This window comes from Medicago sativa, chromosome 7 (genome assembly GCF_051527215.1).
Source record: "Medicago sativa cultivar Bolivia chromosome 7, Bolivia_mono, whole genome shotgun sequence".
NCBI lineage: Eukaryota > Viridiplantae > Streptophyta > Magnoliopsida > Fabales > Fabaceae > Medicago > Medicago sativa.
Window position 1 is genome coordinate 101,281,125 of NC_140755.1, and position 283,085 is coordinate 101,564,209.

Consider the following 283,085-nt stretch of genomic DNA (forward strand, 5'->3'; position numbering starts at 1 on the left):
CTCCAAAATAGGTCTGATATAGATCCTGTTTTGAACATAGCATGCTGTATTTACTGCTTCTGCCCAAAAATGTTTTGGTAAATTGTTTTCATGAATCATGGTTCTGGCCATTTCTTGTAAAGTTCTATTCTTTCTCTCTACAACCCCATTTTGTTGTGGTGTTCTAGGAGAAGAGAATTCATGGAAAATTCCATGTTTTTCACAAAAAGCTTCAAATGGCTCATTTTCAAATTCTCCACCATGATCACTTCTGACTTTCAAAATTTTTGATTCTTTTTCAGATTGAATTTGAGTGCAGAAGCTACTGAATACATCACACGCAACATCTTTACTCTTTATGAATTTCACCCAAGTCCATCTGCTGTAATCATCAACAATGACTAATCCATATTTACTTCCATATAAGGATGCAGTACTCACTGGTCCAAATAAATCAATATGGAGTAATTCTAAAGGTCTTGAGGTTTAAACAATGTCTTTGGTTTTAAAAGATGATTTCACAATTTTCCCTCTCTGACATGCACCACAGAGTGCATATGAATGATAGTCAATGTCTGGTAGCCCTTTCACAAGTTGTAACTTACTAAGCTTGGAGATTAACCTCCAGTTAGCATGTCCCAACCTTCTGTGCCACATCCATTTCTTATCATTCACTGATAGTAGGCAAATCACCTTCTGATCAGCCAGTTCAGAAAAATTGATTTTATAGACATTGTCAAACTCTCTTTCCCTTGAACACAATGGATTTGTCTTCCTTGTTGATTACTGTACAGTTGGGTTTTTCAAAAAGCACATCATAACCATTATCACAAAATTGACTAATGCTTAAAAGGTTATGTTCAAGATCATCTACCAACCATACATTATTAATTGAGGTAGAGGAATTACCAATAGTTCCTGTACCTATGATCTTGCCTGTCTGGTTTCCTCCAAACTTCACATTTCCTCCCTCTTTCATTGTTAGGCTGAGGAACATGGACTTGTCTCCTGTCATGTGTCTTGAGCAACCGCTGTCTAGGTACCATGATCTTTGCTTTGGCACTGCTCTTAGACATACCTCGTTTTCATCTTCTGAGTCTGAATCTGATCCAGCTTCTGAAGTTGTTGTTGCTACCAACCCAACAGCTACCTTTGCATCTTCATCAGCTTCCTCTTTATCAGATCCAGATTCACTACCCAAATCATCCCAGGTTGCCATTAAACTCTGCTTAATCTGCTTCTTGAATTTACTTGGTTTGAATGTAGACCTCTTTGACTTGTCCTTTGACTTTTCCCTTTGAAGATCAGGGCATTCAGCAATGAAGTGTCCCGGCTTCTTACAGTTGAAGCATCCCTTCTGATCTTCTTTCCTTGAGCTTCTGGAGTTACCCCTTTTGGCGAGAAACTTTCTGTTCTTCTTGGCCAGATATTGAAGTCTGTTTGAGAGCATGGCCATTTCAGCAGCATCTGGTTCAGAATCTGAACTTGACTGTTCTTCCTCTTCAGATTCAACCACTTTGAGAGTTTTTGATGACTTGCCTTTGGATGGAAGAGCTATTGATTTACTCTTCTTAGTAGACTCATGTTCATTAAGACTTAACTCATGAACTTTGAGAGAACTAACAAGATCTTCGACACTTAAAGTGTTTAAATCTTTAGCTTCCTCAATGGCAGTCACCTTTGGTCTCCATCTGGCAGGTAAGCTTCTGAGTATCTTGCTTACATGATCAGAAGCAACATAGCTCTTCTTTAGAATCTGTAGCCCAGAAACTAAGGTTTGAAACCTTGAGTACATCTCCTCAATAGTTTCATCATCCTTCATCTTGAATAACTCATACTGATGTACAAGCAGAAGAGCCTTTGCTTCTTTGACCTTCTTGCTCCCTTCATAATTTGAACAGAGAGAAGCAAACATAGCTTTAGCAGTGGATTTGTCACTCATCTTCATGTACTATGCTTTGGGTATGGCAGTGACAAGAGCTCATCTGATAATATGATGCTTCTTGTAGAGTTTCCTCAGTTTTGGAGTATGTTTCTTTCTATCCACAGCAGCTCCTTCTTCATCAAGGACTAAATCACCAACACCATCTTCCAGAATATCCCATAATTCTTCATCTAGGCTCATGATGTAATTGTAAAAGTTGGTCTTCCACCTAGAGAACTCTTCAGCATCTCCATTGAACTTTGGAACTTTTCCAACACTGGTTTTCTTACTATCACTATAATCATATGAGACATTTTTATAGCTAGTATCACCAGAACCAGTAGGAGGAGGAATAGACATGTTTTTCTCAGATCTTTGACTGTTGCACGGTTAAGTGTTATACAACAGACCAAGGCTCTGGATACCAATTGAAGGTGAGAAAAACACAAGAAGGGGGGGTTGAATTGTGTTTTGAAAAATTCTTCGTTTCTCCTAAAAACTGAACACACTGATCAGAAGCTAAGTGAGACAGCTTCTGAAGTGATGATCAGAATCTAAATGCAGCGGAATAAAACAGAGAGAGAGAAGAAGAACGACACAAAGCAATTATACTGGTTCCTTCCACAATCCGGAAGTAGTCCAGTCCCCCTTGCACTTCCAAGGAGATTTCACTAAGAGTAATATCTGATTACAATTGCTCAAGCACACAAGCAAGAGACTTCTTTTGCTCAAGCACACAAGCTAGAGACTTCCTTTGCTCAAGAACACAATCAAGAGACTTCCTGCTCAAGCACAACTGCAAGAGACTTCCTAACTAAACAAAATTACACAGAAAATTGTTTAAGGTTGAACACTTGATATACAATCAGAGGTGCTCACAAATACAAATCAGATACAGACTCAATGGACTTAAGAATTTCTAAGATATGACTTTGAGACACAGAAATTCTAAGTGAATGCAGAACAATTTCAGCAGAGGTTTGGCACTTGTAAAAATGTTGTGAGTCTTTCGTTCAGCGTTCTTGCATTACCAAATCTCTAGGTCTTCACTCCTTTATATAGAGGTGTGAAAGAGACGTTGTGAAATTGCCAGCACACCAAAGAGTCGTTGTTGAAGCTTGATCTTTCACCAATGATATTTTGCCTGATTTGGTTGTTGTCCTATGAAGAACCAATTTGAAATCCATTCCTTATCCAAAGGAACATCTATGCAGGCGAAACCGTATTCTGGAGCTGTTTTCTTGTCTTGTAGCATGGACACAAAACAGAGTAGTGGAGAACGTGGTTGTACAATTCGTACAAAGTACAATGTCAACGCTTTCGTCCAAATTGCAAGCACATGCCTTCAAACACTTTTGAAATGACCGTTGCAATGTTCCACTAATTTTCTGCTGTGTTTTCGAATCCAATAGACAGCTTTTGCAATGTAGATTCTTCAAACTTTGAATCTTCTGCAAATCCAGTTGATCTTCAGCTTCTGGTGAAATGACTTCTGATGAGGCAGCTTCTGATGATGCAGCTTTTGCAGCTTCTGATGATGCAGCTTCTGATAATGTGGCTTCTGGACCTCTTGTCTTCAGGAGCACTATTCTTCAGGAGCAGCTTTACTTCAGGAGCGCTATTTCTTCAGGAGCAGCTTGACTTCAGGAGCGCTTTTACTTTCAGGAGCGTATTGCCTTCAGAATCATCTAAGCTTCATTTTCTTTTGCTCTTTATTTGCTCATTCAGAACCAATCAATGATGTTATTTTTTTTAACTGTGGTCCTGTACACTTGAACAAATATTAGCTAGTCCAATTTACAATTTTTAATACCTTGTTATCATCAAAACTCTTTAAGGTTCATTGTTAAACACATTTTGTTCCAACAACTATGATTATTGTAATCGTCGAAATTACTACAGGAAAATTTGGTATGCCATATATATATGCGTGATCAAATTACGTCAATATAATTTATGTTAAATTTTACATGGATGATCTTTATAATACAAAATTTCGATCAAACCATAGATATTAAAAAAATTGTATTTGTTAAATTCTTATTGAACAATGCAACATTATTAAAAAATGACAACCTAGTGTAACCATATTGTGAAACATTAAAATTGTATAATTTAAATATTCATGTATATATTATAATAATTATTAACTGAAGTTAAAATTTTTGCATCCCTAACCAGGGCCCTGGATCCGCCACTGACTGCGACCGTTATTTAAAACCTATGCACAAATATGGTTTTTATTCATCCAAAAAACAGTCACACAAAAATGAATTGTCATAATTTTTTTTTTTTGACCCAATGAATTGTCATAAAATGGAAACGACTAAAGAGCCAAACTACAATTTTCCGATTCAATTCCACAATCCCTGTCATTATTGTATGATGATATTGAGAAGGAAAAAAAAAAAAACTTCTTCCATGGGAGGGATTTTATCATTAAACAAAGAGGGATAATAATACAAATGGTTAAATAAGTTTATATAAAGCTGACGTTTTTTTTCTCTGTTGAGTTGTGTTGGCTAGGTGCTTTTTTGTGATTTTTTTTGAAGGAAGGAGGTGCTTTTTTGTGATGTTTAACCATTTGTGTTGGCTAGGTGCTTTTTTGTGGGGGAACTCTCACTTTCCTTCTATTAGAACTTTTTTTTTTTGTATTATTGGTATGTCTTATGTTTTTTTTTTACAAAAATAAATGATATCCATTCATTCAAATTGATAGAGTACATCGATACAATGAAAATTCGTTAAAAACAAAAAGGATGAATGTGTGAACAAACTCACAGCATCCATGTTAATAGCATAAAACGACAAAGTACTAAAGCCTACGCATATGACTATATTTAAGTCACCGGAATACTCATGTCTTCGGATCTGCAACATTGATGACTCAAAAGTCATTGATTTGATCTGCACTGGATCGAAGCTGATCTGACAATCTGAACCGAACAAATACCTGAACGAAACACAAACAACTTCGCACAGAGACGGCGAACAAAACAACGTCGCACAAAGACGACGAAATCACGAAAGAAAAAACGAAATAGATGTGATAATCACTTATTTCAATAAAAGGGAAATAGAAAAAAGAAGTTAGAGGGGTGATTTTGGGTCAAGAATTGACCCTAAATCACCCCTCTTTGATGGATGAAGCTGAAGAAACTAGGGTTTTGGTGACGGCTCCAAGAGAAAGAAGGGGAAGAGAGAGCATAATTGTCTTATGCTAGAATATCTTTATAATATATATCTTTTTCGGTTTTTTTTTTGAGCAAAGGCAAATTTACTGCATTTCATTCAAAATAAGTGAGTACAAAGTAGTAGGTACTTCACGAAAAACATGGGGGCTAGGGTGAGATAAAGCAGCTCTAGCGATGCTGTGAGCTACTTTATTTGCTTGCCTCCTAATAGACGACACTACATAGTCGGGATTACTGAGCAACAAAGTTTTACATTCAGAAACTAAATCATCAATTTCATTAATTGGAGGATTGGTGGATTTTAGTAAGTCAACCAGAATCTTGTTGTCTGTTTCGAACATGACATGGTGAAAAGCTTTTGAGATTGCCATTTTGATGGACTCCAAAAGACCAATAGCTTCAGCTTCCAAAACAGTGACAGAGGAGTAGTTGAGATCTGACTTACTAAGTAGAAAATTGCCCGTGGAGTTTCTAAAACAAATTCTGTAACCCATGATTGTATTAGCATTGAAGATGGCGGCGTCAACATTACATTTGATCCAACCTTGTTGTGGTTTTGTCCAAACATGTAATTGTTCCTCATGGTGTGGTGGGTTCTTGATTTTTTGCATACAACTCCATTCATGGAGGACCTCTTGAGCACGGGTGACAATGAGAGTGGAAGTGGTGTTCGAATTTTCCCAAAGCAACAGGTTGCGACTCTTCCACAAACTCCAAAGTGTCATAGCTGCTAAATGTCTTTGTTGGTCAGTTAGCCTGCTAAAAAAATCAAAAAGCAATTTTTGGAAGTTGTCTGTGCTAGGTAGCAGTTCGCTTATTATAAAGTTGATTTATACAGATTTGAAGAATAATTATCTAGGGTAAAAGGGATATTTCGTATGTTTTTTATTTGTGGGGTTGGAGGTCTGAGGGAAATTTTTCTCAAAATAGTCTATTCGGGGATTGATTAATTTCCAACATCTAACTAAACTCATCAAAAGAGGCCACGTCTCCTTAATCTATACTATTAAGTACGGGTTTTTGTCTCTAAAAAAAAAGGCTTAATTACAAAAATGGTCCCTTAAATAATTATGAAATTTCGATTTGGTCCCTTTATTAATTTTAGCCCCATTTTGGTCCTTTAATTTACCTCCGTCCATCATTTAATTCCATTCCGTCACAATTAAATGAAAAAACATTAACATTCATCCCCTTCATCATCAAACCCAGAAAAATTCATCTTCTTCAACACTAAACCCAGAAAAATTCATCATTAAAATCCAGAAAAAATAAAAAATTGAAAAAACTTAAAAATTAAACATTTCCTTCGTCACTTCATAAAAAATCAATAAAAATAAAACATTGATCCAATCAAATCGAACAACAGAAACACACAAACACCACCAAAACCCAACAAACACAAACCACAAATTCGACTCCGACGAAACAACAGTGATTGTGCTGCCACCAATCAACGGCGGCGCCACCACCGACCAACTCTCCGCCGTCGTAGGAACAAGAAAAACAACCCAAAACGGGATCTGAAGGAAGAGGCCACGGAAAAAAAAATTAAACATGATATAGACAACAGGAACGTCATCAAGAAAACCAGTATCAAAAAGCTCCTTCATGGTCAACCACTTCTCACCAACCGTTTCGTTCTTCTCAATCTTAACACTCTCAACAGCGAGTTTAGCAGCAGCAGAAACATCTTCACCTGAATAAACTTGCACCTTAAACGACGGCCGCCACTGAAGTCCATTTAACGACGTCGTTCTTCGTTATTGGAATCCCGATGATGATTACGCTTTCGGCGTGTGTAAACGAAGTAACCGTTTATCTGAATCTTACTCTTGCATGTGTCGGTTTCCATGGGGGAGGTTAATCTGAAGAAGAGGGGGTGAATTATTGAGGAATTGGTGAAAGGTGCATTCAAGGTTTGGATTGGGGAGGAAAGAAAGTGAAGGCAGCGAGGCTTTCAAAGGGAACCCAGGAAAAAAAATTGAAAGCAGAAAGTTTGGAAGGGATTGAATGTTAGAAGAAGAAAACTTTCAGGGTCAAGTTTGGATTTTGGATCTCAAAAGAAACAAGAAATTGAAGGTGTAGAGTGGAGAGGGGTTACTGAAGCTTATTGAGGGATTTGGGAGAAATTTTTTGATTGGAATTAATAATTGAGAAAATAATTTTGATGTGGAGAAAGGTTTTTTTTTATTTAATCTTTTTTTTGAATTTGTTAAGAGTTTTTTTTCTTCAGAATTTTCTTGGTTTTTTTTTCCTTCTGGTTTGGTGTGAAGGTGATGAAATTCTGGGTTTAGTGATGAATGTTAACGTTTTTATCATACAGTTTAACGGAATGGATTTATATGGCTAACGGAGGTAACTTAAAGGACCACAATGGGGCGAAAATTATTAAGGGGACCAAATTGAAATTCCATAATTATTTAAGGGACCAATTATGTAATTAAGCCAAAAAAAAAAAAACTACGGGTTTTTGTGGTCCAAATTTAATAAACAGAAGTATACTACTTTTCGTTTGGCTATAAATATCAACAACAACGATTTTTTTTAAAGATCAACAGCTTGATTGTGACACATTCAATCCATTAACCGTGTCAAACACTCATCTCATTTTGTATTATGAAGTGTTTTTATTTTCACAGGTAAAGATCCAATTTGGTCCTGCATAATTTTTCGGCGATACAATTTAAACCCTCAAAAATAAAATTCAAACCAGTCATTGACATTTTCATATTGAAAACATATTAGTCTATTTGTTCTATGAGTTAAGACTAATTTGTCCTTCGTCTAAAACGGTAAGGACTAATTTTATTTTATTTTTGTCGTAGATTAAATTGAATCGTGAAAAATTTGCAAATAACTTAAATTGAATCTTCAGTCCACAAAATATTATAGGCCGACCCCACTTAATGGGATAAGACTTGGTTTAATTGTAAATAAATATATCATATGCAGGATTGGCGACCATCTAGCACCCTAATTTTTTAGAGGCACCAAAAATATACTTGTATGGTATGACTATAGACATTTATTTAAATGTAAATTGAAAAATATTATCATAGAAAAAGGTGAATTATCTATAGCATGACTATAGATATTTCACGAATTATCACGAATAGAGTATTTTGGTTACATAACATCACAACCCCTTTAAAAGGTGAATCTCTAACTTCTAGAATATTTGAAGGAAAAAAAAAACACCATCACCTCATGATTTCCATGAATTCCGTAATTAAATTATTCCAACCATTTTGCCATATTGACTCGTATTTAACCGCTTCGTGAGAGATTTCGGGAAACCCTTTTCGTTGGATTAGCAACACTGGTAGCGATATTGCATAATATATGCAGGGCATGCGGTTCGAATCACAGACACTTCACTTATTCACCTTAAGGGTGAATTTCTAATCACTAGACTACTTGAGGGAAAAAAAAACATTAGACATTTTTTAGGTTTTCGATTAAAATCAATAAATAGGTATTTCTAATTTAGTTTTTAGTTTTTCCAATGATAGACATTTTTCTTTTGATTTCTATCGTTGGAGTGCTAAACCTCTTCAATATATAGGCATTGATGTTCATCGACTTTTAATCACGATTTTGATGTAGACATTAGGAATGACACTTGGATCTAAACTCGTTGGGCACCCACAAAAATATCAAAGTGGACAAGGTAAATACCCACATTTATGGGTTCAGACTTGAGGGCAGATTATTATCCACAAATTTGAATGGGTATGGATGTGGATAAGAACACTCTAATGTCCAACCTGCCCCTAGTCCGCACATATATAATATTATATATAATTAAAATTTATACACCATTAAAGTTAATTAATTCTATTTTTATTTTTTTTACAATTAGTTAAACCTAAACCTAGACGATCGTTGTTGCTCCTTCTTTCGCACAAGCTACTGATCGACATCTATTCTTCTTTTGCGTATCTCTTTTTTACTGTTGTCTTATTTTTATAGTTAGTCAACTATGGAGACATATGGTTCCAAATACAAATTGTTGAATCATCTCTAAATTATTTATTAATTGTTACTTTTTTTTGTTGTTTTATTGTCTTTTCATTGTTAAAATGCAGATAATGGGTGTAGGTACAAGCACTTAGATGCCCATAGGACATGAGCACATGCAGTAAAGTTGTTGCTTGCAAGAGTATGAGTTTGGGCACGAGTATTTTTTTTTTTTTATAAATGCAGGGTATGGAGACGGGCACTACAATACCCTATCCATTAGGGCCCCATTTCCATCCCCAGTAGGCGCCGTTTAATTGTTTTGATGCGTTATTTCTATCTTGTAAATTCTACATGATTGTTTATTCATAGTGCGTCTCGTGTTGTGATTAGATTTTGTTAATATATTTTATCTTTTTTTTTTAAAAGTATCTCTCAACTCAGCGAATAAAAGAACTAATTAATTTTCTTCCCTAAACTTCCATCTCCTTAACCCTTATAATTTTTTTTTTTCCGTATAATTTTGTTGTAGTTCATTTTGTTTTTAGACTCCGGCCCCATAGAATTCCAAAGAAATAATATTTGAACAAAGAAAAAAAAATGAAAATAGGATGAGTGATGTAATAATAACGAAATAAAAAGAAATTGCAATTGCTTTTATCATTCTACCCTAACTGGACCAAAGGTCATATGAACCCAACATCATGAAGTTGGGCTTACACGATAGTCTATTTAACAGTTTCAATTGGGCTATCTTGCTCAGGGGAAATGGGAGGGTGCAAAAAGAGACAAATAGCAGAAATATCATCAATGGCAATACCCCTTCTCTTGCGTTTCCATGCATGTACTGCACATTCCACCAAACGTTTAGCTGATTTTGCTTTGTCTGGTGTTGAAGATACAATGTCTACTGCTTCTTGATTGGAGATCACATCCCAAACCTGCATCACAAAACAAACCACAAGTACTTAATGTAACTCCACATTTCAGCAATAAATTTAAGAGTTAATTATGTTTTTAGTTTGGTTCAATCAGTTGGATTAGGAACCAGTCAACTGCCAAATTGTAATATGACCGGTGATTATTTATTTATTTGTTTGTTTATTCTTTTACTTTTTTTAATGATATTTCTATGATTTATCTATTTATTTGTTATCTGGTTCAATCATAACTAATCCAATCATAATCTAAATGTCTCACTAATTTAGTTTTTGCAACATTGTTTTTAACTAAACCAACATATTTAATCTCAATTTTAACTTCCTGTGTGTGAGAGTTTATTGTTGTCAATTTTGGAATACCAGAGTTTCATTTCTACAAGAGATTAAATGTAACTAGTAAGATTTGTTTTGTGACTAAAAAATTTAACTAGTAAGATGTGGTAATCAATTTCAATCATAGTAACTAGTTTATAGGACAAGATACTTACCCCATCAGTGGCAAGCACAACAAACTGGTCTTTACTACTTATATTCCTCTGAGTTACTTCAGGTACTGAAATAAGACCATAATCTTTAATACAATAATCTCCAAAAGCCCTTGACATGGCAAGTCCTGGAGACTCTACATCTGGTAACCAGACCCTATGCACTCCTGGTTCATCATTTAAACAGAACACACGCCCTTGACACTGAATTATTCTCTCTTCCTCTTCTGCAATTATGCAATTATAATATAGTGAGAAGCCAATTTATATGATTATAAATGAAAAAGAATGAATAAATAGAAGTACTAACGAGGTAAATTTGGCTTGAAATCAACTGTTAGTTGTACTGCTACCAAACTTCCATCATCGTCTGATGTTGTAGCCAGTACTGCACGAGAGTCGCCAACATTTGCTATGAAAACCGTTTCCCCCTGCAAACCATTATAAAATAAATTAACTAAGACAAAGTTTCAAAGCAAGAACTTCACTGATATATTGGTTGGTCTATTTATAATCATTGTCATGTCGCGAATTTTCATATTATAGAAAATCGTGATCAAATACCGATCTGGATTCCATGTCGTCAATTTGTTCATGTTACAAGTTTGGTAAATGTAGGTCTTATCATATGAGTCGTATGAACAAAATCAATGATTGAGATTGTTAAAAACATAAATGTGTGACTGCATGTAATCCAATTCCATCAAATAGGACAGATGCCATTGTTATCCCAGCACTTATTTCAAAGACATAAAAAACCCTAACATCGCAACTATATTGTTATTTAAATATCTGCTAACTAGTATATATACGGCACTTTGTTTTTAATGAATTTCTCCCTACGGATTCTCGAAAGTTGTTTCTATGTATTTACCTGTCTAACAATTGAGAGGGCAGTTGTTCCACTGTAAAACGAGTCAAACTTTCGACAATGCTCAAGTTCTTGATCAATGGAAGCACAAGTCTTCAAGAAAGAGTGCTTCCATATATTGAATCTTCGTTGCTTGTTGTCTGCAGCTATCTTAACATGATCAATATCCTTTACATGATCGTCAAGTGATGAAGATTGTGTAGCAAGTGTCTCTTGCCAATTGCATAGCAAAGACCTTGGCATTGACTCTCTTACTCTTTTGGCTACAAAGTGACCCCATGGCCCATGTCCATCAAATATACCGCAGAATATCATGTCCTCTTGGCATCCAAATTCCTATAATTTAATCGTCAATAGATAGGACCAGAATGATGCAGATGATTAACCACCAGAATTGAATTTTATATCAAAGACAAATAAAATGGGTTGATTATAAATATATAGGACCAAAAATGTAACGAGTACATGTTTGTATACACGTTGGGTCTGACAAAATCACGGTTTTGATTTTGACAAAAGCTACACTTTGAAGGTTAAACAAACTCACGGTGTCACCTTGATTTTGTCAAAACCCCCGAATTCAAAACAAGCTCTTAAAACAATAACAAAAAAAGCTTTTTGATTATAGTATTTAATTTTTGTGCATACCTCCCACACCATGCAACAGTCTTGATTGGTTCCTTTCTGACCTCTTTTGGAGAAAACTGAGGCAAAGTTGTTTGAACCATCAACATTAATAGTGCCAGAGCTACACAAAATCAAGTCATTTTTCTTAGCTTCTTTTGCCATTGCTTCAACAGCTTCTCTCCTTTCACATCTCACAGAATTTCTTCCTTTCTTTAGTGAAAATGATCTTGCCAAACCATTGAACATAGAGGATAAATGCCCCATCAAATCCTCAATTTTGTGATATACTTTCCTCTTAATGTGCTATGTTATATAGTCTTAATCTGTGCATATTGAAAATAGATTAAGGTTAGTACAAACTTATATAGAAGAAAAAGGAGCAGGTAAGAAATTCTTCAATAGCACATAGAAAGGAACCATATTAATAATTTTTATTCGTGTCTTTCTTATGAAATAATTATGACATGTTAAGCAAGTTGAGAATGCCGTGACTTAACATGATGACAATTTCTGACTCACAAGACTCAGAATCTCAGAATTTAATAATTATAAATCTTAAAAATTAAATTGTGACCATGAAAAATTGAAAACTGAGGAGAATTTCAGGAATTCACTGTGTCGAGGAATGAATATTAAAATTGAATATACTATATGCAAATGGATCAAACTGAATATGGATAAAGAAATCGGAAAAGGCTGGTGAAAAAAACAGTAGCTAGCTAAGCGTGGCCATTACTGAACTACTGTGTTATGCTATGCAATAAAGCACTAATTGTTTAAATCAACTTGATAGAAAAAAATTAACAGTTTAAGCTTTCTTAATAGTATATATTAAGTTCCATAAGAGGATTCCATTCCACCACACAAAATGAAACGGTGTATTTGTTTCTGAATTGGAATATAAAATAAATAAAATATTGATTTATTTCTGCTTTGTTTTCTCCTATGATTCAGTATCATGAAAAAGAGAACCTTATTGTTGAAAATTAAAAATCATATAATTCACATATGTTAAATAACATTTTTCTTATCTTTCAAAAAAAGTGACATAATTGACTTTAATTCTACACAAACTAACATAATGATGAAAGAAGAAAAAACAGTTCAATTCCTCTTAAATTCATCAAAGTCAGAACAAAACACATACATCTAAAGAACAAAAAAAGTTAAAAAGAAAACATGTTTGTTACAAACTCCAAATAAAAATAGGAAAAATACCATTTTCTTATATTTGTATTTTGAAAAGAAGAAAAATAATGAATGGATAAGCAATTAAGAGACCTTAGAGAAGGTGAATCTGAGAGAGTAACAGTTGTGCTGAGTTGAGGAACAGGAATGTATGTCGACAAGGTGAGCTGAGAATTCGAGAAAGAAAAGATGTAAAAGGATTATGAGAATCCATTTATGAAGACTTTATTTTTGTCTGGTTTCTACTATTTTCTTCCTATTTATCTATGGCCTACGGAGAAGGAAACAAAGACATAATTGTTTCTAATTTTCTTTATTTGGATCTTATAATAATTACAAGTAAACAATATATACCAGCTCACTTCAATATAATTTTGTATTTATTGTATTAGCTTATATATGACTCATAAAAAATATAAATATCTTCCATAACGATCTCTATCAAATCTCTTTCAGCTACACCATCTTGTCGTAGTCAAGTTTCTAGGCTCAAAAAGGGTTACGTGGCCTTCTTTTGCTTTTACTAAAACAGGAAACTAACACTGTTAAAAATGTATAAAAGGAAAGTTAAAAGTAAAATGTTGCCCTATTATCTTAAATTTTGGCCAAAACATACAACGAATGTGCCTAGTTGAACTGTTAACCTCAATAGTCAATTGAAATTGTTCCTATTTATGTTATGTTTGCTACTTTTTATAGCTTATATTCACGACTCGTCTATTGACTTTTACAGTGAAACCAAATATGTATCTAACATTTGTTTGAAACTACGGTAGGGTTGTCATTTCTTACAACCAAAGCACATTGGAAACGATGTGCGATCACAAGTTTTAACACTCTTATCATGTGTTTGGTTTAGCGTTAAAACTCACATACAACAATGCTCATATGGTGATTCCACGGAAGTTACAAAAACTAAACTTCTTGAATGTAAAAAATTTGTACTGGTTTTGAGATAAATGAAAAACTTGCCGTGACTTGGACACTGCTGTAGCAGCACAAGTAATGAATAGTCATGTACAAAATCAATGCGCAAAATTATTTTGGGTTTTTAATTAAGTTTTATTATAATTTATTTATTTATGTATATATCAAATTATGAAAATGTTATTCATAACAAAATTTAGTGTGTATTTTTTTTTACCTTAATATACGTATAAAAGTAAAAAAAAAAAACATACACACTAAATTTTGTTACATAGGGAATTTTTGTTACCTATAGGAAGTTAGAATGCGTTTTTTTTTAGAATGTTCCCGTGAGCTGGTAAGGACAATGCATAGTATATGCAAAGTCTGGGGTTCGGATCCAGACGTGCTTTTTTCCCCACCTATAGGAAGTTAGAATGCGTTTTTTTTTAGAATGTTCCCGTGAGCTTAGCTCAATTGGTAAGGACAATGCATAGTATATGCAAAGTCTGGGGTTCAGATCCAGACACCACAAAAAAAAAAGAATAAAACTCCAAACTTCTTTAAAAAAAATAATAGAATTCCAAACTAACATTCTTCATTTAAATATGGCTACCGAATAATAGGAATCTGTTGTTTTTGGATTCCCAAACTGTTGTATTTTGGTTTTCCAAATTCTATTTTCTACCGAAGTTGTTACTAGGTTGAGTCACGACCAGGTCGCTCTCTTTAAGACGTTTCGTGGCACTGCCCAAAATTGTGCAAAGCAGACTATCAACCACGCCGCCTACAGGATAAAACAAGCCCAACTACAACTGTGCGGTTAACTACTGCACTGTAGAAAACCGTTCGAGAATTACACCCTCAAATATGGTACTAAGACCACTCTTTAATACTGAAACCACTTTAATATGGTATTGTTACCACTCTATTATGGTGCTGAGACCACTCAAATATGGTGTTACCACCATTCTAATTATTAACTTCTCCAACTATGATACTATGATCACTCGAATATGGTTTTACACCATTCCAACGTCTAACTTCTTCAAGAATCAAAGAAGAATATATTTAAGATCATTCATAATTTTGAAGGGACATTTTACCGAAAAAGGGACTATGATCTTAAATTATGATTTATTCCGAAGGACATAAAAATATCGAAGGGACTATGAACTTAAGACCATTCTTAATTCCGAAGGGACATTAAACCGAAAAGGGACTATGGTCTTATAAACACTCTTAATTCCGAAGGGACAGAAAAAAGGAGATGAAGAGAAGAAAGACTCGTCAACACAAGTCAAGAAAGGGAGAAGAGAGAAAGAGTTCCCGACAACTCAATGAAACTCTTTCGTGTGTAGAATGCACTGTGTGAGCTCTCTATTTATAGAAAAAAATTCACAACTAATAAGTGAGAAACTTTGGGTACAAGTAATACATTACTTTGTGATTAAGTAATTCACATATTAGATCTAGTACAAAAATATCTCAATTGAGTACCAAAATATATTATATTTAGTACAAAAATATATTATATAATGTACCAAAATATATTTCAGATCAAGCACTAAAATATATTAGATTGCCTACCCAAATATTTCAGATTGTATTCCAAAATATTCTAGATTGACAAATGGTGGAAGTAACATTGTTGAGTAAGACCGTAATCGCTCCTATTTTCTAATCGCTCCTTATCAAACACAAACCCTTATCGTTTCTCCTTCAAGAATCCCTTTCTCCCTTCTCTTTCCTGCCTTCTACTTTGTTATCCTTCCTTAATCTTGTTGTTAGACAGATTCTGGATAGTTGGTATCCGTTGTTTGCACTTTGTGCGCGTTCTTTGTTCTCTTTCTGCTCTGTTGCTTTGTTATCTCTTCTGGGTTTAAACTCAGAATTGACGTTCATCCACCTGGTATCTAGGATCTTAACCCCTGAATTTCATTCTTTGTTTTCATCTCAACCTTCTATGGATCCTTGTTCGGTTTAAATCGTTTATTCCTGAATTGGTTCCCAGATTGTGATTTTCTTGTTTTTGTCTCAAGATTGCTCATTTTTCTTGATCTTAAATTCCTTCTTTCTCTGTCTCTCTGAGTCACTACGATTCAATTTAACAGACTCTTTGATCCAAATACCATCTGGGGTGTTTCTCTGCAATTTTCTTGTTTAGGAGTAACCAACCTGGGTTCTTGATTTCCTATTCAGGTTTCATCAACCCTTTCTTCTCTGACCCTTCAGAAACCTTCCTGGTTTCTATTCAATTCAACCTTCTCTAATTTCTCTACTCTGAATCTGTTAATATGGAAAACAACAAAGGAAAAGAAATTAGCACTGTCCCAAGTCCTGATCAAATTGAGTCTAGAAACAACAACATCCAAAGACCACAAAAAATCCAGAGAATTGATATTCCTTGCTTTACCTTTGGAAGCAATCAAGAACCTGGTTCAACATCTCATGGAGGACAAGCCAACAATCAAGGATTCTATACTCCACCTGCAAAGGATTTTCAAAGATACAATCAGGAAAGCAACAATCAAGAACATGAGGATAGTCCAATAAGTGTTGAAGGACCTTTCTTTATGTATGATGAAGAAGTTCTAGGGGAAGGCATCAAGCAATGTACAAACAGCATAATAGGTAAACTCCTCACAACTAAACAGATCTTAAAGCAAGTTCTTTATAGCTCTCTGATGGGAATATGGTGCAATCCTTCTGGATTCAAGATCACAGAACTTGAGAATAATCTGTACCAACTGTCCTTTGAAAAAGAATCTGACATTAACAGGATTCTTAAGGGTGAACCATGGATAATTAGAAATGTCTGGCTAAAGCTGCACTTATGGAACAGGAACACTAACATACAAGAACTGGATTTCATGCATGCCCCTCTTTGGATACAAGTTTGGGGCTTACCTCTACATTGTAAGACAGTAGCTATGGGATATCAATTGGGTGCTCAGATTGGACAAGTGGAAGAATCAGCCATCTATGAGTACCCCAATAATGCTAAGATCATCAAAGTCAAAGTCCAGTTCAATATCACTAACCCAATTCTAGCAGGAATGTATATTGGTAATATCAATGATGATATCAATTGGGTGGACTTTAGATATGAGAATTTGCCATTATTCTGTTTCCAATGTGGATTGATAGGTCACAGCTTTGACAATTGTCAGGATGACTCTAAGAAACTACCAGAAGGTGCAGTGAACCCTAGGGGTCCTTGGCTTAGATCCAATATCTATGGCAAACGTGTGCATGAAAAAAAGGAACATCAATTTCATAGTAACCCAATGAAGTCTGTTAGTGGCAAGATGTATAGTCCAATTCCTAAGGCTATGATGGACATGATGGCAGATCTAAGAATTAGAAGGGACCAAGCCAATCAGGGGAAAAAAGAGGAAACACCAACTGGCTCATCTTCTATGCAGGGAAGGAAGCTTCAAACCAAGCAAACTCAGAACCATTTAAAGAGAAAGTCCCTTCCAGAGATTCAAACAAGTCAGATCCAACATACAGACTCACAAGAGATCAGATTGGCAAGCCTTGAGAACAAGGCTGGCCAGGCATTATGAAAATCTTAGCTTGGAACTGCAGAGGGCTGGGCAAACCCTCTGCAGGTAGAGCTCTTAGGCAGCTCCTTAAAGCCCACAAACCAGATATGGTGTTTCTTAGTGAGACTAAGCTCTGTGAGTCAGATATGAACTTAAACTCTAAACTGTGTCTTGATATTTTGCCTAATTACTTTCTTGTAAATTGCAACAATATCAAAGGTAAAAAGTCTGGTGGTCTTGTAATGCTATGGAACAATGATGTCAATCTGAATGTTCATAATAATAATGCTAGATACATTGATTGTTATATTGTCTGTCCTATTACTCACTTTGAATGGTATGCTACTGGTTTCTATGGCTTTTCAATTCACAATGAAAAGCAAAAATCTTGTGATCTCATTAAGAATATTAAGAATAGTCATAAACATGATAATTGGCTCATCTTTGGAGACTTTAACATGATTCTAAATGAAAAAGAAAAATCTGGTGGGAATCCTATTGATCTTAGGCTCTCTTATATGTTTTACAACACTATACACACTTGCAATCTTAATGATATTGGTTATATTGGTGACCACTTCACCTGGGCTAATAACCAGGCTGATAACCATCACATTCAGGAAAGACTTGATAGATTCCTTGCCTCCAGTAGCTGGATTTCCAATTATCAAAATCACTATAATAACCATCTTCTTAGATATGCATCTGACCATAATCCTCTGCTTTTAGATTTTTGGGCTAACACTGAATGCAGGATGAGAAAGAAGAATCATATTCCTAAATTTGAACAATTATGGTTGCAGCATGAAGACAGTTCTCAAATTGTCAAAACTACCTGAACTTACAGCAAAGGAGAGCTTACTGACAAACTCAAGGAGACTCTTAACCATCTTCATATTTGGGGAAATGAGAAATTTGGAGAGGTCCCTAGAAAAATCAAAAAAATCCAACAGGATCTCCAAGACCTTAAGAAGGCTATCCCTGATAAAGCTACCCTTAATTTAATAAAAGAAAAGGAGAATCTGCTAGATGACACTATGAAAGAGGAGGATCTTTGGTGGGCTCAGAGAGCTAAATCTCATTGGCTGCAAGCAGGAGATAAAAACTCCAGATACTTCCACATAAAAGCTACCCAGAGAAAGAAGAAAAATACTATCAATAGTATTCAAGATACTGATGGGAAAGTTTGGAGTGACATTGATCATATTAATAGTACCTTTATAGATTATTTCACTAACATTTTTGCTTCTTCTAACCCTAATAACATGCATAATACTATTGAAGTTGTTAGGAACAGAATCAAGCCTGATATGTATGAGCACCTCCAAAAAGACTTCACTGCTTCAGAGGTTTCTGAGACTATTAAACAGATGAAAAGTTGTGCGGCCCCTGGCCCAGATGGACTTCCAGCTCTATTCTATCAAACCTATTGGGCAGAAATTGGTCCTGAGATTACTGAGTATGCCCTTAATATCCTTAACAATAATGGAGATCCTGGTAATATCAATCACACTTTCCTCTGTCTCATTCCTAAAGTCAAAAAACCCTCTTTACCATCTGATCTCAGGCCTATTGCTCTATGTAATGTGATTCTCAAGATTGTTACAAAGACAATAGCAAATAGAATTAAAAAGGTCCTACCCTCTATCATTAGCCCTCAGCAGAGTGCCTTTTTACCAAACAGGCTTATTTCTGATAACACCATTCTAGCCTATGAAGCTTTTCATTATTTGAAAAATCATAAAAATAAAAAGTCTGGTGTTGTTGTAATTAAGCTTGATATGGAAAAAGCGTATGATAGAGTGGAATGGGATTTCCTGGAAACTACCCTTTTAACCATGGGGTTCCCTATTAAAATGGTTAACACTATAATGTTATGTGTCAGAAGTGTTTCTTTCTCTATTCTTATTAATGGATCCCCCTCTACTATGTTCAAACCTAAAAGGGGAATTAGACAAGGAGACCCCTTGTCTCCTTATCTATTCATCATTTGTGCTGAAGTTTTATCTGGTCTTATCACTAAGTACCATGAGCAGGACAAACTACATGGTATCATCATAGCCAGAAATGCTCCTATTATTTCCCATTTATTCTTTGCTGATGATAGCATGATTTTTTGTAGGGCTAACAAAAGTGAAGCTCAAAATTTAATGGAAATTCTGGCTGAATACCAAAGAGTCTCTGGACAAAAAATCAATCTCAACAAATCTGAAATGATGTTCAGCCCAAATGTCCATTAAAGTATCAGGACTGAATTTCAAGCAAACATGCCCATTCAAATTACTGACAACATCACAAAATATTTAGGCCTAACAACTCATATAGGCAGGGCAAAGAATCATATTTTCAATTTCATAATGGACAAAGTCAGAGGCAAACTTAAAGGATGGAAGGAAAAGAACTTATCATTCTCTGGAAGGGGAGTGCTTATAAGGGCTGTTATTCAAGCCCTTCCTACCTATGTTATGAGTATGTTTCTGATTCCTAAAGGCATTTGTGACAGAATAGAACAAGCTATATGTAGGTTTTGGTGGGGAGGAAATGAAGATAAGAGAAAAATCCACTGGAGAAAGAAGGATCAGCTCTTCAAGTCTAAATACAATGGAGGTCAAGGCTTTAGATCCATGCATAGCTTCAATCAAGCTCTACTTGCCAAGCAGGTTTGGAGACTTCACAAGGATCCTAACTCATTTCTAGGCCAGTGTCTCAAAACCAAATACTACCCTCAGACTGATATCCTTCAATCTGAAAAAGGATACAATTCCAGCTTTGTGTGGAACAGTATCCATCATTCTATATGGATTATTAAAAAGGGGGGATGTTGGAAGATAGGGGATGGCAGGAGCATCAACATATGGGAAGACAACTGGTTGCCTTACCAAAATGGTTACAGACCTTTCACTCAAAACAGAGATAACAACACTATTCGGCTTGTTAAAGATCTAATACAAACTGAAACAAAAGATTGGAACCAGACAGTGTTAGATAATACTTTGATTAATTTTGAAAGTGCCCAGATCCAGCAAATACCTCTGGTTCAAGAAAACTCTGCAGACAGCCTTATGTGGATGCATTCTAAGGATGGGGATTATTCAGTTAAATCTGGATATAACATTCTAAGAAGTTGGCAAAACAATGAGGAACAAGGGTCTTCAAACTCTGACACAGCACAAAAAATGTGGAAAACTATATGGTCCCTCAACACTATCCCAAGACACAAAGACTTCTTATGGAGAATCATTAACAAAGCCATTCCAGTAAAATATGAACTGCACAAAAAGGGTCTGCTCATGGACATGTTCTGCCCCAGATGTCTAACTAAGTTAGAAACCTTAAACCACATGATTATGGAGTGCCCTTTTGCAAAGAAGATTTGGTTTGGGTATAAACTTGGAATTAGGTTCCCTGAATCTATTTCCTACGATTTTACGGACTGGCTGCAAGAATTAATCCTCTCAAAGGATGCAGAGACTCTCATCTATGTAGCATCTCTACTCTATAATCTCTGGTTTGCCAGAAATAAATTCACTTTTGAAGACCAAATAATCAGCGAAATAGATGTTCTCAACAACATCAGCAAAACTATACAGGAATACAACACATGCAACACTATAGCTACTACTACGCTAACCATGAACCAGACAGGATCCAGACATCAAAATCATCGTAACAGAGACAAGGGATGGAAGAAACCTGAGCCAAACGTCTACAAATTCAATACAGACGCCAATCTATCTACACCAAATACCTGGGGCCTTGCAGCTTTGTGTCGAGACAGCTCTGGAGAAGTTTTCGCAGCTGCTACGTGGAGAAGACAAGGATTCAACGATCCAGCAGCAGCTGAAGCTTTCGGCATCTACTTAGCTATGGAGCTGGCCTGTCAGTGTGGCTTCCTAGATGTGAATTTCGAATCAGACAATGAAATGGTCATCAGGGTTCTGACAGAGAAGGAGAAAAGCCCCAATTTGTATGTTGGAAACATCCTAGATGGCATTAAGATTAGAATGGGGAGTTTTAGAAAGGTTACCTTTAGTCATGTGGGTAGGAAGGGGAACGGCCCAGCTCATAAGTTGGCCCAATTTGCTCTATCTGAGCCCGATATGGTGTGGCTAGAAGAAACACCCCCGTACATTGTAAATGAAGTCCTTTGGGACATGATTCATCAATAAAATTTCTAGTCTTTATTCAAAAAAAAAAAATATTCTAGATTGCATTCCAAAATATTTTAGCGAAACTTGGGGACTAAGAAAACACTTTCTAATAATGATTAAATTAATTATTTAATTTATCATTTCCAAATAATAAAATATATATATCAATATATATTTTTTCTCCAGTGATTACTTCGTTCACATAATTATGCACCCCCATTAATTAGAGGTACACCCCCAGTATATAAACACTACTAATGTGTGTGTTCCATCCGATGTGGGACTTTCACTTTTTTTCAATTCACACAACACTAGTTCTACTCAACATGGAAATTTGTGTTTAGTCATTTTACTCAATTTCCACACATGTTCCAACAGAATCTTTTTTATTTTTTTGGTGCAAATTTGACCATTTTTGTAACGTTGTATATTTATTATTATTGGCACTTGCTCAACCTACATATCCTGATGATTCGGACGTTATTGGGTCTAATGAGTCAAAATCCTTTAAAAAACTCCTCAAAAAAAAAATCTTTTATGAAAATATCAAACAGGAAAATGGAGCACATTTCCTCGCAATTATTATAGGTGTATAATTGCCACCAATCAAATACAAATAGGAGGGTGTTTCGTTTTATATAAAGAAAATATGATACTAATTCTTATAGGGTCTTGTTAACCATTGCCCTCAGGGCAATGAGAGTAATGGTTAAGGAAGCCAAAAGTAACATGTTTGCATTGGTTTCAACAACATTTTGACTTTTAAAAAATTAAATTTATCACTTTTCACCATTTCTCAATATTATATTTCTATTTTTATCCCCTTATCCAATGCCCCAAGGGCAATGGTTAACATTCTGCATTCTTATAAAATCATCATAATATCAATGATTAACATAACATTATAGGCAACGACCCCTAAAAAACACATTATAGGAAAAGGTTAATATATGTTTACCCACCCTGTAATATTAGTGAATTCCGGTTTACCCCTGTAAAAAAATTTGTTTAAATTCCAACCCTGTAATTTGAAGATTTTTGGTTTTGGACCTTCATGAATTTTGACTCTACAAAATCAATGATATGGCAAGGGGGTAAACCGAAATTTTCTCAAATTACAAGGGGCGAAAGTACCTTAAATTTTGTAATTTGAGGTCACGAAGGTCCAAAATCAAAAAATCTTCAAATTACAGGGTTGGAATCTAAAAAAAAAAAATTATAGGGAGGTAAACCGGAAATCGCTAATATTACTGGGGATAAACATATATTAACCCTGTAGGAAACGAAATATGATGATTCTCCTATAGCACCATATATATCATTTCAAAAAAACTCCATATATATAATATAAATTCTTCTTTTTAATTTTTTTTTATAGATTTCCCTAAAAAAAAATAGTTTTTAAGATAAATCATAAATAATATGTATAACTTACTTCTTTAAAAAATTTATACATAACTAATAACTTACTTAAATAAACAATTTATCTATACGTTCTTGTATGGTCATTTTTTGTTGTTGATAAATATATACACTATAAGCACCATTGATAAATATATACGGGATGTATTGCTAATTTTAGAACAATTGTCTGGGCTGAAGGTAAATTTTCAAAAAAGCATGCTTACGGGAGTTAACGTTTCAGATTCTTGGTTGTCTGAGGCTGCTAGGCCTTACATTGTCGAGTTGGTGCCTTTCCATTTGTGTACTTGGGGTTGCCTATAGGCGGGGATCCGCGGAAGCTAGATTTTTGGAGACCGATTTTAACCTGTATCATTTCAAGATTGTCAAACTGGAAAAGCAAATTTCTCTCGTCTGGTGGTCGTTTGATCCTTCTGAAATTTGTCCTGTCATCTATTTCGGTTTATTTTCTTTCCATCTTCAAGGCCCCCACAGGTATAATTTCTTCCATAGAATCTTTATTTTAAATTTTTTTTGGGGGGGGGGGGGGGGGGGGGTGGGGGGGGGGGGGGGGGGGGTGGGTGGGGATTTTAGGAAAATTGCTTGGGTTGACTGGCATTCTGTTTGTTTACCGAAGGAGGAGGGTGGGTTAGGTGTACGGAGGTTGAAGGAATTTAATGTTGCTTTACTAGGGAAGTGGTGCTGGCGTATGTTAGTGGATAAGGAAGGGTTATGGTATCGAGTCTTAAAGGCTAGGTACGGGGAAGAGGGAGGGCGGTTGAAGGAAGGGAGGAGTGATAGCTCGGTGTGGTGGAGGATGTTGTCCGATATTCGGAGTGGTGTCGGATTGGGGGAGGGGGGCTGGTTTGAGGAGAACGTTCGTAGAGTGGTTGGTGGAGGGAGTAGCACTTATTTTTGGCTGGACAATTGGGTGGGGGGCGTACCCTTACATGTGCGTTTTCCCCGCTTATTTTATCTGGCTGAGAACAAATGGGTGACGGTGAGTGAGATGGCTGGTAGGGGATGGGTGGTTGGAGGCGACGCATGGGAGTGGCGGAGGCGTCTTTTGGCGTGGGAAGAGGAGTTAGTTACAGAGTGTTCGTCCTTGCTGTGTAATATTGTTTTGCAGGACCATGTTCTTGACAGGTGGCGGTGGGTTTTGGATCCCATTATTGGTTACTCAGTTAAGGGGACTTATCAGTATCTCACGCGAGCTGACACATTTGTGGAGCGCGGTCTCTTCGATGCAGTGTGGCTGAAGCAGGTTCCGTTAAAGGTCTCAATATTTGTGTGGCGGCTTTTCCGTAACAGGCTTCCTACTAATGACAACCTTATCCGTAGGAGAGCTCTTTATCACGAAGACATTTATTGCATAGGTGGCTGCGGTTGTCCGGAGACGACGAATCATCTTTTTTTCAGTTGCGACATCTTTGGCATTGTTTGGCATCGGGTTTATCAATGGCTCGGTGTCTCTTTCATTTCTCCAAATGATAGTCGTGACCATTTTCATCAATTTGGCCACATGGCAGGGTTACCGAGAGCTACACATTCTTTCTTCAAAGTTATCTGGCATGCTTGCGTTTGGACAGTTTGGAAGGAAAGAAACAACATAATCTTTAAAAACAAAGCATGGGATGTGACACAATTATTAGACAATGTAAAGTTTGTTTCTTTTTCTTGGCTAAAGGCGCATAGGCTAACTTCAACTTTCAGTTATAATGACTGGTGGCGGCACCCTTTCAACTTTCAGTTATAATGACTGGTGGCGGCACCCTTTAACTTGTATGGGTGTTATGGAGTAGTTTCTATTCATCTATGTAGCTGTGTTTTATTTGGCAAAAGATACTGGATATGTATTTCTTTTGAGGAGCGTTTCTCTTAGCACACCTTGTGCAAGATGAATCGTTCTTGGTGATTATTAATTTTATTTTGGCTTCTTCAAAAAAAAAATACTGTAACAAGAATATGTCGACGATGATTGAATAAAAACTTATATATCCAGAGTATGTCGGCGATAACTTAATCAATTAAGTTTGGTAAATTTTTCCTACTCGTCGTTGAATGGCCTCTTAGATGGACCAATACCGCCCAAAACTTTTATTTAGGATTATCTTTTTATTAAAAAACAAAAATCAACTTATAAAAACAGTCTACTAGTATATAAAAAGTCCCCTTCAAAAAAAAATAGTATATAAAAAGTAGTAGGTAGAAGAAATAAAAAAAAGATGTCTACGTAGTTTCGAAAGAAAAAGAAGAAGAACATGTCTATGTAATAAAAAATATTAATATCTACGAAACCAATTCATCATTGGAGAATGGAATAAATGAGTTCAAATTACTACAAAAGGAATAATTTTATTAGTTTGAGTCGTACTCATGATTGCAAAGGCAGTAGAGAAATGTTTATAATAACAAGGCAATAGAAAAATCTCCTTCAACATATATAGTGTAGGCTAGGGCTGGGCATCGGTTCGGTTCGGTTCGGGTTCGGGTCCAAACCCCCAAACCGACCAAACCGACGGGTTATATGTATAGACCCTAATTGAGAGTATTTTTTAATTCGGGTTTCCCGGGTTCGGTTCATTCGGGTCCGGGTTAATCGGTTCGGTTTTACGGGTTAAGCATTACTTTTTTTTTTTTTAATCTGGTGCAGATCAATTTTTTTATTTTCTTCTCATTTTTTTTGTCTAAATCGTTACATGATTGTTCAACAAAGTAATGAAAAAACTCAGTTTTAAGAATGACAAAGAATTGGAAGATATGGAATCAAGAAGACAAAAATCCATGAGTCAAGTGAACAGATCTGCCTGTTAATAGAAGACATGGATCTAGCATTAGCAACAAAAAAAAAAGCATAGATCTAGCCAACTCACAAGTACAAAACGCAAAATCATTACTATTATATAGGCTGGTGTGGTTGTTTAGTGATGAACAATGATGATATAAAGATTTGCTAGGTTGGGTGAAGAAGGAGAAGAAGGAACAGCTGGAATACAAAGAGAGATAGAAAGAAACAGACCTACCATTGCAGCAGGTTTGGATGGCAGAAAGTTCGTTTTCTTCAAATTTCTTGTATTTCTTCACCCACCTTCCCGTTATTATCAATTGTTTTTGTCCCTCAAGCCTAAAGTATCATGTCTATGTCGTGAATAGCATTTAACCATTGGAGAATTATAATCACATATATCATGTGCTTTGATTTGATACACAATCTAGATAAGTAAGCAACATTATGTGAGAGATGTTAGTAGTATTAAGTAGTATTTTGGGCTGTGAGAGATTGGTTTGGGCCGGGTAAAAAAACAGCCTATTTTGTTTTGGGCTTAATAAGAAACAAGTTGGAAAAATGCTAGAATCTGTCAAAAAAAACTAGAAAAAACTAATAATATGGATAATAATAATAATAATAATAATAATAATAATAATAATAATAATAATAATAATAATAATAATAATAATAATTCGGTTTGGTCGGGTTCCTTCGGGTTCCGACGGGCCTAAAACATCAAACCGAACCAAACCGAATATACCCATATTAACCCGTAAAATTTACCCGTAGAACCCGTAACCCGTTTTAACCCGAACCGAATGTGTAAATTAGGGTTGGGTTCGTCGGGTAAATTCGGGTTGACCCGTATTTGCCCAGCCCTAGTGTAGGCTACATGTTTTTCCCTAAATATAATCCCAAAATAAAAAATAAATAAAGAAAATGGAGACGCATTATGGGTTATAGCTTTTGATGCTAAGCTGTATAATCCTCATATGTGTTCTCTAATATGGGATTAGATTAGTTTTTTTTGTTTGTGTGAACCATATATCACAACCGTAGAAACTAATATTTTGAGCGGGATAAAACTATAATGAGTGTCACAAAAATTTCTCGTAAGAGATTTAACACTGTATTCTCGAAATTGGATTTAAATTAGTATATTTGATTAAGTTGAAAAAGATTCCTTACCATCTCATTCAAACACTTTTGGGTTATATTGGTTTTGAAAAAAAGTTATTAATTCAACTTTTGTTGGTACACGAGAGGCTGGTTTAGTGGTGAAAGATTGAGACATATGAGTGTGCTTCTCTCTTAGTCTTAAGTTCTAGATCTTTGGTATGGATATCAAATAAAAAGGGGTGCGGATCTATTTTATTATAATTAAAATTTGAATACATATGTTCATCTGATCTTAGCTCAATTAGTTGGAACACTGTTTTATATATACATAGACCACAGTTTGAACCCAAGATACTTTATTTATTAACCTTAAGAGGTGAATTCATAGCAATTAGGCTGCTTGACCAAAAAAAAAATTGAATACATATTTTTCTCTATTTTTGATTTATAATACCATTAACATATAATTTTTTTTTGAGAAACCATTAACATATAATTTTAAACCTTATTATAAAAATGTGAAATTAACAATACCAAAAAAAAATCCAAATAATTACTAAACTAATCAAATACGGGTATTTAAAAATGTATTTTATATTTTAAATAATTAAGCTAATAATAAGATAATCAAATTTATTTATCGTTGACATTTGAAATTAAAAAGAAATGATAATATGGACTAAATTGCAGTACACAAATAATTCATAAGAGAGATGATTGTATATTATAACGTATACATTTTTTCTTGAATGGTGGAACAAGAGATATCATATAATATTTATTCATCTTAAAATGGATTAAAGTATATTACATAAATAATTGGGTTAATTATGTTTCTAGTCCCTATAAAATAGCGACCTTGTAAGTTTAGTCCCTACTTAATTTTAATAGCATTTTTAGTCCCTAATTTTGTTTTTCTGCACTGAGTATTAGTCCCTACTCAATTCAAATTTGTTTAATTTATACTTAAACTCTTAAATTTTTGAACAATTTTTTGCAGACATGTTTAGAACATTACTAAAAGTTCGTCCGAAAAAAATTATCGCAAAATTTGATTTCTACATCCAGATTTTATTACTTTTTATCTTTAACTTTTGTCGTTTTAAAAAATTCATATTTAATTCATTTCATGTCAGAAAATTCTAAATTTTAGTAAACGAACCTTTCATAGTGTTCTAATCTTGTCTCAAAAAAATCGTTCAAAAATTTAAGAGTTTAAGGATAATTAATCAAACTTTGTTTTAGCAGGGACTAAAATTATAAGTAATTTTTTTTTTATAGGGACTAAAAATGCTATTAAAATTAAGTAGGGACTAAACTTACAAGGTCGCTATTTTATAGGGACTAGAAACATAATTAACCCTAAATAATTCTCAAGGGAGTGGATTATATATTAGGGAAATGCTAACCGGTGTCCTCGGGCCCTGGTTAAACATACTAAAATGAAAATTACTATATAGTAGTTAATGCATTGAAATTATGTAATTAATTTATAAAAAGTTAAAAACGGTTTCCTTTTTTGGTATGTTTAACCAATACCCCAGGATACCGGTTAATATGACCTATATATTATTATAACATAACAAGAGAGTGAAGTGTAATTTAAGGAAGATGAGTGTATATTACAATATAACAGGATAATGGAGTGTAGTTTAAACTTCTTTTAAGAGGAAGGATGTAGTTTACTTTTTAAAAAAATTAAACATTATATGTTCGATTTTCAATTTTTAAACTAGGGTCAGGTACGACTCAAATAATAAAGGACTACAAAGATATCTGTTATGTAGTTTACTTTTTAAAGATATCCATTATGTTAGATGTGGATTCAAATTCACAATTTTTTAAATTCAAACGATAAAATACTACTAAAATATTTGATATGTTAGAGCGCACGTTTAAACCAACACTTTTAAAATCAAATGATAATTTTTTTTTAAAGACATCACTAAAGCACGATTTCGAATTCACACTCTTTATGTGTTAATTTTGTCTCTAAAAGGAAAAAAGTTGTTGTGGGACAACTAGTAAATCTATATCCGCCCACGGATTAGGCACTAAATCTGAAAAAGGAAAGTTGATGAGTGAGCTTTTACAAAAGGCAAACCAAGACAACAACAAAAGTTAGTATCCTTTCCTTATTAAATTAATTAATAATATTGAAAACTACCCTTTGCTTCAAATCGTAATTCTAAATCCAACTCCTTTCCTTAGGTGAACCAAAAATCAGCCAGGAGCTCTGTATCTGCTCTGCTTCTACTCAATAATGCGTTGGATTTGACCCTCAATGACTCAATCCATCAATTTATTGACAAGTTACATTTGTCTGGTTGATGATGTTTCAATCAAGTTTCATAAAGATTTTAGTTTGAATTCCATCGTAGATATAAGAATTTTTTTATGATGCTCTCTCTAATTTTATATATATAAAAAATTGGATCAACAAAAATTGATTTATTTAAACTAAGTTTGGACTAAAATATATCAATTAGAGTAGCTACTATATCAATACTCTTTTATACATATGCTTTTATCGGACCGGATGAAGACCTAATTCATTTGAGTGTTTATTTAGATTGGCGTTTTCTCGCCCGTACTCACTTTTGAGAGCCTTCCCACCGAAAATCTAGAAGAATGAATTCTCTCGTATAACACGAGGATCCATTAAAATTTTCACCAACAATTTGAAAAGAAATAGAAAGAAAAGTTGGTAAAAAAAGAGTTTTAATGGTATAAAGAAAATTGAGAGAAGTTCCTGAAAACTTAGCTCGCGCTTGGTAAGGGACATGGGCGGATCCAGTATGAAACATGGTGTGGCAGTTGCCATACCAGATTTTTCCCCAATTTTTTTTCATATATATTATATAAGTTGTTGGTATATCACAGTTCTATAGTTGGCCGAGCGGTATGTGTCTTGTGAATAATGTGCATGTCCGGTGTTCAACGTTCAACTCTTGTTGAGGTGCGCTTTTGTTCAACTTTTCTTGAGGTGCGCTTTTGAACAATATTTTTTTTAATTTTTTTAACTTGTTAATATAAAAAAGGGTGTTGCAGGGAATCGAAATCGAACCTGCAACACCATGGTGAAATGCTTCTTCCCATACCATTGCTCTATGTTGTTTAAGGCATCAGTAACTTACTTTGTTAATAAATATAGTTTATTTGTATGTTTTGCCACACCAATATCACATGTCTGGATCCGCCCCTGGTAAGGGATAATGTATAATATGTTGAACACACCACTTATTTATTTTTAAGATGAATTTCTCTAACCATTAAACTAGTTGATAAAAAAAACAAAGAAATCGAGGGAATCAATTCTCCATCGAAACACATACTAAGAAGTAAACAAATCCAGCAATATGCATTTACTCACGTGTTCCGTCTTGAATTTACTCTTGCTTTTTGGCTGGATCGCACATATCAGCGGTACCTTTTTTCTGAAAAACTTTCCTAACCTAGCTAATTACTAGTACTAGACATGGTTTGGTTACTGTTATTTTCCTCCTGCAATATCACCAATGTCAAAGTTCCTTGACTCCTTGTGGTTTACCCTCTTCACCTTCTATTATTAGGGTGTGCTTTATTAGGTAAGAAAAATATGACAAACCAGGAATTACAAGTAGAAACATATTATTAAATTAAAACAACAACAATGTATAATATTGTAGGGCAGGTCTGAGTATGTGAATCCTAGGCAGCAACATAATATAAATTAAGCATCTTAAGCAGGAATTTTCAAGTTGTATGAATTTGCAATTTATAGTTTGTTTACTTTTTAAAGAGAATTTGCAATTTATAGAGTTAGTTAGCACCTAATAATAGAAGTGACCCCACTGACTCATTTATTGGATTGGACCGAATAATATGTGGTGGTGCTAGATTCGTAGTTGTTTTTAATATTATTACCCCTCAAAAAGGGTTATGTGACCAGTAATGGGGCCACATGTGTTAATGTTGTGGAAAGTTTCAGTGACTCATTGGGCGGTTCGATCAGAGGTCTCATCGATCATGGTCCACCACCTCTCCTCACCTACACCAATATTCCATTTACCAGTAGCTGAAGTAAGTAAGGGTAATAAAACGTCCCGCTTCTGGATCATGCAACTTAGGCAGTACGGTGTATATCATTGAATGGTTATATCATAACAATTTGGATGGTCTTCGCGGTATGATTCCAGATTTTGACGTTAACAGTTTTACTTGCAAGGACACCGTCCCTCCTAAAGCACAACATGTTTTGACGAGTGCTCTTTTTAGTAAAATTGTTTAAGATATGAAAGTTAAGTTTGACATGACCACTAAACAGAAAGCAGTTTTTGGATGTTTGCAAGCAGCACATGCTCAAGATTTTCTTCTAGCTATCCCAATTGATGGGTTAGGTTAGCATATGTCACAAGTGGAGTACCGTACTATCCTTCGATGTCGTCTTATGATTCCATTATTTCCCATTGTTGTACGGCGTGTCTGGATACTTTTGGGGGAGCATGTCGTTCCTTGTAAGGAGCTTCCTGGCTTTAAGTACAAACATGACTTTGTTAGGGATGTGTTTTTTGATGCATTCAGGCGGGCGAGAGTATCAGTGAAGAAGGAGGCGCCTGTGAACTTTCTGACTGACCCTCTAGATAGAAGATCGACATTTAGGCCTGCAGATGTTATGTGTACGGATGGGTTGGAGGAAAACGTGCATGTGTGGACTTGACTGGGGTTTCACCACTTGTTGGTTTAGGAGTCAGGGCTTTTACGGTAGGACAGGCAGCCCTAAAAGCTGCGTCAAGCAAAGTGACCAAACATGAGAAAGCGTGTTCTGACAATCGACATGTTTTTATACCATTTGCCTTTGACACTTTTGGCTTCCTAGCATCAGAGACTGTTGACCTTCTACATAGGGTTCAAAGGGTTATGCATAGCAATAATATGTCTCCTAGGTCCATGAATGTTGTGTTAAGAGGATTGATTTAGCCATCCAAAAAGGTCTAGCGGCGCAGCTTGTTGTCCGCTTGCCTCATATTCATGTGTATGTAATATTGATAGTCAATATATGATTAAAATTCTAAAAAAAAATTCTTAATCCAATCAATTATGATACCAATATTCAGAATGGTCATAATAAATAAATAAATAAATATTGAGCACCTCTATCGAGCATGGGTAGTGTGTTCACATGTAGTTTTTTTTTTTTTTTTTACAGTGTTCACACATATATGCATAGATGATAGGTATATCATTCACATATACACGAGCAGATATGGTGAATATTGGTTAAGACCTCCCTGTCGGTAGCAGTGTTCGGATCCTATGCACCGGGATTTGAAAGAAACAAAAAGATTTTTTTACAATGCCGTTAGTATTTATTTTGTTTAAAAGGGTTATTTTTTACAACCAAAAAATCGCAAGACTCTAAATAACGTCAATTTTGTGGTTGAGGGGTGTAACAATCATGGGTCATAAATCAGTAATTAGATGAGTCATTCATGAGCTATCCAATGCCAATCACCCTGTGATTTCAGCTCCAGTGATCAGCACGAAAGTTTCTTATCGTTTTAATCATAAGTTTACAATTGAGTGCAATGTTTGGATTGCCGAAGACTTTGACAAAAATTACACTTTGGAGGTTCACAAAATTATAGTGTTGCGGAAGTTTTACAAATTTCACCGTTAATTCAAACATACATTGAATTCTAAATAAAATTTCTCAACTCTTTAAAATAAAAATCAAACCAGATAAAACCATGCAAGAAGGAAAACTCTTTCAGATTTTAATGCCTTTTTTATGTCAGTGTGGCGAGAAGATACAGCATGAAATTGTGAGAACCAGCATTCACGTTTGGGGCGGTGCCGCAGTGCATAACAATCGAAATGCATGCAGTTTCACTTTTTTCCCATTGGTATGGCAGGTGATTGTGACATGTTAATTGTGGCCATATACAGTTTTTTTTTCATCCAAGGAGCAAATTGCAACTATGTAATGAGACTAATGTCAAAAGTTGATGTTTTAATTTCCTTTGTTAGCTGCTTTTCCATAACAAAAAATGTCTCTGTCGTCATTTACTTGGTTCAGTGGATGCAATACCCCCATTATATATGCCCAATACCTTGCTCAAAATTTCCAATGAATTATATAACTCAATAAGAACCATACAAAAGATTCTTGGACCATTAATTAACACTAACCTGTGAAAAGGAGGGCTCTACATAATTTGACTAGGATATTGACTTTAGTTTTATGTTTAGAGGAGTGGAGTATTTATTAAGATCCATTAGTACACTAATGATATATGTACACTTTGTCAAGAGCGTGCTTAATGAAGATCAAAATCAAATAAGCATATGTGGGTCATGAAAACCAACAAATATCCCATCATTACAATCTAGAAATACATTCGCCATCGATGATTCATTGCGTGTCAACAAAAATGTAATTTCTGAATGAGTGGTGGACAAAATGTGAGAATTTTTGTACGTTTAGTAGTTAAACTGTACCTTTTCAAGCACTGCAGCTACCACATAAATCACGGGACCTACCAAGTCAATAATAGGCTCCGATAATTCTCCCAAACAAATGGAAATATGTTATTATGTGGACATCATAATATCCAAATTCTAAAATGATTTTGAAAAAATGTGATGAACCACCAAAGAGAGAGAGACTGCTAAAGCATATTAAAATTCATTACATTGCACAATCAGGTGACCTTAAGTTTGTCGCAGAGCCTCAAATTTACAACTAAATGTCCCCGTGAAGCATGCACAGCATAATCCAGCTCAAATAAAAGCCACTCTTTGATGTCATCATGTCCTATTTGTAGCCAAAAGAAAGCGTATAATAAAATGAAATGTCACCATGAAGGTTGTAACTTGTAAATATTATGTTTACATGACACTAGAGTTTGAGTGCAACATCACGCCCTTGTCCTAGAAGCATATAAACATGCTTATGCTTTCAGTGTCTCTATGTGACAACATACTTCTATGAAAATAGTAAGGGAGCAACCTTTTATGTTTTTATATTATGAGAAAAATATAATCCTACAAAGTTAAGTTGCCGAATTATTCAAATGGTTGGCTTGAAACTGTTTCAAAAGCAGCAAGGACTGATGATAAAGATTGAGATCAATCCCGTCGACATTTCTACCAACACGTGCCTGCAAAACTCCCTAACAAAAAACAAAGAACATTATGCTCAATTATCTTCTCATTTGCATGAATCACACCTTTCTGCATGCACCGGTTGTGGGTGAACGTGTATTTATAAAAGTATATCATGAATCCAAGTGAGTTTGCTATAGAAAATCGGGTAGGCTAAGGCTTTAGCCAAACCTTGACAAGCACGTACCTCATCATCAGTTCGGATAAGAAGCTCGCCAATGAATTGGTAGACAGATCCAACTTGAAACTTAAGGTCCTTCAGATGCTCAGTACTAACTTTTAGAATGTCATTACCAGCGATGACTGTTGCAAGGCCTGTCTCTAAAGAGTATTCGTGTAACCTGTGGGATGCATTACACAAGTTATTCCAAGATACTTCACAATCATAATTCGCAACAACATCAAAAGATATATAACAAAGCAGTATTGTCTTCTAAATGCAATCATACGGTGGCTTGTAGCAATCGAATGGAAATAGATAATTAGATATAGAGGTGTGTTATTTTGACCCAAAATTTAACACAAATTTCGACAACAAATGTGATAGTTAACACAGTTCAAATGTATGGTTAATTACGTTCATTGGATGGTTAATGAAGATAACAAGGTAATGCAACCCATTAACCATTCACTAAACACAGTTGCTTAACTGTGTTCATTTAACCACGATTTTGAACATCATTAACCACGATTTTTAGGTGTTCAAATATACATAATATTCATTATAACCATTGAAATTGTGTTCAAATATACATGATATCTTTTTCTTTTTTTAACAAAAAATAAACATGATATCTATTAGCCAGAATTTGTGTTAAAATATACACCTAAAAAACGTGGTTAATGACATTCAATATTGTGATTAATTGTGGTTTGTGAATGGTTAATAAGTTGAGATACCTTGATATATTCATTAATCATTTAATAAACATAACTAACCATGTATTTGAATTGCGTTAACCATCTAAATTGTTGTCGAATCTGGATGTAAAATTTGTGCGTCAAAATACCATTTCTCTTATATATATAACTTTAAAAAATCACTTGGATTGGCCAAGTGGTGTTGACTTGGGACCTTGGAGTGTGCTCCTCTCAAGGTCTCAGGTTTGATTCTCCCCATTCCCAATTTCGGTAGGTTAGTTTGGCTTTTCAAAAAAAACATTCAGAAATCACTAGAATTTGCATGAACCGTTTCAATTACCAGTAGATGTCTTCTATGGTTAATTATCCTCAACCTCCTAGTTTTATCAAATTCAGTTTGGGTCCCCCATTGTTTCAGTTGAAGATATTTCTCAAATTGATGCAGTTCCCCGGGTGTTCTATTCAAGCCAAATCAGCAATATATAGTGTCACATGCAGTTTAGTGCTTAAAAAAAGACTAAAATTTGACTAAAGTCAACAAGAAAACTAACAAGCGATCTTAAATGAATCCATTTAAAATCTACAGGGGCAATGTTATAGTAATAAGAACTAGAAGGACCAAAACTGAAGTTTGGTGATTCTAGAAAAATCAGAAATGTAACCAGAACTATTTTCAGTACTATGTAGCCACAGAGAGTTAGAATTCTCAGGTTGATCCATCAATACCATCCATGAATGGAAAGATCACATGATGCAATTTCACACAATAGTTAGTGTGATACATAAAATAAACTCAACGACAGAATTTGTAGTGAAATACAATAAAGACCCTGTGTTCAGGTTTGATAGCTGAAAACTAATACAGGTATTACTTAATGAGCTAGATAAAACCTCCTGCAAGGTCCGGATAATAACTGGAATGCTTTTTATGGTAGATTGTAGATGTGTCAAATAATATTCCTTATAATTAAAACAGACTAGATGAAAATAAAAGGAGACCTGCATTCCATCAAAATGAATTAGCAAGAAAACATTGCTATCTCCCGGTAGAGAACAAATATTTTTGGGAAATGAGTCAATATATTGATATCTTTAGTAACTTTGGAACCTCTAAGATTGAGGGGTTTATTAATCTGAGATATACAAAGTATGCTACCTTTCTCCTAGCTGGTGAAATCTATACCTGTTTAGCATTTGTCAAAATTCCTATCTGCATGACTAACACTACATCATATTCAAACTGCCGTAAATATCATATTTGTTCCCGCAGTCCTGCTACAAATCCATGACAAAACCAAAAGCAAAATGGTAACCCCAACAGACACAAAATAACTACTACTGGTATCCACAAAACCTTTGTTACTAGAAGTTCACTGAAGCCCAAGCTTATTTGAGTTTATCTACTGACATAAGTTTTGTGAGACTGTTTGGAAGAACTTATGAAAACTGATTATCAAGCTTTTTTCGGCCTAATCTATTTTCATAAATTCTCCAATATAGCTCATGAAAACAGCTTATAGCATATACAAAAACAATTTAACTTTCTTTTATCTTTTTCTACATAAATAGATTATGTAAGCTTAAGCATAAGTGCTTATCATGGTAAACGCTTGTGCTATAAGCTACAAATAAACTGTTTATCCAAACAGGCCCTAAATGCATAACAAGACCTGAGGATGGGATTACCTAAATACCTCAAGCATTAAAAATCACACTCATTCATCCTCATCAGCAACAAAACCCAAAGGCAGAACATAATTTCACATAAAGGTGAAACTTCCAAACAAAAGAAAAAGTCACAAATATATCAAAATTAGAATGGGAGCACTCACTTTCCAATTATTCTGACTGATGTTCCTTGCTTGAAAAAAGGAGACGATGGGCGCAAATCTTGTAAAGAAACTAACGCACCGGATTTTGCTTCGAATGATGCCATCAGGCTTCACTTGCTACTAAAAAATTTCAATTACAGCCTGCAATTTGGAAAAATATAACTAATAAATATGCTGACATTATAAAATATCTAATATCTTTTATATTAATCTAACAGTAACAATGACATTGCACAATGTCAATGTGTAAATTCATGCTAATGGTCAGTTGTTATGCTACTCAAACTTTTGGAGCACACCATATGACCTCGTCACATAAAAGATTTTAATAAACAATTTCCTTCACAAATGAATGGTGATTGTCCATAGTTTCGACAATCTCCCAGTCAATTAATTAGGGTTTGTTTGAATTGGCTTACTTGAACTTATCTACTTACATAAGCACTTTATGAGACCGTTTGAAAGAGCTTATATAAACAACTTCTGACATGTCTATAAGTTGTTTTCAACTAGTTTCTATAAGCCCTCAAGAATAGCTTATAAAAACAGCCTATAGCCTACATGAAAACAGTTTGACTTTATTTTATCTTTTGTTATAGAAATAACTTATGTATAAGAATGTGAATCATAAGGTGGTTTGAGGGAGCAACATCAATATTGTAGTGATAAGGTCATGAATTCAATTCCCCTTCTTTAACAATAAATAACAACTAACTACTGACATTGTCTATTTAAAAAAAAAAAAACGTATGCATAAGCACTTATATGAAAAGCGCTTATGCTATAAGCAATAAATTAAGTTGTTTATCCAAAAAGGCTGTATTCTTCATGTAACACACATATAAATTTCTGTTATATAATTGCAATTCTGCATTAATCAAATAAATATAGCCAAAAGTAAGATAAATCACTACTAGATAATCAAAGTGAAAAAACAGGGAAATATATATTGTTGTTGAAAAAGTAGAGAAATTGAAACGGTAAGCATGTTAAAAGAGTGTGTATGTGTTGATAAGTAAAAGAAGAAAACCTGAAGAATGGACAGAGGGCTTCACGTAGATGACAATGTACACGACCACCGCGAGGGTAGACGGCGGTGGAGGCAGAACAGAGGTCTCTGGGCTTTTCTTTCCGTTTTAACTTGGATTCACGGAAAAAAAAAACTCAAATATCTTTTGATCCACCTATTTTTGGGATGGGAAAAAACCAAAAAACTGAACTGAACTCTGAATTGAATCGAACCAAACAAAAATAATTGAACCATTACTAACAATTCAAAAATTGAACTAAAACAATTCGGTTTAATTCAAAACAGTTCAGTTCAATTCGAAATAGTTCAGTTCGGTAATAGTTCGAGTCATCTCAATAACAAAAATTCGATTCCGTTTGTTTTTTTTAAATATTTTTCAACGATACCAATAATAACAGTTCGGTTCGGTTTGAAATAGTTCAGTTCAGTTCGAAATGCAAACAGTTCGGTTCAATTCAATTATTTTAAATTTAGCAAACGGTTCAGTTGGGTTCAATTTTCATCTCGAACCTAACCATGTCCACCCTTACCTATTTTAACTTGAGTAAACCAGCAAATTGGTTCATGTCTTTGTAAGCCACTCTTAAATTAGTCACGGACCCTATTAATATTTCAAAATAGTCTATGTCTTTGTCAAAAGTTTCTCAATTAAATCTCTTGTCATGTGACAAAAACATCGAGACAATGATCTAATTGAGAGACTTTAGACAATATTTCAAAATAGTTCTTATCTTTTTCAAAAGTTTCTCAATTAAGTGTTTCATCGTGTGATGAAAACATCAAGAGAGATCTAGTTGAGAAATTTTTGACAAAGACAAAGACTATTTTGAAATATTGATAGAGTTGGAGACTAATTTAATAATGACTTACAAAGACTGGGACCAAATTGGTGGTTTTCTCATTTTAACTTATATGAAATTTTAGTCCCTTATTTTTAAAACCACCATTGTGGTTCCTATTAGTAGTTTTTTTGTCTCCATCAATTTTAGTGATGGGTTACTCTCGTTAACGACATGGAGCAAATGTGACATATGTAAGTTTGATTACATGTTTGTCATGTCATTATTTTTAGTTATTATTATATTAAAATATAAGGTATCATTAAAAAATAATTAAAACCCATCATCATCATCAAGAAAATCCACCATTATCATATATCACTTTTCATCTTCATCTTTCAGAAACAAATAAAAATAACATTAATTCCCTTTTGGATTGCCGCCTCTTCTTGCATATATGATTCGTAATGGTCGGAATCATCGCATCCCTCATCCTCATGACGACATCACAAAAGTCACTGACATCTGACTATCATGCAAGATCTCATTCACCATGTTGAGACAGTCTTGTATGATACTCGATGTGAAGGGATGGTCTATGGCATGATCTTGTTCAATGATGACCTCCTAATTAGTCCGTCTACTCAGTTGTGCTTGAAACCCCTCCACAGGTGGCAGCATGAGGGTGAGAACCTTACCGAACCAGGCAATGCACCCCGGTAGATTCTGTCATGGATCCACCGCCACCGGACTGTGTTGAGCCTCAGGTATGATGTGTATATGAAATTCTAGAAAGCCTGAACTACATGGATTGCACCACGAGAAGGCACAACTAACAGATGTCTCGGAATATCCTGGACGTGGTTGTACTGCCTCTTCACCTGCTTTAACAAGTGTTTGTACTTCTTTCCTTTGTCGGCCACAATTTAACCAGAGTACCAGGATATCTCCTAAAAGGCCTATACCTCCCGATGAACATGATATGGGCTGAATATAGCGTCGACCACAACCAGCTGATCAAGGCTGACTTTGTAGGGACCTGAATCTTTGTGGCCTCTTCTTAGGAACAAAACGAGCAGCGCGCACCAAGTTTGAGGGTGTACCAGGGATTAAGCAACCATGTAAACAAGTTTTTGAAATGCTCTAGAGATCATGCCCAAAAATGTAAACAGACACATTTATGTTAACATATATTTTAATAAGATATACAAGAAAGATAAAAATGAAATAGGTGTACCAGGGATTAAGCAACCACGTAAACAAGTTTTTCAACTACTCTAGAGCTCATGCCCAAAAACGCAAACAAACACATTTATATTAACATATATTATAATAAGATATACAAGAAAGATAAAAATGAAATAAATTACTATCTCAAACAGAGTCAAGTATCCATCGATGGAGCCCTTTGCAGGGTCGGTAGCCTCATACATACAGTGGTACAAATAAGCTAGTGTAATCTCATACCGTGCCCACTCATTTATATTGCACAAATCCCGCATCACATTAAGGCATGTAAGGTCATTGAGTTTGTTGCTCTTGTCGGTGAATATGGTACATCCGACCAGAAAGAGAAAGAAAGCCCTCATGTACCATTGCCTCAGGTTATTTCTCTTCTCCTCCCGTCCAGCTGCATTCTTCAAGTGAGTTGCCACATTGAGGTGGTCCTCATATACTTGCTCCAGAAAGAGAGTAGTAATAAAAGCACCCCACTGTTTCTCAAACTCCTCAATTGCACGAACCTCGACCACAAGCAACCGAGTCATCAACTAGACACTTGTCACCTCATCGATTTTGTCCTTGTGATCCATCATTTTTACTTCGATAGGGATGTGTAAAAAACATGTCATCATCCAGAGTGACGACCATCTTCCTAACAGGTAGATGGAAATTGTTGGTCTCCTCATGCATCCTCTCTGGATTCCAAAAACCAGTCAAAATGTGACGGTGGATGTGTAAGTATGCCAATCTTTCTCTCATATCTGATGGCTTTACACACACGAACGTGACTCTGAAATACTAAAAAAATCCGCGTCAACCTGAATCCTGCAAGTAACATGTTTAGCAAATGACGGCAGGAGAGATGGATCAGAAAGACCTCAAGGAAAAGTAGCAGGTGTTGGTAGGGGTGTCGGTGCGTCATGCTGCTAAGGCTCCTCAAACTGAACCTTATCATCATGCTCGGGCTAGTAGTATTACTCTTAAGTAGGGTCGTGATAGTCCTCCTCTGTAGGATAGTAGTGCTGCTCCTCAGTCATAATTTCTACAAAGAAAAATCATATACCGAGCGTGAAACAACCGAAAAATGAATTGATCATCCGCCTCACGGACCCTACTGGGCGCCTCAAGGATGGGGCAGTAGCCAACCAAAAATCAAGCTTTTCAATCCTCCTTCTAATGAGATGAGATGAGATTTCAAAGCATTATCATATGTGGTAGTAGCTAATAAACCGTCGCGTGATAGTTTGGCTAGTTAATTTGGGTTGCATTTAAGGAACCACATGCAGCGTTGACAAAATGTTTTATACATAATCCGTTCAAAATACGCAAATAAGCATAGGTTTCATTGTGTAAGACATCAGCTAGTACCTCATTTGACCACATATAGAACGCTCAAGTTCAAAATACACGAAAACAAGCATAGAATAGATTGACATCAGCCAGCCATCTTATCAATGTTTCATATTTGACTACATATAGAATAACACAAGATATTTAAATAAGAGTAAATAGGCAATTACCCCCCTGAAATTGTAAGTTTCGTCAATTACCCCCCTGAAATTGCACAACGTTAATCAATTTACCCCCTCCGTCAAATTTTTCTGTTAGTCAACATGACGTTTTGCAAATACCCCCTGAAGTTTTGCACTTATGTGCAAAATGCCCCCCAAACTTAAAAATTTATGTTTTTTTTTCTTATCCTTGACTCAAAAGATATTACAGACAAACAATTACCGGTTATCTTTAATATTTAAGGTTACAATAATAATATATCCTCTAAAAATAATGCAGAATTAATAGCTTCATATTACTTTAGCAAAATGCATGTTTAGTTCAATTTTTAAGATAGAATAATTTTATTCAAACTTATCTTAAGAAACTGTTAGAATTAATTATTCATGAGGAATGAGTGTCGCTAGCTTACTTTGTTGTGAATTGGCGTGTTTCTATTTAAATAAGTCATAAGTTATGGAGAATTGAACGACCAAATGTCATAACAAAATAAAATAACAGACCCCTTTAAGAATAAAAAAGCCATATAAAGTATTAAAGTTAACTGTTAATTGCTTATCTTTAATATCTTTTGAGTTAAGGATAAGAAAAAAATATAAATTTTCAAGTTCAGGGGGCATTTTGCACATAAGTGCAAAACTTCAGGGGGTATTTGCAAAACGTCATGTTGACTAACAGAAAAATTTGACAGAGGGGGTAAATTGATTAACGTTGTGCAATTTCAGGGGGGTAATTGACGTTTTCTTAATTTTAGAGGGTAATTGACGAAACTTACAATTTCAGGGGGTAATTGCCTATTTACTCATTTAAATAATAATTGTGTTGATAAGATTGAATTTAAGTATAATTAAAAAAAAAATCAAAGTATAATACTGCAGCAAGAGTGCTAGCTGTGTGCGCAAACGCAATTTGATTCCACTCGCACGAATTGACCATGACCACAGCCAATTGAAAAGTCCCATGACTTTACATCTTTTTGATTTTGATCCTTAAAACTGCATCTAACGATAATTATTTTAAGGATTTTTATAGTTCTATCTAAAGAAAATATTAAAATAATAATACGTATACACACAAATCCTAAGTTTAAAATTTTAAAAACTTTGAAAATTTTGGGATTATTAACTAAGTTGTATAGTAAGTTTAAACAATAATATTCCAAATGGACTCTTTAGCATTTTCCTAAAAAAAAAAAAAATACTCCAAATGGATATAACTATTAAAAGAAAAGAAAATGAAATAACATAATAATTTTTTCTCTGGTGAAAAATAATTTACAACAAAGGAATGATACTCCAATTTAAGGGAGTAGATGATTCACGTTTTGTTCTCTACTCGAGAATTAATAGAGACTTAGAGCATGTTTGGTTTTGCGTTTGACATATAATTTATAGGTTCCAATAAATTGCAAAAGACATACACCATTTCTCTTTTGATAGAATGTCGAGGCAAATGACTGATTTATTATAAGGTGATAACTACATTATCTATCAACAAAAGGTAGACAAAGTTACTCATACTTTGTTGACACCAATCAAAACAATTCATTTGTCATATTATGATGTTCGGCCCACATAATAAATATATTTCAAAGACACAGACTTATGAAGGAGCCCCTCTCGCTTACACCATCTTTTCTGTTGTCACTATTCTTAACCTCCTCAAGTCCTCAGTTTTAAAAGTTGGTGTTATCAAAATTAAATTTTAGTTATAAGACGTTTAGATATAAACGACGTGTTTATATCTCCATAAAAATAAATGGTTAAATATGTTTTTGATCCTTATAAATATGTCAACTTTTCGTTTTAATCCCTCTAAAAAATTTATTCAACTTTTAGTCCCTAAAAATTTTTCCATCTTCACTTTTGGTCCCTCTTTTAAAGTAAACTCATATGTAGAATTCATATTTTTGAATGAAATTTTGAGGAAAAATTCATGATATTATAAGAATCTTTCTCAAAAAAAATTAGATTTTTTTTAATAAAACATGAATTTACAGTATACTACACATTTCTGCACAATTTCATTAAAAAATACAAAAAATTAACTTAAAAATAGGGATCAAAAGTAGTGATTGAAAATTTTATAGGGACTAAAAGTTGAAGGAAAATTTTAGAAGGACTAAAATGAAAAGTTGATATATTTATAGGTATCAAAAACATATTTAACCCAAAGATAAACAATGTGTTTATTCAATGTAACACTTATTGAATTGAATAGTGAGAAATTCTTCAAAAAAATTAAAATAAATTATAATGACAAGTCCAACACTCGAATATTTGACTATCCGTTAAAGATGGCTATTATAAATCAAAATACCAATTTAATCTAGCTGGCTGGCATGTGCAAATTGCCCTGGCTACTTGCCAACATATATGTCATGTCATTACTACATATATAAAGATAATAAAAATTCAACCCCAAATTTAATAGTACCAGTTTTGGAAAACCCACAACCTCTCAATTAGTTTTCTTCTCCCTAATTTTTATTCCACCGATGTTACCCATCGCTTACGCTTAGGCATGAAACAAAATACAAACATAAATATCATCGTACAACCATGAATTCCACTACATCAATAGTTTCCTTGCCGGAAGATTGTGTTTCTGCAATATTGTCACATACATCACCACAAGATGCATGTAGATTTTCATTGGTTTCCAACACCTTTGTCTCAGTTGCAAATTCTGACTTGGTTTGGAAGACCTTTTTACCCTCTGATTACGAGGACATTGTCTCAAGAGCTGTGAATCAATTCTCTTTCAAATTCATCTCTTCATACAAGCAACTCTTTCGTTCATTTTGTCGTCCCCTTCTTCTTGACGGTGGCAATAAGGTAATTTACCAGATATTACTATGTTAGTGTATTTGCTTCTAACTAACCTTAATTTAGTTTTTATTAATTTTACTATGTTCTGTCATGTGATGATGAATACAGAGTTTCAAATTGGAGAAATTTTCGGGTAAAAAATGTTATATGTTATCAGCAAGGGAGTTGTCAATAGCGTGGAGCATCGACCCAATGTTCTGGAGTTGGAAATCATCTCCTGAATCAAGGTAATTCTATTATTAGCTTCAAGTCAACTCAACTTTATCTTACAATGCCAATTAACCAACTATTTTTTTTTTGTTAAATAAGTTTTTGGTCCCCGTAAATATGTTAACTTTTTATCTTAGTCCTCTAAAATTTTGTCTTCAACTTTTAGTCTCCAAAAGTTTTGCATCTTCACTTTTGGTCCATCTTGCATTATCATCAAATGTTTATTAATGAAATCAATTTTAAATTCTTTCCAAAAAAAAAATCCATTTTAAATATCATACAAAGATTTCAACTTATTAGGAGAGGTGGTATGGTAATTTAGAGGATACAAAATTATTGTGTAAAGTGAGTATGTTGATGATTTGTTGTACTCCCTGATAGTAAACAAAAATTAAATTCAATTAATATTTGCAGATTCCCAGAGGTAGCAGAACTGAGAACAGTGAACTGGTTAGAAATAGAAGGCAAAATTAGAACGAGGATGCTAACGCCAAACACGTTATATGCAGCATATCTTGTAATGAAAGCCTCTCATAGAGCGTACGGACTTGACTCTACTCCTTCAGAAGTTTCAATTGTGATAGGAAACAAAGTGAATAGAGGGAAAGCATATTTGTGCAATAAAGATGAGAATAAACGTAACATGGAGACACTATTTTACGGGAACAGAAGAAACAGAGTGATTCAAGAACAAGAAGATGGAGGAAATATTCAAGTACCATCTAAGAGAGAAGATGGGTGGATGGAGATTGAGATTGGGGAGTTTTTCAGTGGTGAAGGTGATGAGGAGATTAAAATGAGTCTCATGGAAATTGGTCATCAGTTGAAGGGAGGACTTGTTCTTGAAGGTATTGAAGTGAGGCCCAAACATACATAGGACTTGTTCTTGAAGGTATTGAAGTGAGGCCCAAACATACATAATGTTGAGTGTGTATAGTTTAGAGAGGAAAATCAACATATTGTATATTCTTAATTTGATTGATTAAGAGAGTACCCTGTTTGCATACATGATTTTAGAGTTTTTCTAACATTGGTATATTGTAAACTAGTACACGATAGCCAGCATGATATGTTGGTAGAGTTGCCAAGCCCATTTTGACTTGACTTTCTCCTAGAAAAAAAAAAAAAAAAAACGAATTTGACACTTTAGAGTTTAGATCATTCTAGGTCAAACTTTTGTAAAATAATCTAAGTTGAGGGATATCTTATGGCGTCTACTCGAGGATATCTTAAGACGGCTACTCGATACCAAGATCCTAATCACGATTGGTTGGAAAAAAATTGTTGTACACGAAAATTATAATTTTTTTTCATTTAATTTCATAAAAATATAATGTCATATATTTTCACCATTAAAATTATACACATGTGTAAGTGGCATTCCAGAAGAAAAATTATTTGTAATAATCTTATGACCGATGATATAGTTGTACAATGAAATTTTCTCAATTACTCTAGTGAATTAGAGAAAGTAAAAAATAATTTTTGTAGAGTTTTTTATTATTATTTTTCCTTTTATTTTTTGGGTTAGGTTTATATCCTCCTGAATTTTTTCCCTTTTTGTTGGTCAAGTAATCTATTGGTTAGATATTTGTAATAATCTTATGACCGATGATATAGTTGTACAATGAAATTTTCTCAATTACTCTAGTGAATTAGAGAAAATAAAAAATAATTTTTGTAGAGTTTTTTATTATTATTTTTCCTTTTATTTTTTGGGTTAGGTTTATATCCTCCTGAATTTTTTCCCTTTTTGTTGGTCAAGTAATCTATTGGTTAGAAATTCACCATTAAGGTAAATGAGTGGGGTGTCTGAGGTTCGAACCACCGATCTTACATATATTATGCATTGTCCCTGACAATGAGTTAAGTTCACCAGAATTTTTTTTTTCTTTTTTATTCAATACATTCTTACCATATTAAAATATTATTTGGTAGGTTTTTTTTTAAATGGTGAATAGTGATAATTAATTGTTAGATTAATTTTTTCATCTTTATCATAATCTGCTCATATCCTTCAATTCTTTTAACCCTTGACTCAAAAAGTTGAGTTATCCGATCCTCGATTTTGGTAGAGTTTTAGTTATAGAATTTCTAAATTGCATATAACTGAAAGAGTTTTAAAATGGTCGCAAATCAGAGTTATGTAATACTATTGTTTACAACAAATTAAGATTGCCTGTAAAAAAAAAAAAAAACAAATTAAGATTGCATACGTATCTTAGTGGTAAAATCATGTGTTGTTTGGTCTAGCAGTGATGAATGGGAATAAACTTGATCGACATGAGTTTTGCATTGCTCAAGGTAACTTGTTTTGCCTAACGGTGATGAATGGGAATAAATCAATTTTTTTTAGGGGGGAATAATCCGATTTGATTTCCATTAAATATATCAATAAACTACTAATATTTTTTTTTAAGAAATAAATGGAATTTATTAAACAACTGAGTGTCCTTTTAGCACAAGATGTGCCAAGAAAGACAGCTAATATTTATTGCAAAGTATCAACAAGAATGAGCGATGATTAGCCTATACCCAAACACAAGAACGGGTTCTGGCACCAATCATGAAACTTATAATTACAACTAGCATATTTTGCTTTATGCCAATAAAAAGAGAGTAGCCTGATGTTCTCCAAAAATTGAGGAAAAGAGCTTTGTTTTGTTCTGAAAAGTCTGTCATTCCTTTCCTTCCAAATAACCCATGAAGTTACAAGCCAAATTAAGTGCATGAAAGAACACCGCACCTTTGAATAACCAGCTGAAGTACCAAATTGAGTGAAGTGATCCACCAATGTTAAGGGATCCGCAATATAGACACCTAACCATTGACGAACCAGATACTAGACATTACCAAAATGATTACAAAGCAAAAAAAGATGATTGGAGTTTTCACTTGAGCCACATCCATTGACACATGACTGTGCCTCAAATTGAATTACTCCCCGTCGAAATAAATTCACCTTCGTAGGCAACCTGTTCCAAAAAAGCCTCCACGCAAAGACCAAGACTTTCAGAGGAATATCTTTCCTCCAAAGCAAATCCGCAGATACCAAAGGGACATTATGGTTGACGGGCGTTTCTCTAGTAAGAGTACGATACTCTCCTCGAACCGTATAACCCTCGTTTGGATCAAATAGTCTAGTGATTAGACTCATATCTTCAATATGAAAATATGGAGAATTTATTATTTCAACTCATGTCCTTGTATATCTACATCCTTGTTGTTACCAATCAAGTTAGTTGTACATACTTAATCAATGAGATTAAGTTCTATTTTGAGATTTAACACGAAATTTTAGAGAATCTGACTTTATACGACAATTCTGGTTTATAATACCAAATTTGAAAACCGTAAGGCAATGGGTTTATGAGTCTCCAAACTCCCCAACACGATGCTTAAATTAATAAAAAAATGTTAAATATTGTGTTAGAATTCAAGTTTTTACCAACGGATACTATCATATTTGGACCAAATGAAACTTCATTTCAAATTTAATCCCTACCCGTTTTTAACCATTGTCTTTTTTATTAATCTATTTTTATCCATTATATATGTTTTTTTAAGAAGCTTAACCATTATCTTTTGTTTTTGACAATCTTAATATACACATCATCCTAAACAAATAGTATGATGGAAATATCTCTCATGCATTAATCTGAATCAATGATTTAGAATTCTTTATCAGCATCATAAAAAAATGACTTCATTTACTTGTTATAGTTTGACAGAAGGTGTAGACTTTTTTTGGGTGAGTGTCATTCTAGTTCATTGATTCGGTTCTAAATTAGGGAAAATGGCAATCTGATTTTGGATGTGGACATCATTTGGCTTCATGTTGACATCCTCTCCTGCATATTAAAAACAATATGTCGTCATACTATCGATATGTATGGACCCCGTCACACAAAGAATTTATTGTAATATATAAAAGCATAACCAGTTGAGTTGCCAATATAGAAATCAAAGCACCTTGAATTCTTTTCAAAGTTTTCAACATTAGTGAAAAAATAATTTAGTATGGAACTTCTGCCTGAAGATTGTTTTGCACACATTTTATCATTTACAACACCTCTCGATGTGTGTAGGGTTTCACTAATCTCCTCGGTTGTGCAATCCATGGCAGATTCAGATTTTCTGTGGGAGAAATTTTTGCCACATAATTATCAAGAAATTATTTCTAGGTTGGTGGATCCCCCATTGCCGTGTTCCTCAAAGAAAGAACTATTTGCCAGGTTATGTAAACCGCAACTAATTGACAACGGTAACAAGGTAATTTTCAACAACGCATGTTCATTTGATAGTACTTTGTTTTTGCTTTTAATGAGAATGTTAGTATACGATTGATATATGTTATTGTGCTATGTTTTTCTTTTTGGTTACATGTTATTGTGCTATGTTATGCCGGTGTTTTTTAACCACTAATAATAAGTGCATTAAGAATATTCGTTATTATTAATAAAAATAATTTTTGACAAAATATCGTATCGTATACTTGTCTTATACAAGTTACATGTATAATGCGTAACCGTGACTATTCAAAACACACGAATTGTGTTGAATTTTTAGGTAAAGGAGAGAAGGGATAGATGGTTGAGAAATGATATCCAACAATGTTTTAGACAATATTTTTATTTTCGGACAAAAACAGCCGAGAAAGAAAGAGAGAGAGTGTGTGAGTATATAATAAGAGTATGAAAGAGATATTTCAAAAAAAGAAATTCAAAATTATCGTACAATCATCATTTTTCGAAATGGAATTAGGATTGTGGAAAAACAATATTATAATTATTTATAGTCCTATATTTATAAGTCACGTGACTCATTGCCTCAAATATGTCATCTCATGTGCACAAGTTATAACTGAACTAGTAGAATATCAAAATTGTTAGGTCGGATACCATGACCGGATTCGTACCTCAACTTTTTCACTTATATGTGTACATGTGTAGATTTCAATAATTATTTATCGTTTCATCTATTTAAAAAAAAAATCACCTGACTCGTTAGTGACTCATGAGTTGGAAATATGTAGGCCATATTATGGGCTACATTTGTCGAGTTCGTCAACATATGACAATGACCTCCAGATAGGCCAGTAATTCATGTAGGATTTAGCTGAGAAACCATGAATGAATGTTAAGAAAAAGGCTAGCAACAACAAAATCTCCAATATACTAGCTCTGTTTTTTATGTATAATTTTTCTCAAAAGTGGTTTATAATTAAGGACATATATATAGTACATATTTTAAATAATGCCCTTTATATATTTGTTGAAATGTATATGGTTCACATTGAATTTATATAAGACTTGCAAAATTTAGTATGTTGAAAAATATGTATTAAGAAAAAAAACTCTCTTCAATCTTAAATATATCAGAAAAAAGTTAAAATATTTAGTATACATTTATACTAAAAATATAATTTTTGTTTGTATGTATTTAATACCGAAGAGAGTATATTGTTAGCAACACACTTCAAAACATTAAAGATATAAAATATTATATTCACTTTTATGAGTGTTTATTATCTTTTTTTGAAGGGATGAGTGTTTATTATCTTAAAAAATATTTAATCTACAGCTTAATATATAAATCACCAACATTTGTCACATGAAATCACATAACTTTCCTCAGAAAAAAAAAATCAAAGAGCATAACTTGCGATATAAAAGGGGTTAGACTTCCATAATATGATGAATTAATATTTAAATCTCGACTAAAACATGTATACATATTCAATGTCTGACATTCTTCAACAAAAAAAAAAAATCAATATCCGACACACCGAGAATAGATACCTCCAATAGAGGGAACACATGATAAAAAATTGCAATATAAATGCAATCATTGTTAACTTAAGGCTGCTGGTGTGTGCTCAGGCGGGGGAGCAAATATGAATATAATTAATTCATATATGCAGGATCGTACTTATATGAATCTAAATTCATATTTGCTCCGCTGCCTGTGGATTCACAAGTCACCAGTTAAGAATTTTTGTTTTATGTGACAATATCATGAGTTCTCATTGGATATTTGTGCAAAACAAAAACTTCGCTTGTTTCCCGATTTCTATACAACAATTTTAAGAGTTTTCGCTTGTTTCCCGATTTCTATACAACAATTTTAAGAGTTTTGTTGCTATGTACTAAGAACAAAAATTATACACGTGCATCCAATCAAATCACACCACATAGATATTTGTGGAGATATTTTAGGGACTATGAAATGGGAAAGCATTTGATTTTGTAGCAATCTACATCATTTATTTTAATTTTAACGATATCTTGTCAATGAAACAGATGTTCTCAATTGAGAAAACAACAGGCAAAATATGTTACTTGTTGAGTGCAAGGCAACTTTCAATTACATTTGGAAACACCCCTTTGTATTGGTCTTGGAAACAAGTTCAAGGCTCAAGGTTTGTGGATTATCCTAATTCTCCAATTAACAAGTGTTCATTTTTCTTTTTGTATTCTATGGCCTGAGACAACAACCTCAACTCACACAAAAAATAATCAAATTTGTCCCCTTACTTACTTGCACACATGCAGTCTTAAAATACTTATATTAGTTGCTCAATATTTATTTTTTTACGATTGAATATGTTTCTAGCCTCTATGATTATTTTTAATTTTCTTAAGGGATAATTATTTATAATTTTATTTTTAATTGATGTATGATTGTATTTACTTTTTTATACCTAAAGATTGCAATACTGACTTTCTAGTCCTCTTAATTCTATAAATTATATGACATTATAAAAAGAAAAAACATATTTAACCATTTTATTATATGGGGAGGATGGGTACAATTTGTGATTGAAAATTAGTGAACAATCTGTAATAAATTCCTACCCCTTATTTGAGTTTTGTGTACAGGTTTGCAGAAGCTGCTGAACTCAGAACCATTTGTTGGCTAGAAATCAAGGGTAGCATAAACAGTGAAATGTTATCTCCAAAGACAATGTATGGAGCATATCTAAAAGTGAAAATTGCGGATCGTGCTTATGGGTTAGACTCGTTACCATCAGAGGTGTCTATTGACGTTGGTAATTACAAATCACAAGAAAATGTCTACATTCGTTCACACTGCAAAAGAAATGGAAAGGCTTCATGTCCTTGCAATTGTGAGCACAATGATGAATGGTTGGAGATTGAGTTAGGGAGTTTCTACACTGAAAAAGTTCAAGTTCAAGAGGTGAGAATGTGTCTCAAAGAAGTCAAAGGTGTGCACTTGAAAGGGGGGCTAATTGTTGATGGAATTGAACTAAGGCCTAAAACTTACGAGCCGTAAAATTCTTACATGATTTTTGATAGACAAATGTATGAAAGTTGGTATTAATGTTACTTTCAGAGTTCATCTTTGAATTTATGTGTAAAACTTTTGTAGTGTTCTTTCAGTCACCAATTGAACTATGAACAATATTCTTTATTGAATGATTTTTTATAAATGATCAAGTTGTTCACTATACCCTCACAATTATGTGAAAGTTTCAAATTACCATTTCTCTCTTTAAATATTTTGTGGAAAACTCGATTTTTTTTTTTTGTTTTTGAAATAGCAAATAAGTTTTAAGTTGTTTGAATAAAATATGTTATGGAAAACTCAAATTTTGAATTTTGTGAGAAAAAAATTTGAATTTTCCAAAATAGTTATTTGTATGTATGTTCTATTTTCCCGAGGAAAAAAAATCTTCCATACCATTCATTTTTTGTGTGAAAACTCTCAATTTATGAAATTTTCATAAATTTGTAGGTAATGACTATTGTGAGAGACGAATAAGTGCTAAGTTAGATACTTTCCCTTTTTCTATCTCATCTTGGGGTTCTTGAATAGCCTCATGCTCTCTCTTTGATGCTTGTTGTGCCGTTAAATTATCTTGATAAAGATATACTATCTTATTTCCCTTATCAAACAAGACTTTCTTACCTCTAGATTGAGGGTAGAAGAAGTAACGTTCCTAAATGCACTTCATAGAGTTTTTTTTTTCTTCTTCTTAGAATTCTCCTCTAAAATGTCCCTTTCTTTTCTAAACTCTTCATATACTTTAGGTTTTCCCCATTGCAGCCTTCGTGAGGATAATTTGTCTTATCTCTCTTCTTTTTCCGCTTTAGCCTATAATAATGTTTCCACAATTTAAGTAACGAAAAGTAGCATAATACTTTGTTTCAGTGTCAATTGTAAACAATTTGGCCATCAATAAAAAAATAAATCTTACTATAATTTAACAACAAATAACTCGTGATATATAATTGCAAAATTAAAAATAGTATTCCCGGGAAGGCTTGCATGATAAATTATTGATTATGTTTTGTTCCAATTACTTCCACTTAATCAGATTAAAAACATGATTTAATTTGATCATTTGAACCAGTAAACAAATCAAGAAATTTAAACAGCAATAATCATGCATATACCATGATTTGTATTTTCTCCCATGAAAAATCTAAGGGTGTGTTTGGATTGAGGGTTTAGGAGGGGAAGAGAGGGGAGGGTTCACTTTTATTTTTTAAATTACGAACAAAGTAAAATATATTTTTAAAATGAATTAAGTGTTTTTGAAGTATTATATCATCATCAATCATGTTGTTAATTCAATTTTCTAAAAATCATTTTATAATTTCCGTAATTTAAAAAATATATGTGATCCCTCCCCTCCCTTCCCCTCCTAAACCCTCAATCCAAACAAACTCAAAGCACTAGTTGACTTGATTTTAATTGGCTGAGAAGCAACAAATTTTATGTTGATTAATGATTAGTAGTTTTTAACTGTAATATTGAGTTGATTTTAACTGTAATTTTAAGTTGATTTTAAGCAACAAGTCGGCCCTAGTTTTCTCTCTCTAGGTTTTCTCTTCCAATTTCTTCATTGAGGGGTGGTTTTGGGTCAATTTTTAACCTGAAATCACCCCCTCTTCATCTTTTTCTCTCTATTTCAATCTAAATAAGTGATTTTCACCTAGATCTAGGTTTTTTCTTTGTGATTTCATCATCTAAGTGTGGTGGTTTGTTGTTCGTCGTCTTGTGCGGCGTTGTTTGATTTTCCGTCTTTTTGCGGTGTTCATTTGATTCATCTTGAAAGATCGATTATTCAATCAAAGATTTAAGCGTCAACGTTGCAGATCTAGAGGCCATGGATATTTCGGTCACTTTAATTTTATCATATATTTTTGTATGCATTATGCCATTATATGCTATTAACTTGGATGCTGTGAGTTTGTTCACAAATTCATCCTTTGCGTTTTTAGCGGTGTTAAATGATGTAATCTCTCGATTTGAATGAATGAATATCATTTCGTTTTTGTAAAAAAAAAACTGTAATATTGAAGGAACATCCTTTTTTTTTTTGGAAAGAAGGAACATCCTTTAGATAGCAAGACTCAGCATCTAAGCCATGTTTGTAGTACATGGCTAAAAACTTCTATCATATATATGCAAGTTAAAAACAACTAAAGCAAGCAAGGTGTTCTTTTTATAAAAATGATGTAATTATTATTTCATTAAAAGTCAAAATTTATATTTTCAAGACAAAATTTTTATTTATAGATTCTAAAATATATTAAAAAAAATACAGTGAGAATCTGTGATTGAAAAGTGAACAAATAAATTGCAAAACATTCCCACCCCTCTAAAAATAAAAATAAAAATAAAAATTGTATAGAATCTAAACTACTACCGTTTTAAAAACCTTAATGTTTTGAGATTTTCTGTAATTAATATATTTGGATAAATAAAATTTGGAGTAGCAAGAGAACATATTTTTTCTTCTGAAAAAAGTATTTTTTTTTTAACAAAATTAAAATGAAAATAGTAGGAGTAAAATGGGGTTTGTGAAAAACATGAAGTTGGGGCCTTTTATATTTGAAAAGGATTTGGGCCTAGAAAAAATAGAACGGGTTTCTTCCCGGGTTTCGTTGTCACAAGATCCATATATCTATCCCATGTAACCCTAGCAATACAACCAACTCTCTTTAAATACCGCACTGGCCATTCCGTCTTGCCTCATAGTTCGTCTCGTGTTTTCGTTTGATCCATTCAATATTTTTAATCGTGGAAATTACGATGGTGATGGTTTTTCTTTGTATTTTTTTGAGATCTCTTTTCCTCTCTATCGGATTTCCCCGATTAAAGAAATTCACTGGTTCATTATTTTTTATTTTTTTTGTGGCTATGATGACAATGTGTATCCCAGCTCATTATGAGGCCTTTTTGTAAGGTCTGGGAATTTAACCTTCCACACATTTATCTGAGCTTTTCTTCACACTTTTATTCTGATATAATTCCATGCTTCTTTTCAGTTTTATTGCATTATTTGGTTATGCAATTAAGACCATATGAATTATATTTGCGTTGTGGAATTATTGTTGGGTTTTTTTGTTATATCCGAAATTAGGGATTTTTTGTACAAAATTAGGGATTTAGGAATTTTTAGTTGAGTTGATAATAGACTACTATTAGTGACTGTTAATCTGTTAATTGGTGTTTGCGTTTGTGTTATTCTTCGATTTTTTTTATTATTTGCTGGTAAATTTTGTTGCTGCTCTGTTGTCATAGCGGAAATGCAGTGTGGCCACCCAAAAAATTGATGCCGGATGGGATAATACATGGGTGACAATGTGGTTGGTGACGTTGGTCATCCACAATGTCAAGTGTACAAAAGAAACAAAAAAATATTGGAAAGAGAAAGAAGAAGGACACTTGTGACATTGTGGTTGGCCAACCGGCCAACCAACCATAATGTCACCAACCACAATGTCACCCAAGTGTTACCGCGCTGGATGGGGCTATTTCGGTGGCGTGGACTTTATATTAGGCTTAAAATAATTCACAACTATGATACTCGCATGAATTATGTAATTATGTTACTCTCATGAAGGGAGAGTAATATAATTGTAAAAAGGATTTATGGTGAATAATAGAACCATCAATGGAATTTTGGTTGGAGAGGTTTACTCTTATCGATTCAAATGGGTTCAATAGCCCGATGATTGAAAACCAAGTAGCTAAATTCTTGGAGTTTTTGTGGTAGAATGGTGATAGATGTTAATGTGGAGGGGCTTGTGGTGTGTTTTATGTTCCACAACTCTCTTTCGTTTAGAATGTTTTTGATCTTAATACTTTTACTTCATACCCATTACCTTCCTCTCAAAGCACTATTCTTTTCCACATGATGTTGTCCGTGTACCGTGATTCTCAAACATATCAAAGCAATTTGACACTAACTAGTTTAACCTTGACAAATTCTTCCTTAAACTCTTAATTGTCAAATAGGTCATATCGTAGTCCTGCTTGATTTTTCATGTTCGCATTATATAAGTATGAAGGATGCTTAGAATAAGGCTTAAATATGGTATTGGTCCCTGCAAAATAGGTCAGTTTTGGTTTTAGTCCCTGCAAATTTTTTTTATAGTTTTTGGTCCCTGCAAAAATAGCCCACTTTTGGTTTTAGTCCCTGCAAAATTTTTGTTTTTGGAAATAGTCCCTGACCCCAATTATGTAATAAAAAAATTAAAAAAAATATTAAAAAATTCTGGAAAAATGAAAAATTAATAAAAAATTGAAAAAAATATTAAAAAATTATGGAAAAATGAAAAATTAATAAAAAAATTGAAAAAAATATTAAAAAATTCTGGAAAATTGAAAAATTAATAAAAAAATTGAAAAAAATATTAAAAAATTCTGAAAAATTGAAAAATTAAAAAAATCCGGAAAAATGAAAAATTAATAAAAAATTGAAAAAAATTAATAAAAATAAAAAAAATAAAGAAAAAATTTAAAAATTCTGGAAAAATTAATAAAAATAAAAAATGATTAAAAAATAAAATAATCTAATAAAATGAAAAATAATGATAAATTATAAAAAAAATAAAAAAGATTAAAAAATTCTGAAAAAATAAAATTTCGAAATTTTTTGAAAAAAATTAAAATTCTGGAAAAATGAAATTTTCGAAATTTTAATTAAAATTTTCGAAGTTTTAATAAAAATTCTGGAAAATTTCATTAGTATATATGTCGAGCTTAAGTTTTTTCAGTGTATTTATTTCCAAAAAAAATTTCGGGAATTTTGTGTATTTATAAACCGAGAATAAGGGAAAAAATATGTGTATTTATAAACCGAGCTTAGGTTTTTTGTGTATTTTTCGAAATTTCGAAATTTTCATTAGTATTTTTTCTAGGAATTTTTGTGTATTTATAAACCGGGAACTTTTGTGTATTTATAAATCGAGAATAAGGTAAATTTCGAATATATACTAATCAAAATTTCGAAAAATACTAATGAAAATTTGAAAAATTTCATTTGTTTAAAAATGATTAATCTTTTTAATTTTTTTCGAAATTTTCGAAATTTTTTAGATATTTTCCAGAATTTTTTCAGAATTTTTATTTTTCATTAAAATTTTATTTAGAATTTTTCCAGAATTTTTGTTAAAATTTAATTTTCCCAGAATTTTAATTTTTTTTAGAAAATTTCAAAATTTTATTTTTTCAGAATTTTTTAATCTTTTTTATTTTTTTCAGAATTTAGCATTATTTTTCATTTTATTAGATTATATTATTTTTTTAATCGTTTTTTATTTTTATTAATTTTTCCAGAATTTTTAATTTTTTTCCATATTTTTTTTAAAAAAATTTTCATTTTTATTAATTTTTCAATTTTCCAGAATTTTTTAATATTTTTTTCAATTTTTTATTAATTTTTTATTTTTCCAGAATTTTTTAATATTTTTTTCAATTTTTTTATTAATTTTTCAATTTTCCAGAATTTTTAAATATTTTTTTCAATTTTTTTATTAATTTTTCATTTTTCCAGAATTTTTTAATTTTTTTATTAATTTTTCATTTTTCCAGAATTTTTTAATATTTTTTTCAATTTTTTAATTAATTTTTCATTTTTCCTGAATTTTTGTAGGGATCAAAAACTATAAAAAAAATTTTTGCAGGGACTAAAACCAAAATTGGCATATTTTTGCAGGGACCAAAAACTATAAAAATATTTTACAGGGATTAAAACCAAAACTGACCTATTTTTGCAGGGACCAAAACCTATAAAAAAAATTTGCAGGGACTAAAACCAAAACTGGCCTATTTTGCAGGGACCAATACCATATTTAAGCCCTTAGAATAAAGATAAGTGTTTCAATTTACTTTAAGACTTTGTTTGCGAGTTTGGAGGGGGAAGGGAGGTGAGGGTTTAGAAAGAAAGAAAAAAAAAAAAGGGAAAGAGTAAGTGGAAGACAGAAGACATTGGGGGACGGAAACTAAAAAAAAATTATTGGAGGAGAGTTTTGGGGGGTTTAAAAAGGTTTATCAAATTTAATATATGTTGTTATAATATTCTAAAAATTATCACTCTCTAAAAAAATACTCTTTCAAAAAATGTGAAAGATTTCTCAAATTTTCCCTATATTTATGTCCCCAAAACCCTTCATTTCCCTTCCATCTAGGGTATGATTGGATGATCAAAGAAAGTAAAAGGAAAGATTGTTAAAGGAATGAAAGAGAATAGAAAGTGAATGGAAAATGAGATGATTATTTAGTTGTTTGGTATCAAAGAAAGTGGAAAGAAAGTTGAAGGAAAGATAGGTCTATTTTTATTAAATGAAATAAATATCCCTACATTGGTATTTTTTTTTTTTTGGAGAGAACCTACGTTGCTATATCTACACACATACCTAAAAAATAATAAATTTACGATAAACTATATATATAGAAAGTTGAAGAGGCTTATTAATTTTTTTTTTAAAGAGACATTCATGTCACACAAAATTAATTGAAAGGAGATGAAAAAAACAAATATGTAATTGTTTTTTTTTTTCTGAACTGTTATAATTGTCAAAATTTACTTTCAATATTTATATTCTAATTTTTTATTTAATATATTTTAATATCACATTGAAAAGGATTCATAGTTTTTTTTTATATATGTTAAGACTACATTGGCATAACAGAGAGCAAAGTGCACCAACATCTGAAAAAGGAAATAAAAAAAAAATTAGCTTAATTTTTTTTTAGTAGATTGAACAAGAGAGTGAGGGCTTTTTATGTAATTTTATTCAAAATAGAGCCTTCCCTATACTTTCCGTCTATGATAGAGTGGAAACATTTTTTCTGTGGGATCCAACTATCAGAATTCTTTCTACTCTCTTTAAGGTTGTTCCAAACTATGGAAAGATTCACAATCCTTCTCCTTTCTATCCTACCTCAATCTTTCCTTTCACTTTCACCCAAAACAAACAAGCCCTTAATGAATGTGTTGCTTAGAATTGATCTTTCATGTTTACATCATATAGTATGTAGGATGCTAAGAGAGAAGATTAAGTGTTTCGACACACTCTTAATAAATGTCTATTTCGAATTGATCTTTCATGTTTGCATCATATAGTATGAAGGATGCTAAGAGTGAAGATTAAGTGTTTACACACTATTAATGAAAGTATTTTATTGGATGTCTTGCTTGTTTAGAAGCATGCTTAATATCGTCCATATGGTATGAATGATGCTAAAAATGCTAGGAGCATCTCTAAGCAGGACGTCCAATAATACTTTCATCCAATAATATTAAGTGTTGAAACTTATACTTCATATAGTATGGATGCTAAGAGCGAAGATTAATTGTGACAACGACTATATATTTTAGTTTTACTTGTGTGTGTTTAATTACTGAGGTAGAAACTATTATTTTTTTATGGGAAATGTTAACGAGTGCCTCCAGGGCACTTTTTAAGACCTTTAAAGATAACTTTTTTTTGAAAATTAATGTAATTAATGCATTGAAAATTGAAATTTTTGATTTTTATTGTGGAATAATTTCTTCTTTTGGAATGCTTAAAGAGTGCCACGGGGCACTCGTTATCAAGACCTTTTTTTATTAGTATACTCTGATTAGATGGTGAGTAACTCAATACCGAGTATGGAGTCATTAGTTAGCTACATTTGCATTGTACAAGAACATGGTTCCCTAAAAAAAAAAATCACAAGGTACAGTCTCGCTATCATTTGCAGTTTTGGTCCCCCTATTTTTATTTTTTGTAGAATTGGTGCCCCTGTTTTAAAATTCGATAGTTAGTCCTTCCATCATATTTTTGAACTACAAAAATGCGATGTGATAAATTTTAAACGTCGTGGAATATGATATGAAGATAGAAAAAGATCAACATCGATGAAATTGTAACAAAATTCTCTTAAAAACTTCATTTAAAACATATCATATCATAATATTTTAGACAAAACATGTGATAGATGGACCAAAATTGTCGAATTTTAAAATTTGAGGACCAATTTCGCAAAATGATAAAAATAGGAGAACCAAAACTGTAATTAAGTCTTTTAAGTTTGACTCCTCAAAAGTTGTAGCAAGTTTAAAAAAATTGGAGCAGAACTAAAGTTACATCAAGAGGTAAAGGATTGAAGGCTCGAATAAGATGTTACAAAATTAATGCTAGCTAGCAAAATGGCATCTAAGTTTTTTTTGAAGAAGCTAGACTAACCCCCTCAAATTGGAATCAGAGAGCTAAACTAACCCCCTCAACAAAATGGCATCTAAGTTTTAGTTTTTTTTGAAGAAGCTAAACTAACCCCCTCAAATTGGCATCAGAGAGCTAAACTAACCCCCTCAACAAAATGGCATCTAAGTTTTTTTTGAAGAAGTTAAACTAACCCCCTCAATTGCATCAGAGAGCTAAACTAACCCCCTCAAATTGGCATCAGAGAGAATCGAACCTAAGACCTTGAGGAGGAGCACACTCCTAGGTCCCAAGTCAATACCACTAGGCCAACCCAAGTGGGTTGACATCTAAGTTAATGACACACAAATTTATTTATAAGCAGCGGACATCGAAATTTTTTGTGTCAAAAATTTATTTATATTTCAACATTGATATATATAAAATAAAGGAAAATGCTAACCATTGCCTCAATGACATCGGTTAAAAATCAAACATAGTAATATTTTGCAATGAGAGTGTGTTTTTCAATTTTAATTTTAAAAAGTGGCTTTCTTAATACTCCATCCATTTCAAAATACATGTCTAATTTTTGCAATGTGCACTATTCATTTGACTTACTTTGACCATATTTTTTTACTAATGTATAAATACAAATATTAACATGTAAGATGTTGTTTGATTTGTCTCGACAAATATTTTCAAAATATTAAATTTTTATAATTTTTTACTTTAGATAATTAAAGATATTAACGGTCAAAATTGTGCATTGGCATATGTGAAATGGTTGACTTGGACATGTAGTTAGATATATTATTACCTTTCTTATGATTTAATTTTTTTTAAGAAGCTAAATTAGCCCATCCAAATTGGCACCAGAGAGAATCGAACCTGAGACCTTGACACACTCCCAGGTCCCAAGCCAATACCACCAGGCCAACCCAAATGGGTTCCTTTCTTATGATTTAATACTTCACATCTATTTAGATATTTTTAAAGAGAAATGATATTTTGACAACCACTTTTTGACAACTTTTGGACAACTTTCTCTCTCATACTCACATGATGTTGTTATCCTCTATCTTCCTTTTTCTCTCTCCATTGTTTTTGACCAATAAGAAGTGAGAAAAACAAGATTGTCAACAAAGTTGTCATCAAATGGATGTCAAAATATCATTACTCATTTTCAAATAGTTTCGAGAACTATAGATTAATTAAACCCTAAAATATGTATTTTACAACTATTTTTAAGAGATCCCAACAACGTCAAAAAAAAAAGAGAGACCCCAACAATATATATATTTTTTAGTCAATACACAATTTTTTATATTCTATTTTTGCAATATATGTTACTATTGTCTTATTGTTTAGGGTGTGTTTGTTTCAAGTTTACCAAATTTATTCCTAGGAATAACATTCCTTGGAATATAAAGATGGGAATTTTATTCCAAGGTATTTAGGAAAAATATGTTTGGTTAACTTTATAATATTCCTAGGAACCATAAAAATAGGGATTATAATAGGTAACTATTTATAAATTTATTCCCATCTCCATGGGAACTTTATTCTCACCCTTTTCCTTGGGAAATCTTTTCTATTCCCAGGAAAGTTTTATACCCGGGAATAAAATTTAGTAAACTTGTAACAAACATAGGCATATATATTCCTATCCTTTTATTCCCGTGAATCAACAAATATAACTTGAAACAAACACACCCTTAGTGTTAACTCTCCGGTTATCAAATCCATCTTTACTCCATTTAGGTTCCCTCCATTTACTCCTTTTCAATGTATAGATGTGTGACATGTGGCAAAAAGAAATCCAATGGTTGATATTAAAAATCAAATTGTGCTCAAGATTTCATCTTTTCATCTTGTTCCTCTCATCTTCTCCACAGCCTCACGGTACCGATGTCGTCCTCCAAATTGCCATTTGCAGAATCAGTTCAATAAACTTACTAATTTTCAATTTATGATTTTTGTGTTGTCTCATAAATCAATCAAAAAGTAGCAAACTTATAAGAATCAATCAAAAAGTAGCAAACTTATAAGGAATTTTCGAAACTGTGTATTAAGAATCGAAATCCAAACATTCAAATCTTGTTTTTTCTTTTTCATGGTTTAAATCAGCCTCAAAGGATATTTGCCTTTAGATTTGTTTTTACCACATGCCACACATCTGTAAATTAAAAAGGAGTAAATGGAGCAAACATAAATGGAGCAAAGATGAACTCCCGGTTATCAGGGGAATTAGCTTTGATAATCTGAAATTCATTGTGTGATAAGTATAACATAACCATGAATCATTTTAATCAGAAATTTGGTAAAATTCATTAACCACTTAAATTCATTGCTTAGTTTTTGTTTTTCATTATCAAGAATCCATTGCTTAGTTTAGTAGAATGGTCTTTTCTTGTTCAACTTGAAATAATAAACTAGAATTCCACCATCCCAAATTCTCAGTCCCAAACCCAATTAATTAAAGTATCCAAAGTAGGACAAATCAAATTTGATTTGTACATTAAATTCCCTTTCCTAGTCACCAACTCACTGTCACAGTCTACATTTAGGGACTGTTTTGCAATTTATCTGTATTCAGATACTAAAGTAACGACTCCTTTCCTATTAAGGGACTAAAGTGACCGACTAATCTCCCATCATTTCTCAGATCTGAATTTCGCTAGCGAAAATAGGAAAGGGCATTTATGGTAATTTAAAAAGGTTAGTTAATGTTTACTAATCCTTCCGTTTCAAAATGAGTATCGCTTTAGCCAATTGCACACAAATTAAGGAATGAAATAAAGTAGTCAAATGTCATAGCAATTTTACCAAATTATCCTAATCAGCTATTAGTTTGTTTTTCATTAAAGAAAAAATAATAATTTGGAAGTAGTGTAACATAGTACCCCCTCTGTTCCTTTTTAATTGTCACATTTTGACTTTTTACACAAACCAAGACACTAAATGTATTTCACTACTTTTGATACAATAACTTGTGTTTTGCCTATAATATCCTTAATTATTTAATATCATATTTCATATATTTCTCTCTCTGCAATAAATTACCAAGACCATTATAGGAAAAACGACATTTAATGCTACATTGAACTTTGAAAGTGACAGTTAATTAGAAACAAAAAAATTCTGTAAAAGTGACAGTTATAAAGGAACGGAGGGAGTATTAATTGAAGGGTACTGATGACATCTTGTCATTACGTAATTTTAGATGTATTTTAGCACAAAAATGGAGTTCACAAGGAGACTTATGCAGCAAAAGAGCAGAAAAACTGAAGAAAAAACAAAGAATGAAAACGTGTCACGATTTGGATGAAACGTGACACGATTTGAGAAGCTTCAGAAAGGTTTGGTTCGACATTTGAAAACGTGGCACGATTGGTAAAACGTGCCACGATTTGGAGAAACCCTAATTTGTTTTCTTGCTCTACAAGGTGAAAACGTGTCACGATTTACTTAAAACGTGACACGATTTGAGCGATATTCTGTGCCTATTTATGCTGAAGTCTATTCCAAAAACAAGGGTGACGAATTCTAGAGAGCAAAGTGCGATTTTGCAACTGCAAGGAAGACCCGGAGGACGATTTCTTCATCTTCCAACCACTTTGTGTATGTTTTATTACCTCTAATGATTATGTTATTTGTAAACACTATTATGAGTAGCTAAATTCATTAGAGGTTAGGTCTGAGATGATTCGTTGTAACCCTAATTGAGATATTATGTTGTGAAACTCTATTTATTGTGAATGATATTCTAGTCTTTATTCAATTCAATTGTTCTTAATGCTTTTTATATCCTGATCAAATATAAATATGATCTAGTGAGAATGAATGACTACTGACCATAGCTTTCTACTTATACCTATTGAATTGTTCTAATAAACATGGTTAGTCTAGGAATGGATAATTGTTTATTAGTGATATTAGGTTAATGTGCTTTAAACCTTCAAAGATTATTAGACCACCTAAGGGATTAGGGGCTGTAGTTTAAGAAGAGGGTCCTAACTCAAGGGATTGATTAAGACTATTTTGTTAACTATCGTGGGATTATAAGATCATTCATACGAATAGGTGCAACATAACAATTAGGGGAACATCGATGATTCGAAAGACCTAAACTCATCTCTCTCTTATTCTTAAAAACCAATTTTATTTTCAGCAATTACTTTTATGCAATCAAATCAATCTACTGCCTAGTGGCAAATCAAAATAACCTTTATACATCCTAAAATACAACGTAGTTGAATTATTGAGATTAAAAATAGTCCTCGTGGGATCGATATTTTTACTACTTTGATAGTATTTGGTGCACTTGCCAAACGTCTATCAGGTACAATTGAAAAGAAAAAAGTTATTATTGCATTGAAAACCGAAAATGACATTCATTTTGAAATAATTTTTTTTGGCTAAAGCGACACTCATTTTGAAACAACGGAGGGAGTACTACTTTACTGTTTCAAAAGAGTAGTATATGAACAAGACAAATAACGGGCACAGAAAAAAAGGACATTACCGTACCCGTACATGATGAAAGTGAAAGTGAAACAACAACAAAACTTGCACAAACACAACCACTCTTCTAAATTCTGTTTCATTCATTCATATTTCTAATTTTATATTCATTCTTTATAGTACTCTTCTCTTGACCCAGTTTCACGCTAAAAACAAAAACAATGAAACCAACGAAATCTCGTCGCAATTATCCATCACCATTTTCCAAACAAACAAAACATCTTCTTCTTCTTCATCTTCGTCTTCTCCTCTTCATTCCGACCTAAATCAAACCAAACTCAAAAACCTTAATATTCTGTCTTTTTTGTTTTGTTTAAATGTTGTCTGAATCTGTATTCTGTCACTTGACAGAGGATTTACTTATCAGAGTTTTGGATAAACTCGATTCAGATCGGAAATCTTTTCGATTAGTATGCAAGGAGTTTCTCCGGGTCGAATCAACAACCCGGAAAACCATTCGGATTCTCCGGATTGAATTCTTACTCACTTTGCTTCAAAAGTATCAAAACATTGAATCACTTGATCTTTCCGTTTGTCCATGGATCGAGGATGGAGCAGTATCGACTTTACTGAACCATTGGTCATCGAGTTGGACTCTGGGAATCAAGAGATTGATACTGAGTCGAGTTACCGGGTTAGGGTACGTTGGGTTGGAGATGTTGATTAAGGCTTGTCCGTTGTTGGAAGCGGTTGATATTTCCCATTGTTGGGGTTTTGGTGATAGAGAGGCTGCTGCGTTATCTTGCGGTGGGAAGTTGAAGGAGATTAATATTGATAAGTGTTTAGGAGTAACTGATATTGGGTTGGCCAAGATTGCTGTTGGGTGTAGTAAGTTGGAGAAGTTGAGTTTGAAATGGTGTTTGGAAATTTCTGATCTTGGGATTGATCTTCTTTCTAAGAAGTGCTTCGAGTTGAAGTTTCTTGATGTTTCCTATCTCAAGGTTTGTTACTCATTTGATTTGTAAGAACTATGCACTGTGGTGTGAAGTTATTTTACACATGCGTCAGTGTGTCGCCACATTGTCATATCCATATCCATTTAATGATGTGGCAAGACATTATTGAATTCTGCTTAAACTAACTTTACACAATTTGCAAACATAATTGTCTAAAAAAATGTCATCTTTAGTTTTTGTTTATTTGTTAATAAAACTAATTTAGTAAGATTAGTATTGTCCTTTCTTCATTTATAATTTCTTGTTCATTTGTGTGACATGACGTAATATGACAACTTCTGTGGGATTTGGCTTCTCTAAAGTAAGCCACTAAGTGAGTAGTGTGAACCATTGATGAATTAATGGTATACTAACGATTCCAGTTAGGATACTTGGCCTGTGGTGGGGTTTTGGGCCATTAGTCGTGAAGATTGGTAAACTAAGTGTATGTTTGGTTTCATTGTGTGAATTATCAAAATTTATTTGTTTTTTCTCTATTAATTAAACATGATTTCAGAAAACATACATATTTGGTTATTATTAGACAAAAAATTGCCTTCAAACCCCGGTTTGACTAGAAGTGATGAAAAGTAGTTTTTGCATTTCGGTCAAAAAAACATTTGCCCAAGTACACTGTAATACTATCATTTGAATGACATTCTCTAATTATTTCATGCTTAAAGAGTATTCGTAAAGAAATATATGTGGTAATAATGCTTATGGCGATTTACCGTTCTTATTGCTTGCCAACAGGAGCCTATTTCAATGACAATACGCTTTTCTGTTTTACATTATCACCTTGCTCGGTAATAAACATGCTTGATTAAGTTTGAGTTATTGTTTCTTCAGATAATATTTTAAATTATTGACATCTTACATCATTAGGTTACCAACGAATCTTTACGATCAATAGCTTCTTTGTTAAAGCTTGAAGTTTTCATTATGGTGGGATGCTATTTAGTGGATGATGTGGGGTTGCAGTTTCTTGAAAAAGGATGTCCACTACTCAAGGTACTTTTCTATTCAAATGTTATAAACTGTGACATGACTTCAAAATTAATAAAGTTTGACCAAGGAGGTTTTGTGGAGTTTGAGCATAAACACAAATTTCTTTAGCAGTTGTTCTTTTAATGTATGGCAGGCAATTGATGTATCAAGGTGTAACTGCGTTAGCCCATCTGGCTTATTATCAGTAATTAGTGGACATGAGGGTCTTGAGCAGATCAATGCAGGACACTGTCTCTCAGTGAGTTTTTATCTAAAGTTTTGGTGTATATATTTGATTCTGCACCTTATTTTACTGTTATAAGTATGATATAGACTAATACTGTTCCTCGGGCATTTTCTGAAGGAGCTTTCAGCACCTCTCACTAACGGCTTGAAGAATTTAAAGCACTTGAGCGTAATTAGAATTGACGGTGTTCGAGTTTCGGACTTTATCCTCCAGATCATCGGCTCCAATTGCAAATCTTTAGTCGAACTTGGTTTAAGCAAATGTATCGGGGTGACCAACTTGGGGATTATGCAGGTAGTAGGTTGTTGCAATTTGACGACACTTGATTTGACTTGTTGTCGTTTTGTCACTGATGCAGCCATCTCTACTATAGCAAACTCTTGTCCAAACCTTGCATGTCTGAAGTTAGAGTCTTGTGATATGGTTACTGAGATTGGCCTGTATCAGATTGGATCAAGTTGCTTGATGCTTGAAGAGCTTGACCTTACTGACTGTTCTGGCGTAAATGACATAGGTAAAATATTGATGTTTTATCCGTAAGTATATCAGATACCAGTCTTGTATAAAATTGATGATGGTTCCGATTATTTTATCTCCAACATTCTGTCTTCGTGCAGCACTGAAATATTTATCAAGATGTTCAAAACTTGTAAGATTGAAGCTGGGATTATGCACAAACATATCAGACATAGGATTGGCGCACATTGCTTGTAACTGCCCAAAATTGACCGAACTTGACCTCTATCGGTAATTGAACTTTAGTCAACGTGGTTAAATGTTTATGATTCATTAAAATTGTAGACAAAGTGGTGAACCTGTTTTGTTCATTCTGTTTTTTTTAAATTGCAGCTGTGTACGTATAGGAGATGATGGGCTAGCAGCACTCACAACCGGATGCAACAAGTTGGCCATGCTCAACCTAGCATATTGCAATAGGATTACAGACGCAGGGTTGAAGTGTATCAGCAATCTCGGTGAACTCTCTGATTTTGAGTTGCGTGGGCTTTCAAACATCACGAGCATTGGTATAAAAGCAGTTGCAGTCAGTTGCAAGAGATTGGCTAATTTAGATTTGAAGCATTGCGAAAAACTTGATGATATGGGTTTTCGGGCACTTGCTTTTTATTCACAAAACCTACTGCAGGTCAGTGGTGTCAGCTTTATTCGATTACACCTTCTAAAAGAAAAGTATGTCCAACAATCATCATCCTATAAAAATTGAATATATGCCTCAAGGAACATAATTGACACTACCTTGGATTTGTTACTTTCTAAGGTGTATATTGTTTTATAGTTCAACCTGATTGAAAAATTTATAGTCATGGTCTTCCAAAGGCGAAGAACCCTAGTTTGTGTCTTGTTTGGGTTCACTGCTCTTCTTTCCTCGTCTGTATTTAAATGTACCACTTCTCTATGCATGGGTTTGAATATTTGCACGTTTAATTTGTGTGTTGTATAATTTTCTTGTCCTTTGCTGTCACAAGTTTAACTTATCTTCTGTGCTTGACCTGAAGACAAATAAAAGCACAGTAGTTTCTTTATTCTAGCACATCTATCTTGCTCTTATGCTGCTTCATTTTGAAATAACATGTAAAGCTGGATGTTGAAGATAATGTCTTTTGCATAAAAGATTTTATCCAAAAGAAAAACGAAAGAAAGAACATTTGTTGAAAAAAAAAAATCACATTTGCACAACTATTGACTGGATACCAATATCATATCATTTTGTTCTTTATAAATCGGAGATACATGCAATAAATCATATTCTGTTCTTTATTAATCTGTTCTCTAAATCCGTTTCTCATATTATGATATTACAATTTCCAACTGTTATTCTTGCATTCTCATAGAAGGTGGTGCTTCTTACTTGCTTCATCGAATAATCTTTTAAAACTTTTCAAAATTGATAGTCTACACTCTTGATAAACCAAACTGGAAACAGCTTTTATATTGGCGTCTCATATTGTTATATACTTGAAAAAGTGAGTGTCTATTTATATTTTGTAGGAGCACATATGTTAATTTTCGTTCAAATAGGTTATTCATTTGCATTTATTACATAGAGACATCTTATAATGATGCAATCAATGTTATGTATTAGGAGTTCAAGTTCTAACTCAACGTAGTTATGATGATTGCAGATAAATATGAGCTACTGTAACGTGTCAGATCATGTGTTGTGGCTGCTTATGAGTAACCTGAAGCGCCTCCAGGATGCAAAACTTGTGTATCTTGTTAATGTCACCATACAAGGATTGGAGCTTGCCCTTATATCTTGTTGTGGTCGGATTAAAAAGGTCAAACTGCAACATTCTCTCGAGTTTTCAATATCCTCAGAAATACTCGAAACAATCCATGAACGAGGGTGCAAGGTCAGATGGGATTAGCTACGCTGTTTGTGAATTAGGAAGTGAGAGTGTCACTTAGCTGTCAATCAAGTTAGTTAAGTTAGTTGCATAGTTAGACGGGGTATTATTGTTTTCGAGCTCTATATATAAAACCAACAAGATTAAGTTGAAACTTGACAAAAATGAAGGTTGTTACTGATTATGACTTAACCAACTTAGCTCACTTATATATAGAGTCGAAAACAACAATAAGTGACTCCTACTAACTTAGCATTAAGGCAACTAGCTTAATTGAGAACTATAATTTGACGTATTATACTTGCTTTTCATTGAAGTTATGTTGCTTCATTGGTGATTTAAGATATCTTCCATTCATAATTTTAATGTTTTCCCCCTTGAATTCTATTATATCCTATAAGATGTATACGGATACTAATACGAGACACTGATTTTTTTAGATTTCCCCTTGAATTATCTTTTTATATATTTTTTACTGTATTACCTATCATTGTTTTTCCTTCTCTCCTTTTCACTTTGCATTTTTTTATCGCTTTCTTATAGGATTCTCACATGTCCTATTCAATCAACAATGAAATTATTTAGATTGAGAACCTAAAGAAAATGAAAAACAATGAAATTGGCCGAACAATATTGAGAACCTAAAGACAATAAACCCAGATAAATTATTTAGATATCCACGTGTAAATTTTTTCTTGATTCTCCGATTCTTAGGAGAAGGAAGCTTTGGAAATCCGAAGTTTGACCGAAAAGTAAGTAAAGTCTGGTCAATGATTGTTCCAACCGAAATTCGAATTTGGGTTCTCCCGAAAGATTCATTTGACAAACATATGCTAAATGTAATTGAAGTTGAATTTCACTAGTAAAAAGAACTAATTAAATTATTTGACAAACATATGCTAAATATGCAAAAGCAACTTGGAACCTGATCCAACTCAGTTTATGCTATTACGAAGTAAAGAATACTAGTAGGGCAGGTTTGGGATTCATAGGCCTTAAGTAGTCTATTTTGCTTAATGATCAAGGGAAAAATAAAGGTAAAGGTTCAGTCTGGTCAGGACCATAGGGAAAACACTATGTTTTAAGGTTAATTTAAGAGTTTGACTTATGGTTATGTTTGATAGGAGAAGCAGCAGTCTTATTTATACTTTTGATCAAAATATGATCCAAAGTGAGAAAATGTGTGTACATTACATTGCAATCAAAGTGGGAATCATTGTTGAACCGTGATGAAACCAAGAAGCTCATCAAAGCATGGAATATCATGCCAAGCCTACAACAAAAGAAAGCATTAGAATAACGTGAAGCTTTTGTCTATAAAAAAAGTTTAGAGGAATGTGAATATTTAAACTCAGAAGAAAAGCCTTTAATTGTAAGGAAAAATCCTTACCTGCACGTTTATAAATAACTAAAAGGTTTCTTCAAAAGATCATAAGCTAAATTTTTTGTCTTTCTGTCACAACCAAAAGATGGCCTTGCTTGTGAATTTCCTTTTCATTCTTATCCTTTTACCATCATTTGATCAAGTTCTCTCATTCCCAGATGAAATTCCCTCAGACATCCAAACTCAAGATATGCAAGCTTTGATTGCACAAGCTTGCATGGATATTGAAAACCAAAACTCATGCCTCACAAACATTCATAACGAGCTAACCAGAACAGGCCCTCCAAGTCCAACTTCTGTCATTAATGCTGCACTTAGAACCACAATCAATGAAGCCATAGGTGCCATCAACAACATGACAAAGATCAGTACATTCTCTGTTAATAACCGCGAGCAACTTGCCATAGAAGATTGCAAGGAGCTCCTTGATTTCTCTGTGTCAGAGCTTGCATGGTCGTTAGGGGAGATGAGGAGAATTCGAGCCGGCGACAGAACTGCGCAGTACGAAGGAAACCTCGAAGCATGGCTAAGTGCGGCGCTTAGCAACCAAGACACATGTATTGAAGGGTTTGAAGGCACTGATAGACGTCTTGAGAGTTACATTAGTGGAAGCTTAACACAAGTAACCCAGCTTATCAGTAATGTTCTGTCTTTGTACACTCAGCTTAATCGCTTACCCTTTAGGTCTCCAAGGAACACTACCTTGCATGAAACTAGTACTGATGAAAGTTTGGAGTTTCCTGAATGGATGACAGAGGCTGATCAAGAGCTACTTAAATCTAAGCCGCACGGTAAGATTGCAGATGCAGTTGTTGCGTTGGATGGGAGCGGTCAGTACCGTACAATCAACGAAGCTGTTAATGCAGCTCCTAGTCATAGCAATAGGAGACATGTTATCTATGTGAAGAAGGGACTATACAAGGAGAATATTGATATGAAGAAGAAGATGACCAACATCATGATCGTTGGTGATGGTATTGGTCAAACCATTGTTACAAGCAATCGCAATTTCATGCAAGGATGGACCACTTTTCGAACTGCCACGTTTGGTAAGTAGAGTTCTTATTTAACAGTATATCTCTAGCGTAAGGAATTGAAATCTACGTGCTTTTTGTACTATCACCTACATATTGAAAAGAGTGTGTTAGAGAATGAATTGGTATATAGTGAATTGGTTGATAATTTGAAATGTTAATGTGTAGCTGTATCTGGGAAGGGTTTCATTGCGAGGGACATGACATTCCGGAACACTGCTGGACCGGTAAACCATCAAGCCGTGGCATTGCGTGTCGATTCAGACCAATCTGCATTCTTTAGGTGTAGCATAGAAGGAAACCAAGACACACTTTACGCACACTCACTGAGACAGTTCTACCGTGAATGCGAAATCTATGGAACCATAGACTTCATTTTTGGGAATGGAGCTGCTGTGCTACAAAACTGCAAGATATACACAAGAGTTCCACTTCCATTACAAAAGGTTACAATCACAGCTCAAGGTAGGAAAAGTCCACATCAAAGCACAGGCTTCACAATCCAAGATAGTTATGTTTTGGCCTCACAACCTACATATTTGGGGAGGCCTTGGAAGGAATATTCTAGAACAGTTTACATTAACACATACATGAGTAGTATGGTTCAACCTCGAGGGTGGCTTGAGTGGCTCGGTAACTTTGCATTAGACACTTTGTGGTACGGTGAATACAGGAATTATGGACCCGGTTCGTCGCTCGCTGGTAGAGTCAAATGGCCTGGTTATCATGTCATTAAAGACGCTTCTGCCGCCGGTTATTTTACGGTTCAGCGGTTCCTTAACGGCGGTTCATGGTTGCCTAGAACAGGTGTTAAGTTCACAGCAGGGCTAAGCAATTGATTTTCCAAGCCAATTGATGAATACTATTTGTTATTTATTGATCCTAGTTATTACTATATATAAAAATTGAAGCGAATAAGTTTACTGCTTCAGTTTTTAGATGAATAACTGTACCATTTTCTTTGATTAATGATGGAAGATTTAATAGATTATTGTTTAGTGAGTAGATGTTGAGGAATAAACTTTAATTTGTTTGTGTATTGCGTAGAATGTAATTAATTTGTGGGTGCAGATATAGTGTATGGATCGGGATGATGATTTCTTGTACTCCCTCTTTATTGTACAATTTCTACATTTTTTGCAATACACAGTTCATTAATTACTTTCCTAAACTATTTGAGAATTTTAAAATAAATCTAAGCTAAAATTTATTATTAGACCAACCAAACAAGTGTTCAAGTGGTTAATGAGCTTCACCAAGAGCGAATCGTTTAGAAGAACCCAAGTTCAATTCTTAGGCAGAACAATTCTTGGTCAGAATATCCTTAACCCACGGACCAACTATTTGATACTACATAATTCTTTAATTATGTGTCTCAATTGTTTGGATTATTATGAGATATATCATATATATGTGTGTTCATGAAATAAGCTAAACAAGGCCTTAATAAGCGTCAAACAAGGCCTTAATTAGCTAAACCCAAATAATCAAAAAATTATCAAGAACAAATTGAGAGTATTGCTATACATAGGTTGGCTTTTCCGTGTCCCTTCTTTTTATAGAAAAAAATTATAACCTCCTCTTAGCTAGCTCTCAACTCCAAACCTCAAATTTTTTCAACTGATTTAACCAACTTTGAAATTGTTCATCATTCTTTCATCTAAATATAAATAAATAAATTTACACATATATTTCACAATATAATTGCATAGATAGAAAAACACACTTTGAAGGGCTTTGAAGGGCTTTGAAGGAGGATTATACAGCCTGAACAAGTCCTTCATTTCATCATATTGTTACTCACGCAGCAGTCCCTTTTTTCACCAAGTACGTATCTCCTTAAGGACATTCTTATATACATTCCATCTCCCGGTACAACAAATTGTTTTATGTGTAAAAATAATGCAATGATATGCTGTTCTAATTAATTTTATCCTTCATTGTTATATGTGATTATATCATATATTATTACAATGGGAAAACGTAAATAAAATGGAGATTGTATTAATAATAAGGATGTTTTACAATGAGACTTATAATATAGGGAATAAGAACAATTAAGTTCTATTCTATAAGTGTAATGAATTTGTAACTAATTTTTACGTATCTAATATAGATTGAAGGTGTTGATAGGGAGCTGCTAAATATTAAAAATGTCTGGGGGAGGAGACTCCAAGAGGAATAAGAGACTCGCCATAATTGGTGTCTCTACCTTCTTATTAGTTGCTATGGTTGTCGCCGTCACAGTTAACCTAGGCTTTAACAACAAAAAGGAACCTGGAGAAGATCCAACTTCAAAAGAGTCACGCGTATCTCAATCGGTAAAAGCCGTCAAAACACTTTGCGCACCAACAGATTACAAAAAGGAATGTGAGGACAGTCTCATAGCACATGCTGGCAATATAACTGAACCAAAAGAACTCATCAAGATCGCTTTCAACATAACCATCGCAAAAATCAGCGAAGGACTTAAAAAAACTCATCTCCTTCAAGAGGCTGAAAAAGATGAAAGAACTAAACAAGCACTTGATACGTGTAAACAAGTCATGCAGCTTTCCATTGACGAATTCCAAAGGTCACTAGAAAGGTTCAGTAACTTTGACCTTAATAGCCTCGACAGAGTCCTCACGAGTTTGAAAGTATGGTTAAGCGGTGCCATCACATACCAAGAAACATGTTTGGATGCTTTTGAGAATACTACAACCGATGCTGGTCATAAAATGCAAGAGGTTTTGCAAGCTTCTATGCATATGAGTAGCAATGGTCTTTCCATTATTAACCAACTTTCCAAAACATTCGAAGAGATGAAACAACCTGCTGGTCGTCGTCTTTTGAAGGAAAGTGTTGATGGAGAAGAGGACGTTTTAGGTCATGGTGGTGATTTTGAGCTTCCTGAGTGGGTTGATGACCGTGCTGGTGTTAGGAAACTTCTTAATAAAATGACTGGCAGGAAACTTCAGGCTCATGTTGTTGTTGCTAAGGATGGAAGTGGAAATTTCACCACAATCACTGAGGCTCTTAAGCATGTTCCCAAGAAAAACTTGAAGCCATTTGTTATTTACATCAAGGAGGGTGTTTATAAAGAGTATGTTGAGGTTACTAAAACCATGACTCACGTTGTTTTCATCGGTGATGGTGGTAGAAAGACACGCATTACTGGCAATAAAAACTTCATTGATGGAGTTGGTACCTTCAAAACCGCTACCGTTGGTAGGTATCTTTCATGCTTAAGTTATGTGCATGGATCTTAGAAATACACAACACTTTGCGAGACATATAGAACCATCAGATTGTAAAATAAAGTCTGCAAATCTGTTGGTTCTACACGTCGCTGCATTGTGCAAGTCCCCTATATATTTTTTACACTTAAATCATCTACAACCAGCTGTATGGTGTAGCCAACTGTAGACTTCTAGATTAAGTGAATAAATTTTTTCTATTTTAATTTAACAGTCTACATCCGACCTTAGTGGATCCAATTTAGCAAATCGTTGGGATGGATGATCTTAATTTCATTTTACCATTTTTTCCCCAACTCGTTATATGTACTTATTGTATGTTTGCATTGAATTGCAGCTATAACTGGAGATTTCTTTGTTGGCATTGGTATTGGTTTTGAAAACTCTGCTGGACCAGAAAAGCATCAAGCAGTTGCCTTGAGAGTCCAATCTGACAGATCAATTTTCTACAAATGCAGAATGGATGGTTACCAAGACACACTTTACGCTCATACCATGCGTCAATTCTACCGTGATTGTGTTATCTCAGGTACCATTGACTTCGTCTTTGGTGATTCCATTGCTGTTCTCCAAAACTGCACTTTCGTCGTCCGAAAGCCATTGGAAAACCAACAATGCATTGTGACTGCACAAGGTAGGAAGGAAAAAAACCAACCATCAGGATTAATCATCCAAGGAGGTTCAATTGTGGCAGATCCCAAATACTATCCAGTTAGACTCAAGAACAAAGCTTACTTGGCTCGTCCATGGAAGGATTTCTCAAGAACTATCTTTTTGGATACATATATTGGTGATTTGATCACACCTGAAGGTTATATGCCATGGCAAACACCAGCAGGTATCACAGGAACTGACACTTGTTACTATGCTGAGTACAATAACCGTGGTCCTGGTTCCGATGTTAAACAGCGTGTAAAATGGCAAGGTGTTAAGACTATTACTTCAGAAGGAGCAGCTAGTTTTGTGCCAATTAGGTTCTTCCATGGAGATGATTGGATTAGGGTAACTAGAGTTCCTTATTCTCCAGGAGCGACTAAAACTCCTCCTTCAAGACCAACTCATTGAAATTAAATTGTTTTCAAGAGAGTGAAAATGAGTGTGTACGTGCATGTTGCAAAAGGCGCTAAATATCAATGTTTGTGTTGCAGTGCATGTTCTGTCTATGTTTTGTATTGTATTTACATTTTACTCATTGGTTTTTGAAAGTGTGTGTATGTAAAGTCATTTTTCAGACAATTCACAAGCTGCAGGTGATTTTGCTTATACGATCTTGCAGATTGTTGTATAGATTATCAATTACGTCACTAAGGTTTCTTCTTTAGTGATTTTCTTTTTCAACGACTAGTTCTTTGGCCTTGTATATTTTTTTTCTTCCATATACTGTAATATACACATCTATTTATTATGTAATTAGACCTTGTTGGACGATATGTACTTGAATGCTAAGCAACAAAAGACACAATACTTTTGTGGTTTTGAGCTAAGACAAGATACTTCATATAGTAATTTTGCTCACTCTAGTCTATACGTGTGTTTTATCTGGCTATATCTATATGCACCTCAAACTAATTTTTTTACCGACAATTACTTAACGGCCTGTTTAGCGGCAATATAAATGCTGGCAAAGACACATTTAATTGCTGCTAAAAACTAAAACATTTTCGCGCCAATTGTAGTGGGCACTAAAAATGGATATTTCTTTACAAGAAAGGCCTAGCTAGTTTGTAGTTAATCTATAGTGAAAAATTATTTAAATTTATCTTTTCTAGCAACGTAAGGTTAAAGTAATTTTGTACAAATTTAAAGCCAATTTCCAACAATTTAATATAGCTAGGCTTGAGATACTGCTATAAAGCCGAAGTTAATCTAAACTGCATGTAGTATTACCAGCTGCTATTGATTTCAGCATCTTTCAACTCATTCTCAACTTGATTTGTTGCATTAATATTTCATGTTCTTCGCTAATCGGAAACCTTAGAACATCAAGATTATAATAGTACAGCATTCTAAAACACCGGGTCAGAATGTGCATAAACTTTCAAGACAAGTTTAAGGGAAGTTTTCTATTTGATCTCTAGACTAATCCTACAAATAGTATGCACAAGGTCTTTCTTTGGTCCAAAATACTACCATGAAAAGCCACACACAATATCATACAAGAACTACAAAATATTTAAGATTTCTCTGTTAGTAAAAATCATATATGTACGTGTATAATTGGGTTGATTTGAATGTCGTTAAACTACAAGATACGATAGGGAAAGCCAGAAAACTCTAAAAGAAAATGACTAACAAACTTAGTTTTACATTATATTAAAAGATGAAGCTTGAGTAAACAAGAAAAGAATAAATTATGTGCGGGTATATACAAGTAATGAAATATCTCACCAGTCCTAACTTGAAGGACTCCTAATGGTTTTTATTTTAGAAGCTGAAGACGAGAAGCTTCTTCAAGTTGAAACAAAGTTGCCCAATCATGCGACATATGAGTTGACAATGGCAAGCACAAGAGTTGAAATAAAGTTGATTGCTTGGCTTGGTGCATAGATTAGTTTTTGTAGCAAGTTACAGATTGTTTCTTCTTTTCTTTACTAACAACTTGTTTTTTAGGACAATATGCATTGTGCTCCTAACATGTATACAATCTATATAAAGATACATATTCATTGTGCTCCTAATATGTTGTAGCTGCTATTGATCACATTATCCAGGATTGTCAAGAGCTTATGGTAGAGTTGGCTAGATCTCAAGTAGTTTATGTTAATCGTAGTTTAAATTCTATTGCTCATAGTCTAGTTAAATTGTCAAAAAATGTTGGATATAGCACTTGGTTGGGGCATGTCCCAAGTCAGGCAAATATTCACTCTTCTGTAACTTCTATTTTCATCTAATGAAAACACCTTTGCCGTCAAAAAAAAAAAAAAAAAGCAAGCCATGAACCTTCAACCACAGCTTTACAAATCAAGAGATTAAATTTGTATGAATCTTCAGAAAATCTCTAGACATCAATATCTATTATCTATTATCTATTATATTATTAATGGAATGTCCAAGCTGCAGGTTTGCCCTAAATTTTGTACTGCCAGCCCTGGGCGCGAAAACCCTATGTGGTTCAATTTGGGACGTAAATTACCGTTTTACCCTTCTGGTGGCACTGTCAAGATTTTTTTTTTTTTTTTGCCCTACTTTATTTCCAAAAATACAAAAATACCATACTTTTTCGAAAAATTGCAAAACTGCCCTACTTTTCAGTACCACTCCATCTCCAGTTGCGAGGTACCCAAAATTTTTTTGGACTTACTATACCTCGCAACTCCAAGTTGCATGGTATTTTATTTTTTGTTTTTTTTTAAATAACACGCAAGTTGGACTTGCGTTCCATTTTATGGGTTTTTTTTTTTTATTTTTAAATACCTCTCAACTCCAAGTTGAGTGGTATAATAAAGACAAAAAATTTTATAAAACTTGGGACACGTAAATATGCATGCAATATTAATAATAATAAATTAAAATTAACTTAATTTTAATAAACTAATAAAAATTATATAACAAATAAAATTACCATACAAGAAAGTCAACAGTTATTATAAATGCCCTCCTGTCCCACACCCTCGTCTTCGACGATTTCTTCCGCAATTTACTTGAGAGTCATGTTGGTCTTCGTCATTGTTATCTGTAGTTGGTTGTATTTGACTACCATAACCCAACGACAACGACACATCGTGTTCCCGTATTGGCCATCCCATATCCAGAAATTGTTCATTGGAGTTGATCGAAGCCGGAGAGAAGTGAGATAGTAGGTTTGTTGCTGTTGGTGGGTAGTTGTAGTTTTGGTTGGTGTACATTGGGTATTGTGGATTGTTGTAGGGGGGTAATTGGTGTTGGACGGTCCAGCTTGGTTTGGGTCATTATAGGAGAAGTAGTTGGTGTTCGATGTGCTAGCTTGGTTTGGGTCATTGTAACCATAGTTTGGCATGGAATTTTGTTGGTAAGTTGACTGATAATGGGGCTCATATGCATTTCTCGGGGAGGTATATGGTGGTGGTTGGATGATATTTTGTTGGGGGGTGTCGAGAAATTCATACATTATAGAACCTTGAGTGTTTTGTGTTGTATGTGGTTGGGATTGATGATCTTGTAGTTGAGAAAAAATGTCTTGATCCCAAAAATCATCATGAATTGGTGTTTGGTTGTTGTGAATTTCAGGTTGACGTTCCGGCTCTTGTTCTATGTTTGGATCTGGATCTGAATTTGATGGTTTTGTGACAACCGAAATAGTTAGACGTGGGTTGCATGTGGTTGTCAACCACTCAATATACGCATGAGTTGGGGTGAGTGATCTTGGCCGCATGCGAGGTAAAGTATAACGTCGTCGGTTGTCCCAATGTTCGCACTCTTCTGGAAAGCGAAAACCATTTGATTCATACCACGTCTTGAACCGTTTGTCCAACTTATGGAATTGTCGCATGTCTCGTGGGGGCCCTGGTATTTCTTGTGGCAAACCAAATTGAAGCATGACCCTATCAGTTGGATGCCATTCAACTTTGTCAAAACATATAAGGTAAGTTGTAGCAGTCCAATCCCAATAGTCTTCAGGCAAATTGTGCGGAACTTTCTTGTATGGTCTCCATTTAAACTGACAGAAGAGAGAAGTTTTAGTGTAAGGTTAACACACGCACACACACACACACACACACACACACACACACACACACACACACATATATATATATATATATATATATATATATAAACTCAAAATTCTCCCTAAAAAAAAAACTATTAATTCAAAAATGAATGATATATTACGTCATGTTCTAGTATCTCATCAAACTTTTTTTTGTAAGATATAGTGTCATGGCTTGGATTCTCGTAGTATCTTGAACCTACACCTGTCCATCTATCAAATGATATAAACAAATTAGTAACTAATTTATCAAATAATAATATTAATAAGAAGCAAGAATATGTGAGGGAATTAATAAAAAAAATGAAGTGATCACGCTTACTTTAATCCTAGCAGCCACTGGAGTGGGTTACCATTTCTTGGAGCGATATGACTCAACCGACAATATCCCCAATCTTGTAACAGGAAATGACATCCAGCTATTACTTTTACATTTGGGTGTGACGCCTCACACAAGCCACGATAAAGATAAGACAAAACTGCTGATCCCCAACTATATTTTCTTGTTTCATTAAAATCTATTAACAAATACAACCAAGAGTTGTGCATAAATAATCCACTTTTATTAGGAAACAAGAACCCTCCAATGAGGTATAGTAGGTACCTCCTAGTGTGTTGTATTTTTACCTCCGGAGGAGATTGTTCATTGAAGTCATCATCAACCAGATTATCCTTCAACCTCGCCAACGAGAGAGTAAAACCATCAGTTTTGTGTGCTGGAGGAGTTATTCCCATCAGTTGAGCACAATTATCCCAAGAAAGATATGGAGGACCCGTAACTGCATGCCCTCCAACAGGTAAGCCAAGTAACATATATACATCTTCTAAAGTGATTGTACATTCACCCGTTCGAAAATGAAAAGTATGTGTCTCGGATCGCCACCTTTCTACAAGAGCGGTTACGATATGCCTGTCAATTTTGTGACGCCCTACTTGCCCTATTTGAGTAACCTCAAAAAATCCAGCTTGACGTAGATAATCCACATGATGATGGTCGACGATGGGGCCACATGACAAGTAACTTGGTAGAGTCACAAAACAACGTGTATAAGGGTATTCGAGGACTCCCGATCACAGCTATTGTGAAAGCATCATATTACAGGTTGGCGGCCTTGTTTGCTAAAAGAGGACATGAGGCAGCGGCAAGGGTAAATTCTGGTGAGCCATTCTCAGAAAACATCATGAAATATCTCAGGGATGAGGCTCATAAATCCAACAGTCATCATGTCACTCAGTTTGACCGGGATCGGTATACCTTCTCCGTCCGTGAAACCATCGACCATAAAGAAGGATTACCAAAGGGAGAATACAAGGTGGACCTGCAAAATAAATGATGTGACTGTGGACGATTCAGAGCGTTACACCTACCATGCTCACATGTCATTGCCGCATGTTCTAGCTTTTCTCACGACTACAAGACTTTTGTCGATCCAAAATTCACGAAAGACCTGTCTAACTACCGGCTCATTCCAGCTTTTATCATGTAGATTCATCAAACTATTAATAGTGAAATTATGAACAAAGTGAGCACCTGGAATATCACTGCTAATGCACTCCCCATTCGTCAACCAAGGTTCATTAAGAATGGGAATGGTAGCACCTGAACCTATGCTCCAACGTGCTCCCCGCGTACTATAAATCTAGCGCGCATGATGCTACGCCAAGCATAGCTCGGATTATGTCCAACAGTAGCCGTGAGATAGGAGCCAGACGGGAAATAACGAGCTTTAAAAATGCGAGCAAGAAGAGAATCTGGTTCCGTAATAAATTTCCAACCTTGTTTCCCCAACATAGCTAAATTAAAAGCAGAGAGATCTTTGAAACCCATACCTCCATGAATTTTTGGTACCGACAGCTTCTCCCAATTCATCCAATGAATCCCTCTGTGCGTCGTTTTACCATTGCCCCACCAAAAAGAATTCATCATCTTTTCAATGGAGTCGATCAAAGTGCTAGGTAGCTGAAAAATACTCATCACATAAGTGGGAATAGATTGCAAAACAGACTTTATCATTACCTCACGACCCGCTTTCGAGAGACACTTACCACTCCAGGAATTGATTTTCTGCCAAACTCGATCCTTAATATATGCAAAGGTGGCTTTTCGGTCACGACCTATCATAGAAGGTAGGCCCAGATATTTACCTGTACCCAGAACAACCTGAACTCCAAGAATGTCAGTGATAGTGATTTTAAGCTCGTTAGGGACATTACGACTACAATAGATCTCTGATTTTGGCAAACGGATCGCTTGACCCGAGGCGACCTCATAAGTGGATAGTATATTTTAGTATATTTTTCATAATGTGTGCATGCGCCTCAATAGCTTTAAAAAATAGAAAACAGTCATCAACGAACAAAAGATGAGAAACAGAAGGTGCTTGACGACAAACCTTTGTTCCCGTAAGGACACCTCTCCTCTCAGCATCTCGGATGAGCGCTGATAAGCCTTATGCGCAAATAATAAACAAATAGGGGGAAAGAGGATCCCCTTGACGAAGACCACGCCCTGGAATAATAGGGCCAACCTGTTCACCGTTAACAAGCACAGAATAATCGACTGACTCTACACACATACGCATCCATTGAATCCAACGCTGATGAAAACCCATTTTAATTAAGACAGCCATCAAGTAATTCCAATCCATTCGATCATAGGCTTTGCTAATATCAAGTTTGAGAGCAACATACCTATCTTCCCCGCGTGTCTTGGCTTTCATCAAGTGTAGAACTTCAATGGCTACCATAACATTATCTAGAATGGAGCGACCAGGAACAAACGCAGACTGGTTATCAGAAATGCATTGAGACAATACGTTCTTCAACCTGTTTACTAAAACCTTAGATATAATTTTATATAGCACGTTACATAGTGCTATTGGTCGCCAATCTTTCATGCTAACCTGCATAGAACCTTTAGGAATAAGTGCAATGTTAGTAATATTTAAATCAGGTGGAAACTGTCCTGTATCTAACCAGCCACAACATTCCTTGAAAATATCATCACCACATAGAGTCCAAAAGTGTTGGTAGAAACCCGGACTATATCCATCGGGGCCGGAGCATTTGTCCGGATGCATAGAAAAAATAGCAGTTCGAAACTCGGCCTTTGTAAATGGTGTCGTGAGTGTATCATTATCAATAGCAGAAATGGAGGTATTAATAACATCAATTACAGAAGAGAATTCACTGTTTTGTTGTTGGAAAATATTCACAAAATAATTCCGCGCTACTTCTTGCATACCTTGTTCACTAGTGACGTTATTACCTACATCATCTTCAAGAGAGATTATGCGGTTTACCTTTTTCCGAGATGTGGCGGATGCATGAAAAAATTTTGTGTTACGATCACCATCCTTGTACCAATGAGTCTTCGCACGTTGTCTCCAATATACGTCATCTTGGGATAATAAACGCTGCATACGTTTTCTTAACTCAAGCATACGGACCTGACCCTCACCAATAGCTCCTAGCCGTGTTTCTTGTAATTGTCTGCGACAATCTTCAATATCTTTTTTTAATTTGTGACAATGAGTTTTTTTCCATTCGCACATGTCCTCCACACATGAAGATAATTTTGGAAGAAGAGTACTAGTAGAGTAAACCTGCCAAGAGTTAGTAACAAGTTCCTTAAACCCCGGTTCTAATTGCCACGCATTTTCATAACGAAAATGTCGTTTAGGAACCTGTAACCGAGGTGAAGGTGAAACATTTACAAGAATAGGGTAGTGATCGGAGGAAGGTGCCACAAAGGTCTCAACAGTAGCATTCGGGAAAATATTAAACCATAAATCATTAGCAAAGGCACGGTCTAACCTTTCTTCCACCGCACGCGGAGTACCAAGACTTTTAAACCAAGTGTACGGATAGCCTTCAATCGGGACATCGGATAAACCTGAATCAATAACCGCTTGACGGAAGCCATTTATAAGCCAATGGGGTCTGAAGTTACGTCCCCTTTTCTCACTGGCGTCTAAAATGTCATCAAAGTCTCCGAAAATGCACCATGGACCTGAAAATTGAGAAGAAAGTTGTCGAAGAAAATTCCAAGCGGCTGTTCTACGACCTCCGTTAGAATAGCCATAATAGCCGGTGACTCGCCAATTACCAAGAGTGTTGTTAACAATTTCAACAGTGATATGATTATTAGAAAAATTTACAAGCTGACATTGCAAAGAATTTTTCCAAAATAAAGCTAAACCCCCGGATCTACCGGTGCGGTCTACATGAAAACAAGAATCGTAACCAAGCAAAAAACGAAGTTCTTCAATTTTATTTCGGTGAGCTAGAGTCTCACTTAGGAATAAAAGATCCGGATTGAAGTGTCGGACTAGGTACTTAAGGTCGGGAATTGCACTCGGGCTACCTACACCCCGACAATTCCATGCTACTAGACTCATTTACCTAGGCAGGCCTGATCATCAGGGCCTGCCATAACAACTTGTTCATCATCTATAGGACCAGCAGTTACATACATATCATCATCCCCCCCATGACTAACATTTGATCCTACTACATCATTTCCCACAACCCCATCAGCAGCAAATGGTACTTCATTCTGACGGTTCAGCATACGTTTCCTTTTCTTCAAATCCGAGCCACTTTCCTCTTGTACCTCAGCAGCAGATTCACTGGAGAATGGGACAGCAGGTAAACCGAGCACCAAAGGACAGTCTGGAAGCAGACTAGAAGCTGTTGTACCTGTGGAGGAAGAGGCCAGCAGATGCACTTTGCAAACAAAATTCACACCATTACCTTTTTTAGCCAAAACCGCATTTTGGGCAGCGAGCACATCTTGTTTCATAGCAGTGAGTTGAGACTGAAAAGCAAGCATACGGTCATTAAAATTTGCATTATTTCCGGTGCCTTCAGCAGTAGTGGTACGGCCAGTAGGAGCAGCAGCTGTGTGAGGAGTTTGTTGCGACATGGTGGCAGGAATAGGGTCCTGTAACCAACGGTTGGTAGCAGCGGTGCCAATTCTTTGTGAGATAGGCTTTAGGTGCGGTCCCCAGTTACAGACTCCATCATCAGATTCAAGCTCAAACAAGTCCGGGCACACCTTGTCAGTATGTCCCAACAATCCACACCTGTGACAAAAAACACCGAGTTTTTCATACTTAAAAGTAACATTAACAAAATCTCCATTAGTAGCACGAACGCGCCATGCTTGTTTCAATGGAACAGTGACATCGATAGCAACTTTGAGTCTCATATAAGAGCTATGAATAGTGTTACGACCATCATAGGCTTTGAGAGTACCTAGAAAACTCCCTATACCTTGACCTACCTTAGGTTGAATGAAACCAAATGGTAAACCGTGAACCTGAATCCAGAACTCGATATGATTCAACGGGACAAAACTCGGGACAACACCTGGGGAGATACGATCCATAACAATATGAAAATTATCATAAAGCCATGGACCTTCGTCAAGAACACGGGCAGCATCGACCTTATGGTGAAATTGGAACAAGTAGCGATCAGCCACAGATTTGGTGATCGTGACCTTTTTGCCTGGCTTCCATGCACGAGACATACGCTCGCTGAAATAGGCAAATTGGATCTCGCGATCAGCCAGGACTCGACCTATGAGACAGTGTTCAAGGACAGCAGCGGTTTCGGGTTCAGACTCTAGGTTGAGGACGAGACCTTCCTCAGACAAGGTGAGACCGTCAAGGTTCAGGTTGGTGGGATCCATTGAATCGGTTGACAGAGAGATGACAAACGTGGGAATGATTGAGGAAACAAGGAAACAGAGAAGACACAAGTTGAATCGCACAAACTGGAAACAGACAGACTAGAGTTTGTGATGCATACAGACGTCTGTGAAGCAGAAGTTTATAACCAGACTTCGAAACATCTAGATCACGGATCAGATGTGGAGCAGCTTCTCACTAGAAAGATCCGGCCCAGGTGCGGCACAGCCCAAAGGAGGGTGGCGCTAGGAAACCCTAGGAGGTGGAAACCCTAGGAGACCGAGAAAAGAGATTTTTTTTATCTTAACCACTATACTTGTATAAAATACTCCCTCCGGTCCTATATATAAGAAAAGATTCTTTTTTGATATACATTTAATAATTAATGTATCTAGTCTTCATTGTAAACAAGATACATTAATTATTCAATATATCTAAAAAAAGAATCTTTTCTTATATATAGGACCGGAGGGAGTATATATATAGATATATATTCTGTCCAAAAAAACAAAAGAAGCTATTGACCCCCCCACGCGCTATTATTTTCTTCAAAAAAAAAAAAAAAAAGTTGTATTATTTATCAAAAAAAGAAAAAAGAAGAAGATATTGGTGGGTAGGGGTGACCGATTTCCCCAATCGAAGACAAACCCTTGTTCCCAAATCGCTTCTCTCATATGGCGTCCTCTCTCTCTTCTGATTCTTCCTCTCACTCTCACCGTCGCAAACGTCACCACCGCAGCCGCCGAGACCGCGACAGCAAGGACTCCCTTAAGATCCGAAAGAAATCCAAATCTCACTCTCACACAAAACGACGTCGCAAACATCACCGCTACTCCTCCGATTCCGATTCTTATTCTTCTTCCTCCCTCTCTGATTCATCCAGGTAGGTTCCATTTCAATTTGATTCTATTACAGATTTAATTTAATTCAATTCAACTTACGACGATCTATGAATTTTATGTAAATATTTCTCAATCAGAAATAGTTTAGGTTACGTCGCATAATTGCTTTTGTTTTAGAATTGGTATTGTGGAATGGAGGAATATGTTATTAATTTAATCTATGGATTAATCTGGTTCATATCATAACACAATATATATTTGTTATATCATTTATTACAGAAGTGAGAGTTCTTCTGATAGTGAGCATGAAACATCTCATCGTTCAAAGAAGCATAAAAAGAGCGATAAACCAAAGAAGGTGATTTGCTGGTACTAGAATAATATTTTACTAGCTATAAACTTTTCCATATATCTTACATCTTCCTTTCCTTGCTAGAATAAGGAAAAGGAGCCAAGTAAAAGTCATCTTCATAAACGGCATAAGCACAGCGTAAAAGAGGTAGGTCACTTTTTTCCGTACATTGCCTACCATATTGGCTTGTTTAAATTGCTTGTTCAAAGTTTCAACGTGACTTGAATATCTACCCCTTGTTATGATACACCTCTATAAATGTATTACATCTTGAAAATATTTTATTGGTCTAATGTCATTGTTCCTTTTCCCGTACTAAAACTTGTATAATAGAGGGAAAATAAACTCATTTTTCTACAAGTTTGCACCCTCCCCCCAACTTCATGTATGTTACTGTGTTTGGTAGATTCCAGTCTTAGATGCTTATGATACTTCCTTCTTTATTTTATTATGTCTTGGCTCTTTGAAATTGGAGCTGGTTCTGTGGCATGTCTTGGCGCTTGATTGACTTGCTTGGATGTTGTTTCTTGGTCGGGTTTTTCCTGGAAATGGGAGTTTTATATAGAAGCCGAATGGTGAAAGGAGCAGCAGCCCTGTGCAGCTTTCCAAGGTTATTTTTTTCTTATGATCTGTCTCAGAAAGTCAATGCAAGTACTTGCTTATATGATTCTTCATTTTGATAGTAGTTTTTTTTGTGCTTGATCAGTTTTTAGGGCGTAACAAAGATGATGGTGTCCGTCGCAGTGCCGTATCGGGCAAGAAGGTATTAATGTAGTATTTGACAGTTATCTGTTTCTTGGGTGTTGTTATTTTGCAGTAGCAATATTGATTATTCTTTTTGTGTCATTGTAGATTCTTCTCAAACTTGATAAAACAAAGGAAGATAAGGAGGCCGAGAGCAAGAGAAATGAACTGCTGAACTTTTTAAATGCTAGTTTTGATTAGCACTGAGAAGGTATGGATTTGTTAAGAGGGTACATCAAAGTCAACAACGAACCAATTTTACTTGGGTGCGTAATTATTTTGTTATTATCAGAATCAAGCAATCTACAATTTAGAGGGGTGGGGTGCGGTAAAATTGTGCTTACAATTGAAAGACCGCAATCAAGTTTGTTCAACATGTGTGGTTTACAGTCAATGGTTTCCTCTTTTGTGGATTTTGTTATGAGCTTTTGTAAGATGACGACCTTTTGACCTTGCCGGATTCATTGAGTTTAGTCGGTCATTGTTTTATGTGCCATTTTTCTTAATAGTTTTCCCCTCTATTGTTATTCTGGGCTCATGCGACTGAATTGTCAAATTTGAATTACATATTCTGATACATAAGGGTTTTAGTTTTGATTTGTTGTTCTTTATCATTACATCATTTGTTTGTACCAAGTACCGACTCTAGGATCCTTGTTGAAACATATGGTATGCCTATGCCTTGTAAACTTGACCTTGGAATGGAGCAACCTCTCCTCTATATGTCTGCTTACGTCGAAACGTTTTTGGGAAATGTTAACGAGTGTCCTAAAGACACTTTTAACAACCTTAGCTTATGCATTCAATGCTTGGAAATTGAAGTATGACTTTTCCGATAGGTATTTTCTTAATTTGGAGTTGTAAATACAATTGATTAGGTTTTTTCGGGGTGGGGTTGGGAGCTATGCTTCTAAAGATTTGGCAAAATTAGAAGAGATCGATGGGGGGGCTTTGATGCTCATGGTGTCTTGTCTTGTATGTATCAACTGGTGAATTAAAACAATTATTTTCTTCTTGTTGCAGCCTTGCAGGCATCCAGCCTTCATTGATTTTTTTTTTATTTTATTCACGGGTTAATTTGAACTAATCATGTGGTTTTTTTTTACCATGAATGCTTAATCCTTCTTGTTGAAATTGTGCGGTAACACAATCTAGAAATTTTGATAAACAAATAGTTGGTCGGGTGTTAGAGCATCCTCTAATGGTCTATTTTTAAGGAACCTACTTATATACTACTATTTTTAAGAGTAATATATTTGAACATCAAAATTTTGACAATTAATATGACAACTTATAAAACTACACTAAAAACACATAATGAGAGTTTTATAATAATATTAACTTTTGATGTTTAAATATCATTGCTCAAAAAGGAAATACCAAATTTATTGGATGTGAACTGATATCCTCTCCTCGCAACTACATAAGTTCTCTCAAGTCGGATAACATCAAAAGCAAATGCGAGAATAAATTACTTTTGTCCTTTTTATATTATATATTTTTTACATACATTATCTATTTTTGTAATAAGTTTCTTGTTTCTTCATCTTAACTCTTCGAGAAAAATCTTTCAAGGAAATTAAATCCCCCTCATAAAAAATGTTCTTAATTTTTTTATTTTTTGAGAAAAAAATGACAATGTACTTAAACAAAACTCTAACTTCTTAAACAGTTGTGTTTAAGTGGTAAATGAGTTTTATTAAATGACAAATCTTTCAGAGAATCCGAGTTTGATTTCTCATAGTGTTAAAACAAGGATTTTCATCTTTGAATTTATACAATTTTGCCACTATAATTCTTTTTATATCAATTTTTTTATCACATTCACAAGTATTTTTCTTTTAGTGGAGTAAGTATCTTTACCATTAATCATTTTATTCCTCAAATCTTGTTGCAAATAATCAATTTAATTATTTGGTTTTCGTTGATCATTGTAAAATTGCTAACAATACATGTACCGAAAAATATAAATATGTGTATTAATAAATGTTAATATGTAAAATGTCGTTTTGACAAAAAAAAAAAAATTAAAATATTAAAGTTTTAATTAAATGTGTATTAATAATTAGTTAATTTTTTTTGAAGGAATTAAATTGTATATTGACATCTGCTGGTGAGTGGTTCGGTGCGATATTTATTTAAGAACATAGGTGCAAAATAAAAAGAGAAATGATATTTTGACAACCACTTTTTGACAACTTTTGGACAACTTTCTCTCTCATACTCACATGATGTTGTTATTCTCTCTATTCCTTTTTCTCTCTCCATTGTTTTTGACCAATAAGAAGTGAGAAAAACAAGGTTGTCAACGAAGTTGTCATCAAATGGATGTCAAAATATCATTACTCAAATAACAATAGCCTGTGGCATGGCATGGCACGTTTATTTCGAGGAAATCGAATGGATACTAGCCCAATCCGTGTGATGTGAGGCTGTGTTTTTTCTACCACCGTAAAGTACGTCTCTTGAAACATCGTTTTCATATTCAATTTAGTGAACAAACGACAGATGCAAGACAACGAATCAAATTAATTTTTCTACCCACAAAATTAAATGCATGCTTCATAGTGGAAACATATTCTGTAAATTTCCACTTCAAAAGGACCTTCCAACCTTGTGAGAAACGACAGATAGAGATGGAAGGAATAGAACACAGAACAGTGGAAGTGAATGGAATCAAAATGCATATTGCTGAGAAAGGAAAAGAAGGTCCAGTTGTTTTGTTCCTTCACGGCTTTCCTGAACTCTGGTACTCTTGGCGCCACCAGATTGTTGCTCTCAGCTCCCACGGTTACCGGGCCGTGGCTCCGGATCTACGTGGCTATGGTGACACTGAGGCTCCATCTTCAATAAGCAGCTACACAGGTTTTCACATTGTAGGTGACCTTATTGCACTTATAGATTTGCTTGGTGTTGATCAAGTGTTTCTTGTAGCTCATGATTGGGGTGCCATAATTGGTTGGTATCTTTGCATGTTTCGCCCTGAAAGAATCAAAGCCTATGTTTGTCTCAGTGTTCCATTTACGCGTAGAAACCCTAAAATCAGAACTGTTGATGGCATGCGTGCTGCTTGTGGAGATGATTATTATATCTCTAGATTTCAGGTTCTTCCTTTCTGTATTATCTTAAAATATCAAGATTTACTGTGTATAGCCTATATGTTAATACTAAAGTTGAGACTACAATATCATCCTTGAACTATATCTATGAGTCATACTCAATGGTTCATAAGTTTTTTTGAGTAAATCAAAATCGGAACATTTATGGTTGCTCAGTTAATTCTAAAACCCAGCATGACTCAATCAAGAATGAATTATTGTTCATTCTAAGGAGTAATATTAAATATGTTAGGGTCTACCCGTCATATTGCAGGTATAAATAAAGAAATTATAAAATGTTTTGAGAAATTGTTTTTTATCCATATCACAGGAACGGGGCAAAATGGAAGCTCAGATGGCTGAAGTTGGCACTGCATATGTGATTAAAAATATCCTCACAACTCGCCAAACTGGTCCTCCAATACTTCCAAAGGGAGAGTATGGGACTGGATTCAACCCGGATACCCCTGACAAATTGCCTTCTTGGCTCACAGAAGATGATCTTGCTTATTTTGTTTCCAAATTTGAGAAAACGGGCTTTGTTGGAGGATTGAACTACTACAGAAACTTGAACTTGTAATATTTTTATTCTCTGTGGTGCCTCTGATTGTTTTCCACAAATCTATATTTACATTTCTTTTCGGGAAAACGTTTTAACAGTGTGACAGTAATCTAATCTCTAATCTATGTAACATTGACATTTCAGATTGAAGAAGTGTCCAATGTCCGATATGTGTTGATATTTGACATTGACACCGCCTTTTTTTTTTTGGGACGACATTGACGCCACAATCACATATTACATTTAGTCACTTCCATATTTTTTTTTAAATTATTATCAATGTTTATGTGTTAGTGTCGTGTTTTATATTTGTGTCAGGTGTTGTGTCCAATGTCTCCGTGGTTCATAAAGAGTGATCTCAATTCTAATGACACAAACATTATTACTTGTATTGCAGAAATTGGGAGCTGATGGCACCATGGAATGGAGTGAAAATCAAGGTGCCTGTGAAATTCATTACAGGTGACTTGGACATTGTATACACCTCACCAAAGGTGAAGGAGTATATCCATGGTGGAGGGTTCAAGGAAGATGTGCCGAATTTGGAAGAAGTGATTGTCCAAAAAGGAGTGGCTCACTTCAACAATCAAGAAGCAGCAGAGGAAATCAGTAATCACATTTATGAATTCATCAAGAAGTTCTGAGCTGACCTGTTGATGAAATAACGATGCGGCTAAGTCTATTACGCAATTCTTTGTAGTTGCATGTGTTGTATATTTACAACAGTTGTTCACTTGTACTCTATCCACTTAATGCTAGATATGGATCTATCTGTTTGGTTCGAAGTAGCTCTCCACCAGGATCACCAAAAAGATATTGTACCTAATAATGAACAACATTCATAATCCCATTGTAGTAGAGTCTTTTGAATAAACAGGGCCAGTGAAAATTGACGCATTAACCTTGCTCAAAAATTCATAGTAGCGACGTGTTTAACGATGAATCTTTAGAATTCTCACTTATAAGGATGGCAATTGGTAAGGTTTGAGTATGATAGTAATGTACCTATAATTGTTATAAACGGAGCGAAGTAAAAGTCATGACCATAAGCAGCAGAGGCATAGCTTAAAAGAGGTAGGTCACTTTTTTTAGTACACCGTCGTCCACACTGGCTTGTTTATAAATTGTCTGTTATTCTTCATCTTTAAAGTTTCAACTCTTAATAGTGCCGGGAATATCTACACTGTGTGGGATACATAATTTCATCATAATAAGGTTCATCAACTTTGGATACACCTCTGTAATTGTATTATCTCATCATCTTCTACATCTTGAAAATATTGGTCTAATTTCGTTGTTCCTTTTATCATACCAAAACTTGAATACATGGGGAAAAATATTAATTTTGCCGAGAGTTTGCACCCCGTACCCAACTTCATATGTTACTGTGTTTAGTAGATTCCAGGCTGACATGCTTTTGATACTTCCTTCTTATTTTATTATGCTTTGGCTCTTTGAAATTGAAGCTGGATCTGTCGCATGTCTGTGTGCTTGATTAACTTGCTTGGATATTGTTTCTTGCTCGGGTTTTTCCTGGTAATGAGAGTTTTATATAGAAACCAAATGCTGAAAGGAGCCGAATCTCTGCAGCTTTCCAAGGTTTGTTTTATGATCTCTCTTGGAAAGCTCTCTTGGGAGAGTCAATGCAAATACTTGCTTACATGGTTCTTCGTTTTGATAAAAAAAAATTGTACTTGATCTGTGTTTAGGGCGCAACAAAGATGATGGTGTCCGTCGCAGTGCTGTATCTGGCAAGAAGGTATTAGTGTCTATATGACAGTTATCTTTTTCTTGGATCCTGTTATTTGCAGTAGCAACAAACAATATTGATTCTTCTCAAACTTGATAAAGATAAGAAGGAAAATAAGGACGCCGTTTTATATTCTTTTATTTGCACAAAAACTTTATTTCAATGCCATCTCATTTAATTAAGCTACTTCAACAAAATCTATGCAAATCAGTTTACTTTATTACATCAAATTTCAAAAAATTAGGGATAAGGTATATGTTTGGTTCCACTAGAGAAACCAAATTTGATTCTGGATGTGTAGATTTGATTCTGATATGTATAATTGTTGTCAAGTATAATTGGTTATGTTCATTTATAAAACAATTCTTCTCACCGTACAACCAAACACAAAGAAGTCGTTCATTTATAAAAGCCTCTTGGATACCCAATTGAAAATGATCAAAATCAAACTTCCTTTAAAGAAAAAGAGGGACTAATGGAAAACAAAATAATTAGATAAAATATTATTTTGTTGTACTTTTTTATCATAACATTTCGATCGTAGTGTTGAATATATCATTTCGTTAGCCTTTAAATAAAATGTAAAATTTTCTTCTCATGGAATGGAACGGTTTATCAAACATTAGTATCTCTGCATAGGAGAAGATCCCGATATAAAAGACTAGTTTATGGCGAGTTTTAGCATGGGGCAATTGTCAAATTGCCCCATCTTAGATCAATTTGTTTTATTTGCATTTTTATATTCCAATTTATAGCCATATTTATTTATATTATATTAGTTTTAATTTTAATTTAATGGGGACTAAAATATTTTGGAGGGACAAAAACATGTCATATTTTTAGAAGAACTAAAAACAAAATTCGCTATATTTATAGGGAAAAAAATTTTAGTCCCCATTAAATTAAAATCAAAACTCCATACTGAAATTTACAAAAGCATGTCACTTTTTTATAAGAACTAAAAACAAAATTCGCTATATTTATAAGGACCACAAATTTATTTAACCCTAATTAATATTACAAAGTTTTGAGAAAGGGATTAATATTACAAAGTTAGATACAAACTAAATTTATTTATGTATAAATAATGTAGTAAATATAAATATTTACGTCATATATTTTTTTAGCCCAAGTTTAAACATGTCTATGTTGTCAAAATAAAAAAATTATTGAGAATGAGCTGGACCAATTAGATTTTTAAACGGTGAAATAAAAAATAACGTATTCACAAATAAATTAATTTGAGTCAAATTATAATTGAGTAAGGCTATAAATTGGAATATAAAATGCAGGGTATACATGTAGTAGCAAATAAAACAAAATTGATCTAAGATGGGGCAATTTGACAATTGCCCCATACTAATTTGCTTCATTGTGAGATCTAAACATGATCCTTATGAGATGGTTGTGCTTTTCAATACGTCTGTTATAACTTCGTTTCCTAGTTGAATTAGAGGACCCATTTTGGTGTGATTATCGGAAGAAATTGACAAACGATATTTGGTTGGTGCCGACAAAAATAAATGATTCATAGTGGAATACGGCATTTGTGATAACTACTAATTAGGCCACGTTTATATTGGTTCATTTTTCGTATCACACGCACCTTCTAGTACAAATGAACACTATCCATTATTTAAGCATTATCACCGCATCAAACTTCTTCATATTTGCTATAAGAGAGAGAGAAAGAAAAAAGAAACAGAGAGATGGAAGGAATAGAACACAGAACAGTGGAAGTAAATGGAATCAAAATGCATATTGCAGAAAAAGGAAAAGAAGGTCCTGTGGTCTTGTTCCTTCATGGCTTCCCTGAACTCTGGTATTCATGGCGCCACCAGATTGTAGCTCTCAGCTCCCTCGGGTACCGTGCTGTGGCTCCGGATCTCCGTGGCTATGGTGACACTGATGCTCCATCTTCAGTTAGTAGCTACACAGGTTTTCATATAGTGGGTGACCTTGTTGCACTTATAGATTTGCTTGGTGTCGATCAAGTGTTTCTTGTTGGTCATGATTGGGGTGCTATCATTGGTTGGTATCTTTGCATGTTTCGCCCTGAAAGAATCAAAGCCTATGTTTGTCTCAGTGTTCCATTAATGCGTAGAAACCCCAAAATCAAGACCGTTGATGCCATGCGTGCTGCTTATGGAGATGATTATTATATCTGTAGATTTCAGGTTCTTCTATTTCTTTACTTCCACTTTTCTCTCTGTAACCCCTAATTTACTTTAAGAAATCCCTAATATTTTATGGGACAAGTTTGTAAAAATGTAAGAGTTACTAATTATAAAACATTAAAGATAAGTTTCCTTAAAAAAAAAAAAACACTTGATTAAGGTTTTTTTTTTAAGAAGTTGAACTAGCTCACCGAAACTGGCACATGAAAAGAGGAAACCCAAGTGTGTTTAACACTTGATTAACTTGTGTATTTAAGTTGAGTCTAAATCAAAAGAGGAAACCTTATGGTTGAATCATAATATTTTTTAAGGGGAATCAAAATATGTAAAATGAAGTGAGAAATTGTTGCAATTATAGATCTCTATATCATGAGAGGTAACCTTGGCGCAACTGGTAAAGTTGTAGTCATGTGACTGAAAGGTCACGGGTTCAAGTCCTAGAAAAAGCCTCTTGTGTGAAAACAGGGTAAGACTGCATACAATACACCAAATGATGGGACCCCTTTCCAGACCCTTCGTATGCGGAAGCTTTAGTGCACCGGGTTGCCTTTTTTTATAGATCTCTATATCATAATAGTTTTATCTTTATCGCAGAAACCGGGCGAAATGGAAGCTCAGATGGCTGAAGTTGGCACTGCATATGTGATGAAAAATATCCTGACAACTCGGAAAACTGGTCCTCCAATATTTCCCAAGGGAGAGTATGGAACTGGATTCAACCCAGATACTCCTGACACCTTACCCTCTTGGCTTACAGAAGATGACCTTGCTTATTTTGTCTCCAAATTTGAGAAAACAGGCTTCACTGGAGCATTGAACTACTACAGAAACTTTAACTTGTAATCTTTTGATTCTTTTGTGCTACCTTTGTTGTTTTCCACAAATATATGTTGACAATTCTTTTTGGTAAAATGATTGAACAACATGACAATAATCTATGCAGCATTAACATTTCAGTTTGAAGACATGCCCGGTGTGCGATATGTGTTGATATCCGACACCGACACATGTTATATTCAATCACTTCCATTTTTTAAAACTATTATTGGTATCTACTTATCAATGTCGTGTCCAATTTTGTGTTGAGTGTTGTTTTTCGATGTATGTGTTAGTGTTTCATAGACAGAGATGCCAATTCTAATGAAAGATGCATTACTACTTGTATTGCAGAAATTGGGAGCTGATGGCACCATGGAATGGGGTGAAAATCAAGGTGCCTGTGAAATTCATTACAGGTGATTTGGATATGGTGTACACCTCACTAAACATGAAGGAGTATATCCATGGTGGGGGATTCAAGGAAGATGTGCCCAATCTGGAAGAAGTGATTATCCAAAAAGGAGTGGCGCACTTTAACAATGAAGAAGCAGCAGAGGAAATAAGTAATCACATTTATGAATTCATCAAGAAGTTCTGAGCTTATCTGCAAATGAAATAATCTTGCTGCTATGTCTATTTCCTGTTTCTTAGTAGTTGCATGAGTTGTATTTAGAACAATTGTTCACTTGTAACCGTTTAACTCTAAATATCTTTCTGGTTCAAAATAGCTCTCCACAAGGATCACTAATAATACGTACCTAATAATACACAACATACATAATCCCATTGTTTTTTTTTTTTGGTTACTACATGATCCCATTGTTGTAATAAGTCTTTTGAATTAAACAGGGTCAATGAAATTTGGTGCATTAACAATGCTCATAATAGTAACGTGTTTAACGGTGATTCTTGATATCATCACTTGTACTTATACTCACTTCCTCCATCTGAGTGTATGAGACCGTAGCAGCAGAAATTGTAGCTATACTCAGTTTGAAAAATTAAAGCACCCGGCCGGTAACTATACTCATAATTTGAACAAGGAAATTGCTTTTTGGGTCCCCCTACTTGCTCGTAGGCCCCTAAATTGTCATTTATATAGCGACCAGAAGTTGCGATCCGATGCGATCTAAAGATATCTTTGTATTGCTAGGCCCCTAACATAAACCATGTTCTCATATGCCTGACACTTGATTTAAAACATAAAAAACTCGGTTTTAATTGCTCTTGAATATTCAACCGTTCATAAGTTATTTTTTACTTATTTTCAAAAATTCTTCAGGATATCATATGTAAGCATATTATAATGTAGATATATGATAACAAATTGACTATATTTTATCTTTAGATTTCATTGAGTTGTTTGTGTATATAGAGCCTTTATGGTTTTATGTTTGTGGCTCTGTTTGGTAAAAATAGCGGATAGCTGATAGCTTTTAGCTGATAAGCTAGCTGATGACTGATGACTGATAAGCTAGTTGAAGTGTTTGGTAAAATTAGCGGTTTAACTAGCTGATAAATGTAAAATGACATAAAAGGGTATTATTAATTCAAAATATAAAGTTATATAACTTGATATTTAAATATTCAGGAATTCTTAATTCAATTTTGTTTTTTAAAAAGTAATTGAAATTTATAAATTTAATATATCTTTTATATTGTAAATTAAATTTTATTCACTAAAAAATTTATTTAAGTATAACGAGGTATATATACTTTTTTGTCAACGGAGGTATATATATTTTTTGTCAACAACATAAGGCAAGAGAAATAAATGGAGGTATTTTGTCAAAAAAAAAAGATAAACGGAGGTATATATTGTCAGCAACATAAGGCAAAAGATAAATGGAGGTATATATATTGTCAGCAACATAAGACAAGTGAGATAAATTATAACGAGGGATGTATTTGTCAAAAAAAAAATAACGCGGGATGTATATTTATTAGGGAAAAAAACGAGGGATGTATATTAGGGAATTGTAGGTTTGAATTAAATTATAATAAAATGGTAAAAATGGATTTTAGATAAAAACAATAGGGGTAAAAGTGGAAGAAAATATGAGAAGCTATAAGCTATAAGCTCAAACGCTACTTGGAATAGCTTCTGAAAAATAGTTTATAAGCTCGTGAAATAAGCTATAAGCTCATGGTCAAAAAGTGTTACCAAACAGAGCTATTTTTGTCAAATGAGCTAAGAGCTAAAAGCTCTTTTTTGGTGTTTACCAAACAGACCCTTAGAGCTTTCATTTAGCTTTCAAAATAGGAACCTTTGTGGTGGCTTTAGGTAATTCTACAAGCAAGCATGAATGTATTAGGGTCTTGCTGTCTTATTGCAAGTCTGCACTGGTTCTAATTATATACTCATCATATGATATCATAATGGGCATAAATTAAGAAGTGAGAAATTGTTAGTCGTCTATTTTCCTTCTTCTTCTTTTTTTCTGAAGGGAAACCAAAATATGTAAAATGAAGTGAGAAATTGTTGTAATTATAGATCTCTATATCGTAATAGTTGTTTTTTTATTTCTTTATCACAGGAACCGGGCGAAATGGAAGCTCGGATGGCTGAAGTTGGCACTGCATACGTGATGAAAAATATCCTCACAACTCGGAAAACTGGTCCTCCAATTTTTCCCAAGGGAGGATATGGAACTGGGTTCAATCCGGATACCCCCGATACCTTGCCCTCTTGGCTCACATAAGATGATCTTGCTTATTTTGTTTCTAAATTTGAGAAAACGGGTTTCACAGGAGGATTGAACTACTATAGAAACTTTAACTTGTAATTTTTTATTCCGTGATGCCTCAGTTTGTTTTCCACAAATATATTTGACCTTTCTTTTTGGAAAAGTATTTTTAATAGCGTGATAGTAAACTCTAGCTCTGACATTTCAATTTTACTTGAGTTTACCCGATTTTACCCGAGTTTGACCGACTTACGGCAAAGGCTACGGTGGGAGACCTCTTTAGGTCTCCTACCGTAGGAGACTTGTAATTTTTTTTTTTTTTTTGCAAAATAAATAGAAGTCAGCCGTTGGATTATGAACCTCTATGATAGTTAGTATAAACCGACAAACACCTGATATTTTTTTATTTCATTCCTTTTTCCCTGCCCTCTCCTCTTATTCTTGGTATGAGCCTTCTTTCTCACAAACAATTGAGATTTGCAGCAACCTTTCACCCAATTCTGCAGCAACCTTTGATTATTTTGATTGAATTAAAAATAAGACAGCATGATTCAAGCTCATCACTACATTTTTGGGTGAGCATTTAAAGATTAAATTCAACATCATAAAATAATGATTTTTCCAGAATTTAATTTCAGATTTAAAGTGAGAATTAATAATATTAATAAATTTTAATGAAGAAAAAAAAATCCCCATAAAATTAAGTCCAGAAGCTTCAAACATCATCAATGGCTGCCAAACCACTTACCATCTACTTTATATTTTCTATATGTACACAACCATCTACTTTATATCTTTCTTCCCCAAACCACTGAAGTAAATATTTTCACAAGAAAGGGGGGTTTGAACTGTGATCTAATAAAAATTACCAAATAAAAATTCTCAAGTATATATACTTGGATTAGATTAGTATGTTAGTTAATAAAACATAATATTGTGAAGTGTGTGATATTGTATAAAATGAAAGAGATAGGGAAAAAGAAAATCACACACAAGAAGTATCCTGGTTCCCCCAATATGGGTTAGTCCAGTCCCCACAATACTGTGAGATTTTCCACTAGGTAGTTGCGTTAAGTAACGTTAACCACAACTCCTCTTTTGTCTTCTTTTTTCACAAATGAGTAACTTTTACTCTTTGCTAGATCCGACTGATCTTTCCTGCAACCGAGTAAATCTATCTTTGCTTTTACAACCAAAAACAAACGAGTACAAATCACCCTTGCTAGATCTACCTGATCTATCCCTACAAACGAGTGATTTAACCCTTGTTTTTACAACCAAGAAACAAACGAGTACAAATCACCCTTGCTAGATCTACCTGATCTTTTCCTGCAAACGAGTGATTTAACCCTTGCTTTTTACACACTTGTTACCTACAAGCTTTACAACCAAATAAGAAACAAATTCTTACTTGGACCGAATATCAAATAAAATTGAGTAGTGCTTTACTAAACAAAAAGCTCACTGTAAAAGAGCAAGTTTAGTTCACTGGAAAAAGAAAAGGAGAGAGCTTTGTGTATTTTTGCTTGTGTATATTGCTTGCTTTCTCACAAAAATTCGGTGCTCATTCCTTTGCCATAAGCTTGTTATTTATAGGCCACCAATTGCTCAAAACAAATTGCTCTTTCTTCTCTCCCACGCGAGGAGCGTCTAAAACCTTTAGGTCCAGCTCATAACTTTTGTTGCCTCACGTGTGAGTGCTTCTTTCTTTAACAAATCATTTGGTTCCCTTGTTTGTAGATATTCTTTGTAGTTGCTACATGTACAAGTGAGATATTTTCTTTCAATTTACCTTGCTCTTTCTCACGTGTTCCTTCTCTAAGGCTTGACAGCCAATTGTGAGCTTTTTCCAAATTCCACATGTTGCCATTTGTGTGGTGGTAGTACAAAGGAAAATATCCAATTGGTTGTGACCTTTACTAACCTGAAACAACTGAGGTAGGCTTATCCATTTGTGCTAGTAAATCCTTGCTGTAATTTCTCATGTTGATTCTCACGTGTGATTTTTGCCTTGGATCCCATATGTGAAAATTGCAAGCTTTCAACCACTAACTAATTCTTATCCTTTGTCGCTTTTGAAATAATTCTCACGTGTAGGATTCTTTGAGCAAAACAGCTCACTATGTATCATTCAATTCCACGTGTAGTAGCTTGCATCCAAAAGAAGAAACATGCTTTTTTATATAATTCCTTTTGTAATAAAATGTTTGGCCATGTACATGTTATCCTCATGCACGTAAAAAACCTTGGCATTTTAACTAGCTCCTTTAATGCAATATTCCTTGAATAAAAGGTTCCATATCTGTCTCTTAAAATGTCAATTAAATGACCTTTGATGCCTTAAATTGCAATATACCAAACTATACGTTTTTCTCTTCTTTGCAAGGTTTTTGGCTTTCAAAATTTGTTGCGTTGTATGAGAACAAAAATTGACGATTGTTGCGCGCCTTTAATATTTCAACTATGACTAAATAGAACACTCAAATACACAAGTTAAATAAAAAGATAATCATAACCTTCGATTAAACCTTCATTGATGAAAACAATAGTCTTTCAATATCTTCATGAAGCTTCTGATACTATTGTGGTAATACTCTTAAGTATTTTTATTCTCTCATCGTTGAGTATAAATAATGTACTTGTTGATGTAAGTTGATTCTAGTTTGTCCTCCTCATTTGACTTTTATCCTTTCAATTAAAAGCTCAAGTGCAAACATCAGTCGATTAATATTCATAAAACTTATTAGTTTACTTCTCAAGGTTTGTTATCATTAAAACATCAATAAAGGATTTTTAGATTTTATCTCAACAATCTCCCCCTTTTTGATGATGACAAACCTTTAGAATAAATCATAAGTTTTATGGATGGAAATAATAATAAATGCAAGAATGTTGATAGATATTTCAATTAAGCTCCCCCTAGATACATGCAAGAGTTTAGTTCTTTAAATAATAATTAAACTCCCCCTAAACACATGCAAGAGATTAATTCATAACATTCTTCATTATTTAATCCCATCTTACTTTACTCTCCCATCATACATATCTCTCCCCCTTTTGGCATCTATCAAAAAGTGTTGGGGGTGAAAAAAATGAAGCACAATTGTAGATAGCAATGTAGGATATCAAATTTAAGAATCAACTCAGATATCAAATTCATCAAGTTTGCATTTTAAACATTAAAGCACATGTAGGATGAACAATGGTTATTCTCGTCAATACTGAAATCACAATTTGGTTAATATATCAAAAGCAATACAACTTAACCTCATGTAAAATTCAGTTTTTTGAAATTTTATTCATCGATGCTCTCAAAATAAAAACAAAAAATTTATTTGATCTCAAATGTCAATGGAAGTTGTTAGAAAAAAATTCTCAAACTTAGAATTACTCCCCCTCAATTTTATGACATGAATATCCTCAATTACATTAACTTGAGACAATCATTTTATTTTAAAACAAGATCATGTTCCAAAAAAAAATAAAATGATGGACACGGCTATGTTCTAGCCGTTTGAAACATAAAATGTCATTTGAAAATTTGTCCAATGATTTTTTATTTTTGAATAGAGAGAAAGTGACGCAAATGCGGAAGCTAAAAAAAATCAGAGTGAATTGACTTCAAGTCAATAAAACTTCTCTCTTTTCAAAATATCATCATGTTGAGAATATATATATATGAATTTTTCAAAGTTTCAGCTCCTATAATGCTTAAAGAGCCGTTCTTTTCAAGATGGTTTTCTCGTATTTTAGTAGCATAAAATAAACTATAAAGTTTTTTTTTTTGTTTCACAAAATATATGCAAACACACGTAAAAAAATATGCTTAAACTTACTTTCAGTTGAAAGTGTCTGTGTGAGACATCTTGATTATTTCTACGCCATGCTTAAAACATACATTTTAAACATTTAGAAGAAAAGAAAAATTCACAAGGGCTTATGCAACAATTAAGACTAATTATGCACAAAATATTTTAATATGCCTCATGATATTTGCATCTAAATAACATGTAAGTGTGATAAAGATGGTCATTGGTCAATATCCAAAATAATATTTTCATACTAAGAATAAGTCAAATATCATAATATGCAAGTCTTATTCAAATTAGACCAAATTTGTATATTATGGCAAATTAATACAAGATATTCTCATGAATATCAATCATGTATCTTCTTGTTGAAATCCTTCAAAAATAAATCCTAAAAAAGAGGATATTCATTTAAATCATGTTGAAGAAGGATCATTTACATAAGCCATATCAAAATCTCAATTTTTTGAAAAGCCGAACAAAATAATACTTAGGCATCAGGCACAGTATAGGCTAATCAATATGTGAAAACCAATTGTATTGAGATAAGTGCACATCTTATAGAAATGATGTTTTTCATGAAAAGTTCACTATAAGCACAGACTTATATTTATAAAATCATGAGATTTTGGCACTTTTCTTGTTCAAGGAATTTGGTTTATCATGAAATACAATTAAGAGTTGTATTTACTCCAAAAATATTTATTGATCAATAAGAATAATTTTGACTTGCACATATAAAATATTGACCAATAATCCAATCAATACACACTTAAGGTATTTTCCACAAGATTATAAAAATATGAATTAAGACAAGTGTTAATTCATTTATCCTTTAAAAACTTATCATTGTGAAATATATAAGTCAAGCTTTGTATAAAATTATGTTTAACAAAACATCCCTTGAGAAGAAAAACTTTAAGAAGACTCATATATTTTGAAAGCATTCTTAAAAAGTTTTTCTCTAAGTCGAAAGCATCGTTAATTTATTGTATTCAATAACCACACATTTTATGGATTGAAGATCAATATGGGATATGTGTAAATTAGAAGTTATACAAAATTGATTTCATTTAAACATATGCATGTTCAAGTTACGACAAGGAGAATGATGCATCCATTTAAGCTTTTTGAATTCATATACTTGCATAAAAAGATTTAGTATGCATTTTGAATTTCAAGAGCAACCAATCAATCACATAATAATATTGCATAAAAGTATTCAAAATTATTATAATGCAAATATTATATGTTTTGGATCAGAGTTACCTCCTTTAATGACCTTTATCATTTGAGTACCAATGATGAGAATGTCTTTATTTTGTAATATGTCCATATACCCATTCATTTATGATCATTGTAATGTTGAGGTCACTTGATTGATGAGAGTTTTGTTGACGTAAGGCTGAGAGCAGCAGTTTGCAGTGGAAGTGTATTCAGCCTCTGTGGTGGATAATGCTATAGTATTTTGTTTTCAACAACACCAGCTGACTAAAGCTTCTCCTAGCAGTTGACATGCACCACTTGTGCTTTTTCTTTCTATTTTGTCTCCGGCATAGTCAGCATCAAAGTATGCGGTAAGATTGAAATGTGATCCCTTTTTGTACCATAAACCGACACTTGGAGTGCCTACAAGGTATCTGAACATTCTTTTAACTGCAGTGTAGTGTGACTCTTTTGGTGCAGTTTGAAATCTAGCACATAAACCAACTGCAAAAACATTGTCAGGTCTACTAGTAGTTAAATATAAAAGGGATCTAATCATTCCTCTATATTCTTTTTCGGGAAAATCTTTGACATAGTTTTCTTGACAAATAAAAATGCCATCTTTGTGTTGTTTGATTTGTAATCCTAAAAAGAATTTAAGTTCTCCCATCATGCTCATCTCAAATTCACTTTCCATGAGTTTTGAAAAATCATCACACATTTTTTCATTTGTAGCTCCAAAAATGATATCATCGACGTACACTTGTACAATTAATAAATCATTTTTGTCAATTTTTCTAAAAAGTGTGGTATCAATTTTTCTTCATGAAAAACCATTTTTGATTAAAAAATGCTCAATCTTTCATATCAGGCTCTTGGAGCTTGTTTAAGTCTATACATAGCTTTGGTTAGTTTGAACACATGATTTGGTTTTTCTAAATTTTCAAAGCTCGGAGGTTGATGAAAATAAACCTCTTCATTTAAATAACCATTTAAAAATGTACTTTTTATGTCCATTTGAAAAAGTTTGATGCATTTATGAGATGCATATGCAAGAAGAATTCTTATGGCTTCAAATCTAGCCACAGGAGCATAGGTTTCCTCATCATCTATATGCCTTTTTATTGATTGTAACCTTGAGCTACTAATTTAGCTTTGTTTAGTGTTACTTTCCCTTCTTCATCCAGCTTGTTTCTGAAAATCAATCTTGTACCAGTGATGGATTGAGTTTGAGGATTAGGTACAAGAGTCCAAACTGATTTTTCTCAAATTGATGTAGTTCTTCTTTCATAGCCTCGATCCATGATTCATCTATGATTGCTTCTTCGTTTGAAGGTTGTTGAGGAGAATTTTCTTTGTTGGAGTTGATTTGATTTTCTTCCTCATTTTCTTCAATGATTCTTTCTTGAATCTCGAGTTCCTCAAATTCATCAAATTTTATGTGCACGCTTTCTTCAAAGATCCTCAAACATTCATCAAACATAATTTGCGTATTTTAATCTATATATTGGCCATTGCAAATTTATATTCTATCAAATTTATAGAATGCAAAGTCTCAAAAAAACTTAGACATATTTTGAATCAAATTTTACCAAACTTTCTTTATTAAGCAAAGTATAGAAATAATATTCATAAAAGTGAAAATATGATATATCTTATTTTCTATTTTTCCAAAAAAAAGTAAGTTTTGTTCAAGATTTTTCTAACACAAACAAGATTATAAACATAGAAGACAAATGTTTATTGAATTTCCCCACTGTGACTTACTGACAAGAAAATATATTTAAATTTTTGACTTTGAACATTTTTACCAAGAACCTAGAAAGACTTCACAATATTTGTCCTTACGTTTTTTGTTAAAAAAATGTTCAAGTAAATATTTTAATAACTCATAAAATATTACAAAGTCATAAGACTTATAAATTTTATAAGTTAAAAACATAATTGGTGAAATTGTATTAAAAAAAAACTTTTGACTTCTTTTCCTTTAAAATAAATTTCACATTCTATATTCTCATAGAACCTAATTTTTTGAATGACAGTTTGAATGATAAAGGAAAGTTCTATTATGTCAAACTTGTTTATGTTTTACACAAGACATAAAACAAGATTTGGTCGAGAAAAGCATCAAACTTTAAGACCAAAAAAATGTTTGGATTTGAAAAATAAAGATGTTTGTTTCACATCTCAAACATATGAGGTTTTAAATGTCTTCCAACAATTTTCGTAAAGTTGAAAAATGCTTAAAAAAGTTATGAGTTAAACCTACCACGTATTAAAAAACCTTAAAATAAATTAAAGCAAAATTATTTTTAACAAAGATAAATGTCCCTTTGCTTTGATCATTGTAACTATTTTCAAAAGTTACGTATTATCTTTTCTCCCTTTTTTTTTAAATGAGAGGAGGCATTGTCTTTCTTGGGTCATATGCCTTGAGCATCCACTCTCCAAGTATCAGGGCTTTTTCTTGACTGTCATGAGACATTCCTGCAATAGAAGTTAGTAGTGCTTTGGGTACCCATATCTTTTTGCGTCCTTGATGGTTAGTGTTACTTTTAGGAAATCCTCCTTTATGAAATCTAACAAAGTTTGATTTGAAAGTAACTCTTGTTTTTTGTGAAGCTTGTTCTTTCTTTTTTCTAAAACAAAAAGGTTCGAGATGTCCATATTTTTCACAATATGTACATTTGTACCTTTCACTCCTTTTTGTAACCTTTTCAGGAATGAAAAATTTTTCATAAAGTTTCTGTTTGTGATTAGTTTTAAAACCTATGCAAGCTTTATCGAAAACACTTACTTGTGATCCCATAATTTTTTGAAATGTTTCAGTTGATTTAACGAAGTTTGAAATGTCATTTTTCGACTGTAAAACATTTTCTTTCAAAATAATGTTTTCATTTTGAGAGTCATTTTTATTTTCAGAGACTTCTTTTGATTGAGAATTTTGAATATTTTCAATCAAATTTTTGTTCTCTTTTTCTAACATTTCTTTTTCCCTTTTTAGTTCAAGATTTTCATTTCTCAATCTTTCACATGTTTGTTCTAAAATTAGAGAGTTATAAAAAAGATTATCAAACAAATATTCAGTTTTTTCACATGATGAGCAAGGATCAGGATTTACCTCTTCATTATCTGATTTTGCCATTAGGCATAAGTTTGCTTTTTCATCCTTATTTGTTGAAAAGAAGTTTTGTTGATCTCTTTTTTGTATCATTCTTAGTAATTTGCAAGTGAGAAGGTAAATTTGATCTTGACTTTCTTCAGGCATATCCTTTGCAATTTTGGACATTTTTTCTTCTTGCAAATTTTTCTTTTGAGTATTTTCTGCAGCATTGATTTTTCTCCTTTTTAGAGATTTCCTTTTTGATAACGACTTTGCACTTTTTGACATATCTTTTCTAGATCCTTTTCCTTCTACACCGTTAGGTGTTTAGGCTTTGAATTTTCTTCCTTCTACACCGTTGGGTGTTTAGGTTGTGTTGAGATCTCTTCTACACCGTTGGGTGTTTAGGCTTTGAATTTTCTTCCTTCTACACCGTTGGGTGTTTAGGTTGTGTTGAGACTTTTCTTCTGGATCTTTTTCCTCCTGCACCGTTGGGTGCGTAGGCTTTTTAGAGGCAGAGCTCTGGTACCAATTGAAGTAAATATTTTCACAAGAAAGGGGGGTTTGAACTGTGATCTAATAAAAATTACCAAATAAAAATTCTCAAGTATATATACTTGGATTAGATTAGTATGTTAGTTAATAAAACATAATATTGTGAAGTGTGTGATATTGTATAAAATGAAAGAGATAGGGAAAAAGAAAATCACACACAAGAAGTATCCTGGTTCCCCCAATATGGGTTAGTCCAGTCCCCACAATACTGTGAGATTTTCCACTAGGTAGTTGCGTTAAGTAACGTTAACCACAACTCCTCTTTTGTCTTCTTTTTTCACAAATGAGTAACTTTTACTCTTTGCTAGATCCGACTGATCTTTCCTGCAACCGAGTAAATCTACCTTTGCTTTTACAACCAAAAACAAACGAGTACAAATCACCCTTGCTAGATCTACCTGATCTATCCCTACAAACGAGTGATTTAACCCTTGTTTTTACAACCAAGAAACAAACGAGTACAAATCACCCTTGCTAGATCTACCTGATCTTTTCCTGCAAACGAGTGATTTAACCCTTGCTTTTTACACACTTGTTACCTACAAGCTTTACAACCAAATAAGAAACAAATTCTTACTTGGACCGAATATCAAATAAAATTGAGTAGTGCTTTACTAAACAAAAAGCTCACTGTAAAAGAGCAAGTTTAGTTCACTAGAAAAAGAAAAGGAGAGAGCTTTGTGTATTTTTGCTTGTGTATATTGCTTGCTTTCTCACAAAAATTCGGTGCTCATTCCTTTGCCATAAGCTTGTTATTTATAGACCACCAATTGCTCAAAACAAATTGCTCTTTCTTCTCTCCCACGTGAGGAGCGTCTAAAACCTTTAGGTCCAGCTCATAACTTTTGTTGCCTCACGTGTGAGTGCTTCTTTCTTTAACAAATCATTTGGTTCCCTTGTTTGTAGATATTCTTTGTAGTTGCTACATGTACAAGTGAGATATTTTCTTTCAATTTACCTTGCTCTTTCTCACGTGTTCCTTCTCTAAGGCTTGACAGCCAATTGTGAGCTTTTTCCAAATTCCACATGTTGCCATTTGTGTGGTGGTAGTACAAAGGAAAATATCCAATTGGTTGTGACCTTTACTAACCTGAAACAACTGAGGTAGGCTTATCCATTTGTGCTAGTAAATCCTTGCTGTAATTTCTCATGTTGATTCTCACGTGTGATTTTTGCCTTGGATCCCATATGTGAAAATTGCAAGCTTTCAACCACTAACTAATTCTTATCCTTTGTCGCTTTTGAAATAATTCTCACGTGTAGGATTCTTTGAGCAAAACAGCTCACTATGTATCATTCAATTCCACGTGTAGTAGCTTGCATCCAAAAGAAGAAACATGCTTTTTTATATAATTCCTTTTGTAATAAAATGTTTGGCCATGTACATGTTATCCTCATGCACGTAAAAAACCTTGGCATTTTAACTAGCTCCTTTAATGCAATATTCCTTGAATAAAAGGTTCCATATCTGTCTCTTAAAATGTCAATTAAATGACCTTTGATGCCTTAAATTGCAATATACCAAACTATACGTTTTTCTCTTCTTTGCAAGGTTTTTGGCTTTCAAAATTTGTTGCGTTGTATGAGAACAAAAATTGACGATTGTTGCGCGCCTTTAATATTTCAACTGTGACTAAATAGAACACTCAAATACACAAGTTAAATAAAAAGATAATCATAACCTTCGATTAAACCTTCATTGATGAAAACAATAGTCTTTCAATATCTTCATGAAGCTTCTGATACTATTGTGGTAATACTCTTAAGTATTTTTATTCTCTCATCGTTGAGTATAAATAATGCACTTGTTGATGTAAGTTGATTCTAGTTTGTCCTCCTCATTTGACTTTTATCCTTTCAATTAAAAGCTCAAGTGCAAACATCAGTCGATTAATATTCATAAAACTTATTAGTTTACTTCTCAAGGTTTGTTATCATTAAAACATCAATAAAGGATTTTTAGATTTTATCTCAACAACCACTTCTTCTTCCTTTTTCACTTCCACTCAAACTCTTCAATGGGGTTTTTCCTTCACGGCTTTCTCTTTTCATTTGTTTTCAATGCATGTGAGCTCTCTGAAAATTATGGGTGACAAAGAACTACTTCCAATAAGGAAGACGGTTTGAAGGATGGTAGTTTGGGAACCAAAAAATTTCATAGGGAAGGATGCTATAACCGATTGATAAAACTTAGTAAAACATATGTGGAGAGATGGATTTGGGTATGAATAAAAGATCTGATGGACGAGATGTGAATTCCCATGGGTGAGAGAGGAAAGAGAAGAGTAATTTAGAATTAAAAAAAAAAAGCAATTGGATGTTGGAGGTGTATAGTAAACATTTTGATCCAATGGTTAGTTAACCTTTATCTAATGGTTCATATTCATTTTGCAAAAAAAAAAAACACACCATGTCTCCTACGGTAGGTGACCTATTCAGGTCTCCCACCGCAGACGGCACCACTTAACTCGAGTCAAACTCGTCAAACATTTCGATTTTACCAGAAATCGACTTTACCTCTGAGTTGACACGATTTTGGTACCTAAAAACGTAAATTCGGTAAACTCAGTGAGTTAACACTCGATTTGTGGAACATTGGTTTTTTTTTTCTTTCTTAAAAGATGCGGTACGTATCTACATCTTTTGTGTTTCTAAAATGAAATATTGGGATGTGGCATCAATCACCGATGATGCAATAATTTTCTTAAATTTGATTTTATATCTTTCTTTCGTAACAAGTAATTCATATATTCTTTCTCTCTCCAACAAACTTTTTTTTCCACACTTTATCTCTTTCATAACAAACAATTTTTTTCCATCAAATTCTGCATCTAATTTGCACTTAAATTTTTTAACAATATTACAATTTTACTTATATAATATCTACTCTTCTTACATTCATTGTTATAAGTAGTAAAAGTTTTTTTTTAAAAACAAAACAAAATTGATTTTTTCAAGTAGTTAGGATGAACTCATTATTATAGATAACAAAATTTTGTTTAAAAAATGATAATAAACTTGAATTTTTCAAATGACAAACTTAAATTTTTCAAGTAGATAGGATTAACTAGTTTTATTGAAAAGGAATATGAAAAATTGGAAACGGTATAATCTATGAAGCCCGGGTACGGATACGGGTGTGTTTACGTTGGATTTTCGTAAACAACCGCTGGTTTACAAATGGTAACTTGCAAGATCAACCAGTAAATCTTAGGACATATTGTGTTTGTTCTTGTTGTTAGAAATTCTGTGTTTTTGGTGTCGAAAATATAAGAAACACAATAAAAACAATCGAATTCAATCCACTTGAACTCAATCGAACTTAACAAAGTAAAGTGCAAGAACACTTAAAGAAAAAAGGGTAAATTGCATTGATTAAATAAAAGTTGGTACACAGATTCATACATTGCAACTTGTGACTCGTTTCTCGCTTCCATACGGATACTTTGAGTGTAAGTTTGTATGATGGAATTGTGACCTGTTTTTCCTATGAAAAACTACTATTTATACTAAGTCTAGAAATAACTACATTTCTTTGAAACTAAAACTACAACTGCCACAAGTCGACAGTTTTCCTTATTTGAAAACAAACTTAAAATAAAAACTGACTTAAAGAATAACTGCTGATAACCACCTTCGAAAACTGCTTTATCGAAGTCTTCTGCCATATTCGAACCCATATTTGCTTTCAACACAACACTCTGTTCGAATCTTCTTTGAATCTAGGTCAACTATACTTTGACCACATTTATTACAGCTAGTAAAATATATTGGCTAACAAATTGCCCCCCAGAAACGCCATTTTCGATTTCACCGAAGAAGAAAAAGACGTTTTTGAAAAAACTAACATTCTCCATCGAAATGAATGATGTCAGTATTTAATTCAAAACTAATTCAAATTTCCTTTAAATACTGACCCCACAATCTTAGTTAGTGGGCCACGTTTTCTAACATTGGAAAAGACAACACTTTAATGGTAAAACTGTCAAAATAAGATCTTGACATGTGTCATGATCAAAGGTCCATATAGAAGCAAACTCACCTTTACTCTTTTCACTTTTCACCATTTCATTTTCACTTTCACTGTTCCTCTTCTCCGCCAAAAGTTCTCCCGAAGAAAAACTTTGAATTTTCTGCAACTGCTATCTTTAAACACGAACTGTTCATCAAATTCTCACCAAAACACTTAAACAATGACGAACGCAGCAGGAACTTCTCATGTGAATCGCGAAGAACCCATTGATTTTACTAAAGAAATCGCCAGTGCTGCTCCTGCTTTTATGAACGAACCAGAGATCAATGAAGCTGAAAAAGCTATCTGGAAAACCCAGGTAATCATCCCTTGTACTGATACTCCACATGCATTTTTAGGCCCCATTTCTCTAGAACCTGAAACTCCAGAAATTAATTCTCTTTTCCCATGCATTGAAACTCAACCTCCTTTAATTTTCACAAAAGGTCCTTTTGACCTAAGTTTTGTAAAATCCAAAATTAGGACTGAACCAAAAACTTATCCCGAATATATTGCTTGGTTAGACAAAGTTCAAAAACAAAAGGGCCAATTTTGGAAGGAGAAAGGGCTTTTTGATCTCATCCAAATATCTCGATATGGTCCAAAATACCATAATGAATTGATATTTGCTGCTTTACATTTTTGGAACCCATCGAACAACAGCCTTCACTTGAAATGTGGAATGCTCACTCCTACCCTTTTAGATGTGGCTGGCCTTACTAGCTTAAAACCAACTGGATACACCTTTAATCCAGATGTTACCACCTCTCAATACTCAGTCAATTTCGATAGCCCTGCCTATGGTATGTTTATAGCTAACAACCATGATACCGAATGTGCTGAAGTATCTGCAGATGAACATGTAGCCTTTTTGACCTACTGGTTATCTATGCATGTTTTTTGCTCAAGGTCAGTCCAAGTCCCTAAGAAATTCATGTGTCTAGCTAGTCAGTTACATGAAGGAACAGATATCTGTTTAAGTAAACTGATCCTAGGTTCTTTATATGAAACCCTTAACCAAACAACTAATAATCTTAGAGATTATCCCCAAACTGGTGGAAATTTAGTTGTATCAGGACCCATATGGTTGTTCCAACTATGGCTTTTAGCCATTTTTGGATCAAAACTTGCTTCGATCCTACCTTCCTCTTACACATCAGCATACTCAGACAAGACCACTGAAGGTATAGGCTTAGCTATGTTTCACCCCGATGGGAACAAGTCTTCACAACAACTTTTTGCAAATGCTTATGAAACCCTGCTTGATTGTCCCATTTTCACCCCTATGATGGCACCATTTGCCACTAGGAAATATGGACCTAACTGGTTCAAAGAAGACTTTCCCACCACTTCGAAAAAAGCCAATAAAACATAAATAAATGCTATATGGGAAGCTTATTTGACCCCTACCTATCTATCTAGCAGACTTACACCTGGTAGCCCTTATGGAGTATATGGTTATCAACCTAACCATGTAGCTAGACAGTTTGGTATGGTTCAATCAAAACCCAGCTCCTTGTTCAAAAGTATAAGTGAATGGAAAATTCCTCTGATCGAACCTGTATGGAAATCCATAATTCAAGCCAAGAGAACAACTGTGTTCGAGCCTACATATTTCTCAACATCATTTGCATGCTCTGAAGCATTCTTTCGATGGTGGCGAAATTATTACATACGCCAATCCAATCGAGGGAATCCTGATGAATTGCTGCCTCAACTGATCAGTACTTTTCACACTTTGCAGAACAAAGACAAGAAGACTAGAGGTACGCACATTAAAGAAATTCAGCAATTTCAAAGATATTATCAAACAACATATGACCCTTTACATCCAAAGAGGACAGTATATTATGCTGCTCAAACTCTGAGAGATAAAGTTCGAGAGAAAATTTCAGAAACAATTTTTCCCCCTGGAACACCCAATAAATATCTTTATGTTTTAGAAAAGAAAATGAGACTAGCAAGACTTCCATCTTGTAATCTTGCTTTGGCCTTCAGGCCACCATACCCAAAATGGTTACTTTATAATTTCAAATTCCCACAAAATAATTCAGTAACCTATGCTAAATGCAATTTATACCAATATAATGGTGAACTTGGCTATGAATTATCCCAAGTTCGAATCGAAACTCCCAGTATCATGGGTATGATTTTTCCTTTCGCTAAAACACATTAATACTATTGTTAAAAGAAATAGTACTTATCTGTATGATCACATATTTCAGCTTTGCCTTTAACTCCAGGAGAAGCAAAGCTCGATGATGCCAGCACCCAGAACACTTCGAAAAGCAAGTCTGACAAGAAGAAAAAGAAAGCTTCCCAAACTAAAGAAGTTGAATCGAAGAAATCTGAGGCTGCATCGAAGGAACCTCCTAAATCAAAGGAACCCAAAGTGAAAACAACTTCATCAAAAGGACATTCTAGATCGAAGAGCAAGAAAGAACAAGCAACTGTTGATCTCTCTGATGATGATAGTGAGGTGGAGATAACTAAAGAACAGATCGAAGCTTCCAAAGTAACACTTCCCAAAGTCCATACTGAAGGAAGAAGGAAAAGAAAACAAGAACAAATATCACTTGTCCAAGAAAAAGAAGTCGAAGTGGAAGCTTCTGAAAGTTCTCCCCCCATCTCGCCATCTAAACCACTCAAACGTCGTCGAAAGACTTCTCATTCTAGTGCTCATTCACATGTTGGTGATAATGGTTCGAAGGTATTTTATCGAAACCATATTTTATACAAAATATCTCTAAATGTCCTGTTTTTTAAGCATCTATCTTATTCTTTTTAGGGTATCGAACAAGAACAAACTAATCCATCACAACATGGGCAAGTTCTTCCTTCTTCGAAGACCACTTCACCAATTGCTGAAGACAAAGAGGATGAGCATGATGATGCTAGCAGTCCAGAAGGTTTTAAAGTGGATCCTCCTCAACAACAACAGGCAGAAACACCCACTGATGACTTAGTAAATGATGAATCACTCAACAATGACCAATCTCATTCTGCACCCACCCTTGGAGATAATGTATCGAACTTTGCTACTGAAGATACAAACATAATTACTCGACAAGATGCTCCTGGTGATGCAGAGATAATTGTTCAACAAGATACCCCTATGATCGATCTGGAAGAAATCGATCGATTGGCCAAAGATGATCCTTTCAATGCCTTTGCCTTGATAGCTAAGAGTAATACTCTTTTCTCAACTAGCACTGGCCAAACTTCTGATTCATCCAAGGGAAATCCCTCTGAGACTTCAAAGAACAACTTGCTAGCAGAATTTCAAAAGAAGATCATCGAAGCCAACTTGCTAGAGTTGATTGAAAAGGATGCTGGAGTTCTTGCTGAAATCAAGTGTTTATTTGAAAAACTTGGTGCTCTCCCAACTGGTTGGAAATTTCGAAACCTGTTTAATTATCTTGAACCAATGTTGGAGAGTGCTAATCAGAATTTCCAGAAGAGGAAAACTGGTCAAGCTCAAATGGCAGAGAAGAAGGCGCATCATGATCAAATTGTGATCGAACTGTCATCCTTCCAAGAGAAATTTAAAACTCTTCAGCAAGAAAGAAACAATGCGAAACAGCAAGTGGTTGACATCGATGCCAAGATTAAAGAACTGGAAGCTCAGAAAGCTGAAATTTTGGCTAAGGATGAAGCCAGAAATCGAGAAGCCAATGAAGCTGTTAACAAATTCAAGCTCTCCAAGGAACTAGAGTCTACCATTGCTCAACTTGCAAATGACAACCATGCTCTCGATACCCAACTGGCTGAATACAAAAGCCAAATTGAGAAACTCATCTCATCATTTGAGATTTAGTTCTGTTTCTATTTTATTCTCTAAGACTTTTATTTTGTTTCAGCCTTATCGAATATCTTGGTCTGTAATGTCTTTATAACAATCTGTGGACCATTTTCTATTTCGAACGACAATTTCTTTTCAATCATCGAAATTCCTTTCTTATTTTCTTGTATCGAATTTAAATTTTATTTAAATCCAAATAAGATTGGAACAATTTCCAAGACATTTTAATGATGAGGAAACAAAAAAGTAACTTTTTTGTTTAACCCAACAAGTTAAACTTGCCTAGGAAGTTGAAAAGAAATAAAACAAATAAATGACCTTTTAACATGAATTAATCCTTTTTAAAATAAAACCTTTAAAACTTCCCTCAGATTACAAAGTTAAGTAACCATTGGCCATCAGAATAACTGCTCCCACGTGTCATTATCTTCAAAGCAAGAAGAACCGTTTGATTGAGCCACTTCTTTCAACTTCCCTCCATTATAAATATGATTTTCCCTTTTATAAAAATCATTCTTTTCTTTGTTTCGTCTTCGTCCGAAAAAATCCTTCTTACTCAAAGCTTTTCTTTCTTAAATCATCATGACCACCATTGATAATCTGAGTGATGATCTTTTAGTCAAGATTGCTGCAAAGATTGCTGCTCAAAGCAGGAAAGATCTTTTCGCCTTTCGCCATACCAATAGCAGGCATTGGCGCGTCAGTGAGGATTCTGAAGTTTCTAAGGCTTTTGGAGATGATGTCCTCTACTTCCTCTACGACCCCAATGAATGGTACAACAATGCTATGGTGGCTCATTCTAAGTTTGCTTTTAAACTTAGACTCTGGAATCATGGCAACGCCATGTTCTGTATTCTCCGAAGCACTCAACACATGTTGGATGCTAATCCAAACATTGAAGAAATGAAACGCCTCCTTACTACTGCTATCAATGCTACTGGCTCTCTGAGTGCAAGGTACTACCTTCTTCTCATCAACGCGCTCTCCATGCCTATGCCAGAAAACATCCTCGAAGACTTCAAAGATCTTGCATGGACACATCGATTGGCAGAATTTCGAAGCGACATTTTGGGAGGAACTTCGACTTATCGATTTCGCTGTCCTTGGTGGAATAGGCCCATGCCTATTTGGCTTACTAGGCGTCGTTTTTGCAACAACTACCACAACTGTGCAGGAGATGGGAGAATTGGAGGCTGGTATTCACTTCTACCTGGGCCAGATCATGACTACTACCTGGTCAATGCTTGCTTCAGGTGTCGTCTCGATACAGAAATTCGCTGGTTTCTCGATCGTTTTGGGATTGTAACTGAATGGTGAAAACCATTTCTAAATGCTTTTTGTCTTTAAGTACTTTGTGTTTTCTTTTGTAATGGTTTTTCTATTTTAAACATTTCGATGTAACCTGCCCGTCAGTTGGCATTTTTAAATTAATGCCAAGTTTTTATTTCGAATCAAATTACTCTTGTGTAATTTTAATTTCTTGTAACATCGGTTTATATTTTTTCAAATATTTACCGTTTACGCGTAGAATTCTCTGATCTTCTTGTAGTTCCTCGATCTCATACGCATTATTCGAGAAAACTCTTAGGATTTTCCATGGTCCTTCCCAACTAGGAGACCATTTTCCTAAACATCGATCCTTTTTATCCATAGGCAAAATAACTTTCCAAACTAAGTCTCCTTGCAGGAATAATTTCGATTTAACTCTTTTGTTATAGGCTTTTGCTATTCTTTCTTTTTGCTTTGTAAGCACTTCTAAAGCCATTAATCTTTCTTCATCAATATCTACTAATTCATCCAACATCATATCCAAATATTGATTTGTTGGGATTTCGATTTGTCTTTGAATTCGAGTAGATTGAAGTAAGATTTCTGTTGGCAATACAGCATCATGGCCATATGTTAATCGAAAAGGAGTAGTATTTATGGATTCTTTAGGAGAAGTTCGAACTGCCCATAAAGCTTCATAAAGAAACTCATGCCATTCTTTGGGTTTTTTCTTTTGGCTAGCCTTTCTTTTGATTATAGTAATCAAATTCTTATTTGCTGCTTCTACCTGACCATTTGCCTGAGCATAATATGGTGTTGAAGTCAACAATTTATATCCCATTTCTTCAGCAAATTTTGCCATCTTTCGACCAGTAAATACAGATCCTTGATCTGTAGTAATAGTTTCTGGTATGCCAAATCTATAAATAATAAATTTTTGAATGAAGTTTATAACTTCATCTTGAGTCACATCTTTTAGTGGAACAGCTTCTATCCACTTAGTGAAATAATCTATTCCAACCAAAATATATTTGTAGCCTTTGGATGACTTAGGTTTGATTTCCCCAATTACATCTAAAGCCCATCCTCTGAATGGCCAAGGTTTTACTATTGAATGTAATTCACTAGCTGGTACTTTTTGAATTCCAGCATGTTCTTGACATTCTTTACAACCTTTAGCAAAATTTATGCAATCTTTTAACATGGTTGGCCAATAAACACCTTGTCGAAACAAAAGCCATTTTATTTTATGGCCTGCTTGATGTGTACCACAAGCACCACTATGAGTATTCGATACAGCCAAATATGCTTTTGCTTCACTAAGGCATTTGAGTAAAACTCCTTCTGGAGTCTTTTTAAATAATTCATTGCCTATTATCATATAACTCAAGGCTCTATATTTGACTTTTCTACAAGTTGTGCCATCTGGATTTTCCAAAAAATTGACTATGGGTCTTCGCCAATCATCATCATCCAAATTGTTAATGACCAAAATTTCAGAAAATTTTGCACTCTGAAGGTATCCTTGAGATGCTTCCATGCCCCCAAGTTTTGGTCTTAACAATTTGTTAGGCACAATGTCTATCGAATTACGCTTTGTTTTAATTTCAATAACCTCTTGCTCTTGTTCCTTCGAAAGTTTGTACCCAGAAGCCAATTGAGCTAAATCATTAGCTTCTTGATTTTCTGCTCTAGGAACATGTTGAACTTCAATTTGAACAAAATGTTTAAGTAATGCATTAACTATAGTGTAATACATTATCAAAGTTTCTTTGAGGCATTTATATTCTTTTGTTATTTGCTTTATTACTAATTCAGAATCACCTCTAATAATTAAACATTTTGCCCCCAGTTCGAGCAAAATCTCTAAACCATTTATTAAGGCTTCATATTCTGCCTCATTATTCGAACAATATTGGCTAATTCGAAATTTATATTTGGTTACTTCATTTGTTGGTGAAACTATAACTATACCTATTCCAGAACCATTTTTATGACTAGACCCATCGAAATACAATGTCCATGGAAATGTTTCGATGCCCCCAGTCACAGGTTCTTCAATGGAATGATCAGCAATAAAATCAGCCACTATTTGGCCTTTCACAGTTTTCAAAGATTGATAAGTTAAAGAATATTCTGTGAGTGCCAAAGCCCATTTACCAACTCTACTATGCAGAATAGGTTTAGATAACATGTGCTTAATAATATCGAAATGGGAATAAACATAAACATCAAAAGGCTTTATATAATGTTTAAGTTTCATACATGAGAAATATAAACAAAGACATAGTTTCTCACTAGGATGATATCTTGTTTCAACATCACTTAAAACTCTGCTAAGATAATAAATGGCTCTTTCTATACCATTTTCATCCTCTTGTGCTAACATACTCCCTATAGTTCTTTCAGATGATGCTATATATAACTTCATCTTTTTGTTTTTCAACAAAGGTGAAAGAATAGGAGGATTAGATAAATATGACTTTATGTCTTCAAATGCCTTTTGGTGTTCAGGCTCCCATCTAAAAATTTCCTCTTTCTTTAATCGAAGCAATGACGAGAATGCTTGCGCTCTGCCACTGAGATTAGAGATAAATCTTCTGAGGAAATTTATTTTGCCTAATAAAGACTGCAACTCTTTTTTGGTAGAGGGTGCTTTAGCCTCCATTATAGCTTTAGTCTTATTTTGATTGATTTCGATGCCCTTTTTATGGACAACAAATCCTAAAAAATCACCTGCACAAACACCAAACGCACATTTTAATGGATTCATTTTTAATCCATATTGTCTCATCCTTTCGAATGATAAACGTAAATGTTCTAAGTGTTTGTTTTCAGAAGATGATTTCACAACAATATCATCAATGTAAATTTGCATAAAATCTTCAATAAAATCATGAAACATTGAATTCATTGCTCTTTGATATATAGCACCAGCATTTTTAAGACCAAATGGCATTACTATCCACTCATAACATCCTAATGCCCCTGGGCATCGAAATGCTGTTTTAGAAACATCTTCTTCAGCAATAAATATTTGATTATAACCTGAATAACCATCAAGCATACTCAAATATTCGAAACCTGCTGCAGAATCTACCAACATTTCTGCTACTGGCATAGGATATTCATCTTTGGGAGTAGCGAGATTTAAATCTCTAAAATCAATACAAACTCTTATACTACCATTTTTCTTTTTAACAGGAACTACATTAGCTAACCAATCAACATACCTTGCAGGTCTGATGAAGCCACATTTGAGGAGTCTTTCGATCTCTTCTTTTATTTTTGGTAGAATCTCTGGTGCAAACCTTCTTGGAATTTGCTTCACTGGTTTCTTGTCTGTCCTAATTGGCAATTGCAACTCTACTACCTTTCTACTCAAACCAGGCATTTCATGATAATCCCAAGCAAAGCAATCCTTGTAATTTTTCAAAAGCGCCACAATTCGATCTTTGAAGCTCTTAGGAATCTTTGAACTTATGTATGTTGGTCTTTTTACAGAACCATCTCCTATATCCACTTCTTCAAGAGGATCTTGGGCCTTCATTTTTACTGTAGATCTCATTGGATCTTCTTCAAAACCCAAAGGTTCATCATCATAAATACAGTCTAATTTTTTATCATCAATGAGGTCATCAGAATTATTTCCTACTGAAGCATCGAAGACCTCTTCTTCTTTGGCTGTTTCAGCCAAATCGAAGTTTTTCTCGGCTACATAAGCCGTAATCTTTTCCCATATGCTGGGCTCAACCATTGATCAATTATTGATATCCCACCTGGTTGGTGAGATTCCCTTTGCTGAACATCCTTGGTCATCAGTAACCCTCTTGTACGAAGTACTTCTTGTCTTCAGCAAATCTTTTTCCTTTACAGGTATTTTCTCATGGCAATCTTCGTTGTTCACCACTACGAAGTCATCGTCGAATGCAGTTTTCCAACGAAAACCCCATTCTGGTGCAAGTTTTACAAAGAATTTTTCTTCTTTAGTCATAGAACTTGATGCATCATTTTCCATGAATGGTGCAATAAATTGAAGCTGTTTGTCAAAGTTCTTTTTGTTGATATCTTGATTATCAACTTCAGCTTTGAAATAATAACTCTGATCAGCCTCAATATTCTCTACCAAACCATCTTTCCTCCAAATCACAATCCTTTGATGCATTGTAGAAGGAACTGCACCTACAGCATGGATCCATTCCCTTCCTAATAATGCATTGAAATTGGCTTTAGAAGGAACTACCAAAAACACAGTTGCTCTGGTTATGCTTCCTACTACCAATTCTAGTTCGATGGCACCAAGAGATTGTCCAGTAGATCCCTCATAATTAGTGAGCACTACATTATGTGGTTTCAAATCACATTCAGAAATACCAAGTTTCCTTAGAAAAGATTGTGGTAGGAGATTAACAGTAGCACCACCATCTACTAATACTTTGTTAATTCCAACACCATTTAATTTAGCTTGAATAAACAAAGGCTTTAAATGAAGCTTCATGCTATCATCAGGTTTCTCGAACACTGCATGTTGATCTTCGATGCAGCCATTATTCATAACATAATAACATAGAGGCCTATGACGAGCCATTTCCTCAGTGAAATCACATTCATCATCATGATTGGCCTTCGAAGATACATCATGTGCATATTCAATTGGTAGTACAGAAACCACACATATAATGTCAAGACTTGGTTCAGAGTCTGAAAAAGTAGAAGTTAGAATATCATCATCCCCTTTAGGGATGTTTAAAGCAGAAGATAATGGAGGGAAAATTCTTTCAGTAGCTGGTTTTTTAACCATTTCGAAAACTATTGGTTGTTTTCCCTTACTTTTGTCACCATTAGTGACGTCTTTCAAAACTCCTTCCTTTTTCTGGCGTTGAAAACGGCGCCATTGAGTTCTAGTCATAGGATTCTTACCTTTATAGTTATTTTTGTAAGCATACTTGTTAGGATTAGAACTCTCTGGTTGGTCTGGAACTTTGACAGCTCTTTTTACCCATTTTGTTGGTGGTGCTGGAGGCGCAGAATGACCAGTTTTCTTGCCTCCAGAGAAAACCCAAGTATCAATAGGAGACTTCGATGAAGGAACGAACGTCTTCTTATGGTTCTTCACTTGATACTTCTCTGAAGTTTTCATCTTGTAAGGAACACCTCTTTTGTTAAAGCCAAACTTAGAACGGTTCTCGAACCACCCTCCTTTACGTTTTGTTTGAGGTTGATATCCTTCAACTGATTTCGCAGCTTCTTTATCGAACACTGCACTGCATCGAGGACAAAGCATAGCATGGGTGTTAGATATTTTACATCGGTTTAAAAAATCAACCAAATCTTCTTCAGCCTTTGGATATGCTTTCTCCATTTCCTTGGCCAATTGATCTTCAGTAACCACTGGCTCTTCAATTCGATGGTCCTCAGTAACCATTTCTACATCAATATTATCTGAAATTTCCACCATATTGATAGAAATACCAGCAAACATGGATTCTACCACATTGGTAGACACATCAACAAACATGGACTCTGCCTTTTTCATAGGATCTCCATCCACTTGTTGTTTTGATTTCTCTCCAAATTTCAGCCTCCCTTCATCAAGAGCTTTTTGTACAGAATCCCTGAAACGAGTACATCGAGATAGGTTATGACCTAAAAAACCATGGAATTTACAAAATCCTCTTTTCTTCCTTTGTTCCAAAGGAGGTAACTTCATATTAGGTGGCACTAATATTATGCCATCATTAACTAAAAGATCAAAAATTTCTTCACTTTTAGTAATATCAAAAGTATAAGTTTTAGAAGGATATTTATCATTCTTGGGATCTTCAGGATTCTTTCCATTGGATGGCCTCAACATTTTACAAGCATATGGAGGTCCATCTTTTAATTCTGCCAGGTTTATATCATTGTCTTCAACGATATCTAAACCCCAATCGAATTCAGGTTCACTATCTCCTGTTTCTATATAGGCAATTTTTTCTTTTTTGGGAAATTTGTTATGAGTTCTAGTTTTTTCAGCTTTAAGTCTTTCAACTTGTCGAACTCTGTCTGCCAATTGGGCCATGTCTCTTAAGTACTGGGTGTCTAATTTCTTTCGAACAGAATAATCGAGGCCACCAGCAGCCATTTCGACTAATTCATATTCTGGAACAGAAGTAAAACATCTAGCCTTAAGGAGACGAAACCTATTGAGATAATCATCGATTGACTCATGACTTTTACGTCGAACACTGGCCAATTCTTTCAAACTAATCTTAGATTGACCCATGTAAAATTGTTCATGAAAGGCTTTTTCTAATTGGTTCCAACTATAAATTGAATGAGGAGGTAAAGTTGTAAACCAAGTAAAAGCATTTTTTGTCAAAGAACTTGGGAAATATTTCATTCTCAAATTTTCATTTTCTGCAATATTTCCTGCTTCCATGAGAAACCTAGCAATGTGTTCGACAGTAGATTCATTAGTTTCTCCAGCAAATTTGGTAAACTTTGGAATTTTCCAATTTCTAGGCAATTCAGCGTCTAAAACATATTCAGACAAAGGAGACGCAAAATTTGGTCTACGTAAACCCATATTAAAACCATTTTGGGCTAACAAAGCCTCGACAATACCCGCTATATTATTCTGACCATCGAAATTGTTCCGACGGGCTTGTAAAACCACTTGATCGGCATCTTGGTTTCTGTTAACCAAAATAGGTTGTCTTTCAGGTTCTGCCTGAACTTGTGGTTGTACTACTTGTGGTTGGACAAAATTTTCATGATTTCGAACCACTGGTTCATCAGCAATTATTTCAATTGCCCTCACATTTCGATTTTGAGGCAATGGGTTATTTTGGATTGGTGGAGCGCCAAAGAAATTGGCAATTCTTTCCATTTGATCAGACAACCGTTGATAACTAGTGTTGGTGTCTCGAATCAAAGGATTTATGACAGTACCAATTTGTTGGGTCATCATATTAACCATATCATGATTAGTTTCTTCCATAGTTTGCCTAATGGCAGCCATAGAAGCGTTGGTTAAATTTTGTTGGGGACTTCTATATGTTGTAGATACCCCAGGACCAAAAAGTTGTGGTAATGAAACATTTAAATTCTCTGAAAACATATTACCACTAGTTTGTAAGCCTTGCATCAATGATGATGGCATACCATATGGCATTGATCTATGATCCCAAACCCCTTGAATAGAAGTATTATTTGGATAATCATGGGAAGTTTGGGTAACCATCGAAGGCATGGCTTGAGAAATTATTGTGGCCATCGAAGGCATGGCCTGAGACGATATTTGAGTGACTGTATTACTAGTTGGAACAGCCTGGGATGTTCTAACATTCCCTGGGGATGAAACATCATCTTCAACCGTCACTTGATCCACATCTTCATTTGAAGATGTTGGATTTGTTTTCTTTTGGTTGTTAGCGCGTGTCATATTAAGAAGCAATTTCTTGTTTCTTAATTGCATACACAACAAAACAAACCAGAATTAAAAGAAACTCTAACAAAAACTATAAACAAAAACACAAACGGTCCCACTGGGCGTGCCAATTTGTTTACGTTGGATTTTCGTAAACAACCGCTGGTTTACAAATGGTAACTTGCAAGATCAACCAGTAAATCTTAGGACATATTGTGTTTGTTCTTGTTGTTAGAAATTCTGTGTTTTTGGTGTCGAAAATATAAGAAACACAATAAAAACAATCGAATTCAATCCACTTGAACTCAATCGAACTTAACAAAGTAAAGTGCAAGAACACTTAAAGAAAAAAGGGTAAATTGCATTGATTAAATAAAAGTTGGTACACAGATTCATACATTGCAACTTGTGACTCGTTTCTCGCTTCCATACGGATACTTTGAGTGTAAGTTTGTATGATGGAATTGTGACCTGTTTTTCCTATGAAAAACTACTATTTATACTAAGTCTAGAAATAACTACATTTCTTTGAAACTAAAACTACAACTGCCACAAGTCGACAGTTTTCCTTATTTGAAAACAAACTTAAAATAAAAACTGACTTAAAGAATAACTGCTGATAACCACCTTCGAAAACTGCTTTATCGAAGTCTTCTGCCATATTCGAACCCATATTTGCTTTCAACACAACACTCTGTTCGAATCTTCTTTGAATCTAGGTCAACTATACTTTGACCACATTTATTACAGCTAGTAAAATATATTGGCTAACAGGGTGCGAGTGCGATACGATACGGGTACGCGGATACGTGAAATTTTTTAAATTTAGGGTACAATACGGTTAAGATACGTTGACAAAATCTTTATTTTAAAACTTATATGTATTTAAAATACTTGAAGAAAATGATTACTCTTCATTGTTATATTATTATAAGGGTAGTGTTAACTTGTGCCCTTAGGGCACATGTTAAAAAACCTAAAAGAAGAAACTTCCTATAAAATTTTGTGCATTTAAATGATTAAAAAGTTAAATACTCCCTCCGTCCCTATATCTTACCATCCATTTGACTTTATTTTTGTCCCTAAATCTAAACCCCTTTTCAAATTACTAGATGCATTTATTATTTTTTTCCTAAACATGCCCCTAATTAATACTACTAACTTGTTTTGGAATTTAAAAAGTCAAATTTAATACATATACAAACAAAGGACAATATGATAATATTAACAGACAAAACAGACATAATAATTACATTGTCAGCTTTTCTTAAGAAATGTGAAAAAAGCAAAGGGAGGTTACATTAAGGGACGGAGGGAGTATTAAATGCAATGCACACATTCCAATAAGTTTTTTCTATATTTGAATTGTGCCTTGAGGGCACAAGTTAACATTTCCCTTATTATAAAAGTCACAATTTCATATGTTAGTATATCGAGAAAAACATCATTAAAAGAATTCAACATAAATTTTATTTAATGTTAATTAATTGAATCACATCTTTCTTGCTACCTTCATCCACAAGAATTATAAATTTAAGTGGTTCATCGAAAAATAATTCTAACGATGCATATCTAAAAATGAACCATACACATCTCTACAACATTGTCTCACGTTTTTACCCTTCATATTTTTTAAGATACGTATTTGTGAAGTATCTTATAAGTATATTTGTGTATCTGTGAAGTATCTTATACGTATACGATAAAATATTTTTTTTAAAATTAAAATAATTAATTTTGATACTTCATGGGTACGTATCTGCGAGTATCCATGGAGTATCGGTATCCGATACCGGTACGTCTCCGTTTTGGATTATTCGGGCTTTCATAGGATATATAATTGACAAATTATACCTTTAAAAAATCAAAACGAAACATAATACATAAATCAGACATCGAAGAATAGTTAAAAAGGAAAAACCGAAGGGAGCAACATATATTCAAACTCCCCTGTCCATGAGGGGTGCTCTCACCAATTCGGATAACAATTCAAACCAATGAATTGTAATTGCCTCCATCATTGTCAATCCTTAACGGACGAGCAAATGCTAAGAACGCTAAGATATCAACAAGATGCAGCTGCGCCTCCTATATATAAGAATATTTTATACAATCATCCAAGTATGATGATATATTCTAACCCTTAGCCTCCTTTCTAGTTTAAAATACTAAGGCTTTGTTTGGGAGTTTGGAGGGGAGGGGAGGGGAGGGTTTTGGAAAAAAGGAAGGAGCAAGTGGAAGAAATAGAAGACATTGGGAGGAGATGACTTTGGAGGTTAATTTTTTACTCATAATAAGAAATCCCCCTCATTTGGGGAACTCAAAAATTGTATTGGGGGAGGGTTTTGGGGGTTATGGAGGGTTTATATGAATTTTTCAAATCCAATCTATGTTGTTATTATATTCTTAAAATTAAAAGTATATTAATTATAAGTATTAGTTTATCATTCTCTAAAAAACTGTTCTTTCAAAAAATGTGAATTTTTTGTCCATTTTTCTATATATTTCCAACCCCCCAAAGCTCTCCTCTCCCTTCCCCTCCAAACTCCCAAACAAAGTCTAACTTGATCGTCATAGTGTCAGTAGATGCATTATCCCGGTATTAGAGCATTTTCCATCATAGAAAAATAAAGAGTAATCAGCTCCCATCCATTTATTTTTAAGGATCAGCTCCCATCTTAAACGTAGCCTAAATTGACAAACAAGACAATTTTGATTTGACTTTTGTAACAAAAACGAAGTTGGTTAGTTAGTCGGAGAAGTTGACAAACAAGAGGAGACAAATGAAAATCGGTGCCAACAAAAATAAATATTTCCAAGTGGGAATATACTAGTGATTATCACTAACATATTTTAATTTTATTATTATTAAGCCACCTATTTATGTCGGTTCATTTGTCCATTATAAAGTATCATCAACAGCATCAAAATATTGAAATTTCTTCATAGTTGCTCTAAGCCAAAAAAAAAAAAAAAAAAAAACAGAGATGGAAGGAATAGAACACAGGACAGTGGAAGTAAATGGAATCAAAATGCATATTGCTGAAAAAGGAAAAGAAGGTCCTCTTGTCTTGTTCCTTCATGGCTTCCCCGAACTGTGGTATTCATGGCGCCATCAGATTGTAGCTCTCAGCTCCCTCGGCTACCGTGCTGTTGCTCCGGATCTCCGTGGTTATGGTGACACCGATGCTCCGTCTTCAGTTAGTAGCTACACAGGTTTTCATATAGTAGGTGACCTTATTGCACTTATAGATTTTCTGGGTGTTGATCAAGTATTTCTTGTGGCTCATGATTGGGGTGCCATCATTGGTTGGTATCTTTGTATGTTTCGCCCTGAAAGAATCAAAGCTTATGTTTGTCTCAGTGTTCCACTACTCCGTAGAAACCCCAAAATCAGGACCGTTGATGCCATGCATGCTGCTTATGGAGATGATTATTACATATGTAGATTTCAGGTTATTCTTTTTCTTTACTACCACTTTTCTACTTTTGTCTCTGTAGCCCCTAATTTACTTTAAGCAATCCCTAATATTTTATGACTCATAAAATATACAGGGTTAATTAAGTAAATGGTCCAGGTAAATATTTAGAATTTTGTTTTTAGTCCCTATAAAATAAAATCACATTTTTTAGTCCCTATAAAATAAAATCACATTTTTTAGTCCCTATAAAATTTTTCATCAACATTTTTAGTTCCTATAAAAATTTTCCATCAACATTTTTAGTCCTTGTCAAAAATATCCATCAACATTTTTGGTCCCTAAAATGCTTAAGGAAAATGTCACAGGGACTAAAAAGTGTGATTTTATTTTGTAGGGACTAAAAACAAAACTGTGAATATTTATAGGGACTAAAAACTTAATTATATAGATGCAGGAGAGAGTAATGCATAATAACTAAATTCAGGGATTACTCTTATGATTTTAGTTTGAGTGGTGTTTGATGTGGGCTATTGACATGATACTGATACGCCTGTTTGGATAGATTTATTTGAGAGGATTTACGGGTTGTGAGATTGTTTAATATAATTAAGGAGGTTGTTTTGAGATGCTTATTTTCATAAGCTCTTCAAATAGCATGTGAAAATAACTTAAAACTTATATAAAAATAAGGGTTAATTATGTTTCTAGTCCCTATAAAATAGCGACCTTGTAAGTTTAGTCCCTACTTAATTTTAATAGCATTTTTAGTCCCTAATTTTGTAGGGACTAAACTTACAAGGTCGCTATTTTAAGGGTTAATTATGTTTCTGCAAGGGATAATCAAGCAACCAAAACAAAGTGTATGGAAGTTATAATCACAAACAAAAGTAGAAAACAGCAAGAGAAAAGAAGAGAGGACACAAAAGAATCTGTTTACCCTGTTCGGTCCAAATTGACCTAGTCTGGGGAGAGAGCAGCCCTCAGTTCCACTATATGATGAGTAACGTTACAAAAGAGATATCAATGGGTTACAAGAATAAGTCTCCCGCCTAATTCTACCCAAATCCCAGCCTCTTCCCGTAACCAAGAGACTCAATCCTAATAGTGTTTCCCAAGGTGAATCAACCTTCAAACCCTAGTTTGTTGCCAAGAGACAAACTCTATACAAACCCTAGTTTGATTTCTAAACCCTTGTTTCAGCCCCCTCCATCTCTCAGGTTTACACTGATACAATGTCTATATTTATAGTAAAAGAATCCTCAATAAAACTTGAACAAATCTAAGCCCGAAAATACGTTTCTGTTTTATTTTCTGCTGTCAAAATCGGCCACTGTGCTCACCAAATCGGCCACCGATTTTTACAGAACCAACAGACAAAAAAAAGAGTCCAAAATGGGCCACCGTGCTCTGAAAATTGGCTACCGATTTTCTGCTACCAGAATTCCAATTTCTTCAATTTTGAGGCACTTTCACAACATATATCTTTCGATTTTTAGGTATCGAAAGATACATTCCAATCTGTTTATGGATAATACCATAACGTAAATCATGTTCTCATATACCTGACACTTGATTTAAAACAAAAAACTCAGTTCTTGACACCCAAATTCACTTTCTATGGAATGGAACTATCAAGAACAATATCAAATTATTTTTCTTTTAATTTTGGATCGATAACCCTTGTTGAGTAGAGTGTAAAATTGGACCTGTGCCATGAAAGACGGGAAGGTTTAGTTGGATAGAGACGATTTCTTTTCTAAAAATCTGTTAGCCACTTAGATTTGGCCGTTAACTCCGAAATATTGAACTGACAATTTTTTTAATGACAAGGTGTGAGACGGTAGCAGGGATTAAAATGAAAGAAAGACACATTTGAATTCTTTTTAACCCCATAGAATCCCAATTTTGAATATCACTTCTAGCATGTTTGGTTTGACGGTTGGAAAGCCAAACCCAAGTCTAAAACATTACTTTCGTGGAAATTTAGAAGCTCTATTTCATAGTTTTCATATGGTACCGTGATTATTGTCGTACGTTTGAAAAACAAAACGCTATTCCAAACACATGCTTCATCAAATCCCTAATCTTACTATTTCTTCTTCATCTTGATTCCATCCAATCTCCTCAATCATCTTAAATGAAGCACGTGGAGATGATGATGATGATGAGTGTTCTGCAACATTTATCGGTGTTAGACATTTATTACATCATTTTGGATTTAGTGCAGTATATAAGGAAAGTTGAGAAAGATTGGATGAAATTAAAATGAAGCAGAAAGAGTATGATAAGGGATTTACGGAAGGGTCCTTAAAAAGAACTTAAATCGATTTACTTATATTTCTTTCATTTTAGTCCTCCTACCACATCACACCTTATTTGTTATCTAAAAAAAAATAAATTACAGCTCGATTTTTTCTTAGAATTAACGGTTAAATCTAACTCGATCGAAGTGACAAACAGATTTTAGAGTGCTTTGTTTGTATAAAATCATGAAGTACATTCAAATTACCTTTATTAAATTTAATTTTTTTTTCCAATACATACAAATTTCCATCTACGCACTCACACCTTTTCAGACAGTGACCAAGTAGAAACAAACACCTCAATCCGCTAAAATCGCTCAAACCATCTCAATAAATATCGCATACTCATACACTACAATACATCACAGTTCACAACACAATTCAAACACAAAAAAGACGATGGAAGGAATAGAACACAGAACAGTGGAAGTGAATGGAATCAAAATGCATATTGCTGAAAAAGGAAAAGAAGGACCTGTTGTTTTGTTCCTTCACGGCTTTCCTGAACTCTGGTACTCTTGGCGCCACCAGATTGCTGCTCTCGGCTCTCTCGGATACCGTGCTGTTGCTCCAGATCTTCGTGGCTACGGTGACACCGATGCTCCGGCTTCGATTAGCAGCTACGCATGTTTTCACATAGTAGGTGACATCGTTGCTCTCATCGACTTGCTTGGTGTGGAACAAGTGTTTCTTGTGGCTCATGATTGGGGTGCCATAATTGGTTGGTATCTTTGCATGTTTCGCCCCGAAAGAATCAAAGCCTATGTTTGTCTCAGTGTTCCATTTAACCATAGAAATCCCACAGTGAAGCCTATTGATGGTAGGCGTGCTGCTTATGGAGACGATTATTATATATGCAGATTTCAGGTAACAATTGACCATAACTAATATTCCTAGTAATTCTTAATAATTGATTATGCCGATTAACATAATTGATTGATTAAGTTAATTAATCTCACGCTTCTATGGTGTGTTGGATTGAAAATTAAGTTAGTTAATATAACTACAAAAGCCTGTTTGTGAATAATTTAAACTAGGTTTTTACTCTTAGCACACACTAATGAGAATAATTTAACAAAGTATTAGGCAAGAATGATACATGAGAATTAAACAAGGTGTTTACTCTTGTCAATTTAGATTGAGTGGTGTTTGATGATGGTGTGTTATGTTATGGAGCTCCAGTATAATATTTGGAATCATTATTCTTTGTTTCTGTGAAATGAAGTGAGAATTGCTATAATGGTAGATAGGAATATGATAGTTGTTTTTTATCTATATTACAGGAACCTGGCAAAATAGAAGCTGAGATAGCTCAGGTTGGCACTGCATATGTGCTGAAAAATGTCCTCACAACTCGCAAAACTGGTCCTCCAATACTTCCCAAGGGAGAGTTTGGAACTGGATTCAATCCGGATACCCCTGACACCTTGCCCACTTGGCTCACAGAAGATGATCTTGCTTATTTTGTCTCCAAATTTGAGAAAACTGGCTTCACCGGAGGATTGAATTACTATAGAAACTTTAACTTGTATTTTTCTGTTTCTCTGTGCTTCCATAATTGTTTTCGACAAATATAAATCAACTATCCTTTTTGGGGAAATATTTGTGCAAGCAGGAAAAGAGTCCGAATTCTAATGACAGTTAAACTAATTGTATTGCAGAAATTGGGAGCTCACAGCACCATGGAGTGGAGTGAAAATCAAGGTGCCTGTGAAATTCATTACAGGTGATTTGGATATGGTGTACACCTCGCCACATGTGAAGGAGTATATCCATGGTGGAGGATTCAAGGAAGATGTGCCGAATTTGGAGGAAGTGATTGTGCAAAAAGGAGTAGCTCATTTCAACAATCAAGAAGCTGCAGAGGAAATCAGTAATCACATTTACGAATTCATCAAGAAATTTTGAGCTGATCCGCACATCAAATAGTCAGACAAAGGTGGCTCTTCCCTTCAATCGTACTCCACCAATAATCATCTAGAATAAGTTTTGCTTTATGATCCCAAAATTAATATCCGAACATATTGAGCTCATGTGTTTGCAGCAGAGTCTAAACTCCATTGCACATGGTCGATAGTTTTTTATTTGTCCTTTTCAGTTTTCATGCATAAATCAATGAAATATTTAAACATATGTTCCTTAAGAAAGCTTTATCATGGATATGGTGTTAATTATTCCAATTTGCTTGTATACATGATAAATAAAGTCAAAGCTTTGCACACACACATTTCTGGATATTAAAAAGATAGAAGTTGTGTAATTTGTTATTTGGCATATACATGTGAAGTATAAAACATTGTTAAGTGTGACCTGATAGTGATTTTTCTTGTAATTACTGAGGAAAACAAACCGAGAGGATATTTAAATGATAGCAAGAGGACTGAGACAATTCACTCATTTCGGTAACCTATTCAAACCAATGCCAGCATAGTTGTTAACGGTATAGCCATATAAAAACCAACAGGTGTGGATACTGCATTGATAGGAAATCCACACAGTGGTCGAGCTAGAGTATCAGCACAAGAATTAGCGTTGCGATCGAAATGTAAAACATGAATGGTCCAACCTTTGAGGCTGACAGGAGAAATGATCTTGTTAACAAGACTTCTAATATGAAACTGAGGGCGAAGCAGTTCTGAATCATGTTGACAACATGGCTGAAACCGGTATCAACAATAGCACGAGTTAGCTTAATCTCTCTAGCCATTTGAATACCAAGGATAGGCCTAGTGTTTTAAAAGCTAAAACCCAGACCAACCGGGAAACCTGACCCCTGTCCAGTTCGGTCATTTGACCTGAAATGCAATCGAGCCGGCAATTATCTAGTTAGACCAGTGAAATCCGGAGAAAACCGTCTGGTTTGCTGGTTCATTCGCCTAAGAGCATTTGCAGTTAAAAATATGGAAAATGGGGATTAAGTGATTCGAACATGCGATCTTTGAGAGAAAAAAAAAGGACAGTCATTGTAATAACATTTACTATTGTAACAAATTCTCCAAATTCAAACTTTATACCAATTTGAATGGTTACTTCAAATAAACAATCTAACTTTCGTTGCAACGAAATCTTAAAACCCTGTAGGAAGCCAATTCACACTTTTCCACCTTCTTCATACCAATTTGCAGTAACCATGATTGATTTGAAACGTTTGTGTCAAAAAGGGGAAGCTAATCGTAGAGATTACAAGGTACCAATAAGTAAAGGGGAAATTTAGAAAAGCTTTGTGAATTGGATGATAGTCCTCTTAACAGTGCAAATTAAAATCAATTCTCATTTTTATGTTTAGCATGAAATTGCCTTTGCAAAATAAAGAAACTTTTTTTTTTTTTTTTGGTATTAAGAAACACTGATAATTCAGAGTTCGACCTTAAGATAAAGATAGTCTGGTTAAGAATTGTTCCACTTATAATCGAATTTGAGTTTCCGTCTTTGATGAAATTCATTAAACAATTGAGCTGAGTTGTTTGGTTGTGTAATTTTTTTTTTTTTTTGTCAAATGTAGAAAGAAACTTTAAACCATGGAAATTTCGAATTGGATTTAATTTTGTTGGTTGAACTGGATTTAATTGTGTTAGTTGACGACATTAATTTCCTTCCACTACGTGGATGAAATCCTCATCACACTTCTTCAAACACTCACCTAGACTCGAAGCACCTCTTCCTTAAAATCGTCCATAGCATCTCCCATTAAATTTAATTAAATATTGCATTGACTTCACAAACTCATACTCATTCATACACAGAACCAAAAAGATGGAAGGAGTAGAGCACAGAACAGTGGAAGTGAATGGCATCAAAATGCATGTCGCAGAGAAAGGAAAAGAAGGACCTGTTGTTTTGTTCCTTCATGGTTTTCCTGATATCTGGTACTCTTGGCGCCACCAGATTGCGGCTCTCGGCTCTCTCGGATACCGTGCTGTTGCTCCAGATCTTCGTGGCTACGGTGACACCGATGCTCCCACTTCAGTTAGTAGCTACACGATTTTGCATATGGTTGGTGACATCGTTGCTCTAATTGACTCACTTGGTGTGGACCAAATTTTCCTTGTGGCTCATGATTGGGGTGCCATCATTGGTTGGTATCTCTGTTTGTTTCGTCCTGAGAAAGTCAAGGCTTATGTTTGCCTCAGTGTTCCGTTGTTACCAAGAAACCCCAAAGTGAAACCTGTTGATGGCATGCAAGCTTTGTTTGGTGACGATTATTATATCTGCAGATTCCAGGTTCGTTTTTGTATTTTGATTTTAGACTTGAAATGCTTTTATACATTGGTTAATTTTTACTTACATAAGGCCCTTCGAATTTGTTTAAGTAACTAAATGCAAGCTTTCAATTTGTGGTTGTGTTAGAATGGGAATTGCTGTTGTTTTTTGCATTTTAATTTGCTTTTAAGTACACTTTTACCTCCTTCTTTTGGTTTATGCAATAATATTCGTTTATCACTTTTAATTTCACAAAAATTATAAATACGATTAAGTTCATATGAAAAAGAAAAAAAGTTCAAATGCACTTTTGGCACTTTAACTTTAAAAAACTTGTGATTTTGACCTGATAATTTTACATGTGTTTGACTTGCATTTTTAATATAAGATTTTTTTTTATGAGTTTTTTAAAAAATGTCCTCAGAACACTTGTTAGTAAGACCCATATTAAAAAAAAAAAAACAATTTATAATTTGTGACAATTTTTTTGGAAGTGAGTTACAATCTATGGAAGATAGGGTAAGTGACTCATAGAAATGAATGTCTAGCTTAACATAAACCACTCTTAATTTTCTCTCTCTCAATATAATGTTAAGGGTGATAACTTCATTTTCCTTTAACAAAATGTGGGTATTGTTGTTACTCATGCTGAGGTTACACTAATCAAGGATATATGAGTGACAAAAAATACTGCATTGAAATTTTAAAGTGACAGTTATACAGAGAAAAAGTTCAAACGTGATTCTTTTTTGGATGTGAAGGGGGTATTTGAGGTCAATAAATGCATATATTTTGTTTATAATTGAGACCGGATTAATTAATAACACGATTTGGAAAAAAAATTAATTAAATTAATAATGCATTCACTTATTTTGGAATTTACAGATGGGACACAGTTCTTGTTTATAACAGTTCATAATCCAATATTCCAATTCATGTGACAGGAACCAGGGAAAGCAGAAGCCGAATTTGCCAAGGGTAGCCCAGAACTAGTGATCAAGGCTATGCTTACAGGTCGGAATTCTGGGCCATTAATCCTACCCAAAGAAGGCTTGTTATCTCATCCCGATGTTTCAAATACAAAGCCCCTCCCTTCTTGGCTCTCACAAGAAGATGTCGCTTACTATGCTTCTAAATTTGAAAAGTCGGGGTTCAGTGGTGGCCTTAACTACTATAGAAATCTCAACTTGTAAGTCCCTATTTTTATTTCTTTTCATTTTTCAAAATTAACTAGTTGTCCCTTGTCCATGATTCAAGTGTCATTTACACCCTCCGGTCACTAATATAAGCAAAAGTTTGGTTTTTGGATTCATTCATTAAATGACGTATGTAGTCTATAATAAAGACTACATACGTCATTTAATGAATGAATCTAAAAATCAAATTTTTGCTTATATTAGTGACCGAAAGGTGTATATGTTTATTTGCACTTTTGGTCCTTTTTATATTATGATCGTACAATTATGACTAATATTTCAATAATGTCATACTTGATTGTAACGATTGAAACATTTAGGAAGTTTTGAGTGGACACAATAATTTGGACAATCTCACATTGATTGTAACGATTGAAACATATAGGAAGTTTTGAGTGGACACAATAATTTGGACAATCTCACATGTTTAGAAGAGGTAGAAAGATAAAAGAATTATATAATGTGTATTTTTTCCCTCAAAAAAAATATAACGTGTATTTTTAAAATAATTAAATAATAAATATTTTGGTATGTGCGGATAAAAGAATTATATAATGTGTATTTTTTCCCTCAAAAAAAATATAATGTGTATTTTTAAAATAATTAAATAATAAATATTTTGGTATTCCTTCAAAAAAAAATATTTTGGTATGTGCGGCGGAAGTGTTGTGTTCAAATGATTGTGAACATATTTGTATTTTTCTGAAATACTTAGTTAGCTAAAATATCTATGAAATTTGGATTGTTCAGACTTCAAACTTGGTATTTTAGATTTTTTTTTTTAAAAATATTACATTTAAATCCTTTCTCTCTCTAAAACAAATCCTCTGTCTTCTCTCTAAAAACACACAACAACCTCCCTTTCCCTCAAATCCAAATACACTTCTTCAAAATGTAGATCTCAATGACGGTGGTGCGATGAGGCGAGACCTCCGCATCACCTCACCTCCGGCTATACGGCGATCTTTGCGTCAATGGTTTTAGGAGGTGTGGTAGTAGTAGCTTGCAGTGGTGGTTGTGGTGGGGATGATGGTGGTTTGTGGTGGTAGATTTAGATGGCTTCGTGGTGGATCTCGTGGAGGTTTGTGGTGGTTGATTTGGATGGTTTCAAGGGTGTTGGTGTTGGTTTTCATGGTAGATTTCATGGTGGTTGTGGTGGTGTTGGTGGTGGCTCACGGTGGTTTTGTAGTGGTAGATTTGAATCCATATTTGGATCTAAATCTTCAGTTGCTGGTGGCTGGTGGTTGTGAGAAAGACTGTTATGTTATATAGTCTTCTTTGCGGGTGCCGACATTTTATTTGGCTTTGTTTTGTGAAAGATTTAATCATGGAGGAATGAACCAACACGTAAGGGCCAAAGAATTGTTGTCACATAACCTTCCTAAATATGTTCTACTACTAACCCATTCATCATCACAACAAAGCAATATTCCCACCTCACACATACTGTGTTTTTACGTTCTCTATTTTTGGAGGTGGTGGTTATCAATTGGAATACGTCGATTGATATTACTAAATGGTGGTGGTGATGACGTGTGGGGAAGATTTGAGTGGTCCGTTTTCGGCGACCGGAGGTGTGTTGGCGGTTGGTGGGTGCTTCGGTGGGTGTGTAGGCGGTGACGGGGTGGTCGGTGGTGGTGACGGACATGTGGTGCGGAGGAGGTGATGTGTGGTACCGATATGTGTGAGCCGTTTCCGACGGCTACAGGTGTGGTGGCATCTATTTCATTCACGATTAATCCTCCTTCGACGAACTCCCGGATCGTTTGTCGTCGTAAGGATCGTGGTGGTTGTGGTTGTTCGCGCCGGTGCTCGTGTTTGGTGTCGGAACAGTTTACGGACGGGAGTTATATAAGGGGGTGGTTGAAGTTGTTTAGGTCAGGAGGCGGGTGTTTGTTGAGGGTGATTTCTTCTAGAGGCTGCCTCTGTTACTCGGGTTATTGTTCGTCGTCACTAGCTCTTGTTTGTGTTTTTTGGGATGTTAAGGTGTTTAGGGTGTTTGGAGGAAGTGGGTCCCATTGTGCTGAGTTTTTCATTTTGATCTGTTTGTTGTTTGCACCACCACATATCATGTCGCTTGCCATACTTTTAGTGTGCTGGTTGCCGGTGGGCCGACTACTTTTGCTTCGAGATCGGGAGTTGGTGTCTGGCTGCAATCTTGTTTGGCGTGATTTGGTATTTCTCTAGTGTACCGAGGGTGAGGGGTGCCTTTCTGATTTGGTCCTAAAGTCTAGTGGGCCGATCACTTTTGATTCGAGGTCGGGAGTCAGTTCTTTGGATCAGTTTTGGTTATGGGTTGTTTATGGTTTCTTTCGGTGTATCGGAGGTCGAGAGGTGGTGGATGCTGAATGACCTTTCAGATAGGAGCTTTTCGGATGTGGCTCAGCTTTGGTGTTCAAGAATGAGAGTTTAATTTTGACGGGTGTTTTTCTTTGGGGGTGAGTAGTGACGACGGATGGTGTTGGCTATCGTTTTTACTTTGGTCGTTTTCGTGAAGAAGTCTATTTTTAGATGGTGACGTTTATTTTGGTGGGTGTTGTCCTCAGGGGTGTTTTTAGGGTGTTTATTTTCGGGTGTTCCGCCTATATACGGCGCCTTTTGTTTGTATTCTCAAATTCACCGGTCTCTGTTCGTCTTGAGCAATGATCTGGTTGTTTAATAATATTTGCTGTTCAAAAAAAAAAAAATATTACATTGAAATTTAGACCACCCAAACTTAATCCAACCTGACTATTTTGATGTGGTTAACTGCGTACAATCACATTTCACACAATCTAAATCCCAACATAAATCCAAACATGTTCATTGTGAAATCCAAATCCCAACATAAATCCGAACATGTTCATAGAGGAACTAATTGTACAGTAAAGTTCGATCTCTAAATGTTGTAGCTGTTATTTGTCAATGCATATTTTAATTCTTCTGTTATGTTCATAGGAATTGGGAGCTCACAGCAGCATGGACCGGAGCCAAGGTTAAAGTTCCAGTGAAGTTCATCACAGGCGATTTGGATATAGTTTATGCTTCTTTTGGTGCGAAGCAATACATCGAGAGTGGTGGCTTTAAGAAAGATGTGCCAAATTTGGAGGAAGTGATTATACAGGAAGGTGTGGCTCACTATAACAACCAAGAAGCTGCTGAGGAAGTTAGTAATCACATTTATGATTTTATCAAGAAGTATTGATCAATTCTCAAGCAACTCTTCACTATGAGCTTCCTTTTAAATCGTCTTCTAATAAATAATTTAGCTGCAATCTATGCTACATGCCACATGCGGCATTTTGTAGTTACATTTGCGTGTTTGTTGCTTTAAGTATTTCGTCGCACCATATTATTTGTTGAAACTTCAGGTGTGTTACTTTATCAAACATTTTCTATTCATTTTTCAATGTGTTCATTCTAGTGAACTAGAAATTCCTGTTTTTTATTTTTCTTTTATGAGGGAACTAGAAATTCCTGTTATTACCCTAATTTAATTGAAGAAAAGTTATGAAATCAAAGTAGGGTCATTAGACCATCTACAATGATGAGTCATTTCCCTATTAAACACCGTTGTAAATAAGCATCCCCTTTGTGACACCAATGAATATGGTGCTTATGAAGGTGGGTGCTTGTATAGGCATTCTCTCTTTCCTATTACTCATGGGTCCCACATGTACAATTAATTCTATTTTTTTTATATATTTAATTATTGTATTATTTTGATATTAAAAAATAATTATATAATAGTTGTAAATAATAGTTGAATTTGATTACCTAAAAAAAAATAGTTTTTTTTTTTGAAAAAGCCAAAATGAAATATATTCACACTAAACACAACGCCTCTTTAGCACAAGGAGTGCCATAGAAGCGCTCAAAGAAACAAACAATCTGTCAAAGTACAAAAGCAGACATTAGTCGATACCCAAACAAAGTAACGGGTTCGACCGCCACTGCTGACAACCATAAACAAAAGCGGCATTATTAGCACGCAACCACCAATACGAGTGGAACTTAACCTTTTCCACTAGCTCCTCTATAGGAGTAATAATATTATTAAAAATTCTATTATTACGCTCCTTCCAGATAAGCCAAACACATAGAAGCCAAATGAGCTGAAGAAAGGAGCGTCTAGTCTTCATACCACCTAAATAATGCGTGAAATGAAGAAAATGATCTCCAATATGATAATGATCTACTCCTGAAAATGATCTCCAAGACCGCACCTGATACCAGATAGCACCAAAAACATTACAATGTAAAAATAGGTGATCGACAGATTCAACATGATCACATCCTGACACACATAAGATGTCTGCAGCAGTAACAATGCCCCGATTGAGAAGGTTGATTTTTGTCGGCAACCTGTCACGAAGCAATCTCCAAGCTAAAATCGACACCTTCAGCGGAACCTGAGGATGCCAAATAAGGTGTTGAGCTGCATCCACCACATGATGATCCTGTGAAGTAAGGATTTCATAACCTGAACGCACTGAGTAGCCTCCTATAAGGTCAGGTTGCCACTGCCAAGAATCTGAAATAATAGGCTGCAAAAAGACATGAGATAAAAGAGTCCTACACTCCACTAACAAAAAAAAATAGTTGAATTTGAATTTGCTTGTAGCATAGCCGTTGGAAATTTTAGTTGATATTTCTTGTATTCAATTACTCCTTAAAAAAAAAAATCTGTACTTAATTACTTTATTTTTTCCTTCTTTGAATTTGTTTGTTTTTTTTAATAATTTATAATAAAATTATTTCAATATTTTAAAATTATATAATTATGAATGAGTATAAAAATTATTGTTAAAATGTAATGATATAAAGTTATTGTTGGAAGCCAATTAATAATTATTTTGAGGTGGTGGGTTGGAGAGATTGGGTGCTTATTACGTATTAATTATAAAACGAATGATGTGTACAGTCGGGGACCCGTTTAAGCACCCAAATAGGGTGCTGCATTGTGGATGGTCTTAAAATGGTAAAAAAAATGACATTTGTCAATTTAATCCAACAGTTAAGGAATAATGCTATTAAAGATTTTTTTTTAACCTTTTATAAAAGGGAGCAAGGATTGGCGAGAACGTGTGATGAAAATTGATCAAGTCTTGTATTTGGTCTTGTTCAATCTTTCTACTACTATATAGCATTACTTAAAAATTTGATAAAGTGGGCATTCGTTAGTTTTCGTGGGTGAAACTTGCCGTACTACATAGCATTCAGGGTCGCTCCTAAGATTTTTGGTGCCCTAGATGAAACAATAAAATTGTGTCCTTTTAATTAATCCAATAGTTTTCTTCTTACATTTTTTGTTGCAAAAGATTCATTTATAATAAAAAAAATTAAAAATATATTCTCAATATAATCAATCAAACCAAATTAATATATATATATATATATATATATATATATATATATATATATATATAGTACTAACTACTTAGTAAAAATAATAATTTTGGTCCCCCTAAAATAATGGTGCCCTAGCTGCCGTCCCTCCCTGATAGCATTACTGATTCTAGTATTTCAGTTCCCTAAAGCTCTATTTGTGAGTTTGAATAGAGAAATCTTTTTTATTTTTTTTTTAGAAGAGTGTGTTTGTAGAGAATGATAAATGAATATCTTTTATTAGTATATTTGAAAGGACAAAACTTACAAAAGTTCCTTAGGTGTTGTTCAAATAGGGGGGTGTTCGCAGTGCGATTTTGAGGTTAAAAGTCATCCGAACCATAAGATTAAAAAAAACATGTGGTTTGGTTGACTTTTAAAAGAAAATTCGAACCGAACCAAACCAAATCAATACGGTTTGGGTTGGATCGGTTGGTGCGGTTATTTTCGGGACTATAATTTTTTGTTTCTAACTTTAAAATTGAGTTAAAAAATTATAACACAACATATTTGCAGCAATGTTTCCGACAATATTTTCAATTTCATCCAACATTGCAATTTTATTTTCACCAAACAATATAAATAAATTAAAAACGTGAACAAAAAATAATTCTTTTATGTAAGAAATGTAAAAACTACAATTTTATCATTCTATAAAATTTCAAGTAGTACATAAATATATTTTTGAAATAAAAAACAAAGAAGAAACTTAACAGAAGAAAAAATATATCAATTTTTAAAAATTTCTATGAGTACTGGTTTATGTGACATAGGTTCAATTAGCATTTTTCTTATGTTGCGGTTTGGTTCGGTTGGTAAAATAAAACCGCAAACCAAACCAAACCATGTGGTTAAGTAGAAAATGATCTGAATACATCAAAATCAAATATGGTTTTTTCCGATTTCGATTTAGGTTAGTTCAATTTACGATTTTTCTATTGGATTGGTTTGGTTTTGAACATACAACTTAACTTCATTTACCATTTCGTCTTCCTTAAAATCATTTCCACACACTCTCCATGTCCATGCATCACACACTTTCCATAACCTTCTCCCCATACTCCAAATCCTCTTCTTGCACGTTATTTGTTATCTACTCAATTTCAATTTATCACCTTTTGGTGCTTTATAATGTGGTTTCTTCTCTTAATCTACATCAATCAAATTGTTGTAGTATCTCATCGAAAATCCATAGTTTTAAAAACCAGCTTTGACATCGATTCGACCCAGTACTAGGTCACTAAGTTAATAGTCGAATCATTGGATCACTGATTGAACCGACTGAATCGGATTAAACCGAGTGACTTGATTCTAACTCGGTCTACATACACCACTTTCATTAAATAAAATCAGATGATTCGGTGCAAAAAATTCTCAAAATACTCTTATCCAATTAATATTAAAGAGTTATGGGATTATGTAAATATGTAACATGAAAAATATGATATCATTACGTTTGCTAAAATAATGTCATACAAGTTTATATATTTTTTTTTATGATGATACAAAGTTTATATTGGTTCCTCTGAAAAACAAAAATTATATTGGTTAAAATTTAGTTTTTCTTTTTATTCCCTGAAAAAGGATTCCGTATTTTAACATTGTTTACAAAAATTTAGGTCTTTAGGCAGTTACAATTTTTTTGTTGGAGTGGTTTCTTTTGATAAATTGTAATGCCAACAAATAATAAATAGTTTTTTTTTTATAAAAATAATAAATAGTTATATAATGTAAAGAACCCTTAAATGACCGACTGACCAAGGTTCGATTCCCAAGTGTGGCATTTTTTGCAAAATTTTCAGAATTTTCAACTTCCCAGCCGGTTCTGGACCGATTCAATAGTAATTAATGACCGGTTTGATGATGTCACATCCGAGTTAATAGCATCCCCGACCCAATAACTGGCTCAAACCGGTAATGTTCTGTTTCCTGATCCAACCGGTTGAACTGGTCGTTCCGAGTCGGTTTTCAAAACTATGGTAAAATCTTATTGCAGTTTTGAGATATGAGTGTTTTTGTTGCTGGGTTTACCCAAACGAGTTAACAAGAGGTTAGATTTTTCAGTCACTAACGGGAGTAAAGTTAATCGTGGTTTTGATGTGGATTAGTAATTCAGATGTTCAAATTTTACTTTTGAACAGCACCCAGTATACCTTTTGTCATGTTTTTAATTTTAAAAGTATTATAAAAATATAAATTAGATTTAGGGGGGTGTATTGAGTTAACAAGTGGTTAGATTTTTCAGTTACTAACGGGAGTAAAGTTAATCGTGGTTTTGACGTGGATTAGTAATTCAGATGTTCAAATTTTACTTTTTAATAGCACCTAGTATACCTTTTGTCCTGTTTTTAATTTTAAAAGTATTATAAAAACATAAATTAGATAAGGGGAGTGTATTGGATTAGGATTTTAAAGGACAATTTTTTTTTTAAAAAATCTTAAGGATTTTAAAAGATTTTGTAGGGTTTTAATGACTTTGATGATTTTAAAAGACAATTGAGATTTACAATTTGGATTTCAAAGGATTTAACTCATAAGATTTTAAATGATTTGAAATGATTTTGCGGATTCCAAAAGATTTCAACAGATTTTATGAATTTTAAACACTCATTAAAAAAAATGATCATAAGACACTCTCTTTTACATTATTCTCAATACAAACTCTTTTATTATTTTACTTTATTTTTTTGAGAGAGATAGAGAGACAGAGACAGGGGGAAGAGAGAGAGTGAGAAAGAAGGGAGGAGAGAGATAGAGAGGGAGAGAGAGAGGGGGGAGGAAGAGAGAGAAGGGAGGAGAGAGATAGTAAAATCTTAACATGAAAAACAATCATAAGAAATCTCATGTTTTCATGAAAGACTTTTTCATGTTAAAATTTCACTAGAAAATTCCACAAAATCCATCAAAATCAAATTTATTAAACAATCATTCGAAATTTGAATGATTTTGAATATCACAAGACTTTTTCATGATAAAAAAGTCTTTTGAAATCTCTTAGAATCCTAATCCAATACACCCTCCTTAAAGAATTTATCCAAACCCTCTAAAAGCCCGCTCTAATATAATGTTTAATACCTTTTTCTCATTTAATAAGCGTAAAAATTGTTTAACAACTACCAACCAAGGTCTTTAGTTTTTTTCTCATGTAAAATTAAATAATCTTTTTTATACAAAACCGAAATATAATATTTAATAAGCGTAAAAAATTTCTTAACAACTCTCAATGAAAGTCTTGTCAAAAAAACTCTCAATGAAAGTTTTTTCCTAAAAAAAACGTCAACGAAGGTTGTCTTAACTCATATCATGTAAGGATGTAGATTAAACTTACCACTTTAGCAAATAAAAACATTTGTATTAACGTTCGTTGGACTTTGAGACTCGCCTTAACCTGATAAATTTGGAGCTCGGCTCAATTCCACTTACTATAGAAAAACTAATGTTTAACAACTAGTACATTTCCTTTGAGAGGATTTAACAACTAGTGCACAACAATAAATACTAAAAACAATATTATTATTTTTTATTTCTCATATTTCATTTCTTTCTTCAAGACTTGTAAGACTTTGAATATAAGTAGCTCTCACAACTGAGATTCAAACGTTAATTTGTCATGTGAGGGTTTAGTTTCATCCGCTACATATATTCATTTCCATTGTTCTGGATTTAATAATTCTTCAAATACTAAAAATAAAAAGTAAAAAAAAAATGTCTTTGATTATACTATTTAAATTTCCTTTTTTATTTTTAGGCTATTTAGAATATTTTCAAACTATTTTTTTTATAACACAATAAAAAAAATTAGTTATTTTTCCGATTTGTATTTGTTTCAATCATTTGAATGTATATGCATTATTATACACGGGTTTATAGATTTCTTAAACGTAATATCTTGTACTTTTAAATTATTATTTATAGAGAGAAGGAAGTACATTTATTAATTTTATTTCAAAATTGCCTTTTTATATTTAAGTTACCTTAACTAAGAATTTGATAAACATTTAACACCAAATACTTATCTAAAAGGCTAAAACATCAAGTTGATAATTCTTTAAAGGTGGAAAGAATTATTTGTGTTAAATTGACACCAACCAAAATCAATTATTTGATTTTCATTGTTTATGCTGTAGAGATAGAATAAACAAATGAATGATTTTGATGACTTGCACACGCTTCGTGACTGCCCTAAGGCTATGTCCATCTGGAGGTCTTTCTACCAAATTTGGTCGAATGATGTTTCCATGGATAATTGCCCATTTTGGTTCAAACATTTTGCTACTAAAACGTCAGGGTCTCTTTTAATTGTGATATGTTGGGAGATTTGGAAGAACATAAACGAGGAGATATTTCAAAATGTGAAAAAAGATTTATGGGCTTCATTCAATTGCATCTGCTCCTATCACTCTTCCATGGTGCGGCACTCGGTCAATGTGAGAACCGTCATGTGTTTCGACAAGTGAGATGGTACCCTCCTCCCGAAGGTTGCATCAAGGTGAATGTGGATGGTTCTTCTGTTGGTAATGCGGGTTTTGGAGTCCTTTTAAGAAATGATATTGGAGTTTGGTTACATGATTTTTCCAGATCGTGTGGTAGAGTTTCTGATTTGCTAGCTGAACTCTCGACTATTTGGAGAGACCTTTATTTGGCTTGGGATCTTGGTTACCAGACTATTATTATGGAATCTGACTCTAAGACGGCTTTGAACTTGATCTCTAAGGTGCATCAACGTGATTGCCATCCTTATGGAACATTACTTTCTCTCATCAAAAAGTTAATCTCCCTCCCTTGGTCGGTGACCTTCAACCATACCTTCAGAGAAGGCAATGAGTGTGTTGATTGGTTGGCAAAGTTTGGTGCAAATAGTTTGGACACTTTGAAGATGTGGACTTCAACACCTCCTCAATTGAACCTTGAATTCTGCTCTTCACCCTGCACATTTTGCTCGCGCCCTGCTGCCATGCCAAAAATACCCTTGCGCAAGTTAACTAGCGCAAGTGTTAATCACTGCGCCACTTAACTAACACTGCGTGAGTTAACTAACGCAGCGTTAGTTAACTCACGCTATGTGTTGTCTTAAACAAGGCAGAGCACCTCATTTCCTCATTTCTCATCTAAAATCTCAAAAAATCTCTCTCAAATCACCCAAATCCAAAATTCCTTCAAGTTCAAATCAAACAACACTCCAATAACAAGTAAGTTTTCATGATCAAACACCATTAACCTTTTATTTTTACATGTTAGATTTTTTCTCTTATATTAGAATTTTTTTAGATGTAGAGTTTGTTTAAATTTTGGTGTTTTTGGCAAGAAATCATACAATGTTTACAAGTAAATGACTTGTTTTGCTTAAATGTTTAGATGTTTACATGTTTATGTTGTAGTTTTGAGTTTTAGAGAATTTTTTTAGATTTAGGGTTTGTTTAAATTTTGATTTTTTTTGCAAGATATGATACAATGTTACATGCAAATGAGTAATATTGCTTAATTATTTAAATGTTTGCATGTTTATGTTGTAGTTATCATTTTTAGGGTTTATGTATAACTTGCACACCAAGTGTTTGATGAAATGTTGGAATGAGTTTTTCATTGATTGTGCTTAATTTCTTATTGCGTAGATTTGAAGCAATGGCGGGGTGGATCGACGTTCATGCAGAATTCAACGGCGGAGAACCTCAGAGGTTGAAGGTTCGGTGCCTTGATGTAACGTTAAGAGGTCTCAAGGATCAACTGAATGAATTCAACCAAGGAGTCAACCCCGGAGACACAAGGAGGGTGGAGTACGTCCGGTATAAACGTCCAACGCTCACCGACGGGAGGGTATCATTCACTTGGGTGGAGTTAAAGAACGACGAAAACGTGACGAGCATGTTTAGGGAGCACAGCATGTTCCAGTGGATCGATATGCGGGTAACGTTGCTGAGATCAACTAAAGATATCATCAACAACTTGATTCCGCCAGAAGATCGTCATTAGTTAGGGTAAGGTGCATTCCAACTACAACAATTGTCTTACCTCTGAAATGAGATAATTCAAACTTGCCAAACTGCAAGGACTCAAGCATTTCGCTCGGCATTCATGTTTTTCCTTTGAAAAGATTAAATTCTTGTTAGGCTGGTTTAGATGAAGGTATTAAGTGTCAAGGAATGGACCTCATTTCGTTGGCACTTGAACACCATCATCTAAATCAAGCCTAACAAAAATTTATTCTTTTCAAAGGAAAACATGAATGCCGGGCGAAATGCTTGAGTCCTATTGTTTGGCTAGTTTGAATTTACCCCATTTCAGAGGTAAGACAATTGTTGTAGTTGGAATGCACATTCCAACTACAACAATTGTCTTACTACGGATGGGGCAATTCAAGCTTGTTAATCGGCAGGACTCCAACATACGATAAGCTTTTTGAATGCTGGTATTCAAGTGTCAAGGAATGGACCTCATTTCGTTGGCACTTGAATACCATCATTCAAGATGTTGATCGTATGCTGGAGTCCTGCTGCTTAGCCAATTTGAATTTGCCCCATTTAGGGGCATGACAATTGTTGTAGTTGGAAGGTGCATGTAATGTAATGTAATTGTTGACATACATGTCGTTTACGTAATGTAACGAAACCTTAATTTGAATTCACGTTGTCACAATATTTATTCGAATTCACGCTATCACAATATTTATTCGAATTCACGCTATCGCAATATTTATTCGAATTTATTTAATCGCAATTTTTAATTCAAATTATTTTATTGACTTTATTCTAAATTATTTTATTTACTTTATTCTAATTTATTTTATTTACTTTATTCTAATTATTTTATTGTGTTAGTTAAGTCAAGCTACGTGACTTAACTAACGCACCTTATAAGCTATGCATGACTTAAGTCACACGCCTTATAAGCTCTGCTTGACTTAAGTCATGCACCACTGGCCTATGCGCGAGTTAACTTGTGCAAGTTGGCCGGTGGTAAAAACTGAAGCACAAACGTTTCTTGGACGGTAGTCAATGGTTTTGACTGGTTTTTACACATTTTCCTTAAGTTTTGACCACGTTTTTGGACCTCATTAAGTGTTATATACCTTATACCACCTATAAAAACCCTCACATACTTTCTCTTTTCCTCACATTTTCTCCTCCCACTCTCTCCCCCTCTTGCTCTTCTTCTTCTTCTTCTTCTTCTTCTTCTTCTTCTTCTTCTTCTTCTTCTTCTTCTTCTTCTTCTTCTTCTTCTTCTTCTTCTTCTTTGTTTCTATAGTTTCTAGGGTGTTTATACCGCTTTAGGTATATACCAGTGGCTTTTGGGGGAAGTAGTGGTCCGTTAGGTTGGGGAAAAGGGCATCATCCCTTGAGGTAAATTTCGATTTGCTTCCTTTTACTCCCAAAATCTTTTTACCGTGGGTAAAAAGAATCATCATGGGGGTATAAAAGGAACCAAATTTAAATTTACCTCAATGGGTCTTGATGTCGTTTTCCCCAACAGGACGGATCACTATTTTCCCCAAGAGCTATTGACATATACCGAAGAGTGTAAAAATAAGTTTTTACCTCAAGAGGGTAAACAAATATTAAGTAGATTAGTTAATTGGAATAAAATATATGTATTGCTTATTGTAATCTTTGAATAATATTAATAAAATGAGAGTTCTATTTACTATTTGTATTTATTTTTGCATTTATTTTATAATTTCACATTTATTTTTGCATTTATTTTATAATTTCGAATAAAAATGAATTAGTATAAAATCGAATTTATTTTATAATTTCGAATAAAAATGAATTAGTATAGTATAAAACTTGCGCAAGTTAACTCGCGCATAGGCCAGTGGTGCGTGACTTAAGTCACACATAACTTACAACGTGTTAGTTAAGTCACGCAACGTGACTTAACTAACGCAAGGGCATATTTGGAAGGCTTGCAGGGCGCGAGCAAAATGTGTAGGGTGAAGAGCGGAATTCTTGAACCTTATCTTGTTGGCGGACGTTTCTGGGGTTTCTAGGAATCGATTGTCTTAGTTTCTTTGCCTTGTTTATTAATTTTCTTTAATCAAAAAAAAAAAAATCTTATCTTGACCAAAAAAAGTATTTTTTTAAAGGATAAAAAAAATTAAATATCGTATAAACATATCAAGTAGTCTTTATTATTATTTTTTTTTTCCTATACACTTCCATTTCCTTCTGCGCACTCGCACCTTTTCAAACGGTCACCAGGTTGAAAGTTGAAACAAACAGTCAAACACCTCATCCGCAAAAATCGCCCAAACCATCTCAATATATATCGCATAACAATACATCACAGTTCACAACACAATTCAAACACCAAAGAAGAGATGGAAGGAATAGAACACAGAACAGTGGAAGTGAATGGCATCAAAATGCATATTGCTGAGAAAAGAAAAGAAGGTCCTGTTGTTTTGTTCCTTCACGGCTTCCCCGAACTCTGGTATTCATGGCGCCACCAGATTGTTGCTCTCAGCTCCCTTGGTTACCGGGCGGTCGCTCCAGATCTTCGTGGTTATGGTGACAGTGATGTCCCCAGTTCGGTAAGCAGTTATACAATCTTCCACTTGGTTGGTGACATCGTTGCTCTCATCGACTCACTTGGTGTTGATCAAGTCTTCCTTGTGGCTCATGATTGGGGTGCCATCATTGGTTGGTATCTTTGCTTGTTTCGCCCTGAAAGAGTTAAAGCCTATGTGTGTCTGAGTGTTCCGTATTTACCCAGAAACCCAAAAGTGAAACCTGTTGATGGCATGCGAGCCTTATTTGGAGATGACTATTATATCTGCAGGTTCCAGGTTTGAATTCTTATATTTTTATATAAAATATATTATATACACCCTTTACTCTTCTTGCTCACTTCAAATGGAGTGTTGTTATCTTAACAGATTATTTAAATGGATGGAAAAGAAAATAGTTACTTTGATAAATAAATAAAGTGTGGTCAATTTAAGTACACCAAAGTAGTATTTTCTAGTACCAAACTCGTTTTCCTTACGGCTCTTTCCCCATTTATTTGAAATACATGATAGACTAGATTAAAATTGTTTCACGAAATGTTAGATTTTTAACTTGATTAAGTAAATGGAGATCGATGTGTTGCAATTTTCAAATTTGTATATGTTTATCAATAATGATGATAGAGTACAAAATTTTAGTTAGTGAAAACTGTAACTTGTCATTTGAAACAAGAGTCTGGGAAGGTTAACAGTTTTCACATATGTTCCCCTAAAAAAAAAAAGGTTATCTCATATGTTAATCATAGGAATCAGTTGCTGTTGATCTAATGGATTAGACCATTCCATTAATATAATCTATTATTGTTAAATGTAAATGTTAGTTATATCGAATTGTTCAATCATGTGTAATCCAACTCCAATCTATAAAACAGGAACTAGGGAAAATGGAAGCTGAAATTGCCAAAGATAGCCCAGAACAGGTTATCAATAGCATGCTTACAGGTCGGACTACTGGACCACTAATCTTACCCAAAGAACGCTTTTTATCTCATCCAAGTACAAAGCCCCTCCCTTCTTGGCTCTTGCAGGAAGATGTTGCTTATTATGCTTCTAAATTTGAAAAGACTGGATTTAGTGGTGGCCTTAACTTCTACAGAAATCTCAACTTGTAAGTCCTTATTTTTTCTTGCCATTTTTTAAAATTAACTAAATGTCTCGTGTCGGTCGATCATGTGACATGTGCCACATACATACACATGGTTGGTCGAAGGTTTGAACTTGACCCTCATCTTATTCAACTGATTTGGACAAACCTCTGTAACTAATTTGTTATACTTTATATTTATATTCAAATTCAAAAAATTTGAGGTTTTTATGGCCCCAATATTCTAAGGCCTAAAGTCTTAGCTTAGACTGTCTAACCCTTAGCCTGGCCTTGCACTTATATTTCTATTTGATTCAATATGGATATGAATAATTTAATTGTGCTTTTAGTCCTTCGGATATTACAATTGTGTAATTTTTATATCACATTTCAATCACATGATTCTTGAGTTTATGTTCATAGAAATTGGGAGCTCACGGCAGCATGGACTGGAGCACAAATTAAAGTGCCAGTAAAGTTCATAACTGGTGATTCAGATTTAGTTTACGCTTCTTCTGGTACCAAGCAATACATCGAGAGTGGTGGTTTCAAGAAAGATGTGCCAAATTTGGAGGAAGTTGTTATACAGGAAGGTGTGGCTCACTTCAACAACCAAGAAGCTGCGGAGGATATCAGCAATCACATTTATGATTTTATCAAGAAGTTCTGATCGTATCAACTCAATTCTAAAGAACTTGCTCATTCGGAGTTTTGTCTAAATCCTCTGCTAATTAATAATTTAGTTGCAATCTATGCTATTTGTGGTATTTTGAAGTATTACTTTGCACTCGTAATTGTGCTATTATGGAAACTTAATCGTTTGGATGTTTTTATTTTGCACCATAGATTGTCATGTTTTTATCTTGCATCAATTACTTATCTCTACTCAATGGTCAAAATTGCATAAAAAATAACATCATGTAGTTTAGGGCGTGTTATGAGGTGGGAGAGTTTTGATATCTTCCACCATGGAGAGTGAGCTTATGTTAAATCCTCTCTCTCTCTCTCTATGTGTGTGTGTTTTTGATCTAATCTCTTTGCCAGCGTCACGTGCCACCACCAATTACCAATTGGCAACCGCACCTATACTCTCCACTTTCAATCTCAACGTAACCACTTGGTCCACCGCCACTGTCAACATGTCGTCATTTGGTCCACCGTCATTTTCTCGTCATCAATCCTTCTCGTCGTCCTTTCGTTCTCCAAAGTGAAGCTTAAGTTTTCAGAGAATTTCATGGTAAGACAAATTTATTCGATGATGGTGAATCTTGAGGGTCACATATTTATGGTGGGTCAGTCGATCGAGTCCAAACTCCAAAGCGGTAGCAGCAAAAAGATAATTCATGTTTTGTTTACGTGGAAAATAATAACTTGGAATTAAGACTTTAATTAGTTTTCTAGTACTCCTATTTCTGATTCTAATTTTGAGAATTACATTTTTGTTTCTTGGAACTTCTTCCCGCTATGAATTCCTCCATTTTCTTGAATTGCTCTTTAGCCATTCCATTATAATAATAATGGTCCGTCTTTTTTTGCGAAAGAGTATGACCAAGGTCCAACTTGATGTTATCATATAGACAAAATTACGTTAGAAGTCATTTATTTTATTTAGTTGTAATATATTGGTCATTTATCTTTTACTATTTAATAAAAAAATTAATAAAAAAAAAAAAATCATAAACCTTATGAACATCTTCATCTTCATGTTCTTCATTTCCATCTTCTTCATTAAATTAAATCAATTTCCATTGAAACACACTTTCATTTAGCTTAAGCATCTTCACTTTCATCTTCTAAAGTCATAATATTACATCCTTAAATCTCAAAAAACCATAAACTTATCAAACATAGATAAATCCCCAAATTCAATTGAAAGAGAGAGGAATCATATCAAGATGCTTTAACCATGTAATCCTTGCGAATTAGAACAAAGGATTACTCCATTTGTTTCCTTCTCTAATACTTCATCTCATCCTTATTATAAGAAAGAAAATTAAAAAAATATCGAAACCAATGCATTCATTAATTAATGTAACTTTTTGAATATTTTTACAAATATATCCTCTTAAAAAATTGTGAAACATTAAATACATCCACTAATATCAAAAAGAGAAACATTAAATGGGGCTAAAAAAGTCTTTTGAGCAATAACTACACCATATAATTGTAACATTTTCTTATGAATAGGACCAATTTTTTTTTAAGAAAAATTCTTATAATAAAGACGAGAGGGAGAAATTGTGAAATAACTCTATAGCTTCACTTCTCTCTAAAATAACTTCACTATGCAACAAATAAAACAAATTTTGACTCGTCCATGATAGAAGACCTACAGATAAATAAAATGAAGTTTCATTGTTGACGGTGATAATAAGTTTACGAGTCTTCTTCGTTTCACATTTACTTAAAAATGCATCCAACCTGAAACATATATATATTTTGATCTACTCCCTCCGTCCCATTATAAGTGAGTTTTTTGTTCATTTCACGCATATTAAGAAAAATGTATAAATGAAATATAGAGGAAAATAATTTTGTATGTTTTGTCAAGTATTAGTGCATTCCTCATGATCATAAATGCAAAGTAGAATATATTGAATTGAAAGTGATGAAAGTAGTGTATTAACTAGAGTTATAATTGGAAAAATGTAATTAATATTGTATTGAAAAATGAAATGGATCAATTTCTTTTAAAAAATATTTTTTGACAAATGACTCAGTTATTATGGAACATAGGGAGTATCAATCGTCTACAACATCTTTTCTCTTCCAAGTTCCAACAAGTTACTCATATAAATCGTATTATTCATAAGTGTATGAGAACATATAATATATCTAAATAAAGTATAATTGTGTCCTCATGAGTTTAGCTCAGCTGGTTGGGACAATGCATAAAATATGCAAGGTCCGGAGTTCAAACCCCGGCCACTACCAAAAAAAAATTATAATTGTAAACACATTTAAATGTAAACACATTTAAACAAAAATATATGGTTAAATGGCATACAAATGTTAGATTAAACAAAAATATATGGTTAAATGGCATACAAATGTTAGATTAAACAAAAATATATGGTTAAATGGCATACAAATGTTAGATTAAACAAAAATATATGGTTAAATGGCATACAAATGTTAGAGTGAGAGAAAAAAAAAAGGACAAACAGACGCACCGCAGCAATATTTACATAATAAATAACGATAGTTTTTTTTACCAAGACTTTTTTTTTTTACTAAAAGGCTACACCCTTCGGTCATAAATATAAGCAAAAATTTACTTTTTAGATTCATTCAATAAATGATGTATGTGGTCTATTTTATAGTTCACATACATCATTTATTGAATGAACCTAAAAAATGAATTTATATATGGTTAAATGGCATACAAATGTTAGAGTGAGAGAAAAAAAAAGGACAAACAGACACACCTCGCAATAGCAGCAATATTTACATAATAAATAACGATAGTTTTTTTTACCAAGACTTTTTTTTTACTAAAAGGCTACACCCTCCGGTCATAAATATAAGCAAAAATTTACTTTTTAGATTCATTCAATAAATGATGTATGTGGTCTATTTTATAGTTCACATACATCATTTATTGAATGGACCTAAAAAGTGAATTTTTGCTTATATTTGTGATCGGAGGGTGTATATTGGTAGTTAATTACAATGGATTTAATGACTTTACTAAGATTTTTTTTTTTACTAAAAGGATTATATTGGTAGTTAATTAAATGGATTTAAAGACTTCTTTTTTCTTTTTTTAATAAAAGGAGTAAATTTTGTAAAAAAAATAAAATAAAGGAAATGTTAACAAGTACCCTTATGACATTGTTTAGTAACTTTAAATAGTTAATTAAATGGATATTGGTAGTTAATTAAATGGATTTAATGGCAATTGAATTGATGCAAACTGCAAAGTGTCTGGTCTTGTTTGGCATTTTTCGGCTATAGGCGAATAGAGATAGTCCTCAAGTTTTCATCCACGTGTACGCCTTAACTCCTCTGTCATACCTTTTCAAACAGTCACCAAAGTTAAACAAACACCTCTTCGTTAGAATCGCCCAAACTAGGGGTGGACATCGGTCGGGTTCGGGCGGGTTCGGGCCCGAACCTTCGACCCATCCCAACCCTTCGGTTTGTGTATAGCAATCCATTTATGCCCATTTTTCTTCTTCGGTTTGTACGGGTTCGGGTCTTTCGGGTCACGGGTTTATCGGCCGGGTATGCGCGGTTTTGAAGATTCAGAAGAAAAAAAAAAATTGAAAAAACAGTATAGTATCCTCAGATCTGTGTATTCATCAATACATCAACCAAGATGAAGAAGAACAAGAAAACTGAGATTTGAGAAGAATAAGATTAAGAAGAAGCTAAAGAAGTGGAAAGAGGAGGAAGATAGTCTATAGAAAAACAAGAGAGTGATAGAGCATGTTGTTAGCTTAGAGAAGATAATCTAGAGAAGCAATGAGATGATGAAGCTGAAGCATGCCTGCGTTTGCGTTTGAAGAAGCAGGGAGAGAGATTCAAGTTTGCAGGTAGCTTTCAATGAAAATTAAAGGAAAATAAATACTAGTAAATACTAGTGGTAAACATAAATAAATGATATAAAGAAGTACATTAGTCAAAAAAGGTTATCATTATAACTGTTTCAAAACAATTAATTGTAGTAGATAATTAAAATAAATGCAATACAACTGTGAGAGAAAGCCAACAGTTTTCAAGAGAGAGCAGTGGTTTTGCAGTCTATGTGTGGTTTTGCAGGTTGTGTCTCTCAAAAGAGGAAATATTACAGCCTGTGTGAGGGTTTCAAACGTGAATAAATTAAAATATTATAGTGTAACTCGGGCGGGTTCGGGTACCCGCGGGTGAATATCCTTTACCCGCCTCTGCCCATGTCTACCCTTCTGAACCCGCATTTATGACCCGTTTGACCCGCAGACCCGCTTGAACCCACTCAGATCGGGTTTTTTTTTCGGTTTTTTTCGGGTTGGGCCGGGTCGCGGGTCCTTGTCCAGCCCTAGCCCAAACCATTCCCTCTCTCCGCTTAAATTTAAATACTCGCATACACTTCACAAACTCATACACAACACAACACAATTCAAACACCAAAAACAGAGATGGAAGGAATAGAACACAGAACAGTGGAAGTGAATGGCATCAAAATGCATATTGCTGAGAAAGGAAAAGAAGGTCCAGTTGTTTTGTTCCTTCACGGCTTTCCTGAACTCTGGTACTCTTGGCGCCACCAGATTGCTGCTCTTGGCTCCCTCGGTTACTGTGCTGTTGCTCCAGATCTCCGTGGTTACGGCGACACCGATGCTCCAGCTTCCATTAGTAGTTACACAATCTTCCATTTGGTGGGTGACATCGTTGCTCTCATCGACTCACTTGGTGTTGATCAAGTCTTCCTTGTAGCTCATGATTGGGGTGCCATCATTGGTTGGTATCTTTGTTTGTTTCGCCCTGAAAGAATCAAAGCCTATGTTTGTCTCAGTGTTCCGTATTTACCCAGAAATCCAAAAGTGAAACCTGTTGATGGAATGCGAGCTGTGTATGGTGATGATTATTATATCTGCAGATTCCAGGTTCGTATTTTTCATTTTTAATTAACAAACTTCGACTATTTTTAAATGTTGATTAATTCTACTTGAACTATGGCTTTTAAATCTGTCTATGTAACTAAACACAAGTTTTAGTTTTTTGCTTGTGGTATAATGGAGGAATTGCTGTTGTCTTTTAAGTTTAGTTTTTTTTTTTGGTTACATCTTTTAAGTTTAGTTAAAAAAAAAAAAAAAAAAAAAAACTATTCACCCACTTTATCTTTTGGTTTTTGCCGTAATTTGAGCTTATTGATTATAAAGTGGTATTTAAGCTTTGAAGTGTATTCTGTCCAAAGAAAAACTTAAAATGTCTTTTGACATTTATTCAGAGAATAAATCTACGAGTTCAATTAGTATACATTATTATTGTAAAAAAAAAAAAATATATACTTGCATTCAATCACATCTAACCATATAGATATTTGTTGAACCATTTTAAGAATTGATATATAACAAAGTTATGTGTATCTCTTGATTATACACCGTACATAAAATTAAATCCTAAATTCATTTGGTATGAGTTTAATCTAAACTTTAGGTTTTGAACTTGATAAATAAATGGAGACTGGTGTGTTGCCTTGTCAAATTTGTAATCCAATACCAAAATTTAGTTAGTGTATAACAGTTCATCCAATTGAAACCCAACAACCGAAGAAAATGGTACTAGCTGAAAATAAATAGACGCACATTAAATAAGACTCTGAGAAGTTGGTTATCAGATACATGAATTCTGAATATGAAATGTTATTTGTGCATAATCCATCCAATTCCAATCCATGTGACAGGAACCCGGGAAAATGGAAGCTGAAATTGCTAAAGGTAGTCCAGAACTGTTGATCAAGGCCATGCTTACAAGTCGTAATCCTGGGCCACCAATCCTGTCCAAAGAAGGCATATTATCTCATCCCAGCGTTTCAAGTACAATGCCCCTCCCTTCTTGGCTCTCACAAGAAGATGTCACTTGCTATGCTTCCAAATTTGAAAAGACAGGATTTAGTGGTGGTCTTAACTACTACAGAAACTTCAACTTGTAAGTCATTATTGTTTATTTTTTTTGTCCTTTTTCCAAATTAACTAGACGTCTCTTGTCCATCATTCTCTTGTAATTTATACAAAACCAATCCAAGGTTCCAACCCTCTCGGTCATGGAGAATATGAGATTCTCGTATTGACTAACTGTGGTGAGTGGACATCTGTAACTAACTTGGGTTGTTTGACCCTTAAGTTGGCGTTGCATAATTCTATTTGGTCTTGTATGAATAGTTTGATTATATATGCAATTTAGAGTTCCTCTTAATCCTTGATTTTAAAAATAATTAATGGCTAAGATTAATTTATAATAATTGCTGAGATAAGGTTTTTTCTGTACTCTTTCTTCTTACCTTCGTGAGCCTACACATCACTCATGATATAATATACTCCTACCACCATCGATACCTACAAGCCGTCAGACATGCTTTCAAATTGAAAGTTTCAATTGCAAACAGTTCTTCTTACCTTCAAAATCATCTGACAATCTTAAATTTGATGGAAGGACTAACATCTATAATTAAGTTCTATATTTAAATATTGTATTTTTTAACAGCATATGCCAATGCTTTTGTTTTATGTTAACAGAAATTGGGAGCTCACGGCAGCATGGACAGGAGCACAAATTAAAGTACCAGTGAAGTTCATCATAGGTGATCTGGATTTAGTTTACACTTCTTTTGGCACCAAACAATACATCGAGAGCGGTGGTTTCAAGAAAGATGTGCCAAATTTGGAGGAAGTGGTTATACAGAAAGGTGTGGCTCACTTCAACAACCAAGAAGCTGCCGAGGAAATCAGTAATCACATTTATGATTTTATCAAGAAGTTCTGATCTTATTCTCGATTCTCAAGCAACTCTTTGCTAGAGTTTTGTTAAATCGTCTTCTAATAAATAATTTAGCAACAATCTATGCTTTTCTATTGCGGAAACTTGAAGTAATTTTTGATGTCTGTTGCTTTAAGCATTATCTGTACCCTTGATTGTGCTATTATAGAAACATTGTCCTTTGGATGTCTAATGAAATTGAAATTTCTTTATTATGTTTTATGCTTCAATTTCTTATTTCTACTCAATGGTCAAAATTTTATAAAAATACCATCACGCAGTTTAGATTCACCTTTAAAATCTTAAAATTATGTTTTGAAGAAAATTCATGGAAAGAAAATAGTTTACTACTCAAATTATTACCATGTGTTTAGGCCATGTAGGGCTGAGAGTGGCGTCCCTTTCCTTTGGATTCCATGACTTTAATATATGTTGACTATTACCTTACTCTTGCAAGTCTCCAAAGGAGAAAAATTGTTTGACTTGTTTTTGCTGGGATCAAACTCTCCCTATGCTCAACAATTCAAATGAGAATCAGTCAAAACAATTGAGACAACAAAAAACGGGTTTAGAATTGAAAGGGTCGGTGTATTGCTGTTCAACAATTGAAACAAGAATCTGTTAAAAAATGACTTGGTAGAAAAAGATAACGAAGCCAAATCCTGGCAATATTATCCTGGCATGTTTTATGAATGGATTTGGAGCCCAAAGGATTGTCTGCTGCGGTTGTTTTGACTGGTCTGTGACAGTTTGGTTGTAGGCTGCTGCTGGGCCGCTCTGTCAGCACCTGTTTTTTCTGCTTCTGGGGGTTTTATCTCTGCTTCTGGGTGTTTTTTGGTGGGCTGCAGCGTGGCATCAGCAGCCATCAGTGTGTTTTTGCCGCAGCTGGTTTGGCGTGGCTTCTGGTTTTTGGGAGTTCGATGGAGTCCTAGCAGGACTGTGGTTAGTGTGAGCTATGGTTGTGTATTTAGGACGAATTGTGCCGGATTACAGTCTCATGGCTTGTAACTGTCATTGGCTTGTTTTGTTTTGGGCGGTTGTTAGTTTTGTATAGGGTCTGGTTGTTCCGTGTGTTGCGGCACCTTTCTTTGTGCTCTGTTCCGTCCTTTCCTCACGTCTTGTGGGGTTGGCGTTTTAATAAATTTGCCGATTCAAAAAAAAACTCGTTAAAGTTCTCACCTCCCAAAATCCTCATTCCTTTCACTTGCTTCTTTTTTTTTTTTCTTCTTTTCAAATCTCTCTTTATCCATTCCTTCCGAGCTTGCAAACAATGGATAAGAATTTATCCCAACCATCCAAAATCTCCATCTGATAGATTTGTTTATTTTTCTATAATAATGAAGAAAACAAAATCCCCTAAAAGCTTTCTTAAAAAAAAAAAAAAAAAACCCTAAAAGCTCGTTATTTCTTCCGGTTCATCCTTTCCTTTTGTCAAAGTCATCCCTTCTAAACTCTCAAACAAACGCTTAAAATTTCGAATGGAGTCATGGTTTTAAAACCATTTATATAATTACTCTTAATTCAATACAATAATCTCGAGTCTCATGTGAGTGGTGGTGTAGAAATCATTGTTGTCCAAGTAACACATGGGAAGTAAATCAACTTTCATTTAAAAATGAAGAATTTGTCATATTAATATTCCTTTTTTTATTGGTCAATTTATTATCCCAATCTCAAGAAATGAAATATTATTTAATAATAAAACACTAAGTAATTAATTAATGGTTCTCTAAAAAAGTAATTAATTAATGACCACGATGTTGCTAAAGTAAAGTAATATGGATTTTAAATTAATTAATGGTCCTCTTCTCTAAAGAAATGGTGTAGAAGTCTCCGCTTATATTTAAAGATCGCCTTCACTTCACTTCACAAACTCAAACACATACACATCACAAACAAAAAAGAGATGGAAGGAGTAGAGCACAGAACAGTGGAAGTAAATGGCATCAAAATGCATATTGCTGAGAAAGGAAAAGAAGGACCTGTTGTCCTGTTCCTTCACGGCTTTCCTGAACTCTGGTACTCTTGGCGCCACCAGATTGCGGCTCTCGGCTCCCTCGGTTACCGTGCTGTTGCTCCAGATCTCCGTGGATACGGCGACACCGATGCTCCCACTTCAGTTAGTAGCTACACAATCTTCCATTTGGTAGGTGATATCGTTGCTCTCATCGACTCACTCGGCGTTGACCAAGTCTTCCTCGTTGCTCATGACTGGGGTGCCATGATTGGTTGGTATCTTTGTTTGTTTCGCCCTGAAAGAATCAAAGCTTATGTTTGTCTCAGTGTGCCGTATTTACCCAGAAACCCAAAAGTGAAACCTGTTGATGGCATGCGAGCTTTGTTTGGAGATGATTACTATATCTGCAGATTCCAGGTTCGTTTTCTTATATTCTTATTCTTATATGCTACGAATCAGTTACAGAATTCAACTACCACTATTTCTGCACAAATTTCTGCTTGCATTATTACTTCCCTTTGAATCTGTCTAAGTTACTAATTAAACACATGATTTTGATTTGTACGTGGTAGACTTGGAATTACTGATGTGTTTCAACTTTTAATTTGTTCCTTTTAACTGCTCTTTTGACTTTAACCCTCTTCCTCTTCCTCTTTTTGGTTTTTTTTTTTTTTTTTTACAGTTTAGACACTAATTAGGGAACGGAAGTAATTTTTATTTTTATTTTCTACATGTAAAAAAATTCACATTCAATCAAACAATATAATGGTTATAATTGGTTGAGAGTGTAAAAGAAAAAAAATTCACATTCAATCAAACAATATAATGGTTATAATTGGTTGAGAGTGTAAAAGAGAGAGTATATTGTTTGATTTTAATGGGGAGAATTTATAAAAAAAATTAATTCTTATAAAAATTTTATATTATATTTAAATAAATAAAAACATATTCTACTCCTTAAAAAAAGTATAAATTTTAAATAAATACATATTATATTTTTTTTAAAAGTATAAATTTTTAAATAATAAATGAATATTTTTCTCGTCTTAATCTCTTTACTTTGGGAGGAAGTTTGAATCTCTTATGCATACAAACAACGGGAGTGAGACAAGAGATATGATGGGAGTTGTCAGGAGAGAGATGATAATTAAGAGATATAAAAATGAATGATAATGAAGAGAGATAAAAATTATAGTAGTACAAAAATGAATGATAATTAAGAGAGATAAAAATGATAGTAGTACAAAAATGAATTTAGGTGGGAGATAATACAAAAAATCCCTGTTGAAATGGAGATAAAATTGGCTCTAGAGTCCTCTTTTGAATTTCTTTTATTGAGCAATAGATTGCAAAAGTTATGACATCTCAATTAGGTTAGCATCTCATAATTAGTTTTCTTTTTGCTCTTGCTCTAAAAAGTTTATTAATAAAGAAAATGAAAAAGTACAACTTGAGATCAGGTAAATACCTAAGACAAGTGTTAAAAACACTGTGCCTCATTAAAAAAAAAAAACTTCACCAAGGAAAACCCTGTGGATAAAACCCATGGAAAAAAAGTGTTAAGTTTACAATAGTAGAAACCAACATCAGCACAATCTATACAAGTGTAAACCTAATCTATTACGATGAAAAACATCCTTAATAGAATCTGACAATATCCCGTCAAGTGAGACTAGAGATAGAAATACCAATATTAGGAGTAGGATCACCACAACAATTTCCTTACGTGTAAATGTGAGTGACCTTGAAGTCATATTTCTAAGCAAATCCAAACAGTTTTCCCAACAATTATATAAACTTCAAGGAATGATCTTAGACTACATAAAAGTAAGCCAAAGATAACTCCAACCTTTCTCATGAGCTAGCTCAATAGCAAGAATAATGCTCATAATTTTAATATTCAAAGCGTACGAAATACCAATATTATAAGCAAAACAACCAAGAAAATTAGTTTCGTAATCTCTAAACATTCCATCACAAGAAGCTGGACCAAGACTACCATAAGCAGCCTCATCAGTGTTACATTTAATTCAGGGATAAGTCGGAGGGAGCCGCATCACCTCTTTGATCTTAGGAGCATTAGAGGATGAATTTTAACAGTGAACACGTTAGGGATCATAAAATCAATATTAGTGTAATTACCACTCAAAAAAACATTTGAAATAGTAGTATTGATTGAAAATTTGAAATCTCAAGAAATAAGATTGTCCTAGAACCTGCACATGTTTCAAACCATTAAAAATTTTGATCTATCTCCTCCTTTTAACCAATTGAACCATTTTTTGTTCTGCACACTTAGGAATTAGGATTTACTCGGAATTAGGACTATTGTTGAATTTTATTAATCCAGAAAGCAACAACCCAACTACTTGTAATTATTGCTTCTTCCAAAATCCTATTTCTCTAGTTTCAAAACGTGGTTTGTGTTTGTTTTCCAAAAATGGCGTTGCGACAATATGCCTCTTAATTTGCCTGTTGCGTGGGATTTTGATTTTTGGGTGTGGTCAATTTAAGTACAATAATAATAGTATATCTCGTTTTCCTTACGGCTCTTTCCCCATTTATTTGAAATAGATGATAGGCCGGATAAAAACTTGATTCAGAGAATATCCAATTTGGTATGGGTTTAATCAAAATGTTAGATTTTTAACTTGGTTAAATAAATAGAGATTGTTGTGTTGCCTTGTAAAATTTGCAAATGCTTATGAATAATCACGATGGAATACAGAATTTTAGTTAGTGCAAAGCAACGTGTAACTGACGAAAATGGTACTAATTGAAAATAGACGCACATTGAACAAGACTTTGAGAAAGTTGTTGATTGGTATATGATGTTTTAATTCTATTATATGATATAGTATATTAATCCTACATAACTAAACCATGTGTGTCCTTTAAAAAATTTGTGGAATTTAGATTATTAATAAAAAAAAATTGGTTTTAACCCTCAGGTTTGTAGGGGAAATGAGTCTTAGTAATCCAGAGTTCGGTCTCGAAGGTAAGTAAAGCCTGGTCAAGAATTGTTTCCGCCAGAAATCGAACTCGGTTTCTCCCAAACGATTTGTCCTAGAGGAGCTCATTAACCATTGAGCTCAATCACTTGGTTTGGAATTTAGATAATTTTAATCAATAAAAAAATGTGTGTTAAAATGTGCATTAAAGAGTGTGTTGTTCAAATTACTCTAATCGAATATCAATCCATGTGCCAGGAACCAGGAAAAATGGAAGCTGAATTTGCGAAAGGTGGCCCAGAACTGCTGATCAAGAACATGCTTACAAGTAGGAATTCTGGGCCACCAATCCTACCAAAAGAAGGCGTGATACCTAATCCACATGCTTCAAGTACAAAGGCCCTCCCATCTTGGCTCTCACAAGAAGATATCACTTACTATGCTTCTAAATTTGAAAAGACAGGATTCAGTGGTGCCCTTAACTACTATAGAAATCTCAACTTGTAAGTACTGTCATTTTTCCAAATTAACTAGGTGCCTCTTGTGCATCATTCACGTACCACTTATACAGGTCCGGTCGAAGGTTCAAACCTGGGTCAAGCAGGCTATGAAGCCCTCTTCTTGACTAACTAAATTGGACGAACATCTGTCATATTATATATTTATAACAAAATTAAAAAAAAAAAAAAAAAACTGAACTATTTTTGTTACTCAAAATGTTGAGACCTAAAACCCTAACTTAAATTGTTTTGCCCTTGGGCTGGCCTTGCACTTGTATTTCTATTTGGTCTTATATGAAAATGAATAATTTAGTTGCAGTTTTAGTCCTTCAGATGTTACAATCCTTGAATTTTGATATCACATTTCAAATATGTAATACTTGATTGTAGCAATTTAAAAGCTTAGTTTTCAAAATTGTACAATCTTAATAGAACTAACATAGTAACATGTATAATTTAAGTTCTATATCCCAATGCTGTATTTGTTAATAGAATATGCTAATGTAAGTTTATCATATATACAGAAATTGGGAGCTCACTGCAGCATGGACTGGAGCAAAAATTAAGGTGCCAGTGAAGTTCATCACAGGTGATTTAGATGCAGTTTACACTTCATTTGGTACAAAGCAATACATCGAGAGTGGAGGTTTTGAGAAAGATGTGCCAAATTTGGAGGAAGTTGTTATACAGGAAGGTGTGGCTCACTTCAACAACCAAGAAGCTGCTGAGGATATCAGCAATCACATTTACGATTTTATCAAGAAATTCTGATCGTATCAACTCAATTGCAAGCCACTAATCACTAGGAGTTAAGTTAAATCGTTTTCTTAATAAATAATTTAGCTGCAATCTATGTTATAATAAGAAAACGATTTAACTTAACTCCTAGTGATTAGTGGCTTGCAATTGAGTTGATACGATCAGAATTTCTCTTGCGGCAACGAACATTGTTATTCTCTTGCGGCAATTTGAGTTACAGTTGCATGCTCGTTGCTTTTAAGTATTAGTACTTTGTACTCGTGATTCTTCTATTACGGAAATTTTACTGATTGCATGTTTTCATTTTGCATCATAGACTGTAATCCTTGTTCTAATGAACATGAAATTCCTTTGTTATGGCTTTTACTTTTTCTTGCTCGATCAATTACATATCTCTACTCATGGTCAAAATCCTATAAAACGTCACCGTGCATTTTAGATTCTCCTTTAAAATCCTAAAACTATGCTTTGAAGATAACTCGCTGAAATAAAATAGTTTCCTCAAATTACGATACGTGTGTGCCCTGTCTGGTTGAGGTTTGTGGCTCGTGTCTCTTTCCTATTGGTTCAAAAAAAAAATTGAAACCAAAATAAATTATGTATTTTGCAGTCACCAAATTGTATCTCATTAGTTGGATAAAGATTAGATGACTAATATTTTGAATTGAATGGTAAAACAAAGTCATAATACAAGATGTACGATCATCATCCAATAATTAAGATTTCTTACATGCATGTGTCAGGAAATTAAGATATGATAATTACAAAAGAGTATTTGACTTGGTGTGTATTTTAGGCTCTTTTTGCCTTGCATCTTTCATGTATAAGGGTGGAACGGTTTGATTTGATTTAGTTTTCAAACAAATAAGTGTCCAACCCGATCAAATTTACACTAGTTCGATTTTCAACATTTTTTAAAAGTGAAACTAAACCAATGTAAACTGATGATATAAGGTTTGGTTCGATCCAATTGATTGGTTTGCGTGAAAATACAGTTAAAACAAGTAGTTGTTTCAAGTCTCTATTAGGCTTCATCAAGTTATTTGCAAGTAAAGAATTTTTACTGAAGGGGTTGATATCAACTTTGTGAGTGCCTAAAAAACTATCCAAGATTATGATCGACTGCTTTCGATCAAAGTCTCAGAAACCAAAGCAATTGGAAAGTGCCAAAGGTAGAGAATGTCAAATTAATTATTAAATATTATATAGAGGTAAATTAGAATTTGAAAAGATCAATTATTAGACTGTTGAATTAAAACAAATATTTTTTTTTTGCAGAAGCTAAAATGAAGTTTATTCAAAACGCAAAAAATCCTAGCAAGCACAAGGAATGTTTGATTAGGAGACTTAAGTAGGCACATACAAAGGAAAAGTGTACCGTATATATGTGGAACACACAAACAAACACCCATGCATCAAATACAAACTTCTACAAACAAACGAAAAACACCCTCCACTGAGGGCCCCGAAACCAATAAAAACTAAACACCAGGACCAAAAAGTCATCTCCAAAAACCATAGTCTAAACGCTTGAGCGATAGCAGAAACAAGTCTTGTGCCAAACCGTCGCAAAACCCATCCAAAAAAACCATCAATCCTACCAAAATCCCGTGTAACCACACTTTGCTTCTCTCCTGCAGTTGAGCGCAGTTAAGCACATGTAAAATCACCACCTAAGTATTTGAAAACCCCCATTAACAACAAACTCAGAGAAGAAAACCCACAAAAAACATAACCACCACCACTAACCACCACAAGCACCACCACAAAAACTAGCAACACCACCACCACACAAAACTACCATTAACCACCACAAAAACCACAATTAATCCACACCAAAAATCAGCATCAGCCACCACAAGCAACCACGAAGACCAACACCAGACACTAGGAGCACCACCACAAAAGACCCAGTATCAACACCACCATGGAAACCACCACGAAGCACTACAAATGAAAAAAAAAATCCAAAAAAACAAAACCAACTCACAAGCTTCTCGTCATCAACACCAAAATATTACCACCACGCAACAAAGACACCATTATTCCAACTCCCAACCCAACAACAAAAACCTTATGTAACCAACACCAATAACCACCCACATCATCGTTAACTCAAAAAACCAACAGCCGACACCTTATGTTACTAACACCAACCACCACTCGCATCACAGTTAACTCAAGATAAGCCAGACGAGAGCAGGCGACGACGTGACGAAAAAGAAGGCGGCTGCCGAAAGAAAGGATGTTAACGGTTACTTCGATGTGGTGGAACGGTGGTGCGGAGTGATGACCTCATCGCACCACCACTTACAGTAGCTACATCCACTGGCGGAGCTACATAGAGCTCAGGGGGTTCAAGTGAACCCCCTCAATTCTTAATTTTACATTCAAATTATCATGTTTTTCTCATCTTGAATCCCCTCAAATATAAACATTGCACCAACTGCATCACAATTGCACTAACTCTGACTCTTTTCCTGGCTGTGTTGTTTAAGGGGTAGCACTTTGGTGACATTAATGGCACCGTGCCATTAAATCTGGGCCATTAATGGCACCAAGATAGATGTGTTGTGTGACCCAGATTTAATGGCACGGTGCCATTAATGACACCAAAGTGCTACCGGCCCGTTGTTTAAGTATGGTGAAATGAGACAAAGCTTGTAACTGACAATTGCAGCAGCTAGCACGTGTCCTTTGATAGCAAGTATTATAATATCATGTGGCACATTATTAATTAGTTTAGTGAATGTCTAGTATTGTAATGTAACAAAAAAGAAAAGAACGGCTAGTATTGTAATATTAATTAGTCAAATGAGAACTAGTATTATACAGTAAAATATGAATTAATTAAATAGTGTAGCATTTTCCTAATTTCTTATATTAATTAATTCATAACTAATTCCTTAAACTAAATCATAGGTTTTACAATTTAAATTCAAAATCAAAACATTCCACATAAATTTACTTGTGTGGGAGTCGGACTAGGTTGTGATGTGAAATAGAAGAAAAGCTTTGCCACCGAGTCAAATAAAGGATAAATGGATGAACGATTCTCTCTTAATTTATATTTAGAGAGACGTAGTTGACAATATTGATAATTAGTCGGTTATTCAACGATATTATAAAATTGTGTAGAGGATAATAGTAGACTATATATGTAATTTTTTGAGTACCACATAAATTGAATACAATGTAATTTTTTAATATATAGCTTGTTCAAAAAAAAATTATTTATATTATTATAATTTTTAATTAAAATTCAAAAGTTGAACCCCCTGACTCAGGTTCCTGGCTACGCCACTGGCTACATCGCTGCAAAAACGTTTGGATTGAAGGGGCTGGTGGCGGCTCTTGTGAGAAAGGGGAAAAAGTTGCGCTGCTGAAACCCTCACTCTCAAATTAGAACAAATATTAAGGGGTCTTGTTAGGATTAGAGACAAGGTGAAAATTTTGGAGATTTGTGAAGTGAAAAATAGCAAGTTTAAGACAAAGTTTGCACAATATTTGGTTCCACAATGCAAGAATGTCTTTATAAATTGGGTTAATTAAGTTTTTAGTCCCCATAAATATTCACAGTTTTGTTTTTAGTCCCTACAAAATAAAATCACACTTTTTAGTCCATGTGACATTTTCCTTAAGCATTTTAGGGATTAAAAATGCTGATGGAAATTTTTTATAGGGACTAAAAATGCTGATGGAAAAATTTTATGGAGACTAAAAATGCTGATGAAAAATTTTATAGGGACTAAAAAGTGTGATTTTATTTTGTAGGAACTAAAAACAAAATTGTGAATATTTATATGAACTAAAAACTTAATTAACCCTTGTAAATTTGACAATGCCTGCGACTTCTTACAAAGTAGTCTTCGCCATTAAGAAAAAAGCTGATGATGAATGAGTATGAGCTAAGTCAAAATAAGCTTAGTAAACTTAATAAACATGCCGGGTTCATCGGTTTACTGGATTATACAATGGAAAACGAAGAACATAATCAATCCATATTGATTTCCATTTGAAAAACTGAGTAAAAAAAGATCAAATAATTTTCGATTTGGTTTGATTTTTCACGTTCATCTGCTTTGCCCTAACCGTTTACAGTCTTAAACTCACGGATTGGATAATAACGATTAACTAATGGATTGCACTAGTTATAGACCTGTGCGGAGGCACGGCATGATAAAAAACCTCCAAATAAATTTGAATGGCTCAAAATTTTAAACAGTCCAAGGCCAAAGTTGCCGAGATCATCAAACTGATATCAAGGAATATTTTAATCGGGGAATTAGTCACTTTAGTCTCTGAATGGGAAAGGAGTAGTCACTTTAGTCCCTGAATGCAGAGAAATTGCAAAACAGTCCTTAATGTAAACTCAGTTGGTCAATTCCAGGGACTAAAGTGACTAACAGAATCTACATTCAGGGACTAAGTTGATTAACGAAGTCTGCATTTAGGGACTAAATTGACTAAAAGAGTCTACAACTATTTTGCAATTTATTTGCATTCAGGGATTAAAGTGACGACTCCTTTCCATAGACTAAAGTGACTAATCTCCCATTTTAATCTTAGTTCTCACATGGTCTATAAATCGTAATCGTACTCGTGTAAGAACTATAAATTTACGGCCATTACAATATATATGGTTCTGAGGCTTGAATATATTCCTATGGTTCATAAAATAATAACAATTATATTCCTAAAAACATTATAATGAGCTAGTTTTTTTTTGTTGACAAATTATAATATGCTAGTTATCTTGATGATTGTAAAATCAATCAAATAAATACACCTATTTGTCAGTTCTATAAGAACAGAGAGAAAACAAGCTTTGCACTTTTGGTAATAATCAGAAAATACAACGTTGTGCTTTAAACAAAACCGCAGCAAGTATCAACAACTCCAAAATTCAAAGCAAAAGCCACAAGAATTAGAGGAAATAACAACACCAAGCTTGAAGTTATAGGCTTATTAGCTGCCACCCGAAGACATACAAGTAGAGAAGCATGAGAGAAAATGAGGCAATTGCTTCTATTGAGTGGTTCCGTTCTGTTTCATAGTTATTTTATCCCCAAGACTCAGAGCAATTCCCTCAGTTTTACTTCTTACTGTGATGTATCCACTCAATTTACCATCTGCTTGCTTTTCAATGCTCACATTCGCCAAAGCATCTTCACCAAAAACACTCTTAGCATAAAGGTTTGCAGATAGGAAACCACACTCGCCGTCCAATGCAGAACTGACAAATAGACAACGAAATCCAAATGGATCAAATTGTATAACATTAAAATGTAGAAATACTAATGACTCCCACAATTAGTAATATTTCATTTTTAGGCCTGCTTTTAAATTGAAAAACATTTTTCCTTCAAAAAGACAGAATCCTGGCATTAGATACTCAAGCACAGACACGCACACAATACCATTCATAAAGTGTATGCAAGTTAAAGGAACTTACGGTGGAGTCAGGCACTTCATATTTGTAGACTTAATTATGTGGCCCAGAATCTCCCTCTCATCTTGTAATACTGTATTTACAGCAACCTATAACATAAAACAAGGTTAATGCGGAAACACGTGTTCTGAGTGTATATCCCTATCACATTCATGCTTCTTGATGATGGCCAATTTCAGCATCATACCAGTACTACAACTATATATGTTAAACTAATAGAATGACATTTATGATATGAGTTTGTCCCAAGTCTAATCAGGCAACCGAGTATAATCCAAGGTTCTAAGCAGGAAACTCCAAAAATTACAGTGAGTAATGAGTATAGCTCTAATCTGTGAATCAGTCATTTTTGGATGAATTGCATGTCTCTGATTCCGAGAAGGCCATGAATGGTATTTCCCAGTTGCATCATGACGGACCGAATTGGGTCATTGCAACGGTAAGAGAAACCTACCTATAGGCATAGGCGTGATTTGCCTCCTTCATTCAGTTATTACTTATTACCATCCTTTTTTATAATCTTTTCCTGTTTTTTGTTTTATTTAGGACACAAGTCTTTCTAATAAATTTGTTTATTTCAGATATAAGATTTCTATATAAATTTAACTTAAGGTGTAGTTATTCAACCCAAATTTGTCTGAAAAAATAATTTTATGATGTTGCAGATACAGATATCTGTTTCAAATTGTTTTATTCTAGGTTGAAATTTTGTGACTTTAAGAATGAAAAACTGATATATTTTGCATGTACAAATAAATATTCATTTTATAAAAAACATGTCATATTGTAATATGCTAATGTACCTTGCCAAATAAGCATCAGTGTATACAAAAAAAAAAAAAAATCATATCAGCATACCACATTGTGGGATATGATACTAATACCTGTAGGCTGTAGGCTGTAGCTATTCAACATAGGCAATAAACCAGACAGCAGCATCATAAGTTATAACAGATAGAATATAAATAAAAAAAACTAATACAAGATTCAGTATTCGATTCCTAACTCGGTGAAATGGAAACACCGCCGAGATCAATCTCTCCATTCACACCCAAAGAGAGATATGTGGAGAACTAGAAGCAGACCCATATAAATTACCTTATTTATTGTATTGTTTCATAGGATAATTTATATATGTAGGCAACACAGCAAAAATATCAATTTACTCAAAAATATCAATGACATGATAGAAAATAAACCTAGAAAGTCTTACCTATACAGAAATCATTAGGCTACTCCTAGGGGATTAAATCAATCTGCATGTTTCTCTCACGTAGTATCATGTTACAATTTTACCAAGGTTGAAACACATACAGAAGTTGGTATCAATCATCAATGCAATCAAGACAAAATTAACAATAACCTTGAAAATATAATAATTTAAAAATAGGATTATATCAACCATCAATCTACCATCATCAGAGCAATGATGTCGGGAATATATCAAACAATATAATGTTGAGAGCACATACTTAAAATTTAATGGTAACACAAGGGGAAACAGCCCAATAATAGAGATTGCCATGAACAGTGAGTCTAAAGTACCTAAAAGTTGTTTTTCACACAATTTCTTTAAATGAAAAGAGGGGACTGGGGATTTATATGAGCATTAAAAAGTAGAACAATAATTGTATTCAAACTTTGGTTTTAAAAAGCACCAAATGAGAGAAAGGGGAGTTAGATATACCTTGTTTTCACACACAAACTCATCCCACATAGTTCTGAAGGCTATATCAGCACAGGATGCAGGGGTGATGTAGTTCATGATATCAATATGGATGTCATTTAGAACAATAACTGTTCTCTCAAGAACATTTGAAGATGTCTCATAGACTATGTTACCGAATATAACTCCAGGTTCAGTTGAAGAAACCTTGATGTTGGCTTTAATCTGTTTGCATGATTCTGGAGCCAGAGTATAATTTTGTGGACGGTCAACAAGTTTGAGATCACCCATAGTTGCTAATTCCAAGCATAAGTTCTGGAGAGTTTCCTTGGTACGGTTGATGACAGTAACATCAAGGACAATATCGTAATGATGAACTGTTACATATGCTTCAGCATAAACAGGATCACTGAATCCAGTGAGCTGAATAATATGATCGAGTTTATTTGCATCATCTACATCCTTAATAAACTCTCCAGTAGCACGTTTTAGATCATCCTGAACCTCATTTTCCAGCTCATGTTGACTCATACCCTGAAGAATTATAAGCATACACAAATTGAACATCTGAAGAAATACCAAATGAGCAACTGAATCATCAATCATTAACAGATACTACCACCAGCTGACAGAACACCCAACTTAATAAGACGGCTTCAAAAAATTCATAGCATATCACGACTTGACAATATAGGTATAAATGAAACGGGAAAAAAAGTTCAATCATTAGCAATGATGAAAATATGGAAGAGGAAAACTTCAAAGAATATAAAAACATCATACCTTTCTGCTCTTCAAATGGTAGAAATCAATAAGCTCGTCAGGTTGTACATTAGAAATTTGAGCCTTTGCTTTAATCTCCTCTTTCTCACGGCGTTGTTTATCTGCAAGCATTTTCACAAAACTCTGCCTGCAAGATTGCAGCCATATCTTCCTTATCTCATCACCAGTATTGCACAACAATCTAATGCAAAGGACGATCCTGTCATGAGAATCATTATCAATTGGATGTGGAAGAACTGAAGACTGACCAAGCTGCAACATTGAGACCATGATCAACAAGGCCTGTATAGTTGCCTTGTTAACTTCAACTTTTGAGGTCTGAACCTCTTCCAACCTTAAGATAAGCTTTGTCAATGTACATGCAACAACTGCCCCAAGGAAGAAATCACCTGAAAGAATCGGTGATCTCAAGTTCTCGATAGAAGAAACTGAGCCCTGTACAAAAGCAGCACTCTGGGTAGCATAGGTCCCATCCGCAAGAATTGCTGGCCTCCTAGAAGACACAGTGGTCGAGTTCACCTGCCGCACAGCTTTCTCTCCATCCTCAGAAACAACATAAAAGGGGAGGTCACCAAGACACTGCTTTATAGTGGCAATTCCACTCTCAACCTCCGAAAGAGACAGGCAATACTCGCCAATTATCCACATAGCGCAATAACAAACCCTAGCAGCTCGGATTTGATAGAAAGTGTTTAAAAGCCTAGTGATTATAGAAACACGTAACTTCGGGTTCATCTCAATAATCTCCCGCACAAAAACAGCCACATCCATAGCAGAATCAACATTGTTATCTCCCAAGAAATCCATCAACAGATGCACAACATTGCCAGCCACCTCCGGAAACTTAACAGCACAAGTATGTATAGCCCACACCAACATCTGCTTATACTCCTCATTCTTCTCATGCTCCTCCCCACTTTGAGTTTTAACAACTTCCTTCTTAAGTGTCATAACAACCTGCTCAACATTCTTCGGAGTTATAAGCTCAAGAGCAATATCAATAGTCTTCCTCCTAATATCATGATTAGGAGTCAAAAGCGCCCTAAGCACATCCATAACCATATCAACCATAACCTCCCTATTATACCTCTTAAGCTCGTTAAGACGATCAAGCACAATAAGTTTCACATTGTTATCACTCTGAGAAATCAACAACTTACAATAAGCACTAGCAGCAGCTTCAATTGCAGTAGGTGCAGAACTAAGTGAAACAAGTGTGCCAGCACATTCATAAACAACAGCATTAGAACTTGCACTCAACAAATATTTAACAATATCGATATATTTTGCCTTTTCACCCTTATTGTTATTCATACAAACTTTCTTAATCAATTTCAAAACAGGCATTTGGAGCTGTTCACTCCAATCAAGAATCCTATCAATATTCCTAAAAAGATATTTGATTGCACGATCCTGAGCACAAGAAATCAGCATAAGAAAAGCATTACGTTTACACCACGAATCCTGCTCAGATTCAAGAAACTTCTCAACAATCTCCGGCGCGTTATCGAGTAACTCTTTCCCCTGAGAAAGGTTATAAACAGACATAACTGCCCAAACGGCGTTACTACGAACGAAAGCATGACGGTGTTCGAGATTTGACAGAATCGAAGGGATTAACGGTTCAAGGATTTCAGATTCATTGATACGGCAAAGAAAACGGAGAGTAACAACGCGAATGAATTCGTTAGGGCATTGAAGATTGCTAAGGAGATTTTGAATAATGAGGATGATTTCAGGGAGAAGTTTACCAGTTGAATCGGTTTTATCAATGTTTTCGAGGTAGAGAAGGAGGGATTTCTGAACGGTGTGATCATCGCAGGAGAGAACGTAACGGATTACGGTGATGAAAAGATGAGGAGCGGCATCGCCGTCGTTGAGGAGAAGCATGATTGCATTTTGCAGTGCTTCGATCTTTGATGTGACGTCGTTTGATTCGAGAGATTGTTTGATCTCGGAGAATAGTGCCGGTGTGTCGCCGTAGTCGAAGTGCGCCAGCAGACTACAAGATTTCTCCATTTTTTCAGGGTTTCAGATTCTGTGCATGGGTTGATGACGGTACTGAAGGAAGAGTGTTAGAGGTTAGTGACTTAATGCAGCTTTTATACCGCAGTGTGATAACGCAAAATTTGCCAATTACTTAGTAAGCAATTAATGTAAGAGAATCCGTTTTGATTCTTTAATTGAAGAATCGATGAGGAAAATAACAACGTGAACGTGGAATCAACCTTTGTGATACCAAAGCATCCAATCAAATTTGTTGGACTCACTCTAAAGGTTTGCATGCAGAAAAGAATACACAGTCTATGTCTACACATGGAAAATAAAAAGGATAACTACAAAAAAGCTAATGTAAAAAAAGTTTTTTTTTTTTCTTTCTATATTACTCTATATAGAAAAAATTAGATTAATTTAGGCAATAACCAATGAAAATGAATCACAAAAATGAAATTGCAAATGTCAATGAAGATTAATTTAATTAATAAGAAGCTGACTCATTTGTAGGGTCGTGGATTCAACTTCTATTGTCGGTGTGAGGACGTCTTCAATAGATGATCTATAAGTGCCTCGGCGTTTTTTGATTCTTGACTTCGGCTCTAAGTAAACCATTGAAGTCTGACTCGTTAAACTTTTTGAAATAAAAAGTTTGCAAAATGGATTAAAAATTAGTTTGTGGGCATCATTTGCATATTTATCCACTAGTATTTGCCCCGTGCAACGCACGGGTAAAAAGCGGTTAATGTAGTAAATTGAATTATGGGTTCTTAAGAAAATAACAAAGTAAATAAGCTAAATTGTTGTTCATATAAATTAAATTATATAGTTACTCTATAACAACTAATAAATAAAACAATTGTCATAGCCATCTCAACTTTTTAGCCTGTGTCCTACAATTTTGTATTTTAATCATGAAATGACCACAAAAAATCTCAACAATTAAATAGTTTATTAGCAAAGATAACAATCAAAAGACGCCCTTGACCAAAAAAAAAATCAAAAGACGCCCTTGTGGACAATGAACATGGTAAGATGAGAGAGAAAATGATTGAAATAAAAACATAATAACTAATTAAAGACATAAACTAAATACCTATGTCCCCCATGGTAAGATGAGAGAGAAAATGTTTAAAATAAACAACATAAACTAAATACATATATCCCCATGTTTAAAGAATATGAAAATTTAGACTTAAATCAAATACTTATAGTCCCCCATGTTTAGGGAATATAAAAATTTTAACTACCATCAAATACGTATAGCCCCCCACGTATAAAAAATATTGATTTGTTTGAGGTTAGCATTGAAATATATATATATATATATATATATATATATATATATATATATATATATATATATGATTTATGTCATATGCGGAGAGAGAATAAGAAGAGAGTGAGAGATTGAAAGTGTGGATATTGGAATTTTAGTTTTAATTGTGGGTGAAGTTTGTCATGTAATTTAATTGAATTATGAACAAAAGACATATTTACAACTACTATCTTGTTGGATTAATGGACTAACAAAATAGGGAGTGTTTGTATCTTATTGAGAGAGTGGAAAACTGAAAATACACTATCCAGAGGAAGATTTTGTAAGTCTCCCGTGTAGTATTTTACATCCTATTTTATTTTTTTATACAGGGCCATGAATTTATCCAGAGGAAGGTTTTGCATATTTTCTTCAATATTTAGTTAACTCAATCATATAACTGAAGAAGCGACTTATAGATTTACAGGAATATGAAACACAATCAATTATACAGTTCTAAGGAAGATGATTCCTTAAGCTTCCTGTATTCTTTGGGGATATATTTTATAAACTATCCAAACAAATGGGTAAACAAAAAATTGAGTCTTAAGATTTTGTCTATGTTTATAAAGATAAATTATAATAAAATGATTTTGTTTAAGTTTACAAAGATAAATTAAAACAAATGAAGTAAATGTTTACTCAAATTGAGGCCACTCTAATTTTGTTTCCATAATAGTTGTTTCTCTATTATTACCAGCTGATTAGAAGATATTATGAAAAAATATTAAGTAAATTGTGCATAGAAAATAATAGTGATACTAATTTTTCTAAGAAGAAACCGTGTATATTTTTTTCCATGATCAATATAAAACCTAAAACCACAATTCAAAAATATACTTAGTACCTTTCAAAAAAGGGTTATCATCTTTCCAAAAAAAAAAAAAAGACTTAGCAAAAATCATTGTCAATAATAGCTTAAACATCTACCTCACAAATAAAAAATAAGTAACCATGTGTTTATTTCCCACAAATCATAATCTTTACAATGATTGTATTCTATGATTTGATAAGGATGCTTGTCAAATATGATGTAGTTGTTGTCCATGTACAATTTTGTCTTTAGAACCAAAGAGAGGTAATAAAAAAAAAATACTCATACTCATTTAACAAAAGAGATTTCTTTTTTAGCTTATGTCGTGCTTTATGTCATCAATGTAGAGTCATGACATTATAGAAAGGAAAAAAAAAAAAAAAAGAGTGGAGTTGATCATTAATTTAAACATTGTGTAGGCTTAATAACATTAGAAAAACCAGTTGGTCAAGGAGATGTAATACCTTAAAATAGAGTAGCCATGCATTTTGTTACCAAAGAAATTCGATACCCATAACCATTCAACAATAATAGTGATACTAATCACCCTAAGGAGGAACCTTATATTAGTAGGCTGATAATGGTCAATATAAAAAGTGTAAATTTTGACTATAAGTAGTAGTTACTTCAAGAAAACTAACATCAATAATAACTTATGGCTACCATAATTAATGTGTAAATCTAGAGAGTCTTCTATGGTTTCCATCATACTTCAAATGCACGTCTTTTGGCATGTTCTTCAACCTCTTCATGATACTCATAAGCCAATCCACCATGGCTAGTTAAATCCAAACCTTCCATCACTTCATCGAGGGAAGACCTAAGCAAATTCAATTTATGAAGAAGAAAAAACACTGTTCCCATAGTAACACTCACCCAAGCAACAATAGCCAAAATCTGAAAAACATGTGCAGCCAATAATCTTCCACCACCTCCCAACAACAATCCATAAGGTCTATCAGGAGAACCAGCATAAACTTCATTAACATATTGCTTCTTAGCAAACAAAGCAGTGAAAATAATCCCCCAAGTACCACAACCACCATGAAGTTGAGCAGCTTCAAGAGGATCATCATAGTGAAATTTCTCAGCTAACAAATTGCATCCAATTAAAACCCAAGCAGCAACAAATCCACAAATAATTGCAGCTCATGGATCCACAACAGAACACCCTGCCACATGATATGCAGGGTGTAATTTTGTAAAAGAAGAATATTTCTCATATTTAATCAAAGCAAAAAAATAGGAGAAACACTCTAACACATAAATTCACTTCAAATAGGAAAATATCATTCATAAAATGACTACAATTTGTGGTGAAGTCATATTTAATTGTTAATACCTATTGATAACAATTGGTCTCTCAAATTAATATACTAAAAACAATTAAGCTCAAAGTAAATACATATTGAGAAGCATGCATTTGTTTCATGACTTTGATCATGTTTGTGCACTAAAAAATTCACTGAAAAGGGTCAAAAGATAAAAATTGAAGCATGGATTATGAAATAAGTTAAGGGAAACTTTAGTCATGACAGCCAACTTTAGATAACAATTGATTAATAAGTTAAAGAAAACTGATAAGTGTCTCATCTACAATCTAATTTACATTAGTTTCTAGAAAATTGTAAACTCCTAACAAATCAATCACAAATACTGTGTTCAGGACAACTGCGCAGACTTGCAGTTCTGGATTTGGTGAACAAAAAGGGTCAAAATAACCAAGAAACCAACAAAGAACAAAAAAAAATAACGGATTTGATACACAGTGATCCGCGCATAATCAAATTACCTACGAAACTGTTCGGACTGAGTCCCATTTTCGCTCGTCAACCTTCAATATCCAAAAGATAGAGCTCCACCTTGAATTGAAAGTGATATAAATTTGTTAGAGGCTATGCCACTATTCTGGGTTTTAATAGAGAAAAAAAGAAATGAAATATCAAAGGAATTAAAGTGATAGATTGGTTTTCACCGGTAATAAAAATTAAACTAACTATTTTAATCTTTTGAGAACCTTGTAATTAAATCATTTGCAGGACCTCGTACATCAAATTCTATCATTTGAAACAAAAACAGGGAGGAGTAGAAAAAATTTCACATAAGAACTCCAATGCTACAATGAAGCTAATTTCCTAGTTAGTTAAAATCATAACTTAAAATTAAAGTTTCCACCTCAAGGTCCTACTCCTAGCTAGCTAAGATAATATGTCTCACTTTTTGTTTCAATTCATGTCGTAAAATATTTCTTACCTAAAAGATTTCATGCAAGTGATGAGAAAATAGAGCAATAAAAAGTACATATTCAGCAAAAGGCTAATCTAAAAAAATAACCAAATGACATATTTAACAAAAGACTAATGTAAAAAATCACCAAATTACACATTCAATAGAACAATCTCAAATGTTTAGAACAATCTCAAATGTTAGTATTAAAAGATTGTGCTTTTTAGTTAAATCACCAAATAATACCTCAAAGTAGTGATTATACCCATGGATATCCAGAGCACCCTCTTACTTCTCTTTCCTGAATCGTCGAAACACATTTACAAAAAATTTAAAAAAAAACAATTATGCACGAACAGTATAATAAATCTGCAACAACATACACATAAAAGAGATTGCATAAACCAAGAATCACTAAAAATTAAGAACCAAAGGAGTGCATAAAAATTAGCATAACAAATCTAGAACCACAAAACTTACTTGCTAACAACTCCATGGCAGACAAAGCAATCCTTTCTTCTCATTCCTGCAACAAATCATATATAAATCCATATGTGGAAAACATGAGTATCTTCAGGAACACAAATCAATCCATCAAAAACGAAATATAACAATTCGAACACATTAAATATAACAATAACAATTGGTCTCTCAAATTAATGTACTAAAACCAATTAAGCTCAAAGTAAATACATATTGAGAAGCATGCATTTGTTTCATGACAAAATCACAATAATCTAAAATGATAAAATCACAAATAAAAAACCAAAGGAAAATTGAGGAGTGTATGCAGTACCTTATAATCCAATTACATGAAGCCATAGTTCAAACTATTGATCGGAGTCGTCGTTTCCGAGCTATAACAACAACAACAACCCAGAGGAAGAGAGGTAGAGAAAGTAAGAGAACAATTCCATAGTTTGTACATGAACATGAATTCAAAAACAAAAATGGATTTATAATTCTTACCTCCACCTCCTTTGTGCGCTTTTTTCGTAAAATCGACTTTGTTCCAATTCCGATCGATTTCTAATTCAGAATCGGTTTTGGCTTGTGATTGATATATGATAAGAAGAAGAAGGGAAGAGAGATGGATGATGATTTGTGGTGAGTTTTTTTGGAGAGAGAAAATAAGGGGAGAGAGAGATATGTGATTCTGAATAAATGGATAAAGAAGAGAATAGAGAGTAAGGAGGGAAATTTGAGAGATTCAAAATTCAAATTGAAAGAAGGATAGAATTGTTGGTAAATTCTATCCATGTGGGCATCATTTGCATATTTATCCATGTGCTAATGCTTATTAATCCTTTATATCTAATCCTAGCAAACATGCTTACCCTAATTCTCAACCCCTAACCCTACTTTTTTGGCTCCAAATCGTTCCAGACCGTTAGATCATTATAATTAGGGAGATTATAATATCAGCCGTTGATCAATTCTCACTCCTTGAAAATTGATTCACGCATAGGGAAACAAAAGAGGTTAGAAAAACAAAACACAGCAAACACGTTTCCTCTTTCCCAAAACATGCTGACGCGTTTCTTCTTCTTCCTCCTCTTATCATCATCGCCACCACCAATCCTCGCCCCCATCCATCGGCGACGACCACCAAACCTCTCCCTCAATCGACCGACGTTCTCCACCTTCTGCTCAACACACCTCCTCACACCACACAACCACTCTCTTCTTCCCACTGTTCACCTCCCTCCGCAACAACAACCACATCCTCTCCGTGCGCCGCCTCCACTTCTATCAACACTACTGTCTCCTCCCTCAACTCTCTTTTCACCATTTGTTGTTTCTAGAACTGATAGGGTTTTAAGTTGTTGAAAAGATAGGGCTGAAACGGCGGCGACAAAGGTCACGACGGCGATACTGGTGGTCGGAGCAGAAGGGGAGAACGCCGGTATATGAAGGGAAAGGGAGAGGGAGAGGTAAAATTTGTAGTTAATATTCAATTAATTGTGTAATTGTTATACTAAATAGTTAGTCCAGACAAAGTAAAACTAAAATTGATTGATTTACTTTCATTCTTTGTTTTGGTTTGTGAAGAAAAACATTCAAGTGATTGAAGTGCAGTACAAGGTGCTATGAAAGGTTTGCTGCAAATATGGACTTGATGACATCTACATGGATTGATTATTGGTAAATTAATCTTTATGATATTTGAGTGTGATTTTTTTATTGATAATATAGCATGAAATGAGGTATAATGAGATTGAAGTGCAGTACAAGGTGCTATGAAAGGTTTGCTGCAAATATGGACTTGATGACATCTACATGGATTGATTATTGGTAAATTAATCTTTATGATATTTGAGTGTGATTTTTTTATTGATAGTATAGCATGAAATGAGGTATAATGATATTTGAGCAGATCTAACTTAATTATTTTATTTTCTGAAAGGATTCTTCATAAAAACTTTAGGCATGAACCAAAAATGTACGACACATTTGGATCTTAAAGCAACCTATAACTCAAAAAGTTATTTAGCATGATATTTTATGTTGAGAATGTGTCTTGACAGATGGTGTTATGTATCTCATTTTCAAATTGCTATATTGTGTTGGTAGTTGATGTGTTTTTAGATCGTATTTGAATTAAGAAGACTTAAGTTTATATGTCCAAGACTTAAGTTTATATGTTCGGACATGAGGGAGCTTTTTCTTCGTGGCTGTTAGTGTGTGTTATGCTGCATTATGTGTTTTGTTTATGTAAGTTTTTTTTTCCTCTGCTGCTACTTCAAATTCATGTCTGCCTCCGATGTTTCTGTTTAGCCATTTTGTGCGATAAGCTTTGTTCATTCAATTTTACTCTTTGCCTAATCTGTGTTACATGCATGAATCCATGTCTCTCTTCTTTAGGACTTCTCATGTATAAAATTGTTTATATCTTTCCTTTTTATTACTCTCTCTAACACTTCTTTGTTTGACATTTTTATGGATTTGCATTTGCAATAATTTAAACCCCTCATTTGGGTTTTTTTCCATACTATTTTCCCTAGATTGTGTGATTATGGAAGGTTAAACCTGAAATGAGAATGACAAGGTCCTGATACATTGATTTGCTTCAGTTTCTAACATGTTAAAATTAAGTTATATCAATTAATTCATGTACTCATGCCTCTAAAACTATCCGCATTTTTTATTCTTGGCAGGTTAATTGGAAGAAAATGGTGCATGTTGTTTAGCCATTATCGTTGTGGGACCTATCCGTCAATGAATTTGAGGCAGGGGAGGGGAACCTTAAATCATGTGCAAAATGAGAAGGAGAAATTTGAGAAGCTGATTTTGTTTGAGCTTGAATCTGACGGAGAAAGGTTCTTATGGGTAAATTTTCTTCTTCCACTTTTATTTGTTTCTTTCTCATCTGTTTTGCTATAGAAGAAACTATAACAGTTGGATCTTCATGTTCTCTTATTCATATTTTTTTCTCTTGAGATTTATCTATATTGAAATTGTTCACTTTTCTCACCTTTCAACAGAGACAAAAGTATTCCTGTGATGATGATTTACACCCTTCTATTTCTCCGACAAGATTAAATTCAAGAAACATGTCAAAGACAGATGAGGTTTTTCTTTGTTCCTTAGCGACATGAAACAACCTTCATTCGTAATGCAAACTACTTTATTCATTAATAATACTGATGGTTGATTGTTTCATTACCAGGAAACTAAGAATCTTCAACAATCACCACCACCATTTGTGAAGAATCTACAGATTCCATCTTATTCTTATACTAAGAAACTAAATCCAAAGTCCAAACGCTTCAATGGCTGCTGAGAGTTCTTCAAGTAAACCTTCGAAGGATTCAGAATATTCTCCTATTGATTATTCTGAATATAAGAAAATCCTTGAAGAAGACCCTTTGGCAATCATGGAAAAACTCTTATCTGGTGAACTTGGTCATTCTTCACAGGCTTCTCAATCTACACCACAAGCAGAAGCTACTGAAACTCAGATTGAGTCAATCAAGATGATGCTTGATGAATTAAGGGAGTTGGCATTTTCAAGAAACCTATTGAAACATTTACCCAATTATGTGACTCTTGGAGAAGAGGTGAAAGCTTTGTTAGTTAAATTCAATTATAGAGCCAATGAGCTTTCTGAGAAACAAAGTTCTGGTATTACTGATTTCACCAAAATCTTTATAGACGCCACATTGAATATTGATGAAGGAAAATTGAGCAATGTTACTCTTACACATCTTAATGTGGATCATAAAGATTCAATATCCAAGCTTCAAGCATCCAAAGAGAAGATAATGAAGTTTGACGAGTCCATCAGTACCGCTGAGGATAAGATCAAGGCCAGGGATGTTGAAATTGAAGATATCAAAGCACAGATTCGTTTGCTCGAGGAGAAGCATGTAGGGTTCAACAAGAGAAGTCATAGTTAGAGGATGCTTGCTCAAAATTTAAGGAGAAGAGAACTGAAATTGTAGAAGAAGCTAAAAATGTACTAATACAAACCTGCGAGAAGATTGATAATGTAAAAAAGAAGAAGCGGGAGTTGGATTCAAACTGTGATACGCTTGAAGGAAATTATGCCATAATGAAACTGTCACCTCCATAATGAAACTTATATGTTATTTAATGTTTTCAGGTGAATTGGTGCTGATGGTTACATATTTTGCAATAGATGCACTTATAAGAAACCAACTATGTTAGTCGATTTGCTTTGAATTGATATATTTAAATGAATTCAGGGTGGAGTAACATAGGCCGGACAATTATGGCTTTGTATGTCTATCATATCTAGAATTTTTTAACCTATGTAAGACGATCATACGTCAATTAATCGCATTACGTCGGAACAATTCAGTACATTGAGTAACTATATATTAATTTTATCGGATATATAACAATGGCTTTCAACTAATGTTTTTAGCAAATTATGACCCGTGCGGCAGCACGGGTAGACGATCTAGTTGTTGGTAAATTACTCCAAAGTGGCAAACGAACACCAAAGTTGTGATTGAATTTTTAGAAGGACAAAAATTAGGTGTTTTTTATATGATTCTTAACCAAAAATACATTATTTTTTTCGTTAAGTAGCTTAATGGTTACTAAATATTCACCTCTTAAATTTTTTTTATAATAACAAACATTGATAAAATTATGAGTTTGAAGAAATCGTGCGGAATTTAATTAAGAATGCACTTAAAAAAAGTGCATGTAAGTTTTTTCCTTTTTAAAAATGAGTATAATACAATAGAATGGGATTAAATAGATCAAAATGGAGAGGATTTAATGAAATAGGATAGGATTATCATTCCATTATTGGAACCATATGTTAGGTCATGAGAGGAGCCAGGGGACTGCCCACATCTACGTCAGAGCAACCGCACAAGTGAGAGGAGATGATGAATTGATGGACTCTCCAACACCATATATATGACTGAGAGGGACAATATTCTCATTCTTTTTTTCGTTTATATTTTGGTTTTATGGGACAATATTGTTATTCTTTCTATTTATTTATAAGGGTTTATTCTATTGTTGAAAAAGCGAAAGAAATATGTTGAAATTGTTAGGCGAACGTTGTCATCAATGTATGAATTCCGACACATTTATTTATATGTGTGAGTTTAAAACGGTTTTGTCATTTTGTTTATTCACCGACAAAAAAATGAAGAAAATAAAATGAATCTTTTTTAGATGAAAAGATCAATCATCTTAAATACAATGTCCATAAACAAATGCATTCCTGATCAACAATTGAAATAATTCGCATTCCTGATCAACAATTGAAATAATTCAGTCAAAAAAGTTGAAACGAGGAAAGAAGAGGATTTGGAAAGGGTCAATGCATTACTGATTACTGTTCAGCCATTGAAACAAAATTCAGTCAAAAAAACTGAAACGGTTTAGAAAAATCAGAATAAGGAGGAATAAAAAGATGAATTAGCTTTCTCTGAGTGCATTACTGATAAAAAAAGAGTCTTTGCTAACAAAAATAAAAATAGCATGTGATTCTTGTATGATATGAAAGATTTAAGGTCAAATGCATCTAAAGGTCCTTTAAGTTTTTGGTTTTTCCCAAAGTGGTCTTTTAAGTTTCAAAAGTCCCAAACAAGTCCTTTTAGTTTTTGAATCGTTTCAAACAAGTCCTATTGTAGATAGCATAGTTGGTAATTGCTTCCTTGAACTCATCTTTGGTACCAAATTTGGCTCCTAACACCCACTTAAAATTAGTTATCTTTTTAGGAATGACAAATGGTGGATAATGCTCTTTGTTGCTATCATCTGAATCATCACCATCATCCTCTAAAAGAACTTGTTTGAAACGATTCAAAAACGAAAAGGACTTGTTTGGGACTTTTGAAACTTAAAGGACCACTTTGGGAAAAACGAAAAACTTAAAGGACTTTTAGATGCATTTGACCAAGATTTAACTATTAAACTGAATTAACTAGTTATTCCATAATCCAAAGCATAACCCATCAAAAAAATATATATTCATAGCATAAAATTGGAGGGCAAATAAAATAAGGGTGAGGTGAGTAATAGAATTGGATGAAATGGATGCATCAAATTCCATTTCATCACTTTTTTATTATTATATTATCTAATCAATAGAAGATAACATTTTTCATTATCTAAACAATAGAATGTTCCATTCTATACCACTCCATTTCAATGGAACACCGAAAAGTGGAAAGTAAATTGGTAACAAAATGCATTTAACACCAGAAAGAAAGAAAATGAAAATTGCTGTTGACACATATACAAAGGTTGAGACACACATGTAAAAGACGAAAAATCCCTCGGTAGTTAACTGCCGAGGAACTAAACCGGCTGCAGTTAACTACCGAGGAAAACCTCGGTAGTTAACTACCGAGGATATCAGACCCTTCTCTTTCTTCTTCTTCTTCTTCTTCTTCTTCTTCCACTTTATTTAAAAATTTCACAAAAAAATTGACCCCACCCCTTCCCTCTCGCGACAACATCACCACCAACCTCGTTTTAATCAATTGAATTTTTCAGCTTCCCTTATCAGAAGTTTCAATTCGACTTCTCCCTAAGTCCCTCATAAAATTGAATTTTCCAGATCCCTTTTTCAGAAATTGCAACTCTTCAATCCGTTTTGTTGTTTTAGAAATTCGACTGTAAAATCCCCTTCTCAGAAATTGAATTTTCCAGATCCCCTTTTCAGAAATCCTCATAAAATCGACGCCACCAATGAAAGTGAGAATTCAATTTTGATTCAAAAAATCATAATGGATGGGTGAAAACAGATAGAAATTATATAGAAAAAAAATCAAAATTATTGATATTAAAATTATATGGAAAAGCTATGGCTGTTTATGGTTTTGGAGGTAATGGTACTAGTTTTGCAGCCACAAATTGTCGAATTTGTTATAGGGGGTGTTTATGGATGGGGAGAAAGTTAGAGTTCAACAATCTATGTAAAATAAATAGATTAGTGAAAGCAGATCGAAATTAATTGGAAAAAATTCTAAATTATTGAGAACAAAATTGTAAGGTGTTTTCCAATAACAACATTTGTGCAGCGCTTCAAACACAGAGGCAGCAACAATGATAAGCTAACTACCGAGGAAGAAGAAGAAGAAGAAAGAGAAGGGTCTGATATCCTCGGTAGTTTTCCTCGGTAGTTAACTGCATCCGGTTTAGTTCCTCGGTAGTTAACTACCGAGAGATATTTTCGTCTTTTACATGTGTGTCTCAGCCTTTATATATGTGTCAACAGCAATTTTCAAAGAAAATCCCCCGTGTTACTGATCCTTCACGATTTACTCAACTCGGTTTATCTAGCACCATCTTTATATTTTTAAATTATCTATCTATAAAATCTGAAAATGACATTTTGTAGCTTTTGTCCAAAATTTAATAATTTTATTCAATGATCTTACGACACTTGGTCGATAGGATTTAGGACAATGAACAGCGCCTTAAAATAAACATAAACATCTTGACCAACAAAAAAAAATAAAAAAAATAAAAAATAATCATGAAAAACAAATGCAGGTAACAATGATTTCTACTCTCTAGCAATTTCCGTAAGAAAAAAAAGAGATGGAAGGCATAGAACACAGAACAGTGGAAGTGAATGGAATCAAAATGCATCTTGCAGAAAAAGGAAAAGAGGGACCAGTAGTCTTGTTCCTTCATGGCTTCCCCGAACTCTGGTACTCATGGCGCCACCAGATTGTGGCCCTCAGTTCCCTCGGCTACCACGCCGTAGCTCCCGATCTCCGTGGCTTTGGAGACAGTGATGCTCCCACTTCAATAAGCAACTACACAATCTTCCACTTAGTTGGTGATATCGTTGCTCTCATAGACTCACTTGGTGTTGATCAAGTCTTTCTTGTTGCTCATGATTGGGGTGCCTTAATTGGTTGGTATCTTTGTTTGTTTCGTCCTGAAAGAGTCAAAGCCTATGTTTGTCTTAGTAGTCCCTTCCTACGTAGAAACCCAAATAAAAGGATCATAGATCACTTGCGTGATGTGTATGGAGATGACTACTATATCTGCAGATTTCAGGTTCTTTTATTATCCAGCCTCTATGTGATCATATTTCAAATTTGAACTTTCTGTTTACAAAAATTTAAGTGAGATTTTACTTTAATGAATGATTGGAAAATAAATAATTGTTTTTGATCCATGTCATAGGAACCAGGTAAAATGGAAGCTGAGATTACTGAAGTTGGCACCGCTTATGTGCTGAAAAATATCCGCACAACACGGAAAATTGGTCCTCCAATACTTCCCAACGGCGAGTACGGAACTGGATTCAACCCGGATACCCCTGACACCTTGCCCTCTTGGCTTACAGAAGACGACCTTGCTTACTTTGTCTCTAAATTTGACAAAACAGGCTTCACTGGAGGATTGAACTACTACAGAAACATAGACCTGTAGCTCTCTGATTGTTTGTCTCCTTGGGATAATCAAATTTTCATTTAGGGAATATTTGTGCTAATGACTTGAATGCTTCTTTGTTTGCAGACTCTGGGAGCTCACAGCTCCATGGACCGGAGTGAAAACCTTGGTGCCAGTGAAATTCATTACAGGTGAGCTAGATATGGTGTACACTTCGCTAGGCATGAAGGAGTATATACATGGAGGAGGAATGAAGGAAGATGTGCCGAATTTAGAGGAAGTGATTGTACAAAAAGGAGTGGGCCACTTTAATAATCAAGAAGCAGCATCAGAAATCAGTAAACACATTCACGAATTCATCCTGAAGTTCTAATCGGTGCCATAAACGTGACAAAGATGTTAATCATCTCATTTGCAACAGTCTTGTAGCATACGAATATGAATATTACGCTTACGAGTTCATCAGAATGTTACATATGAGAAGAATAAGATTGAACTGAAATTAAGTGCCAAGACCTTGATGATTTTAAGTTTGCATAGATTATACCATCTTATATGGTTGTACTAGTCAATTATCTCATTTGATTGTACTACGTAGCTCTAGTATGTAACATATCTCATCTTGTAGTATACGACTATTACGCTTACGAGTTCATCAAAATGTTACATATATATGCAAGAATAAGATTGAACTGAAATCAAGTGCCAAGACCTTGATGATTTTAAGTTTGCATAGATTATACCAAATCTAAGCAACACGTTATTATTTCTCTAAATTTCACAACATTTTACATACGCCAACCATGATTGGTAAAAGAGTAATGCTAGCAACACTATCTTTTAAACACCCTCTCTAAGTAGATAACTAAAAACTTAATACCCATTTATTGGCAGACATCAAATTCAAGTTAAAAGCAAGGCCATGTATAACAAACAATCTCAATAACAAACAATCTCAATAATACTGAATCTATGTAACAATAAATATAACATGTTCAAAACTGATAAAAGTTGAATTTCAGAAGTATCAAAACTGTAGAAAGGCACTTAAAAAAATTATCAACTCAAACCCTAAATCCTCTACTCTTCCTCTTTCCTCTGGCCTTCTCTTGTTTCCTTCCCTTTGATCTTACATAAGGCTTGGAATGGCTGTGTGGCACACCAGGAGCACGACCAAAGTGTTTTACTGCTTCCCTAGCATTCTTTGGGCCTCTTAGGAGGACCTGAATTCAACAAGTATATTAATTAAGTTGGCTTCATAAAAGCTTGTTGGTAAGCTCAACATAACCAAGGCTATCCCATCACAACTACTCACAGGAAGAGCTAATATAACAAAACAATACTGTAAAGCAAGAAATAATATTTAGACAATTCATGACACTGCAACCAAAAATATACCATTCAAACCAAGTCTCCAATCTAAAATAGACACCAAAATCTCTTATAATTGATGATAGCAAGTAGTAAGTACTGTTTCCCAATCATAATGACGCAATGGATAGTAAGGCTGTCTAAATCATGCTCTAAAAACACAAATATTGGCATGAACTCATACCGTGTTCTGTCCAAGGGGAGCTCTAAGGGCAAGTTGATCAAATGTTAGGCATTCACCACCCGCCTTCTCTATTCTTGCACGTGCCGTCTCTGTGAACCTAAGGGCAGCAATTTTTAATACTGGGACTTCATATACCCTGATATCATCTGTTACAGCCCCCACAACGACACCAATTTTACCGTCCTGCATAACACAATAATCCCATGAGAAAATTAGATCATAGTAGAACAAATCAAACTAAACAATTATAATTTCTGGTATACACTTGTAATTGAGAGAAGACAGCAACACACCTTCCCCTTCATGTACTCGATCAACTTTGACAGAGAAATTGGAGGTCGGTTGACCTTGCTCATGAACAAGCGCTTGAGTATTACCGCATTGAAATTGCTGTCAGTCCTTCTAACAAGGAAGCGATATAGCTGATTGTGCAACACATGGAATTAGAATGGTTTGCATAAAAAGCAATAACAAGTAAAACATGCACAAGTTTAAATACAAAAGCTTTACAATAAAAGTTCCACACAATCATAAACATTTTTTGATGCAATAACAAACAATGAATACAGTGCTTGTTCCCTCAGTATATTGATATTAAAGATAATCATGTAATCAGCATTAGCATGGTTAAAAGTAACATCACTGGGAACCTCAAGTCCTATATCAACAACAAACACCTATCATGAAGCCAAATCCTTATATGTTATAAACTTTGACATTAATAAAAATGGAGACTGAATCAGAAAAGAATGCAAATTATTTATAATGGATGTTTCAAAAACAAAATCAAATAACGTACAATTGATTGTATCCAGAGGCTCAGACAAATGTGTGTTGGAACTAATTATATTCCTGGACCTTCCGGTCTCATAGAGCTGGGATCACATTTATCATCATCGTCGCTAAAAATACAAATGTGTTTTCGATCAACTTGGTCATATTTATACAAGTACAGCATAGTATTAATGTTTTAAAAAAAAAGCATATACTTAGTCCTAATGGTGATGGTGTGAGAGATGCAGAGGCTCAGACAAGTGTGTGTTGGAACTAATTTTATTCCTAGACCTTATGGTCTCATAGAGCTGGGATCACATTTATCATCATTGTCGCATAGCATAAAACACACACTAAGGCTAAATTCAAAAAACTAATAAATCCACATGTATTCGCATTATAAGTAAAGCTTAATTATCAACAAAAATGGATAATAACTTCAACAACAAAAAAATGCAAATAAAAAGTATTTAAAATTACTTTTCAATGTATCAGGAATGGTTCCTGGCTGAAGAAGCTATTCTATCTCCATATGAAAATGGACTGAGAGGCTCAGACAAATGTGTGTTGGAACTAATTATAGTCCTAGACCTTACGGCCTCATAGAGCTGGGATCACATTTATCATCATCGTCACATACGATAAAATAAAAATTATGGAAACTATATTAAAAATTATTCAAATAAAGTATATAAAATAATTATAAAATTAAAATAAAATACACTGCGAGGCTCAGACAAATGTGTGTTGGAACTAATTGTATTCCTTGGCCTTACGGCCTCATAGAGCTGGGATCACATTTATCATCATCGTCGTCACGTAAAATCAAAACACACATTATAGATCACCTTGATCACAATAATCACATAAATAAATAAATAAATAAATAAATACAAAAACGGCATTAATTTTATAAGACAGAGAAAATGGAATGGACCTTGACGAGGAGCTTGAGGTAGATATCATTGGATTTAGGTTCGGTTCGTTTGGTGTTTTTGCTCTTACCCCCAGCTTTGAGATCGATCCCCTGCATATCAAATTCAAATTAAATCAAACCAAAACTAAATACAGAGAAGACGAAATTGAAAAGCGCATTTTAGAGTAGATAGAAATTAGGATTAGATCAATTACCATTGTAGCTCAGGGTTCTGGAGGAGCACACTGCTACTTCTTCAATTGCAGCCGCGAATGCGTATTTATAGGCGGAACACGGAAATGAAGCTGGTGTCTAGGGTTTATAAGTTATGGATATGGGCTTTCTAACTTTCGTTTTGGACTGGGTAATTTCAGTAGAAAAATGCTGTTCACACATTGTGTTTGGCTGGAAAACACCAGTAGTTTACAAATATAACTTCATCGGCAGTTAACTGTTGATGAATTTTAACTGGCAGCAGTTAACTATCGATGGACATTTATATCTTTTTCTGGTGTGTCAGCCTTATCACATATGTATGCAACAATTTTCATTTCATTAAGTGGAAGCCCATTACAGTTTTGGTTCACTTTTTAAAATTTAAATTGATTTGCAAATTATTTTTGATTTTGCAATATTCAAAATGTTAACAGCAACTATTTTTATTGTACTACCACATCTAAATTATGAATGATATTTTTATAAAATTTAATTTTGATAAAAATTACAGATTTAGAAGTTTGTGGCTTTCAAATTGTATTTATATTATATTTGTTTTTTCAATGACACCAATAATATAAAAAATACAATATAAATTTTTATTTTTCAAGGACGACAAATAATGTAGCATTCTTATAAGTAAATTTGTTTAATAGTATAATTTAAAGAATGAAAAAATTGATCCAAAATCACATTATCTCATTTATATATTAGTATAGATTATAATGGTTAAAATGATCACAATTGAATGCATTTATTTTTTCGATTTTTTCGGATCATTCACTTTGTAACTGACGGGAACAATTGAATGAATGTCTATCTTCGCCGTTTTGTTTTATGAGAAGAAGCACACCTCTTCACATATTATTTTTTTCATTCACATCCTTGACATTTTTAATCCCCTTCTTTGATTATTATTCAAAGCAATTAAGAATTTTTTTTTCTCCGTCTTTTCTTCTAAAAGGCAAAACCCTGGGATTTGGTGCCTCTAAGAAGCAACGAGGTTGGCCTGCAATTTCTGGGTGATGGTATCAATCTACATTTCTTATGATCAGTAAATACATTGAACATGTCATCATTTGTTGTCTTATTGATGTCCTTGAATATCACGTCACAAAGATAATTTTTGCTCATTAATTCATTTGCCTCTCATTCACGTCTTTGACAAATCTACAGTACTTTTCTTCAACTTCGATCTTATTTCTTACAGTACTTTTTTGCCATCATATTTTTGTACTCTCTTCCGTTACAACTTATCGAATTTGTGTGGGATTCACTTGAGTTTTATATGATTTTTATTTCATTTGTTATGTTGTTTGATTTCTTGAATAGACGAGTTTATTAAAAAAATATGTACGCCCAAATCTTTACTTATATCATTTAGATCCTATGTTTAATTATTTTCATTGATGTTTGGTAAAATGTTGATTACTTTAATTTTCATGGAATTTGACTATAAGTAAAAAAAAACAACTCACGTCATGAAAAACATATGCAGTAAAAATACTTGAAAAAATAAAAATTCTGCCAATAATCCTATTAAGTTTTGGTGTGTTATTTTCTAAATTGAGTAATCCTCTCTTAACCATTTTGCCGATTTTTCTAAACTTTAAAAAAAACTCTCATGTCGTGCAATTGCAACATTTTAAAAAAAGAGATCAATGATGTAATTGAGGTAAGCAAAATAATATGATATACTTTCAAGAGAAAGGACTGCTGAACATAATGAGAGAGGGTTGAATGTTGGAACCAAATTATAAAAGACTAAGCATGTGTTTGGTTTAGCTTTTTTGTGTTGAAAAACGATTCCCAATGCACATCCCACCGTGATTTTAAGAAGCTTGGATTTGTAGAGTTAGTCAAAACTCGGTTTGGTGGGTATCCCACCGTGTTAACAAACAGGCACTAAGGCTTTGTTTGCGAGTTTGGAGTGGAAGGCTTGGGAAAAAAGGAATGAGCAAGTCGAAGAAATAGAGGAAAATGGGGGAGGGGGGCTTTGGGGGGTTAACTTTTCTTCATTATACAAAACCCTCCTCGTTTGGAGGAACTAAAAAATTGTATTGGAGGAGGGTTTTGGGGGGTTTTGGAGGGTTAATAAGAATTCTTTAAATTTAATTTATGTTGTTATAATATTTTTAAAATTAAAAATAAAGTAATCATATGCATTAATTTATCATTCTCTAAAAAAACTACTCTTTTAAAAAATTTGTAAGATTTCTCTATTTTTCTTCATATTTTGCACCCCTCAAAACCCTTCATTTCCTTCCCCTCCAAACTCGCAAACAAAGCCTAAGAATGGGGTGGAAAAATGGCGTTTTTATCTGACGCCGTTAAAAATAATTTTTTTGAGCAATGTTTTGGAAGTTACGAGAAATAAAATCAATTGCATTTTTTTTGAAAGAAAAATCAACTGCATTTAAAACCCATAAAATTTGAGCAGACTAAAGCGTACAAGGAACAAGGAAAATTTATATTGGTCAGTGAATAAAATAATTGTTTTAGAATAAAATATGAATGATTATATGGTGGTTCTAGCTCCTAAGAATGTCATTGTCGATGTTATGGTCAATGACACTCAACTAATAATTACAAGGTTGAAAAGGTATGTTCTTGAAGTAAACCTGATGTATGAAAGTATCGTTGGTAATGAGTTTTTTATCGCTAAATCGTCTCTAAGATCATCTTCATTGGTGAAAATGGTGAAGATATTAATGTAAGTTCAAATGTTGTTTAAAGGGGCATTTTTTTTAAGGCAAATGTGTAATGCTAAATGATGTTGACATTGCATTTGATAACACTTATTGTTTCTATTGTTACTTTAATGTTTTAGTGTTTATGTATCTTCGAAGAACCGTTAAATTTACTATAAGAGTAATGATATTTTGACATTTATTTGATGACAACTTTGTTGACAACCTTGTTTTTCTTACTTCTTATTGGTCAAAAACAATAGAGAGAGAAAAAGGAAGAAAGAGAATAACAATATCATGTGAGTATGAGAGAAAAGGTTGTCCAAAAGTTGTCAAAAAATGGTTGTCAAAATATCATTTCTCTTACTATAATATATAACTAGATCTTTAGGTCATACGATGCACACCTCCAAACAAACTTACAACTCACATTTTTATGATATTGTTGAAGCTTGTGTGACCATGAATGTTTGAGTAACTTTATAGTTCTTTTCTTACTAGGCTCTAGTCCTCGTTTATTGGCAAAAAGAAAAAAGAATAAAGAGATAGAAGAACAAGGGAAATGTATGATCCCCACCCCCCTTCAATTTGGGGTTGTTACAAAATAAAATAATATAAAACAATAGTAAGGAAGGGCCAAATTATCAAAATCTGTAAATTCATAACTATACACGCATAAGATTAAAATGTATCTTCCCTAAAAAAAAGATTAAAAGATACCTTTTTTAATATGGGTCTTGCTAACAAGTGCCCTAAGGGCATTGTTTAAGGAACCCACAAAAGGAAATATTGTCTTGAAAATACAAGTCAAACAAGTATAAAAGTCTTAACTACACAATTTCCAATGCAAAAGTTACTACTTTTGAATGCTTAAACAATGCCCTAAGGGCACTTGTTAGCATTTTCCTTTTAATATATGTGTGTGATTAATAATAATCTCTCTCCGTTTTTAATTATAAGCAAATTTGACTTTTTAGGTTCATTTAATTAATGATGTATGTAGTATAAACCATATACATCATTAATTGAATGAACCTAAAAATTAAATTTGCTTATAATTAAAAACGAAGGGAGTATGCTTTTTTGTAGGGAGGTGCTAAATTTTACAAATGGTTTTTCTTAAAAATAAAGAAGATAAATACAAATGGTTTAGGCCACGAATTGCATGAATAGCATATTTGTTTGTTTTTTCCTTTCAAAACGTGCATTTGCTTTGACCGTACACGCATGGTTACATTTGAAAAAAATAAATAAAACAACAACAAGCGGTTACAAATTACAAGTGGATTTGACAAAAATCACAACAATTAAAAGAGTTGGTCAGCTCTCAAAAAAAATAAAAAGAGTTGGTCAATTCATTCTTGCGTTTCAGGGACAATTGTTTTGTAACATTTATCATTATCCTTTTTTATATTTTTTTTGAATAATTATCTTTTTTATATTATTAGTTTGGGATTGGATTCCAACTAATAAATATTATATTCCAATTAGTATTGTGCTTTATACGAATTTTTTACATGTACTTTTTTTCTAGATAAGTAAAGTAATAACTATATTTACCTTTTTTTGTCAAAAAAAAACTATATTTACCTTTTACATATCTTTTATATAATCATTTTTAAATAAATTTTTTTACTATAATTTTTGTACATTTAATTCATCAACCCATTTCATACGAGGGAGAATCAAAAATGGTAGCGGGAGTTGAAACGACAACGTCGTAACATATCGGTGCGACTCCAACATTTGACCAACACATTGAGGGCCAACCATTTATGCACACGTGGAAGACATATCTCTGAAGAGCGCGCTTTGGTATGACATTCTTACGCCCCATTTTGTCCCACTATTTGTTGAAGCTTTCAACCCAAATAAAGAGTATACTACTTGACAATTGACATCGTAAGAAAAATTAGGCTTGAACCTTTGAATTCAATTCAGTTAAAACAAAAAAATAACCCCCAAAACAATAGTATTTACAATAAAAAAATATGAAAAATAATTAAATTAGTCTGATATAATCTAAATCTAATCAAGGTTGTCTTTAACTTGGTCTTGTACGATCTTACATATGAAAAAATATTTATTGAGAGATGTTAATTTCTTAAATGAAACCATTTGTAATGTTTAAACTGCTTTTAAGACTGTTGATTGCTTCCACAAACCAACACAAATTTTTCAATGTGTTTTGTCATTACTCGTACCCTTTATGAAAAACATTTGAGAAGGTATCCATCATTTTAAAATTGATTTAAGTCAGGCACTCTTAACTATTTATATATCAACCTTTGGTAGTTGCACGCGAAGTATCTGTTTAGTTCTGTTAAAAACAAAATCTAATGAAGGATGGTCCAAATTGGAAATAGCCTTTGAATCCAACACGACAACACAATAAAAGAAAAACCTCAACATGTGTGTGTCTTTATACAGTTGGGACATCTTGTCCATCTATTCATATTTTCCCATTTCAACAACTCTTTTTTTCTTTATTTATCCTTTTCCTTATTTTTTTCTCTTTTGAGATTTTGCTTCGTTCAATTAACAAAGCCATAACAACAAAGATAATAACAATAATTGAAGGAAAAAGAAGAAGGCATAGGAACGACAATGGAAGGAGAAATGGACAAAACGGTGCTAGATGATGTGATAAGAAGATTGTTAGAAGGAAAGGGAGGAAAACAAGTACAACTTTCTGAATCTGAGATTCGTCAACTTTGCATCAATGCAAGACAAATCTTCCTCTCTCAACCTATTCTTCTCGATCTTCGTGCTCCCATCCGCATTTGCGGTTAGTACTTTTATCTCCTTTTGTTTTCTCTCTCTTTCAAAATTTTGGAGATGTATGTTTTTTCTTATCAATCTATTGAATCTCATAAATTATTCATTCTCGCTTCTTTTGTTAACAAACTATTTTTCAAAAATATATACGGAGTTTGGAGATGAAGAAATTATTGTTTTTTTTTTTTTTTTGCATAAGATGATGAAAGATTAATTAGAAGTTATTAAAAATGAAAACTAATGTTTTTACAATTAAGAATATTGGTCATTTAAGGAAGACAATAACAACTTTGATACATGTTTTGTTAATTTAATGAAATATATGAAATATTAAAATATATCACGAAAACCAAGGTTTATCTCTTCGTCGAACATCAAATTAAATGGGAACTGGAGGGATAAGACCAAAGGAGATGTGTCGGCTCTCAAGTTGAGATCGTAAATTTTGTTGAGAATTGTGGTTAAATATGGTTGACGTAGATCATGCAATCACAATGTTGTTGACATTGCTACCATAATCAAGGTTGTGGATGGTTTTTTAAAACCTATATCAAACATATGGCAAGAAAATGAAATATATATTTACTAAAAGTTGGTTCCTGTATTGCTCAAAAAAAAAAAAAAAAATTGGTTCCTGTAGTTGCACTATGCAATTCTTCCCTTCATCTATCATGAATTAAAATTTGACGCATTTGCATTCTTTTCCTCTATCTGCAATATTTTAAAAGAAAACAATCTTATATATCTGCATGCCATTTAATAGAAACTGAATAATGTAATTTGCATTTTAAAGTTTATCAATGACATTGCCACACCTATTTTTTGTTGTTCCTGATGTCGTGGTTCTTTTGCTGCATGCAGGTGATATTCATGGTCAATACCAAGACTTATTGAGACTTTTTGAATATGGTGGCTACCCTCCAGCTGCAAATTACTTGTTTCTTGGTGATTATGTAGACAGAGGGAAGCAAAGTTTGGAGACTATATGCTTGCTTTTGGCCTACAAAATAAGATATCCTGATAGAGTTTATCTCTTAAGAGGAAACCATGAAGATGCAAAGATAAACCGAATATATGGTTTTTACGATGAATGTAAAAGGAGGTTCAATGTTAGGCTATGGAAGATATTCACCGATTGCTTTAACTGTTTGCCGGTAGCTGCACTCATTGATGAGAAAATACTTTGTATGCATGGAGGACTTTCTCCTGAATTACAAAATTTAGATCAGATAAGAGAGGTTACGAGGCCTACCGAAATTCCAGACAGCGGTCTCTTGTGCGATCTGCTTTGGTCTGACCCTGATCCTAACGCTGAGGGTTGGGCAGATAGTGACCGAGGTGTTTCGTGTACTTTTGGATCTGATGTTGTCGCAGATTTTTTGGATAAAAATGATCTTGATCTTATTTGCAGGGGTCATCAGGTAAACCTCTTCCTTCATACGAGCATAATGATAAAATCGATACATGTTTTCCTTCATAATTTCCAAAATTCATCTAGTTACTTTTTAACTAAAAAAGCTAGTTAAAAAAGTTACAAGATTCTAGTCATTTTAATTATTAATACCCATTTTGAAATTAGTTGATATGCAGTTTGTGGACTTCTGATAGAGGCAACCTTTATCACGGTCATTAAATTAATGAAAATATTTAGGAATGAAACTGGAACAATTAAGTGGGTGTTTGTGTTAAAATTAAGAAGCAATCTAAAGTAGACTTAGTCAAAAGCAAGTTTTTTTCCCGTTAGGAAAGATTGCATGGTAACTTGGGGCTTCGATTTGCGGAGGTGTAAACTGATACACACGTGAACAACCTCTTAGCATCACTCACATTGTATGTTATGTTTCACATCAATTATTTCACAATACATTTCTCGCATTCTATGTATTTCTTTCCCATATTGCTTGCAACGCGAGACTTCATTGATTTATTTTTAGTTGATGTAACCAATATATTGACTTTCTTATCTAACATGCATATCATGTCAAGACCAGCCAGAGTCGAATTATACACGAGCATTCATTCAATTTTTTTCATTCGATTTTATGTTACTTTGCCCCAACTTCTGATTAAGGTCTCACTTTACTCTGTGCAATTTTTTTTTCTTATAGGTTGTGGAGGATGGATATGAGTTTTTCGCTAAAAGAAGATTAGTTACGATATTCTCTGCCCCAAATTATGGCGGGGAATTTGACAACGCTGGTGCGTTATTGAGCGTTGATGAATCTCTTGTATGTTCGTTTGAGATACTGAAACCTGCTGATAAAGAATTTGGAAGTAGTTCATCAAAAATGAATTTTAAGAAGGTAAATTTCAACTATCAATTGTCTGAATTTCTCATAGTCTTGTATATATATTTGGATGTTTGTGTATATAAATATGTTGTTTAACTTTTTCTGCAGCCCCCTGCACAGGGATAGATCTAGTCATTCTACAAGTATTTCGGTTCAAATAGGAATCCAACTAACTCAAAGTTGAAATTGTCGAGTAGGAGTTTGACATGGAAGAGCTAAACATTTCCTTTCAAGTTGCAAATTGCAAAATTGTATAATGGCTGACTGAGACTTTATTGTAAATTGAACTACCCATGCATCCTTTTGGGCAGGAGCAATGATTATTGCTTTATGCACCAGTTCATTGCTTGTGTTTGGCACATTAGTATGTAATTTATGAGTGAAAAAAGATTTCATGTTATCAAATTCGTAAATTTTCTATGACATTTATGTGAATGGCTTCTAGAAATTATGTTAGAAACATGGTCATGAGATTTTCCGTGTTGATATATGACATTGATGACATAATTAATCACATGACTCATTGGTCTGCAAATTGCCATCAATTAATAACCAAGGCTCCAAATTGACATAATTTTCTAACTAAATTTTCACACGACAGAGATACCATGTGCTGATTCTCAGAATATTCAATATTACATGGTTACTGATACTCCCTCCGTCCCTATATCTAAGCACTCATTTGACTTTATTTTTGTCCCTAAATCTAAACCCCTTTTCAAATTATTAGATGCATTTATTTTTTTTTTTTTTCCTAAACATACCCCAAATTATTACTACAAACTTATCTTGAAATTTGAAAAGTCAAATTTAATACATATACAAACAAATGACAATTTGGTAATATTAACACACAAAACAGACATATTAATTACACTAACATCTTTTCTTAAGAAATGTGAAAAAAGTAAAGGGGTTACATTAAGGGACGGAGGGAGTATATCATAAAAATATATATTACAACAAAGACTAATGATATTTGTACAAATATTTGATAACAACTTTTGTGACAACTTTCTCTTTGTCTCTTCTTATTGCTGAAAAATGAGAGAGAGAGAGAGAGAGAGAGAGAGAGAGAGAGAGAGAGAGAGAGAGAGAGAGAGAGAGAGAGAGAGAGAGAGAGAGAGAGAGAGAGAGAGAGAGAGAGAGAGAGAGAAGAACATAATGTGAATATAAAAATGAAATTTGTTCAAAAGTTCTCACAAAATGGTCATTTTTCTAAAGCAAATGTTAATTTTCTACCCACTATAGAAAAATTAGATAAAGAGAGTTGCTTTTTTGACAACGAATACTTCCAATTGACACATGGAAATGACCTTAATACCCCTGGCGGTAGTTAACAACCGCTGGTAAACACGCCGGTTGTTAACTACCGCTGTGTTCTGCGATTAATCAACTCCAGAACCCTCATTTCTTCATTTTCCAGCAACACAGACACTATCAAACTCTCTTCCAAATTTCTCCAAACTTCAATTGCACGAATTTGAGCCCAATTTCTTCAATTAGATTACAAGTAAGTTCTCTTCTTCTTATTTACATGTAATGTAGTATGTTTAGGGTGTTATTTTTGATAATTTTGAGCAAAATGTTAGTTTTAGGTAGTTTTAGGTTAGGTTAGAAAATTGCAAATTATGCATGATTTAGTTGCTTTGATGGATTGTTTATGCTGGAATTGATGTTTAGAGACAATGTAGGTACAATGTAGTTGAATTTGATGTTGAAATAACACCAATTGTGTTAGTATTTTGAATAGCACTTAAGGTGTTTGATGAAATGCCTAAATGAGAGAATCTTGTTTTTTTGTGTAATTTTTTTTGCAAAAATGTTAAATTATGTAATGTATATATGTTATGGTGTTTATAAGTTTGTTTTTTTTTTGCTTTTTTGGCAAGTTTGATGAATGACGTAATGATGAATGACATAATGTGCCTAAGTTTAATTTTTCATATGCTTAAGTTTAATGTGTGATAATGTAATGGTTAGAACCATTGTTCCATAAATTTGGCATAATGATAATCATAATGTAGAATAACCATATGTGATAATGTCGTCAGATTAGGTTTGATGAATGCATAAGTTAGATTAGATTAGAACCATTGTTCCACGTAATTATGTTTTTTAAAATTTGTTTTGTACAGATATGGCTAGGGATACGGACGAGCAGCAGCGGGTTATTAGAGAGGATAGGATGCGGAGAGGTAAAGAGGCGAGTACCGCTAGTGCTCGGAGAGAAAGGAGGGCTGATGACCCGTATGTCCCTAAGACTCGGAGGCGCAAGGACCCGATGATACATGGAGAGGGCTCACAGGCACATGTGGATGACTCCTCCCAGGTGGTTGATCCGACACCAGCGCATGATTATGCTGGGTATGCGGATGAGGGTTTTGCTGGATATGATCAGATGGAGGAGGAGAGGATGTTTTATCAGCCGCCGCCGGAGGCCGAGGCACAGGATGAGGAGATGGGAGATGATGAGAGGGTGCCAGAGGATGTAGTGGCGGATTATATGGAGGCACATAATGTTATTCCCGAGGGTGAGCCTGAGCGTCAGCGTCAGCCACGACGAGGTGGTCGTGTTCGGCGGATACCGCCCTATCCTGCTGGAGAGGCTCCCTTTCCTGGAAGACCACAGACCTTGGCATTGTTGTCCGACTACGCGAGACACGTGGCGAACCCTCTTTGGGTGAACCACAATAATGTAAGTGTTTAAATTGTTTTTTATTCTTTAAATGTTTTAATTAATTATATTAGGTAGCGTAAGTGATTTAATTAAATAATATAATGTAGCGTAAGTTGTTTAATTAATTAATAAAACATAGCGTAAGTGATTTAATTAATTAATATAACGTAGCGTAAGTGATTTAATTAATTAAAATTAGGTAGCGTAAGTTGTTTAATTAATTAATATAACGTAGCGTAAGTGATTTAATTAATTAATATAACGTAACGTAAGTGATTTAATTAATCAAAATTAGGTAGCGTAAGTTGTTTAATTAATTAATATAACGTAGCGTAAGTTATTTAATTAATTAATATAACGTAGCGTAAGTGATTTAATTAATTAAAATTAGGTAGCGTAAGTTGTTTAATTAATTAATATAACGTAGCGTAAGTGATTTAATTAATTATTATAAAGTAACGTAAGTGATTGAATTAATTAATATAACGTAGCGTAAGTGATTTAATTAATTAATATAACGTAGCGTAAGTTTTTGAATCATTTAAAATAGTGACAATGTCTTATTTAACTTGAATTTCAGATGTGGCATGATCAAGCGGGTTATAAGTTCGTAAACGCAGGGAAGAGGTCGAAGGAGCTTGATAAGCCGGAGGAGGCTTTGAGATGGTTTTGGGAGCCTGTGGAGGGGTCTGGCCTCCTTTTTGATACACGTTGGGTATTCGACTGTGACCCATGCGATGATATGTGCTCTATGCGAGAGATGGCACACGGAGACGAGTAGTTTTCATCTACCTGTGGAGGAGATGACGATCACTCTGTGACCCATGCGATGATATGTGCTCTATGCTGGGAGATGGCTCACTACCAAAGGTCATACGAGTGTGCACCATTACCGATCACGCATGGATCGCATGGAGGTGGATGATGTCAGGTTTTCTACCTATGGTGATCGCAGAGACGTCCACCCATTTCAGATGTTGTGCACTTACTCTGGATGGCTCATGTGCGGGAAGGAAAGGGTGTACCGTCATTTTCCTGAGCGGGTGAAGAGGCAGTTCTCCTTTGTGCAGGACATTCCCAGACATCCTTCAGTTGTCCCTCAGGTGCCTACACAGATGCTGACTACTGTGTTGATGGACGCTGCTGCATGGTTAGTATGTGGTTGGGTAGATGGGTGTCAGACACCATGGCTTGGTATGCCACAGTCTCTCACCCTCGCATTCTCCCACCTGATGAGGGATCCCCTCCCAGGCCGGCGAATGTGAAGCAGCTGATTGAGGAGGAGCATGCCAGGGAGATGCCTGACACACTGACGATCGTCCGGGATGTGGCGCACATAGCCCGAGATATTGCGGCCAGGCATGGCGAGATGACCAAAGAGGAGGTTGTCCAGGAGGTCTTGCGGATAGTTAATGCTACTGAGCCTGTCCTTACTTATCAGATTTCCAGGCGGCGCAGGGGGCAGCAGAGGCAGGCTAGGCAGGGCTGATTAGTATTAGGATTTTTTTATGTATTTTTTGAGTATGATGATCATGATGTATTATTATGACATGTTCCGTACATTTTCCTATTTTTATGACATATACGTACGTTCGTTATATATTATTTCTTGCGTTTTAATTTAACCATGTTCCTGTTAAATATTGGATGAATATGTTTATGTATTATTAGATGGAAATTTTAGAAGATTTTTCAATTGGTTATTTGATAAATTTTTTAGATGAAAATGAAAGTTAAAATTGGTTAGGAAAAACACAAAATAAGGAAGATGGAAATGAGCTCCTGGAAAAATGTTAAGCATGTAGCGGCAGTTAACAACCGCTACACTCAACTTCGGCGGTAGTTAATGTAACAGCCCGATTTTCGCTAGTTTTATTTTATTAATTATTTATGTGTGTTGTGTGTGCTATTATGTGATTATTTGCTTTGTGTGTATTTTTGGTTGGGAATTGTAGAATTCGGTGTAGAAGGGTATTTTAGTCATTTTGGACTTAGGGGCATTTTGGTCATTTTGAGGGCAGTGGCAATGTTGTAATTTTTCAGAAAGTTATTTTTAGTGCTTAGTGGGGGTTTTATTTTACTAATTGCTAGAGGGTGTAGTAATTATTTTATTTACCGTTAAGTGACCGTTAGTGTTATATTTTACCGGTAAGTGAGTAGTGACATTTTGAGTGTTAGAATAGAAATGGGTTAGGCCCATTATGGTTTAAGAATAAGCCCAATTGAGTAGAGCTAGTATATAAACTCTAGTGTTGGTGAGAATTAGGTTTACAAACATTTTTATTTCATTTCATTTGAGAAGAGGAGAGATAGAGGCTAGAGGGAAGAACAAGGGTTAGAGCTTGAAGAGGGGATTCATCATCTAGGAGCTAAATTGAAGCTTTGGTTAGAGATTCTTGGTGTTAGAGGTAAGAGGGTTAGAATTCAACCATAATTCATAATTTTTCCTTTTTACCCATTTTGTGAAATTGATGAATTGAATTTAATTGTTGTAAATTCGTGCATGATTGTTGTTGTTATGTTTGAGAACATGATTTGTGTGATAATTGCATGTTAGTATGTGAATTAACATGTTTAAATGCATAGTTGTTGGTGCTTTGTGTTCTTGAGCAAAATTGATGAAAAATGAAGTTGTGATGTTGAATTGTGCATGAATTTGTGTTCATTAGTTATTGTTGATGATTGTTGAACTGTTAGAATCAAATTGGTGTGACTGGAATCATTATTTATGGATTCATGATGAGATTTGTGGTTATGTGGGTGCTTTTGAGAAAATTCATGATTTTGATGAAATGAGCTATGTTGTTGTTTTTAATGCTTGAATCATGTTTGTTTAAGTGTATTGAACCTGTTTTGACCCATAAACACTTTCTGGAAGTTGATTTGGGAGTTGGGGGTTTGAAAATTGGGATTTTGGGCAAAAATGGTGTAAAAACCCGTAACTACTGAAGAAATTCGCTAGAACTGCGCTAATAGCGAAACTGTCTGGAGTTACTACGCTAATAGCTCAAACTACGCTAATAGCGAAATTGCCCAGAAACAGTTTTTCTATTTCGCGTTCTTGCGTCTTTTTCCCTCGTTTCTGTTTTGATCTGGTCTTTTGTGTAAACATGAAAGTTGTAGATAATTTTGTTAGCTTTCCAATGGCTTTGGTTTGACTTGAAAATGATTTTTGGTTTTTGAGTTATGAGGAAAATACTCCAAGGAGGTCTTAGAGAAAATTTTACGAAAAATCCGCATAACTATTTCTAAGTCAACCCAAACCCTATGGATTGTTTCCAAACTTCAAACTTGGGTTTTAAGAGTTCAATTAAGGTGTTTAATACTATCTAATCTATGAGGTGATATATCTAACTTGTTTTGCTTTGATAATGGAAAATTTTGTAAAAAGTGGAAAAGTGAGACGAACTTTGAGTTTTTCTTGAATTCGTCGTCTTTGGCCGATGAAATGCTTATGTATCCTCTACTGCACACATATGTGAATTGTGAGAATACAAGGCATAGGCAATTGAGCTTGTTTACTTGGTTTTGACTCAAATGTTCAATTAATTTTAATGTTGTGATTTTGAGAGACGAACTTGACTAAAGATGACTTTTGAGAACCAATTGATTGTGAATCCTTTATGGAGTACTGTTATATGACTATGAAATAGTGTATGAATGGTTGTTGAGTGATGAATATGATGTTTGTGATCATATGTTGTATTTGTTCCTCTATTTGGATTGTAAGGAATTATGTGGAAATGTGGCAACTATATATTGATTTATGTGGAGATGATTAATGATGTATGTATATGTCAAGTGATGGTGAATTGTTGTCGGTGCATATATACTAATTGAACGGTGATGAACATGTTTATGTTATGTTGTTTGTGGAACATGTTAAATGTTGATTGTTGGTGGTGTATATATGTGACAACTATATGTTGTGTGATTTTTGATGTTGTTGGTGATTGTATATATGTTAAATTGGTGGTGAATTGTTGATGATTGCATATATACAAGTATTGGTGATGATGAGGTGATTATTGTTTGTGTGAACATATGCATTTGTAGTTGAGTCATATGTTCATGCATTCATGACTGATGGTGGTGGATTTTATATCCAAGACTGATGGTGGCGGATTTTATATCCAATTGAGGTGAGTACGATGTTTTTGTTGCATCGAAGGTGACGACCTTAAGGTGTTTCGGTACCACATGCATCTAGAGAAGAGTCTAGAACATTGCATGCATTTGAATAATTGATGAGTTGTGTCATAATTGAATATGTGACTTGGTGAATTGTGTGTTGGTGAAATTTGGTGAATGTTGTGATTGTGTGGATTGATGTATAAGTACATTGGTGGATTTTGTGGATGGTTGTGAATAATTGATTTATGCTCTAATTGCATGTCTTATTTGTTTGTACTTATACACTTGGTGAATCTATTTGATGATAATTGATTGGATGATAATGATGAGGTGAGAATTGTATATGTATATACATAAGATGTGGTGAATTCTTTGATGATGATGATTGATTGCTTGTAACTTGGAATGATGATATTGAATAGTTTTGAATGGTATGAGATTCATGAATACTTGTGGATACATGTATGATTTGTTATTTTGTATTCTTGAATATATCTTTCATTTCCAATGTTCATGATAAATGTTTTTCGTGGATTATGATGATGTAATGCTAACCCTCAGTGGTCTGTGGTGGACCGCCTACCTTTCTGTATGGACGGGTAGACGGCGTGCAGGATGCTTAGTTGTGCTTGTTGATGCCGAGGAGTGAAGTTCCTCTTTTTCATGCAAGTGTCTAGATTAGGGCTCTGATCTAGGACAGTCTTTGCATGTTGTTTATGTGACTTTGTATTTTGGAGTTGTTGGGATATTTTGTTATTTGGAGTTTGGAGAATACATATGTATTTTATTGGAGATCCAGATATGTCTATGAATTATATGTTGTTCCGCTGCTATGTTGTGTAACATGATCTTTATGCATGTATCAATTGTGGTTTATTTGGAGACGTAGCATCTATTTCTAGAATATGGTTGTATATTCGCGCGTTTTACCGCTTATTAGAAATAGGGTGTTACAGTTAACAACCGCTGGCACTCAACGGTAGTTAACTACCGGCGTGTTTTCCAGCGGCAGTTAACAACCGCTGGGGGTATTAAGGTCATTTCCATGTGTCAATTGGAAGTATTCTTTGTTAGAAAAGCAACTCTCTTAGATAAATTCTTACTGCCCTCACTCCTTCCTTTTTAGCAGCAAGTTCTCGGTTAATGGACAGTAAAAACAAGATCTATACACTTTTAGTACACCAAACATAGAGAATCTATACTATCAACAGCTAGTTTAATAACAATTAAAGATAAAAAAGAAAAGACAATTTTATCAAAAAAAAAACTTTGCAAGATCTTATCAATATTCAATATAGCACAAGAAAATATTATATCATGAATCAACAATTAAACTTTGGCCTATTTTGAATAAACTTCCTACACATGGAAGTTTCTCAACTAAGAGATAAACACTTTATTATTGGGAAAATTACATCTACCTTCCTTGAAGTCTTTTTAAATGACACAAACATCCCCTCTAATTTTAAAACAGGCACCGACCTCCTCTTAGTTATATTTAAATAAATAAAAATCCCCCTCTTCTTCTAACATTGTTTGTTTTCTCTATTAAGGTAAAAAAAAACGTATTCAACCGAAGAAGCCATTCTTCCGCGCCCATTGACAACACCTATTAGTAAAATCACAATAGCCAAATTAGTCCTTCTTAATTCCAATATAGATCAATTACGTCAAGTCCTCCATTGAGTGACATATTCTTCTTGTTATACACATTGTCACCTCCATTTGTGATTCCTCGCTTAAAACATATTTACCCAACAAATAAATTGGAATAGAAAACATGTTTTCAACTTTAAACTTGCAATTGGAGATAATGATAAGTGATATTGAACAAAAAGAAGTACCCTAGTGTAAAGAATTAAAAAAAAAAAATTAAAGGGTTTTTAAGTTTGCTGAGTTTATTTTCTCGGTGAAAGCTAATGTACTTGTAAAGAATATTTAGTATAAATCCAAAACAAGTTGAAGGCAAATTACACATTCACCGGCCACCACAAAACTGATTATTGTCATCATTGAAGAATTTGGTTGAATGCTTAATTGGTTGCAATAATTAGGTTGTCATGAAAACATATTAGATTTCTAGAAGGATTTGTTTGGAACTAAACGCGACAGTTAAGAGAGTTAACGTAAAGGGAGGTTATTGAATATTCCAAACTAGAGGGGAGGTGTGTGACATTTAACTAAACTTTCTCGGAAGTGAGTTTAATTTTCCCTTATTCTGGTTTCCGTGACTTTGGGACAAGAACTAAACTTTCTGGGTTTAGTTAATTAGTTGCTTTTTTTGAGCTATAACTAGTTTTCATCCCGTGCATTGCACGGTTAATTATATCTCTAATTGATTATTATAAAATATATGTTTTTCTTTACATATAAAATATATGTTATTGTTAAGCATATTTATCAAATATGTATAATTTGTTTCTTTTTTGTGTGATATCCGACAACTCGAAAGTGGATTTGTACAAACCCATGATCTATCCTGAAAGTTGGGCAAGGTGCAAAGCAAACTAAGATCGCCCTGATTTCACTATATGTAACAAAATATTTACATCCAAAAGAAAAGGGGGCAATGGTTGTTGTTGGACAACCCTGAACTCTCTCAGGGTGGCTAAATTTCGTTCAACAACCAAAGGGACATTCACCCTTGTTATGTTGTAAGGAAGTATGAGATCCCTAAAAGGAGATGATTTAATCGGATGCTCATACAATCGACCGATAGAAAAATGTTTGGGTTTATCAACCACGCTAAGCCTGGTGCTCAAGACGCACTACATGACCTTCACAGTGTTGGGGAACCAAGCAGAGCTTACCTAAATGTTCATCCCCACACTACGTACCTCTTTAGGCTAAAGTGAGTTGAGCACATAGACCTTGGCAACTTTAGTGTGTTTAATTAATAAATGAATGATTAAAATAAAGAGTCATGTTAACATGTGTCCGAACGACACATGTTAGAGAATTTACAAAGTGAAACCCAACACAAGCTTTGCTAGGTAAATTGAATGGTTCTCTTTCTTTGGAGAATTATAATTTTAATTTATCATAAACAAACCCCTAATATTTCAGCAACACATATTTGTTTGTCTCGTGTGTTTTATATATTTATCTACGACAAAAAAATTTCCCATGTCTTTTATATCTATAATTGACAAATTATTTTCCCATAATTTTTTATATATATTTATCAGTGATAAATGTATGTCCCATATTTTATTTTTTTTGACGTTGAAAAACAATTTCATTAACGAAAGTCTGGCAATAAATCAAATGCCAAGACTGCAGAAATACAAGGCGGAGTTTCTTCGATCCATATGCAATCTAAATTCTTAAGAGCATATTTAGCTAAGTAATGAGCAGCTTGGTTGGCTTCACGCCTAATATGCAAAAAGTTTAAACTACGAAAACTACCATTAAAACTAATACAATCTCGAATAATAGAGCCAACATAGTTGGAAGATTGTTGGTGAGCATTCATCGCGAAAACCACGTTTGAAGCATCTGATTCTGCTATAAGATTCAAAAAAAGACATGTCTTTTGCAAATTCCAAACCCTTCCGCATAGCTAAGGCTTCTGCAACCTCTGAATCTGGTAATGAAGATACTTGCCAAGAACTAGCACCAACAACAACACCTTCATAATCTCTCACAACAACACCAATACCCCACTTATCACCCTCTACCGGACCCGCTGCGTCAACATTAAGCTTATAAAAACCACTAAAAGGAGGTGTCAAATGAACATCAGATATTGGCAAAATTGGACTTTCACTTAGAGTCTCCACCATCACCTTACTAGCACTCTTAAAATTCACAATAGATCTTTGTGCCTTTTGAATAGTGGCAGCCACATCAACATGAGTCCCCTCAAAACATTTCTTATTTCTAGCACACCATATCTCATAACACAAGGCCAGAACATGGACTATAATATCCTCATCGACATCAATAATATTTTCCTCTAACCACTTATGAAAAGGAATATACCTGGAATCATGCAAATTAAATACCACACCTAAAGAGGAAGCAAACCATATCTGCTTTGACCAATGACACTCCATAAAGAGGTGTGAAATTGTCTCACTATGTTCCCCACAAAGAACACACAATGGATCTCTACTTGTTTCTCTTTTAAACAGATCATTTTTTACTGGTAGTTTTTCATGTAGAATCCTCCAAGAAAAGTGGATGTGTTTTGGAATACTTTTTATTTTCCATAATTTTTTCCACACTTGGTGATTATTGTCCTGCATTGAGCTATGTGATAAATATTTCTCCCGTGTTTAGTAGTAATGAATATTTATCTTGTATTTTTTATATTTAACTATGACAGAATCTTGTCCCGTAATTTTTATATATTTCTTAGTGACAAATCTTTTTTTTCCTCATATTTTAAATTATATTGATTTATATTTATCTGTTACAAAATCTTGTCCCGTAATTTTTTATGTATCTCTTATTGACAAATCTTTTTTCCTTATTTTTCATAATATTTATCAGTGAAAAATATGGGTCACTTATTTTTTTCTCCAATTTATTAGTGATAAATACTCGTACCATGTTTTTTATTATATTTATTATTGAAAAATATTTGTGTCATATTTTTCTTTTATATTTATCAGTGAGAAATATTTATATGTTTTATACTTATATCATGTTTTATTACTAGTATTTCTCAAGGACAAATATTTGTCACTTAGCAATACCAAAAAGATACGATGGGAGATCAATACAAACAAAAAGTCACAAGAAACCGTACGAATACGAGGGGTGTTAGATGCACTCGTTTTCTAACACTTTTTATAACACCCTTGTCTTATTAGACCAAATGTATTTGGGTATCTCATGTTGAAAATGAGTTTAACATAAAGTGGTGAGAAGCGTTCAATTTGCTTAGAAGAGCTTGTGTTGGAGAGTGAGTGTTGGAGAGCGTGTTCGAAAAAGACAATTTCAAACATTTCTTGTAAGAATATACCGAGTAAAGAGCAATTTTAAACATTAAAAAATGTTTGTGGGTAGAAGATGTCAATTCAAAAATAAATGCAAGTGGAAAATACTTTGGTGACTTCGAGTTTTGTAACTTAAGTGTATTTAATTGATAATAAATAATAACTAAAATAATTTATTTTGATGAAATATAATGATTGATTATGAGCTAGAGATATAGATAAAGTAAACGGTTTTCGTCGTTTGGTGAATTTGATTTAGTATATCATAAATGAACCCTTAATATTTGAGTGACACTCATTTGTCTCGTGAGTTTTTTTTTTTTGGCAAAATTGCCATTTTAGTCTTTTAGCTTAATTTTAGGTGGCAGTTTGGTCATTTATCTTTTTTCATTTCAATTTTGTCATTTTGGTCCATTTGCATATGAATTTTCAATCTTCAAATTCATGGTTTTATTTTCTTACGACCTTCAATCTTCAAATCTATGGTCTTCATCTATGTTTGCATAAGAATATTACGCAAAAAAATGTAATTTTTGTCTTTTTTTTTATAATATTTATCAATCATGAAAGATTGTCCCATGTCTTATATATTTACGGGTGGTAAATATATATTTTTTTGACACATATAGTGGTAAATATATATATATATATATATATATATATATATATATATATCCTATGTTCGGTAGTGAAAAATATTTATCTTGTCTTCTTTTGTATTTACTTGTGTCAAAAACTTGTCATGTTCTTTTCTTTATATATATTTATTTATTTTTTTTTTAGGAATTTTCTTTATATATTTCTTAGTGACAAATATTTTTTCATTTTTTTTATATTTATTAGTAAAAAAATATATGTCACATGTTTTTTCTCATATTTATTAGTGATAAAATTATGTCTTAATTTCTAAGCATTGTTTGTAAATATAATTTACACCGTTAGAGTTTACATTGCGAGTGGCATTGTTTGTAAATATTTTTTACACATATGTATCCAATTAAATCATATCATCCTTAAAAATGAAAACAAAAAAACTAAATCATGTCACGTAGATAATTTTAAAAATTGCCAATGTGATGCAATTTGATTGGTTGAATATAAAAAAAAATATTTTGCACCCAATGTTTATGCAAATTAAATCCATGATAAAAATATGATGTGACTTTTTTTCCATTTTATTGAGTTTCTCGCGCGTCCTACACAGTTTGGATTATAAAATTCGAACGGCATAACCACTATAAAATCCAAATAGAGTGCGTAAGAAATTCATAAGGCGGGAAACATAACTTCCAAATATGATTTCAGCAACAAATTAATTTAAATATTAACTAAATTAAATTCGTTATAGTAGTAGTTTAATATGTTAATTTTCTACCAATATTTTTGTACTATTAATCGATTAAACAAAATTAAATATGCAATGAACAGTAGCCGCGGGTAGAAAATGTTAGATCAGCATTAAATGCAATCAAATGTAAGCAATTCTAACCATTGTGAACAGTTCTTGAAAGGTAAACTCAATATTGAAGATATTGATTATTACTTTCATATTATCATATCACAGCAACACAAGGGGCCTAAAAAGCAATAATCACAAGTTAAAACACGTGAAGGGGTGTGGGGGAAAAGGTTCAACGCGAGATTTGGACATTTAGATTAAGAGTATTACTTTTTCCACCCTATGGCCTTCTCGCGCGCCCTATTTTTTTGACCAAAATACCCTTTATCCGGACTATGTTATCCGGACAAAATCCGGATCATATAATCCGAAATGTTTGAAAATCACCCTGCCTATTGGGACTTGCGAAAGTCTGGTTTGGTCAGGTGAAATACAATCCGGAAAACATAATCCGGATATAATGGTTGCACTCCGGAGGAGGAAATCCGCACGCCCTGTGTTCAAACGCCCTATGTTCAAACCAGGCGGGAAAAGTAGACGTTTAATTCCGGAAAATGTAATCCAGACAGTTAGGGTATATATAGTTCGCCAGAACCTAGCTGAAGCAGACCACCTTTATCAAAAACACTCCCTACACCTCTAAAAAACCCTCCATTTGGGCGAAATCAAGTTTTGGAGCAGCAATCTGGCCATCAAGGGGGGTTAACATCATCATTTTCGACTGAATGCAAAGGTAATGTGTATATAAACCTTTCCCTAGTCGATTTTTAGGCGATTAAGCTTTGATCACGTTGTATGATCTATGCAGTACTTTTTCGGAGTATGTAATCCGGACTGCATTCATGTGCTCCGGATTTCGTGTTCCGGACTGTACCAGTGCAGAAACTGTGTTCATTTTCTGACTCTGTTTCACACTGTTTTCAGTCATGGTTGTTCCTGTTGATCCCCCAAATGATGATCTACCTCAGAATGAACCTCATGTTGTGTTGCCGCTTCTTTTACTTCAAGATGCGCATGATTCCGGAAATGCCAAATCCGAGAATTCCCCACCACCACCCCCTAAAGTATAGGATGCTCCTCCTCCTATTCATCCAATTGTTGTTGTTTGTATTGACCAGCGAGAACATTTTACCACCAAACACAGGTTTGCAACACGCAATGATTTGTTGGAGTGGGTTCGGGAGAAAGCTAGGAAGCTTGGTTTTTCCACCGTTATTGGTAAATCCGATAACGGTGGCAACGGAAGAAACGCATTTGTTACTTTGATATGTCAAAAGGGAGGTTCATACACCGAGTACAAGAGAAAAAGTAGGCGTGAGATAGCTGGTTCGGTTAAATGTGAGTGTCCGTTTAGGCTGAGAGGTTACTTGTTGACTGGTGGTGAGTGGAGCGTCAAAGTTGGTGATGGTAAACACAACCATGGCATGACAGATGTGTTGAAAGGTCATAAAACCGTCAGTCGTCTAAACTCAAATGAACGTGTTCACCTTGAAGAGATGGTGGAATCAAATGTTCCTCCGAGGCAAATGCTTACCAACTTAAAGAAGAGGAACCGTACCACTTCAACTACCATCAAACACGTTTATAATGCTACTTACAGGTATAGGTGGTCCATTAGGGGTACGAGGAATGACATGCAACATCTCTTGAAGTCTTTGGTTGATAATGGTTACGTTTATCATTGTAGGAAGTATCATGATTCTGATGAAGTCAGTGATGTTTTTTGGGCACATCCAGAGTCTATCAAGTTGTTTAACACGTTCTCCACGGTGCTTATGTTGGATTCCACATACAAGACAAACAAGTATCGTCTTCCATTGCTTGAATTTGTCGGTAACACCTCTACCATGAAAACATACTCTATTGCTTTTGCCTATATGATGTCTGAGAGCCAAGACAATGTTTATTGGGCTCTTGAGAGGTGTGGTGAGATGTTGTACTCCAAAGATCTCTATCCCAAAGTAGTTGTCACTGATAGGGACAATGCTTTGATCAATGCTGTGGAAAAGGTTTTCCCTAAAGCTACTACTTTGTTGTGCTCATATCACATTGGACAAAATGTGAGAGCAAAGTGTAAAGTGGATTGCAAAGTGACGGATCTCAAAGGCAAGAATGGGCAAGCGATTAAGCCTGGTTCAGTAGTGAAGACTGTGATGGCTGCATGGATGGATATTATGGACTCCGACATGGAGGAAGCATATATTGATAATTGGACCCGATTCAAAGTTGTATGCGCAAAATTTCCCAAGTTTTTGGATTATGTTGAAAAGACAATTTTGGATCCGGTTAAGGAGAAGTTTGTGAGGTTTTGGGTTGACAAAAACCTTCATATGGGAAATACTACAACAAACAAAGCTGAATCTGCACACGCTCGGTTGAAAAAGTATCTGAGTAGTAGTATGGGTGATTTGAGCACAAACTGGAAATTCGTTCATGCCATGCTAGAGTTGCAACATACCGCAATAGATGCTTCGTTTCAGACGAGCATTATCATGCTTGAACATCGGTTCAAAGACAAGGTGTTGTGGTCTAGGTTGATCCGGAACATTTCAAGGGAAGCTTTGCATCATCTCGTAGTGGAGTACAATAAAGCACTTGAAATTGGTACGGATAAATCAAGATGTGGTTGTTTGAGTTTGATCACATACGGGTTACCGTGTGCATGTATGCTAGCTTTGAAGATCAAGAACGGCACTGCCATTCGTTTGGAAGAAATTCACACCCACTGGAAGAGGTTGAGGTTCGAGTACGAGGTTGACCCTAAGCTTAAAAAAGAAGACATCTCTCTATTTCCATAATGGGATATTCTCCAGGTATTTTTTTTTAAAACTGTCTCTGTTTATGTTCTGCCCAGGATTTCTGTTTCTGTATTCTATTCTGGTGAAATCCGGATTATATAATCCGGATACAATCGACGGATTCCGGATTATGTAATCCGGAAATGTAGCATTTACGCCCCATGCAAGTGCATTTAAGGCTCATGCAAAGGGTGTATCGCGAAGTTCCGGATTATACATTCCGGATAACCAAGTGTATTTCGGATTGTATAATCCAGAAGTCATCAGTAATAGTCACAGGATACATGTTTCTGACTGTTTTCCATCAACAACAATAATGACAGTTTTTTACACATTGTAGGCCCGATTCAAGGACGCCGATTACAACATGAAGGTGCATTTGAAAGAACAATTCTGACAATTTGTTTTACCGAAAACCACATGTATGCGTCCACCGCCAAATAAGGTCACCACCAAAGGAGCTCCAAAGAAAGATAAGCAAAGCATTCGATCGACAAGGCGGTCCCCTTCCCTATGGGAGATTGTTGACTCCCAAGAGCAAGAAACACAGGGTTCACAGACACGGTCAACAGGGACGAGTAGAAAGAGTGCACGGAAAAGCAACATGTCTCCTACTCCTCCTAAGCCAATCCCAAAAAATCCAAAGAAGCCATCATCCGTTGAAGTCCGCATACCACACAAAGACCAAATCCCAATTTGGATGCATGACTTTATTGAAAAGGTTACGGATGTACCTGTTGATGGCCATTGTGGGTTCCGAGCAGTTGCGGTCCTGCGTAACTTTACTGTTGATGATCACGTATTAGTCCGGTACAACCTTTACAAAGAGCTTATCAGTGTAGAAAATGTCCGCTATCGGAGGATGATCAATGATGATAGGCGGTATAAAGAGGTCTTGGACGCTCTATCCTACTCCGGTATTGGCAATGCACCACCGGATAAATGGATGACAATGCCGGATATGGGGTTCCTCATCGCACAGAAATTCAACCAAACTGTTGTAGTGTTGTCCATTGGGAAATCAGAAACCTTTTTCCCTCTATGTGGTCCACCGCCGCCTCCAAGTATGGATCCATTGATCTGTCTGGCATATGTGAATGACAACCATTTTATGGCATTGAAATTGAAGGATGGTTGTCCAATTCCTCCCACTTCCGCTCTATGGAGACAATACCATCGAGAGGATGCAGACACATGGCCTGATAGATATGTCAGCCGAATGGCAGATTATAATGAGCTAAGTCGGGCGACGGGTGTTGAGATCATAGAAGATGATGAAGAGTTGTACGTTGTTGAAAATCTTGACCCCGATGAGAGGGTTGGTGTTGGTCTTGCTCCTGGTGTGAAGGTTGAAGTGGATGATAGTCCCATTGATCTTTCGGCGCCATAGATTAGATATATATCATTAGTTTAGTTGAAATGTATATCATTAGGTGAAATGTGTAATGATATAAATTCAACTTTTTTTGGTATAATGATATATATATAATCATTTTTTGATATAATATTTAAGTTAATTGTCTTTTATACAAACATATATAATGATTTATTGAAGAAAAAAAATGATAAAAACCACAATGACATGCAAATCTGTTTCAGTTCTGTGCACTGCTTCATTCCGGATTATATAATCCGGAACTCCCCGAGGGCAATTTTGGAAAAAAATAGGACGCGCTAGGAAAGACATAGGGTGGGAAAAGTAACTCCCTTAGATTAATTTGTAGGTTTGATGAAGTTATGAAGGAGCGCCGATGGTGATGGTGTGATGGTTGTCCCGCACTCCCTCTCCACCTAGACAAATTGTTGGATAGATTCCCACAAGGACCACCATTAACCCAACCCAATCCACAATTTCAGTTTTTTTGTGTGGATATCTACACTTTTAGTTCACATGTACCAAACAATATTCAATGTTAATCCCTCCGTTTCAAAATGAGTGTCGTTTTAGGTGTTTACACACATATTAAGAAATGCAATGATTAAAAGAAAGAGAATGGTTATTTTACCAAATTACCCTTATTAACTATTGGTTAGCTTTAAAAGTAAAACTTTGGAAGTAGTGTGCAGAGTATTAATTGGAGGGTACAATTGAAAAGAAAAAGTTATTATTGCATTGGAAACTGAAAGCGACACTCATTTTGAAACAATTTTTTTTGGCTAAAGCGACACTCATTTTGAAACGGAGGGAGTAGTTTATTTGAACTTATTTTAGTTTATTTGAACTTATTCTATGTCTATAAAACTGATTTCAATCTATTCTCTATCTATTCTCTAATTATAAAACTTAATGTCTACCAAAAATACAATCTTACCTCTTTTTAATTTTTTGACACGTCATCAAAATTATATTTTTCCGTGTCTTTTACTTCATCTTCCCTCTATTTTTTCTCTTTTAAAAACAAATTAAAACAAACTCATTCGATAAAAAACACTAACTTAATCTTTTTTTAAATAACAAACAAACTTAATCTTTTATTTTCTAATTATCTATTCTCTAATTATGAAACTTAATGTGTACCAAAAATACAATATTACCCCATTTTAATTTTTTGAGTCGTCATCAAAATTATATCCTTTTGTGTCTTTTGCTTTAACCTCCTCCTATATTTTCTCTCTTAAAAAAAATTAAAACAAACATACTTGATAAAACACTCAACTTAATCTTTTTTAAAAGAACAAACAAACTTAATTTTAATCCCAATCAAAATAAATTTTTCTATAATTCAACTTCTAAATATCTAAAGAGTTAAAAACAATTTACAATCTATTATCTCTCTCTAATTATTAAAGTTAATCTTTCTCTAATTATTAAAGATGTAATTTTGTAACAAAAAAAACTATTTTTTATAGTTGTATCCAAACAAATTAAATTATTTAAAACATGTGATTTTAATTACAATAACTAAACAAAATAAATCGTGATTTGTTTTTATAAATTTTCTTAATTAATAGATATCAAAATCATTAGTAACAAAACGGGTCCTGACTCTCATGGGACCTTGGGTATCGATTTATCATCATGAAATCTGACTCTCGGACAGCTTTGGATCTTATTACGGATACTGATCAGAATGACTTTCATCCTGATGCAAACTTGCTTTCTCTCATTAGGAAGCTTTCTTCTCTTCCTTGGTCGGTCTCCTTTAATCATACTTTGAGAGAAGGCAATGAATGTGCTGACTGGTTGGCCAAGTTTGGTGCTAAAAATGTTGATTCCTTGAAGATATGGATGTCTCCTCCACCTCAGCTAAATATCTCTCTGCTTGCGGATGGCTCTGCGATATTTAGACAGCGATTTGCTTAGTTTTTTTTTTTAATTTTCCCCTTGATAAAAAAAAACGGGTCCTGAATTATTTTTTACGAAGAGATGGTTTTTATCATGATAAAAAAATCCATAAATTATTGAATGTCGTTTTTTTAATTCATAACAAATTTGTCATATATTTAATTTACATTTACTAAAAATAAACTTTATGACGTACATGTGATTTCATCTCATCGTGTGTTTCTAATAAAAAATTAATAAATACATTTTATACTGATACTTAAAAAACACGGGAAAAAAAGAGTAAATAAAAAAGAAAAAAGCATAGGACTATTTCTCACTCATTTTTACATATAAATTTATTCAATTATATCCAATTGAATGATCACAAATAACATAATTTGGGAGAGTTACAAAATCTTTCTCATTTATTAATTATACACGGGTTTTTTTTTTAGGGAAAATTATACACGGGGTTAGTGTTTATTATGAGAAATACAACTACATTACATAAAATTACACATCTTCAAGATTACTTCTTTTGTATAAATGATTTTCATAAGTTTTTTTTTTGTTTATCTTAATGTCATATTATTAAATTATTATTTTTAATCGTTATTCATTATTAATCATTATATCCTTTTAAAGAATAACTATAAAAAAAAAACACAAGACAAACATTACTCTCTAATTAATTAGACACTAACTAATATTGTTGTACTCCCTCCGTCCTAAATTATAAGAAAAAACCGATTTTCTTTATCCCAAATTATTAGCAAAAAAGACCAACTTTTATCATATTTAATTATGTTTTTTCAAAAAAATTATCTTTTCCAAAGGAAAATTAACTGCAAAGTGCATTCAATTTGCACTCTTTTTAATTTTCTCTATAATCAACTACCAATGAAAATTGTTTTTACATCTTCCTATAAAACTTATTTCAAAGATAACACAAAAAACTATAAAACTTATTTCAAAGATAACACAAAAAACTATGTTACAAACTACTATGTTTTAGTTTTCTTAATAAGTGTGATTTTTTTTGTTGCTTATAATATGGGACGGAGGGAGTACAAATCATACATGGGACAACAATCAGTCACATATTAATTAGTTAAATTGATTTTTTTTTATGTATTGTATCTAGGCATGACAACAAAACTCATACCCGCAAATATCCATCCGAACCAAACTCAATTTGACGGATTTTTCCCCGCTTTGACTCGGTTTGGGTTTTCTCCGATTTCAAAATACGGGTACAGGATGAGTAAAGGGGATATAGGTATACCCACCCCAAACTCATACCCAAACTCGTCCCGAATGTAGAAAATCATTTTATTGCCCCTCTTATATAAAAAAAAACTCAAACCATAAATCATTTCAGTCACATAATCAGAGTCTCAGTCTATCAGATGACAACCACTTCTCAGAGTTCTCTCTATTCTCGATCACAATAGCCATGATCTATCGTCGTCATTTCTTTGCAGGATAATGCAAAGCAACATTGCGCACGAGAAAGAAAAATACTTCTATTTTATAAAAAAAAAATTATCCATTGCAGGGATGGGGCGGGGATACCCAAACGCGTCAGAGACGGAGATGAGATTCGATTTCTTATCTCCGTGGGATATGGGTAGGGTAGCGGATATGTATATGGTAGTAGGGTATGAGGACGGGGAAGGTAAAACTTGTCCCCATCCGCCCCATTATCATGTCTAATTGTATCTTCTAAATAATAGTGGGAGTAATTATAATATACTAAGAGGAATGCTAAGGACAATTTGATATAAGAATCTTGCACGATACATATATTTATTGTTTATAAATTCATATAAAAATAAAAAAATGTTAAAAAAATTATAAATATTTTTCAATGATATATAAAAATCACGGGGTTTATTAACACCCCCGTTATCATTATTGTGATTTTCACATATTTTTGGTCTACCACTTTATAATATTAAATAACAACTATTTCAATATTTTTATTATTATCTTCATTTTTATAATTAATTTTTTTTATTTCTCAATGTAAATGATATTATAAATGCGTTTTGACGCATAAATCACAATTTAAGGATCAGCCCGTGCGGAGCACGGGCTCCGTGCTTAGCACGGGTCTGTTGCTAGTTTATTTTTATAAGTAATACATATATAACTTATAGAAATATTTAGAATTTTTAGAGTTTACCCTCGCCCCTATTCCATTGTAGAAAGAACATATCAATATTCTCAATAATCTCTTATGCATAAACATTACCGCCGACATCTCCTAATTCAATCATAGTTTGTTATTACCCAAAAGGTCAATAGTTGAACTATATAAAGCAGATCTTCCACTATTCCACATCTCAGTCATGAAGATAATGTCCATAATACAGTTTGCAGGTCTTAATAAAAGCATGAAGCTTATCGTTATAAACGTACTCATACTCATTTTCGTATTCAATATCAATATACTTATATCCAACCTTCTTCATGTCCATTATTGTTCCATTGTTCACTGATTGAATGCGAAAAATAACACCCATCTTCCGACATGCATATTGAATAATTTTGGGTGGGCCGGCTGTCTCATTATCAAGTGTCTTTTCCTCTGTAGCCATCCCATGAAGACAAAAATGTTCCACAAAAACACTTCTTGGACTTCAATTCATTCTCATACCAAAATGGATCGAGAATATAGAGCAGGAAACACTTAGAAATACGAGAGATTGCCAAGAAAAAGGTTATTATTCAGCAAGAGAAAACTTACATACAAAGAAAAACAACAGCCCAGTAAAGGATCTATATACACATACATACTATAAGATACACCGCTATCCTACCCTTTGGACTTCTTTACTTGCAACTTATTACACTCCTTCAAAAAAAAAAAAAACTTATTACACGGCTCACCTAATAAGACTTAAAAGAATCTAAATAAACCAAACAGAGCGCCATGCCTAACGTGCAGCACAAAACTTCAATTCAACCAATGCATTACACCGATACATGCACACAAATAAACTAGAAAAAAATTATTACAGCAAAGGCCAAAAGGGGTAACATCCTCAGTTTCCGGAGAAGATAAAATGCGGTGGCTCATTTCTCACACATCGATAGGAGAAGAAGGGCCTGATCTGTTTTGGCCTTTCTTCTCGTATGCATCCGATGCCGACCTTCGTCGAAACCGAAAGGAATCTCTAGTTCCTGAAAAATAAACACGCATCGCTTTAGTTCAATTTGTTTTTGTTGTCATTTATCGATTAACAAACATCATCATCTAGCTCAATGATACAACTGTTTTTGTTATTAAATTAAACAAATAAACGAATCATTCTAGAGTAAGCCTTCCATTATTGTTATTATAAATGATAAATAATTAACCAAGTAACTTAACCTAGTTGTCTATTTTAACTTGGGTTGAGTTAATCCTTAAATATATGACAATATAATTGTAACTTGATGTATAATGTGCTACGTAAGTACATAACCACACAATTAATAAAATAGCACACATCATTTTCATGCCGCTTAAAACCCACACTCTTCCAAGGTCGAGGTTCAAACCTCAATCAGAGCGACTGATTTAGTCTAATCTAAACAATTATTACTTGAAAACTCACTCTAATTACCGCTTGTAAGTTGATACGAGACTTGTGGATACCAACCAACTTATTAATATTAAGGGTTAAATATGTTTTTGGTCCCTATATTTTACACGACTTTGAATAATAGTCCTTACATTTCAATAAATGTTTCTAAAATCCATACATTCCGGTTTTGTTCAAGTTGAACAAAACTTCAACAAATACTATGGTTTCTAAATTTTGGTGACTGGGAAGAAATTGACGGCAGGGACTATTAATGATAACAGAGTAAAAATGTAAGGATTTTAAAAACATTTATTGAAATGTAAGGACTATTATTCAAAGTCGCGCAAAATGTAGGGACCAATAACATATTTAACCCAAATATTAATTATTCCTTCAAAAAAAACTTATTAATATTAATTAAAAAAATTAAAAGCAAAAGTTAGGCCATTCCACAAAAAGACAAAATATAGCAATTTAGGAGATCATTTACTTCACTTTACTTTACTGGTTTTTGGAACAGGAGTCGCTTAAGTTTTACTGTCAAGAAACACGGGTATAAGACAAATAAGTGAATAATAACGACGTTACCGGAAAACGGAGACACCGGAGTAGTAGAACCGGCGGGAGAAGCCAGAGGCGATCCACTTTCGTACCCTGGCGGTTTCACGATCATGATGCTACGTGTTACTCTCGTCGTTTGCTCCGACGATTCCTCACCGTACGATCTCACGCTTCCCGCCTCCATTTCTGATCAATCAATTTTCTCTGTTAGCATATTATTTTTAATTTTCTTACAAATCAAAAACAGAGAAAAACATCTTTGAGCTTTTCACGAATTCAAAAAAAAAAAAAAATCTTTGAGCTTTTCACATGCAGGAACTTCTTCTACCAAAATAAAACATGCAAGAACTTCAAGAATCAAGACAGATTTAAATTATATCATATATGAATCGATTTCCATAATTTCAAACTTTAAGCTTTGTAAATGTGTCTAGCACTTCAGATCTAACCTAGAACACAATTCGATATTCAATTTGAAGGTTAATCAATATTAACGGATAGATATTTCAAACTTTAAGCTTTGTAAATGTGTCTAGCACTTCAGATCTAACCTAGAACACAATTCGATATTCAATTTGAAGGTTAATCAATATTAACGGATAGATTATAGTTATAATAGTGATAATGATTATAATAATTCAGTTCAATTTTAGCGATAACCGTTTTGGTTCTGGCGATTCGTTTAACGAACATCAGAAAATTATATACGAGAAATTAAGGTGGCAGAGTACAGCGGCGTACCCTTGCCAGAGCTAGATCGGGCGGCGAAGGTGTTTTGCTTCCGAAGCTTGCCGAGACCGTTCTCCGGCCGAGGGCCGGCGACGGTGTCGTCCCACAACTGGTCGAGAAGGCCCATGAATGGATCAGGCGTATTTTAGCAGATGCGGCGTATCTGCGATCCCAATGACCAGATTCCGGTGTAAGAGATACTACTGCGACTCATTCATCTCCTATTTAACGAAGATTTGGCGTTAAAGGTCGACCAACTTTGTGGGGTCCATAAGGATATCAACCGTCCGTTGCAAACAAAGTTGGATGGAGCTAATGACGTGGCCACTTGGATATGTTTTCACGTTGATAAGGATGGCCTTTCACATGGGCCTAAACAACTTCGACTTTCCAAGTACTAGTTTAGCCTCTTAATTACTCCCTCCGTGTCCCTGAATACACAATACTCGTATCTTTCATTTTTCATTTTTATTTTCCTATGTGACACCTCTATAAAAATACATATAGAGCATCTGCAAATTTTCGTAGTATTTCGACTAATCCTCATTTTATTTTGAATTCTTTACTGAAACGCGTAAAATTGTAATATTTTTCCAACTGCGCGTCCGGAAAAGTTATATAGATGTTGAATTTTTTCATTATTTTTTGCACACATATAAAGAACATAAAAAAACATTTTCTGCAAAAAATTAGAATTTTTCGACAACGGATGGATTAAATATGAATTTTTAATGCGACAATAACTCAAGAAACCAATACATCAAAACGTCGACCTAAAAATTGAATTTTGAGCTGGTTTTTTGCAGACAACTCTAAAAAAATTTATATAGAGGATCTGAAAATTTTCGTAAAATTCAGAATAAGTTTCGATTTATTTTGATTTTTCGACCGAAACGCGTAAAATCACAACTAGAACTGCACTTAAGTGCAGCAAAGCCAGAGGCAGTTAACTTCCGCTGGAGGTAATTTGGTCATTTACTTGTATTATTATGAAATTTTTGATGTCAAAAAAGCAATTTTCTCAATGTTAATTTGGTCTTTAATGTTATGTTTTTTTTTTGAAAGAAGATCTTTAATGTTATGTTGGTGGTCCAAATTCACCCACTCAAAACTATAGTTCATTTTGATTTGAAACAAAATTGATCATTTACTTGATTTATAATATTGTTGATGAAATATTTATATCTAAAATCAGGGTTGAATTCAACCAAAAACAAAAATAAGGAGATATGCGTAAATAATCATGTAGGATGTTATGAACGTTTTTAAACCTACCACCTCAATATTAACTGGTATATACACACTTTTTAACGAAGTTGTTAGAAAAAAAAAGATTAATAAAATAATTATGCTATCACTTAAACGATCAATTTATAACAAAGAGAAAATTAAATAATCAATCTATAACAAAAAGGGTTAATTAAGTAAATAGTCTCTGTAAATATTTAGAATTTTGTTTTTATTCCCTATAAAATAAAATCACACTTTTTAGTCCCTATAAAATTTTTCATGAGCATTTTTAGTCCCTCTCAAAAATTTCTATCAACATTTTGGTCCCTAAAATGTTAAAGGAAAATGTCACAGGGACTAAAAAGTGTGATTTTATTTTGTAGGGACTAAAAACAAAACTGTGAATATTAACCGGGACTAAAAACTGAATTAACCCTAACAAAAACGACTTAAATAATTAAGGGTCTTGTTAATGAGTGCCCCCATAACACTGATTACACAAACTTTTATAAAAAGTTACTATTTACTCCCTCCGTCCTGCAATAGATGACCCATTTTAAAATGTGTAATTTTGACCTAACTTACTTTGATCATATTTTTCTACTAATATATAAAGATAAATAATATCATATAAGATGTCGTTAGATTCCTCTCTGTTGGAAAATGACTCAAAAATGATGCATCCTGGAACTGTCAAAATCGGCGCCCGAACACTGTGCAATCGGGGCCCGATTTTGAGCTAATTCTGAAGGCATGAACTACTGTAAATATCGGCGCCCGAATGGTATAAATCGGGGCCCGATTTGTTGCGCTGCAGAAGTTAAAAAAACAGTTTTTTCATGGGCCGGTTCTGTTCCGTTTGGTTTTTTGAGGGATGCTTTCCACTATAAATATAAGCCTTGTATCAGATGAATATCTGAGAGAGTGAGGTGGTGTAGAAAAACAGGGTTTAGAAGCCAACAAACAAACTAGGGTTTATAGAGAATTTCTCTTGGCAACAACACTAGGGTTGGGATTGTTTTGATTCACCTTGAACAAAGCACTATTAGGATTGAGTCTCTTGGTCACGGGAAGAGGCTGGGACTGAGGGTAGAGTTAGGTTTGAAGACTAATTCTTGTAACCTTCAATATCTCTTTGTAAAGAAACTCATATCATTATAGTGGAACGGAGAGCTGCTCTCTCCCCCAGAGTAGGTCATCATTAGACCGAACTGGGTAAACAGATTCTTGTGTTCTTCTCCTTCTTCCTTTATCTCTTGCTGTTTATTTTTGTTTGAATTATTTTGTCATCCGCTTCATTTGATTGCTTGGTATTAATTTGCTCCACGCATCAGTTTTATTATTGGTGTGGTTTTCACAACGAATCCGCAACAATTGGCGCCCACCGTGGGGCAAAGGTCAAATCAATAACCAGGTATCATGGGTTCGAAGTGGGATATTGAAAAGTTTACCGGTAGTAACGACTTCGGGTTGTGGAAGGTAAAGATGAGGGCAATTCTAATTCAACAAAAGTGTGTTGAAGCATTGAAGGGAGAAGCACAGATGCCTGCGCATCTGACACCTGTTGAGAAGGCGGAGATGAATGATAAAGCGGTCAGTGCTATCATTCTGTGTCTTGGTGATAAGGTGTTGAGAGAAGTATCAAGGGAGACTACTGCTGTGTCTATGTGGAATAAACTTGATTCATTGTACATGACCAAGTCCTTGGCACATAGACAATGTCTGAAACAACAACTCTACTTTTACCGAATGGTGGAGTCAAAACCTATAATGGAGCAACTGACGGAGTTCAATAAGATTATTGATGATTTGGCGAACATAGATGTAAACCTGGATGATGAGGATAAAGCCTTACACCTACTGTGTGCTTTACCTAAGTCTTTTGAGAATTTCAAGGATACTATGCTTTATGGCAAAGAGGGCACTATCACTTTGGAGGAAGTTCAAGCAGCTTTGAGAACCAAAGAGTTAACCAAGTTCAAAGAGTTGAAGGTTGATGATAGTGGAGAAGGCTTGAATGTCTCAAGGGGAAGAAGTGAAAACAGAGGAAAGGGGAAAGGCAAGAATTCCAGGTCAAAGGGTGGTGATAATAAAACAAAGTACAAATGTTTTCTGTCACAACTATGGTCACTTCAAGAAGGATTGTCCGGAGAGAAAGGGCAATGGAAGTGGTAATCCATCCGTTCAGATTGCAAGTGAAGAGGAAGGTTATGAGAGTGCTGGAGCACTAACTGTGACAAGTTGGGAACCTGAAAAGGGCTGGGTCTTGGACTCTGGATGCTCTTATCACATCTGTCCGAGAAAGGAGTACTTTGAAACTTTGGAGCTGAAAGAAGGTGGAGTTGTTCGCCTTGGTAATAATAAGGCTTGCAAAATTCAAGGTATGGGTACTATCCGTCTCAAAATGTTTGATGACCGTGATTTCCTTTTGAAGGATGTGAGGTATATTCCTGAACTTAAGAGAAATTTAATATCTATAAGCATGTTTGATGGTCTAGGTTATTGTACTAGAATTGAACGTGGTATGATGAGAATTTCTCATGGTGCATTAGTTATAGCTAAAGGGTCTAAAATACATGGTTTATATATTTTAGATGGTTCCACTGTTATAGGTCATGCATCGGTTGCTAGTGTAGACACTCTGGACATAACTAAACTGTGGCATTTGAGGTTAGGTCATGTCAGTGAGAGGGGTTTAGTTGAGCTAGCTAAACAAGGTTTGCTAGGGAATGAAAAATTGAACAAACTAGATTTCTGTGATAATTGCACATTAGGCAAACAACACAAGGTGAAGTTTGGGGTGGGTGTGCATAAATCTAGTAGGCCTTTTGAGTATGTTCATTCGGATCTTTGGGGTCCAGCATCAGTTAAAACTCATGGGGGAGGTTCATATTTCATGTCTATTATTGATGATTTTTCTAGAAGGGTATGGGTATACATTCTGAAGAATAAAAGTGACGCTTTTGAAAAATTTAAAGAATGGCATACTCTTATAGAAAATCAGATTGGAACTAAACTGAAAGTGTTGAGAACTGACAATGGCCTGGAGTTTGTTTCAGAGCAGTTTAATGAGTTTTGCAGGAAACGAGGTATAAAGAGGCATAGAACCGTGGCATACACACCTCAACAGAATGGTCTTGCTGAAAGAATGAACAGGACCTTGTTGGAGCGTGTGAGGTGTATGCTGTTGGGAGCTGGATTGTCCAAGAGTTTCTGGGGAGAAGCTGTTAGTACTGCAGCATATTTGATTAACAGATGTCCATCAACAGGGATAGATCTCAAGACACCTATGGAGGTTTGGAGTGGGAGACCGGCAGACTACTCTAATTTGAAAATTTTTGGAGCTTTAGCATTTGCTCATGTGAGACAGGACAAACTTGATGCTAGAGCTGTGAAGTGTATTTTCATGGGTTATCCTGAAGGTGTGAAAGGTTACAGACTGTGGAAGATGGAACCTGGAGGATCAAAATTTATTATAAGCAGGGATGTTACTTTTGATGAGACCCGTATGGGGATGAAGTGCAAGGACCTGGATACAAGCTCAGAAACGGGGGTAGAGAAAATTCAGTTTGAGGTGGAGCCTACCACTGATGAAAGGGAAGGGGAGGATCAGACTCCAGTACCTGATGAGAGTGAAGGCCAAGAAACAATTGATCCTGACTATCAGCTAGCAAGAGATAGGATAAGGAGACAAATTAATCCACCTGTTAGATACGGTTATGCTGACCTCATATGTTATGCTTTGAATGCAGCTGAAGAATTGCAAGACTCGGAACCAAAGAACTTCAGGGAAGCATTAGAAAGCAATGAAAGCAAGGACTGGCTGAAGGCAATGAATGAGGAAATACTTTCATTGGAAAAGAACCAGACTTGGAAACTTGTTTCATTACCTAAGAATCAAAGGGTAGTGGGAAGCAAGTGGGTGTTCAAGAAGAAAGAAGGTATACCAGGGGTCGAAGCACCAAGGTATAAGGCAAGACTTGTAGCAAAGGGTTTTACTCAGGTGGAAGGGATTGATTACAATGAAATCTTTTCACCGGTGGTAAAACATTGTTCTATAAGGGTACTTATGGCGATTGTTAACATGTATGATCTTGAGTTAGAACAAATGGATGTGAAGACCGCATTTCTACATGGAGAGTTGGAAGAAACTATCTATATGCAACAACCAGAAGGTTTCGTGGAAGATAATACAAAAGTGTGTTTGTTGAAGAAATCTTTGTATGGGTTGAAGCAAAGTCCAAGGCAGTGGTATCGTCGGTTTGATGAGTTTCTTATAAAGGCTGGTTTTGTGAGAAGCAACTATGATAGTTGTGTGTACATGATGAGAAGGAATGAGAAAGTCATTCTCTACCTTCTCCTTTATGTAGATGATATTCTTATGGCAAGTTCTGACATGCAAGAGATTCAGAAGCTCAAGGAAAGATTGAATGATGAATTTGAGATGAAGGATCTTGGTAATGCAAAGAGGATACTTGGTATGGATATCATAAGGGACCGAAACAAAGGTGAGTTGTTCTTATCTCAGCAAGGTTACTTGAGGAAAGTGGTGGAGCGGTTCAGAATGAGAGATTCTAAGGTCGTTGGCACTCCTCTTGGTCATCACACAAAGTTGTCAATAAAGCAGTGTCCTCAATCCGATGAAGAGAAAAACAAGATGGAGGGTACTCCCTATGCAAGTGGGGTTGGAAGCATCATGTATGGTATGGTTTGTAGTAGACCGGACTTATCCTATGCAATAAGTGTGATAAGTCGGTTTATGGCAAATCCGGGTCAAGTGCACTGGCAAGCTTTGAAGTGGGTTCTGAGATATTTGAATGGGACTTTGACAGGTGGTCTGAAGTATACGAGGTCACAACCAGGAAGGGATGCTTTGGAAGGATATGTGGATGCGGACTATGCAGGTAATGTAGACACTAGAAAATCTTTGTCTGGATTTGTGTTTACATTGTTCGGTACAGCGGTAACTTGGAAGGAAAATCAACAATCTGTTGTAGCTCTTTCAACAACTCAAGCAGAGTACATAGCCCTTGTTGAAGGGGTCAAGGAAGCCATATGGTTGAAAGGTATGATTGGAGAAATGGGGATTAGTCAAGAGTGTGTGAAGATACATTGTGATAGCCAAAGTGCCATTCATTTGGCAAATCATCAGGTGTATCATGAAAGAACAAAGCACATTGACATTCGTTTGCACTTTGTTAGAGACATGATTGAGACAAAGGAGATCATGGTTGAGAAAGTGGCATCGGAAGAAAATCCAGCAGACATGTTCACCAAATCATTACCGAGATCAAGGTTCAAGCATTGCTTGGACTTGATTAACTTCATTGAAGAATAGATGAAGGTTGGAGAGAGCAGCAAGGTGATTGATGGTTAAATTGGCATCATCACCATTTTGGAGTCAAGGTGGAGAATTGTTGGAAAATGACTCAAAAATGATGCATCCTGGAACTGTCAAAATCGGCGCCCGAACACTGTGCAATCGGGGCCCGATTTTGAGCTAATTCTGAAGGCATGAACTACTGTAAAAATCGGCGCCCGAATGGTATAAATCGGGGCCCGATTTGTTGCGCTGCAGAAGTTAAAAAAACAGTTTTTTCATGGGCCGGTTCTGTTCCGTTTGGTTTTTTGAGGGATGCTTTCCACTATAAATATAAGCCTTGTATCAGATGAATATCTGAGAGAGGGAGGTGGTGTAGAAAAACAGGGTTTAGAAGCCAACAAACAAACTAGGGTTTATAGAGAATTTCTCTTGGCAACAACACTAGGGTTGGGATTGTTTTGATTCACCTTGAACAAAGCACTATTAGGATTGAGTCTCTTGGTCACGGGAAGAGGCTGGGACTGAGGGTAGAGTTAGGTTTGAAGACTAATTCTTGTAACCTTCAATATCTCTTTGTAAAGAAACTCATATCATTATAGTGGAACGGAGAGCTGCTCTCTCCCCCAGAGTAGGTCATCATTAGACCGAACTGGGTAAACAGATTCTTGTGTTCTTCTCCTTCTTCCTTTATCTCTTGCTGTTTATTTTTGTTTGAATTATTTTGTCATCCGCTTCATTTGATTGCTTGGTATTAATTTGCTCCACGCATCAGTTTTATTATTGGTGTGGTTTTCACAACGAATCCGCAACACTCTCGATGAGTATTTTAAAAATATCAAATTTTCATAATTTTTTCTAATATATTATTCAAGATATTTAAGCTCAAAATTATGCATTGGTATGCGTAACAGGGTCAACTGTGTCATGTATTATCATATAAGATGTCATTAGATTCCTCTCGATGAGTATTATTTTCATAATTTTTTCCAATATATTATTCAAGATATTTAAGCTCAAAATTATGCATTGGTATGCGTAACAGGGTCAACTGTGTCATGTATTATGGGACGGAGGAAGTAGTATTTATGGTCTATAACCAGTGCCCCGGGGACACTAGTTAACATTTCTCAATAATTAACTTCCTATAAAGATCTAAGTTAAAGGACAACTGAAGTTATTTGTCCAATAAAAAAAAGTGGAGGTTGACACGTGATATCTCTTAAGTATCACGTGATATGTCATTTTCTTTCCTATCTGGATTAGTTCGAGGATATCCAGACCATATCCAAATCGATAATATAAGTCCTTCATTTTTCTTGTAATTACATATATTGACTTATAAATAATCAACTGATCACTTATCAAGCCTCCAAGGTCCATGTATACAACACGATCGGTTTTTTAGGTACACTACAAATGATTATTTTCATAAAACACAACAACATTTTTTTTACATCTATCAAAACAACATATTCTTAACTTATCGTAACTCAAGAGAGTGGTAACAGCCTCACTGGGAGTGTTTGTGTTTTCGATCATAATCGAAGAGAAAAATGTGTAAATTCACTCAATAGCAAAAACAGAAACCCAAATTATGATTTCCTTGGAACAGTATCAATTGGTTTTTATACAAGGAAATATGAGTAGCTAAATATGAGATGACTGTAACAAACTCGCTAACGAACTCATCCTTTATAGTAGTCCCTCGACTAATAATCCCCTTGAAGGATGAAAGACATCAATCATTCTCAGCTTGGCAACAAGATCTTGTAATATACAATACAAATTATATTTCTTTAGTAAAAAAAAGTACTCCCTCCGTCCCGGAATAACTGAGCCATTTTCTAAAAAAAAGTGTCCCAAAATAACTGACACATTTCAATTTTCAATACAACTTTCATCATTCCCAATACAATATAACACTAAATAATACTACTTTTATCATTCCCAATACAATATATTCCACTTTTCTCTTTATTTATACACTTTTCTTAATCTGTGTGAAAAACCAAAGTAGGTCAATTATACCGGGACGGAGGGAGTATACAAATTACTCCATCCGGTCACTATTATAAGCAAAAATCAACTTTTTAGGTTCATTCAATAAATGATGTATTTGGTCTACATTATTGACCAAATACATCATTTATTGAATGAACATAGAAAGTTGATTTTTGCTTATAATAGTGACCGGATGGAGTATTTTCTTATATTTGCACCTCCTTGATCATTCTTTAACAATTGTGTTTCTATATCTATGATAAGTAAATTTTCAGCTGAATTAGAATGATAGTTTCTTTCATATATTTTTAGCTTGTTTTCATCTTTCTGATTTTTTAAGAGAATGTGTTTTCATAGATAACGGTATCGAAAATTCAGATAACTGTTGAAAATCTTATTTTTAATGGATGTAAGTCTTAGAATTTGTTAACATCTATCTTAAGCTAGTGCAAACTGTCAAATGCCTTCATTTCAATTTATAAAGACCATTTGAAAGTCTTGACAAAAAAAAAAAAAAAAAATAGACCATTTGAAAGTTTCCCTTTTGTTATACACTTGTCACTCGTCATCAGAAACTTAAAATACAAATTTCATAAGATAATGAGATATGCAAGTTAGAATTGTTATTAACGCCAAAACATACTAGGCGATATTATTCAAACCTTGGCTTGTATTATACTACTATCTATTACACCTACTTGTTTGATTTGCACATATATATGCAAATACCCGGTTTGAACAACATCCAAAAACTCAATAATTATATCTGCCGAGTCCTTTTCATTGCAATGTCCATCTTTCTTCAGCTATAGTGTATGTGTATATAAATCACTAATATAAGTTACGTCAAACAGAGGCAACTGATTCAATCAATTTCCCATTTTCTTTTTATAATTATTTTCTTCGTTATCATTTCTCCTTTAATGCTCCCAGATATTGACATTAGACTCGGACATCTACCAATAGAGAAAGAGCCTGCTATCAAAGTTTCTTTAACCTGTCAACTACACAAGAGTTTCAACTTATAATTTCTATGGTCTAGTTTGGATTATTCTTTGAAAAAGCATGGTCGAGTCGTTTGGATTAACTCGTAATTAATTATTTTATTTTTTTATCGTTTCTACGTATGAAATTTTTTTTGACACTTTAATGGGAAAGTAAGATACATAAGCTATTTTGAGCTCATACAAAGAGCTACTGTTTAAACAAATTATTACTTTTATAAGATTTTTTGATATTTAAATGTTTGAAAGGCTTTCATTTTTATTTAATTTTGTTCTAGAATTGTTGAGGTAACATTAACAATCAAATTAACCCTCTCAAGAAAAAATATTAATGATCAAATTAACATAGCCTCTTTTCTTAAAGACTGAATGGTTGAGACAAGAAAAATATAAAGCCTAACGGGTTCAGCAAATTGAAAAGGAAAATTCTAGCAAACTAACGACTTTTTTCGTTCCGTCAGATAAATAATCATACAAGTTAGAAATATAACAATGGAACCAGTGAGCTCTTTGTGCATGTTTTATAGGATCACTATGAATTGTCAACTACTGGTACTACAAACTGAACTATTTCTACAGCCTTATCAGCCTTATCGGGCTTATTGATCTGTCATTTTATTTTCTATTTTTCGGTCAACTGTAGTTCACAAAAAGATTCAAAATAAGAGTATGGATTATATCCTGTAGAAAGAAAAAAAATTGGTATATATATGTTATTGGAAATTGTGGGAATGTTATTGAATGCCCTAAAAGTAGTAGTTAAGATCGAAATCAAAATTAAAGAAATAGTTTTATATAAAAAGTTGTGTAACTTAATAAAAAATATGTAAAAAATTGCGAGTGCTATATTCTCAAACAAATCCCTTTGGACGCATAATAATTTCTTAAAAATAAGAGAGAGAAATACAAATCATAGTGTATCAGCAAAAGTAGGGTGCAAAAGCCGTTCCTTAGTGCTGGTACAAGCCCAAACTCACCATTCACTAAACAGCTAAGGCAGCCCAATACACCCAGGCAGGAGGAAATTACTCTTCTCACTGACAAATTTGCTCTTCCACACCTCAAAATGATCTCTAATACCCTCAATGGTAGTTAACTGTCGTTTGATCCTTAACGTTTAGTTTAAGAGTGAACGGAAGTTAACTGCTATTAAAGGTATTTTAATTATTTTGAGGTATGGGAGAGCATTTGATGAAGTGTAAAGAGCAATGTCCAGGCAGAAATATCCTCTACCAAAACTTCTTCATTTATAGGGTCTGTTGTTTATAGCTTATTGTTTTTATAGATTTTTTTTTCCTTTTCAATTTTACCTTGCCATCTCTTAATAAAAAAAACAAATATGAACACATTTTTTTGTCATTTTTATTTATACCGATATACAATTAAGAAACATAATTTTGATGTAGTACTTTTTTTTCCAAACATGTCCTTCATCTAAGCTAGGCTAAAATATGGTTTTGGTCCCTGCAAATATGCCTCATTTTGGTTTTAGTCCCTGTAAATAGTCCCTGCAAAATCTTTTGATTTTTAAAAAGGTCCGTGCAAAATATTTTGGTTGAAAACCAAAATATTTTGCAGAACAAAAATATTTTGCAGGGACCAAAAACAACAAAAAAAGAAATTACAGGGACTAAAACCAAAACAGGACATATTTGCAGGGATCAAAACCATATTTTAGCCTTTAAGCTAGCATATTTACTACTTTATCCTTTTTATAATATTATTCAAAATCTTAATTAAAAATGTTAGCTATATCTCACTTCCACTGCAACAATGTCTAATTAACAAAAGGGCTTAAATAGGTCTTTCGTCCCTGCAAATATAGATCATTTGAATTTTCGTCCCTGAAGTTACTAATCCTTCCAATCTGCCACTGCAAATATTAATCATTTGAAAAATGGTCCTAATTACATCTGATTAGTAACTTCAGGGACAAAAATTCAAATGACCTATATTTGCAGGGACGAAAGACCTATTTCAGTCAACCACCTCGCCCAATCATCACTTGCCACATGGGCACCACGTCGCTAATGACAGGCCACCTGAGCAAAAAAACCTAATTAGGACCAAAAGTCAAATGATTAATATTTGCAGTGGCAGATTGGAAGGATTAGTAACTTCAGGGACGAAAATTCAAATGACCTATATTTGCAGGGACGAAAGACCTATTTAAGCGTTAACAAAAGTAACAATATGCAAGGCCAGAAAATTTACTTTTATCTTTTACCAAAATTACTTTGAGTGTGTTATAAGCTAGAAATATATATAATCAGATGTAGAAATATAAAATAAAATACAATTAAACGCAAGTGTTTGTCATTCATTTAACATTTATAAGTTATATCTTCTTAAAAAAATATTTATTGGTTAGATCAAACATAAGTTTTACTAAACACTACAAATTAAATCATTTAGTTTACGACTATGAGATGAGATGATTTATAGGTTAGATCCAATATTTTTTACTCATAAAAATTCACTGTTATGTTTTATTTTATTTTAACTGAAAGGTAACAACGTGAACACTTTCAACCCCCTATTGAAATGTGGCGGTAAAGTGTAAACCCACTTGCTATGCTCATGTGCTAGTTATAGATCTATTTAACTGAACCATTTCTCGTTGCACAAGTCAACAGTAAGGACAATGCCCATCTCACAAGTCAGCAACCAATTTTACTTCAACAAAAGATCAAATGTATATAGTTCTCAAACAACATGCAAAGTACTGGTGTGCGTGAGACGATTCTTTCACAAACACAAAAGTAAAGATCTTATTGTATTTTTATTAGATAAAGAGTTTAAAAAATACAAAGGCTATGTGTACATTCACACCAATGATCCCCATATACGGGAAAAAGTAGACTAGACCGAATGAAACTTTGTTCAAAGCGGTCACTTCAAGTTTAAAAAATAAATAAAGTTTAAGTTTGGTTGGTTATCTATTCAAAGAGTTATTTTAAGAAGTTCAAAAATAAAATTTTATCTTCAAAATAATGCATTCAACACTTTAAAACTTTTAAAATTGATTTTTATGTATATAATTTATCATTCATTTCCTTTTATGAATTCTTAACATTTATGCGTTAAAGCTTTTGGAAAGTATTCCAAACTAGGTTGAGGTTCAATTCTCGTACCCAAAGTTCACCAACGAAGCTGAGGTCCAATAAGGTGCTCAAAGGCCTCCATAGATGACTTATGCTAGCAAAGAGCCGTGAGGCACAAAGTAATATGCTCAAAGCCAACGCGGGCCTTCCAAGCAATCAAACAGACACCCGACCTTTGCGCCATAAAGGTACAATCGTCATAACACATACACATACACACCCCTCCTTGAAATGTTTCTTAAAACACCTTTGTCATACCTCAATTTTTGACCTAAGGATCGTACATTCATACACCGACACATGCCCTTCGATCCTGATTGGTCTTTGACTTTTTCAGTGAAAAAATTCGGCAGAGAGGTATTTTAAAATACCTCATTTTTGGTTCCGAGTCGGGCCCTCTCTTTCTTTTTAGTCGTTATTTCCATCTTTTATTTTGTTTAAATTAATTTGATTTTTATTTTAATTAATCATTTTATTTTTATTTTAATTAGTCATTCACTTCTTTTTTTATTATTAATTAATTATTTTTTTTTTAGATAAGTCAAAAGTCCACGTCTATATAATCTTTTGTCCTTTCTCATTTTTTATTTTAGTTATTTCTTTTTATTATTATTTGATAAAATCCAAAAAGAGAGTCCAAACATATCAAAATTTCATGATAAGCCCGAATGGTCCAATCCAACAACAGCCTGTCACGCCTCTGCCTCAATTCCAATCCAAATCCAGTTCACAAACGCGCCTCAATCCCAAACTCAGGAACAAGTTACTCAAAGTTCAGTTTCTTCCTCCCCAATTCAAGCGACGCTTTGTTCACATCCGTTCACATTTCCAGCACAACCGAGGGATTATAAAAGAAAACCTGCAGAACACAAAAGGGGGGCCAAAAAATTCTTCAACGCACAATTCACAGGCCGAAGTTCCATAGAACAAACCCGCAGAAACCACAGCACCACAGTCTCATAAAATCATTCATTCATCAAAATCCAATCACCCAATTTCAATATCAGTAACGCAAATCAATCCCAACATCCATAATTCCAAATCCGAACCGCACAGACCACCACCACAACCAAATCCAGAAGCATTTCACGTTCACGAACCCGCCAACACCGAATCGACTAAACCAATCAGACCCGTAACCAAACCCACACATCCGAAACTCGAACCACACCAACCACATCGTACAACATCACGAAACCAGTAACAAGGACCCATCTCAGCACTGACTCAAGGACATCACAACATCAACCAACATCATCAACACACGTGCAGACGGTAACACACGCACACAGAAGGGAGTAGAAGAGGACGGCAGGACTGACTGAACCAAGGTCGCACAAACAGGACGGGAACATCATCGGATCGTACGACAAACGAACCGATCCTCATCAACACTTACAGACACATCTCCAAGAAGGTATATTCCCTTTTACTTTTTGTGTAGAATCTAGGCTTTCATATTAACCCTTTTTATTGTTGTTAAAAGAAAAATCAAATCAAAAAGGAAGGGTAGAAGAGAAAGAACATAACATAAGAGAGAAGCCGAGAGTAAATTTTATGTTGAGAGAAGAGGAAGAACATAGATAGATGAGAGAAGAGAGAAAACCGAGAGTGATTGGGAAGATAGAGAGAGAAATTTGTGTGGAAATGAATGAAAATATCAGCATACAGCATGTATATACTACCCATGACCCAAACCCATTGGACCGACCCAGCTTCAATACGAACCAACCCGTTTCGGTTTTTCTTAAGCCCAATTCCCTTTTCTGTACTCCTGCACACCCCCATTTTAATTCCTGCACCCCATGCATTCATTTTTTCCTCTATTCTTTTCAATTTTTAATCATGTTTATTTTCTCTATTTTTTTATGCGTTTCTATTTTCATTATACTCTATTTCATTGCATCATATATCATTCTAGTTTGCTCTATTATTTTTTTAAGCATTGTTTTAAATTATTAGATTGCATATTAGGCTCAAATGTAAATAATTCATGCATCTTTATTGCTCTTGCATATGTTTAATCATGTCTCTTGCATCTTATTATTTTCATACTTATTAGATTAGGTAGCATATTCATCGTTCATTTATCCATTGCATGCTTGTTTATTTGTTATGTCATTTATTTTTATCATATAGAATTTAGTTTGCATATTAGGTTTGAATGTAAATACTTCATGCATATTTAGTTTAGACTTATCACTTTGCATTTTAATCCCTTTATTCTTTGTCGTTTATAACTCATTTTAGAATGTATATTAGGCTTAATGTAATTTATTTACTTTTATCGCAGACCCTAGAATGTATCAATAGGTTTTTTTGTAATAGCTTAGGTACATGTGTGCGTGAGTGGGTGTATGTTTACTTTCTGCTCAGTAGTTTAGGTAAAAGGTCCTTGTGGCGGTCCAACGCCACCATAAGTTCCTTACGCTTTTATATTTTTTGCTCCGATAGTTTATTTTTATTTCAATTATTCAAAAAACAACAAAAACATGCAAATAGTTCAAAAATCACAAAAATATTTTTTTAAATAAACCTTGATCTTAAATCAAGTGACGTCTTTTTTTTATTTTCTTTTCTTAATCAAACTTCAATCAATTTAATCATATTTCAAGTCATTTTTCTTTAACATAAAAAATACAAACAAATTCATTTTGCCATTTGGCTTCTCCATTTTAAAACCTTTTTCAAACTAATAAAAAATACACAACCAATCAAACGTCAGTTTTTTAACCCCGAACTACGAGGTTTTGATCCTTCACGGGTACGTAGGCAGAGGACACTCGTCCTTCCAAATCAATAAAATGTAGATAATTAGGTCCTCCTTTTTTTAATCACTTAAAATTCCTTTTTTTCAAAAAAATAAGCAAGTTATAGCACATAAATTAAATAAAAACCAAGAGGTTCCCGTAGAGTACTACGGACATAAAGGGTGCTAACACCTTCCCTTTATGTAACTAACCCCCGAACCCTAAATCTTTTCAAAAATGGGGTGTTTGAACTTTTTTCCCCTTTTTTCTTAAAATTAAATGTTCAGTCGTGAAATAATTAGTGAGTCAATAAGCTAATCAAATAGCCTTGATCTCCGAAAAATGACGCGACAGAAATGGCGACTTCACTGGGGACCCCCCTAAGAGGGTTGAGCCTAACTTGGTCTTATTTAAATTTTTGTGCTATAACTTGCTTAAAAAATAAAAATAAAAGATGGAAATACGTGTATATTTGTTCATCCTTCCTCTTTCTTCTTTCTAACGTGAGTGGTGAGATAAGTCCTAACCCGGACTTGAGAGACATATAAGATAGGACGGGGTATAATCATAGTGTCATACCAAGAGCATTCTTGGACCATGTGCACATGTGATAACCCTACTCGGTGGAGTCCTCACGGAAGGTAGTACTCTTGTTGTCATGAGCATTCATGTCGACGTTATTACTTTCAATGTGAGTGTCCGTCGAAGCCGTGGACCTTAGTAACCCTTAACCCATCTTGGCCTTTTTAGGACGTAGTGCGGTGGCTAAACCAAGAGCATTCTTGACTTTAGTTGACACGCGATACTACACTCAAACTAGACTTCCTTGTGGATGATATTGGACTAGGAGCATTCCTATACACCGATATATTCATAAGGGTAGTTGCAATTTGGGAACTTGGTAGAACCCTTGTTACAATTACATATGAAACCATAGTCCTTACCAAAAGGCGTTGTTACGCTTGACTCCAACATGTGGATTTAACCTCACCATATTTTCACCGTTTGTGTTAGCATAATCATGTATACATGCATTCATTCATGAAAACTTTTTCTCATTAAAAGATATCGAAGGACTTAAACAAGTTTTTGTTGTAAACATTGTAGATATGACTACTAGGAGTATTAAGAAGTATAGCTTCCAAAGCCAAGATCTGGAAAGCTTGAGGAGTTTAGGAGATGTCATCACCAATCCAGCAGGTTTTCAGTCTCACCATGGGAAGTTGCTCAAGATTCTCAACACAAAGTTCGACGAAGGGATCCTCAAGACTTTGGTCCAATTCTATGATCCTCTCCTCCACTGCTTCACCTTCCCGGACTACCAGCTTGTCCCCACCCTTGAAGAGTATTCCTATTTGGTCGGTCTACCCATACTTGATATAGTACCTTTCAGTGGTCTCGAGGGGGCCCCTAAGGCATCAGATATTGCAAAAGCCCTTCACCTCAAGATATCCGACATAACTGATAACCTCACTACCAAAGGGAAAGAGAAAATCCAGGGGCTAACTTCCAAATTCCTAATCAGTAAAGCCAACATTTTTGCTGCATCAAAGAATACCGTTGCTTTCGAGTCCATCCTGGCCTTGCTCATATATGGCCTTGTGCTTTTCCCCAACGTTAATGGTTTTGTCGATGCTAATGCCATCCAAATTTTCCTCACCAAAAACCCTGTCCCTACTCTCCTTGCTGATACTTACCACTCCATCCACCATAGAACCGATAAGCAGGGCGGAACCATTCTTTGTTGTGCACCTTTACTCTATAGGTGGTACATCTCACACCTACCTCAATTCTACCTCTCCAAAGACAAAGCTATATACTCAGAGAAAATCATGTCCCTTGCTCCAGCCGATGTAGTTTGGTACAACCCAGCTAACGACACCGGAACCATCATTGACTCATGTGGAGACTTCGGTAATGTGCCTCTCCTCGGTATTCATGGGGGAATCAGCTACAACCCTATCCTAGCTAGACGACAGTTCAGGTATCCTATGAAAGAAAAGCCTTGCAACATCGCACTAGAGGGCACATTCTATCTCAACCTCACCGATAGCAAAGGTATGAGAGACCAGTTCATGAAAGCTTGGCGTACCATCCGCAGAAAAAACAGCAATCAATTAGGGGATAAGTCAGAGCTCACTTATGAAACCTATACCCAATGGGTTATCGATAGAGCTGCTGAGTATATGATGCCTTACCCTATACCGAGGTACTTGTCCTCAACCACTCCAACAATACCTTTACCCCTACCCCTTAGTACCCAAGAAAAGTACCAAGAGAAAATGGCTGACTTAAACCGTGTGTGTACCACTTGGAAAAGGAAGTACGAGGAAGCTATGTCTGAAGTAGGGGATAAAGATGTGGAAATACTGCAACTCAAGCATGAGCTCCTTAACAAAGAGCGACAATTGATCGAGAAAAATGCTCAGATCCAAGCCCAAAGTGCGACGCTTGCGCAATTTATCAGCAAGAAGGAGTGCATGGATTTCTTCGCAGGGGCGCACCCAGATTTCGAGGAGTAATCTACTACAAGAGCTCAAGAGTTTCCCACCTGTTTCACCACTTTATGTTATTTTCTAGCTTTTTGTGATGTACTTTGGAGTCCATCCCTTGGCTCAGTTTTGTTAAAAGGGAATTATCTTGTAGTACTTTAATTAGTCAATGAATTTTTCAATTATGATGTTTACAAATTTGCTTTTATAAGTCCTTCGATAAAAAAAAATGTGTGTCTATTTTTGCATAAGCATCATGCATCATTTTGCATATCATAGTCTCGATTCCGAGTCTCACAAGATTTCTTTTCCATAAAAGGTCAATCTGTCTCAAAAGTGGTCCGACTGTCCTCATCCAAAGTCGACTCGCAGCTACAACACTCGTGCAAACAAAAAAGAGTGAACGTATCAATTTGAACAAGAGATCACAACGCTCCAGGCCGAACCAATGCAGCCGCAGTTCCAGCAAAGGCCCGAACGCCAACATCAACGATAGCCTCGACAACAGGCTCCAAAGATGCAGTTTGACCCAATCCCAATGACGTATGCGGAGCTGCTTCCCATCTTGCTCATGAAGAACCTTGTCAAAACTAGAAAGCCTCATCGAGTGCCTAACGAGTTGCAGGTTGGGTATCAACCTGACCTCTCATGTGCCTTTCATCAAGGAGCACCCGGCCATGACATTGAGCACTGTCTCTTTTTGAAGATTGAAGTCCAGAAGCTGATTGAAGCCGATATATTGCTCTTCGAAGATTGAATTCGGACTTGCAAGCCACATTTGGGTCGTTTTTGATGTTCCTTCTACTACTTATCTGTTCAAATAATGCGTTGGTTTGTTGTTTGCTGCTTTTCAAAAAAACCCTTTCGTTCTGCCCGAGACGAAAGTGAACTGGTGTAGGGCTTTTTGCTTTAAGCATTTTCATCATTAATAAAAAGGTCGTTTTGGTCCCGACTTTGTTTTTTTATTTTTGTGCTTTGTTCTGGAAAAATGGTAATACAAAAAACCAAAAAATATAATCATTCTCAAATATCTGCATAATCATAACTTACACTTGTCAAAATCAATAATCAAATCATGCATTAATAAACCCGTTGAACACGTTAACCATGTACTCTCTTCCAACTTTGAGTTCCCTGTGTCCGAAGCTGAAGAAAGAGAATGAAGAGATTCCCGACGAAATCTCTCACATACTGGGGCACCTTAGCCATTGAAGCTGCAAACAAAATATCAAAGAGATTGTCCAGAAGATGACATTTAATTACAAAGATTGGCTCGGGGTGCTACCATTCGCCTTGCTCAGATATCGTACTTCAGTACACATTTCAACAGGGGCAACCCCCCTCCTTCCCCAATATGCAACATGGAGGTCGTGCTTCCTGTGAAGATCGAAGTCCCGTCAATAGGAGTTCTGATAAAGTCCAAGCTTGATCGAATTTCAACGCATGACGACCTTGTACGAATGTATCAAAAGAGGTTTGAAACAAGCTTCTAACAAAAAGGTTCGTCCCCATGAATTTCAAGAAGGGAATTTCGTACTACTTTCCAACCAGACTCCAGGGGCAAGTGGATGCCTAACTATGAAGGCTCATGTGCAATGACTTTTACAACTATGGATGGTGAGAAACTCACACGTCCTATGAATACCGGTGCAGTCAAGAAATACTCTGTCAAAAAAAAAAGCTCGGTAAGTCGCAAATCCTAAAAAGCGGCTTAGGCAAAAATGAGCGTCTCGATGGACTGAAAACCCGAAAGGGCGGTCCAGGCAAAAATTAGAGACAAAAAAAAAAAAAAGATATAATTATCCTGATAGGTTGAAGCCCGAAAAGGGCGATCTATGCAAAAGTTAAGGATCATGGCAAAGTAACTGCATCCAGCCAGCACAATCCTCTTGGGGCATCCAGTTGTCAAAAGAACCTCTGATTCAAAGCATCTGCAGATCAAAGACTCGGAACTGGGGCATTCAAAGTTGTCAGGGAGTATAACGGTTATTGTGTTCAATGTACCCTTCCCATTATATTTACCATTTTCCAAAATTTTCAAAGATCCGTGGAGCCATGCCATTGGCAGGTCACCACTCAATTCATCAAATTTGAGCCTGTGCCCATTTATTTGGAACTCCCGTTTATTCTATTTGCGAAATTTCTTCTATTTTTGATGGCAATACTTGAAGCAAAAATTTTCAAAATACAAAACATTTTTATTTTTTACATCTTTTGAAAAGTGTGAACAACAAACACACTCTCTTTGAACTTGTGAGTAGTTGAAGCGTACGTCAGCATCCGCCTCGAGAACGGTTACATTCTGAAAGAGAAACATGGCTAAGTACTATGGAGGGGGCCTCTGTTTTGGGCAAGATGTTGTCACAGTCCAAAAATACAAAAAAAAATAATACAAAAATGAAAGCTCGCTAAGTTGAAAACCTGAAAAGGCGGCTTAGGCAATAGAGAGCGTCCCGGTGGACTGAAAACCCAAAAGGGCGGTCCAGGCAAAAATTAGGGGGCATAAAAAAGGAATATATTCCCGGTGGACTGAAAACCCGAAAGGGCGGTCCAGGCAAAAGTTAGGGATTTTCAAAACAAAAAAACAAAAAAAACATGATTGTCGAAGCATGACAAGGGAAAAGCACTCCGCGTTGGTTTACAAAAGGCGACTTCTTCCAGACTTTTGGTTAAACAATGGGTTTGCTCCCCAGAAGGCATCAGTTGCTACCTTGTGCCGGGTTTTACTCCATCAACGGCTCGTTTTGTTCACAATAGTATCATCTCCAAGGAAGTTTGCCGAGTGTTTGTACTGCGATGTCATTCCGCCTCCCATCTTACCTGTCTTGTTCGTTTCATCGAGTCTCACCTGTCTTATTCACTTATACAGTTATACAAAGTTGTACATACATCCATACAAGTTACATTCATACAACATACATTCATACATTAATACTTTCACGTATTCATACATTCATATATACACAACATATACCCAACATATACACAATATCAATTCATACATGGTTGCATCAGTCACCCATAGTCTTGTTTTGTCTTATCCCTTCAAGTTCGGTCTTCATTTACCTTGTGGTCCGAGTTAATCACATGTCAATATCTTTCATGTCTATTGGTCCGGGTTAATCACCTGCCAATATCTTTTATGTCTATCGGTCCGGGTTAATCACCTGCCAATATCTTTTGTACCTGTTGGTCCGGGTTAATCACCTGCCAATATCTTTTGTGCCTTTTGGTCCAGGTTAATCACCTGCAAATATCTTTTATGCTTATAGGTCCGGGTTAATCACCTGCCAATATCTTTTGTGCCTTATTGGTCCGGGTTAATCACCTGCCAATATCTTTTATGTCTATCGGTCCGGGTTAATCACCTGCCAATATCTTTTGTACCTGTTGGTCCGGGTTAATCACCTGCCAATATCTTTTGTGTCTTTTGGTCCAGGTTAATCGCCTGCCAATATCTATTATGCCTGTTGGACCGGGTTAATCACCTGCCAATGTCTTTTATGCCTTGTTGGACCGGGTTAATCACCTGCCAATATCTTTTGTTACCTGTGTGTCAAGCGAATAGCTTGCAAAATTCTTGTCTTATAAAAAAGTGTCATCCCTAGCGTTAGCGGTTCCAGTGATGTCACTAATCAAGTCAATTTCAATGGTGTCGTCCCCAGCGTTAGCTGTTCCAGTGGTGTCATTAATCAATTTCAATTTCAATTTCAATGGTGTCATCCCCAGCGTTAGCTGTTCCAGTGATGTCACTAATCAATTCCAATTTCAATTTCAAAAAGTGTCATCCCCAGCGTCAGTTGTTCCAGAGATGTCGCTAAAAGTGTTGTCTTCATTAAGCTATCGTCCCAAATCAATACGGTAGTAGACGGTCATTTCCCCAGTGAAACTACATTCCCTCTATCAGAGTCGGATCCCTTTTCTTCAACGAATTTGGGTATCTCGTTGTTGTTTCTCGTCTCAGTCAAATCATCTTCGCCGTCATACATTCATACAAGCATTTCACGAGCATTCATAGCATCTTAGGTCAAAAATTGGTGTACTTTGTATTTAAGTCTCTTCGGTCCGATCGAATCAAATATTCCATCTTCAAATCTCCGGACGAAGAAACTTAAATAGGGGCATCTGTCATACCCCAATTTTTGACCTAAGGATCGTACATTCATACACCGACACATGCCCTTCGATCCTGATTGGTCTTTGACTTTTTCAGTGAAAAAATTCGGCAGAGAGGTATTTTAAAATACCTCATTTTTGGTTCCGAGTCGGGCCCTCTCTTTCTTTTTAGTCGTTATTTCCATCTTTTATTTTGTTTAAATTAATTTGATTTTTATTTTAATTAATCATTTTATTTTTATTTTAATTAGTCATTCACTTCTTTTTTTTATTATTAATTAATTTTTTTTTTTTTAGATAAGTCAAAAGTCCACGTCTATATAATCTTTTGTCCTTTCTCATTTTTTATTTTAGTTATTTCTTTTTATTATTATTTGATAAAATCCAAAAAGAGAGTCCAAACATATCAAAATTTCATGATAAGCCCGAATGGTCCAATCCAACAACAGCCTGTCACGCCTCTGCCTCAATTCCAATCCAAATCCAGTTCACAAACGCGCCTCAATCCCAAACTCAGGAACAAGTTACTCAAAGTTCAGTTTCTTCCTCCCCAATTCAAGCGACGCTTTGTTCACATCCGTTCACATTTCCAGCACAACCGAGGGATTATAAAAGAAAACCTGCAGAACACAAAAGGGGGGCCAAAAAATTCTTCAACGCACAATTCACAGGCCGAAGTTCCATAGAACAAACCCGCAGAAACCACAGCACCACAGTCTCATAAAATCATTCATTCATCAAAATCCAATCACCCAATTTCAATATCAGTAACGCAAATCAATCCCAACATCCATAATTCCAAATCCGAACCGCACAGACCACCACCACAACCAAATCCAGAAGCATTTCACGTTCACGAACCCGCCAACACCGAATCGACTAAACCAATCAGACCCGTAACCAAACCCACACATCCGAAACTCGAACCACACCAACCACATCGTACAACATCACGAAACCAGTAACAAGGACCCATCTCAGCACTGACTCAAGGACATCACAACATCAACCAACATCATCAACACACGTGCAGACGGTAACACACGCACACAGAAGGGAGTAGAAGAGGACGGCAGGACTGACTGAACCAAGGTCGCACAAACAGGACGGGAACATCATCGGATCGTACGACAAACGAACCGATCCTCATCAACACTTACAGACACATCTCCAAGAAGGTATATTCCCTTTTACTTTTTGTGTAGAATCTAGGCTTTCATATTAACCCTTTTTATTGTTGTTAAAAGAAAAATCAAATCAAAAAGGAAGGGTAGAAGAGAAAGAACATAACATAAGAGAGAAGCCGAGAGTAAATTTTATGTTGAGAGAAGAGGAAGAACATAGATAGATGAGAGAAGAGAGAAAACCGAGAGTGATTGGGAAGATAGAGAGAGAAATTTGTGTGGAAATGAATGAAAATATCAGCATACAGCATGTATATACTACCCATGACCCAAACCCATTGGACCGACCCAGCTTCAATACGAACCAACCCGTTTCGGTTTTTCTTAAGCCCAATTCCCTTTTCTGTACTCCTGCACACCCCCATTTTAATTCCTGCACCCCATGCATTCATTTTTTCCTCTATTCTTTTCAATTTTTAATCATGTTTATTTTCTCTATTTTTTTATGCGTTTCTATTTTCATTATACTCTATTTCATTGCATCATATATCATTCTAGTTTGCTCTATTATTTTTTTAAGCATTGTTTTAAATTATTAGATTGCATATTAGGCTCAAATGTAAATAATTCATGCATCTTTATTGCTCTTGCATATGTTTAATCATGTCTCTTGCATCTTATTATTTTCATACTTATTAGATTAGGTAGCATATTCATCGTTCATTTATCCATTGCATGCTTGTTTATTTGTTATGTCATTTATTTTTATCATATAGAATTTAGTTTGCATATTAGGTTTGAATGTAAATACTTCATGCATATTTAGTTTAGACTTATCACTTTGCATTTTAATCCCTTTATTCTTTGTCGTTTATAACTCATTTTAGAATGTATATTAGGCTTAATGTAATTTATTTACTTTTATCGCAGACCCTAGAATGTATCAATAGGTTTTTTTGTAATAGCTTAGGTACATGTGTGCGTGAGTGGGTGTATGTTTACTTTCTGCTCAGTAGTTTAGGTAAAAGGTCCTTGTGGCGGTCCAACGCCACCATAAGTTCCTTACGCTTTTATATTTTTTGCTCCGATAGTTTATTTTTATTTCAATTATTCAAAAAACAACAAAAACATGCAAATAGTTCAAAAATCACAAAAATATTTTTTTAAATAAACCTTGATCTTAAATCAAGTGACGTCTTTTTTTTATTTTCTTTTCTTAATCAAACTTCAATCAATTTAATCATATTTCAAGTCATTTTTCTTTAACATAAAAAATACAAACAAATTCATTTTGCCATTTGGCTTCTCCATTTTAAAACCTTTTTCAAACTAATAAAAAATACACAACCAATCAAACGTCAGTTTTTTAACCCCGAACTACGAGGTTTTGATCCTTCACGGGTACGTAGGCAGAGGACACTCGTCCTTCCAAATCAATAAAATGTAGATAATTAGGTCCTCCTTTTTTTAATCACTTAAAATTCCTTTTTTTCAAAAAAATAAGCAAGTTATAGCACATAAATTAAATAAAAACCAAGAGGTTCCCGTAGAGTACTACGGACATAAAGGGTGCTAACACCTTCCCTTTATGTAACTAACCCCCGAACCCTAAATCTTTTCAAAAATGGGGTGTTTGAACTTTTTTCCCCTTTTTTCTTAAAATTAAATGTTCAGTCGTGAAATAATTAGTGAGTCAATAAGCTAATCAAATAGCCTTGATCTCCGAAAAATGACGCGACAACCTTGTTGCTAACTTGAGTGTTAGAATGTCTTTAAAAGTACACTGTCCGAATTGGTACAACCGCATTATGACATCCGCTCTGACCGTCTCTTATGGTCATGTATAAACCAAAAAGAAAAATTGACCTACTTCTAAAAAGGCTAATAGATCCCTTTATAAGTAGAGGGCATTAAGATGTTAGAAGGTCTTTGATGTGTTTAAAACAGTACACTTAAAAATTCAAATGTACCGGTATATTTGATTTTTAAATTAATAACTAAATGAGTTTTTTTCCGTGTCATTTACAATTATAATAATTAAATATTATTTACCAAAAGTATTAGAGAAATAAAATTTAATTTTTTTGAATTTTTATTCCTCATAACAGTGAATTCTGATTATTTTTACAATAAAATATAAAAAACTTAGTATAACTATTCTGAACATGAAATGATATTTTTCCTTACTAAACAATATTTTCTAAAATATAAATGCCTACAAATAACTTTTTATTATTTCATATAAAAGATCATTAATTTATTGATCTAAAAAGCAAGTGTAACATGACATTCCAATTTATTAGTGTATCAAATTTACGAGTGTATCGTAAAAACACTATAATAAGAATATGGATGATTGAGTTTTCATTGTGTCAAGGCTATTTCTTATGATTTTTTCTTTGAAGGAAGGAAGGAGGCTATTTGTTATGTTGTGAACCTAATCATCCATATTTTTATAATATTCCTTTTTAAGTGTCTAATTTTATGTGAGATAATTTGTTTATTTCTTTTTCTTTAAAAAAATGTGATACTATTTAGATGCCATATTTAAAGTTAATCAGTATTTTTTTTGACAAACAAAAATGGAATATATTAGATCACATCATGATCTTCAAGCACAAGGTGTGCTCAAGAAACGACAAAAGTACACAGTTTCAGAGTCCACAAAAAAGAAAAGTAACAAAAAACATACTAGCCGCTGCCCAAACAAACAAAAGGGCTCGACCACCACATATGAAAATTAGGCCTAATTAAAATATTAGTAGCCTTGATCCACCAGAAGGAATGTAATTTGACTTTCTCTACTAACTGATGGACAGTACTCTCCTTATTTTTGAAGACCCGACTGTTTCTTTCATTCCAAATTACCCACACACAACACATCCAAATAAGCTGCATAAAAGAATGGTGGGCACGTAAACCACCTGCTGAATAAACAAACTGATAAAATTGAGCTGACACATCAAAAGGCTCTGCTGTAGCTACACCCAACCAAGACCGAATCTTGCCCCACAAATCCGCAGAAAACGGACAAGAAAGGAACAAATGTTGAGAAGTCTCATTATCGGCACACCCCACCACACAATGATGATTATCGTGATGGAGAACACCGCGCACTAACAAATTATCCTTCGTCGGCAATCTATTACGAAGAAGCCGCCACACTAAAATAGACACATTCAAGGGAACCTGTTTGTGCCAAATTAACTCTGACAACACTTCCGGTGTCTGAACCACCTGACTGGTGAGCATATGGTAAACACCTCAGACCGAGTAACCACTTGACGGACCAAGCCTCCAAAGCCACTCATCTGTAGAATTTTGCTGCAAAGAAATATTAGATAATAAAATCCTACACTCTCCTAACATCTCCTCCTCCCAGGCCCACAATCGCCTACGCCACTACCACGCCCCCCCACCATCCTCACAACCTAACAAAAACATCTCCGCCACCGAAATAGACTTATGCTCAGCCAGATCATAGAGACGTCTAAATTGCACTCATAAAGGTGAAGGTCTCACCCAATGATCTGTCCAAAACAAAGTATTCTCCCCAGTCCCAACCTTACGCACAATGTTATTCCTAAACCAATCACCACCTACTCCACCTAACCCATCTCGAATCCGCGCTACCTCCTTCCACCATGTAGAATCACTCCGGCCCCCAACCTCCAACCTCCCATCATCTTCACCTTAACGAGCCGCCAACACCCTATACCACATACTTCCTCTATCAACTAAAAGCCTCCAACACCATTTACCTAACTATTTATTTAGGATAGAAAAAACGGTACAATAAAATAATGGTGAGTCAATAGTACTCCCTCCGTTCCGTTTTAAGTGTCTTTTTAGGGTGAATTTTTCGTTCCTATTTAACTGTCTTTTTGGTATTTTAAGGGTACGATTTGTCCATTATAGCCCTTTGTCAATTACTTTTATGTTTTTCAGTAAAAATAATTAATGCTATCTATTTGGAAAATTAAAGTTTGTTTTTTTAAACAAAATTTGTTTCTTGTTATTTTCAAATTTAAACAAAATTTTTTTCCAAACAATTTCTTGTTATTTTCAAATTTAAATAAAATTTTATTCCAAACAATGGTTTCAAGAAGAGTTAAAATTCTATAAATAAGATGAGTGCCAATTGTTAAAAATTTCAAGGGTGACTCTAGCATTAGTTGAAGCCTTAACTTTGATTAAAGGAGTTGGAAGAAAGTTAATTTTTTCTTAACTCTTGATAAATTTAAAGTTGAAATAATTTTTATATTGACTTACAATAATTAAAAAGATGTGCACAATATTTAGAAAATTGACAATTGTTTGTTATGAGAGAGAGAGCGCAAAAAAATAGAAATTTGTTGGAGAAAAAAATTAAAATTGTTTGTTACGGGAGAAACATAACATATTAAATTTTTGGCTTAATTGCACTTTTGCCCCCTATATTTTTCCAATTGTGCGATTTTGCACCCCATTGTTTCAAACGAGCGATTTTGCACCCTATATTTTGCCAATTGTGCGATTTTGCACCCCATTGTTTCAAACGAGCGATTTTGCACCCCATAGTTTTCCCCCTTTCTGATTTTTTGGAAACATAAAGTGTGTGAAATACTAAGAATTTATTGGTAGATTAAAATGAGGGTATAATAGGAAGAAAATGTGCAAAAATACACATCGCTATTTTGCTGTTAATTTTCTAAAAAGACACTTAAAAAGGAACGGAGGGAGGATCAAATAAAAAAGATAGATAATTTTAGGTGAATATAATAGCATCTTTGAAGTTTGGTTGAGTAAGAATAAAATAAAATAAAATATTTTTTTAGCAACCATCATTCAATTATTCAATAAGCACATATTTGTGTTAATTTATTTCAAAAATAAAATCAAATTTTGAAAGAGTTTTGACTAAAAATTTACCATAATTTTATCGTTTATATTAGTCCGTAAATAAACTTAAACAAATAACACTCTCAAGTGCATTTCTGCCTTTCCTAAAAAAAAAAAAAAAAGTGCATTTCTGTGCCTCAAATGCCAACTCGTCAGTGTTTATACTAATTTCGTCTCTGTGCCTCTAATGCCGCTATCAATCAGTGCTATTATTTATGTCACAGCATGAAGTTTTGATTTTACCACTACAATGTATCCGCTGCCAAAATTTTCCAGAGTTGCCACCAGCCACAACATTCTTCTTCTTAATTAACTATTCACATGTCACAGTATATGAAGTTTTGATTACATGTAGCTAACTATCGAATAGCAATTTCTCCATTATTAAGCTTGACATTACATTTTCTTCTCTTTGTTAATTTATTCTTTAAAAAAAAATTGTGGTTGCCAGGAGCGGCAGAAATTGTCCACAAAATTGACCGTAAGATGATATGCATACGCAATAATTTAATTTATGTCACCTATAGATTTTCTCATGCAAGAATAAGATTCACCGGGTCTTGTCAAATTTAATTATGGTCAAATCTTGCTGGGGTAGAAAAGAAAACCATGACTGCCATCACTATCACTTCCAATCTTCTCACAATCGCAATGCAATACCCACCGGCATCATACCACGTAGAAATAAACGTATTGATTACTGGCTTTAGCTACCCCAAAACGTAACAATTTACTCAGATTATTAAAGTTTCAATATTGTTGCAAGTTGAAATGTCTTACTTTAATTTCCCACTTTGCCAGCAGAGTGAAATCCTTAATTGTGGATTATATTTATTAGAGTATTAACACTATATCAAGATTTGGTGTATAATTTGGAGCCTTTTGCCAAATATAAAAGTTTGATGTTCTTGGTACATATGTAGAGTTGATGGATTCAACATTCAATGATAAAGCTGTGGAGGAATAAAATCCCGTGAACAAGTTTCCAATGCTCTAAAGAAAATGAAAGTTGGAGCAAAACCTAAAAAGGCCACAAATCAATGATACTGAAGTTGGAGGTTCACACGTATGAGTAGACCAAAATTGGGAATATTTTTTACTATAATCTCACTAAATCTAGAGCTAAGTGTAATTGGCGTGGGGTATCATATGTTGCTGATTCACATAGAAATTGTACAATCAATATAAGGTCTCGTTTGTTTAATCAATGTAAATTTTTTCTCAAAGAGTCTCTTGATCCTACTCTACAGATTCTTACCCTTCAACAATTGAACAAAGAAGATGGGAAACGAACTGGTAGTGCTTTTTCCAGTGTCCAATTTGATGTTGGTGCATGTAGGAAATCTTTGTTAGGATGATATTTGTGAACCACAATTGCCTTTTAAGTTTATCATATAGAGTCAATACATGTTGAAATAAACAACCAAGTTTTTCCAAGTTGCTCCTTAAACTATTAAATTATGATAAAAGGTCCCTCGATTATTTCTTCATCCAACTATTCAGTCTCTCCGATAATTAACATATTTAAATGTTTGTTAGTAGTCCCTTGATTATAAAATTACATCAAATCGCCCCTCATTGTTTAACTTTTTTGTTAAGAGTTGTGCTATATGTCGCGACTGAAATTCACGCGAATATATCACGAATGTTGATTTCTACTAAATTTTTTTAATCTTTTCTACGTAAAACTATGTTATATGACTGCTATGAAATAGGAGAATAAAATAAGGACCACATATGAAAACATGATTCATCCTCCAAAAGAAAAAACACTGCAATACTCATGGTTGACTTTGATTGCTAGCATGAGAAGTACTGAAGTTATATCACCTTTTGTTTAATGGAACCACGAAGCTATATCACCTTTAAACCGACTTTTATTAGCAATATTTCATGTTTTGGTGCCAAAAAAAGCACATTTTTTGTTAAGATATGTGTTTTCGCAAACTTTTTGTGGTAAAAGTGTTCGCTATATTAAGCATTTCTCTTTTGTTAAATACCTCAATTAAGTCATGCAATCACTAATCCCATATCTTTCTATAACTATGCAAAACAAATCAATTTTGTTTCAATCATAACTTGTGAGTCATTCAATGAAACCGGTTCGAGCTTTACAAGGGGGAGAAATTATGGATTAATGTTTGGACAAGCTTGACAATGATGAAAAAAAAAAAGACAATGATGGAAGAGTCATAAAGTTGTTTATGTCAAATGTTTATATGGTGAAAATCTTTCTTATGTGGTAACCCAAGAAGGAAATTTTACACACGCCACATGAGAATAAACGTGACTTTTTATTTTTTATTTTTTATGAGTATGAATGCTACGCGATAAATATGACTCACAAAAAAAAATGAATTTAAAAGTTGATGGTCATGCTAACTTGTGCCTTAGGGCACAAGTTAAGAAGCTAAAAAAAGAATTAAAATATAACTTTTGTATTGAAACGATAAAATTTTAATACATTGAATACACAATTTTCAAGAAAATGTTTCTATGTTAAGTTTTTAAACTTCTACCTCGAGGTCACAAATTAACATTTCCCATTATTTATTTTAAGGTTCTTTTTAACAAGTGCCCTTATGACAATGTTTAAGAAACCTACAAAAAGAAATTTTGTCTTTAAAATACAAGTCAAATGTAAAAGGCATAATTACACAATTTTCAATGTAAAAATTACTCCATCCGTCACATATTACTTGACCTATTTAGAATATTTGCAATATTCATGTACCATGTTTTGACTCTATTTTTCTACTAATATATAAAAACAAAATATAGCATATAAGATGTTGTTAGATTCGTCTCGATTAATATTTTCAAAATATCAAATTTTCGAAATTTTTTCTACTAGATTATTAAAGAAATTTAAGTTTAAAATTGTGCATTGGCATATGTGACAGAGTCAACTAGGTCAAGTAATATGGGACGAAGGGAGTATTAATTTTGAATGCTTAAACAATGCTCCAAGAACACTTGTTAGCATTTTACTTTTAATAGTTTAAAGATTATCTATGAACATCCAAATGAAACAATTAATAATTTCTATATAATGCTTACTCACTCAAAGTAATAATTTTTGGTGGAGAAGCTATAGCTAAAGCCATAATTTTAGTTTTTCTATATAGATTCATCTATATAGTAGTAGTATTCATTTTAAATCTTTGTATATCATGTCACGTATCTTTATTATTTTCACATTTACTTTCATGTCTTCCTACACTCCCATTATAGTGTGTTGAATGAGTGTAAAAGTAATGATTTTTGAGATACGAGAGGGTCCCTGTTTTTACTCCAAGCAATACGCAATGTGAGTTCATGATTGCTTCTTTAGCTCAAATGAATCTTTAAAGAATACCCACTTCAAGACTCAATCTTTTAAATTCTCTTATACTCTCTCTCTTCTTCACAACCAGTATATAAACGCATCACCTTTTCATTTCTCTCACAGCTCAACTGAAGCATTGCAACATTGGTTCACTCACTGTTGGGTAGGTCTTGTTGGAGAAGCAGGGCACGTGCAATCGTAGATCTCTCTCAAACTTCAATCTCATTTTGCACGTGCTCCACTTTTCCAACTTGATCTTCCCACCATCTTTCTATCTAATTGCAACCTCAAGTTAGCATAAACCGGTTTTGGTAAGATGATACATGGTACTAAGGTTAATTTTATTTTATATACTCTCCTTTTATTTCTAATGTATACACTTTGTACTCTTAATGGTTCTTTGGTTAGAATTAATTCGAAGCAACAAGTACTTCAGGTGATGGCTGCATGCACTTTATTCACTTCATTAACTGTTTGATGTGACAGTGTAACCTTCAGAAACAGTGGTTTTTCTCGTTTCATACTTTCATAGCGGTGTTTGCTATTTTACAGGATTAGAAACAGAGCCCAGAAGGAAAGGGTTGACGTGTAGAACTACAGATACAGAACCCGAGCACTGCTCTTATGAAGACACAAGCTACTATGCTATGTATAATACATTAAGGAAAATGAAATGTAATATTAATTGACATGTACATTGCACACTAATAATACAACAAGTATATTATTATTTGCATTTCTAGATTTGTACTTTGATCTCTGCAGTTACAATGTGGAAAGGATCCTATGTTTATCTCAACTATGCACTTGTAACTGTTTTTTAATAGTTTTAACAAACTCATTTGCATCATGTGAATATGTGATAATATGCTCACAAGTTACAAGAAATATATGAGGAAATGAGATAATTTTTGCTGTTGCTGTCCGGGATTCGAACTCCGGACCTTGCATATCTTATGCATTGTCCTTATCATCTGAACTAAGCTCACAAGACAGGAAATGAGATAATCACGTGTTAGTGTGTACGTTACTGCATAATTATTAAGTAATTATTATTAAATATTTTATTTTGAGGATTAGTTATTCATTGCATATAATTATTCAAAAAAATTCATTGCATATAAACTTCAAAAGGGGTCTAATTTGTGTCGTCTAAACTCTAAACATGAAAGCAAAAGTTAAAGTTATGATTTTTGAAAGGGTTAAATATATTTTAATCTCACTAAAATGAACAAGTTGTAATCTTCGTGAAATTTCTTTTACCTTGATCTCTAAAATTTCAAAATATTGTTGTCTATACTCAACACTGTGATATTTTTTTTAAAAAAAAAAAAATTGTGCGATATATATTAATTGTTAATCTCACCGTCTTAAAATAAGTGACCTTACTGACAATGCACATATTTGTTCTTTAATATTTTTAATTATGTATTATAAAAAACTATAATAATATGATATTTTGAAAATATTTGCTGAGACGAATCCGACAATATCTTACCTGCTACAATTTTTCTTTAAATATTAATAGAAAAATATGGTCAAAGTATGTTATATGAATAATATACATGGTCTAACAAAGTTAATTGTTTAATGATGATTTGATTAATGTAAAATGTGATGTGATCTATCTTAAATCTATGGTCGTTATCGATTAATATGTAAGTTATTATTTCTTTTTAAAATAGAGAGAATCCATATCCAAATCGCATTGAGAACATTGATATATGGGGTAAAGTCTTTACCCCATATATCGATGTTCTCAATGCGATTTGGATACGGATTCTAGTCTTGTAATAATTCTCTAAATGCATATAACCTCTAAAAAAAAAAACATAACCCACAAGAATTTCCCCATAGATGAAAATGCAATTGCTAGGGTGAAAAAACATCATTCTATAGTGAACTAATACTTGAAAACCGCTCAAAATTTTGACGTCATCACCTAGAAGTAGAAGTTTACGACCCTCTACTTGAAAATACAATTGCTAGGATGGAAAAGTATCGCATGAAAGGATAACATGATCAATGTTGATTTGACAAAAAAAAAAAAAGATAACCCTAAATTGAAGGAAGAGAGATAATTTAATGACTAAATTGATTGTTTATTTCTCTTATTTTAGTATGTTTTCTCTTATTGAATGAAAATCATATTGGGGATCTACTACTATCAAAATAGCAAAATTTACTTAAATTTCTTTTAAGAAAAAATGTGTTTGAAATAGCATGTGTTACCAACGCCTACACCATCTATCACTTTTATCTCGCTAATTTCTTGTTCATTTCTCTTTTCCAATTTCCATAATGTCTATATCTTTTTTAAAGTTCAACTCATAAATTCAAGGAAGATTGAATCTAGCAGAAGAAGTTAGTCTCCTACAACATATCAAGCCAATATTTGAATTATGATTAACGGAATATCTTCTATTTTATTTAATGTGCTTCAAATATAGTTATATCTAATTGAGGGAGATATGAAAAACCAAAAAAAAAAAAAAAAGTTTAAAGTCCTAATCAATTTTCAGTTATTCCCCTGATCAGATTATTTTGACACAGCCATTTGAAGTAGTTGACCATGTCTGACGAAAAAGGTGATGTAATCAAGTGGTACTTGCCTTTCCAGCAGAGTAAATTCTTTGGCAAAGAGACAGGGTTGGACAAGAAAGGAAGGGATGACAGTGGAGTAAGAGTTGTGTAAAAATGTGACAGTAATAGGAGATAGCGTGAGGAGAATGGGAGGTTCTAAGCAGCAAGTAAGCAAAGGAAACAGCACTTGAAGTGGAAGTTTTTTTTGCCTTAGAAAGTGGGGGATTCTCTGCTCTGCTCTGCCTTTCTATGACTGATGTTGGTTCATTTTTAGTTCAACTCTCATTTGCCATGTGTGTTGGAAATTGAAGTGTAAGAGAGGGAGACAAGGAAATAAGGCCAACGTGGAATTATCTTCAAATGCAAGTAATCGTAAGAAAGAGAGAAAGTCCCATCTTCTAGGACAGGTGGCAGTTGGCAACCTGCTAGGGAGAGAGAAAAAAAAAACTGAAAATAGATTTTTTAATGTTTTTTGTTTCTTCCAGTGGCACCCACCCCATTTATTCATTCTCCTCTTTTTACTCTCTACACGCACACTTCTTTCTTCTTCCTAGTGTTACTATATTATGATCTCTTCCCAGTAATCAAATTTCATCTTAAATCAATGTGATTATGGTTCAATTTATGGATAATATCAATTCACAAATGTCTTTTTTTCTTTTCATTTTGTGTTAATAGGAGGATTATAAAAGGATAGATTTTGTTCTATTACGGAGAATGACGAAGAAGCAAATCAAATGGTTGGGAATGAATTAATTTGAAAATAACCAAAAAGGAAGTTGTAAAAGTTGCAAACGGTGGTAAGAGAGTTAACACATGAGGGGAGGTTGTTCTTCTTCTTCTTCTAAATGGGTTTCAATCGGAAAGGAATGAATGATTTGGTGTTTGAGTTAGTTTTGGAATTGGAAAGAATTGAGGATGGTAAAGGGTTTAGAAGAAGATTTGGGTTGGGGTGATGAAGGTTTGAAGGATGAAGATGATGTTGGTAGGGATGATGTTACTGTTTAGTAAAAAGTAATTTTTTTTATTTAAAATAACCGTTACTTAATAAAAAATCAGCTGAAACAAAATTAAATGAAAAATAATTATTAAATAATTATTGTTTAATCAATCAGCGGGGTCCACTGTTGTGGTTCACAATACCAAGCAACAATTTACAACCATTAATAGGTCATAAATCTTAGCCATTGAAATAAAAAACTATTAAATCTATGGTTGTTGTTCAACTTTCCCATGATGGGAAAGAATTTCCCTTTCCCATACTAAACTCCACCCAAATTTACTACACTTTCCAAAAATGACCAACATAACACAAATTTACTTGCAAACTCTTACTGGTCAAACATATGGTATCAATATGGACCAATAAACTTAAAAGTTCAACGAGGATTCACGCTATTTTTAAAACAAAAAGTTTACGATGTTATCAGTCTAACCAAGTGAAATTTTAACGGCTCGTTTTGTTGCAATTAACGGCAATTCTTTATTTTATTGAACAATTTTTTTTGACATTGTTATTTTAAATAGCGCCAAAAAATTAATCCTAAATTCACCAGGTGTACAATCAATGTAATTCTTTTTACATGGAAAATAATATGTTACCACATAAATCAATGAATTAAAATTAGGAAAATGCTAACAAGTGCCCTAAGGGCATTGTTTAAGAAACCTAAAAAAGGAAATTATATCTTGAAAATATAAGTCAAACACTTGTTAAAGTCATAACCGTACAATTTCTAATGCAAAAGTTGCTACTTTTAGATGCTTTAAACAATGTCCTTAGGACCCTCGTTAGGAGGACTCTTAAAATTATATGACTTATTATTATATTTCCGGACGTTTAGTATGAATTTCTTTTAAAAATGAGTTAACATATACTAAAGTTGCAGCTTGTAACCAAAAAAAAAAAAGTTGCAGCTTCATGAATGCACGGGATGTACCATTCAGTACTCGAGAGTCGAGAGACATTGCTTGAGGCAATAGCCAAGGAAAAGCCCCCCGAAAGACATGGAATCAGAGATTGGGACCTAGTCATCATCAAGACATATGGTTTACGTAAGCGTTTCACCTTACCTTTATTAAGCACAGAAAAATTGGAATAAGTTACTCCCTGGAATAAGTTACTCCCTCCGTCCCGAATTAATTGAGCCTTTTGGCTCATTTCATATTTATTAAGGAAAATGTATAAATAAAGGGGAAAGTGGAATATATTGAATTAAGAATGATGAAAGTAGTATTAATTAGAGTTATAAAGTGGAAAAAGTGGAATATATTGAATTGGGAATGATGAAAGTCGTATTGAAAATTGAAATTGCTCAGTTATTTTAGAACACTTTTTTTTAGTAAATGACTCAGTTAATCCGGGACGGAGGGAGTACTTATTTCAAATTTCAACTATATTTTTGTATTTTCTTTTGCAGTTGAATAAATTTAATTTGCATGAAATAAAATTTGTTTAGAAACTGTTAAAAGGTTACTATTTTTTGTTGACAAAGAAAGGTTACTTTTTATGGTGAGTACTGAGTGAGTCGACTATGATTTGTTTTAGATATGCTTCCTTAAAAAAATTGAGAAGGGGAAAAACTTAATAAAGTTGACACTTATTAATATTTTTACAAATGTTTAACGAGAAGTTTAAACTTTTTTGAAGTTACAAGTTTAAGTTTTTACTACTCAAATAGCGGTTCAACTGTAATTTATACATATATTCACATTTATGTTGTAGAATAAATATGAGTTAGAAGTCCCGCATTGTTTGAAAAAAACGAAGATTGAACAATATATAAGTAATAACAATATACAAGTAAGAATGTTCATAAAAACATTGTCTTTGTTTTTGATAGAGTTCTTGTGTCAAATTCTCTTTACGTGGTTGTTCTTGGTTGAATATGGATGATCTCTCGGGCTCCTCTCATGATCCAACAAGGTTATCAAAGCCGATGGTTACTAGAGGGACCAACTTTTTGTGTGGAAAGTCTTCTCGAGATTGGTGGTGAAGAGAGATTGTTTTGTAGCAAGTGTGAGTTTGAAGTTCCACGTTGCTAGAAAAAGTGAAGGTTTAACAATATGTAAGTGAGAGGACTTACATGTGTTATTGCTTTCTGTCCAATATGGATGATCTCCCAGACACTCATCACGATCCAACAAATGTATCAGCGCCAAACATCTTCATTTTCATCGTTGGATCGACGAAACAAGGTACGAGCAGAGAGAAAAAGTGCCTGCATTGAAGTAGCAAATTATGGTCTTTTCTTCATCTTTTTGTTCTTACTCGTAGGCTTGCGTGCTTTCTTGATTTAGTTGGTTGTTGACATTTTTTGTTCACCACATTTGATTGGATCATTCGCATTGAGTCGAACATTCGCATAGATAAGTTTGACATATGTCTTAAGATTTTGAGTTAAGATGTAGTGTTTAATTTTTTGCGTGAGGTTGTTTATTATCCAATATGAATGATCCTTAGACTTCCCTCATAACCCAACAATGTATCAGAGTTGATGACTACCAAATAGATCGACTCATTTTGTCGAAAGTCTTCTTGACAATGGGGTCAAACACGCGTTCAGTTTATTGCGGCTAACAAAGCTGTAAGTATATGTGGAGGATGAAAACTGAATTTCTGCTTGACGGAAAGCACAATTAGATGAGTGAAAGAACTCACACTTAGGAAGAAGATTTTTATATATCAAGACGTGTGTTATTCTCTTTTACAGAAATAAACTCATAATTAGCAATAGCATCGGTATATGCTATCACTCTCCCTAACTCATGAGCAACAATGTAATTTACCTCCAACTAAACTTTAAAATTGAGTTTGAATATAATTGTTTAAAACTAGAAATACAATTGTTAATAATAAAACCAAAATAAGACGAATTTCGTGAAAAATTATGAAAATTATCCATGGATGGATACTTTAGCATCGAGCACAAAAATGACATCATCTAAACTCAGCTCTACTACCCACACCATGGCCTGCAAAAGATCATATGCCTCAGCCTCACCTTCCATAACCGTTAAAATATGAGAATAACACACCGTCTTAACTCGAACAAATATGTTATTATGATCTCACATGCGCTCAGATATGTTATTATGATCTCGCATGCGCATACCAAAACATTTATAAAAGATGCATCGACCTTGCATCAATAAAAATAGATTTCGAGAAATGAACTTTCCACCCTTACTGAAACTTTCCTCCTAGAATCAGTGCAAACAAACAATACAATACATAAAAAAGCTAGTTAATTGGAATTTTGCTCGTACAGAAATGAGATTAAATGAAAGGATAACAAAATATTTCGAATAGAAAAAATTGATAAGCAATATCTAATGAAAAAACTTGTTTTATGTGAGAGCGAGAGGGTTTGAAAAAACTTGTTTTATGTGAGAGCGAGAGGGTTTTTTTTATCAACCATCATGTTAAATGAATGTATGAAATTCTTCCTCTTCTTCTCGCCACCACATGCACATCGTATTGACGAACCTCCATCACACCACTGTTGTGTCCCTCTCTTTTGCTTTTGCTGGGACATTTATGTAATGGAATGAAAGTTATGAGTAAAATAATATTTTGTTTCGAACCGCCAAGAAAATCTAGTGCTCCTACATTCTTCTTCAGTACACGGTTGCTAATAGTATTGCCTATTTTGGAGACAAACTTGGAGGGGATGAAACCAGTATCATTAATGTTGGGGACTGGGGTTGCTATTTTGAGTTTTTATTTTTATAAAATAATACAATACTATAAGTCTACCACATACAACGATTAGTTGTATTTTACACATGATCCACTCCAATTTATTAGAGATAAGACGGGGGTATTGAATCAATACAAATAAGATTGAGTAAATAGTTGAACTTGTATCTTTGATTTGAATTAAGGGTATTTGAAGGTAGCCTTCATGTCACCGTAAATTTAAAAATCATGTGCTTACTGTGTTAGCTCATTGACAAAGATGGCATTGGTGCGGCCATTAAAGAACAAAATATCGAGGGGGTAAATCTTATTCCCCCCCAAAAAAAGATAAAGATATACGTGTTGAGATTTAAAACAAAAAAACAAATATTTGTTAATAAAAAAAACATAAAGATAATTTACTTTTCTTTCAATTATAAAGATGTTAACGAGTGCTCCGGAAGCACTCTTTAAAGATCTCAAATATAGAAAATATTCTTTAAAAAAGTCAAAAGTTACAAATTACAATGCATTGATCACACGATTTTTTTTTTTTTATAAAAACTTACTATTAATGGTTCTTAAAGAGAGGCACTCGTTAACATTCCCTTTAGTTATCTTTCAATTATCCTTTAGTTATCTTTCAATTATACATTTCATTAAAATTATTCTAGTTACAATTTTATCTTTTTATAAAAATATTAAAATCTTTAATTAAAAAAATTAATTGAATCTCATTGTAACAAGAACAATATAAGCTAAATTTTTATTTGAACGTAGATTTATCCCAAATGTATAAATAGATCCAATTAAAAAAACATAAAATCTGGGGCCGGTATGATGAAGTTTTCAGAGCAAGGGGCATAATAAACACTATGCATGCAAAAACTCCCACCAAAGTTGTAATGACGCATTTGATAAAATACAAGCCAAGCATACCCAACTGAGATCCCGGTTAAAGTTGCTCAAGTTCACCCATGAAGTTAATAAATAATGACATCACATACATACAAGGACCTAACTCCTTCAAATATGAATTAATTAATGAAAAGGCAATAGAGAATTTTTAAAATGTAATTAATTGACTATTGCCTATATAATCACGGCAAGTTATGCAGAGGAAAAAAAATTCTTTCGTAAAAGCAAATGAGATTTCAAGATTCAAAATCTTCATATTCGAAAAGGAGTTGTTACTCTTGCTTACTATCATTGAATTTTTTAAATCTTCATATTCAAAAGGGAGTTATTACGCCTAATATCATTGAATTTTTTAAAATAAAAAAATATAAAAAAATACAAATTTTTGAAGCTGATATGAACTTGAATACTTGATTCTGAATTTTGGTAGAAACATAGCTCAGTGCAACTGTTTAACAGCAGGAGGAAAAAACATAGAATAAATGAAAACTGTATTCTGAATTCATAAATACCAACACAACTATTAAATAATCAAAACTGTTAAATTGCAACACAGTCTAAACAACGCATCATTATCTCAAGCAATACTTGGCCAAAACGAAAGCTAGCTCTAGTGATAAAGGGCATACAAAGTTTTCATGTAAATAAGATGATCATACAATTAATCTTCTTCCTCTCCCTCGTTCTCAGCAATGTTGAAGTACCTGAGCTCATAGATACTTCTATCTTTGTTTGAAGCAATCACTCTGAGCCAGTCTCTTACATTGTGTTTCTTCAAGTACTTCTTTGTCAAATACTTCAAGTATCTACAATCAGTGAGATGTTAAACAAGTAAACCTTATGTTATTAGTTGCGGAAATCAAATTAAATAAGCCCAAAAACAGCAAAATATCAGATCTCGTCCAATTAAGTAGACCTTATATTGTTGTTATCGTACTATACATTACATTCAGAAAAAATCAAAATAAACAAAATAACCTCCAATGAATTAGTTTGCTGATAGCCCAATACTATATTCTGTAGATATAGGACGTGTTAGGATAGACAGCTTATTTGCGACTTATAGCATAAGTGCTTATCATAATAAGCACTATGTATAAGCTAGTAAAGATAAATGATAGTTATGGGACTGTTAAAATTGGCACTACGTATAAGCTGGTAAAGATAAATGATAGAGTAATGGGACTGTTAAGATTGGCTTAATTGAGCTTATCTACAGCCATAAATTTTGTGAGACTACTTGAGAGAACTTATGAAAACAGCTTCATAAGCTTTTTTAAACTTATTTTCAGATGTACACCAATATAGCTTATTCAGACAGCTTATAACATAGCAAATACACAAACAATTTAACATTGATCTAACTTTTTTTTAAAAATAGCTGATGCACAAGTGCTTATTTGTGATAAGCTAAGCGCTTGACCAATAAGCTATAAATAAGATGTTTATCCAAACAGGACCTATATTGCCGTTGTATAAGCACTAAGTTATTTCCATAACCTATCTTAAAGAACACTTATTAAGTAAGCTAAAAGTGTCTTAGATAAGCTAAGAGTGCCATAAGCTCTTGTTCGTAAGTTATCCCAAATAGTCTCGCAAAACTTATGCCCATAGACAAGCTCAAATAAGCCAATCCAAACAGACCAATAAATTGAAACCAAAATGACTATCAACTATCTTAAAATATTCATCCATAAATAAATCAACCAAGCAATGAACCATGATTTCATGCCAATAACTTATCTTCACTGAATATAACTAAATCAACAAAGTAATGACCAATAAAATATTAAATCAAAGCAACATAAAAGATAAAACCAGAGTAGCAAACAATGATTTGTAAATGAATTATTACCGCTTGGAAAAGTTACTGTCAGAGGTAACAGTGATCTTGCTCTTCTCACGGGTAACGGTGACGGAATCACCAAGAGCACCAGCTTTTCCACCGACCTTGATTCGCTCTTGAAGAAACTTCTCAAGTGAAGCAATGTCCATGATCTTGTCTTCCACTGGCTTAGCACAGTCAATGGTGAAGGTTGCACCCTTCTTCTTTCCCTTGGCACCAGCTGCGTTACCACGACTCATTTTTCCTTACCTTTTGTGAATCTATGCATCATTAAATCAAAAACAACAAATAAACAATCTATTAACAGAAAATCAATGGAGATTCATCCGAGTTTATGAAAATGAAAATGAAAGTATAATCTATTCGTACAAGAAAGGGAATTACCGTTCGAAGGTTTGAAGAGAGACCAGCGGCGAGGGTTGCAAGAGATGAGAGCAGCTTTAGGTGTTTAGGGTTTTGATATGTGATTTTATACGGTGGGTTTCGAGATTGGGTCGTATATTGGCCTGACCTGGTGATTTTATTTAGTGGAATTGTGATATTCCTTTTTGCACTCTTCATGTTTTTCTTACACGCACCCCATTTAGTAAATTAAAACATGTTTTAAAATACTTTTTTTTCTTCTACAAAAAACTGAAGAAATCCATTTTTTTTACAAATGTCTTCCAAAACTTAAATTATGGAATGTAACTACAGATATTTTTATTTTTGAATATCAAAATGTATCGCAATTGTGTTTTGAGTTTTATTTAATGGTTATCAATTGTCATTTCGTTTACGAAAAAATGATACATAATTGTTTGTTCATAAATTAAAATTTTCAATTCATATGAAAGTTGTAGGTGTTGATAATCGTATTTTCCTGTCTCACCCTCATCCAATCATCCTAAAGTTTGAGAGAAATGATATTTGTACAATCATTTTCTAACAACTTTTTGACAACTTTTTCTCTCATACTCACATTATCTTCTTATTCTCTCTTTTCCTTTTTCTCTCTCTATTATTTTTGACCAATCAAAAGAGAAGAAACCAAAGTTGTCATGAAAGTTGTACCAAAGAGTTGTACAAATATCACTACTCAAAGTTTGAGATTATTTCTCTACCACTCACATTCTTCTTCATCTTCTAACATTGTTAACAATAAACTTAAAATTTTACCTCTATCATTGTCATTCAGAGATGGCTTTGAGAACTTCGATGACATAGACAAAGTAAAAGAATAATGTCCTTATATTATAGTCATGAAGTTGTTTTCTTTGTATATTTTTTGTTGCAAAATCATTATTACTTTACTTATAATCAATGTTGTTTGAACAGCGTTTTCGATATATAAATTAAAACAAGATGATTATCCCCATGAACTTAGCTTAGTTGATAGAGATATTACATATTATATGCAGGGGCTGAGGTTCGAAACCCGAGCACTCCATTTCTTCACAATTAAATTGTGTGAGCTCTAGCCACTAGACTACTTGACAAAAAAAAAATGATTTAATAATCATGTAGCAAATTTCTATTTAAGAAAATATCACCCAATATATGCAACAATAACATTCAATAGTTAGTGATCTTTTTTTTTTTTACAAACAATAGTTAATATGATTCTATAAATTATGCATGCATTAGAAAAAATAATGAAAAAATAATTAGATATTTTTAAATATTTTAATATCATTAGACTTGATTTTGACTCAACTGTTAAAATATAATTCCTTTCCATTCTAAAATAATAAATAATTGAGCGATTTATTCATTTTTTGAATCTATTAATGGTCCATCGTTTCACTAGTTATCAATTAAGTGCATCTTTCGAAAAAAAAAATCGATTAATATAAGTGCAACTCATCCGTTATCAAAATTTTCCAATAAAGCCTTAGAAAAAGATTTTAAAATTTTCAAGTAATTAATAAAAAAAAAAAAAAAAGTAGCGCAACTTCGAGAAGTGTCGAAACTCTTCTATGAAAACAAGTGTCCAAATTCGAAAACTCCTCACAGAATCTGCTGTTATTGCGCTGTGTACTCCATTTCGCTTCTCAAGTTACACTATTCGGCCTTCTCTTTTGCTCGCTTCTAATCTCAGGTATCATGATGTTAATAATCCACTCAACCAATTCCTGTTGATTTTACGTACAACTTCATTTCATATTCCTTTTCTAACATGCACTGCTGTTATTTACAATTAATTTTCTGCATTCAACTATAATTATTGTGTTTGATGCATTTTCTATCAAAAGAAAAAGATATTTCGTTCTCTTTACTCTGATAGCTGCGTAAAATGGAAGTAAATTGTTTTGCAAAAGTAAAATTCTCTTGTTTAATTACCATCAGCTGCTTGTAATTGTATAACTTTGTTAAACTAGTGATGTTATATCGGATGCTATAACACTATTTAGTATAAAATAATGTCGATTAGCGGTTGTAGTGTTGCGGAACTTGAACAAATCATTGTTTTCCATGATCCGCGATTGACAACTCTATGTTAAATTGTTTAGTTTAGTTATTAGAGATAAATTGTCTATGAAGTTTCAACTTAATGGTAAGAGTTTGAACTTATAATCCTAGGGACAGGGTTCCAATCCACTGAGACAGTTGTAAAATTGTTATTATTGTCAACTTTGACTAATAATAATTTACATCTTCCCCAATATTATTCATTAAAAGTTACTAGAGGTAAATTAGTTGTGTATCCTGTGTAGCAAATGAAAAATCATATGATTTTTATGTACTGCAAATGTTTAACAATATAATTTCAAACGTGCTTCAGGAGAAAATGAGTCGCCGTTCAAGTCGAACAATATATGTTGGCAATCTTCCTGGTGACATTCGTTTGAGAGAAGTAGAGGATCTTTTCTACAAGGTTTGTATACGTATCTGGACTACCAACATCTCAACACAAAATGCAGACATGGGTTACCATCGTGATAAGTTTTTTTCTTGCAACTTTAGATCTTTTTTTGGGCCGTAAGATATATTTCTTTTATGGTTTCTTAAACATCTAGCACTATTTTCTTCATGAATATTGAATATTATATTAGTTTACTATTTGGATAAGTTTTTGTCTCATTAGAAAAGTTGATGGTCATTCTCTCTGGATAATAGTGTACAGTTTTTTTTTTTTTTTTTTGAAGCATCACTGTATATCAATATATCTAAGTTGATGTTGAATTGGTCTGCTAATTGCTTTTCCTGCCATATGATTGCAGTTTGGTCCTATCGTTGACATTGAATTGAAGATTCCTCCAAGACCACCGGGTTATGCTTTTGTGGAGGTGTGTCCAGGTTTCATGATGTAAATCATATAAAGTAGTATGTCTTTCATGTTTTTTAGGTCCCTTATCCCATCTTATAGCTATTGAATGTTATATATTGCAGTTTGAGGATGCTCGTGATGCTGAAGATGCAATTCGTTATCGAGATGGATACAAGTTTGATGGCTTTCGATTAAGAGTTAGTACATTTTCCCGCTCCTATGGGTTATGACTTATGACACTGGACTAGCTAATAATCTTGTGAACTTTTATTTCGGGCTGTAGGTTGAACTTGCACATGGTGGGCGGGGATATTCATCATCAGTAGACCGATATAGTAGTTATAGTAGTGGTAGCCGTGGAGTTTCCAAGCATTCTGAGTATCGTGGTATATATGTATTACTTTTTAAAACAAGATTCGTAGTTTTTTAGTTTTTTGTTTTTGTAGTTCAGGCCAGCTATTTTTTTTCTTCTATTTCCCATTTGTAACAAAGTATAATGTTTTTGCTGACCCCCTTTTTTTTTTGTAGTTTTGGTCACTGGATTACCTCCTTCGGCTTCATGGCAAGACCTGAAAGTATGACTTGTTCATTTTTCTTATAATAGTTGTACATTTGTTTGCATGATAAAGGGTTAACTACTTCCTGTCACTGTCTTGGATCACAATTTAATATGAAATATATACTAATGGGGGTTTATTGATTAGGATCACATGCGCAGAGCTGGTGATGTATGTTTCTCTCAAGTTTTCCGTGACCGAGGTGGTAAGTAGCACAGTATCTAACTTGAATTAATTTTTTTGATTGCAAGATTGGTTGATAGGAATGAGATGTTCCAGTTTGAGCAAAAATATCAAGAACTTGCATCATAGGGACTGGGAAAATACTCAACAGTTTAACGAACACATCAGCTCTATTATGGGCTAAATAATCATAACAGTCAATTAATTAGTCCAATCTAAAGCACTTATGATGGAAGCTCTCTTTTCTATAGTTTCAAATAATGGTTTTGATGTCAGTGCACTACTTGGGATTTTAAGTTTGAGATCAAGGATGTCTATGTTTCTGCATCCCTGGAATTTCATATATTTGATTCTTATCTGTTACCTTAATTTTTACAACAAAATTGTTCTCAAATTTCTCTTCAATTTGTATGCAGGCATGACTGGGATAGTGGAGTATACAAATTATGAAGATATGAAATATGCTGTAAGTTTTCTAAACATGTACCTACTACTAGTAGTTATCAGGTTCATCTGACTTGACCCCCTAACCTAGATTTATGGTGACTGTCATTGTCATAACTGATACACATTTTCTTGTTACAGATTAGAAAACTTGACGACTCAGAATTCCGAAATGCGTTCTCTCGGGCATACATACGAGTGTGTGAAGATTTATTTTGGTTGCATTCTTCTCTATGATTATTTTTTTATTGCCCATTCAAAAACTACTTTGGTTCTTTCAGGTGAGGGAATATGATCGACGGAGATATTCTAGGAGTCCCAGTTGTGATACAAGGAGGAGTTATTCTAGAAGCCCAAGCCGCAGTCCATATATGTCACGAAGTCGAAGCCGCAGTCAAAGTTATAGCTATAGTAGCAAGAGCAGCAGAAGGTTCACTACATTGCCATTTTTTAATTATAATTTGGTACGCCTGTTTTGTAACTTTAAAGAGTTGACTAAATTTTTCATATTTTGCAGCTTGTCTCCAAAAGTGAAACGCACTCGGCGGTCTTTATCCCGTTCAAGGTCAGTTTCTACTTTATAGTTGACATGTCTGAATTCTGCAACTCTTCTCTAATGGAAATAAGAATTTTTTAAAAGAGCAAAATATACAACTTGAGTGAGGATAAGACATCCTCCCGTGGCACAAAAGACTACAAACAACCAAAACATACAAACAATAAATTGTTCTTCTGTCTGCATTTAGTAAGAGTATAATCCCCATGAAGCAATCATGCTCAGTTTCAAAATTTTAGCTTTACATCTTGCTTTTTTTGTGTTAAATGTTGCTTTTGCTTTGTTGGATCTGTCCGGTGGTAATCTTCGGTATCTTTTTGTCTAACGAAAGAACAACACTTGACCTTTAAGACAGAGAGTTCTCTATTTGGCAAAAATGGAAACTTAGCTTGTTAAGTATACAAGAAAAATATTTTGTTTCATATAATCTGGAAGTTCGGATAATGGAAAGGTTGTTTCATATATTTGACATCTATGATATCAGTTAGTTGGTTTATACCAATGCATGCTACTTCCTCACTATTCTTTTCTTATTGGGAGCTTAATCCACATATCTGCATTTCTCTTGAGGACTTGGTTTTTTGTAAGCCAATTTTCAACGGTGTTTTCTATGGCATTACTATTACATTCATATGCTCTTCTCTTTTTCCCTTTTTGTGGTATTGATGGAAAGGTCTATTTTCCTAAATTTCCTCATAAATTTCAATAAATTATCTGAAAGTGAACATTTCATTATGTTATCCACACTGTTGATCTCATGAAACCTATTGACCATACGTTTGTCAGAACAATACTTATACTAAATATATGGAAAGTTGGAGGGGGCAAGGGGGGCACCATTGATGTTTGTCAAGTTGCCCACTAACTGCAATGTTCATTAGGGTTCTACTTGTTTGTTTTCTAGACAATGACTTTTTGCAGCGACCTTGGGGCATGTGGTGTTCAAATTCTTACTACTTTGTGGTCTAAGGTAATACCGTTTTATCGATGAGCACCTGTGGGTCACCTTAATGCTGTGAAAATTGATACTTGTTATGTTAATATATGAATGTAAGGCATGGTGTACCATTTGTAGACTGGAATGCAGTAGTGATGGATGAGTTGCAATCTAAAAGCTGGATCACCGTGATTAAGAACTAATGGCACCAGCTATTGCAATCCAACGCTGTTACAATTCAAAAACTATTCAACATAATCTGTGTTCTAATTCTTGGGTTATACTTACTTATACTCCTCTCCTTTTTTTTTTGTTTCTCTTATTGTTGTAGTGGCTTGTTAATTACATCTTCCCCTTAGTTTCTCCAGAGTTTCAATAACTGCGAGCTTTAGATTCTGTAGCAGTTGTTCAGACTTGTGATATTTTGCTTTTCACTATTCTGAATGCAAAATTGAGTTGTTGGTTGAAATATTTTGCAGGTCATTGTCAAGATCAGAATCTGCACGTTCATCTGTAAGTGTATTCTATCTTGTCTTACATTTCAGTAATATCTAAATTAGGGAGGAATGAAGTGAAAATGCACAACCGTATTAAATTTCTTGACATTTGTAAGAAATTTGTTCACATTTATAATGATCTTATGCCCTTCTATATCACCTATGCCAATAACTGCCATAGTAAAATTTCTTGACTTTTATAATGACATTATATACCCTTTTATATCACCTATGCCAAGTAATAATCATAGTAAAATTTCCTTATGCCAAGTAATAATCATAGTAAAATTTCCTTTCTAGAGGATAGTTTACACGACTATCAAATTGTACTCTGATGTAATTTAATTTAATGGCTTTGCTTGTTTGTGTACTATGTAGCCTGAACCTCGCAGGAGCCGAAGTCCAAGGAGCTTATCACAATCTCGTTCACCTTCGGTATGTTTACTGCCTCTAAATCCTAATTCATATATGTGAATGCAAAATTCTTCATTCTACTTATGTTAAATCTGATTAACAGGTGAGATCTGAACGCAGCCAATCTGTCAACTCTGGAGACCGTTATTGAGCATGTATTATACGTGATGCTTTTCTTAATTTGATAGGCGAGCATTGGAAACTTGATTATTAATCCTATGTAGACCCATATGTAGCTCTATATTTATAAATAAACTTTGGCAGGGGTTATTGTAGTGTATTTAAAGTGACGATTAAAACTATAACCGAATTGATCTGTATTGCCAACTCTGTAGATGTTAGAAACATATTGCCATTGCATGGAAGCTACTCTTTAGTAGTCTTACCATTCTTTGAGCTCATATGATGATTGGATGGGTTTGTTATTGGGACTGATATGTTCTATTCAATACACATATTTTATCTCATTCTACTTTTGCGCATTACCACATATTTGAAAGCGTAATCAGTCGGCTTTACGGTAGTTTGTCATTACAATGAGTAGGTTCTCCCAAATTGTTTGGCAATGTGAATGGTGTTCTTTTAATCATTGACAAAAACAATAACAATTGAAGTGCTGCCATATTTTAATCATTAACAAAAACAATTGAAACACCAAGCACAGCCTTGCACGCTGCCATAACAATTGAAAAACGAAGTGCTGCCATATTTTAATCATTGACAAAAACAATTGTAATGAGTAGCTTCTCATTACAATGAGTAGTTTAATCCACTGCAATCAAACATTTGCAGTGCTGCCACGTGCACCGCCATGCACGCCATCAGCTCATCAAGTCTCTACCATTTCAATTTTCAATGGCAACATACGCATGTTGTGCCTATCGAACATCATCCCACCTCTTTGAATATCACAAACTACAATGTCTGACAACCTAAGATCACAACCGCCCCACCACAGAAAGATAACCATAGAATTGGTGATGGTGGCAACAAAGATACCAAGGACGGTGCATCAGTAATACGTGCATCAGTAATACGATGTATATAGAACCACTGCACATTCATCGTGGCCATTATAATAAAATAGACTAACTGGTTAAATTAGTTAACAAGAAAAGGGGTGAAATAAATTGATTGCATGGCGTAGCATACCAACGTGTGTTGAGTTTGTATTTAGCATTTTGTCAAGGGTACAAATTTGTTGATCATATCGTATAAAAAAAATTAATGACTAATGTTATCTTAATGCAAATAAGCAGACAACTTGTCTCCACTGTGTAGCTAGTGCTTCTACGCCAAGTGCATTTCTGAGCTTCCTTTCTGAAACAGATTGAAGACTTACTGGAAACTTCATTATAGAAAACAACTATTCACATACTAACAAAACAATGACAGAGGTACATTGACAATGAATCAGGGGCTTGCATTTACCACGTATGATGCTTATCAAACATTCCATCCATCCGGTCTCACATATAAACAAAAACATTTATGTATTTATTTATTTTGCTTATATTTGAGAGTAAGAGTACTTTGGAAGTACGACACCAGTGGAAAGTAGAACTTGGATAGCATCAAATTTTGAGATGCAATGTAAAATGAACTTATAGAAGTCCAGAAAGTAGGCCACTACTGTAATGAAATCCTTTGATACAAGAACTCTTCAATTTGAACAACACACTACCTAGATGGCACAAACCTTTCTAATCAACTAAATAACAGGAACAACAAAACAGAAGCCGATGAAACTATTACAGTGCTCTACCGGCAGCACAAACTGCAAGCATAACAAATGTTAGGAGAGTCAAAGATGAATGATTCTAAATGTCAGTGACGAAACAAATGTGACACAATGAGGTTCTCCTTGGGACCAAATCCAGTCTCTGGGAAAACCAGATTGTTAGCGGCCAAACATTTCTAGAGTAGCCATACATAGGGTCGAAGAAATTCTTATTCTACTTAATCTCTACTCCTCAAAATTGCAGGCTATGAAAGCCTCACTCACAGTACTACAACAACCTTTTCTTGGTAAACAACAGCGGAAGGATGAGAATTTAGGGCTCATAGCGGTCAGCGGAAGGATGAGAATTTAGGGCTCATAGCGGTCAGCGGAAGGATGGTCTATAAAATAATCCAAAGCGCTAAATTCAGGGTTAAACATCGAACCCAAATTTCTGCTTATGTACATTCCATTGGCTGCATCACAATTTAGAAATCTGAACTTAAATTTGTTTTTATCAAAACCAAAATCATAAACAGATATAAGTTTCAAACGGCATACAAGGCTATATCAAACAGCATATTTTTGAGAAAAAAAATAAACATGAGGGGATCTATTCCCACTGACATACATGTCCCTATCATATTTAAACATAAGACAAAATTTCTGTGTAAATTAGAAGTCCTTATAATAGATTTCCTGAACAACATCATTTCCTACAAAACAAGATTTTAACTATAAAAAGTTTGAAAGGAAAGAGTGGCAGGGGAAAAGTTCAAACTTTTGATAGACATCTCTTAATGAAATATTAAATCGTATGTTCAAAATCATAATACTCCATCTGCGTCACAAATTACCAGCCAAAAGCAGACAAGTTGTCAACAAGAACTGTCTTGATCTCATCAAGTAGCAATATTGGGGCGGCCAGAATTTTGAGCTTACAAGAAAAGGCTCGGAAGCTTGTGAAGATTGTTGGTTACAACATGTGAGGCCCAATGGCAACTGTCCGGATTGCATAAAGGAACAAGTTTTATACGAGTCATACGACATATACTTCGGACACATGAGAATAGGATTAACAACCTTGAGCTTAGCAATTCGTTCGCTAACATCTCTCAAGTCACCTTTGGTAAAAATCAATGCAACGTTCCCCACAAGGAGTGGAACGAGATTAAGGAAAGCATTGTTTGTTTCCCGTTTTCTCCGCTGCTTGGTTTATAGAGCGTTTCATCAATGAATTTTTCCCCATTACCACCACTGAATCTTCGTGCAATGCCCTCCTTATACCTTGAAGCTGGTTCGATCCAACATTGTCTGATGAAACCACCAAAACTTGTGTGTACTCTCGAAGAAGCTTCCCTTCCCAGCCATTGTTCCAAATCCAAATCTATGAACCAATCGAGCTAGTTGGTTGCAGATTAAAACAATATCTGAATTAAAAGATATGCATAAACAAATAGAGAATGATGACATAAGAAATGGAACGAATAGAACAGAGACAGTGTATCACGTAGGAAATGAATGGTATTATGGATTATGGACTAGAGAGAAAGAGAAAAAGGGAGGTGCTATGAGAAGAGAAGAAAGGAAAAAACCTGTCTGTTAGAGAATCAGAGTCAGAGAGCTGCTGCTGCGATTGAGAGTTAGTTAGGTTTTGGAAAATTGCTTTTTTGACTTCCAAAAGTTCCTAATACATCATGGAAATGTCTAAAGCGGTAGTTAACTACCGTCGGCTTATAACTAGAAAACCGACGGTAGTTAACTACCGTTGGATTTTTTTTGTCATTTCCATGTGTTATCAAGAACTTCTAGAAATCAGAAAAGCAAGTGCCTAGGTTTTGAGAGAGTTGTGAATTGGGTGAAGAATAAAAGGGCCATAGATTCCCACATGTTTGATTGTTTTAAACTAATTCTAATTGAACTATAGTAAGGCAAGCGAGCAACAACCGTTAGAACTTTTTGGAAAAAAGAATTTGTAACTTTTTGGAAGATTGTAACTTTTAATTATATGGTTGATTATTGATTTTTACATGTAAATTTATAGTTCAATTTATTTTTAGTTTCTATACATATAATTTAATTTCAATTATTTTTAGTCAAAAATCAATACTTAGGGCATATAACCAAACATGGACCAGGATTGCCTGCTGTAACTGCTCCACGTAGTTTCACGCAGTAGAAAATCACAGCCATTAAAGAACAATCTAACAGTTCAAATTCACACAGTTTTAATCTCAACCTTTCATTTCTGATCGGACGGTCTGTAGCTGTTATTGCGTTAACGTTGTTACAACGTGGGATCCAGTTCCAACCAAACATACACTAAAAGACATTGGGGGAAAGAATAATTCTTCCTTGGTCACAAACACAAATAAAACACATAAATAAGAAAAATTAAAAAACAAAAAAAAAAGATGTGACAAATTTATTTTTCCATTAATGAATGTATGTTTAAATATTTTTTATTTGTGTTTGTGACCAAATAAGACTTCTCATGTCCTCGTGAGCATAGCTCAGTTGGTATGGACAATGCATAAAATATGCAAGGTCCGAGGTTCGAACTCTGACCACCACCAAAAAAAAAATAAGACTTCTCAGAAAACAAAAGCATGTCAAATCTCAAAAATCTTCAAATGTTTTGAAATATAAGGGCAAAACCCTATTTAATAGTGAATGCAAGCAATAATTCACTCAACCAATTCCGGCTGATTTTATGTACAGTATTTCGGATGCCTTTTCTAACACGCATTAGTGTTCTTTTTTTAACGGATTTTTGTAATTTACAGTATTTCGGATGCCTTTTCTAACACGCATTAGTGTTATGAAGAATGTTAGTAACATTCACTTATTTATGCTTAACTTTTTTTATTCAACTAAATATCCAATGTATAAACTACTCGTAATTATTTGTTTGATGTAATTTCTATCAAAAGAAAAATAATTATGCCAAGATATTTCGTTCTGTTTATTGGTAGCTGCGTAAAATGAAAATAAATTGGTTTGCTTGTTTAATTACCTTCAGCTGCTTATTTTATATTTTTTCCCCCTAAAAATTTAGGGTGAAGAGGTGGTGCCCGGTCCAAATCAAAAAGACCTTTGAGTCAAAGAACATTTACAAAAGTATTTACAATTACCTTCCTTCCAAAACACCAACGTGAATTAAAAATATAGCAGATTTAAAACAAATCTCGATTGCTCCGAGATATGCTATCAGTACAAAATGTTGTCACTTTAATTATTATTTTTTTATCTTCACCTGGGGTTGTTTTAAAAGCTATATTATTATATCTTTATTAGTGGTAGAACAATCACAAGACTAAAGAAGCTCGAGTGCAAAATATGTGTTCTCTAAATTGTGATAATCACTCGACTAGAGTTTGTAGACCCTCATATCATTACAGGGTCTCTTATAACAAAAAATCCTTTTCTTGGGGAAAAATATTGACAAGTTCAATATGGAAAGCAATCTAGTTGACTAGTTCTCAAGCGAATTTCAGAACCCGGTCCAGTTCATGCACAGCAACCTATAGCAGTGGTGAGATTAACCGTATTCTAGATACAAAGCATTTGCATTAGCATCAATATGGAAAGTAAATCGTTTATCGACTATAAAAAAATCCAATCACTGATTTATCACTTGAAAGGACATTGCCTCGGTATTTCTTTACAAAACCTGATATCTTATTTTATGCCCTCCAAAGCAACCAAACTAGAGGAAGCCAATGTCAATTCACAATGCCTCATAGCTGCCAGAAAGATCAATTCCAAGGCCAGCCAGAGTATATATATAGTCTGAGAAAACATGCCAGCCAGGCCAAAGCATTATGCAACATTTTTTAAGCATAAATAAATTTTGATTTACCATATTAATGGTAGTTTGATATAAACAAGTGTATCACCGATTTTGTGAAGGTGTTCTCTCTGAATCACTCCTTAAACGAAAGCTAGAAGATCTGAAACCTGGGTCTGTCCCACTGGCAGTTTGGTGGTACGCTCTCCAACTTGATTCTCTACCAACTTGATTTAATGACGATGAAGGCAAGTGATCTCTTTCCCATGCATGGAAGTGACTTGGAAGACGGGTTTCTTCTTGAAAATTGCGTCCTGGGACATAAATGTAGCTACCACTTTGGTCTGGCGGCGAGGACAACGATGCTAATGGAGCTGACCTACTGTGACCGCTGGATCTTCGAGCGCTAGAAGCGACAGGTGGCCGTACTGTGGTAGAATTTGGAGGTTGCTGCTGGTGATAGTATGCTTGAAGCGCCTCGACTCTATCACGGGCACGAGCATTGCTGCCTGGATAAGGAGGAATCATGGAAGATGCAGCAGAGTTCCCGGCTCTAGCAACAGAACTGCAAAAATTACACACATCAGGTATATCAACCTCACAGCCTTAGCAAATTTCGACCTACCAGAGACGTTAAATATGTTTTTAATACTGCAAATATATCATTTTTTACTACTGCACCTTGTGAAATATTTTTTTTTTTCAATCATTGCAATTTTTTATTTTTTTTGCTTTCTGTCCTTATTGTTTCATTTTTATCTCTGTAACATGGAGAACATTTAATTTTAGTCCCTCCAATATTGACTACATAATGTCTTGGATGAATAATAGTACAACATAGTACAGAGACTAATTCTAACATGAGCAAATTTTAGAGGGACTAAGAAAAATAGCAAGGACTAAAAGCAATTTTTTTATATATTTGCAAGGATTAAAAATATAAATATTTTTTACAGACTAAAAGCAAAAAATAAAATGGTATATTTTCAGGAACCCAAAATATATTTAAACCACTATTAATCTATTAGCTGGATTAAATCCAATTTCACTATACGGATTTGTCTCATATGAAGTTACATTGAGGCTCAGGCAATATATAACTTCAAACTCAAAAGCATCCTAACAAGGTATACCAACTTAAAGAAGTACCTGTGACCAACAGGGTACGGATGCATGTAAGATCCAGATCTAGTGGCCTCTGAACCACCCCTTGTTGGCCTTTGATTACTTTGTGATACCGAGGGCTGATCAGCAGCACCGAGATAGCTACTGCCAGAGGAGAAATGGGAGGAATGGTGGTCCCAACTGTGATAATGAAGAACCACGGCAGGAACTGTGTACGAGGTTGACATGTCCCCATGTATAGGTCGAGCGTTCCAGTGATTGAAGTTAGAAACTTCTGAAACAGTTCCACCAGAGTTAGAGGTGGAGGGATGTACTGCACCAACGTAAGCAATATATGGACAAGGATGACTACCGGAAGACACGGCTGAATGCTCGGTAAACATTGGTCCCGGTGCATCATGATCTGCATCTCAAATATCAGTCAAGATAGCATAATCAGTAAAATGCAAAGTTAACGAAAAGGAGGCTGATGAAACTTCGGTCAAGATAGCATAGTAAGTCAATGCGAAGTTGACTAAAAGGAGGATGATATACAGGTAAAAAAGAATCTTACATGGAATTGGTGAATATTCCCGTTCTCTGTCAAATACAATAAAGGCATAACATGAGTTATCATTTCATCAAAAAACAAAAATTTAGTACGAGGGAGGGGATTTACTAGGATTAGAAGAACATCGCCAAATACCATCATTACAAAAAAAAAGTGTTTTCCCCAATCATCTATACCATTAACATACAAATGAAATGAAAACCAATCTTCAATTTAAACAAATCCAACAGAGGCCATGATTTTGCTCCACATATTATATACTTCCTCCGTTCCTTTTTAATTGTCGCTTTTGTAGAACAATTTTGTTCCTATTTATTTGTCGTTTTCAAAGTTCAATGCAACATTAACTATGATTTTGTCAACTATTAAGTAGAATGAAATAATAAAAAATAGGGAACAGTATTATATTGTTCTGGTATATGTAAATAACCATAAAACGACAACTAAAAAGGAATGGAGGGAGTAATAGTTATATAACAGTTTTGAAACCACATAACATTCTAAGCAAATTATAGCTTGAAAATGACTAGCAATGACATTTTATAATAGTTATAGCACTGGAACAGTTTTGTAACCCAGCATACCATTCTAACTCTAAACTAATCAACTTGGGAAATTACTAGCAATGAATAAAACGCAAGGGATACATAATATAACCATTACCATTCAAACACAGCACTTAGACTCGGTTATTGTTTTACTATAGAACGAGATATTTCATTACAAGAAAGAATGGAAACCTCGAGACAATAAATGGAGTTAATACAGCGTGAGCAGGAGGTTACGGGTTCATGCAAATATGCAAAGGTAAGGTTGGCTATAATAGATCCAAAATGGATCTGTCATTTCCTTGGCCCATCGCAATAGCGAGAGATTAATAGCACCAGGTTGCCCTTTATCTCATTATAAGGAGAATTACAAGCAATGAAGTTAAGATAAGTTGTTAAAAAACTTTATCTTATTTTATGTGCTAAATAGGATTTTCAAATTGCAAAACTCTAACCCAAACCCAAAGCCATATCATCCACCTGTATTGAAAGTCTAGCCACTATCTTCCCCATACACCAAATAAGAAAGAATATTGTTGTTGGATTGAGCACTTCCACTAGGCATAAGCCCGTAACTTGTTCTACTTAAGTCCTTCATCAAGAGCCCCAATTCAATTTTACTTTGGCCTTCCAAGGCAATATGCTGACTCCACAACCAACCATCTACCTTCCAACATCTGCCTCAAGAGTTTGTGCCGAGGCAAAATGCTGGCTTACAAACAATGATTCACTTTCTAGTTCATGTGCATGCCTTTACAAGCATTGAACTCGAGTCAAGACCTCAGCTTGATTATCCTTGTTGGATCATGCGGTTACTACCAATTAACATAACCCTTCATACAGACATCCCATTAAATTTTGGAAGTTCCTAACACAACTAAACTGGTCTATTATGTGTATAATTCTGAAGTGTGATAGCCAATACAGCCGAAGAAGGGAAACTCTGTTTTGAATCAATTGAAAATAAAAAATAATATAACAAAAAGAGACTTCACGGAGCAACATAGTAAATAAATGTTCCAGTTCTACTGATATTGCTGTCTTCAAAGACTTTACACATTTGGCTTTCTTGCATTGTGCTCTTATTCCCAATTTTAACTTACTCTAAAATATAATCCGAATTCTAAATTTTATATGGTTTTAGTATCAGTGTCAACATTAGCTTTAACTGCGTTGGACATCATTTACCAGTTCCAAGTTGAGCACACCAACATTAAATTTGGTTAATAAATGTGAAGTGTGATTAAGTCACAAGTGGTATAACTACTACTGAAAATACCAATTGTATCTTAGAACTAGCCTTAGCGAAAATTCCCATGCATGTTATCTCATGGACCAGACACTTCAAGAAACAAAAGACTATCAGCAATAGGAATTTGAGCAGAGATTAGTTTGCATGCATAATTTAGTATGTTAACTAAAAAGTACTAGCTTACTCGAATGAAGAAGGAAGTTGGGCAAAGTTACCAAAGGGGCACCAGTGAACTCCCATGGACTGCATAAAGAATTCGGAAATAAAGTTTAGTTAAAATGGTATGCGAAACATATTTACCTTCACACAAATGAAAATAAAAAAGAACAAGATGATTCCATTTGAAGCATGTAATGCAAACCTTGAAATTCCAAGTTCCAAATATCATACGTTACAACAAAAAAAAGGATCTTCAAAAGATTTGAAAGCTAAATGGTAGTAAGAAAAAGAATGCACCAATAGGATTAGTTTACACATGTGTAACATTTAAATTTTGAAGGCAAATGTATAAGAATGAATAAGGCCATGGAAGAGAGAGCTAAGCTTCAAAAACAGGCCAAAGATAATGAAATCAAGCATAGACAGTTTTTCTCCAACCTAGACAGTGTTCCGTCCTTTACTCCTCCATTATTTTTTTCATAAAATATGATGTATGTGCTGGAGAAGTCATAGCTAACTGCTTTCCTAAAATAACAATTTTTGTGTAAAACCTTATGAGAAATCAAGCAGTGTATGTTAAAAAATTCTTACCTCTACATCTAATTCTATATAAAATAGGTTCCTAATTTTACTTTAAATTAGTTGAAAACTTAAGAGTTATTCATCAGAAGGTCAAAGTCTTTAATTTATACAACAATTCTAAATAACACTGATGACTAATACAAATGACATGTTGCCAATTCATAGACCACACAGTTTCATAAAGCTAGCCGGCTACAGATTATGTGCAGGCCAAGTTCAGAAATAGTATCCCACCTATGTTGCATAACTTAAATCGTAAGATGGTTACTTTACCCTGTCGCTCTACCCTAACATTTTTTAGGGGACAAGATTGAGATTATGGCTCCCTTTCGAGTTCTTCCAATGGTTGTACTTCAACTTCAACATTTGTTTTCAATATAATTTGGTTTTCTCTTACTTTTTCCAACTCAAGATAATCTTATATCCTCCTCACGAATGTGCTCCTTTTTTCCAACAGTAATCTTTTTCAGATTAGATGTTATTTTATAAAAGTAAATGACGGAAAAATGCTATGCAACAAATAACTTCTGAGACAATAACATACATTATGCAAGCAACAAATAACTTCATATCCTCCAAAATAACAAAGAACAAAACAAAATAAACACTGTTTATCACAGGCTGGTTGTCACATAAGAACATTGCAAAACCATGCTTATAATGTAATGCAATAAATAAAACAACACGAACAAGTATAGCATTAACGACGCCTTCAGTTTCTATTACCATTTCAGAATAGCTAAGATCATATACATCCTCATCACGTGTCCAATCCTCCATATTGAATTCTGGATATGATCGGCTTCCATTAGCATAAAGCCACTGACCTTTCTCGATCTTCCGACAATTAGGGCATTGCATTGCGCCTTTTGCATTGAAGGCCGAGCCAATGCAATCTGAAATCATATAAAGAAGAAAATAATAAGCATAACAATGCTTGTTAAAATTCGATTATAGCAACACATGAAAACTTTGCAATTTTTATACCAGCTAACTAAAACCAGCACAATTAATTAACTAACACGATCATCAACAGAATTATCATCATAAAGTAAGCATTCATCAATCAATTATCTCGTTGTTCGTGAGATTAAAATTAAAATTCAGATCTGGATTGATCAAAAAAATTTGATATCAATTAAGAGTTACTAGTAAAATGCAGCATTGAATTGAAAGAGTTAGTTACCGAGATGAAATTGATGACCGCATTGAAGCTTAGCGAAGGATCGATCACCATTATCGGAAACAATTTCGAGACAAATTGAACAAGGAACGGAATCGGAGGACTTGCGGTGGCGTGTGTCACCGTCACCGTCGTCGATATTAAGATCCATCGTCGAAATTATTCAAAAACCTAAAAATATCAAAGGAGGGTTTGTGTAATTGTGAAATGTGATGTGTGCGAATTTTGACAGAGACGGAAAAGTGAAAGTGTGTGTTGTTATAACAGATGGATTATATAGAGATCTAAACAGTTTCTTTCTGTTTTCTTTTCTCAATGAGTAGATAAAAGAGAGAAAGAGAGAGGACGAAGTTTGTTTTGTTTTGGGAATTGGGATATTATGTCACCAAAATCTTCTCTCATTGCGTTTTCTTTTTATTAGGTTAATTGGATTCCAAGCCAATTAGATTAGTGCCCAAGCAACCCCTATATTCACGCCCTATAATAATTTCACTATATATTTGCTCTTTTTTATTACTATTTTTAGAATATTTGCTTTGATTTTTTTTTTTTGTTTCTTTTAGTTTTAGGTTCTTTTTCTTTTTTGACAAAGTTTTTTCTTTTAGTTGATTCAGTAGTATTGCTTTTTACACAAGCCACACCTTAAAAAAAGTTTTTATATGGTTTTAACTCCCTCAATTTATAAGTTAATTATTGTTTTTTTTAAAGAAGTTATTTGTGTTAAAATATATAAGAATTAAATTATTGTAATATTTAAAGGAATATTAAGAAAATAATAAAACACAAATACTAATAAATTGTGATAAAATGTTATAGGATAATAAATGCCAATTTTAATAGCGTTCAAATTAAAAATAGCGTTCAAATTAATTTCTTTAAAAAAATAGCATTCAAATTAATTACAAATTGTCATAAGAAAATGTCTAACATATAATTTCAAATGAAATCTAAAGGGATTGAAGTTTGAAGGAAAAAAAAGAGAGAAACTAAAAATTCAAGTTGATACAATTAGTCTTTTGAGACGAACAGGGTGTGTGTCTATATATATATATATATATAAAGTTTAAACTATCCAAAACATTATATCATCCAATGAGAAGATGCATGAGAAAAAAACCGACTCTTAAAATAAGTACTATTACATTTAATAATTGACGTGACAATACGTCATTGAATGCATGGGTAAAACAATTATTCATTGACAGAATATACTAATTAAACTCCTTAATTATTAATAAATCTGTTTTATTATTTATTAGGGTCCTGCTAACCCGTGCCTCCGGGGCACTAGTCAAAAACAGTTTTTTTGACTTCATTATAAATTAATTACACAATTTCAATGTATTAACTACTACTCCCTCCGTTTCAAAATGAGTGTCGTTTTAGCCAAAAAAATTGTTTCAAAATGAATGTCACTTTCATTTTCCAATGCAATAATACCTTTTTCTTTTCAATTGTACCCTTTAATTAATATTATGTTACCCTACTTCCAAAGTATTATTTTTTTCTTGGGAAATGCTAACAAGTGCGGGCACTTGATAAGAAACTTAAAGTAGTAATTTTATCTTGGAAATTGTGCATTCAACTTATTGAAATAGTAAAAAGCAACTTTTTCGACATGAAATTTCACAATTATTTCCTTTTTTGATTCCTTAACCATTGCCATAAGGGCATTGGTTAGCAAAACCCTTTTTTCTTTAATGAAAAACAAACCAATAGTTGATTAGGATAATTCGGTAAAATTGCTATAACATTTGACTACTTTATTTCATTCCTTAATTTGTGTGCAATTGGCTAAAGCGACAATCATTTTAAAACGGAGGGAATATATAATTTCCTTTTTCATATTCTTAACCAGTTCCCCGGGGGGCACCAGTCAGCATTTCCCTATTTATTATTGATCAAATTATCTTGTGTTGGTGTTAGCATGACTTATTTTTCATCTTTTTTACATTGTTTTGTTGGTCTATGGATGTGTAAAATGAACTTTTTAGGCATTCGGATTTTAAAATCTAAATGTGTAAACAATCACCATTATCATTTAGGATATTTTCTCTATGGAATTACGGTGCTTGCTAAGATTGATCCTATTTAGGGTAGGAAGTATAAGTCTCAAAGCTTATTCACTCATGGAAGGTATTATGCACTTGAGCATACGACCAAACTCGGTATATACGCAGTGATTTGATCTTTATAAGCTACATTCTTGGGCTGGTGGGCTAACTGAGTTCACTCATGGAAGAAATCAAAAGAGTACTAGTGAAACTTTGAATGCATACTAATAGACTTTTAGCAAGTGTACTAAAAATGAATCGAAGTAATAAAATTTATAAGTTCGTATCCACAGGACTGTTTCAATTTCTACTCGGCAAAAGCGTTAAAATAAAATGGTTTGATAATTGGATTAAAACAGATGATCAACTCTTTCGAATCCTCTATTGCTCACTCTAAGTAATTTGGCTCTCTTCTCTCTCAAAGAAATTAACCTAGCTTTACGACGGATTAACTAAGTGGTTTTGATCAATCTCTTGACTCAAAGCCCTTTCCTAAGTTATAACCTTTTAATCTCTTAAATCGATTGAATAACTGCGGAAACATGGTGAGAACG

General features: G+C 34.2%; 30 protein-coding genes, 4 long non-coding RNA genes, 6 other non-coding genes and 3 pseudogenes across 61 annotated transcripts; 25 read left to right on the forward strand and 18 right to left on the reverse strand.

The window, feature by feature from the left end:
* Positions 1-9,658: 9,658 nt before the first annotated feature.
* Positions 9,659-13,413, reverse strand: LOC146911323 (Protein phosphatase 2C family protein). Of its 2 annotated transcripts, none has more exons than XM_085723929.1 (6): positions 13,263-13,413; positions 12,003-12,304; positions 11,358-11,690; positions 10,794-10,914; positions 10,487-10,710; positions 9,659-9,998 (listed from the first exon to the last, which is right to left on the reverse strand). In XM_085723929.1, exons 2-6 carry the CDS (start codon positions 12,243-12,245, stop codon positions 9,786-9,788), a joined length of 1,134 nt encoding a protein of 377 aa, XP_085580055.1. In that variant the 5' UTR covers positions 12,246-12,304; positions 13,263-13,413; the 3' UTR covers positions 9,659-9,785. The 2 variants fall into 2 exon arrangements, with proteins under 2 accessions (XP_085580055.1, XP_085580056.1); XM_085723930.1 differs by having other exon boundaries at positions 13,200-13,413.
* Positions 13,414-17,643: 4,230 nt separating this feature from the next.
* On the forward strand, positions 17,644-19,866 carry LOC146911324 (uncharacterized). Its single transcript, XM_085729510.1, has 2 exons — positions 17,644-18,422; positions 18,474-19,866. Exons 1-2 carry the CDS (start codon positions 17,644-17,646, stop codon positions 19,864-19,866), a joined length of 2,172 nt encoding a protein of 723 aa, XP_085585636.1.
* A 14,022-nt stretch (positions 19,867-33,888) lies between these two features.
* Positions 33,889-38,044, reverse strand: MDO1 (telomere-capping, CST complex subunit). Its single transcript, XM_085723931.1, has 4 exons — positions 37,937-38,044; positions 36,907-37,047; positions 34,401-34,554; positions 33,889-34,221 (listed from the first exon to the last, which is right to left on the reverse strand). The coding sequence occupies exons 2-4, from the start codon at positions 37,008-37,010 to the stop codon at positions 34,102-34,104; spliced, it is 378 nt and encodes a 125-aa protein (XP_085580057.1). The 5' UTR covers positions 37,011-37,047; positions 37,937-38,044; the 3' UTR covers positions 33,889-34,101.
* Positions 38,045-43,876: 5,832 nt separating this feature from the next.
* Positions 43,877-45,580, forward strand: LOC146911326 (F-box protein VBF-like). 2 transcript variants are annotated; one of them, XM_085723933.1, is made up of 4 exons: positions 43,877-44,285; positions 44,388-44,506; positions 44,904-45,337; positions 45,382-45,580. In XM_085723933.1, exons 1-4 carry the CDS (start codon positions 44,010-44,012, stop codon positions 45,408-45,410), a joined length of 858 nt encoding a protein of 285 aa, XP_085580059.1. In that variant the 5' UTR covers positions 43,877-44,009; the 3' UTR covers positions 45,411-45,580. The 2 variants fall into 2 exon arrangements, with proteins under 2 accessions (XP_085580059.1, XP_085580060.1); XM_085723934.1 differs by lacking the exon at positions 45,382-45,580 and having other exon boundaries at positions 44,904-45,375.
* A 2,867-nt stretch (positions 45,581-48,447) lies between these two features.
* On the forward strand, positions 48,448-51,962 carry LOC146911327 (F-box protein PP2-B15-like). Its single transcript, XM_085727374.1, has 3 exons — positions 48,448-48,761; positions 50,792-50,910; positions 51,371-51,962. The coding sequence occupies exons 1-3, from the start codon at positions 48,510-48,512 to the stop codon at positions 51,783-51,785; spliced, it is 786 nt and encodes a 261-aa protein (XP_085583500.1). The 5' UTR covers positions 48,448-48,509; the 3' UTR covers positions 51,786-51,962.
* A 2,693-nt stretch (positions 51,963-54,655) lies between these two features.
* LOC146911328 (small nucleolar RNA snoR69Y) lies at positions 54,656-54,750 on the forward strand. The gene has a single exon (XR_015020742.1). It is a non-coding gene; the product is annotated as a small nucleolar RNA snoR69Y (small nucleolar RNA).
* A 9,781-nt stretch (positions 54,751-64,531) lies between these two features.
* On the forward strand, positions 64,532-69,436 carry LOC146911329 (F-box family protein). 3 transcript variants are annotated; one of them, XM_085723957.1, is made up of 8 exons: positions 64,532-65,403; positions 66,283-66,408; positions 66,539-66,643; positions 66,749-66,893; positions 66,990-67,145; positions 67,249-67,378; positions 67,481-67,775; positions 68,773-69,436. In XM_085723957.1, the coding sequence occupies exons 1-8, from the start codon at positions 64,780-64,782 to the stop codon at positions 69,016-69,018; spliced, it is 1,827 nt and encodes a 608-aa protein (XP_085580083.1). In that variant the 5' UTR covers positions 64,532-64,779; the 3' UTR covers positions 69,019-69,436. The 3 variants fall into 3 exon arrangements, with proteins under 3 accessions (XP_085580083.1, XP_085580084.1, XP_085580082.1); XM_085723958.1 differs by having other exon boundaries at positions 66,749-67,145; positions 68,758-69,436; XM_085723956.1 differs by having other exon boundaries at positions 66,749-67,145.
* Positions 69,437-70,428: 992 nt separating this feature from the next.
* On the forward strand, positions 70,429-72,521 carry LOC146911330 (Plant invertase/pectin methylesterase inhibitor superfamily). The gene is made up of 2 exons (XM_085723959.1): positions 70,429-71,430; positions 71,584-72,521. Exons 1-2 carry the CDS (start codon positions 70,467-70,469, stop codon positions 72,252-72,254), a joined length of 1,635 nt encoding a protein of 544 aa, XP_085580085.1. The 5' UTR covers positions 70,429-70,466; the 3' UTR covers positions 72,255-72,521.
* A 582-nt stretch (positions 72,522-73,103) lies between these two features.
* Positions 73,104-75,917, forward strand: LOC146911331 (putative pectinesterase/pectinesterase inhibitor 21). Its single transcript, XM_085723960.1, has 3 exons — positions 73,104-73,242; positions 73,532-74,625; positions 74,992-75,917. The coding sequence occupies exons 2-3, from the start codon at positions 73,569-73,571 to the stop codon at positions 75,717-75,719; spliced, it is 1,785 nt and encodes a 594-aa protein (XP_085580086.1). The 5' UTR covers positions 73,104-73,242; positions 73,532-73,568; the 3' UTR covers positions 75,720-75,917.
* A 5,030-nt stretch (positions 75,918-80,947) lies between these two features.
* On the reverse strand, positions 80,948-85,039 carry LOC146911332 (uncharacterized). Its single transcript, XM_085729512.1, has 4 exons — positions 83,746-85,039; positions 81,870-83,563; positions 81,388-81,456; positions 80,948-81,301 (listed from the first exon to the last, which is right to left on the reverse strand). The coding sequence occupies exons 1-4, from the start codon at positions 85,037-85,039 to the stop codon at positions 80,948-80,950; spliced, it is 3,411 nt and encodes a 1,136-aa protein (XP_085585638.1).
* Positions 85,040-85,642: 603 nt separating this feature from the next.
* Positions 85,643-87,572, forward strand: LOC146911333 (uncharacterized). Of its 2 annotated transcripts, XM_085724108.1 has the most exons (7): positions 85,643-85,920; positions 86,159-86,237; positions 86,316-86,378; positions 86,797-86,841; positions 86,938-86,994; positions 87,084-87,186; positions 87,268-87,572. In XM_085724108.1, exons 1-6 carry the CDS (start codon positions 85,712-85,714, stop codon positions 87,174-87,176), a joined length of 546 nt encoding a protein of 181 aa, XP_085580234.1. In that variant the 5' UTR covers positions 85,643-85,711; the 3' UTR covers positions 87,177-87,186; positions 87,268-87,572. The 2 variants fall into 2 exon arrangements, with proteins under 2 accessions (XP_085580234.1, XP_085580232.1); XM_085724106.1 differs by having other exon boundaries at positions 87,084-87,572.
* A 1,768-nt stretch (positions 87,573-89,340) lies between these two features.
* Positions 89,341-156,986, forward strand: LOC146911334 (epoxide hydrolase 2-like). Of its 2 annotated transcripts, none has more exons than XM_085724117.1 (4): positions 89,341-89,526; positions 154,424-154,898; positions 155,699-155,943; positions 156,531-156,986. In XM_085724117.1, exons 2-4 carry the CDS (start codon positions 154,431-154,433, stop codon positions 156,775-156,777), a joined length of 960 nt encoding a protein of 319 aa, XP_085580243.1. In that variant the 5' UTR covers positions 89,341-89,526; positions 154,424-154,430; the 3' UTR covers positions 156,778-156,986. The 2 variants fall into 2 exon arrangements, with proteins under 2 accessions (XP_085580243.1, XP_085580242.1); XM_085724116.1 differs by lacking the exon at positions 89,341-89,526 and adding an exon at positions 153,254-153,375 and having other exon boundaries at positions 154,334-154,898.
* LOC146911335 (epoxide hydrolase 1-like) lies at positions 89,602-91,536 on the forward strand. The gene is made up of 3 exons (XM_085724111.1): positions 89,602-90,079; positions 90,405-90,649; positions 91,033-91,536. The coding sequence occupies exons 1-3, from the start codon at positions 89,612-89,614 to the stop codon at positions 91,277-91,279; spliced, it is 960 nt and encodes a 319-aa protein (XP_085580237.1). The 5' UTR covers positions 89,602-89,611; the 3' UTR covers positions 91,280-91,536.
* Positions 94,052-96,266, forward strand: LOC146911336 (epoxide hydrolase 2-like). Its single transcript, XM_085724110.1, has 3 exons — positions 94,052-94,562; positions 95,157-95,401; positions 95,733-96,266. The coding sequence occupies exons 1-3, from the start codon at positions 94,095-94,097 to the stop codon at positions 95,977-95,979; spliced, it is 960 nt and encodes a 319-aa protein (XP_085580236.1). The 5' UTR covers positions 94,052-94,094; the 3' UTR covers positions 95,980-96,266.
* On the reverse strand, positions 98,948-108,711 carry LOC146911337 (uncharacterized). Its single transcript, XR_015017934.1, has 2 exons — positions 108,264-108,711; positions 98,948-108,188 (listed from the first exon to the last, which is right to left on the reverse strand). It is a non-coding gene; the product is annotated as an uncharacterized LOC146911337 (long non-coding RNA).
* On the forward strand, positions 112,147-116,011 carry LOC146911338 (uncharacterized). Its single transcript, XM_085726595.1, has 3 exons — positions 112,147-112,519; positions 112,979-113,463; positions 113,542-116,011. The coding sequence occupies exons 1-3, from the start codon at positions 112,246-112,248 to the stop codon at positions 114,568-114,570; spliced, it is 1,788 nt and encodes a 595-aa protein (XP_085582721.1). The 5' UTR covers positions 112,147-112,245; the 3' UTR covers positions 114,571-116,011.
* Positions 126,076-131,183, forward strand: LOC146911339 (epoxide hydrolase 2-like). Of its 2 annotated transcripts, none has more exons than XM_085724115.1 (3): positions 126,076-126,690; positions 130,244-130,488; positions 130,622-131,183. In XM_085724115.1, the coding sequence occupies exons 1-3, from the start codon at positions 126,223-126,225 to the stop codon at positions 130,866-130,868; spliced, it is 960 nt and encodes a 319-aa protein (XP_085580241.1). In that variant the 5' UTR covers positions 126,076-126,222; the 3' UTR covers positions 130,869-131,183. The 2 variants fall into 2 exon arrangements, with proteins under 2 accessions (XP_085580241.1, XP_085580240.1); XM_085724114.1 differs by lacking the exon at positions 126,076-126,690 and adding an exon at positions 129,322-129,827.
* Positions 132,367-137,745, forward strand: LOC146911340 (epoxide hydrolase 2-like). Its single transcript, XM_085724120.1, has 3 exons — positions 132,367-133,181; positions 134,105-134,349; positions 137,294-137,745. The coding sequence occupies exons 1-3, from the start codon at positions 132,714-132,716 to the stop codon at positions 137,538-137,540; spliced, it is 960 nt and encodes a 319-aa protein (XP_085580246.1). The 5' UTR covers positions 132,367-132,713; the 3' UTR covers positions 137,541-137,745.
* On the reverse strand, positions 138,161-140,782 carry LOC146911341 (uncharacterized). The gene is made up of 3 exons (XM_085729513.1): positions 140,705-140,782; positions 138,562-138,882; positions 138,161-138,226 (listed from the first exon to the last, which is right to left on the reverse strand). The coding sequence occupies exons 1-3, from the start codon at positions 140,780-140,782 to the stop codon at positions 138,161-138,163; spliced, it is 465 nt and encodes a 154-aa protein (XP_085585639.1).
* Positions 147,862-150,182, forward strand: LOC146911342 (epoxide hydrolase 2-like). The gene is made up of 3 exons (XM_085724121.1): positions 147,862-148,505; positions 149,099-149,334; positions 149,734-150,182. Exons 1-3 carry the CDS (start codon positions 148,038-148,040, stop codon positions 149,978-149,980), a joined length of 951 nt encoding a protein of 316 aa, XP_085580247.1. The 5' UTR covers positions 147,862-148,037; the 3' UTR covers positions 149,981-150,182.
* Positions 156,802-158,474, reverse strand: LOC146911343 (uncharacterized). The gene is made up of 2 exons (XR_015017935.1): positions 157,951-158,474; positions 156,802-157,280 (listed from the first exon to the last, which is right to left on the reverse strand). It is a non-coding gene; the product is annotated as an uncharacterized LOC146911343 (long non-coding RNA).
* A 132-nt stretch (positions 158,475-158,606) lies between these two features.
* Positions 158,607-163,304, forward strand: LOC146911344 (epoxide hydrolase 1-like). 2 transcript variants are annotated; one of them, XM_085724112.1, is made up of 4 exons: positions 158,607-159,145; positions 161,938-162,182; positions 162,704-163,032; positions 163,128-163,304. In XM_085724112.1, exons 1-3 carry the CDS (start codon positions 158,678-158,680, stop codon positions 162,948-162,950), a joined length of 960 nt encoding a protein of 319 aa, XP_085580238.1. In that variant the 5' UTR covers positions 158,607-158,677; the 3' UTR covers positions 162,951-163,032; positions 163,128-163,304. The 2 variants fall into 2 exon arrangements, with proteins under 2 accessions (XP_085580238.1, XP_085580239.1); XM_085724113.1 differs by lacking the exon at positions 163,128-163,304 and adding an exon at positions 163,106-163,120 and having other exon boundaries at positions 158,623-159,145; positions 162,704-163,036.
* Positions 163,305-167,608: 4,304 nt separating this feature from the next.
* On the reverse strand, positions 167,609-173,164 carry LOC146911345 (coatomer subunit beta-1-like). The gene is made up of 4 exons (XM_085724109.1): positions 170,840-173,164; positions 170,078-170,590; positions 168,394-168,479; positions 167,609-168,174 (listed from the first exon to the last, which is right to left on the reverse strand). Exons 1-4 carry the CDS (start codon positions 172,856-172,858, stop codon positions 167,967-167,969), a joined length of 2,826 nt encoding a protein of 941 aa, XP_085580235.1. The 5' UTR covers positions 172,859-173,164; the 3' UTR covers positions 167,609-167,966.
* Positions 173,165-175,424: 2,260 nt separating this feature from the next.
* Positions 175,425-178,449, reverse strand: LOC146911346 (uncharacterized). Of its 2 annotated transcripts, XR_015017933.1 has the most exons (6): positions 178,162-178,449; positions 177,989-178,049; positions 177,673-177,718; positions 177,439-177,493; positions 176,759-176,828; positions 175,425-176,138 (listed from the first exon to the last, which is right to left on the reverse strand). It is a non-coding gene; the product is annotated as an uncharacterized LOC146911346 (long non-coding RNA). The 2 variants fall into 2 exon arrangements; XR_015017932.1 differs by lacking the exon at positions 177,989-178,049 and having other exon boundaries at positions 178,162-178,443.
* A 217-nt stretch (positions 178,450-178,666) lies between these two features.
* LOC146911347 (uncharacterized) lies at positions 178,667-182,019 on the forward strand. Of its 6 annotated transcripts, none has more exons than XM_085724127.1 (6): positions 178,667-179,126; positions 179,245-179,337; positions 179,422-179,487; positions 180,351-180,522; positions 180,678-180,764; positions 180,863-182,019. In XM_085724127.1, exons 2-6 carry the CDS (start codon positions 179,303-179,305, stop codon positions 180,974-180,976), a joined length of 474 nt encoding a protein of 157 aa, XP_085580253.1. In that variant the 5' UTR covers positions 178,667-179,126; positions 179,245-179,302; the 3' UTR covers positions 180,977-182,019. The 6 variants fall into 6 exon arrangements, with proteins under 6 accessions (XP_085580253.1, XP_085580250.1, XP_085580249.1 ...); XM_085724124.1 differs by having other exon boundaries at positions 180,351-180,512; XM_085724123.1 differs by having other exon boundaries at positions 179,245-179,289; positions 179,389-179,487.
* A 3,180-nt stretch (positions 182,020-185,199) lies between these two features.
* LOC146911348 (epoxide hydrolase 1-like) lies at positions 185,200-186,737 on the forward strand. The gene is made up of 3 exons (XM_085724118.1): positions 185,200-185,700; positions 185,830-186,074; positions 186,166-186,737. The coding sequence occupies exons 1-3, from the start codon at positions 185,233-185,235 to the stop codon at positions 186,410-186,412; spliced, it is 960 nt and encodes a 319-aa protein (XP_085580244.1). The 5' UTR covers positions 185,200-185,232; the 3' UTR covers positions 186,413-186,737.
* Positions 186,738-186,981: 244 nt separating this feature from the next.
* Positions 186,982-189,534, reverse strand: LOC146911349 (large ribosomal subunit protein eL18). 2 transcript variants are annotated; one of them, XM_085724130.1, is made up of 6 exons: positions 189,500-189,534; positions 189,306-189,395; positions 188,849-188,976; positions 187,888-188,016; positions 187,595-187,777; positions 186,982-187,262 (listed from the first exon to the last, which is right to left on the reverse strand). In XM_085724130.1, the coding sequence occupies exons 4-6, from the start codon at positions 187,948-187,950 to the stop codon at positions 187,104-187,106; spliced, it is 405 nt and encodes a 134-aa protein (XP_085580256.1). In that variant the 5' UTR covers positions 187,951-188,016; positions 188,849-188,976; positions 189,306-189,395; positions 189,500-189,534; the 3' UTR covers positions 186,982-187,103. The 2 variants fall into 2 exon arrangements, with proteins under 2 accessions (XP_085580256.1, XP_085580254.1); XM_085724128.1 differs by lacking the exon at positions 188,849-188,976.
* Positions 188,168-188,244, reverse strand: LOC146911350 (small nucleolar RNA snoR53Y). Its single transcript, XR_015021016.1, has one exon. It is a non-coding gene; the product is annotated as a small nucleolar RNA snoR53Y (small nucleolar RNA).
* Positions 188,405-188,501, reverse strand: LOC146911351 (small nucleolar RNA snoR69Y). Its single transcript, XR_015021027.1, has one exon. It is a non-coding gene; the product is annotated as a small nucleolar RNA snoR69Y (small nucleolar RNA).
* LOC146911352 (small nucleolar RNA snoR69Y) lies at positions 188,612-188,705 on the reverse strand. Its single transcript, XR_015020738.1, has one exon. It is a non-coding gene; the product is annotated as a small nucleolar RNA snoR69Y (small nucleolar RNA).
* On the reverse strand, positions 188,913-189,005 carry LOC146911353 (small nucleolar RNA snoR69Y). Its single transcript, XR_015021024.1, has one exon. It is a non-coding gene; the product is annotated as a small nucleolar RNA snoR69Y (small nucleolar RNA).
* Positions 189,093-189,188, reverse strand: LOC146911354 (small nucleolar RNA snoR69Y). The gene has a single exon (XR_015020734.1). It is a non-coding gene; the product is annotated as a small nucleolar RNA snoR69Y (small nucleolar RNA).
* A 5,078-nt stretch (positions 189,535-194,612) lies between the features above and the next one.
* Positions 194,613-197,682, forward strand: LOC146911355 (serine/threonine-protein phosphatase PP1). Its single transcript, XM_085724131.1, has 4 exons — positions 194,613-194,978; positions 195,830-196,389; positions 197,077-197,271; positions 197,368-197,682. The coding sequence occupies exons 1-4, from the start codon at positions 194,798-194,800 to the stop codon at positions 197,383-197,385; spliced, it is 954 nt and encodes a 317-aa protein (XP_085580257.1). The 5' UTR covers positions 194,613-194,797; the 3' UTR covers positions 197,386-197,682.
* A 4,110-nt stretch (positions 197,683-201,792) lies between these two features.
* On the forward strand, positions 201,793-204,903 carry LOC146911356 (uncharacterized). Its single transcript, XR_015017936.1, has 2 exons — positions 201,793-202,347; positions 204,677-204,903. It is a non-coding gene; the product is annotated as an uncharacterized LOC146911356 (long non-coding RNA).
* A 6,435-nt stretch (positions 204,904-211,338) lies between these two features.
* On the forward strand, positions 211,339-213,216 carry LOC146911357 (uncharacterized; annotated as a pseudogene).
* A 424-nt stretch (positions 213,217-213,640) lies between these two features.
* Positions 213,641-214,606, forward strand: LOC146911358 (uncharacterized). Its single transcript, XM_085729514.1, has one exon. It carries the CDS (start codon positions 213,641-213,643, stop codon positions 214,604-214,606), a length of 966 nt encoding a protein of 321 aa, XP_085585640.1.
* A 4,589-nt stretch (positions 214,607-219,195) lies between these two features.
* Positions 219,196-221,548, reverse strand: LOC146911359 (dormancy-associated protein homolog 3-like). 2 transcript variants are annotated; one of them, XM_085724133.1, is made up of 3 exons: positions 221,362-221,548; positions 220,648-220,806; positions 219,196-219,673 (listed from the first exon to the last, which is right to left on the reverse strand). In XM_085724133.1, exons 1-3 carry the CDS (start codon positions 221,474-221,476, stop codon positions 219,573-219,575), a joined length of 375 nt encoding a protein of 124 aa, XP_085580259.1. In that variant the 5' UTR covers positions 221,477-221,548; the 3' UTR covers positions 219,196-219,572. The 2 variants fall into 2 exon arrangements, with proteins under 2 accessions (XP_085580259.1, XP_085580258.1); XM_085724132.1 differs by having other exon boundaries at positions 220,643-220,806.
* Positions 221,549-234,467: 12,919 nt separating this feature from the next.
* LOC146911360 (uncharacterized) lies at positions 234,468-239,451 on the forward strand. Its single transcript, XM_085725823.1, has one exon. It carries the CDS (start codon positions 237,871-237,873, stop codon positions 239,281-239,283), a length of 1,413 nt encoding a protein of 470 aa, XP_085581949.1. The 5' UTR covers positions 234,468-237,870; the 3' UTR covers positions 239,284-239,451.
* Positions 239,452-261,335: 21,884 nt separating this feature from the next.
* On the reverse strand, positions 261,336-263,172 carry LOC146911361 (large ribosomal subunit protein eL22y). Its single transcript, XM_085724134.1, has 3 exons — positions 263,115-263,172; positions 262,740-262,990; positions 261,336-261,690 (listed from the first exon to the last, which is right to left on the reverse strand). Exons 2-3 carry the CDS (start codon positions 262,967-262,969, stop codon positions 261,546-261,548), a joined length of 375 nt encoding a protein of 124 aa, XP_085580260.1. The 5' UTR covers positions 262,970-262,990; positions 263,115-263,172; the 3' UTR covers positions 261,336-261,545.
* Positions 263,173-264,721: 1,549 nt separating this feature from the next.
* On the forward strand, positions 264,722-270,035 carry LOC146911362 (serine/arginine-rich splicing factor SR30-like). 4 transcript variants are annotated; one of them, XR_015017939.1, is made up of 16 exons: positions 264,722-264,810; positions 265,495-265,587; positions 265,934-265,999; positions 266,103-266,177; positions 266,264-266,366; positions 266,509-266,555; positions 266,685-266,742; positions 267,137-267,186; positions 267,306-267,362; positions 267,446-267,594; positions 267,682-267,729; positions 268,625-268,690; positions 268,796-268,934; positions 269,137-269,170; positions 269,533-269,589; positions 269,672-270,035. XR_015017939.1 is itself a non-coding variant. In XM_085724137.1 (14 exons), the coding sequence occupies exons 2-14, from the start codon at positions 265,501-265,503 to the stop codon at positions 269,717-269,719; spliced, it is 879 nt and encodes a 292-aa protein (XP_085580263.1). In that variant the 5' UTR covers positions 264,722-264,810; positions 265,495-265,500; the 3' UTR covers positions 269,720-270,035. The 4 variants fall into 4 exon arrangements, 1 of the variants encoding a protein (XP_085580263.1); XR_015017937.1 differs by having other exon boundaries at positions 268,796-269,170; XR_015017938.1 differs by lacking the exon at positions 268,796-268,934.
* A 1,916-nt stretch (positions 270,036-271,951) lies between these two features.
* LOC146911363 (uncharacterized) lies at positions 271,952-273,481 on the reverse strand (annotated as a pseudogene). Its single transcript, XR_015020267.1, has 2 exons — positions 273,413-273,481; positions 271,952-272,675 (listed from the first exon to the last, which is right to left on the reverse strand). The product of XR_015020267.1 is annotated as an uncharacterized LOC146911363 (transcript).
* A 1,405-nt stretch (positions 273,482-274,886) lies between these two features.
* On the reverse strand, positions 274,887-280,880 carry LOC146911364 (RING/U-box superfamily protein). 2 transcript variants are annotated; one of them, XM_085724136.1, is made up of 7 exons: positions 280,481-280,880; positions 280,021-280,190; positions 278,738-278,796; positions 276,757-276,782; positions 276,556-276,606; positions 276,228-276,477; positions 274,887-275,643 (listed from the first exon to the last, which is right to left on the reverse strand). In XM_085724136.1, exons 1-7 carry the CDS (start codon positions 280,626-280,628, stop codon positions 275,184-275,186), a joined length of 1,164 nt encoding a protein of 387 aa, XP_085580262.1. In that variant the 5' UTR covers positions 280,629-280,880; the 3' UTR covers positions 274,887-275,183. The 2 variants fall into 2 exon arrangements, with proteins under 2 accessions (XP_085580262.1, XP_085580261.1); XM_085724135.1 differs by having other exon boundaries at positions 276,228-276,606.
* Positions 280,881-282,458: 1,578 nt separating this feature from the next.
* LOC146911365 (glucan endo-1,3-beta-D-glucosidase-like) overlaps positions 282,459-283,085 on the forward strand; it is a 1,999-nt pseudogene continuing 1,372 nt past the window's right edge.

Bases quoted from the DNA above. Each gene is read 5' to 3' on its own strand.
- LOC146911323 (XM_085723929.1), bottom strand. From the start codon at position 12,245: ATGGGGCATTTATCCTCTATGTTCAATGGTTTGGCAAGATCATTTTCA. The intron at 10,711-10,793 runs GTTAGTACTTCT...GCATAATTGCAG, and splicing joins TTTCAAGCCAAATTTACCTC to AAGAGGAAGAGAGAATAATT. The intron at 9,999-10,486 runs GTAAGTATCTTG...TTTGTGATGCAG, and splicing joins TTGTGCTTGCCACTGATGGG to GTTTGGGATGTGATCTCCAA.
- LOC146911324 (XM_085729510.1), top strand. From the start codon at position 17,644: ATGAAAATCTTAGCTTGGAACTGCAGAGGGCTGGGCAAACCCTCTGCA. The intron at 18,423-18,473 runs GTTGCAGCATGA...CTGAACTTACAG, and splicing joins CCTAAATTTGAACAATTATG to CAAAGGAGAGCTTACTGACA.
- MDO1 (XM_085723931.1), bottom strand. From the start codon at position 37,010: ATGGCATCATTCGAAGCAAAATCCGGTGCGTTAGTTTCTTTACAAGAT. The intron at 34,555-36,906 runs GTGAGTGCTCCC...TGCATCCCACAG, and splicing joins TCAGTCAGAATAATTGGAAA to GTTACACGAATACTCTTTAG. The intron at 34,222-34,400 runs GTACGTGCTTGT...GTTTTTTGTTAG, and splicing joins TTATCCGAACTGATGATGAG to GGAGTTTTGCAGGCACGTGT.
- LOC146911326 (XM_085723933.1), top strand. From the start codon at position 44,010: ATGAATTCCACTACATCAATAGTTTCCTTGCCGGAAGATTGTGTTTCT. The intron at 44,286-44,387 runs GTAATTTACCAG...TGATGAATACAG, and splicing joins TTCTTGACGGTGGCAATAAG to AGTTTCAAATTGGAGAAATT. The intron at 45,338-45,381 runs GTATTGAAGTGA...TTGTTCTTGAAG, and splicing joins GGGAGGACTTGTTCTTGAAG to GTATTGAAGTGAGGCCCAAA.
- LOC146911327 (XM_085727374.1), top strand. From the start codon at position 48,510: ATGGAACTTCTGCCTGAAGATTGTTTTGCACACATTTTATCATTTACA. The intron at 48,762-50,791 runs GTAATTTTCAAC...TCAATGAAACAG, and splicing joins TAATTGACAACGGTAACAAG to ATGTTCTCAATTGAGAAAAC. The intron at 50,911-51,370 runs GTTTGTGGATTA...TTTTGTGTACAG, and splicing joins AAACAAGTTCAAGGCTCAAG to GTTTGCAGAAGCTGCTGAAC.
- LOC146911329 (XM_085723956.1), top strand. From the start codon at position 64,780: ATGTTGTCTGAATCTGTATTCTGTCACTTGACAGAGGATTTACTTATC. The intron at 65,404-66,282 runs GTTTGTTACTCA...TTACATCATTAG, and splicing joins TTGATGTTTCCTATCTCAAG to GTTACCAACGAATCTTTACG. The intron at 67,776-68,772 runs GTCAGTGGTGTC...TGATGATTGCAG, and splicing joins ATTCACAAAACCTACTGCAG to ATAAATATGAGCTACTGTAA.
- LOC146911330 (XM_085723959.1), top strand. From the start codon at position 70,467: ATGGCCTTGCTTGTGAATTTCCTTTTCATTCTTATCCTTTTACCATCA. The intron at 71,431-71,583 runs GTAAGTAGAGTT...GTTAATGTGTAG, and splicing joins TTTTCGAACTGCCACGTTTG to CTGTATCTGGGAAGGGTTTC.
- LOC146911331 (XM_085723960.1), top strand. From the start codon at position 73,569: ATGTCTGGGGGAGGAGACTCCAAGAGGAATAAGAGACTCGCCATAATT. The intron at 74,626-74,991 runs GTAGGTATCTTT...ATTGAATTGCAG, and splicing joins CTTCAAAACCGCTACCGTTG to CTATAACTGGAGATTTCTTT.
- LOC146911332 (XM_085729512.1), bottom strand. From the start codon at position 85,039: ATGGATCCCACCAACCTGAACCTTGACGGTCTCACCTTGTCTGAGGAA. The intron at 83,564-83,745 runs GTAAATGAGTCT...GTTTTCATGTAG, and splicing joins TGATGATCAGGCCTGCCTAG to ACCGCACCGGTAGATCCGGG. The intron at 81,302-81,387 runs GTAAGTGTCTCT...AGTATTTTTCAG, and splicing joins GAAAATCAATTCCTGGAGTG to CTACCTAGCACTTTGATCGA.
- LOC146911333 (XM_085724106.1), top strand. From the start codon at position 85,712: ATGGCGTCCTCTCTCTCTTCTGATTCTTCCTCTCACTCTCACCGTCGC. The intron at 85,921-86,158 runs GTAGGTTCCATT...CATTTATTACAG, and splicing joins TCCCTCTCTGATTCATCCAG to AAGTGAGAGTTCTTCTGATA. The intron at 86,238-86,315 runs GTGATTTGCTGG...TTTCCTTGCTAG, and splicing joins AGAGCGATAAACCAAAGAAG to AATAAGGAAAAGGAGCCAAG.
- LOC146911335 (XM_085724111.1), top strand. From the start codon at position 89,612: ATGGAAGGAATAGAACACAGAACAGTGGAAGTGAATGGAATCAAAATG. The intron at 90,080-90,404 runs GTTCTTCCTTTC...TCCATATCACAG, and splicing joins ATTATATCTCTAGATTTCAG to GAACGGGGCAAAATGGAAGC. The intron at 90,650-91,032 runs GTAATATTTTTA...CTTGTATTGCAG, and splicing joins TACTACAGAAACTTGAACTT to AAATTGGGAGCTGATGGCAC.
- LOC146911336 (XM_085724110.1), top strand. From the start codon at position 94,095: ATGGAAGGAATAGAACACAGAACAGTGGAAGTAAATGGAATCAAAATG. The intron at 94,563-95,156 runs GTTCTTCTATTT...TCTTTATCGCAG, and splicing joins ATTATATCTGTAGATTTCAG to AAACCGGGCGAAATGGAAGC. The intron at 95,402-95,732 runs GTAATCTTTTGA...CTTGTATTGCAG, and splicing joins TACTACAGAAACTTTAACTT to AAATTGGGAGCTGATGGCAC.
- LOC146911338 (XM_085726595.1), top strand. From the start codon at position 112,246: ATGGTTCAATCAAAACCCAGCTCCTTGTTCAAAAGTATAAGTGAATGG. The intron at 112,520-112,978 runs GTACGCACATTA...CACATATTTCAG, and splicing joins CAAAGACAAGAAGACTAGAG to CTTTGCCTTTAACTCCAGGA. The intron at 113,464-113,541 runs GTATTTTATCGA...TATTCTTTTTAG, and splicing joins TTGGTGATAATGGTTCGAAG to GGTATCGAACAAGAACAAAC.
- LOC146911339 (XM_085724115.1), top strand. From the start codon at position 126,223: ATGGAAGGAATAGAACACAGGACAGTGGAAGTAAATGGAATCAAAATG. The intron at 126,691-130,243 runs GTTATTCTTTTT...TCTATATTACAG, and splicing joins ATTACATATGTAGATTTCAG to GAACCTGGCAAAATAGAAGC. The intron at 130,489-130,621 runs GTATTTTTCTGT...ATTGTATTGCAG, and splicing joins TACTATAGAAACTTTAACTT to AAATTGGGAGCTCACAGCAC.
- LOC146911340 (XM_085724120.1), top strand. From the start codon at position 132,714: ATGGAAGGAGTAGAGCACAGAACAGTGGAAGTGAATGGCATCAAAATG. The intron at 133,182-134,104 runs GTTCGTTTTTGT...TTCATGTGACAG, and splicing joins ATTATATCTGCAGATTCCAG to GAACCAGGGAAAGCAGAAGC. The intron at 134,350-137,293 runs GTAAGTCCCTAT...TTATGTTCATAG, and splicing joins TACTATAGAAATCTCAACTT to GAATTGGGAGCTCACAGCAG.
- LOC146911341 (XM_085729513.1), bottom strand. From the start codon at position 140,782: ATGGGGAGAAGGTTATGGAAAGTGTGTGATGCATGGACATGGAGAGTG. The intron at 138,883-140,704 runs GTAAATGAAGTT...GTCTTTTTGCAG, and splicing joins ATTTTAAGGAAGACGAAATG to CCTATTATTTCAGATTCTTG. The intron at 138,227-138,561 runs GTGCGGTCTTGG...GTACTTTGACAG, and splicing joins TTGGTGCTATCTGGTATCAG to ATTGTTTGTTTCTTTGAGCG.
- LOC146911342 (XM_085724121.1), top strand. From the start codon at position 148,038: ATGGAAGGAATAGAACACAGAACAGTGGAAGTGAATGGCATCAAAATG. The intron at 148,506-149,098 runs GTTTGAATTCTT...TCTATAAAACAG, and splicing joins ATTATATCTGCAGGTTCCAG to GAACTAGGGAAAATGGAAGC. The intron at 149,335-149,733 runs GTAAGTCCTTAT...TTATGTTCATAG, and splicing joins TTCTACAGAAATCTCAACTT to AAATTGGGAGCTCACGGCAG.
- LOC146911334 (XM_085724117.1), top strand. From the start codon at position 154,431: ATGGAAGGAATAGAACACAGAACAGTGGAAGTGAATGGCATCAAAATG. The intron at 154,899-155,698 runs GTTCGTATTTTT...TCCATGTGACAG, and splicing joins ATTATATCTGCAGATTCCAG to GAACCCGGGAAAATGGAAGC. The intron at 155,944-156,530 runs GTAAGTCATTAT...TTATGTTAACAG, and splicing joins TACTACAGAAACTTCAACTT to AAATTGGGAGCTCACGGCAG.
- LOC146911344 (XM_085724112.1), top strand. From the start codon at position 158,678: ATGGAAGGAGTAGAGCACAGAACAGTGGAAGTAAATGGCATCAAAATG. The intron at 159,146-161,937 runs GTTCGTTTTCTT...TCCATGTGCCAG, and splicing joins ACTATATCTGCAGATTCCAG to GAACCAGGAAAAATGGAAGC. The intron at 162,183-162,703 runs GTAAGTACTGTC...TCATATATACAG, and splicing joins TACTATAGAAATCTCAACTT to AAATTGGGAGCTCACTGCAG.
- LOC146911345 (XM_085724109.1), bottom strand. From the start codon at position 172,858: ATGGAGAAATCTTGTAGTCTGCTGGCGCACTTCGACTACGGCGACACA. The intron at 168,480-170,077 runs GTATATCTAACT...TTTATGTTATAG, and splicing joins AGTTTGTGTGTGAAAACAAG to GTTGCTGTAAATACAGTATT. The intron at 168,175-168,393 runs GTAAGTTCCTTT...TCTATTTGTCAG, and splicing joins ATGAAGTGCCTGACTCCACC to TTCTGCATTGGACGGCGAGT.
- LOC146911347 (XM_085724124.1), top strand. From the start codon at position 180,966: ATGGCTGCTGAGAGTTCTTCAAGTAAACCTTCGAAGGATTCAGAATAT.
- LOC146911348 (XM_085724118.1), top strand. From the start codon at position 185,233: ATGGAAGGCATAGAACACAGAACAGTGGAAGTGAATGGAATCAAAATG. The intron at 185,701-185,829 runs GTTCTTTTATTA...TCCATGTCATAG, and splicing joins ACTATATCTGCAGATTTCAG to GAACCAGGTAAAATGGAAGC. The intron at 186,075-186,165 runs GTAGCTCTCTGA...CTTTGTTTGCAG, and splicing joins TACTACAGAAACATAGACCT to ACTCTGGGAGCTCACAGCTC.
- LOC146911349 (XM_085724128.1), bottom strand. The intron at 187,778-187,887 runs GTGTGTTGCTGT...TGTGTTATGCAG, and splicing joins TCGAGTACATGAAGGGGAAG to GACGGTAAAATTGGTGTCGT. The intron at 187,263-187,594 runs GTATGAGTTCAT...TGTTGAATTCAG, and splicing joins CTCCCCTTGGACAGAACACG to GTCCTCCTAAGAGGCCCAAA.
- LOC146911355 (XM_085724131.1), top strand. From the start codon at position 194,798: ATGGAAGGAGAAATGGACAAAACGGTGCTAGATGATGTGATAAGAAGA. The intron at 194,979-195,829 runs GTTAGTACTTTT...TGCTGCATGCAG, and splicing joins TGCTCCCATCCGCATTTGCG to GTGATATTCATGGTCAATAC. The intron at 196,390-197,076 runs GTAAACCTCTTC...TTTTTCTTATAG, and splicing joins TTATTTGCAGGGGTCATCAG to GTTGTGGAGGATGGATATGA.
- LOC146911358 (XM_085729514.1), top strand. From the start codon at position 213,641: ATGCGTCCACCGCCAAATAAGGTCACCACCAAAGGAGCTCCAAAGAAA.
- LOC146911359 (XM_085724132.1), bottom strand. From the start codon at position 221,476: ATGGGCCTTCTCGACCAGTTGTGGGACGACACCGTCGCCGGCCCTCGG. The intron at 220,807-221,361 runs GTACGCCGCTGT...TTGATTGATCAG, and splicing joins CCGATCTAGCTCTGGCAAGG to AAATGGAGGCGGGAAGCGTG. The intron at 219,674-220,642 runs GTCGTTATTATT...TTTATTTTTCAG, and splicing joins TGTCTCCGTTTTCCGGTAAC to GAACTAGAGATTCCTTTCGG.
- LOC146911360 (XM_085725823.1), top strand. From the start codon at position 237,871: ATGACTACTAGGAGTATTAAGAAGTATAGCTTCCAAAGCCAAGATCTG.
- LOC146911361 (XM_085724134.1), bottom strand. From the start codon at position 262,969: ATGAGTCGTGGTAACGCAGCTGGTGCCAAGGGAAAGAAGAAGGGTGCA. The intron at 261,691-262,739 runs GTAATAATTCAT...CACTGATTGTAG, and splicing joins GACAGTAACTTTTCCAAGCG to ATACTTGAAGTATTTGACAA.
- LOC146911362 (XM_085724137.1), top strand. From the start codon at position 265,501: ATGAGTCGCCGTTCAAGTCGAACAATATATGTTGGCAATCTTCCTGGT. The intron at 266,743-267,136 runs GTAAGTAGCACA...ATTTGTATGCAG, and splicing joins AGTTTTCCGTGACCGAGGTG to GCATGACTGGGATAGTGGAG. The intron at 267,595-267,681 runs GTTCACTACATT...CATATTTTGCAG, and splicing joins AGTAGCAAGAGCAGCAGAAG to CTTGTCTCCAAAAGTGAAAC.
- LOC146911364 (XM_085724135.1), bottom strand. From the start codon at position 280,628: ATGGATCTTAATATCGACGACGGTGACGGTGACACACGCCACCGCAAG. The intron at 280,191-280,480 runs GTAACTAACTCT...ATATGATTTCAG, and splicing joins CGGTCATCAATTTCATCTCG to ATTGCATTGGCTCGGCCTTC. The intron at 276,607-276,756 runs GTAAGATTCTTT...TTTGAGATGCAG, and splicing joins GGAATATTCACCAATTCCAT to ATCATGATGCACCGGGACCA.